The sequence below is a fragment of the Chamaea fasciata genome, unplaced genomic scaffold (genome assembly GCF_029207755.1).
Source record: "Chamaea fasciata isolate MVZ Bird 193981 ecotype frontalis unplaced genomic scaffold, bChaFas1.0.hap1 SCAF_30, whole genome shotgun sequence".
Classification (NCBI taxonomy): domain Eukaryota; kingdom Metazoa; phylum Chordata; class Aves; order Passeriformes; family Sylviidae; genus Chamaea; species Chamaea fasciata.
Genome location: NW_027094115.1, coordinates 4467649 through 4736513, shown reverse-complemented (window position 1 = coordinate 4736513; position 268865 = coordinate 4467649). Strand labels below are relative to the sequence as shown.

Below are 268865 nucleotides of genomic sequence, written 5' to 3'. Positions count from 1 at the left end.
ACGTCTGGAGCGGTTTAGCAACATCACAGGGGTTGTTCTCCCCCCGCCGGGCCCTCGTCCCACCGGAGGGGAGCAGCGGGCAGCTGGTGCCACGCGCCAGGAGAGCCTCATTCCATGAGCAATCCTGGCAGGAATGTCACTTCCCATCCGTCTCCTGACCTCCCTATTCCTGGACAAACATCATTCCCTAAGGCAGGAGGTCGGGAAGCACCTCCAGGTCATCCCCGTGCGTCGGCATCTCCCCGCTCGCTCCTCGTTTTCCGCAGCAAAGAAAAGAAGAAGAAGAAAAAAAATGTTTGAAGCCGCCGCTGATTTTTTTTTTTCCTTCTCCTCCCTTTGATCCCTGTAAACACTATACAGTAATCAAAGTTTAAGCTGCTTTGGGTGAAATAATTGCTTAACAATCATATAAGACAAAGTGATTCAACAAATGACAATTAGGACTTGTGATCTACAGAACAGATGCATTCAGTGTAGCATATTATAATGTGCTAATAGGAGATTGACAGCACAATAATAGGAGAGAACAGCCACTCAGCCTATAATTCCCAACCAAATGTGAGGCTGTCCACAGAGCTCAAATCCGAACAGGCTGTAAAATTAGAGGTAAGAAGGCACAAGTTTCACAAAGACTCATTAGCAGGTTGGCTGTGAATTTCCAAGCAAGGAGGGGAAAAAAAAAAAAAAAAAATTCCTGCTGGAGGATTTACTCGCGAAAAGGAAAAGGGGAGGGCGAAGTTGGGGAGGGGGGAGAACCTCAACCTCCGCACGTCTTTTACGTTGGGAATGAGTAACCTCGATCACACCGGGCTCCAACAGGCTGCGGGAGCCGCCGCCGCGGTGGTTCCCGGATGCCAGCCAGCTTTTTTTGGGGTTTTGGGTTTTTTTTTTGGAGCAAAGAGGGGCGGCTCCCGTTCCCGGATCCCAGGGGGACGGGGAAGCGTCGCTCGGTGTCGCCGTTCGTCGAGCAGACAACGGTGTGAAGGACCAAAGCGAAATTAAGGCTGATATGAGCACGGAGCTCCAGCGGGGGCATTCCCCGACGGGAACTGGGCGCTCGCCAAGCCTTAAATGATACTGATGGGTGACAGGGCCACCCTTTAGCCCTGTCCATGGGAATTAAGGCTCCTGCTCGCTCTTCTCTTTGGGGACATCAAGGCACGGGGACGTGTGCGGGAGCGGAGCTGTCAATCTCCTCAACCCCGGCACGTGCAGTGGCAGGAGCTGGGAATCCATCCCTGAGCCTCTCCACTCCCCGGGACAACGTTCCCTCTCTCCTCTCTCCTCCCCCAGCAGATTTTGGAGGCAGGGAGATCAAAGGGACTTAAAATTCCCAGCTCTTGGTGACAAAAACAGATTTCGGCTCGTCTCTCATCCTCGCCGTGGCCCCGCGCACGTGTTCCACCAGCGTGGAGTTTGGCCGTGTTTTATTATTAAATAAACATGCCAGAAAATGCACTCCTTTTTTTTTTTTTTTTTTCTTTCTTATTTTTTTTTTCTTTTTTTTTTGTGCATGGGGGAGGATGAGAAGGTTTGGTAATTAAAACTTGCATCCATCAACGCTTCGCTCCCGGAGATAATTGTGTGGCTCCCGCAGATGTATGTTTTGTGTGGAATTAACCAGTGGGAATTTTGGGGCTGGTGTGTCTGAGGGCATGGGATGTGCCAGGGGCCGCCCTGGTTTCCACTGGAATATCCTGGGGAAGGTGTGATCCCGCTCTGCTTGGGAATTTCTTGGGAATTTTGCTTTTTTTGCCTCGGTTTGTTGCACGGGCAAGTGCTTTATATCCGCCTTGTTTCCACCTGCCAATCCCAAAGCTGCAGGGATGCACCTGCCAGGTGTGTGCGGCATAAAAAAAAAAAAAAAGACAGATTTTACACTAATTTTATTAATTGCAGAGCCAAACTGAGTTGTAAAAACAGACGAATATGTCGAAAACAACCTGATTTTTTTTTCTCTTTCCCCCCTTGCCCCATCTCCGGATTTTCCCGGCGTGCCACAGACCAGTGTGGGCGTCGGGCACTCGGAATTTCCGAGCTTTTAGCCGAGGTGACACTGGAGGAAAAAAAAAAAAAAAAAAAAAAAAGCTGCAGAGATCCCTCCCCTCATCCCGACCCCACGATTTATTTTTGAGGAGACCCTCGGGCAGCTCTGCCCCCACAGAGCCCGCAGCCAGGGCCCGTCCGGGTTGCGGAGCCTGCGCGGGGTTGATCGATGGCAGATCGATGAGCCCCGAGGGGACCTGTCACACCTCGTGGTGTCTCCTGACATCCCCCGGACCCGCCTGGGCTTTTTCAAAAGGAATTAACGGCGTTCGAGAGGGTTTATAGCAGCGGGCAGGTTCCTCCCGATGCTCCTGGCGCTTGGAAATTCGGTTTGCGGGGTTTGGAATTGTGTTTGATTATGAGGGAGCTGGGCATGGCTCCCCCTCATCTTCCTCATCTTCCTGGAGTCCTCCTCCTCATCATCTCCCCGGCTTCTCCTGACTCCCTGGGGCTTCCCTGCTCCACAGCTCTGGCCTTGGACTTTTTTGGGGGGCTGGAAAAGCTCCAGGAGCTCTGGAATACTGGACTGGGTATGTTGGGGGGGTCTCTGCTCCGTCACTCTCTCTTTTCCATGCTGGTGTCCCTGATTTTCAGGGGGCTCTGGGAGCAGCCAGGCTCTCCTCGGTTTCTCCGGGATGTGACAAAGTTGCTGAAATTATGGATGAAAAATCTGGGAATTGGGCTGGGAAAGGCCCCAGGAGCTCTGGAGTACCCTCTCCGTGCAGGCGTTGCTCTCCCTGATTTTCAGGGGGCTCTGGGAGCAGCCAGGCTCTGCCGGGTTTCTCTGGGATGTGACCAAGTTGCTGGAATACCCGGGTGAAAAATCAGGGAATTGGGAATTGCCAGGTGCTGGGTGGAGGGCAGCGAGGTGTGCGAGAGGCAAACACACCCTGACCCTGCTGCCACCCTCCCCTGGGATTATCCCAGCGTCTCCCAGCCCGGCTCTGGCAGCTGGGATCCCTCCGAACCCGAATTTTGGCAGCCCTTGCCCTTCAGCAGCCTTTGCCAGGTCCCTTTTTCCCTTTTCCTGGCAGGGAATCCTGCTCCGTCCTGCTTTGCCGCTCCAGCTGCACTTCCCAAACATCACCTCCCACTCCAGGGAGCATCCCGGGGAGCTCAGCCTCACCCCTGGGCTCGGAGCATCATTCCCGGGAGCCTTCCCTCCTCCTCCTCCCCTGCAGCATCTTCCCCGGTGCCTCCCCGCCAGCACAGGAGCCTTTTCTTTCTTTTTCTTTTTCTTTTTCTTTTTTTTTTTTTTTTTTTTTTTTTTTCCCCGTGGATGAGTAATTCTTCCCAATTTGGGGGCTCCTTCCTGCGCTGTAACAACCCCGAGCTCTCGCCTGCCTTTTTTTTTTTTTTTTTTCCCCAGCTGCCAATCTCCAGCAGAAATTCCCCCCCTCCTCTTTTTTTTTTCCTTCTATTTTTTTTCCTCCTTTTTTTTTTTTTTTCTCCCCCCCTCGGCGGGAGGGGAGGGGATCTCTGTTATACAATCCGGGGTTGGGGCGACTATTTTGGATCCCTCCTTCCTGCCTCCAAATTGCCAGCTCCGAATGTGACAAGTTACAAAACACTTGAGTCATTTCTCTCTCTCTCTCTCTCTCGCGAGTGCGCTGCCTTTTTCCCCCACAAGGGTTTGGGTTGATTTAAAGGGGAAAAAAAGAAAAAATTTTTAAAAAGCAGGATTGGGGATGAGGATGAGGATGGGGAAAGGGGGGAAAAGGAGGATGCCAGAGTTCCCTGCCAGCCCGGGGGGCTGCGGGCAGCCCCCCACGCAAAGGGGAACTCGCGGGGCTGTTTATGTAAGATGCTCATGTTCTGCTGAGCTGCAGCGAGAGCTGCTGTCGATTCCCAGGAAAACCCACGGCTGCCCACGTAGGATCTCCCGAGCAGGGTTGTGTAACGGGGAGCCCGGGCTGGGGAGGGGGGGGTCCGGAGATCCTGCCTGGGGAGGGGGAAAAGCGGGGATGGATGGATTTAAAGGAGTGGGGAAAGTCCTTGGGGAAAATCCTCGGCTGCTGGGATGTGCTGTGGGTGCCCCTCCGGGAGGTTTTGGGGTGTTCCGGGCTGGTCTGACCTCTCAGCACAGATTTGGAATTAATTGAGTCACTGGGTGACTTCCCAGCATCCCTGTTTGTTTGGATCTTGAGGAGGAGAGGGAATTTTGTGATGAGATTCAGTGTCGGAGCCGAGGGAAGCGTCAGCGGTGGTTTGGTGGAGGAGGTGGCCTGATCCTGAGCGCTCCTGGAGCTCGTGGGATCCTCCCATGGGGAGGTTCAGGTTGGACATCAGCAGGAATTTCCTCATGGAAAGGGGAGGTTTGGAGCTCCCCATCCCTGGAGGTGTCCAGGGAAAAGCTGGATGTGACACTCAGGGCCGGTGACAAAGTGGGGATGGGGCACAGCTTGGACTGGGTGATCCTGGAGCTCCCTTCCAACCTGAATGATCCCGGGATTTGGGGGGAAAATCCCTCGTTTCCCACCGTCCCCTGTGGGTCTGCACCACCAGCCTCGATATCTGAGGGAGGGGCCAAATTCACGGCTCCAAATCAGCTCCGCACCCCCAAAAATCACTATTTCAAAGCTTTTTTCCCCCTAAATCCCCCAAATCCAGGAACTCTGGTGGCTCGCGCTGGGCGAGGAGCCCTCTCGGGGCGCTGGAGTTGTGTGTGCAGCGTTACATTTTTATCCCTATTTATTCATGCAGAACCGAGGCGCGCCCTGCTCGGGAGCGCTGCTCTCCATGAGAACGTTCCTTCATTTACATCCTCCCTCCTTCCCCACAACTGAACTTATCCGGGTTATTTTTATTCCTCATGTGTATTTTTTTTTAATATATATATATATATTTTAAAAAGGTTGGGGGAAGGGGAGAAAAAAAAAACAAACCCCAAACTAAAAACCCAACCATCACCACCCGTCTAAAATTCACCTTATTTTTACTTCTATTAAAATTTCCCTTCTGGAATTTTGATGAGCCGGGGGAAAAAAAATGAGGCACACGAGCGAGCTTCACCCGAGGGGAGAGCCGAGGCCCGGGGATGAGGGGGAGGAATGTGTTTTGGGGCAAAGAGTAAGTTTAGAACTATTTTTCTCTTAACTGGAGCACTTAGCTGCACCGCAAGCCATTCATCTTGTGCTTTAATAACTCATTCTCCCTGCGAGATGGGATATCACGGCCCTGGATATTGCTTTTCTTGGGATCCAGGATCAAAGATGAACCTGCTTCCTCTAATAAAATACGTTTTCATTGGGATTTGAAATAATTTTCTGCACCCTGATTTTCCCCTTTATTTCGGGGCTTGAGCTCTCCTTTGCCCCAAATCCCCCTTGCTGGCCTGGAATTTATTTATTTCCCTTCCCAAAGGATGGAAATACAATTTCTCTCATTTTCCCCCAGCTCCAAGTGCTGCCATTTGCCTCGGGCTGTCTCTAATCGATTGATAAATCAGCTATTTATGATTTATAGAGGATATTTTACATCCTGGGGTCTCCCCTGCCGTGGGAGCTGATGCATTTTGGGGATGCCACGGGGTTTGTGACCATTTTATCCTTTTCCTGCCACTTATTTTTTTTTTTTTAATCAACAATTCATCCCCCCGGGAGCAAAACCTTTCCCTCTGCAGCATCTTGTGTTTTTCCCCTGGGGGCGCGACGAGTTTGCCGGGCCGGGGGAAGGAGGCCGGGAGCTTTTTTGGAAATCCTGGAAGGTTTTTTCTGGGAGCAGAGGGAGCTCTCGGCTCGCGGCTCCGCCGCTTTCCCGGCGCCGCCTCGCCGGGATTAAAATCCTTAAAACAAAACTTCTCCTTTTCATGTTTCCCCCCGCCGGCCCGACCGTCTCTTAACTACGCATTTGATCTCGGCATCTCCTTGAGAAGAAGGTTCGCAGCCTGAGCAGGAATTAATGGGAAGCAGGAATTAAGCAGCGGATCAAAGCGGTGTTTTTGGTGGTTTTTTTTTTTTTGGGAAGGGGGGGAAAACGCGGCGGGGACACGCGGTGGTGGCACCAGGGGACACGGGGGACACCGGGAGGTGACTCTCGGTGCTCTCTCACTCCGGCACAGCGCTGGGTGAAGCCACCCCCTGTGCCCAGGATTGTCACCTCCAGGTCTGGGCTCGGGGGCTCTCTCTCTGTCTCTCCTGAGGTTTGGGGGGTTTTTTTTCCAGGATTTGGGGATGCTGGAGGCAGCCGCGCTTCCCGCAGCGCCGGAGCCCAGGGGCGTGCGGCGGGAATTCCCGCGTTTAAACAAATATTTGGCGAAGGGGGAAAGAGGAGGGGAGGCAACAGCGCTGCTGAGGCCCCCGAAATGCTGAGCCGCACCAAAAGGCTGAGCCCCTCCAAAATGCTGAGCCCCCCAAATGCTGCACTCCCCCCAAAATGCTGAGCCCCCCAAAAGCCGAGTCCCCTGGGCTCCTGAGCTCTCCAAAATGCTGCAGCCCGCCCCCCCAAAAGTCTGCGGTCCCCTAAATGCTGCTGCCCTGCAAAATGCTGCATCCCCCCAAAAATGCTGCAGACCCCCATGATCCTGCAGCCCCCCCCAAGATGCTGAGCCCCCCTGTCCTGCTGAGTCCCCCCCAAAATTTGGCAGACCCCAAAATGCTGCAGCTCCTTGAGATGTCGCAGCCCCCCAGAATTCTGCACCCCCCGAGATGCTGCCCAGCCCCTTCCCCATCTATCACAGCCCAGAGGGAGGAAATGACAGGGCCAGGGTCACGCCGGGGTGGGAGCAGCATCTTGAACCCAGAGGATTTGCAAAGTCCGAGTTTTTTTCTCCACTAAAACTGTTAAAATCCCTCCTGGACCCGGCTGTTTTGGGGGGATAATCCTGGGTGGGAGTCGGGGGGGCACATGCTGGGCCCGGGGGTCGGGATTGAGCTGCTGCTGGAGACTTTGCCCTGCTTGGTCAGGGCCTCGTCCTGTCCTCACTGCTCCCGGGATTTCTCCCTCCTCAGGGAGGGGCAGGTCACACATGAGACATAGATTTGAAAAATCCCAGCCCAGGGATTTGCCAGATTTCTTCCAGCTGGAGTGAAAAGCCTGGGAATTTGGATGGAGAGCTGGGCCGTGGGGGAGATCGGGGCTCCTGGTGATTGGGGACAGTTTGGCTGCCGGGTTGTGGTCAGAATTCGGCCTTTCCCGGGATATCCATGAGATGAGCTGGTCCAGGAGAGGCTGATGGCACAGAGGGGGAGACCTTGGAGCTGCAGTCTGGCGCTTTTTCCATTGGAAAGTGCAGGAATGTTTGGAAAACAGGACTTCTGTTACTCTTTTTTCTCTTGTTGGGATGTCACTGCGGGGACGGAGGGGTGTGCAAAGCCACTCTGGGCCCTGCAGTGACCTCAGCCTCCACACACGTGGTGTTCCCAGCAAAATCCAGAATTTGGGATAGGGATACCTGCAGGTGGATGGGGGGGATCCCTGTGGGGTCCCTCCTGAGCGATGCCGCCCATGTCCCACCCAGACACCCGGAGTTTAAACCCCAACAGACTCATCTTTCCAGGAAAACCCTTTATAAAGGATTTAACCACCTGTATCCAAGGTAGGAATTTCATTCCACGGGCTGCTTTTGCCTTGAGGCCACAAGGCCAAGGAAATTCTCTGCCTCCTCTTTGCACACCTCAACACACACATGAAAAACCTCCTCCACCAGGGCAAGCGCGCAATTAAAACCCCACCACGCTCACACTCAACAAACCCCTGGCAGCCTCCAAAGAGTGAATTAAACGAGGATGAAAGGCAAACGCCAGCTCTGGCTAAACCTTAGGACAGGAGCCATCAGCTCTCGGCGGCGTCCCGGGGATTTTCAAAGCGCGCCAATGGAATTTGGCCGCTCCATTTCATCCTCTGTCAATCAGCGTCGCCGCTCCTGATGCTTCCTCCTCCTCCTCTGAGATCCCCCATTTCTTTTGGCGATGCCCACAGCTCAGTTGTATCCCAGCCAGGCAGCCCTCATCGCCGAGCAATTAAATCAGCGGGAAAAAAAAAAAACCAGGAGAGACGTGTCTCTTCTCAGACATAATAGCAAAAAGGGGGCGGCGGGGATGGGGAGGGGGGCGACGGCTCCGGGTCTATTTCTGCTCTGACGTGTCCTGGCGCTGCCGGAGCCTTTCCCCGGGTGCCGAGCGAGCTGTGCCGGCCCTCACTGCCTGCAGGTGGCAAAGGGGGATGTGCGAGGAAGGTTCCTGCACCCGGCTGGGTTTTCTCAGTGTCCCAAAGTCCATGGTCCCGGGGGTTGGGTCTGTTTTGGGCTCGGGTCCTGCCGCAGCTGTGTCGGGTTCCTGTGGGTGCTGTCGGTGCGTGGAGGGATTGGGGAATGCGGGTGTCACAGCAGGGCCACCCATGGGTGCTGCTCCGTGAACATCCTGATGTCCAAGGGTCCTGATTCCTGAGCACCTTGATCCTTGAGCATCCTGATCCTTGGGCATCCTGATCCTTGAGCACCTTGACCTGTGAGCATCCTGATCCCTGAGCATCCTGATCCCTGAACGTCCTGATCCTTGAGCATCCTGATCCTTGAGCATCCTGATCCCTGAGCATCCTGATCCTTGGGCATCCTGATCCTTGAGCATCCTGATCCTTGGGCATCCTGATCCTTGAGCACCTTGATCCATGAGCATCCTGATCCCCGAACATCCTGATCCTTGAGCATCCTGATCCTTGAGCACCTTGATCCATGAGCATCCTGATCCTTGGACATCCTGATCCTTGGACATCCTGATCCCTGAGCATCCTGATCCTTGAGCATCCTGATCTTTGAGCATCCTGATCCCCGGGCATCCCAGTCCCTGAGCATTTCAACATCCAGGGATCCTGACCTCTGAGCACCCCATCCTTTGGGAATCCTGGTCCCTGAGCATTCTGAGCCTTGGGCATTCTGATCCCTGAGCATCCTGGCCTCCAAGAATCCAATCCTCTGAGCATCCCTCTCTCCAAGAATCCTGACCCCCGATCATCCTGACCCCCAATCATCCCAACCTCTGAGCATCCTGACCTCTGAGCATCCTGACTCCCAAGCATTCCATCCTCCAAGTCCTCCAGCTGTTGAACATCCTGCCCCTCCAGCATCCCTGTCTCCCATGCCTTCCCCAGGGGCAGCTTCCTCCCAGCCTCTCAAATCGAGTGCTTTAATAACGGGCTGCAAAAGGACCGTGGAGAGAGGGGGGGAAATAATTGTGTGATCCCGGGTTATCAGGTCACCGAGTGTTTCCTGCCCTGGACTTGGCCATTCCCAGGATAAAACTGAATGATGAGGGCTGCCTTAATGAGAATTCCTGTCCCTGGGAGACACCAGTGTGACCCTTCCAACTCTGACTGTCCGAGTGTTCCTGAACCCCTTTTTCCTGCAGAGATTTGCGGCAGCAGCAGCGTGACCCTGGCTTTGTGTGTGCCAGTCCCGGGCTGCTGGAAGTTGCTTTTATTTATTTTATGGTTGTTTTTTTGTTTCTTTTTAAGGATTTTTATGTTTAAACGTAAAGATTTAGGAAATCCAGCCCTGCTCATCACGTCCCTGGGGTGGCTCCAGCTGCTGCCACCTCACCTGGCTCTGTCCCCAGTGGCAAAGTTGGGCTCAGATCCTGGGTTTTCCCACACGAAACAAAACCTCTCGGGCTGGGAATCCAAAACTTGCCATCCCAGAGGACCATCCGTGAGTGGCTGCACATCCAGGCTGGGGAGGGACGGCTCTGGGGGGTTGTTTGTTTGGGAAACAGGATCAGAAATAAGCCACGGGGTTGTGGTGTGGCCTCACAGGGTTGGGCCAGCCGCTGCTTTTCCATTCCAGAAATGTCACTGAGTCACGGATGACTCAGAACTATAATGGGAGACATTTCCAACCCCGTGCATGGCTCGGAGACGTCTTCCAGGGATATTAGAGCTGTTTGTGAAGTCCAGGCCTTGCCCTGGCGCTGTCCCTCCCTCCCTGGCTGCTCCGTGTCCCCGCCTTGGCCAAGGTGACAGCCCGGCGTGTGGTGGCAGCCGGGATGCGGCTCCTCCGTGTCCCGCGGGATCGGAGGGACGTTCCGTGGGATCAGGGGGACGCATTAACGCTCCCCATCAGGTGACAGGTGTCTATTAAAGTGACTCCCATCACCGCTGCCCCCGGCCTGCCCTTGACCCGAGGCTGGCCCAGCAGACAGCTCCGTGTCACCTCCCTGGGCGACCTCAGCGCCACGGTGGCCGCGGCTCCCGCGGGATTTTGGCTGCCGGAGAGGGGTGGGATCCGTGTCTGAGCATCATCTGGGGTCACTCTGCCTCCCTTCCCTCCTCTTCCCGCACAGGGAAATTTCCTTCCTGTCCCTGGGTGATGGGAAAGGGACAGGTCTGTGAGGTGTCCCCCTCTCACCCAGGGGCGGCGCTCCCCTCGGAGATCTCTCCGCGCCTCCTCTTCCCACAGCTCGCCTCATCCTGGCCTCCTGAGCCAATTGATTAAAGCAGGATGGGTAGGAATGAAACGAGGGAGGCGTTTGATCCAGTCAGACCAGTTCGGGGCTCCGGGGTGAGCGGTGTGGGTCGGCGCCGGCGCCATTGCCGGCGCGATGCCGCGAGCCGGGCTCGGGGAGACACACTCTTCCCTCCTCGCTGGAAATACTTTCTCACCAAATAGCATTAAATATTCCTGAGCTGTGAACATCTTGGACTGATTTTATTTTCCATAAATAAACTTGTTGGGAGATATTTGGAGATGGGCCTAAGCTGCAGAGCTTGGACCGGCTCCCAAATCTCGCTGCTGTTTGGGCTCGAGGGGTTGGTTCAGGATTGTTTCGAGCTTTATTTCGGTTTCAAAGGGGGTTGGGATTAAAGAGGAGCCCTCAAACAGGACCCTCAGCGCTTTCCTAAAATCCCCGATCCCTTAAAATGCTGATGATGGTGGGAGAGGGGATCACAGGCGTCCCCTCACCTCCAGACGTGGCTATAGGTTCATATCTATAGGGGCTGGGGGTTTTGGAAGTGGCATTTCCAGTGGCATCAGCTGGATTCTTCCAGAGGTGCCAAATCCCAATTTTTTGGATTGGGGCCGTGGATGCTCCATGTATTTTGGCACTGTGGAGGTTTGGGGGCACAAACCTTTCCTCGTCACAGAGACAAGGTGCCCCTTGCCCCGATGGAGATGCCTCCAGCCCATCCCAGCTTCTTGCTGGAAATTTGTTGCTTTCCAGATTGGAATAAGAAAAGCAGAAAATGAGAGATTAAAAAAAAAACCCCAAAAAACAACAAAACAAAAAAAACCCCCCAACAACAAACAATGATGTTTATTTATTTTCCAATGGGGAAATGAAGTGGGAGAGCTGCAAAGGGCGTGTTTGCAAACCTACCCCTGGCACAGCCAGAGGAGGCCGGATCCGGATCCGTGGGGCAGGGAGGTTGAATTCCCGTCCTTTCCCGGCAGGGCCGAGCGTCTCCCTGCGCCTGATGAGCAGTGACAAGGACAGGATTGCTCTTTTGGTGAGCGCACATGCTCCCCAAACCCCTGGCCGTCCCTCGGCCTCGCCTTCCCTTCTTCTCCCTCAATCCCCAGGTTTCTTCCGGGGGAAGAGGAGCCTAATCCGCGCTGTAAACTCTGTCACGTCCTCATTAATTTGGCCATGTCTCCCTCGGTCGCCTTAGGGAAGCATCACATTTTTAACGAGGCTCCGGGGGGGGAGAGGGCTCGGTTTTGACAGCTGAGGTGGGAAAGGTGCAGCGTCAGGGTTTGGCTCCGGGGGCTGCTCCGCACGCCGGGAATTTCAGCCGGGATGAGGCCGCTGCTCCCGCATTTCCTGGGGGTTTGAGGGCACAGACCAAGAGCCCAGGGGTGCTGCTGGGTGTCCACAATTCCGCAGGGTTGGCGCTGCCATCCCAGCGTGAGGCACTTCCAAACCTTCAGGACAACCCCAGGATTTGGCACCACGGCTCAGGACCAGCTGACCTGGCTAATTCTGGCTAATCCTGCTTTTTTTTTCCCACCCCATTATTCCTAAACTCTAACATTTTGTAGTGAAATCTCACGGCGTGGTCTTATTTCCAAAGGACATTGTGAACATGTTCCAAATAATCTTACAGAAATGACATATATTCCCAATTTATTTATATATATATATATGATGCACATTTCCAATATATTATACATATATTATGTATTTTCCCAATGTATGATATGTAATATTTTTATGCGAATTGTATCCTATTTTATATATTATATTATATTATATTATATTATATTATATTATATTATATTATATTATATTATATTATATTGTAATTTATATACAGCTCTCCTATACATTTATTTTATATTCCACATATTTACTGCTGTATCTGGCGCTGCATCCCTGAGCGGTTTTGTGCTCAGGGCAAGGATCCGTGGCTTTTCTGTGTAAGGCCAGCGGCTGATCCGTGGGGATCTTGCTCCATCCTGGGAGCTCTTCTAACCCATTCTAATGCAAATGTGCATTAGCTGATAATCGGAATGTTGAGTGGATTATTTCACCCCCAGACGAGCTGCCGCAAGGCACATTTTAAATTTTTTTTTTTCCCTTTTAATATATTAAACCAAAAGGGAAAAAAAAAAATCCAAACCAAACTGCCCTGCCACAAAGAAACCCACCTTTGGGAGTAGGATTGATCCCCAGGGATCTGGGCAGGAAGCAGGATCTCTCTTTTTCCCTCTCGAGGCCATAAATAAAACGAAGACCCACGACCCGGTGACACCCTCTCGCAGCTTTATGGCGTGTGCACTGTAATTGCATCAGCAAACATTTGTGTTGTAATTAAAGCCAGGAGCCACCAAACCATGAGAAATCAATTAAAAGGAGTCCTGGCTGTGGGAGCAGCATCCCATCCCTCCTCCCTGTCCTGCTAAGATGCTGCTTCATCCTTTCTCTCCCGCCCCCCCAAAAAATCCCACAGAGGGGGTTGATGTCCCTAAATGGGATTTTTTTTTTTTCCTCCCAATCTCCTGGATCCTGGAGCGTCCCTGCCCTGTGGTGCCCCAGCCTCGCTGCTGGTGTTGATTTTGGTGGGTTTTGGGAGTGGCGGGGTTGCCCTGGGTGCATCCCAATGTCCACACGGGATGTGGGAGGTTTTTTTGGGAGCAGCCACAGGTTGGGGGGTTGGTTAATCAGCTCATGCGGGAGCAAATGGAAACCTGCAGGAAATGGGAATCTTATCCAGCAGGGTTTGAATTTTGGGGGATAAACAGGGAAGGGAAATCAGCCCTTAGGGACAGGACCTGGCTGTGAGATCTCATTTTAAAAATGTTTAGGGATAACAGGAGAAATCTACACCCTTCTACCCCCGGGAAGGGCTTTGAGGGTGTTTTGGGGTTTGGGTATAAAAGGGGAAGGGCCATCCCACTGCGGGAATCATGGGATGCTGCTGCTGCTGCCTCTGCTCCAACCCCTCAGCCTCTTCCCCAAACCCCCTCTCACCCCAGGAGCGCCTTTTGGCTCAACCCATCACCCCAAAATACGGGATTTGACTGGAAGCTTCCATCCCCCCCCCCCCCCCCCCAATCCTGCTCCAACCACGGGACGCTTCCCCCACGGAGATTCAATTCCCTCCATGCTCTGGGAGCTTGGAAAAGAAAAAGGATCTGAATCCACCAAAACAAACCCTTTTCCCTGCACGTGCGGCTGCTTCCCCCGGGAGAGGCTGAAAGAGAGACTGAAGCGCATGTGACAGATGTTAATCGCATCATTTAATGCACTCCTGGAAGGCACTTGGATACAGGGATGGGGAGGAAGAGGAAGAATGGGCCATTGTCTCCCGTTTCCGGCGGCGTCCCCGGGGAATGGATCACCCCGGGGCTCACAGCTCACCCGGGGAGTGAGGGAGGTGGGAATGGCAGCGCGGGAATTCGGCAGTTTTCTGGAGCATCCACGGTGGTGAATGCGCCCGTTTGGATACAAAGGAGTGGTGGGGGGAAAAAAAAAAAAAGGCATAAAAATCGGTTTTGTTTCGTTCCCGAAGGGATGTTTTGGGGAGAGGGTGAAAGAGGGATGGTGGGATCGTGTGTGACCCACAGCCTGGACCAAACACGGATTATAGGAGAGGGAAAAATAGGGATGGAGGGATCGTACCTGGCCCACAGCTGAGCATCCCTGGAGGAAACGGGGGATACAGGAGAGGGGAAATAGGGATGGAGGGATCACATCTGATCCACATCTGAGAACCCCTGGAGCAAACAGGGAATACAGGAGAGGAGGGAAGAGGGATGGTGGGATCACTTCTGATCCACACCCTGGACCAAACGTGGATACAGGAGAGGGAAAAATAATGATGGAAGGACCTCTGTTGTCCCACAGCTGAATGTCCCTGGAGTAAACAGGGGATACAGGAGAAGGGAAAACAAGGATCACATCTGATCCACACCTGAGCATCCCTGGAGCAAATAGGGAATACAGGAAAAGGGAAATAGGGATGGTGGGATCATTCCTGATCCACACCTGAACATCCCCGGAGCAAACATGGACACAGGAGAAGGGAAGCAGGGATGGAGGGATCAGATCTGAACATCCCTGTACAGAATGAGGGACACAAGAGGGAAAATTGTCACGGAAGGGTCATTCCTGATCCACACCTGAGAACCCCCGGAGCAAACACCTCCTGCTCGGCCCGGAGAACAGTGAAACCCCATCCAATATCCATCATGGAGAGGGGATATTTGCCAGCAGCAGGGAATCGCATTTCCAAGGCAGGAGCAGCATCCCATGGCCTGCTTCCCTGATTGAATTCCCCCTTGGTGACCCGGGAAGGTAATTGAGGCTCAGGGGAGCCGGGGCAGATCGCACCCCCTGGAAATCAGCCCCTCCAGCCACTCCCCCCCGAGCCGGGCAGCAATTGAGACGAGCTGACTTGAAGGTGCCTAAAAGTAACCAACTTATTGCCTAATAGATTTCTCAGTCATGAATTCCCCGTGCTCCGTATGCCCCCCAATCAGAGCAATTATGGATTTAAATGGAGCCGGAATCCGTGGTGCAGAAAATGCCCGTTTTTAGCGGGAGATTGGCCAGAGGTGAGGGACCTGTAACACCCCTGGTAATGAAAGCTCTTCACAGCTTGCCGTGTTCCACCCGGGAATAATTGCTGCAGCCTGTGATACGGATCCGGCTGCGTTAATGATGCCCCTGTTCCTTTTCACAGGACTCATTTCAGCTTTTTTCCCCCTTCCCTTTATTTTATTTTTTTTTTCCCGGGGATTTCAAAGCGCCGAGGCATCGTGGGAATTAACGCATTAACGCGGCTGTTTGTGGTGCTGGGGGGGGGAGGATTTCCAAACGTTATCCCCGGGATCGATTAACAAAGTGCCGGGGATCGGGAGCCTCGGGAAAAGGTGGCTGGAGGGGACTGGAGTGTGACACGGGTGTCATCCCTCTGTCCATCCCAATCGGAATTTATTCGCCGTGACAGGATGGGTTTATCAGGACAAAACACGCATCAGGAATTTAAAAGCAACAACAACAACAACAACAAAAATTTTTAAAAAAATATTTTGGATTGGAAATAAAACTCCCATTAACTTCCGAATGAAAAACCACATCCAAGGGAGACAGTTGGCTTCTCCTCGGAGTTTATTATTAAATATTTTACCAGGGAGGGAAGTTCTGAGCTGAGCATCTTTTCCCTCCTGTTGCTGGCAAGAGCAGTTTGTGTGGAGGGAGGGTGAGCTCTTGGTTGTTTTCCCGAAGCTCTTTCCGGGGGTAGATGGGTGTAGATTTCTCCCATTATTCCTAGATTGGAGCAGCTTTTTAATGAGATCCCAAGGCGGGGTCCTGTTCCTGAGGAATATTGGGAATATAGCTCTACTTCCAATATATCTCTATCTGTCTGGAATATAGTCTGTATTTCCGTATAGAGCATATATAGAATATGTAAAGAATATATAGAGAATACGGTCTATATTTCCATGTAGAACATATGAAAATAAATCTAGAAATACATATTAAAATATACAAACACATCTATCCTTGATGGAAATATAGAATATATATTATATCCATTCCCAGTATATGATATACATAGTACATGACAGAATGCATATATAATACGATAATATGATGTATTACATATGATATATATTTTATAAGTTATTGTAGTTGGTGCATAGGGGGTGGGAGAAAGGCCCCGTCGGTTCTTTTGGATCCTCACAACTCGGCAGCAGCAAATTCCGAGCGCTGGGAGAGGGTCCAGCGGGTGAATGATGCCGTGGGTGGGTCGGTGCTGCATCCCCAGGGACGGAGCCGCTCCCGCCGCTCCTGAAACGCTTTAATTTCTCCCCAGATAGAACCGAGATGGGTTGTTTTTTTTTTTTTTTTCCCCTCCTTGCCTTTGCCATCGCTCCGGCGGAGGGTCCCGAGGGGCTCCGGGATTAATTTCCCGGGGTGACCCGGGGAGCCGCAGCCGCCTGACCCCGAAGCCGGAGAGGTCGCGGGGTCGCGGCGGGGGAGCAGAGGGGACCCGCGGCCGCTGATAAGGAGCTCGGGGCTCTCGGCGGTTTTGGGCAGCGCGGAAATGGCATTTCCAGTGAACTCAATCCCGCGGCGGGATCGCAGCGCCGAGATTCAATTACCGGCCCCGCCAGCGCCGTCCCTGGGGACTGGAGTGTCACCGTCACCCCCCGCCAGCGCTGCCGCCTCCCCGGGACCCCTCGGTGGCCTCGGGGGCGGCCGAGGGTCCCTGCGGAGGGATCGGGGCCGCCCAGGGGTCGGGGCGTGTTGGGGAATGGTCAATGAGCAGGGGGAGCAGGAGTTGTAGGAGTGGGAATTCATCCCGCTCTTCTCCCCGTGAGGAATCAGGAGGATTTTCTCTCGGAGCAGAGCTGGGGTTTGGTGGCTGTAGTGGGGTGAGGATTGTCCCCTGTCCCCCTCTCCACACAGGGCAGAGCCAGACAGCTCCACAGGGCCCTGTCCAGGTCTGGATGGTTTTAGGGATGATCCCAGTGGAGGAGAGGCTGGGGAGGAGCTGGGGAGGTTCCTCTGAGCCCCGTGTGCTACTGTGGGTCTCCTCACAAAGACCACGGGGACATCTGCTGGGACAGAGGCCACGTTCCTGTCAGGGGGTGTGCTCAGGTGACGCGGATCTCCCACAGCCAGGGTCTCTCCTTGTCCCCAAACCCTCCTCCCTCAGAATCACAGGATGGTGGAGATGGAAAAGGCCTCTGGGATCACTGAGTCCACCCTGTACCCAATCCCCACCTTGTCACTGAGTGTCACCTCCAGGAGTTCCTTGGACACCTCCAGGGATGGGGATCCAAACCTCCCTGGGCAGCTCCAAGGCCTGAGCACCCTTTCCATGGGGAAATTCCTGCTGCTGTCCACCCTGAGCCTCCCCTGGCCCAGCCCGAGGCCGTTCCCTCTCCTCCTGTCCCTGTTCCCTGGGAGAAGATCCCAAATCCCAGCTGCCCCCTCCTGGCAGGGAGTTGTGTAGAGCCACAAGGTCCCCCCTGAGCCTCCTTTTCTCCAGGCTGAGCCCCTTTCCCAGCTCCCTCAGGAATTCTCCAGCCCCTTTCCCAGCTCCCTCAGGAATTCTCCTGCCCCTTTCCCAGCTCCCTCAGCCTCTCCTGGGGTCCAGCCCCTTCCCCAGCTCCGTTTCTCCGTGGCCACTTTGGGCCACATGTGCCAGTTGTTTGGCACCATCCACATCCCCCATCCCAGCGGGAATCCAGGATTGCGGCAGTGGGATAATTCCACTTGTGCCAGAGCCTGTGAAAATGCTCTTTCTTTTCACAGAGCAGAATCTAATCCAGAAAAGAAGAAAACACTCATTATTTCATTTTCCCCAGTATTTTTGTGTGCTCATGGGATTTTAATGGTATTAATTATTATTGAATTTGCTCTTTGGCGATTTGTTTGTGCTGAGCTATTCTGGTGTTGGCGAGCCAGCAATGCTCAATCCTTTTTGCATCTCCATCCGTGCTGCCACCCTCCAGCCCTTCCTCCCAGGCATCCCTGCATTCCCCGTCCCATCCACCTTCCTTCCAGGTACTCATCCTGTCCCGCCCAAAGCATCTCCTCGTTGTCAACCTCCTCTTTTATTTGATGTTCTTTGTAATCTCTGGCTGCCAGACCCCAGCCGGGAAAATCCGGGCAAGGATCATCAGCCTGGAGTCACAACCTGGAGGAGCTGGTGCCTCCTGGGGTTCCTGGTTCTGGGGCATCCCTGTGCCCCATCCCTGGGGCCAGCATCCCTCTGTCTCCATGGAAACATCCCTCTGTTCCCTCTCAAGCATCCCTCCATCCCCATGTGAGGATCCCTAAATCCCCATCCCTTCATCCCTATGTGAGGATCCCTAAATCCCCATTCCTCCGTCTCCACTGAGCATCCTTCCACTCCCATCCCTCCATTCCCATCCCTCCATCTCCACGTGAGCTTCCCTCCATCCCCAATCCCCCCGTTTCTGTGTGAGCATCCTTTGAACCCACACAAAAAACTCCATCCCCATCTCTCCATTTCCATGTGCTCATCCCTGCACCCCATTTCAGCCTCTCTCCATCCCATTCCAGCCCCTCTCCATCCTATTCCAGCCTCTCTCCATCCCATTCCAGCCTCCCTCCATCCCATTCCAGCCCCTCTCCATCCCATTCCAGCCTCCCTCCATCCCATTCCAGCCCCTCTCCATCCTATTCCAGCCTCTCTCCATCCCATTCCACCTTCTCTCCATCCCATTCCAGCCTCTCTCCATCCCATTCCAGCCCCTCTCCATCCTATTCCAGCCTCTCTCCATCCCATTCCACCTTCTCTCCATCCCATTCCAGCCTCTCTCCATCCCATTCCAGCCCCTCTCCATCCTATTACAGCCTCTCTCCACTCCATTCCAGCCCCTCTCCACTCCATTCCTGCCCTTCTCCATCCCATTCCAGCCCCTCTCCATCCCATTCCAGCCTCTCTCCATCCCATTCCACCTTCTCTCCATCCCATTCCAGCCCCTCTCCACTCCATTCCTGCCCTTCTCCATCCCATTCCAGCCCCTCTCCATCCCATTCCAGCCCCTCTCCATCCCCATCCTCACATTTCCACGCCAGCCTCCCTCCATCCCCCTCCATCCCCGCCACTTCCCCAGATAATGAGAGCGAGTTTAAAAAACTTAAAGCCTCTTCGTGCCCGCGGTGAGTGACACAAATGGAGTTCATATTTAATCATCTGTTAACTCGTTGTCTATTATAGCTCTTTAATAGCACCAGAGATATTCTTAATGAAGCATGATTTAAGGTATTTACAGCTCTAGGACCGACAGACATCACTCACAGTGTGCAGGTAATGAGGCGTAAAACAGCTCTGGAAACCGTAAAAATGGGAGAGAGAGAGCGAGGAGGGAGAGAAAGCAGGCGAGGAGTTCGGAGCTGAATTGTTCCAGGGTTTGTTTTAAAATGTTTAGGCATTTAAAGTCATTTCAGCTTCGCCGAGGTGTCTGGTAGCACCGAGTTCAGCAATTCCCAGCGCTGAGAACCCCTGGCTTGCCAGGAGGGGTCTGACCCCCCGGTGCTCCCGAGCTGAGACACCTCAGGAATCACGGCAGGGAGCAGGGAAAAAGCTTTTGAGGGTCCCCAAGGATTTTGTGGGTGCACGGGAGCAAAGCCTGGGATTTCTGGGTGCGTTTTCCCCTTTGTTTTCCCACTTGGTGGCACAGCCACCTTTGCTCTCGGAGGGAACACCCGTGACCCTTCCCTTTGCCCGCCTGCAAATGCCACCCCTGTGCAACTCTTTTTCTTTTATTAATTTTTTTCCCCTCAGAAAAATAAAAAAAAAAAAATAAAAAAAAAAACCCACCAGGACCCAAGCCAAGTTTTGGAAAATAATTTGTGACGGAGGTGCCATTCTGCATCAAAATATTGTGTAGAAAATGTCAAATGTCACCAATCCATGTGTCCCCCCGCGTGACAGTAATTGGGCTGGACGGCTGCGCTCTGCCACCGCGGCCGCTCGCCGCCTCCTCCTCCTCCTCCTCCTCACACTCGGCTCGGGAAATGTGTCGCTTCCCGAGTCCATCCCGGCCGCCCTGCCCGCGGAGCGTGGCCGGCCGCGGTGTCCCCAGCCCGGGGACGCGGCGCTCATTAGGCTCGAGTGGCGATAAACAGCTCCCGGGGAAAAGGGGGGCAGCCGGAGCGGGCGGCTCTCGGCGCCTCCGTTCCCTCCTGCATTTGGGACACGAGGCCCCATTCCCCGTATTTCCCCCTTGAGGATTCAGGTGGAGTGTCCTGGATTTGGGACACGAGGCCCCGTTCCCCGTATTTCCCCCTTGAGGATTCAGGTGGAGGGTCCTGGATTTGGGACACACAGCCCCGTTCCCCGTGTTTCCCCCTTGAGGATTCAGGTGGAGTGTCCTGGATTTGGGACACAAGGCCCCGTTCCCCGTGTTTCCCCCTTGAGGATTCAGGTGGAGTGTCCTGGATTTGGGACACAAGGCCCCGTTCCCCGTGTTTCCCCCTTGAGGATTCAGGTGGAGGGTCCTGGATTTGGGACACACAGCCCTGTTCCCTGTGTTTCCCCCTTGAGGATTCAGGTGAAGTGTCCTGGATTTGGGACACACAGCCCCATTCCCCGTGTTTCCCCCTTGAGGATTCAGGTGGAGTGTCCTGGATTTGGGACACACAGCCCCGTTCCCTGTGTTTCCCCCTTGAGGATTCAGGTGGAGTGTCCTGGATTTGGGACACGAGGCCCCGTTCCCCGTGTTTCCCCCTTGAGGATTCAGGTGGAGTGTCCTGGATTTGGGACACGAGGCCCCGTTCCCCGTGTTTTCCCCTTGAGGATTCAGGTGGAGTGTCCTGGATTTGGGACACGAGGCCCCGTTCCCCGTATTTCCCCCTTGAGGATTTAGATGGAATCCTCTCGATTTGGGGAACCCGGAGCAGAACCACGGTGGGAGGTTTTTGATTGAGGAATCACAGCCTGTTGCTTCCCTCCCTTCCCCAAAGTCACCTGCATTTCCAGCACCGTGGACCCTTTGGAATATTTCTCCCACTTTCTGCCTGGTTGTGTTGGGCATGTAACACCCTCATTGCTGTTTCATTGCTGCTCGAATTCGCTAGGAGGGAAAGCAAAGTGTTCTTCTCGAGCAAACAACCCATTCCTTAAAGCATCCCAAGCCCTTAATCTGCGAACAGACCTTTACACACACCCTCCTTAAACCTTAAACCACCCTGGATGAATCAATCCTCATTAGGACATTAGGCTGCATAAATATTTGGCCGGTGAGGCGAGCCCCGAGGGAGAGCAGAGGGAAGGGGGAAGAGCTGCAGTTGGAAATTCAATGAAGTTCCCTTCGGCAGCGGGAGCCAGGCCTGGGAGAGTCGGGTCAAGCCTTCAGCCGGTGCCACTTGTCCCCTTGGGCAAGTCCTGCGGAGCAGGGTTAATTTTGCTGAGCTATTTTATTTTATTTTTATTTATTTTTTTTTTCCCCGTGGAAGTGACGAGGCGCAGGTGGAAAAGCAGGAGGTGAAAATCCTTCCCCAAGCCACAACACAAAACTCGGTGGCAAACAATTTCTTTGCCGCCGAGGAAGGAGCTGGAATTTCTTCTCTCTGGCGAGGCAGCAGCAGCAGAATTGCGAAGCCGGTGCCTGTTATAGAAACTTTTTAGTACTGGGGACAAGCCAAGAAAAAAGCCCAGATTGATCTCAAATCTCAGCTGGTGCTGGCGGCGCTTCCACCTCCGACTCCTTGCGCTGGTGGGACGCGAGCTGGACCCTCCAAGCATCCCTGAGGAGAGCTGGAATGATGTTTCCCAGCATTCTGGGGACTCTTCCCAACTCCCTGCCCAGCCAGGAGCTCCTGCCCCGCCCTGGAAGGTGGTTTTGGGGTAGATTGAGGTTTTGTGGTTTGTAGTTGAACAAACGCAGCTTTTCCCGGGCTGCATCCCCCGTCCCATCTCCAGTGGGACCAGCCTGGATCATGTCATGCCATGAAAATCCTTCAGAGCAGGATAATGCAGGCTGTGGCAGTGCCAGGCTGCAGCTCCCGGGGAGGTGAAAGGTTTTTTGGCTGAGAAACCGTCGCAGCCTGTCCGTGCCGTGATTTCCTTTGGCACCCGGGGAAATTCCTCAGGAGCTGTCAAGGCTGTGGGTGGCAACGGGGCAACTGGAAATTTCACCTCGTGCCTCGAGTGGAGAGGGGCTGGTGGAACATCCCGTGCTCCAGGTGGGAACGGATGAGGAACAGCTCTGAGGGCATGGGTGAGCAGGGAGGATCCAGATCGGATCCATCCAAACCTGATCATTCCCCGTGTTGGGAAGCAGGCACTGGGCTGGGCCCAGCTGGGGCTGGGCCCATCACCATTCCTTACTTTTGGGATGGAATTCCTACGGCAAAGCCGGGCACCAACCATCCCCCCCTTCACAGAATAAAGCGTGTTTTAATCCATTTTTCCCTCCATGCCCGGGATAAACCGACCTCATCGGGATGGACACACCAACACGGGACACCCCAGGGCTCATCCAGCTCCGTGCCCATTCCCAAACCGGGCACCCCTGGCAGGGCAGAGCTCCGAGGCCGCCCCGGCGCCGCCGAAAACGCCGGAGCGCTGCATGTGTGCCGCTTCCATGTGCGCTGGTTTCCAAGGAAACCGCTCGCTCTACATGTGTGTCGCTTTAACACCCTGTTTGCTTTCATTTGGATAAGTCTTTAATTCCTGTGGCAGCCCCGGCTCGGCGGGATCTGTTGAGCTCCGCGTGTATCCCTCAGCGCAACAAAATCCCCCTCTCTCCTGCCTCTTGGAAAAGTCTGGTGCCTGCTCGGAGCGACTTTCCTCTCTAAACCTGTGCCTAATTGGGGCAGCTAATGTGCTTTCTGCAGGAGTAACTGGATATTTCGCTGCTGCTGCTGCTGCTTCCCCTCTAGAAACAATTAGCAGGGAAAACAGGGAGTGCAGGGCTCTTGTCACCTGCCACCGGCTCTGCTGCTCCGGGTGGAGGAGCAGGGAAAGGACGCCCGTTCCCAGGGATGTGAGGGGCAAAGTCGGGCGGTGCAGGCGTGGATTTGAGTCCTGGGGAAGGCAGCAGCTCCTGTCAGTGGTTAAATGTCGATTTTTAAGTGTCCTGGGGTGAGGAAGCAGGGAAGGGTGGCCATGGAAAGGTGACCCAGTTGGTGTCACACATCAGCCTGGAGAAGGAAAAGGCTCCAGGGAGAGCTCGGAGCATCTTCCAGGGCCTAAAGGGGCTCCAGGAGAGCTGGAGAGGGACCGGGGACAAGGGATGGAGGGACAGGACACAGGGAATGGCTTCCCACTGCCACAGGGCGGGGATGGATGGGATATTGGGAAGGAATTCCTGGCTGGGATGGAATTCCCAGAGGAGCTGTGGCTGCCCCTGGATCCCTGGCAGTGCCCGAGGCCAGGTTGGAGCAGGCTGGGACAGTGGGAGGTGTCCCTGCCCAGGGGATGGAATTGGATGGGATTTAAGGTCTCCTCCCACCCAGCCCATTCCATGACACCGATAGGACACGCTGGGTCCTGTGCTCCAGCAGCTCCTCCGTGGCCTGGGCTGAGCAGGAGCGAGCGACAAAAGCTTTGGGGGTGTTTTTCCCCCCCCGAATCTTCATCCTCAGCAACCCAAAGCGGCTTTTTCTTCCCTCTCCCCCCTTCCTGCCATCCCTTAGCACAGCAAGATGCCGCCTGTTCTCGTGCACCGGCGGAATTTTCTGATCTAAAGCCACTTTCCTCCTCTCCCAAAATCCCTGGGGCTGCTGGTTCACGCTTGTAAAGCTGAGCGGCTCCCGTGTCACTCGGGGCTGGCTCCCGTCTGCAGCCCTGACAGCAGCTAATGCTGTTAGCCTGTGTCGAGGAGGGATTTCAGCATTAAAACCCCCCCAGATCACCACACTGGGGCCGCTCTGCTGCTCGCAAGCAGTTCAAAAACATCTCCTCCATCGTTTGGGGCGCCTGGCGCGGCCCAGGGACGTCGCACGGGGGTTTTTGGAGTGGCTTTGGGGGGCTGCTGCAGCCTGGGGAGCAGCGCAGGACGAGCAGCCGGGATTAACTCGGCTCCGGGAGGGCTTTGCTATCTTTAGGTGGAAGGTGAGGGATTGCGGCTCTTAGGGTGGCCGGCAGGTGAGGAGAGAGAAAAATCCCCCAGCTCAGGGCGCTGACCCCAGCTCCTGTCCCGTCCCCACCGGGGTCTGGCCCCGCCGGCCCCCGGCCGCGTGCGCCGTCACCTTTCTAGGCCACAATCTGTCCCCAATTCCGAGCCTGCTGTTAGCTTCACTTGCACTCTATTCTCGTGTTTGCTGTTATTTTTTAACACTTTTTTTTTTTTTCCTCCCCATTTTTTTTTTCCTTTTTATTTTATTTTTTTTATAATTTTTTTTTTATTTTTTTTTATTTTTTTTTTTTGCATAAAAGCACTATCCTCTCCCCAGAGCCTGCCTGGAGCGAAGGCATGGTCTGTACAACTGCAATTATTTCGAAGAACAGATGGAGTGAGGAGCAGAAAGTCTGTTAATAGTAATAGAAATGCTACATGTTAACCTGGACAGCACACGATGACAGTCCCATGACTACACGTTCTGTTCCCACCAGCTGGGCTCCGAGCGGAGCCGAGAGATTCAGAAACGCCGAGCTCGGCTCCGCACCCTCCCCAAAGTTAGAGCTCAAATTCCTTCACACTTCCAGCGTAGGGTTTTTTGGGTTGTCGGGCTTCTTCTCCCCCTCCCCTCCTCCTCCTCCTCCTCCTCCTTCTCCTCCTCCTCCTCCTCCTCCTTCCTATTAAACACTGATTTCGGCGCTGTTAAGGAATTTTGCTGCTTCTTCCCTCTTTTTTTTTTTTAATTTTTTTTTTTTTCAGCCGGCTGCAGCTGGGAGCGCAGTGGGGAGGAGGGTGGTGGAGGCTCAGCCTCGGGGTCCTGACCTTCAGCCTCACGTGGTGACGCCAGCACGGCCCCTTTCCCACGCTCACATCTGCAGGGGTCGATGTCATAATTCCCCCACCCTGGATGATGCCAGGCCGGGATTTAGGGAGCAGGGCAGCGGGCGCGCTCCCGGGCAGGGCGGTTTGGGATTTTCTCCTCAACTGTTGCAAGCTGTCGGCTTAGAGGGGTTGAAATCCGCGTTTTCTGGTGAAAAATGGTGCTCCCCGTGGAGGTGGGGTCTTCAGGAGGTTTATGAGACGTGTGGGATGCCGAGGGAAAGGGGGCACAGGGGGTTTTTGGCTTATGGCAACACCCCAGGGTGGGTTTTGCCTCTTTACCCCAACCAGAGGTTGGGAAAGGGAGCGAAAATATTGAGTCAGCCCCAAAAAGATTTGCACCTCACTGTGCAAATCCCTGCCCGGTTTCACAAGAGGCCAAGGGACGCAGCCACAGAGCTCCAGCTAATTCCAGTGGGAATTGCAGGGCTTAATTCCAGTTGGGAATTGCAGGGCTGAATCCCAGGGCTGTTTGTGAAAGCCCAGCCCCCGGGGCAGCTGGAGAGGAGTGTGGCACCGCTGGCTGGCGCCCTGACAGACGCACCTGGAGGTTTTATTCGGATATAGATCCCTTAATCCGGGTGCTTGCGGGATAATCCGGTGCCTGAGGTCCTGCCAAATCCCTGGAGATCAGCAGGTTTTCCCTCCACAGCCTCCTCCAGAGGTCACTCCCAACCCAGCTCCATCCCCAGGGGACCAAAATATCCACGTGGGCTCCATGCTGGTGGCACCTTTGGGTGCAGGGCGCCCTCAGTGGGGACCTGGGGTGGGCTGTGAGGGTTTCCTGGGGTTAAACCAGTGTCCTCCATAAATCCCAGCCTCTCTTTGCCCAATCCCATCACCCAGGAGTGATACCTGACCACCGGGTGTTCCTTGTTGCAGCATCTTTTCGTTGTTTTGGGATGTTTGGGGCAGAGTTTGGCTCCTCACAGCCACCCCCAGGGAGGATGGATTCCCCAGCTTGTCCCCAGCCACGCCTGGATCCCAAAAATATGGGAAAAAATCCTGCACCTCGGTGGGACGTGGCAAGAGGACGGCTGGAAGCAGAGGGAATTCTCCTTGGAGAATTTTCTTTGGAGGAGGCAGAACCCACATTTTTCCTCTGGAAAGATCTGGAATTAAACCAAACCAATTGTGGCCTCTCCTGGCTCCCGTTCCTCGCTCATCTCTGGGGTGATACCACCAGAGTGCACGTGCTGGGAAAGAGTGGAAAAATACGGATTTTGGGGGTTCCTGCCGTCACCCCAAACCCACAACATCCCCCCTCTCCTCTCTTTGCAGAACAAGAAATACGTCCTGGTGATGGTGGACCCCGACTCTCCCAACAGATCCAGCCCCAAGCACCGCTTCTGGAGGCACTGGCTGGTCACTGACATCCTGGTGAGTCCGTGGGGGTCATTCCCAAGCATCAGGGGAGGGCTGGAATCCCATGGGATTCAAACTCCTCCTGGTGAAATCCCGGAGGGAGGCCGAGCGTTTGCCAGAGAAATGTAAATGGCGCTGGGCGTGTAGGTAGGGAAGTGCTTCCTCAGGCTATAAAGAGCCAGGCTGGTCCAAAAATATTGCTGCTTGGGTTTTTTGGGTGGTTTTTTTTTTTTTCCCCCTCCTTCTCCTAAGGAAATGCTGGAAGGAAAAAAAAAAACAACCCAAAAAACACTTTGCCAACTCCCCACCACCGGTTTTCTCCGCGGAGACAACGCGTCCTTCCAAACAGCTCCTGCTGCCGGTCGGGTTTTGTGGTTAAAAAAAGTGGGTTTGGTGGAAATCTCAATTCCTTCTCTAGGTTTTGATTTTTTTTTTTTTAAATTAAAAATGGTTTGAGTTCAGTGAGAAAAACAAGGAGGAAAATGAGTTTGGGGTGAATTTTGTGGCGCTCTGTGTCCATGGGATGAGTCCTTCCCCCCGTCCCGGTGTGTCGTGGCTTCGTTCCTAGGAATATTTTGGAAAAGCAGTTTGTTCCCCTCCCGCTTGTTTTTATGTCTTCAAAAAACAACGAGATGTTGCAGCCCTAAATCAATCTAACTGATAATCTGGGTACTAAAGCCTAATTAAGATATCAATTAATTTGCAGCGTGCATTTAACAAGAAATATCGCGTCGTTCTCCTCTATTATTCTCTGAAATTACTGCTGAGGGCTCTTTGTACAGCTACCTTAATTAGACTTTTTATTGTTAATGGGCATATTAAGCAAATTAAAACGGGATATTAATACTTACCATGGATTCCATAATTGGCTGAAAAATAGGAAGCATCGGGAATAATTGCGGGAATTTGTGTACAGGACTTGGGTTGTTTTTTGGTTTTTTTGGTGTTGTTTTTTTTTTTTGCCGTGTTGTTTTGTGTTTTTATCCTTCACAGAAACCCCTTCTGCATTTCTAACAACAGGGTCCTGAAAGTCTCTCATTAATTTTAATATTTACCAAGCGCAAAGGAGCCCAAGCTCCTGTGCTTCCTTCTGTACACAGATCCTTCGGAGCCGTTCCCTCTTGCTAATTATTGTGGGTTTCCCTTTTTTTTTTTTTTTTTTTTTTTGGGAGTATAAAACCCTTTAAGCAAAGAAGGGAAATGTGGGATTCAAACCTCCAGCACGAATGGAAGGTGAGATATTTTTTTCCCCCCCTGGCGTTTGGGTGATGCCGGTTGTGATCTCTAAGGTCAAAAATTCTGTGTGAGGCCATGAAAGAGGGCGGGGGGGAAAAAAGGAGATTTTTGGGAAGGAAGGTAAAGGGTTTTCCCTATCTGCCAGGGATGGGGCTGATCCCAGCCCCAACAATTCCTTAAGCTTTCTTATCACGAGATAAATACATTTATAAATATAAACACACATCTCCGAGCGGGGATTTGGCCTCGATGCTCTTGATGGTCCCTTCCAACGTGAGATATTGCACTGATTCCATGCAATATTCTATATAAAACCTATATATTGATATGATCCCTATAATGATGGGATAAATATATCCCCTCTATCTCCCGTGGGTGTGTGTGTATGTATCTCTCCTCTACACACACAGGGACGCGGATAAACCCCCCCAAATCCCACAATAAACCACCAAAAAAAAAAAAAAATCATCCCCATCCCGCGAGGACACCGGGGCAAAACCACCTCAGCTCCATGCCCGTGGCTGGGGGTGCAGTGGGGGGGTCCTGGCGCGTCCTGCCGGGGCTGCAGGCGGAGTTTTCCCAATCCCCCAGCCCCAAAGCCGAGTGCGGAGCCGGCGGGCTCAGCCACATGGTGTCTCGTTGAGATGCAGATCCCTTTGGGGGGGAAATGGAAGTCTTGGCTCCGAGGAGCTTCAGCTGACAGCCTTATTTGCACACTGGCTCTAAAATAACCGTGTAGGCTTTACATGACACCTTCTGTTGCTTTGGTGCAGAGAGGGGCTTGCAAGTGCCTTTCTCCGGGAGGGACGGGGCGGCCGGTGCCGTGCCGGGGGGCTGCCGGAGCCCCCGCGCCCGCCGGTGCCCTGGTGTCACCCCAGCGTCACCCAGTGTCACCCCAGCACCGAGCCAGTGTCACCCCGGTATTGCCCAGTGTCACCCCAGCGTCACCCAGTGTCACCCCAGTATTGCCCAGTGTCACCCCAGCGTCACCCAGTGTCACCCAAGTATCGCTCAGCGTCACCCCAGTATTGCCCAGTGTCACCCTAGCACTGAGCTGGTGTCACCCCAGTGTCACCCAGTGTCACCCCAGCGTCACCCAGTGTCACCCCAGTGTCACCCCAGCGTCACCCAGTGTCACCCCAGCACCGAGCCAGTGACACCCCAGTATTGCCCAGTGTCACCCTAGCACTGAGCTGGTGTCACCCCAGTGTCACCCAGTGTCACCCCTGTATCACCCAGTGTCACCTCAGTGTCGTCCAGTGTCACCCCAGTATCACCCAGCACCACCTGGGTATTGCGCTGCCTTTGCCCCAGCATCCCCCAGGAATCCCTTGGGTATCCCCCTGGCATCCCCTCATCATCATCATCATCACACGGGTGTCACTCTGGCATCCCCCCAGCATCCTTTGGGTATTGCCATGGCATCCCTGCAGCATCCTCCCAATATCTCTTGGGGTATCACCCCAGCATCCCCTGGGTACCACCCAAGCATCCCTGGGGTATCACCAAGTAATCCCTTGGGGTATCACCCTGGCATCCCTGGGGTATCACTCCGGCATCCCTGGGGTCACCCTGACATCTCTGGGGTACCACCCCAGCATCCCCCCAGCATCACCCAGTGTCCCCTGGGTATCACCCCAGCATCCCTGGGGTATCAGCCCCACATCCCTTGGGGTATCACCCCGTAATCCCTTGGGGTATCACCCCGGCATCCCTGGGGTATCACTCTGGCATTCCCCCAGCTTCCCCCCTGCATCCCCTGGGTACCTACCACCCCAGCATCCCTGGGGTCACCCTGACATCTCTGGGGTACCACCCCAGCATCCCTCCAGCATCACCCAGTATCCCCTGGGTATCACCCCAGCATCCCTGGAGTATCAGCCCCGCATCCCTTGGGGTATCACCCTGGCATCCTTTTGATATCACCCCAGCATCCTCGGGGTCCCCACCCCGGCACCCCCTGGGTACCACCCCGGCTTCCCCCCGGCATCACTTGTATGTCACCCCGGCATCCCTCCGGCATCACCCAGGCTTTTGCCATCCCCCAGTTTGGAGGGAAGCAGCTCCAGCAGCACTAAATGCCACTCCTGGGTGCTGCAGTACTTTGGCACGCCACCAGCTTTGGGGTTTGGCTGGGGATTTGCTCTCCCAGGTGGGTTTTGGGGATGGAACATCCCATCCCCTGGGCGCCGCTCGCCGTTCCTTATCAGCCGCTGCTCCGTCGCCGCTCCGATTGTCAAACACGAGAGATGCTTTCACTCCTGTTCAAAATAATTTAAATAAAAATGTTGCTACAAAGTGGAATAATATCTTTTGATGAATGTTTTTAAAGCCCTTTAGGTTTTCATGGTAATTTGCAGTGTAAAATTATTTAGAGATAAGAGCCAAATTAGCTCTTATAGGCGGAGGTCGATATGTCCCGTTATCCATGGAAGCAGTGTTTAAATATAATCAGCCTTTACTCTAATGCAGCATAATTGTTCATTTGAAATAGCTTTTTTTTTTCCTCCCTTTTTTTTTTTTTTTTTACTCCATTCAATGAGTCATTAAAATATTCAAAGGATAATGCAGTGAATTGGAAATGAATTTATCACATTATCCTGTGCATACTGTAGAGCATCAGGTAACCAGGCAGAGTCGGGACCGGTTTACAGCGAATCCCCGGTAAACACGGTTTTCCATTTTGTATTCAGTGGGGAAAGAAAAAGAAGGGAGAAAATACTGCCCTTCAAATGGAAAGCTTTCCTTCTTTATTCCCCCTCCTCGGGGAGGAGGAAGGGGGAGGGCGAGAGCAGCGAATTTGTACTCCACTAAAGCCTCACCGCTTTAACTTTATTTTTATCAAAATATGTTTGTAACAGAAAAGTCGTTATGGAAACGGGTTTCTGCCAGCCGGGAGAAATCCTGCGCCAGGCTGGAACCGAGCGGGACCCGCCGGGCGCTGCTGGCACCGCCTGGATCAGCCACCAACCCCATCGCAGGGCAGGGAAACTGAGGCACGGAGCTGCCACAGCCGTCCCTGGGGTGGGATATGGGAATTGCATCCAATATTTTTGGAGCAGAGCCATTCCCACCCGTCGCCCAGCCTGGCATTCCCCACGCTGAGGGCGCAGCTCCCGCTGCTCCAACCCCTCCCATGGCTCTGTAGGGCGGAGTGGGGATCCCATAGACGGGGATTGGGGCCTTTGGGTGCCGAGGGACGGTGGCACCGCCGTCCCCAGAGGCGCTGGCAGCACCGCTGGCCGTCCCCGCGGTGACTCGGGGCCGCGTTTGTCACCGCGCGCGGCGTCGCCGCTGATAAACAGGCTCCGGGTTGCAAGTGTCACCATAGAAACAGGTGCTGTCTTAAGCAAACAAGGGCTTTATTAACCTTAAAAATTATGGGGTTTTTGCACGAGGGAAGGATGGAAATGGAGCTGGAGGGCACGGGCTGCTCACCTGTGCCCGTGGCCCTGTCCCCTGGCCCTGTCCCTGTCCCAAAGGGACGTGTGCTCTGCAGGAAACTTTTCCCCTGTAGCACGTGGAACGCGGCTCCAGCTGATCCAGAACGCTTGGATTTATCAGAAATCAGAGAGACCAGCTGTTAATTGCTGGCTGCTGTCGTTCCTGCTCCTCGGCTGCTGGGTGAAGAGTTGTAGGGACACCTTGGGGACACTTTTGCTGAGGATTCGTGATCCAGGTGTGTTCATCATTCCAGCAGGAGAAAAAAGTCAGGGCAAGGAACGATTTTTAATCATTAATTGACGCTAGGGGGGTTAAATATCAGCTTTTGGGTACCCTGCAGACAGTGGGGTTCCGTAATTTGGGAGCCGCCAGAGGTGCTGGGGCAGCTTTCCTTGCCCGTGCCATGCAGCATCCATGATTCCCATGGATCCTGGAATTGTGGGACCGCTGATCCGCGCCTCTCCAGGGGGGAGAAGGGGCAGATGTAGGAGTTGGTGCCCTGCTATTGTTCCTCCTCGCTGGAGCCCTCTCGACTCGGCATTTTGGTGATGAAACCGAGGGTTTGAAAGGGAAAGAACAGAGGGAAATGTTGGTTTAATTGATGACTTGGCTCCTCGGAATACTCAGTTCCCTGGTGTGAGTTTCTGTCGCTGCTCGTTAATGAAGCCTTTATTAATAAAAGAAATTTTAAAAAAAAAAAAAAAGGAAAAAAACTAAAATAAGTAAAGAGGCTGCAGCTCAGGGGGAAGTTTTCTTTGCACTCCGAGCTCCTGTGGAAGGAATTCTTCCCTGTGAAGGTGGTGAGGGCCTGGGATGGATTTCCCAGAGAAGCTGTGGCTGCCCTTGGATCCCTGGAAGTGCCCAAGGCCCAGCTGGACAGGGTTTGGAGTAAACTGGGACAGCGGAAAATGTCCCTGGGTGGAACTGGGTGAGATTTCAGGTCCCTTCCCACCCAAACCACTCTTCATTCCATGAATTTCTCATCCCGACAAAGGTTTGGGATGAGATTCTGTGCCTGGAAGGAGGTTGTGGACTGGTGGGGATCAGTTTCTTCAGGACAGAAGTTGTGCCAGGAGAGGTTTAGGTCAGATATTGGGAAGATTTCTTCCAGCCCGGGGCAGTGCTGGGATCGCTGTCCCAGCAGGGATTACAAAGCCATGTGGATGTGGCACTTGGGGACGTGGTTTGGTGCTGGCCCTGCCAGTGCTGGGGGGCTGGTTGGACTGGACAATCTTAGAGGGTTTTTCCAACCCAAACAATTCCATTATTCCGTGATTCCATCGATCCTGGGGCTCTCTGTCCAGAGGGAAGTTGTGTCCTGAGATGCCGAGGGTTGATCCCACCGCAGCATCCCTGCAAATCCCGGCATTTCCCACCCTGGAGCACTCCCTGCTCGGCTCTGTGCTCACCTGGAGTGTAATTAACGCTCCCAGGTAATTGCATTCCCAAAGCCCCGGGAGAGAGCTGACACTGAGCAATTCCCGCTGGGACAGCAGGAGCTGTAAGCACCCGAAGCTGGAAGCACGAGACCGGTGACGGCTCTGCTGAATTTTGGGAATGGCCATCCCACAGCCGGGATGCAGCAGGGACAGGGAGGATGGAGAGCGTTGCTTGCACCCTTTGGGGAGCAGGAAAAAGGGGGAAAGCATCCCAAAAATCCCCCTTCCTCCTGGCAGGGAGGGCAGGGCTGGCCTGGGACACGCAGCCACGGCTTCACCCCCCCCCGGCTCATCCCTCGGGAATGCTGCTCCCTCCTCCCAGGGGCACCGGGAGCTGCGGGATGCCGGGCTCGGCACAGCGGTGGTTATAGGATTATCATCGTGGATCCGTGATGAACACAGTGGTTGTGAGAGCTCGGAGAAGCTCTCGGGGCTGCTCGGATTTATCCACACCCCAGCCTGGTCCCGTGGCTGATCCCGGCCCTGCCGTTCCCTGGGGATGAATTCAGGGTGAAGCCGCAGCGCTGCAGGGTTCAGCACCCAGAAACCCGCCAGGTTTTGGGGTTGTTTGGGATTTTTTACCACACTGGCCAGAAGTTGCTCTCTCTGCTCCGTGTCCACAGCAAGGATCGTTATCCAGATGGGAATTCAGGGGTTGGTTTTTTTTTTTTCCCCCTCGATGCATCTGTTTCATTTAACATGCAGAGGCTACTAATTTGTCACAATTCAATAAAGCCGAGGTTACAAACACTCTGGCTGCTGTTTATTTAAACGATGGTTTGTTAATTAGCTCCTCTTAACGAGGAGAGAATAAATCAGATAAAACCTACAAAAAAAAAAAAAAAAAAAAAAAAAAAAAAAAAAAAAAAAAGGGTAGGGAGGTATTTCGCAGTTTCGTTTTGTTTTCCAGCTGAGGTATTCCTGGCAGCCAAGATCCCAATTCCATCCCGAGCTGCTTCCCTGTGCGGGTACAAGTGTGTGAGGAGCATCGTGGCCCTGGGATGATGCTCTGCCTCGTGGCATTTCGCTCAACAGGGCTCCAAAAAGAACTTTTCCGGTTCTTTTCTGGCTCTTTTCTGGCTCTTTTCTGGCTTTTTTCCTGCTGTTGGGCTCTGTCCCTCCAGCGTGGTCACGGTGGGAGGTGACCCTCTGGCTTTTCAGTTTAACCTGAGGAAGTTTGGGACGGAAACAGAGATCAGACGCTGAATAAAGTTGTGCTGGTGCAATCGGGAGTTGAGGGAAGGTTTATCCATCATCATCAGCCAGCGCCCGGCTCCGATCCCATCGCTGGCCCCGTGGGGAGCACTCGGCTCCTGTCACCAACCCATCCCGCCACCACGGGACTATTTCACTTACAGCCCATAAAACCTGTCGGCGGATGGGATTTCTCACAAACTCTCCCCTGTGTCCCCTCTCTGGGGACACTCACGGGCATCCAGGGACCTCAGGAGCATCCCGGTGGCCGAAGGAGAGCGCCGGGAGCCGGGCGTACCTTGCGGAAGAGACACCGATCAATGATTAATCGGGCATGTGTGGTTTGTGTGGGAGCGATTTGTGTTGGAGGAGGGAACTCCTACAGCACCCCGGTCATGAATCATTTGAAGAGCAAATTTGTGCAGTTACCAAGGGAACGGAAGAAAGGAAGGGACTTCCCTTTGCCGAAATGACTCGCGCTCTGATGCGGCTGAGAAAATCGCTCCAAAAAAAAAAAAAAAAAAAAAAAAAAAAAAGGGAAAGGGAAAGAAAAAAAAAAAAAAAGAGTCGAAGCTGTGACTAAGCAGCAGAAGTTATGTAAAGTGCTCGCTGGGAAGTGCAGGGGAGGGACAGCACATCCTGCTGCTGCCCACGGCGGTGGCGGGGGGCGGCCGCCGGCCCCCTTCTCGCCTCCCCGGGGAGCGGGGGCGAAGCCGCCGGCTGGGCCGGGCCCGCTCCCGCCTCTTGCCCCGGCTCAGGCAGCCGCTGGCAAAGGTTGGGGAAGAGCCTCGGTGTCCCTGCAGAGCGGGGCGGTGTCACCGCCACGCGTGTGCCACCCCTCGGTGTCACCCCGGGGAGTTGGTGCCGCGGGAGTTGTCCTGCCTCCGGGCAAGGGGAGGCAGTTTTGGGCGTGCTTGGGGTCCCTCATCCCGATGGGTGCGTGGAGCTGGGATTTTCCGCAGGGAACGGGAGGATGTGGGAAATGATGTTCGCCTGGGGCTCATGGTGATGACCTCGCGGTGGCCAAGTTGTCACGTCTCTGTCAGGAGTGGAGCCGTGGCCGAGATCCTCTGCTCCGCTCCCCGGGGCGAGGGCCAGATCCTCATTTTGGGGCTCAGCGTCCAAATTTAATACAGCTCGCCCAAATTTGGGGACGCTCATCCAAAGGGCACCGAAGCACCAACCTCCCCTCCGTGGCAGGGGATGCGCGGGGCAACTGGAAACGCCAGGAATTTGGGTTTCCCTAGGAAAAAAAAAAAAAAAAAAAAAAAGTTCCCCTGGGGCTGTGCAAGGCAGAGCAGCAAAGGCTGCGGCAGCAGCGAGATCCGCAGCAGCAGCGGCGGCATCGCCGGAAAGATGCTTGGGATCTTTCCAACTTCCGCCCGGGAGCCCCCGAGCCCGGCGGGGAGCCGCAATCTCTCCCGAAAAGGGAATGCAGAGGCAGCTGCACGGTGAAGGAAAACCCTCTGCCTGCCCTCCCCTCGGTGCCACAGACACCCGGTGTCTGAGCGATTAGTCACCGCCGAGGCTTCCCTCCTCCACAGCAGAGCCTGTCCCCCCACACAGGGAGCCAGCGGAATGCTTAATTGGAGTTCCTCACACCTACCCGGGGGTAGCCTGAAACGAAGTGACAGCGCCGAGCAAAAGCGCTGGAGTCAGACCCCGGGAGCTGCGGGTTGCTATGGAGTCCCCGGGTTGGGATTTTAGGAGGAAAGGGAAGGGAAGGATGGGTACAGGTGGTGGTGGTCCCGGCGGCTGAGCTGCCCAGGGTGGTCCCCAGTGGGATGGGGGAAGGGGCAGGGTTGGTCCCTGAGGGGTTTCTGCTCCTTGGTGGGATGCTCGGCTCCTAAAAGGTGTTTAGTGCCCCGTAAAACTGTCAGGATTTGGGATGGATGAGAAACTCCATAAGGCTTCTGGATCCTGGGGATGGCAGGGGAAGGGAAGCTCATCCTTGAATCCTGTGTAGGGCAGGGGAAGCTCATCCCTGAATCCTGTGTAGGGCAGGGAAGCTCATCCCTAATCCCATATGTGGGAAGGGGAAAGAAAAACTCACTCCTTCACTCTGCAGTCTGGGAATGGGTTAGGGAAGCTCATGCCTGCATCCCATGAGTGGAGAAGGGTAGGAAAGCTCCTCTCTGCCTTCCCTGCATGAGGAAAAGGATAGGAAAGCTGATCCCTGGTAGGAAAACTCCTTCCTTCACTCTGCAACCTGGGAAGGGGGCAGGGATCCCTGCATCCTGTGGAGGGGAGGAGGTCGTGGAGCTCAGCATAGCTTGGGAGCATCCCAAGGGAGCCAGGCAAGGCTTTTCCTTCCTGGTGAATTTTGGAACTCTCAGATGCATCAGGAAAGTCCCCAGTGACCGTGTCCCAGGGGTGGGATGCCTGTCCCAGGAATGGGATATCCGTCCCAGGGGTGGCAGGACAGTCCCAGGGGTGGCAGGACAGTCCCCACAGCCTGGGTCCGGTGGCAGCAGGGCTGGGGTTGGACCAAAGGATTCATTTTCCTGCCTGAAATTCCCGGAGGGGATTTTAAGCCCTTTAAAAGCAGCTCCTCCTCCCACTGGGGCCAAGCAGCACGGCCTGGTTTGATCATCCTAAATGTCCCTTATCCCCCCTCTCACAGCAGCCCATCACCTTCATCTTCCTCCAAAATATGGTTGGCTTCAACTTCCAGGGCTTTTTTTTATTATTTAAAATTTTATTATTTAAACTGTGGAGAGTGGGGTCCCAGGACCTGAGTCCCCACCAGTGCCCCTCACCTGGGGGAGCCTGGATGTTTGCCTTCCCTCAGGAGAAGGAAATTGCGGCTTCATTCCCGTCAGGAACAACTTCTTTTCCCCAAAACAGAGCAGGAAAACAGGATATCGTTTGTGGTTTCGCGAAAAAGTCATCCTCTTCTTTTTTTTTTTTTTTTTTCTTCTTTTTTTTTTTTTTTTTTTTCTCGTCACTTTAGGTTCTATTTAAAATTTGGGTATTCTGAGATGGAAAGTTATTTCAAAAGGGCAAAAACACGTCAAGCTCCAGAAAATGGTGAAATCAGCTCCATGGTGGCTTTTTTTTTTAATTTTAATTTTTTTTTTTTTTTTTTTTGCAAGCACAGCTCTCCCCCAAACTCCCCCAGTGCAGGATCCTGCTGCATCCTGCCCCGGTGCTGCTCAAGGAGCCTCCTGGTTCTAAAAATGCCGTTTCTCACCCCAATCTCTCCTCCAGATGATGGTCTGGGTGTATTCCCGAGGGACTTTCCACGCTCTGGAGCCTCTCAATCGCCTTGAACCCGACCCCAAACCCGCGGGGGTGGCGAGGGACGATGGTTTGCCGCCCCATCGATCCCGCCCTGCGCTGTCCCGGCTCTAAAGGGCCCCTCATCGATCAGGCATCGACCCTCACGGGGCATCCCCACCTTAAAAAGATCATCTGGAAGCCAGAGCTTTCGCTTCGCAGTGATTAATTAGTGTCTCTTAAACGACTGGGGAAGGAGGTGGCCGGTAAATGCGAGAGCAATTAAATCCGCAGCGCCCGCACGCCTCCGACCCCTCGCCCGACACATCGATCTCCCTCGGCAGCCTCTGGGGTGGGTTGAGCGGGGATCGGATCCCCCCCCCAAGTATCGGAGGAGGGGGAAAAAATGACTTTTTCCCGGGCTGGGAAGTGCTGGTGGCTCTCGGTGCAGGCGCAGCGGCCGGCTGGGCGCGCTGGGTTCATTCCCCGCTGCTCCTGAACGAGAGAGAGGGATGGAAACAAGGTAGGAGAAAGCGAGGGGAAAACCCTCCGCTGGCTTCCCTTGATGAACTGAGCTAATTTCTTCTCTTAATGGTTAGCTCCGGAGCTGAATGTGAGGCTTTCCTCCTGCACAGCAAACCCTCTCCCACACACAGACAAATAGGCTGAATATTTAATTGGAATTCCTCACACCTACAGGGTAAAGCCTTGTCAGTAGAAATAGAGCCCATCGCCAGCTGGCATCCCCGCACGCCACCCACCTTCGGCTCGGAAAAAGAAATCCCTCCCCGTTCTCCACACACCCACGGTGCCCCCTCCCCGTCCCCAGGATCTGCCCCCCCGCGCCCGGGATGCCCTCCCCGGGTTTGGGGATGCTGTGGGAGGGTGCCCGGGCAGCATCCAGCCCGACAGGTTCTCCCAGGAGGAGATTCCAGAGTCCCGTCCCCTGCTCCGGGCGCTGCCCTGGCCCCACAGGAGCCCCCCCCACCCAGGGAAAGTGGGGACCCCAGGGCAGCGCCAGGCTGGTGGCAGGGGACGGGGAGCACCAGAGGGCACTGCCGGGCTGTCCATCCGTGCCATCCCTGCCGCCCCAGAGCGGGCAAAGGCCGGGAGGGGGATATCCCAGCCCTCCGGAGCGTGGCCCGGGATGGTGGCTGGCGGAGGGAGGTGCAGCGGCCCTGTTTGCCAGCCCTGGTGGCAAAGCCACAGATTTCAGTGCCCGGAATGACTTTCTCCCTCCTGTCCCCGCGCTGTCCCGGCCGCTGTGGGATGAGATCCACGTGGGAGCGCTGTGGGAGCTGAAGCTCCTGCCCTCAAGGTGCCCCTTTTGGGGCAGGTTCTGGGGTGTCCCTTGGGGCTGCCGGTGCTGGTAACCCAGCCCAGAGGAATCCCCTAATCCAGATTTTCCAGGGATGGATGAAGTGGGAGGAGGAAGGAGTCACCCCATGTCCCCCACTGCACCACCAGGGTCACCACCAGGTGCCAGGCAAAGCGTGGCACTGTCCCCATGGTGGCATTGTCCCCGTGGTGGCACTGTCCCCGTGGTGGCACTGTCCCCGTGGTGGCACAGCACAGCCAAACCCTCCCCTTATCTCTGGGAAGGTCAGGGATGGGGCTGTGCGTTCCCAGCTGGATGCGCAGCCCAGGTCTACAGGATTTGGGGTGGGATGGATTTGGACAGTGCAGGGAGACGTGTGGAGCTGCTGGGGACAGGGATGCTCCATCCTGATTATCCCTGATCCTTGGGATCACTGGGATGGAGGAGCTGCTGGGGACAGGGATGCTCCATCCTGATTATCCCTGATCCTTGGGATCACTGGGATGGAGGAGCTGCTGGGACAGGGATGCTCCATCCTGATTATCCCTGATCCTTGGGATCACTGGGATGGAGGAGCTGCTGGGACAGGGATGCTCCATCCTGATTATCCCTGATCCTTGGGATCACTGGGATGGAGGAGCTGCTGGGACAGGGATGCTCCATCCTGATTATCCCTGATCCTTGGGATCACTGGGATGGAGGAGCTGCTGGGACAGGGATGCTCCATCCTGATTATCCCCGATCCTTGGGATCACTGGGATGGAGGAGCTGCTGGAATGGTCCTCCCTGTCCCTGCTCCTTCCCACCTTCACCCCGTGGGGCAGTTCTGGCTCCAGAGCATCCCTGGGCAGGGCTTGCTCCTCTTCTGAGGAATGTGGAACTCGGAGGAGGAGGAAGGTGTTGGGCTGTGACCCCTGGGACACTCCAGCACCACACTCCGCATTTTATGCTCTGGACTGGGAGAGCAGCGCTTGTATCCCCCTCATCCCCCCCCAAATTTTCCTTTGCTTTCCCGAAGAATTGCTCTTTTCTCATCCCCCTCTCTTCCTTTTCTGCTCTTCTTCCCTCTCTCCTTCTCGTACCTCTCTCATCCCAGGTTTCAAAGACCCCCTCCCATCCATCCCCTGCAGGGACCTGCCACCATCTGCGGGTTTTTTTTTTTTCTTTTCTCTCTTTTTTTTTCTTCCCCCCTCTTTTCAAAGTTTCCCGTGTCTTTGTCTTAACGAGCCAGGTTAAATATTCTGTAATCAGTGTAATAATACACCTGGACTCGCTCGCGAGATATCTGCCTTTTGTACTGCGACAGGACATTAATAGTAATTATTCTGCTTTGTAATTGGAGCTTTAAATACTAATTCAAACAGCCAGAGGAAAACCAATTAGTGCTAATTTATCTCTATGTGTTTTGGAGAGCCTGTGTCTGTCATACTGTGAAGAAATAGGTTGGTAATTAGTACAGTTGGGTGGTAGATAGAAGTAATTATCAGATTCTTTCATGTTCTTTAAAGGAAGAGGGAAAAAAAAAAACCAAAAAAAACCCAACTCTGAAGGCTGCATGACTCTTCCTTTCCGAGGAAGTTTGCACCTCGAAGGAAGGGCCCAGCCAGCGCCGGCTCCGTGAGACGTTCCCGATGGTCCTGCCCGGATCCGTGGGCACCTGGCGCAGGATGGGATGGGATTGATCCCGGGAATGGGGCTCTGTGGGCATGGGCAGAGCACCCATGGCCTCGTGTGGTGGTTCAGCTGGGGCATGGCGGGGGGGGTGGCCTTGGGGTGACACAGAAGTGACAAAGTGTCGGTGGCAGGAGGAGCTGCACCCTTGAGGGACAGTCCTGGGGCTGCTGTGTCCGGTTCTGAGGGGCTGGAGTGAATCCAGGGAAGGGGCTGGAGCCCCAGGAGAGGCTGAGGGAGCTGGGAAAGGGGCTGGAGAATTCCTGAGGGAGCTGGGAAAGGGGCTCAGCCTGGAGGAAAAGGAGGCTCAGGGGGGCCCTGGTGGCTCTGCACAACTCCCTGCCAGGAGGGGACAGCCGCGGGGGATTTGGGATCTTCTCCCAGGGAACAGGGACAGGAGGAGAGGGAACGGCCTCAGGCTGGGCCAGGGGAGGCTCAGGGTGGACAGCAGCAGGAATTTCTCCATGGAAAGGGTGCTCAGGCCTTGGAGATGCCCAGGGAGGTTTGGATCCCCATCCCTAGAAGTGTCCAAGGAAGGGCTGGATGTGACAGGGCAGGGATCGGGCACAGCTCGGACTCGGTGAGCTTGGAGGGCTTTTCCAAGCTGAACAATTCCGTGATTCCGTGATTCTTTAACCTCTGCTTTTGAGCTGTGACCTCTGCATGTGGATCCAGCTGGATTTATCTGAGCCATAACTCCTGTGGATGAATCCCGTCCCCTGTGCTGTGGGGCCAGGCCCCACATTTGTAGGACCAGCCCCGTGCATTTGCAATCCTTCAGCCCCAGAATGGTTTGGGCTGGAAGGTTCAATCCCATCACATCCCACCCCTGCCATGGGCAGGGACACCTCCCACCATCCCAGGGTGCTCCAACCTGGCCTTGCACAATTCCAGGGATCCAGGGGCAGCCACAGCTCCTCTGGGAATTCCGTCCCCACCCTCACAGGGAAGAATTCCTTCCATATATCTGAGCTAAATTTCCCCTCTTTCAGTTTGAACCCACTGTTCCTTGTGCTGGCACTGAAATTCCTGCTGAAAATTCCCTCTCCCTCTTCCCTGGAGCCCCTTCAGACCCCCTGGAAGGTGCTGGGAGGCAGGGAAGTTGCTATTCGAGGCAGATCCTCCGCGTTTGATCCATCCCTCACAAATTTCGGCCGCACCTTGTGCTTTTGAGCCAGGCCTCGAGCGTTTAGGGGGATATTTATGGTCCGACAGCCCTCGTGCCCCTCATCCCTGTCCCCACCACCTCTTCCCAGCTTTCCCTTCGCTTCCCAGGAGGAAGCAGCGGGTTCCTCGAGGACACCCGGGCCTGTCACACGCTGCTCTTTTATTTTTCCACTCCTTGGATGAGAAAATCGCGAGGTTTTCAGTGCGGGGAGGATTTATTTGTGGTTACTTCAATCTCCCCCCCCCCCCCTTTCTCCGCCCAAGTTGTTGCTATTAAAAAGAATAAATAATTCATGGAGTAGTTGTTCCCCCCATCAGGAATTCTGGCCGAGCCAGACCAGGAGTGCAGCAGGATCTGCAGGAATTCATTAATGGCCCATTCTGTGTTTCCTTTCCCCTTTAAAACCCCAGTGGAGTTACCTTGGTAATAATAAAGTGCACGATTCCAGGAGGGAGGGAACAGGTTCTTATTTGGATTAAACGGATTTCTCCTCCTCCCCTCTTTTTTATTTTTTTTTACCCCTTTTTATTCCTGCCAATTTGAAAAAAAAAAAAATTTGTTTAGGGGGGAAGGAAAAAAAAAATTATAAGCAAATGTTAATGCTGGAAAGGAGAAGAAAAAAAAAAAAAAAGCACATTTTTTTCCAGGGAGGGGAGAAAATGCCTTTGGAAGTGTTCTATGCAAAGAGATGCCGGGGGGCACGATATATCAAAGAAAATATAATACACCCAGGTTAAAACTAATGATTGCCATATAATTAGATGTGAAGCATTGTGCTATAAATGTGTATTCTTCAGCGTGCTGTGATTTTACTGTAAGAGAGAGAGAGAGAGAGAAAGAAAGACAGAAAAACACAGAACCCAGCAACATACTATAAAAAGCACTCTGTTGACTTTTCGGCTGTTTAGTATTCCTTGCCCGTACTCCCCCGGGAGTATGTAATTAGTGCTTTATGAAGAGTGCATTTAAAGCAGTTTAATATTCACCTCATTCAGTCTGAAACAATGTGATCACTGCTTAGACAAATCACTGCTCCTCACTGACATCCTCTGTCAGAACATTACCTCTGAAAAGACCTTTCAAGAGGCTCCCATGTTAATTAGTTGTCTGTCATGGATAAACAGAGCAGTGAGCAGAAGGGCTGCGCCAGGCCACAGACACACAGGGAAATACTGGGAATGCTGTGGGATTTTTTTTTTTCCCCTCCTTTTTCATCCTCTCTCTCTCTCTCTCCTCCTTTTTTTTTTTTTTTTTTTTTTTTTTGTGAAAATTCCTGGCTTTCTCCCCCGGCTTCGTGGAGTTTGGCGTGGCCTGGAGTGGAGCCTGGGTCTTCCCGGGGTTGGGTGGAATCTTTGGGATGCTGAGCCAGGCTGGCAGTGCCACAGAGGTGCTGACAGATCCCAAACGGATCCAGGAGCATCCTCTGCTCTGCTTGGGCACCTGCTGAGCTGCCCTGCTGTGCCACGAAGTGGGAACATCCCAGGCAACATTCCAGTGCCACATCGAGTGCTATATCCCAGTGCCACATCCCAGTGTCCTGGCCCCTCATCCCAGTGCTGAATCCTGGTCCTGCATCCCAATATTGCATCCCAGCCCTGCATCCCAACCCTGGATCCCAATATTGCATCCCGGCCCTGCATCCCAACCCTGCATCCCAACCCTGGATCCCAATATTGCATCCCGGCCCTGCATCCCAACCCTGCATCCCAACCCTGGATCCCAATATTGCATCCCAGCCCCAAATGTGGATCCCAGCCCCACATCCCCTTTGTGCAGCCCGAAGTGGCTCTTTAGCCGTTCCAAGAGACTCTTCCCACTTTCCATCGTGTGTCAAATGTTGGGTGACGGTGGTCGCCTCATCCCGCCTGCTCCTGGTTTTAATTTGTCGGGAAAATCCAGCAGCTTTGGGGCAGTGCTGTGCATTGCTCAGGCCCATCCACGCCCATTCCTGCAGGATGCTCCCTCTGCCACCAGCCCCGGAGCTGGAATTCCTCCTTCCCTGTGAGCATCCCTGAGTCCTTCCCGTATCCCCCTGCGTGTTCCCAGTGTCCCCCGGAGGATCCGAGGTCCCAGGAGCTGCTCCCGGCTCTGCTCGTGGCTCCTCCAGACTCCACAGTGGGGATGGAAGGTTTGGAGCCACAGGAATTCCATCACCAGCCCCCCACCTGGCAGCTCCCAGGTTCTTGGGAGCCAAATCCAGCAATTCCAACCGTTCCGGTGGCCGAGGGAGCCGCGAGCTCCTCGCTGAGGTGTTTAACGGGCAGACAAGACCCAGCACCATCCTCTTTCCCTTTGGGAAGGAGCAGACAGGGAATGCGGCTCCCTCTGCACCTGGGAATGACAGCCAGGGAGTGAAACCTGGGCTGGGTTTGGGTGGGAGCCCCCCACACCCCATGAGGGGCTCCACATCCCATCCCGCAGCGGGAATACACGGAGCATCCCCACGGGACTCCTTCCTGAGCCTTCCCGGCCTCCAAGCACCCTCCAGCTCGGGTTTTTCCCCCCTTTTCCCTCCCTTTTCCAGCAGTTTGTTTCCCTTGCTCTCTTAGTCACGAAGGTGAGGCCCTGACAGAGACACAGACATCAAAAACAAGAGGTGATGAAACGCAGGGAATAATTAAGTTGCACTAAATCACCGGCCCCGGCGGAACGCTGCCAGGGAGCTCGGGAAAACTGGAGCACCACGGAGCCGAGTTGTTATTATTAATAATCACCAGCGCCCTCGTGAACAACAGCCTCTTTTGCACCAATTTTTTTTGGGAAGGGGTTGGAACGGGGAGAGAACCTCCAGCGTCGGAGGGCAGGCAGGAGGGCGAGGTCTGCTTCCCCTGCTGCATATCCCGGGATATTCCAGCCCGGATCCATCCTGGGGCTGCCGGCACGGTCCGGGCTGAGCCCAGAGCAAGTCTGCTCCCGCCACAGATCCTCCACGCAACCCCGGGCCTTACGTAAGGGCAGCTTTATCCTCCTTCCATCGGGGCCAGGCCTGCAGCTCCCGTTCCCAGTGTGTGGGTGAGCCGCTCGCCCCGGGCTGGGAATTGCACAGCTCCTGCACCTCTGCCTCGCTCCACGCATGCAAGCGGCTGCAATTCCCGATGGGCAGGCGATAGCAGGGCCAGGGCTGTCATTTGTAGGATTTTTAGGGTGTTTGGGATGTGTTTCCCTCGCGTCCCGCAGGGATTCGTCCTCGGGAATGCTCGGGAAGGGGTTGGTGGATGTGCAGGATTTGCTGCCTCCGCTGGGGCTCAGTTTGGTCTCGGGATTTTTAAGGTGCAGCCGTCGCTGCTGGAGGTGCTGGTGGAAGGGATGCTCCAACTCCCGAAAATCTGGAATATCACTGAGGTTTTTTTTGAGGAGAGAAAAGAGATTTTCATGCAAAGATTCCTTCTCCAATGAACGCCGAGGCGGTGGCTTTACCTCGTGCGGCTTTAGGGGCTGATCCCACTTGGCTCCATCCCTGCAAGAGCCCGGACAGGTTCAGGGTTTTGGGCAGATTTCGGGTGCCACGTGGCCGTGGGTTTAACCTGAGCCCCAATTCCCACCGCCGTTCCCACCGGGTTTCATCAGGAAAACCATCCAGACCCGGTCAAAATCCTCCCCGGCGGGGTAAACCCGAGGGTGTCGAAATTGGGGAGAGCTGTAAATCTCATGCGTTTGTAAAACCTTTAAGCCTCCGTCTGCAAGGCGCAGGTAAAACCTTTAATTCCCTGACAATGCCGAGCAAACTCCCAGTTAAATCCTCTAATTCCCGTGCACCGTAGCCCTGCGGATTCGCCCGTCTGCAGCCCAGGTCTCGTCTGCAGCGTCCACACTCCTTGAGTGTGGAAAAATCCCCCCAAAAATTGCTGTGCCCCATGTTCTGGTGATGGAATAATCCCCCCAAAATTGCTGTGCCCAAGATTCTGGAAAATTCCCCAAATTTGGTGTGCCCCATGTTCTGGTGCTGGAAAACTCCCCAAAAATTGCTGTGCCCAAAGTTCTGGTGCTGGAAAATTCCCCAAAAATTGCTGTGCCCAAAGTTCTGGTGCTGGAAAATTCCCCAAAAATTGCTGTGCCTAAAGTTATGGTGTTGGAAAATTCCCCAAAATTGCTGTGCCCAAGGTTCTGGTGCTGGAAAATTCCCCAAAAATTGCTGTGCCCAAGGTTCTAGGGTTTTTACTCTGTTGCTCAAAACCTCTGAAATGCTTTTGCAACTCTTAAAATTAGGAATAACGACGGATCCTGCATCCCTGCAGTGGCCGGGGCCTGCCCTGAGATCACGAGATGCAGGAGGATGGGGAAAAGCCGCAAATTTGGGGTTCCAACCCTCCTGAAAGGCACTGGATGTGACACCTGGGAACCATCCCATCGCTGCTCCAGCTGCTGACAGAGTTTCCCTCCCCCAATCCAACCGGATCCGATCCCGGGGCGACAGGGACAGGGCGCAGCTGAGGGGCCCCATCCAGGTGGAGGGGGACGCTGAGGAGCCCGACGGGTTTGGGAGCTCCTGAGCCCCGTGATGACAGCCAGGCTGGGATTGGGATCGCTCCTGCCGCTGGCAGGACGTTTCCCAACCCGGAGGAATCTGTACAAACGACCACCCTTTCTTAGGCAATGTTCCTGACTCAAGATCCCATCCCAAATCAGCGGGAGATGGATCTCTGCTGCCTCTTGCAACACGACTCCATCCGAACTGGTTTTCCCATCAATCCCTCTTCCAGTGATTTTTTTTTCCCCCATTTTTTTTTTTTTTTTAAATTGGGTCTTTTATGACACAGTTCCTGAGGCAGGAGGGAAGGGGATGATTTCTCTTGGAACTGGGCAGGTGACACACAGGGAAGGATTGTCCAGCAGCCTCTTTTTTAATATTAGCGGCCCAAATATCGACCTGGAGCAAACCAGGAGGATGATGCCGTGTCCATCCCCTTGGATTTACAGCTGATTCCTAAAGGGTGAATATTTTTAGAGAGCAGTGAGGAGTTGCTGATTTATTTCAATGCCCAGCAAATTGTAGAATTGTGGAATATCCTGAGCTGGAAGGGACCCCACAAGGATCAGAACGATCCCAGTGGGCTAAAACCTCTTGATTACATATCCCAAACATATATGGAATCATCCGTTGTCATCTCCACCTGGTTCAACCCACTCAACAAATTAATTTTGGGGGTCTTGGGCACAGCCCGCCGCCGCCTCACCTGGGTCCTGCCAGGTCCTGCGCCAGGTCCTGGCAGCTGAAGGGTTACTCAGCCCCATCTGCTCGGCTCCCCATTTCACAAGGGCGGGTTTGGAGTTTTACTACAAGTTTCAGACAATGAAGGTGTGTCTGCGCTCCGAGCCTCGTTTGCCCGTTGTGTAGGCGTCGGGTTCAGCGCCGTCTTGTCAACACTTGAATATGTTGAGCATCACTCACGGGGCATTCTGTAAGAAACCTATTAAGTTAATTACCGAGGCTGTGTGTGTGTGTGTGAGAGAGAGAGAGAGAGAGAGAGAGAGAGAGCGTGTGTGCTGCTCCTGTAAAAAATTTGGCTTTCTTTTCGTTGCAAGACACTTGTGATGCAAGCCCCGGGCTCTCGGTGTGATGACATCTCGTCTGCTGCTGTAACTGAGCCGGGGCTCGGGCGAGCTGCCTGCCAGGGAGGGGGGTGAGGGGGGGTCAAAGGAGGACCCCCCCAACTCGTCCTGCCTTGGGGACACCCACCCCAACACAGGGACCTGCTGCAGTGTCCCCGGGTACAGCCCCGGGGTGGGGGGATTGGGGTGTAAATCCGAAATCTGTGGGGTTTGAGCTGGGAGCAGCGTGGGGGGAGTTGGAGCATCTCGGTGGGGAAGAGCAGCTCCTGTTGACGTTTCTTTTTAAGTTTCTGGGGTTTTTTTTTTTTTACGTTTCTGCTCCATCCAGATTCCTGGGGAAACGCGGGATTGGGTTGGAAGGGGTCTTAAAACTCCTCTCGTTCCATTCCACCAGAGCAGGGTGTTCCAAAGCCCAGCCTGGCCTTGGACACTTCCAAGGATGTGGCAGCCACAGCTCCTCTGGGAGACCCCTTGAAAGGGGGCAGGGAAAAGACCTCTGATCTTTATATTTGCACCACCACCCTCAAGTGCCCCCAAAATAATCAAGGCTGGGGTTGGCAGCTATTTTGGGACTCTGGGAGGTCCAAGCATGGTTTGGGAAGGGGATGGAGCCAGAAAGAGGCTCCATGGTGGGGACATCCCTCGTGTTTCTCCTCTCCCTGCTTCCCACCAGCCTCTCCAGTGCCTTTCCACCCCCGTGGGGAGGGAATTCCGGCCGTCCTGGAGGGGATCAGGGCTGTTGGAGCGATGCTGGAACTCCGTGAGGAGCAGCACGTGCTGCCCCAGCCCCGGCCATCCCTTCCCAGTTTTTTTCCCCACACCCCTTTCCCAGCCCGGCTGGAACGGGGCCACTTCGCCGCCCCCAAAATCTGTTTAAAACAAACGGAGTTTTTCCCTCTCCGGAGCCCGAGCCAGGGCAGGGAGCGGGGCGAGCGCTGCCTCCCGGCTCCCGAGGTGGTGGTTTGTTGGTTTTTTGGGGTGTTTTTTTTTTTGGAGGAGGCATTGCACAAACAGCCCCCGGCGCTTGCACGCGCCCCAGGTAGGGCGGCTCAGCCCCCTCCTTCCAGCATCCCACGGGAGCCTGGATCCGGTGGACTTTTATGGAAGAAAGGGAAGTCCACGGCACCTCCGGAGCGCCTTTTGGCAGGCGAGCAGCAGCAGCAGCAGCAGCAGCGCTGCCGTTAACCCCTCGTCCTCCTCCTGCTCCCGCGGTTTCGTTTTTTCAGGGGGGGGTGGTCAGCGGCTCCTCTGCGGTTCTGCCAAGAACCCAAGGGCCGTGGGATGCTCAGCAGCCAAAAAACCTCCTTTTTAAAAAAAAAAAAAAAAAAAGAAAAAAAAAAAAAAGAAAAAAAGATGCATTTGGCTCCTCTTCATCATCCAAATCGATGCAGCGCGTTCCTGAGCATCCCATCCTCCCCCAGCACCCCCTCCCCGAGCAAAAACCCGCCAGGCAGGAGGGAAAAGCGAGGGGAAAAAAAAAAAAAAACAACTTGTTGCTGCTCCAAAGAGTTTCCGGCTGGGGTTTCTCCCGTCCCAAAGGGCAGCTCTGGACTCTCCCTCCGAGCGCGGCCAATTCCAGCCGTCAGGAAGCGGCCTGGGGGGGGGTTTGGGGGGAGCCGAGCGAGGCCGAGCCCGCGGCCGCCCGGATGCGCTGGCGGCGGCCGGGACAGCGCGGTCCCCTCCCGGCCGGGGCTGTCGTCATCGGGGGCGAAAGGGAGAATTTTTTGGGCCAGCGGAAGGAAGGAAAAAGAAAAAAGAAAAAGAAAAAGAAAAAAAAGTTAAGAAGAAGAAGAAAAAAAACCAAGCCCAGAGGAATAAATGAGCCCCCCAAGCCCGAGCTCCCGCTCCCATCAGATTAGGGAAGCCGAAATAGCCAAGTTGGCCCAGAGCGGGAGCAGGACTGGCACGCGCGGGCTTTGATCCACCCCCGCGCCCGGGAAGGTGCCTGGGACGGGGATCAGACACCCCAGGGAGGAGGAATTTGCAGGGGAGGATTTTTGTGGTGTGTGCGAGCACCCCCCGAGCCCCGGCAGCCCCCGCAGGCCGGCGGTGGGGTGCGGTTTGGTGTCCAGGTGGGGTCTGGGGGAGGGATGGGCTCAGCGTCCCACCCCAAATCCCATCGGGATCTGTCCGTGCTCGTGGTTGGGTGCAACACCCCAAATCACCCCAGCACGGCCAGAAAGCGCAGGGAGGGGATTCTTCCCCCTCTGCCCCACTCTGGGGACACCCCACCTGCAGCTCGGGGTCCCCAAACACCACAAGGACACGGAGCTGCTGGAATGAGCCCAGAGGAGAACACGGAGCTGCTCCCAGGGCTGGAGCCCCTCTGGATTCTGGGAGAGCTGGGAATGTTCCCCTGGAGAAGGGAAAGGCTCCAGGGAGAGCTCAGAGCTCCTTCTAGGCCCTAAAGGGGCTCCAGGAGAGCTGGAGAGGGACTGGGGACAAGGGATGGAGGGACAGGACCCAGGGAATGGCTTCCCACTGCCAGAGGGCAGGGATGGATGGGATATTGAGAAGGAATTCCTGGCTGGGATGGAGTTTCCAGAGGAGCTGTGGCTGCCCCTGGATCCCTGGCAGTGCCGGAGGCCAGGTTGGAGCACCCTGGGACACTAGGAGGTGTCCCTGCCCATGACAGGGGTGGCACTGGGTGGGATTTAAACCCCTTCCCACCCAAACCATTCCATGATTCCAGCCTGGCTGTGCCACGCAGAGGGATGGGTGGGTGGTTCCGAGGTGAGGGCTCGAGGCCCAGGTGGCCCACGGCCGTGGTTATTGCTGGTGACCACAGCCTGGATGGTGGCAGCGCCGGGAAGGTCCCAACCACCAAAGGGAATTGTCCCGGTCCCCAAAGGCCACACAGCAGCGGATCCTCTCCAGGGATGCATCCCAAGGGAAGGTTCCAGTGCAGGCTCCACTCTCATCCGTGCAGAATTCAGGCTACGGGCCTTTAAATGAGTGAATTAGGCAAAATTTGGTGTTTCTCCAAGAATTCTCCGGAAATCTGCTGCTGGAAAAGCAAACTCATCTTAAAGCTACACGCACACGCAGGGCGAGCAAGTTTTCCAGTCCCAGGGATTGGGATGGAAAAGACTTTTCCAGTCCTACTCAGTCCTTGTTTCAGGCTTGTTCCTCCTGCTGGAATCTCAGGGATTCTTTGTGGGAACCTCTTGCAGTTCACCTTTCCTGAGAGCTCTTGTGGAATTTTGGGGATGTCCCATCAGAGCTGGGGGAGCACCGAGGGATCCCAGATCCATGGGAGGGGGGGACGACGGGAGACCCAGGTGGAGCTCCTGGCCAGGTCTGGGCTGGTGACAAAGCCCAGGGCACCAAACACAGGCGTGGTCTGGGAAAAAATGGGTGTCGCAAGCGGCGTTTGAGCGGTGCCACCGTCACAGCGAGGGGCACAAAGCGCCCTTCTCCTCGTGCCTCAGCCATCCTCATCCTCCTGCTCCCCCACGTCCACAACCACTCCCCACCCCAGCAGAGCAGCATCGCACCGAGGAGGCTGAGGATGCTCCAGAGAGTTCCTGGCTGGATCCTGAGCTGGACAAATCCCAGCCCAGCCCTCCCCTGGCCGGGCCAGCCCCGGGCCAGTGGGTCAGGGTGATTCATCCAGCAGCCAGCTCCGCCGGGAGCTCGCCCGGAATTGCGACACCGTGGGGCTGTTAAAGGCAGCCAGAGCCGAGCCCGGCATCCAGGCAGCTTCCTAACACACCCCTGGGGTTGCTATCAACATCCCTGTTGTTCTTAGCAATCGCATCCATCATTTATCATCGCGGCTTTACAGCAGAGGCCCAGGGGCCGCGAGCCGGGGTGTGACGGCGCAGGACGGGATTGCGGCGCTCCCCAAAAGGGGTTTTGGGGTGCAGCCACCCCCCAAATTCACCAGGGTCCAGAGCACGGCAAGCAGGGAGTGCACAGCCCTCTCCACAAGCTGGTGCAACCATCGTTTTATCCAACTGTCATTTCATTCCACCATCATTTGTTCAACCTTCATTGTATCCAACTTTGATTTCATTCCACCGTCGTTTTATTCAGCCGTCGTTTGTTCAACCTTCATTTTATTCGACTTTGATTTTATTCAACTTTGATTTTATTCAACCTCCATCTTTACTCAACTTTCTGGCCTCAACAAACCCCTGGTGCTTCCCCGCCGGGGCTGCAGAGGGAAGGGGTAGCAGGGAAACTCCTCCATGGAGTTTCTTGGCAAAGCCACCGGCCTCGACTCCCAAATCCAGCGCTCCAACCCACGCCAGGAGTGTCCTGGCAAAGCCACATCTCCACTTTTGGGAAGGCAGCCCAGCATCCTGCATCCCATTCCTCCCCCCCTCTCTGCAGCTCCCTCCACAACCCCCACAGGTGTTTAAAAAAAACCCCAACAAAATCCTTTCTCCTTTTTCAACACAAATGTTTTTGTCTGAGGTTTCAAAACCCTCCCGAAGTGTCATCACAAGCCTCCGCCCCGCTGGCTCGGACCCCTCACCTACATCCCGCAGGAAAGGTGCAGATGGGCACAGCAGCCGTGCCAGCAACGCCTAAGCCGGGCTGGGATCCGTCTCTCGCTGGAAATCCACCCAGCAGAGCCTCCCTCTTTGCAAAATCTCTCTTTTTTTTTTTGATATCCTGGTGCTGGGAATGCCATCCTCGAGCTGCCAGGAGCAGGTTTGGGTGATGGAGTGCAGGGTTTTATTTCTAAATTTAAAACGAAACAAAACCAAAAAAAAAAAAAAAAAAAACAAAACAAAACCAAAAACCCAAAAAAACACCCTTGCAAAAAGCCAGGCACGGAGGTGATTTATGTTTATTTTGCTCAGTTAATAACCCGTGGCACGTCCTCCCCTGCGGCGTTAGGGTGGATCAGACAAAGCTGCATTTAAATTACGGCCGTGCCCGATATTTATTTTTTAATATATTTTTATGGTCGCCTTCCCCATTTAACGTGAGCTAGAAAAATGTCCCGGCCGTGCCAAGAGCTGCCTGAGGATCCTAAAGGCTGTAGGGGTAAATCCTTGGAGTTCAGACCCTGGAAAAGTGGGAGAGGCTCTTCAGATCCATGTTGGAGCGGTGACATCCCTGGGCTTGCTCCAACTCCTGCTTGTGGGGGACCCTCAGCAAGTTTTCCCAGGAATTCTGATGAGCCTCGGAGAATTTTTTGCGATGAGGGTGTGCAGTCAGTGCCTGCTGGGATGAGGTGTCCTGGCACGATTTTGGGGTTAAAGTCACCCAGTTTTGGTGCTTGTGGCTGTGTCAGTCCCCAGCCAGACAAATCCATCAGCTGTGAGATCCCAACGCACCCAGGTTTAGCTTTCCTGAGGTTCTGGATCTGCCCTGAAGTTCCCTGTAGAAGGAAAAGTACCTTTTCCACTCTTTTTCTGCCTGGATGTGGCTGAGACCATGGTGGTTTATCAGTTTTTCAGGTGCAGACTGACAGGGGACAAGTCAAATATCACTTGGAACGGTGAAATCCCATGAATATAAGATTTAACAAATTAAAATAACGAGTTCTGGGTAAGGGGGTCAGCAGCTGGAGATTCCATGGATCCCGCCCTCCTTGGGGACCGTGGGGCTGGACATTTCTGGAGCCTGTGAGCGGAGCAGGAAGCTCTGGAGAGAGGATTAACTCTTAACTCCTGCTCTTCACACACACGGGAAACAAAGTGTCTGGGCAGTGAGGATCCGGGTAGGAAGCTTGGAGCAGGGAAATTCTGGGAATCATTCCTGCCTCAGGCCTGGGATGGCCCGGCCACGTCTCCAGCTGTGCCCGGAGAGCGAAACTGGCTCCGAGCACCGAGCGAGGGCCCTGAGTCATCCCAGGATCCAGGAACTGGGGCTGCGGGGAAGCACCAGAGCAGGAGCCTGAGGAGAAGGTCTGGCCTTGGGAGAGCTGGGCTGCTTCCAGCAGGAAGAGGAGGATTCTCCGGATTTGGGGTGTGATGGGATCCAACCTCTGCGGGGTCTTGTCCCTGCGTTAAGTCGTTCCCTGCCCTGGGAATGCTGTCAGGACACTTTGGAGCAATGGAGAAGCCAGGAGAGGCCCTTCCCAAGGATGCCTTTCCCATCCTGGCTGGGGGTGTCTCTCCGCTCCTGCTTCTTCCATGAAAACAATTTCTGTGTTTCTTCTTTTTTTTTCCTCTTTCTCCCAATCTCTTCCCCGACGGAGAGCCCACGACAATCCAGGGCTGGCATAATGGGATGTGACATTTCCCATCACCAAAGGACTGGCAGGGTCGGGGCTGACAGGCTCCTTGGGGCACCAAACCCCGGCGTGACGGTGACAGGAGGAGCAGGGGTGGGCTGGAGCAGCAGCAGCAGCCGGAGGGTCGGGGTGGTGTGGGCGAGCTGGAGCCGTTTGGGAGCATCCCGTGCCCCAAATCCAGCCCCAGGATCCTTCTGGAAGCGAGCTGCTGTGCAAACAGGCGGCTGAGCTGGGAAATGCCAGAGTTTGGGAGTGCTGGGAGCCGGCCGGGCCCTGCCCTGCTCTCTCCTGGCCTCCCTGTGCACGGGGAAAACCAGAGGGAGAGTTTCTCTTGGGTCGGCTCTTTGCTCACATGGTTTTTTTGTTGGAAAGCAAGACGGGCCTGGATGGTTTTGGGAGCTGGGGGAGGAGTGGTCCTCCTCCCCACTGCTGCTGGCTTTGGTGGGGAGGAGGAAACCCCAAAACCTTCACCTGCCTCTGCAAGGACACGGTGGAACAGATCCAGATCCACCTGCAATTAGCATCTCATCCTCTTCTTCCCCGTTCCAGCTTCGTGGGGGGAAGCTGGGTTGCCATCCCAGCGGCTCTGCCCTTCCCGGGGATGCTCCCCTGCGCTGGCTGAGCCAATTCCTCCGTCCTGACCTCATTCCAAAGGTCACAGGAACTGAGGAGAACAAATCTGGGCTCCCGTTGGGCCGCCTTTGAAGCCGCTCGGGCCCCGTCAAACTCGTGCTGGTGAGGAGCAGTGCAGGAGCAGCCCCGGCTGATTGGGATCAGCTTTCCCCTCGGATAATCGTTGGTTAATGCCCATCCCATGGGATGCAGCCCCCGCACGTGGCTGAGCCCCCCCCGGTGTCCCGGGGTCCCCGGGGCCGGGCTGGGACGCACTCCCGGCGAGGCAGGAGCAGCCCAGCCCTGCTCGGCTGCACTTCCCCGGGTCCCATCCGTCATCTGTTTGTCCTGGTGCCCTGCCAGCGATTGTGCCGATTCCCACACCCACTTTCCATAACCCTCCGTCCTCGCCCGGGCGAATCGCTGGCGAGAGCTCGCCACTCATCCCTTTCCCCTCCTCTCCGATGGGATCAGACACGTTCCGGAGATGGAGGGGGGGAAGAAAAGGAAAGGGGGTGAAAAGAAAACAAAAAAAAAGATCAAGAGGAAAACACAAGGTGACTCACTGCCTTTAATTTATTTGTGTTTGTTTATTTATTTCTCCCCCCCACCCTCGGCTGCGACGTGCAGGCAGTGAGATTCCAAGGGAGCCTCGCTCCGTGTCCAGGGCACCAGGAAAAAGAGGGATAAACCCCCCCACTCCTTTGGCCGAGGAAAAGATCGCGGAGAAGGAGCTCCTGGCACTCAAAAATGTGTGGCACAGATTTTAATTTTTTTTTTCCAGGCTGCCCAGATCTCTCCGCACGAGCATCCCGTGCCCCGCCAGCTTCTCGACACCACCCGGCACAGACCGGAGGGTGGGAATATCTAATTCCACCTCCTACACCCGTGTCCTCGGCAGGGGAAAGAGAGAAAGGAGATAAAAGGCTGGGAAGCTCAAATGGTGTCATTAGGAACTATTAATGCTCTCATGAAAGGGCATTAATAAACGCGGCAGCTCATCAGTGTCCATTAGCTCGGCTCGTGGCAGGGATCTTCGGGAGCTGCCGGAGTGTGATGCTCCCCTCGCCCTCACCGGCGTGTCAGCAAAGGGGAAAGGGGCTGCCGGGGGGGGTTGTTCCTCCGACAAACCACGGCCTGAGCGAAAAAAACAAGGAGAAAATGTCACAGGGCGTCACACCCCACCTCTCCAATCCCTCCCGTATCCCGGCAGCCGTGCCCAGAGCTTGCTCCTTGCTCCCAGGATCGCTGTTTACTATTAAAGAAAAAAAAAAAACAAAAAAAAAAACCAAACCAACAACCAGGCAGGGTTTGGAGCGCTCATCCCGACTTTCTCCCTCCCGCCCTCTTCCTGTTCTCGCCTCTTAAAAAGGAGCTTTATCCTTTGACTCTCCCATGCCCGGGGCTAGCGAGGAACCCGCAGCATCTCGGGGCGAGCAAGGCAGCCCACATCAGCGGGCAGGGAAGCAGGGAGGAGGCCCGGCCTGTCCCGATAAGCCCCTGGCAAAGCCAGGAATAGCAGCGCGGTCCCCGCACGGGAGCGTTCCTGCCAGGAGCGCAGAGAAGCCCGCAGTCCCTGCCTTTGAAGAGCCGGGGCTGGCAGGCGGCCCGGGATGAGCTCGGGATGAGCTCGGGATGCGCCAGCAGCTTCCCACCCACCTCCCCAGCCGGGCAGCGGCACATCTGGGGGAGCAGGCACAGCTGGAGGGCTCGGGCACACGTGCACATCTGGGCGGAGGAGGCGCCAGCCCGTGCGGGTGGGCTGGCCGTGCACATCTGGATGGGCGCTGGCGAGCGGGTGTGCGCAGCTGGATGGCGCGGGTGTGCACATCTGGGCAAGGCCACAGCAGCCCCCTGTGTCCCCCGCCCCGGGCGCTTGTCCCCTCACACCCTGCTCTGCTCCTTCCCCTCCCGCCGTGATCCCAGGCACCCAAACCTGCCCAAATCCTCGCTCATCACCTCCCCGTCACCGGGATACCGGCGGCTCCGGCTGCCGAGGTGGCGAGCCAGGCGATAGCCGAGGATCTGAGCGGGCTCTTGGCTCCCTGGTGACCTGTGGCGTGCCAGGGGCGGCTGGCAGGAGGCTGTCACCGGCCGTGACTCAGGTGCAGAGCAGGTTCCCTTGGAGGGAAAGGGAGGTTTTGATCGCGGGGAGCCGAGGCACCGAGCCCCGTTCCCCACGTGCGCTTTTGCTGCGAGTTATCTGAGCCATCTTTTTTTTTTTTTTTTTTTGGGATAATAACTCCCAGGGCAGGTTAGGACGGAGGAGCCCTGGCAGCAGAGCGTGTGTGGGCAGGACTGGAATAACGGGTGCCGTAGGAAAGGATTTACGAGTGCCGGGAGGTTGGGAATGGCCGGGAATAGCACTGCAGGTCAGGGGTGAGGTGGGATGTGTGGGGCCAGGATGTGGATGCGGCTCCTGTTGTTGTCCCTTTGTACATGCACCCAGTCCCCACAGGATGCTCGGTGTCCCAGGAAAGGTTCTTTGCCTCCGGGAAGAATTCCAGGATGGGGATGGGGAGCCAAGCAGGACTCGCTCTGCAAGCAGGAGTTTCTGTTGAGAGCAAAGCCAAAATCATCACAATCCCACCTGGAATGGGCCAGCTCTCCCAAATACCGGTGTGCTGAGAAGCACTGAGGCTTTTAATGGAATTGTTGTGGCTTTCCCCGTGTGCCACAGCCTGGATCCCTGGCCTGGATCTCCAGACCATTCACAGTCTCCCTGTGCAGGTGACAACAGTGTCACCCGTGTGCCAGGGATCGAGCCCCTAAATCCCAAACAGCCAAAATCCCAAAGCAAAACCCCATCATGCTCCTTCCCACCCACCCTGGAGAAAATGATCTTTACAAGGAAAAGATGAGAGAATGATCTTTACAAGGAAAAACACACAAAATGTTGGGAAATGAATCCCCGGGGACAAATGGCACAGCTGGGGGGGGCAGGAAGGGTCCATCCCCCCGAGTGCTCCTCCTGAGGATCCCAGTTTCACCGAACCTCCCTCTTTTTGTCCTTTCAGGGTTCGGATCTGAGGGTTGGGAAGATCAAAGGGAAGGTCCTGACAGGTGAGTGCAGGCCCTGAAGGAGGGGATGGGGGTCTCAGCCAGCTGGGACAAGGGGGTGGCAGTGTGGGCACGCCAGGACACGAGGGAGGGACACAAGGAGGGGACACAAGGAGCTCCCCGGGGCACAGCTGGGCGCTGTCTGAAATAGGAGCCACTTTTTTTCTCTTATTTTTTCTAGAGGCAAAAGTGGTTTAAAGACTCCCCAGCAGTTGGAAAGGCTCCAAGCCAGTGCAAAAAGAGGGGGGATGGATAAAACCCAAAAGGAAAACACAAGATAAAAGCGGGTGAATCCCAACAACTGCTGTGATGTAGCAGGAACAAAGAGTTTCAGTCCAGAACGGGCCAAGATGGGGCTCGAGGAGGCGACACCCCAGGGGAGAGGGGCTGGGGGCTCACCTGGCTGCAGGTGACTGAGTCCTGGAGGAGCTTCAGCCTCTTGTCCCTCGGTGCCACATCCTCCTGTCCCTGCTGGGGTGGCTGTGCTGTGCCGTGCCTCCCATGGATGTCCCTTTCCCTCTCTGTCCTCAGCAGCTGGACATGTCCTGGGCCAGCTGCAGGCCCCACATCTGGGCAGCTGTGCACTGCTCTCTCCCAGCCTGGAGCACCGTGTGGACCCCAGGGCCCCCCCTGGGGCAGCCCAAGGGGTGCTGGCCGTGCCCTGCTGGGGGCTGGGGGTCTCAGGGGGCACATCCCCTGCCCGGGGGAGGCTGCACCCAGCAGGGAGGGTGCAGACGTGGGGAGGGGGATAGAGGGGAGGTCAGGGTGCTCCAGGGTGTGGTGAGGGGCCGTTCTGGTGGCCGCTCTGCCCGTGGAACACCTGAGCTGATGCGTGGTGAGTGCTCACAGTGACCCCGGCCTGGAGGAGGGTGGCGGATAACTGGTTCTGGTGGGAATTTCGGCTCAGGGAGGTGCTCAGCCCTTCTCTTCTGCATCCCAGATTACAGCCAGCCCAAGCCCCCGCGCTACAGCGGCTACCACCGCTACCAGTTCCGCCTGTACCGGCAGCCAGCGCACAAAACCATCGCCCTGAGCCCCGAGGACAAGGAATCTCTGGGTAAGGACCCTGCTGCGCCCTCGATTCCAGCCCCGAGGGGCTTTCCCAGGGCTATGGATAACGCGGCGCGCTCCGGCAGGCTGGGGATGCTCGCTGGGTGCAAAGGGATCCTTCCAGGGGACGTGGGTGAGGTGTTAAATCCTCGCCAGGCAGCCAGAAAACCCTTGGGAAAAGTCTGGTAGCGGCCTGGCTAGCGGGATCGGAAGCAGGGAGAGATGTGGGCTGTGAAACGCGGCCCTTGCTGGCACAAATCCCCCCCCTCCAGCCCGAGCCGCGGGAGTTGCATCACCGGCACCTCGGATAAGGATCAGCCGCGAGGAGAAGGTTTAGCAAGGGATTGCTCAAACCGGGCTGACACAACGCCTGCCAACTCCCAGCTCCTCCCAAAATCTTTCACGGAAGGGATGGAGCAGCCAAGACCCCCGAGATGCCCAGGGGATCGTTCCTGCTGCTCCATCCTGGAGCACGGGGCAGCCTGCGGGACCCCGGGGCGGGCAGGGATCCATCCTGCCCGGGGCCAAGCCGGGGCTCCTCCCTGCCCTGCCTGGAACTCGGGGCTCTGTGCCTCACGCGGCCTCCACAAGGGAAATTTCAAAACTTTCCCAGCTGGGACCACATGAGCAGGGCTCGACGGGCAGGTCAGGTCGGTGCGTCTGGGCTGCTCTGCCTGACTCACCCCGCTCCTGGTAACCCACAGAGCACGGCCCGGGGTGGGGGGCTGGCTCTGGGGGACTCTGGGATAACCCCTGAACCCCCCCCGGCATTGAGCCCTGCTGCTCATCCCACGGCCAGAGCGGGATGCGGCTGCCACGGGTCCCCCTGCAGGTTCTCCCTGCCCTTGGCTTTGTTTTCTGGCTCATTAGCTCCGCTGCTTAATGGCACCGCTGATGTCACCCCCCTGCCAGAGGAGCCGGCTCCTCGTTGCTGCTCGGAGGGCTCCGTGTTGTCCCCACACTCCCACCGCAGCACCCCGGAGCTGGGAGGGGACACAGAGACATCCACCAAGGAGCTTTTTTTCCAGAGAAATCATCTTCTTAGCAGGACATGAGGCTCCAGCCCCCCAAATTTCACCCCCTGGGGAAGGTCCCCAAGGCGTGGGGTGGCGGGGCGTTCCCCAGCTGGCACCGTCCCCGTCCCATCTGTGTTTCCCAGCCCATCCCGGGAAAGACCCAGCGGATATTTTGGATGTTTTTCCGCAACATCCAAAGCCTGAGCGTGGTTTATCAGGCAGCTGCGGGGCTCTGGCTCGTGTTTAAGGAACTGGTCGAAGGTTATTTTTAACCATTTCCCTGCTGCATCACAATCCTCGGCCTGGCCGGGGGATGCTGCTGGGCTGAGACACCGACAGCCCATCATCTTTATTCCCAGGGAATGAACCCAAAAAGCAGCCAAAGGATGAGATTTCGATGTCTCAAGGGTTTTAAATAAATCCATCCCCAAGGCAGTGGGATGAGCACTGATGGATCTGCTGCTGCATCCAGCAAAGGCAGCACACGGGGGAGAGGAGCAGACACCTTTGGCAGAAGGTGGGAACGAGGAGGGGGTGACCCCAATCCCAAAGGATCACGGATGAGAACCCAGCCCGGGCTCTGCCTTGCTCCTCTCCTGCACAAGAAGCGATGCAGGTTCTCCCGGCGATGCCAGAGGCACAGTTCACATCCTTGCTCGGAATTTCCCATCTCACTTGGCCTGAAATGAACCCCTTCTCGCTGTTTTTACTCTGTCCTACATCTGGTGACAGCGACATCTCTGTCTCACCGAGGATGGGGACACCCATCATCACCAACCCTGGGCAGGGACATGTCCTGAGTGCTGCAGGCCCATCCCAGCCTCGGGATGTGTCCAGCCTCCAGTGCTGCATCCCTGTGCCAGGCATCCCTCCCTCTGGCACCAGAGCGTTTCTGCTCAGCTCCCAGAAAATTCCCCTCCTGGCACGGGATGTGCTTTGGAGGCCAGGCCGAGCCAAGTCCCGGACCAAGCGTGGCCGGGCCGGGAGAAGGTGACAGTGACACTGCCAGGCGGGATGGCAGGAGCTCGGCCGGAGCCTCCAGAAGAGGGCACTAAACCAGGACCTGCCCGCGTCGCCTGTCCCTGCTCCTGGAAAAGATCCCTGGGAATTCAAAACGCGAGGGGCAACGGCGAGCGTGGAGAACAAATCCCTGTTTCTTCTCCCTCCTCGCCTGGCTGTGCAGCGCCAGCGGCTCGGAGGGGAGCGGGGACATTTCCAGGGTGGCCCCAGTGCCCACCCTGCCGTGGGGATGTCCCCGTTGGGATGGCGCTGACGGGCACAGCTGGAAGGGCTGCAGGACCCGGACACGTCCCCCTGTCACTCGTGGCAATGTGGAAATCAGATGTTTCTCCAGGGCGGCTCTTGAGCAAAAATCTTATTTCATCAAGAAAAAAACCACCCACCCTGATCCTTCCCCGTGAGTGTTTCTGATCAATCCCGGCACCAGCCGGCTCCGTGTGACCTCGGGCAAATAATTCAGAGCCTCGGTTTCTCCTCTGGAGTCTGATTCACTTCAGTTTTTGGCCGTGCCACTAAATTGTCACCGAGCACCAGCTCCGTCCCTGCTCAGGACCGAAGGTGGGGACATTTGGGGTGTCCCCACGGCTCTTCCTGCCACTCGCCCCACTTCCCTCGCAGCCAGGAGCGTTAGAAGCAGTGGTTGTGTTTTGGGGAGATGCAAGATAATGATTTGTGGTGTGTGAAATGTCACAGCCGCTGTCGCATCCCGAGGTGGCAGCGCCCGCCGCAGGCTCTCGATCCACGGGAAATCCCTCAGCCGGGGGAATTCAGGCCCCCACCAGACCCCGGCTGTGGTGCTGGGGAATTAAAGTTCCACCCCCCCCGCCCCCGCCACAGCTTTCATCGAGGGGGATCTTTAATCAGCACAAAATCTTGAGGTTTAGTCACACCTGAGTTCATCCCTCTGCTTCCACCTTTCCCCATCAGCTCCGGCATTCCCAAAGCCTCTCCTGCCCTGGGAAGGTGTTTTACAACCGGGAATGGAATTTATTTTTTTTTTCTTCCTCCCAGAAATTTTGCCTCCGGGGTGCAACAAATCCTTTTGGGGGAGCAGGGAGAGGGATGAGCCCGTGCTTCCATCCCTCTCCAGCTCCAGCTCCGGATCGCGGCCGCGGCATTGACTCGGGAGCCGACCTTGTGCGCCTCCAATCCGATCCACCCAGCTGGAAAATCGGGTTGGACTGGGCCCCGGCGGGGAGGGAAAGGCTGCGGCTGGGACGGGAGGCGGCCGAGGGCTGCGGGGAGAACACGGTTGCCGGCCCAAGTCCCCGGGTGTCACTTAATGGTGACCAAAGCAGCTGCCGGCCTCCCGCCCACCTCCGCTGGGACATCATTAATCTTGGCAGAGAAGCATCAGGGCTCCCATCACGAGAACATTCCCGCTGACGAGGCTGATAAATTACAGCCGGGGGGCCGGGGGAGGAGGGGGCCGGCGTTTTGGAGGGGGGGGGGGGTGGGCAGGAGACAAGGGCAGCGCTGGGAAAGCTGTGGGATCAGAGGGATGCCGAGCTCTCCCCGAGCCCCGTGCCTCAGTTTCCCCATCGGGCGCTCCGGGCTCAGGCGGCCGCGCACGTGTGGGTGTCAGCGGGCACTCCTCTTCCTCCGGCGGGTGCGCTGATAAGGGCCGAGTGGGATGATTTAATCCTTTGGGAAATGAGTTTGAAAACGGACCAAGCCACGGATGAAACGCCGTATTGTTGTGGCGAGGGAGAGGGGACAGTGACGCCGCGACCTCGGCTCCCCGGCTGGTCCCCTGCTCCTTTCCCGGCTCCCAGTGACTCACAGTCCCCAGCCCTGGGTGCCAGCTGGGGTGATTTGGGATGGTTTGGCACAGGGATGTCACCCTGGGCCGGGAATTCATCACGCCGGGATGGGGCGCCCGCTTTGGGGTTGGATTTGCTGTCGGGGGACCCAAGTCTGGCACTCCCCGGGTGAATCCCCCCCCTTTGCCACACCCGCGGCTGCCCCGGGGCTTTCCCTACCCCGACGGGCCGGGCACAAGCGGTGCCAGGGCAGGTAGGAAAGTAGGTCAGGAAAAACCGCGGCCCCACAGTCGGGGCTCGGGCCGGCGCCTGCAGCCCCGCAGAGGCTCTGCCTCCCCCGGCTCCTTTCATCCGCGCCTCTCCGGAGGCTCCGCGAGCATCAGTGACAGCTCCGGCACCCCCGGGAGTCGGGGGGTGCCGCGTCTCGCTCTCGCCCCTGTCCCGAATGGCACCGGCTGCTCTCCCGCGGGGTTTTCCCGGCGCTTTCAAAGCCTCCGGATGAAAGGCACCCGGCGAGGGCTGCAGGCGCAGCGGGAGCCGCCCCCCCGGGGCTCCTTCCCCTGGCGCCGCCTTCAGCGGGACCCCCAGCGCTGAGGGGGCTGGGCTGAGACCCCCAAGTGAGGAGCTGCCCTTGCTGCCGAGCCGAGGTGGAATTTGGGGATGGAGGGAGGCGCTCGTGGCTCTGTGTCCCGGCTGGCGGTGTCCCCCAGTGCCGGACATCGGGGCTCTCCTCGCTCTCGGCTTGGTTTGGGTCCTCGGAGGGTGGGCAGGGGACACCTGGGACCCTCCAGCAGCAGCCCGGTGCATTCCAGCATCTCATCCCAGCTGGAATGTGGGATGCAAGCTCCTTCCTGAGCATCCTGTGAACTCCTTCCCGGGCCCTGGAGCATCCCGGCCGCCGCCTCTCGCAGCTCCGGGAGGTCACAGGGCGGCGGTGCCGTCACCACGAGAATCTCCAGAGCTGTTTTTGGAGCTCAGAGCCCGAGGTGGGGAGCAGGTGGGAGCTCCAGAAGCTCCCCGAGCCATCACCACCCCACGCAGGTGATGCAGCAGCTCAGCTTTTGCTCAGCACTTTTTGCAAGAGCAAAGGGGACGCTGGCGCTCGGGTCGGGGCTGAGATGTGAGAGCAGATAAAGGCTGCCAGGCTGCCTCGTGACATTAAAGAGCAGCCAGGAAGAGGAGAGGACAGGTTTCAGATAAACAACGGGCCCCTTTTCCCCGTGAGCTGTTTGGGTGCCAGGGAAAGCCCCTCTGCTCCGAGCAGGATGCTCCGGCAGCCACCAGCCAGACCCAGGCTCGGTGCCTGACTCTGGCAGGGCACAGGGGGATTTCTGCCCCCACAAGGGCCGGCTGTGAGGGAATCCCTCCTGCCCTTGGCCCTGGAGAGGGTTTCCCTGCTGCCTACATGGGGGAAACCACAGCTGGATCCAGCACAAGCTGCCCCCAGACCTGCGGGATCCTGGGGTCAGGGCGGGCAGCAGGGGACAAGGGTCAGGAATGGGGAACCCCCTGGGCTCCATATAGTCTGTGAACGGCAGTGAGGGGGACGGGGACTCTCCTGTGACACCCCCAGGGGGATTCCCAGCCAGGTCACCCCCGGGGTGGGCTCGTAGGAAGGTTTGCTCTAAAGGTCGGGGATGGGAGAGGAGCCAACCCCTCGTACCCCGGGACGCTCAGAGCTGGGGTCCCCGTGACTCCCCGCTGTCCCCGGGGCCTCCTGGGGTGTGCAGGATGTGGTTTGGGGCAGAGCAGCAGCTGCGCTGGGCTGCTCCCCTCTCCAGCCCTCCTGCAGCCCTGCTCACCCCCTTTTCCTCTCTCCCCAGGTGCCTGGAACTTGAAGGACTTCGTGGATGATTTTGATCTGGGCCAACCTGTGGCCTCAACCCAGTTCCTCACCAAGAACTACAAGGATTAATTAACTCCGGCCATCCCTTCCTTGCCCTGCACATCCCTGACACCACGGACCTGCCTCTGCCTGGAGCAGAGGGGGGACCCCAGGACCCAGCGAGGATGAACCCACCCTGCTCCCATCCCAGAGCCACAGCACCAACCCCTCCCCTCCCTGAGCCAAGTTGTCTTTCCCTCTGGAGAACATGCCAAGGGCCGTCCCAGCCCGCCTGGGTATCCCAGGACTTCTGGCATCACCCCTTCTCCTCCCTTCACCCCGTTTCTGACTCGACCCCCCCTGCATGTCCCCCTGGCACTTTGGGGACTTTGACGCCTGCAGCTTCCCGAATAAAATTTGGATGGAGCACACGGGGCTCCGTGGTGGCAGCGAGCGCGGGGCAGCGGCAGCGCCAGGTGAATCCGGTGTTTTGGGATCTGCATGGGGTGAGCAGAACCCTGTGGGTGGTGGGAGCAGGGGGTGGCCAGCCAGACCCTCGTTTGGGTGACCCCAGGGTCACCCAGGAGGGGACAGGGACAGTGATTCCTGTCCAGGGGTCCCTTGGGGGCACCGTATGGGAACCGGGCACTGCCCTGCCTTTGCCCTCAGCCCGTTCCTCTTGGAAAGCAAAACCAAAATCAAAGGTGTAAATCAGCAGAGCTCTGCCTACTGGCCACTTAGCCAGACCTCCCCTTTAATTAGCTCCTTAATTAGGCTTTCATCTAAGACTCAGTTTTCTCCGAGGCTCAGATTCACCCGCCTCGGGTCCTCCCTAAAGCACATCCCGGTGTCTGCGCTGTGACAAAGCCTCCTCTGTCCCGCCCATGGCCAGGAATAACATTCCCCTCGGAACAAACCACAGGGAACAGGAGCCCAGGACATTTTGCAGGCAGGGGAAACTGAGGCACGAGGGAATGACTCGCTCAGGGCCGTGCAGGGAGGCCCGGGATCCTTCAGAGGGGTGGGGATGCTCTGGTTTGCTGCATCTCAGCTCTGCATCATCAGCGTCTGGGTCTGGAACAGAGCAACCTGGCCCCCAAAAAATCATCTCTGTGCCGTCCTGCTGGTCACCTTCCCTGGGTCCCTGGCAGTGAGAGCAGATTTCAGTCCTGCATTGGGGTGTTAAATGGGGATTTCAGTCCTGCATTGGGGTGTTACACATGGATTTCAGTTCCTGGGGTGTTAAATGTGGGTTTCAGTCCTGCACTGAGGGGTTAAACCTGGGTTTCAGTCCTGCACTGGCGGGCTAAACGTGGATTTTTAGTCCTTGGGGGTTAAATGTGGATTTCAGTCCTGCACTGAGGGTTAAATGTAGATTTCAGTCCTTGGGGGTTAAATGTGGGTTTCAGTCCTGCCTGGGGGGTTAAATTTGTCCGGGACTTTCCCTTCAGGAAGTGGCTCTTTGCCTTGGAGGGGCTGAATCACACCAGGGTCCTGCAGAGCTCGTGTCCCCTCCAGGAAGGATCGGGGTATCCAAGGGGGATGCAGGAGCAGGATCCAGGCTTGCCCTGGGCACACAACTCTGGGTGAAGCTGCAGGAGCTGGCGGAAAGGAAAGCAACAAAAAAAGGAAGCTGGGTAACACCACAACCCAGGGAAAAAAAAAAAAAAACATGAACCCCGCTGCCACTGGGGCTAAGATTAGCAGCGGAGGAAATGACACTGTGAGATGTCATGGAAGTCTGCTAAAGTTGGATTTCTCCTTCTCTTTTTCTATCCCTGCCCTCGGAGCGGGGTGTAATTGGCCCGGCAGGTCGGAGCAAGGCTCTGGTGTAAATGAGAGGTCACGGCTCTGCTGACATCCTGCAGCCAAACTCCATCATCCTTCCCTCCCTGCCCTCAGCTCCTTGCGGCTGGGGTGGTTATTTTTGGTGGAGAAAAGGCAATCGGATGTTTATCCTTCTAGGAAATTATCACCGTCGTTCCTGGGTTTAGCTGGGGGTGAGAGGAGTCAGGCTGAGCTGGGATCGCTGGGAGCCAGAGCCCAGAGTGATCCACTGCCCTGTGTGACACTGGTGGGGTGGGAATGGAAAATGGGAATGGGGATGGGATGGAGAATGGGAATGGGAATGGGAATGGGGATGGGAATGGAAATGGGAATGGGGACAGAGATGGAGAATGGGCTTGAGGAGACAGATGGGGATGTGGATGGCACAGGTGGGAAATGGGATAGAGAACAAGGATGGGAGTGAGGATGAAGGTGGAGAAGGAGAGGGGAGTGGAGATGAGAATGGGGATGAGATGAAGATGGGGATGGGGTTGGAGGAACATGAATGGAGATGAGGATGGGGATAGGATGGGGATGGGATGGAAATGGAGATAAAATGGGATGGGGACAGAGAATGGGGATTGAGAGTAGGAACAGGGATGAGGACAGGGATGGAGAATGGAATTGGGGATGAGATGGAGAATGAGAATGGGGATGAGGATGAAGGTGGGGATGGAGATGGGGACAGGGATGACCTGGATCAGGAATCTGCCCAGCTGGCTGCGATATCCCTGTGGTGGGATGATCCCTGCCAGCACACAGCACCAGGCACCCGTGGTCCTGTTTGGGCACTTGGGCCCGCTCAGGGCTGCAAAGGCAGCAGCCCCCGGCCAGCCCTGCGCCACAAACTCTCACTGGGATGCACACAAGCCCTCCACGGAGTGGAAAATATTAATTGTAGCTTTCTGGTTCACTTGTTGATTATTTAGAAAGAGCAAAGGAAAAAACTCACAAGGAGGAAGCCACGTACGGCCACGTCACGCTGGTCCCACCCCCCTTTATCTCTCCTTCCATTCGCTCACCGTCGGGCGCGAGGGAGAAAGGAGAAGCTGAGCCTCTCGGCTGCCTAAATGCAGAAAGTTTTGCTTCTAAATCAGTTTGATAGAAAGGAAACACGTCACATCCCTTGGGAAGTGGCTTTTGAGCAGCCGCAACCCCAGCGCTGCAATGGAACAGCCCGACACTGAAATAGCTCCACACTCTGTTATTGTCACCCAGAGTTTTTTTTTCGCTGTCTACGGGTGTCATTTTTAGCCCTCAGAGGAAGTTTTATTTGTATTTGTTACATCGACTTTCCACTGTCGTGGCTTCATGACTTTTTCGGTGCGAAGAGCTGGGAGAAAACAGAGCGGGGTGAGCTCAGGTGTGGGGCCGGCGGGGTCTAAGGTGGGACATACAGCACCAATGGCACATCCCAGGAATTCCAGCATGGATTCACCGGCCCTGCAGAGCCCAGCTCCATTCCAAGGCCACAAACACATGGAAACACAGAATCCCAGGGATTTTGGGGGGGGCTGTGAGCTAAGCCGAGCCCAGGCACGGCTGTGGGATAGACACAGCTCCCCTTTGCACTCCCAGGACGGGGCTCTGAGCTGGGTTTGGGCAATTCCAGCCCCTTCCCAAAGCAAACCCACCCACTCCATGGGATGACTGAGGGAGAGGAGGACTCGGAGATTCAAAATTAACAATGAACTCGTGAAAATTGAGTGCGCCGGGTGAGCAACAGCAGCACCCAGCAGCACACGGGGGATGTTCCTTCCCAAAACTGGGCTGGAGGCCAGGAGAAGCTCATGCTAAACACGAGCCCTAAGCCAACAGGAGAACAATTACCTGCTTTTAATAATCACTGAAATAATTAATGGGGGAAAGCCTCAGCCCCTGGCTCAAGGGGGAGCAGCCCTGGGTCTGATACAGAGGGCTCACCCCAGGAAAACGCAGATTTAAGGCCGGGGGTATTAAGGAGCAGGTACTGGGGGACACCCCTGGCACCCCCAAAGCCTGGGTGGCACCTGGGGATGCCACAGGGACAACCCAGCTGCCAGGAGCTCGGCTGTGCCAGGCGGCAGCTCCGCCTCAGCTGGAGCCTTGCTCAAGAAGGGATTAGCAGGATCAGCTGATGATGATCTCAGCGCATAACTATATCAACCTGCGAATTAATTACTGATATCTCGCACCTCGGAGCTCCTCTATCTGCAGATCTCTGCACTCCCCAAGCGTTCCCTGAGCTCAGCCTGGCTGCAACCCCCACCCCCCCACCCCCCCGGGAAATAGGTCAGGAGGGATAATCCCCAAAATCCCCACGTGCTGTGCCGGGGACGAACGAGCGCTGCCCGTTTTGGGAGCCGACGTGGGAGAATCCCCCGGCCAGCTGAGCATCAGCAGCCCCACGGGATGCTGAGGCACCGGGCTCTCCACGTCAGCCGCGGGGTGGGCGAGGCTGGGATGATCCAGTGAGGAGCTCCCAGCCCTCATCCCTCGTGCTGGGGACCGCACTGAGCCCCCGGGCCGGGGGGTCCCCTCGTGCCGCGGGGATGGGGACGGGGGTGGGAGCTGCGCTGCTCGGCTTCGCTGCTCCAGGAGCCGGGCGGGCCCTGGGAGAGGCGGCTGGGCCATGGCAGGAATTTAGGGCTCCTGAAGTAATAGGGAAGGCAGGCAAGGCGAGGACAGGGATGTGTCCCCACCTCTGTGGCCGTGCCAGCACTCAGAGGGGACCGGCGGGGAGCAAAGGGCGTGCAGGGTGGTCCTGCAGTGATGGTTTCATTAATTAGCAATAATGAATTATTATTGGGCCTCCACAGTGCTGTATAACATCAGAGGAGCTTTGTGGGGCTGTCTGGGGGGCCGGGGCCCTGCTAGAGCTGCTTTGGTTTTGGGGTTCTGGTCCCCCATCCTGCTCACTGGGGCTGGACCATCCAGCCAGGCTCTGGCAGCATCCTGGGATGTAAATTCCAGCAGTTCCTGAGGGAAAGCAGCAGCTCAGCTGTGCCCAGAGACGCTGCCAGGCATCCCGGGATGAGCATCCGAGGGATGCTCAGCAGGGAGAAACTCAACCCAGGTTTTGCTTCCTCTTTCACCTGCTCCCCGAGTCGGTCTGAGCCGGGTTTGTCCGCAGCTGTGGGAAGCTCCCAGCCTCTCCCACTCCTCCGGGAACCACGAGCACCTTCAGATGTGGTTTGCCCCAAAACGCTCCTCGGCAGAACAAAAAAAAAAATAAAACCCGAAGAGTTTTTGATAGGGTGGTCCCAGCCCAGCAGCTTCTCTCCTGCCCAGGAGCTGCCGAGGCTGGCACTGCCCTGTTTATCCCAGTTGGCTGCGGGATGAGGCAGATGCCTGCCGGGCTTTTTGCATCCCGAGGTGTGGTGGAAAGAGCTGGATGGCTCCGCCAGCCGCCCCTGCTGCTCCCCGGCCAGCACGGACGGACTCGCCCCGCGGCCCCGGCCCGGCCCGGCCTGTCCTCACTTGTCGGCAGCTCTCGCTTCCCATTCCCTGCCCGCAGCCCCGCGGGTCCTCAGCCAGCCTCACATTTCCTCATTGCTAGGAAATGGCGAATTCCCCCCCGGGCTGGTTTCAATGGCCCACGGATCCCTCGCCTTTGGCCTCTCCCCAGTTTCTCCTGCGCTGCTCGTAGCTCAGCCCTGGGGAGCAGCGCTTTTTCCCAGGCACCCCCAGCCTTTGGAATTCTCTGTCTGGGAGGATATCCCACCCCTCACACCGTGCTGGGTTCACCCCTCGGTGCTGACACAACACCGAGCCCTTTTTCCGTTGGATGTGGCGTGTTTGGGGGGGTTCTGATGTACTCTGCTCCTCTCCGTCAGGGAATCAATCACTCACATCTCCAGAGTGTTGTGTCACGGAGCAGCTCTGGGAGCTGCAATTCCAGCCCCCAGTTCCTCTTCTGTTTCTTGGTTTCACGTTAAGAAACGCCTTTGTGGTCCCTCCCTGCAAACCCCTCGTGGGGTCACTCCAGGGCTCCTGCCTGGGGCCGCCACGCCGAGGTCGCTGTTGGTCCCATAAAATCATCTTTGGGTTTGCAGCTCACTCCGTGTCTGATCCCTGGCTGGAATCCCATCCTTCCCACCGTTGCTGCTCCCTCGGGACCACTTTCACTCTGGGCCTACCCTGCCGTTTCCCTGCTAATCAGCTGTCTCCTTATCTCCAGGTCACACCGCGCCAGCTGCCGCTGCTATTGTTCCCCAGCTGGATAATAACAGGAAAGGCTTGGAAAACCAGGCCTGCGTGGGTCTGAGCTGATCCTGAGGCTCCCAGCTCCCCCAGAGCACACAGCAGCCCCTCGCTGGTGCTGCCTGGAGTCCCCCACCAACCCCTGGGAACAGCGGGAGTGGTGGGACTGGGGTCACCCACCCCTGGGAGCAGTGGGAATTTGTGGGATTGGGATCACTCACCCCTGGGAGCAGTGGGAATTTGTGGGGTTGGGGTCACTCACCCCTGGGAGCAGTGGGAATTTGTGGGATTGGGGTCACCAACCCCTGGGAGCAGTGGGAATTGTGGGGTTGGGATCACCCCCCCCGGGAGCAGTGGGAATTTGTGGGGTTGGGGTCACACACCCCAAGGAGCAGAGGGAGTTGTGGGGTTGGAGTCACCCACCAACCCCTGGGAGCAGCAGGAGTTGTGGGATTGGGGTCACCCACCCCTGGGAGCAGTGGGAAGTTGTAGGATGCTCTTTGGGGACAGTCTCCCCCCACAGCACCCCGAACTCTCCTGCAGGTGCATCCCTGGCCTCCAGCCATCTCCCAGGGCTGTTCCCTTCAGGAGCCAAGCCCGGCCACCCAGAACCCATTTCCCAGGATCAGCAAGATGTTTGGGCTCCAAAGGGCTCCTTCCTCCCCATCCCAAGCTTTTCATCCTGCCAGGGTGAGGCAGGGCTGATCCCTGCCTCGCCACGGGGGAAACTGAGGCAGGAAAAGGCTTCCCACAGCCACCCACAACGCTCCCATGGTTCCCCCCAGCAGCCACCCTGGGGTTTGGCTTATGGGGATCCGTTCTTTGGGATTTACCCAGGGCTGCAAGTTCTGCCTGTGGATCCCTTTCTACCCCTGCAGGAGTCTCCTTTTCCGAGAGGGGTCTGCCCAATCTCCTTTTCCATGAGGGAGATACCAGTCTCCTTTTCCATGAGGGAAATGCCCAATCTCCTTTTCCATGAGGGAGATGCCAATCTCCTTTCCCATGAGGGAAATGCCCATCTCCTTTTCCATGCATATTTCGGTGCGAGTGTTTCCAAATATTTCCGGAGGAGGAGGGTGTGGACTTTTCACAGGCAAATCAGGGAAACCAAGGTGAGGCGGGAGACGGCGTTTGGGAAGGACACAGGCCGGGAGGGTGTTGGTTCAGGAGCAGGGAGGCTGCCCAGCAGTTTCTCCCGGCTGGAGTTCCCTCAGTCAAAGTTTGGCCTGAAACGAGGTTTTCCCCACGCCCGACAGCAACAAAGAAAGTCTCTCCTCCCCCAGAAATTACGGATTACCCTGAATCCCATCCCAGCCAGCGCTGGGCATCTTTCATGGGATGCTCAGAGAATCAACTGCTGCTGGTCCAGCCACATCTGGGCAGCTGTTGTTTGCCGCAGGGATCCGACACCCCCTGAAGTGCCACATCGGCGCAGCACTTGCAAACAAAACAAAACTCACAGCCCTGAGTAACCGCTGAGGTTTGATCAGATACCCCCGCGACGCCCACCCCGTGGTTTCGGTGGCTCGGGGTGTATTTTTTTCCCTCGCCAAGCTGCTCGAGAAAAGTTTGTGCTGTCGACCATCCAGACGGCCGCCTACACACACGGCCCTGGCACAGTTGTCCCCCGGGGGTAGGAGGCCGGTGACCTTTCAGGTCCCCACCAGCCACACTCTGTTTACGACTCCGTGACCTTACCAGCCCCAGATCTGCATCTGCAGCGAATCCAAAGGGCTGCGGAGGGAAGGCTCCGCGCTCTGCTCTGCGCCTCGGGCTCCGCGCCCGAGCATCCTTTGTAATCCGGGATGAGGTGACAATGATGGTGATCATCGCCATCATTACAGACGATCCCTCTCTCTCTCTCTCTCTCTCTCTCTCCCTCCGTGGAGTGAAAAGCCTGGAATGCGGAGCCGCGCACCTCGTGGAGCTTTCCAGAGCTCCCGAGAGGCTGAACAGGGCGGTGATGAGCAGCTGGTGATGTCCCCCAGCCTTCCAGGCTCAGCTCAGCCCGAGTGAATTTTGGGGAACGAGCAGCCCCATCAGCCTCGCCACAAGGCACGGGAACTGGGCTCGTGCTCCCCTCCCTGTAAGTACAATTAAGCCGTGGTTAATTAGGTGAAAAAAACCCTGACGAGTTCCCCTTTTTCGAAGCCCGGGGGTCCCCCGAGGATGTGCAGCGCAGCCCGGAGCACCTGCAGAGTTCCCGGCAGATGAATCAGGCCCCGGTCGGTCACAAGACCGAGAGGAGCGGGGAGATGTCACCTGTCAGGTGACAGCACCCAGGGGGACACGGGCCCGGCCCCACGGGGGCCAGCGGGGTTTTGGGGACGGGGTGTGGCTGCTCTCAGCATCGCTCAGCCCCCGAGGGAGGGTCGGGGTGGGGGCACTGGGGGCTCTCGGTTCAATGCCGAGGGGACGCTGCCAGCACTTGGGTGGGTGTCACAGGGGTTGGCCAGGGTGGGATATGGTTGGTTGAATAATGTCACTGTTTGTCACAACCCCTGCACAGGCCACAGGGGGGTGGGGCAATGCTGGTGTGGGACACTTGGGATTGAGGAGGGATGGCAGCATTTCATGGAATTCTGGAGTGGTTTGGGTGGGGAGGGACCTTAAAGCTCACCCAGTGCCACCCCCTGCCATGGGCTGGGGCACCTCCCACTGCCCCAGGGTGTCCCAAGCCCCATCCAGCCTGGACTTGGGCACTTCCAGAGATCCAGGGGCAGCCACAGCTCCTCTGGGAATTCCATCCCAGCCGCTCCCAGTCAAGAATTCCTTCCCAATATCCCATCCATCCCTGCCCTCTGGCAGTGGGACGCCATTCCCTGGGTCCTGTCCCTTCATCCCTTGTCCCCAGTCCCTCTCCAGCACTCCTGGAGCCCCTTTAGGCCATGGAAAGAGCTCTGAGCTCTCCCTGGAGCCTTTCCCTTCTCCATTCCCAGCTCTCCCAGCCTGGCTCCAGCCCTGGAGCAGCCCCATGACCTCCTCTGCAGCTGTTCCAGCAGCTCCACGTCCCTCCTGTGCTTCCCAGGCCTGGACCCAGCGCTGCAGGTGAGGTCTCACCTGAGCGGGGCAGGGGGGCAGATCCATGTGCATGGAACACCGATGATCCAGGTCACTGAGACACCCTGGATCCTGCATCAGGACGGGGTTCACACGAGGCAGGTGTGTGGGATGAGGGGGAAAAAAAAAAAAAAAAGTGAAACCTCTCAGCTGCAGACTCCATCCAGCCTGGGCTATGATTTAAAACCATCCAGAGCCATCCCTGGTGAGATTCTCTCTATTTTTGCCCCCCTCCCGTTGGGTAAAGCTCGGGATGCTCCGACCCATTAAGTCGAGCTGTAACTAAGCCAGTCCAACCCCCGTGAGGCCGTTTCCGTGCCAGTCTAAGTCTGCCTCGGTTTATTTTGGCTTCAGGCCGTTCCCAATCAAACCGCTGTCAGTGCCTGAGCTGTCCCGCTCTCACCCAGCCGGGTTTAGCGGCAGGTCCTCATGACTCAGGAGCTTTAAACCCAGCCTAAAACCCTCCACGAGGGTTTGGGGTGCACCCACAGCCCCAACCGCCCCGATCGGGCACGGAACAGCTGCATTCCCAGTGGGAAGCAGGTGCCACTCGTGTCGGGGGAGGTGGCAGATGAGCCCGTGTCACTGTCACTCTCGGGGGGCAGACGCCCACCCAGGTCGGTGTGAGCCGAGCGTGGCGCTGGCACGCGTGGAGTTCTCCAGTTTTCCTCCGGAGCAGGAATTCCCCACGGGACCCTAGCCCATGGGTGCCGACAGGGCTGAGCAAACCCCTCGGCTAGAAATCGGGAGGAACCGGCTGGTATTTTTGTTACCGGACACAATTCAGGGTTGGGGAGGGGCGGTTTAATTTTGGGGCGGGGGGGTCCCAGCTCTGCCCCGCGGGGCCGTGGGAGCCGCACACGCAGCGGGGGCCCCGCAGCATCCCCGGCGCTGCGGCTGCGGGCGCACTCCCACCGTGGGAATGCGGCGACGGGGAAGGACGGGGGGCACGCCTGGGGGCACGGGGGGTGGGGGGGTGTCATCGGGACCCCCTCCTCACCCCCGCGGGTGGCGGCGGTGTTACCCGCGGGGGGGGAGCGCGGGCTGTGGATCCCCCCCTCCGCGCCCCGCGCCCGCCCCGCACCTCGGCAGCGCCGGGGGCGCCGGAACCGGCGGCCAAAGAAGGGAGCGGAGGCGGGGCCGGATCCAGGCCTTGTATGGCGCTTCCCCTCGGCCGCCCGCCCGCCGCCGCCCCGCTCTCTGCCCCCCCCTCCCCGTTCCCCCGCCGCCGCCGCCGCCGCCGCCGCCGCGCTCCCCCCGGGCCGCGCCGGGCCACGGGCGGGGCGGGCGGGGGATGCGCTGGAGAAAGGGGGGGGGGGGGCTGCGGCTTTGGGGGGCGGCGGGAGGGGGGCAAGGTGGGGTGAGAGACGGAGAGAGGGGGTGCGAAACAAGGAGAGTGCCCTGCGAAGGATGGGGGTGATGAGGGGGCAAGGGAGAGGGGAGGTCTGTGCCAGGATGGGGGGATCTAAGAAAGGCGGGGGGTTCTGCACGGGTCGGGGGGTTCTGCACAGGTTGAGGGGTCCTGTGCAAGGTGTGGGGGGTCTACAAAGGGTGGGGGGCTCTGCACAGGGTAGGGGGGGGGTCTTCTCATGAAAAAGGGGTCCGTCGATGGAGGGGCACCACTGCAGTGTTTGGGGTTGCAGTGCCTGGGGGGCTGCAGTGAATGAGCGGCCCTGGAGTGCACGGGTGGGCCCTGAAGTGAACGTGGGGGGCCCTGAAGTGAACGGTGACCCTGAAGTTGTCGGAACGCACTGGCTCCTCCTTCCCCCCCGGTCACAAACAGCCCAAATCGGGGCTCTCTGCCCCCCACCCCCGGGAAGGCTCCCCCCGCCCTGCGCACCGCAGCACCCCCCGCCCACCCCGCCCCCCGCCCCGAGCGGCTCCCGGCACCGCGCAGCGACGGTGCCCGGGCCTCGCTGCGCCTCCAGAGCCCCCGGTGTGTCCGTGCCCCCCGTGCCCGGTCCCCTCCCGCCGCAGCCCTCCCGTAGCCCGGATTTCACTCCCATGGCAAAGCCGGCCCTGCAGGAATTGGGTAAGTGGAGCTATTGCAACACAGCATTTTTCCATACATTTGCTATATAACTCGGAGGGTTTTAAAGATAGCATCAGTTGGCACACTTAGCACGAAACCACCTAATTACTGACGCCTTGGAAGTGCCAAACTTTTAAAGGGGGGAGGTGAGGTTAAAATCACAGGCGACCAACAAGTGTTACCTGTTTTTAAAGTATTCCAAGCGCTGTTCGCTCCACGGGAGTCGGGACATGGGGAGGGGGCGGCTCGGGGCAGAGCCTCTGTCACCACTGCCACCACACCGAGGGGCTGGAGGCTTCTGCAGCCCCTCCACTCTGACCCTCTCCTTCCCACCAAACTCCACTGCCTGGCGCTGTGGCTTTCCCAGCACGGCTCCCATCCCGTTCCTGTTGCCAGCTCGGGCTGCGGGATGGGCTTTGTGGCCGCTCCTGGTCTCCGCTGGAGGAAAAAAAAAAATCCTCCCGGTAAGAACCTGGCTCTGAGCAGCCCCGGGGGCGGCCGCAGGGTCAGGCACGGCGGGGGCGGACTGTCCCCGCGCCCCCGCTGCTTCCCGGGGGGAACGATCCGGGCTGGAAGGGCTGGAGCCGCCGCCGCCTGCCCTCCGCAGGGGCACGGCACCGCTCGGCGCGGGGGATGCAGCGCAGACGGGGAGACCCCCGGTCCGGTGCACTGTGCCCGGTGTCCGGCGCCTTGTGCCCAATGCCCGGTGCAGAATGCCTGATGCGTGCCCGGTACCCTGTACTCGGTGACAACCGCAGGATGCCCGGTGCCCTGTGCCCTGTGCCCTGCGCAGGGTTCCTGGTGCCCACTGCCCCGTGCAGGGTGCCCAGTGCTCGGGGAAGGATGCCCGGTACCCCTTTTCCGGTGCAGAGTGCCCGGTACCCGGTGCTTGGTGCAGGAAGCCCGGTACCCCTTATCCGGTGCGGGATGTCCAGTCCCGGTCCCCACTGCCCGGTGCAGGACGCCCGGTACTGGCTACCCCTTCCCCGGTGCAGCATGCCCGGTCACCGGTCTCCTTTGCCCGGCGTCCTGTGCCCTGTCCCCTTTGCCCGAAGCAGGATGCCCCGTTCCCGGTCCCCCTAGGCCGGTATCCGGTGCCCGGTCCCCCTTGCCCGGTACAGGGTCCCCGGTCCCCCTCTCCCGGCCGCCTGTCCCCCGTCCCCGCGCTCGCCGGCCCCGCTTCCTGCTCTCTCCAACGTTCCATTGTGCGGAGCTTCCATTGTGACGTCTCGGCCTCGGCTCTGCTTTGTCTGTCCATATATGGGCAGCTACGTCACGGAGCGCTCCCGCATAAAGGCCCCGCGGAGTCCCCGGCGGAGCAGTCGGGCGGCAGCGAAGGAACCGGCGAGCGGAGCGGGGCCGAGCGCGGGGGGAGCGGGGCCGGGGCCGGGAGCCGGCGAGAGAGACAGAGACAGAGAGAGAGAGAGAGGAGGGGTTAAATCCTCCCCCCCCACCACCCCCCCCCCAGCTTCTACAACCACATCTGCCAGCCAGATCGCCCCCTCCCCCTCGAGGAAACACCACCAAGGGACCCACGGAGGACCGCGCCCCCCCCGCGCCCCCTCCTCCGCGGCCACCCCCAGCCCCCCCCCCCCCCACCGCCTCCTCCTCCTCCTCCCCCCCGCCGCCCCCGCCCCAACTTTTCTTCTTGCATGATTTCCCTCGCACGGATTTGCCACTCGGATGTTGTTTCCTCGGGAGCTGAGCTCGGAGCCACGTTGAACCAGCCTTTTCCTCCAGTGCTATGACAGGCAAACTACTGGAGAAGCTGCCGGGGACCATGAACACTTTGATGAACCAATTGCCTGACAATCTGTACCCAGAGGAGATCCCCAACTCTTTGAATATCTTCTCCAGCACCAGCGACTCGGTGGCTCACTACAACCAGATGGCTGCAGGTAAAGGCGGCGGGGGGGGGGGGGGGGGGAAGGAAAATGGGGAAAAGGCAGGAGCGAGGAGGGGGGGGGAGCCGGTGGGGCGAGGAGGAGGATGCTGTGGGTAGAGTGTCATGGAGCCTCGGAGGGAAGGGAAGAGCTGGGGCTGGGGAGCGTCCCCCCCCCGCACCCACCCACCCCTTTCCTCGCCGTGTCTCCGCGCGATCGCTGCAGGGCTCCGCCGAGCGCTGCCGCCGCCGAGCCGCCGCCGCAGGTACGGGGACGGCGGCCGGGGCTCCGTGTGGGGAGGAGAACCCCCGGGTGGAAAAGCCGGAGGGCCGAGAGGCCGACGGGGAAGGCCGGGCACCCCCGTGTCGCGCAGGGGCCGCCCGCCCGCGCCGGGATCCGCGCGGGTGCGGAGGCGCCGCGGACGCGCGTGGCCGTGGCAGCCGCCCCCCCCCCCCCCCCAACACCCCGCAGCAGCGGCGGCGGCGGCAGCGTGGGCTCCCCGGGACGCGGCGCCGACTTTCCCGGAGCGCGGGGTTGGGGGAAAACGGGGTGGGGGGACAGGAGAGAGGGAGGATCTGGGGGGGCACAGGTGAGCGCCGAGGGCGGCGGGGGCGGGTGCTCCCCGCGTGTTCCCGCTCCCACGCGGAGCCCCGCCAGGCTAAACCGCCCCCCCCCCCCCATCCCCATCCCCGTGTTTCTCCTCGCCGGGGCTCGGCGCAGGGAAGGCGGCGAGTTGGTAACGGCGTCGGCGGCCGCAGCCCCGGCTCCGCGGAGTGCCCAGCGCTGCCGGGGCTGGACGGGGAGGAAGCCTACCTGTAGCCGCAGGTACCTCCTACCCCCGGCGGCGCGGCGGTGGGGTGTCTCCCCCACCCACCCATCCACCCACCCCGGGCAGCTCCTCGCGGGGGCGGCGCGGGCGGCCCCGCATCGTCGGGACCCCCGGCAGGCAGCGCCGCATACGCGGGGTGGAAGCAGCGAGGGGAAGGGGGGGGAGCGGGAGCGAGGGGGAACCGGTGCATCCCCGCTCCCCGGAGCATCCCCCGGTGCATCCCCGGTGCTCCCCCCCGGGCCCTCCCGGCTCACCCTGCCCCGCTTCTCTCGCACTTTGCAGATAATGTTATGGACATTGGCTTAGCGAACGAAAAGGCCGGTCAGGAATTGTCCTCCTACTCGGGCACTTTTCAACCCGCCCCGGGCAACAAGACTGTCACCTACCTGGGGAAATTCGCTTTCGACTCGCCCTCCAACTGGTGCCAGGACAACATCATCAGCCTGATGAGCGCCGGCATCCTGGGGGTGCCGCCGTCCTCGGGCGCGCTCACCAGCACGCAGAGCTCGGCGGGCAGCATGGGGCCGCCGCAGGGCGAGGTGGACCAGATGTACCCCGCGCTGCCGCCCTACTCCTCCTGCAGTGACCTCTACCCAGAGCCCGTCTCCTTCCACGACCCCCAGAGCAACCCTGGCCTCACCTACTCCCCCCAGGATTACCAGGCGGCCAAGCCCGCCTTGGACAGCAACCTCTTCCCCATGATCCCAGACTATAACCTCTACCACCACCCCAACGACATGGGCACCATCACGGAGCACAAACCCTTCCAGAGCTTGGACCCCATCCGCGTCAACCCGCCCCCCATAACCCCGCTGGAGACCATCAAGGCCTTCAAGGACAAGCAGATCCACCCGGGTTTCGGGGGGCTGCCGCAGCCACCCCTCACCCTCAAGCCCATCCGACCCCGCAAGTATCCCAACCGGCCCAGCAAGACGCCGCTCCACGAGCGGCCCCACGCCTGCCCGGCCGAGGGCTGCGACCGTCGCTTCTCCCGCTCCGACGAGCTCACCCGCCACCTCCGCATCCACACGGGCCACAAGCCCTTCCAGTGCCGCATCTGCATGCGGAGCTTCAGCCGCAGCGACCACCTCACCACCCACATCCGCACCCACACCGGCGAGAAGCCCTTCGCCTGCGAGTTCTGCGGCCGCAAGTTCGCCCGCTCCGACGAGCGCAAGCGGCACGCCAAGATCCACCTCAAGCAGAAGGAGAAGAAGGCCGAGAAGGGCTCGGGCGGGCAGCCCCCCGCCGCGCCCCCCGCCGCCACCGCCACCACCTCGCCCCCCGTGGCCCTCGCCCCCGCCGTCACCACGTGCGCTTGAGGGATTGTGGGGGGCGGCGCGGTGTCACCCCTTCTCCTCCCCTTGGCCTCGGCACCGCTCCGGGGGGAACCCCACGGTGTTCAGGATACCGGGGTTGTGCTGCCACGGGTCCGCTCTGCCCGCACCCGGATTGACCGGGTCCAGGCTGCCCGCACCTGGATCCTGCCTGCACTTGGATCGACGGGACCCGCACTGCCCCGCACCCGGATTTGCCCGGACTCGCGCTGCCCGCGCTGGGATTGCCCGCACCACCTGGATCCCGGCTGCCTGCTCCCGCACCTTTCACATCCCGGCTGCTTCCACCTGCACTGCCCGGGGCCGGGCCGCCCGCACTGCCTGGATCCCGGCTGCCTGCTCCTGCAACCCGCGGATCCCGGCTGCCCACACCCGCACCGCCCGGGGCCGGGCTGTCCGCACCCTCCTTGCCCGGCTCTCCGGGATCCCTGCTGCCCGCACCCTGTTCCCGGATCCCTGCTGCCGCGCCTGGATTACTCGCACCGCCCGGATCCCCGGCTGGATTGCCCCATCCCGGCTCTCCCGGCTCCGACTCTCCCGCACCCCACGGCCCTCACGCGGCACCTCCCGGCTCCATCCCGCTCACCTCCGGGCTGCCCGGGCGGCGGATCCCGGGAATAATCCCGGCTGACCCGGATCCCAGGGCTCGGTCCGACCCGCCCGCCTTGCCGGGGCTGGGTGCTCCAGGATCGGGTCCCCCCACGCCCGGTCCCGTCCTGCCCGGTCTCCCGGGGCTGGGCGCTCCAGGATCCGTGAGGGGATGGATGGATGGACGGACGGACGGATGGATGGATGGATGGATGGACGGATGGATGGACGGATGGATGGATGGATGAATGGAAGGAGCTGATCTGGCTCCTCTCCTCGCAGGGCCTGGAGCCCCCGCTGCCCCCCACCCCCGGCCCCGTGTCCCCCCCGTGTCCCCAAGCACCGGCTCCCCGTGTTGGAGGTAAGAGGGCTCAGCCCCCCAAGCCGGGCTGGTGGGGCGGGGGGCGGCTCTGCGGGTCTCCCCAACTCCGGGGGGCGGCGGGGAGCGATGTCCCGGCAGCAGCTTTTGGGTTTGTTTCCTTTTTTTGTTTGTTTGTTTTCTTTTCCTTTTTATTTTTTTTTTGTTTGTTTGTTTTCAGCAGAAGGGAAATTCTTTACAGAAATACAGGGAAAAAAAAAAAAGCACCCCAGTATTTTGCTGAATACTTTTTATAATGTGAGATATTTTTATTTTATTTTATTTGGTCACTTTAAAACAACCACCCAACTATGGAGGAGAAAAATCAATTAGTCCTCTATTTTATTATTTTATTATTTTTTTTTCTTTCTCCTTCTGGTATGTGCATGTCATTGCATGACTGCTCTGATTTTTTTCTTCTTTTGTTTTAATAAAACTGTGCTCAGACATTTAAGCTAAACTAAGCAAAAATAATAATGAGTTAAAAAGAAAAAAAAATCTTTGTTGCCAAAAGGTCGTGCTATCCAGGTTTGATGTCTGCATGTGAAAAAAAAAAACCACAAAAAACACATTAAAAACATACAAAAAATAAAGAGAAGAGGAAGAATGCAGTCTAATTTATGTGAACTGAAAGGAAAAAAAAAAAAACCAACAAAAAAAACAAACCACAATCAGGTTTAACCACACAAACCTAAGGGAATGATATTTTTTGAAAGACTTTTGTATAAAGTTGAGTACTTAGAGAAAAAAAAATCATACCAGATGTAATATATTTTGTGGATGTTTTTATTTCTTGGATTTATAGTACCTTATACTAAGGTTAAAAAAAATTATGCTTGATATTGTGAAAAGGTGATAATTTTCACACACATTTCATTTGCTCATTTGTCATGTTGTAATGCAAATATGATAGTTAATGCATACAGCATTTTTAAGGGAAAAAATCAGAAATATTGAACTGATGTATTGTTGTACCATTTGCACTGTGAGCAAATGCTAATGCAGTAAATATATTGTGTTTGCTGACAATCAAAATCTGTAGTAAATATCTTTATTTGCTTAAAAATGATCTATATTGGTCTGGAAAGTAAAAACAAAAATGGTTTTAATGTGTAAGGGGAGTGTAAAAAGGGTTGAACTGTGCAGGGAAGCGGGTGCTGTGTCTCTTTATGGGCGACTTTGAAAACCTGTCTGTACAGAATTTTTTTTTTTCCTAAGTGCTGTATTTCCTTAAATATTATTTTTTCATACGATTTCTTTTTTTTTTTTTTTTTTAAATAACCCACTTTTTTTTTCCTCAGTCCCCCCTCCCTCTCCCCTCAGTTCTATCCACAGGGACGGCACGGCAAGACCCAGCGGGGTGACCCCGAAGGCGACCGGCTCCGTCCTCGCGTCCCTTCTTCCCCAGGATAGGGGGGAACCCAACCAGGAATGGGGGGCACCCAACTGGGATGAGGGGCACCCAACTGGGACGGGGGCCACCCACCCTCTCCCCAAAAAATCCGCCACGTCCTTGCCTTGCCCTTGACCTCCCATCCCGTTTTTTCCCCCGCTCGTGCCGCCGCCTTGACCCCGTCACCATTTTGCCACGGCGGCTTCCGCGGCCGCTGGGATAACTTTGGGCCACCAAAGAGGATCGTGTCGCTTCAGCCGGTAATGCCCCCGCGCCCTTCGCCCGCCAAATCGCCCCGGGGGCAGCGCCTGAAGGGGATTTGATCTTATTTTTTTTTTTTTTCCCAAGCCTGGATCGCTCGGGATAAAAATAACCCGCCGGGTTTGAGTGCTGGCGCTGGCACGGGCACGAGGAACGAGTGGGAAGAAGGAGTTTTTTGGAGGCGCTTTGGATGTTTGGAGCGGTGGCGTGTGGTGGTTGGATGCTTCCCCAGGGATGGGGATATGGAGGCCTGAGGTTCCCGGAGCTGGGGTTGTGCTGGAGGATCCCAGACCACGGGTCTGGGGGTCCCTTGGTGCGTGCAGGGGTGACTGGTTGAGTATCCCACAAGTGTCCTCTTTCTTTCCCAAGGCCTTGCCGGCAGTGCTGGTGGCTGGCGTTGGCACCGTGGTCTTTCCTGGTGTTCCCAGGGTTGGAATTTGTTGGCAGCGTTGGCAGATTTCCTGCTTTGTGATTCGAATCTGCAGCCGGGCCTGGAGAAGCTGCTGCTCCGGCCATTCCAGGGCAGATCTGCCCATTCCAGGGGGGTTTGTTGAGCTTCCTTGCTTGGAAAGGTTTGGATTTAAGGCAAATCAGGGGCTGATGGTGACTCGGGGCACAGCTGGCCCAGCCAGGGACGGCACCTCGTGGTGTTGAGCAGTTGGATTTGGAGCCCACGGGCACTGAGCCGGGTGGGCCCCGGTGTCTCAAGGTGGTTGTGTGTTTGGTGGCCGCGCCAGGCTGGATTGGGAAGAGCTAGGATTGTCCTTCCCTGTGTGCTCTGGAGGTCCTGCAGCCACCAGGGGCTGCGGGATGGTTTGGGAGCCATCGGTGTCCCCATGTGTGGCTCAGGTGGGCAGAAACTGGAGCTGCCACACACGGGGAGAGTCAGCACGACCCCCAGCATCACCTGAGGGTGCTGTGGTGGTGCTGGAGGTGCCCGTCTCCACTGGTGGCTCGTACTGGAAAACACTGGAGATCCTGGGAATGGTCACAGCAGAGGAGCTGCCCCAGCGAGGAGATACCCAAGGTTGCACCAACGTTTTGGGCTCCTTCTGTGGGTGAGGAGGAGGAGGAGGGAAGGAGCCCACCAGGCCCTGGGGGCCTGCTCTGCCAGCCAGGCCCGAGCATCCCGCTGGGCAGGACCTCCCTGGCTTGGAGCAGGAAGGTGAGGAGCACCCTTGGGTGGCAGAGCGCGGGGAGTGCGTGCAGCACCTTGCACGAAAAATGTTGGTTGCTACGGAAACACGGCACTTTCCATGCCCGTTCTGGGCTATCTGTGTTCTGGGGAGGAGGGAAGGGCTTCCAGTCACGTACCAGCTCCACGGAACTTGCTGCCTTTCCCTCCTCGACGGGAGCGCCGGGGTCCTGAGGAGGCACCAACGCCTCGCTCCTCCCCGCTGAGGGTCTCCGGGGCTTTGCAGGATGTGGTTGGATCCAAGAGCTCTCCACGGCATGGGATTTGCTGCTCAGGAGGAGCACCAAGAGCGGAGACCCCGTCCCTGGGGTCGGGAGCGACGAGGACCCACGGGCAGAAGTTTGCAGCTGGAATACAGATGTTGGCGGGATCCTTCTCACCTCCGGCTCAGCTTCTGCTCTTCTGATCATCCACAGAAGGCCTGGATGGTTGTGGATCGCCTGACCCTCATCTCCCAGCCCGCGTGGATCCATCCCCATCCCTGGATGGGTGCTCTGGAGGAAGGAGCCAGACTCCAGCCCGGGGCAGGGGGACAAACAGCAGAGCCTCCGTGGAAGATGCCCCCTGAGTCCTGTGGCCACCAGGATGACAGATCCAGGCTCATCCCAGCTCTTGTCCCATCCCCTGCGCCGCGAGGTGACAGTGAGGGGCATCACAGCGGGGACAGGGCCAGGAGCAGCAGCCTGGCCCAGCTGGCAGCGGGAACCACCAGCAAAACCTTCCTGGTCTCCGCCTTCCTCTTCCTCCTCGCCCTGCTCACCCCTGGCCGGGGATGTGGGGGACCCTCCTGGCTGCCTCCCCTCGGGGGTTTGCTCTGACACCCACCGGCACCCCAAAATCCATCCCTTTCCCTCGCAACCTCCCCTCTTCCCCCATCCTGGCTCCTCCTCGCCATCCCCGGCACAAAATGGGACAACTGGTGGGGGTGACCACCCTGTCTGCCCCCCCAAGATCTGCCCCCCCCCCCCCCGGCTCCTTTTGGGCTAATCCCTGTCCTCAGCGGTGTCGGTAACACCTTCCCAGTTTAGCATCATCCTCCCTGGCTGTAATTACCGCGCTGTTTACCTCCACCTGTTAATTGATAAAGCCACCCCTGGCGCCCGGCCCAGGCCTCCGCCCCGTGCGCTGGCATGTGGCCGGTGTCACCAGCCCGGTGGCACCAAACCCGTTCCCACCCCCAGGATGTCACCCTGGGCTGATAATAAGGGGTCCAAGGGCACCCCCAAATCTCGGGGGGGCTCAGCTGCATCCCGGGGTCACGGAGGGGTCAGTGTTTGAGGACACACTGAGTGGGTTTTTTTCGTCGCCAAAACGACTTTGCTGCCCCTCCCAGCCCTGTCCAGCCCCCTCAAGGTGGCTTTGGGGGGTTTCTCCCCAAAATTGGGTGTTCCTGCTCTTCCAAAGGTGAGGCACATCCCTTGGATTTCCTCGACTGGGGCAGTCCTGCTCCTCCCGCTGCTCTCGCCCACCCCAGGGTGTCCCTGGGCACCCCCTGCCCACGCCCATCCCAATCCCTTCCCTGGGCCCTTGCCCACTCCAGGGAATAACCCTGGGCATCCCCTGTCCGTGCCCTCATCCAGCTCAGGATGCTCCAAGGCAATTCCTCCCCCTCTCCCACCACAGGGATGCTCCCGGGCAACCCCTCCGCTGCATCCTCGCCCACCCCAGGGATGACCCCAGGCAATTCCTTCCCCTTGCCCATCCCAGGGATGCTCCTGAGCATCCCCTCCCTGTGCCACTGCCCACTCCGGGGTGTTCCTGAGTACTCCAGGCCCTCATCCACTTTTGGGATGTTCCTGGGCATTCCCTCCCTGTGCCCTCGCCCACACCAGGAGTGACCCAGGCAATTCCTCCTCCTCGCCCACCCCGGGGATGACCCAGGCAATTCCTCCTCCTCGCCCACCCCAGGGATGACCCAGGCAATTCCTCCTCCTCGCCCACCCCGGGGATGACCCAGGCAATTCCTCCTCCTCGCCCACCCCGGGCATGACCCAGGCAATTCCTTCTCCTCGCCCACCCCGGGGATGACCCAGGCAATTCCTCCTCCTTGCCCACACCGGGGATGACCCAGGCAATTCCTCCTCCTCGCCCACCCCAGGGATGACCCAGGCAATTCCTCCTCCTCGCCCAGCCCGGGCATGACCCAGGCAATTCCTCCTCCTCGCCCAGCCCGGGGATGACCCAGGCAATTCCTCCTCCTCGCCTACCCCAGGGATGACCCAGGCAATTCCTCCTCCTCGCCCACCCCGGGGATGACCCAGGCAATTCCTCCTCCTCGCCCACCCCGGGCATGACCCAGGCAATTCCTCCTCCTCGCCCACCCCGGGGATGACCCAGGCAATTCCTCCTCCTCGCCCACCCCGGGCATGACCCAGGCAATTCCTCCTCCTCGCCCACCCCGGGGATGACCCAGGCAATTCCTCCTCCTCGCCCACCCCGGGGATGACCCAGGCAATTCCTCCTCCTCGCCCACCCCGGGCATGACCCAGGCAATTCCTCCTCCTCGCCCACCCCGGGCATGACCCAGGCAATTCCTCCTCCTCGCCCACCCCGGGGATGACCCAGGCAATTCCTCCTCCTCGCCCAGCCCAGGGATGACCCAGGCAATTCCTCCTCCTCGCCCACCCCAGGGATGTCCCAGGCAATTCCTCCTCCTCGCCCTGCCCCGGGACGCTCCACAGCTCCCCGCGGTTTAACTCCACCCCTTCCCGCCCCATTTCCAGCCTTTGCACTCAAATCAGGCGAATTTCAGGGTCTTCCCCCCGCCCGCCTTGCCCGTGACGTCACGCTCCCCGACCGTGTGACGTCACGCCCGCCCCTCGTGTGGCGTCACGGCGGCGCGCGGCCCCGGGAGGGGCGGGGGGAGCGCTCCCGGAAGAGGCGGGGCCAAACGCGGCGGCACTTCCGGGAGCGGCGCGGGGCGGAGGGGGAACATGAGCTGGTGAGTGCGGGGGGACACCGGGACGGGAACGGGAGAACGGGCCCCGGGAATGGGGCAGGCCGGGGAACACCGGGAACGGGAATGGGGCAGGCCGCGGGAAACACCGGCACCGGGGCAGGCCGCGGGGAACGGAAGCACCAGCAGCGGGTCAGGGTGGAGAAACCGGTTCCAGCGGCCCCGGAGGGCGGAGGAACGGGCCCCGCTGGCCCTGGCCCGCCCGGTCCCGGCTGCTCAGCCCGGGCGCTGCGCTCGGCGAGGGGCCGGGGACGGGCCCGGAGCGGCCCCGGTGCTGGGCGGCCTCGGCCCGGCGGGAGCCGCCGTGCAGGCCCTGGAGCGGGGCCGGTGCTGCCGGGGCTTGTGCCGGAGTGGGCCCCGGTGCTGGCCCCGGTGCTGGCCCCGGGGGGTCCCAGTGCTGCCCAGGGGTGGCCCCGGGGCCGGGTCTGCAGCTGGCCTGGAGCGACCCCGGTGCTGGCCGGGCTTGTCCTGCTGGAGACCCTGGAGCTGGTCCTGGTGGGGTCCCCGGTGCTGTCCCCGTCCTGGCCGGGCTTGTCCCGGTCCTGGCCAGGCTTGTCCCAGTCCTGGTCAGGCTTGTCCCGGTCCTGGCCGGGCTTGTTCCGGTCCTGGCCGGGCTTTTCCCGGTCCTGGCTAGGCTTGTCCCAGTCCTGGCCAGGCTTGTCCCAGTCCTGGTCAGGCTTGTCCCAGTCCTGGTCAGGCTTGTCCCGGTCCTGGCCGGGTTTGTCCCGGTCCTGGTCAGGCTTGTCCCGGTCCTGGCCGGGTTTGTCCTGGTCCTGGTCAGGCTTGTCCCAGTCCTGGTCAGGCTTGTCCCAGTCCTGGCCGAGTTTGTCCCAGTCCTGGCCGGGCTTGTCCCCGTCCTGGCCAGGCTTGTCCCAGTCCTGGCCGGGCTTGTCCCAGTCTACAGTCCATTAAAAAAGAGGAAAGAAGAATTCTCGTGTGTTTGAATCGACCTGATGAAATCTCACTTTGGACACACTCATTCCTTCGGTGCTTATTGAATTGTGTTAGAAATTAATAATATTAGAAATCAGTCTGGGCTGATGTGTGTCATTTCTCCTCCTGGGGAGTCCTGGAGATCCAGGGCTGTTGTGGGAGCCAAAGGATGGGATGGACCAAGGGCTCGAAGGGTTTTTCCTGGCCTGGGAGGTTGAGTTCCGTGGTGACAATGGAAAGTTTTTGGGGCTGGGAGCTGTGGAAGTTGTGGTTTGGAAACGAACTGCAAGGACATGACGAGGCACACACAGGTGCCGGTTAAAATGGGGCTTTGGGGCTAAAAATACGCTTTTGTCCACTGGCATCGCTTGGGTTTTGCTTTGCTCATCTCCGAACAGCAACAGTTATGGGCGGCGTTGGCTCACGAGGACTTGGAGCCAACTTTTCCCAGGGAGTCTGAGGGAATGGGCTCTGGAAGGGAGGAGTCCAGCAGGAGCTGGATGTGAGGAGTAAATAATCCCTTCCTCTGTTGGGTGCAGAATAATTCGGCTGCAGGGTGTCCACACTTCCACTTGCAGTGTCCATCCAGCCCTGGGGACTGTCACTTGTCACCACAACACGCGTGGCTTTCTCTGGGAGCCCTTTTCCTGGGAGAGATTTCTCTGGGAGACGTTTCTCTGGGAGAGATTTTTCTCGGAGACCTTTTTCTGGGAGCCCTTTCTCTGGGAGCTGGGGTGTTTTCTCCTTTTTCTCCTGAGGAATCCGACCTTGTTTCCCGGCGAGCGGGGAGAACCGGGGACTCCGGGGAATTCTGAGTCTCCTCTCTCTCTCCTCCGGCCACGTCACCCTGCTGACGCCCGCAGGGCTCCAGCGCCCTGGCAGCCACACAATCCCCCTCAGTGCTGCCCTGGGCCGTCCGTGCTGCTCCTTCCCGGGGCTGCCCACCCGGGATGAATCGGGGCCATTCACGGGCGCCGGGGGGTCAGGGCCCGGCGTGACGTCCGTGGCCGCGCTGACACACGGCGGGGTCGTGCCCCGCTGCTGAAATGTCACAGCCCGGCACGTCCTGCCCCGCTGCTGCTGCTGCTGCTGTGACATCTCTGTGGGGCAGGGGAGCTTTGTGCCAGCCCTGGCTCCTTTGGGAAGTTGTGACATCACTCTGGAGCAGGAGAGCTTTGTCCCAGCCCTGCCTGCCTTGGGGAGCTGGGACATCATTCTGGAGCAGAACTTTGTCCCAGCCCTGCCTGCCTTGGGGAGCTGGGACATCGTTCTGGAGCAGGAGAACTTTGTCCCAGTCCTGCCTGCTTTGGGAAGTTGTGACATCACTCTGGAGCAGGAGAACTTTGTCCCAGCCCTGCCGGCTTTGGGGAGCTGGGACATGGCTGTGGAGCTTTGTCCCAGCCCTGCCTGCTTTGGGGAGCTGGGACATTGCTCTGGAGCAGGATTGTCCCAGCCCTGCCAGCTTTGGGGAGCTGGGACATCATTGTGGAGCTTTGTCCCTTTGGCTCCTTTGGGAAGCAAGGGCTTTTTTCAGCTCCCATGTGTGTCTTTCTGGCGTTGGGCACTGTTTAGTCTTGGGTTGATCCCTCTTTTTCGAGGCCTTGAACACACTGGTTCCTTTGGTGTGAGGAAGAGGATGGAGCTTCGTCCTCAATTTTGTCTTGCAGAGCTGGGAAGTGGCACAAACTGCCGCCGTTTGGGCTCCTGGGCACTCAAATCCTTAATTTTTTTAAGTTAAGGGAAATCCCTGGAGATTTAAGGGCTGTTGGCAGGTTTGATGCTTTGTTCAGTTGTGTGGGGTCAATCCTGGGACATCCCTCGCTCCTTGTGAGCTCCCTGGGCTGCATGAGGGCTGGGAATGGCCCCAGAAGGGCAGGGAATGGCCCCAGGGAATGGTCCCAGGAGGGCAGGGAATGGTCCTGGGAGGGCAGGGAATGGCCTCAGGAGCACAGGGAGTTCTCCCAGGAATAGAGGGAATGCCCCCAGGAGCACAGGGAATGGTCCCAAGAATAGAGGGAATGGCCCCAGGAGCACAGGGAATGGCCCCAGGAGCGCAGGGAATGGCCCCAGGAGCGCAGGGAATGCCCCCAGGAGGGCAGGGAATGCTCCCAGGAGCACAGGGAATGGCCCCAGGAGCACAGGGAATGCTCCCAGGAGCACAGGGAATGCCCCCAGGAGGGCAGGGAATGCTCCCAGGAACAGAGATCCCTCCCAGAGCACAGGCACACAGGAAAACTGTTCCAGAGGGCTCCTGAACCCCCACATTCCCGGTTCCTGCAGCCAGGCAGTGAGGCAGCTCTGCCTTTCCAGACTGGGCTTTGTTTAGAGCAGGACTAGGCTCGTTTTGGGACACAGCCTTGCATGGATAGCTGAGGTGTTTTCGGAATCCCAGCCGAGCTCTGGTTTCCTTTAGACCTTGGATTGGGAGTCTTGGAGCATCCTCATCCTCCTCTTCCTCACCCAGTGATTCCCTTGGCCATCCCTTCTTCCAAAGATGAAAGGAGTGGAGTGCTGGATTTTGCTATCACCCCCTTTTGACTCCATAAAGTGATTTTTAAGGTTCCCGGAACCGCATCAAACCAAACCTGATCACCAGGCTCCCAAACATCCCCCGCTTCTGTTTCCCCACTCCCCCCTCCCAGGTGAATTCCCGCAGGATAAAGGGGATTTTCAGCAGCCTGCCAGCTCCATGTCCGAGTGCTGCCTCAGCTGCAACAGCTGCTGTTTGCTGGGAGGAGAAAATACGGGAAGCAAACGTTGGTGGGGAGTGTGAAGCACGTGCGTCGTGCTCGGGACAGGGCTGGGGGACGTGTTCAGGGAGCTCTGAGTGGACTCCAGGGCCGGCGTCCGCGGGAAGGCAGAGTGGGAACGGGTGGGAACTCGGTGTTTAACCCTGACAGAGTGGCCGGGAGTGATTCCTGGGATGTTGAAAGATGGAGGTGAGGAGGAGCCGCCTGTCTCTCCCAGAGGAGGGGAGGCTGCATGGGTTTGCACGGCCTCAGAGTGGGGTTGTTGGTTATTCCCGGTGTTTCCCATGTGATGGATTTGCAGAGGTTGTTGGTTATTCCCAGTGTTTTCCATACTATGGATTTGCACAGCCTCAGAGTGGGGGTTTTGGTTATTCCCAGTGTTTTCTGTGTCATGGATTCACAGGGGTTGTTGGTTATTCCCGGTGTTTTCCATGTGATGGATTTGCACAGCCTCAAAGTGGGGTTGTTGGTTATTCCTGGTGTTTTCTGTTTTAAGGATTTGCACAGGCTCAGAGCGTGGCTGTTGGTTATTCCCAGTGTTTTCCATGTGATGGATTTGCACAGGCTCAGAGCGTGGCTGTTGGTTATTCCCGGTGTTTTCCATGTGGTGGATTTGCACAGGCTCAGAGCGTGGCTGTTGGTTATTCCCAGTGTTTTCCATGTGATGGATTTGCACAGGCTCAGAGCGTGGCTGTTGGTTATTCCCAGTGTTTTCCATGTGGTGGATTTGCACAGGCTCAGAGCGTGGCTGTTGATTATTCCCAGTGTTTTCCATGTGATGGATTTGCACAGGCTCAGAGCGTGGCTGTTGGTTATTCCCAGTGTTTTCCATGTGATGGATTTGCACAGGCTCAGAGCGTGGCTGTTGGTTATTCCCAGTGTTTTCCATGTGATGGATTTGCACAGGCTCAGAGCGTGGCTGTTGGTTATTCCCGGTGTTTTCCACGTTTTGGAGCCACGACCACGTCGGCAGGTGCGACACAAACACATCCCCGGGCTCTGTTTTCCTCCCTCTGAACCAACGCTGATGTTTCTCGGAGCCCGACGTGCCCAGTGACAGCTCTCCCCCTTCCCTGCGGGTTTCAGTGATACTGGGACAGGGACATAAATTACCTGGGATAAAATTACCTGGGATGAAGCCAGCGGATACCAGAGCGGTGAGCGAGGCTCCCAGACACCTCCCTGTCACCTGGAGCACCCGTGCAAAGGCGCTTTGCACACCCCAAAGTTTTTTATCGTGGTGAAACCGGAGTGCCGGCCAGGCATCTCCCAGGGGTGGAGCAGCTGGGAAGAGCCACCTGCCACCTCCCCTTCCACCATCACAAGCCTTGGAGTGGTTTTTCCTTAATTTTTCCACCTGTTTTGTCCAGGTAGCTCCAACCCAGCGCTCTGGTTGAGCCACACAGCCGTGTGTTTCACAACCGTGCTTAAAGTGGATATTTTTGTAGCATAGTCAGGGCCTAAAACAGCCCTGCAAAATTCTGCTCGCCCACGCGCCTGGCGTGAGTAATTTTCTTTTGATGGGTGAGTAAAATATCATTTTATTTTTTTTTTAATTTTTTTTTTCCTTCATGCTCCTCTTGGAATGGGTGGGAGAGAGGATTCTGACATTATTTTTTGATTTTGCTCAACGCCGACACCGCGCCTGGCTCCGCGCGGGATGCGGAGGGACCCGCTCCCAGCAGCTCATCCCTCCGCTGCCAAACTTCGGGAAGGTGCCTTGTTTTCCCTGGCCTGACCTAAAATCCAGAAAATCGATGTTTACACCTCTTTTTTTTTTTTTTTTCTTTCCTCTTTTTTAACACCTCTCTCTTTCCCTTCTCCCCCCGCCGCAGCAGCTCGCCCTGACACCCCTGCGTGGCTTTAAAGCCTCCAAGTCTCCAGGGATGGGGTTGGAATCCAGGTGGGAGCGCTCACCTGCGGCACGGGCACGTTCATTCCCGAGGAATCCCATCCCTGCATCCCTCCCATCCCCACCCCGTGACCTCCCCTCTCCTCTCCACGAGGAGAGCACCCGAACGGGGATTTGGCGCAGAGTCTCCCTCGACAGAAGCTGTTTGTCATCCGTTGGAATAAATTTTTTTTTTTTTTTGCCTTCTTTTTAATTTTTTTTTTTTTTTTTTTTTTTTGCCTCGGCGCCGTGTTTGGAGCGGTTGCCATGAGTTCCTGGGAGGGGGGGAAGAGGGGTGGGACGGTGCCTGCGGTTTCCATGGACACGCCGGGAGCACGGCGAGGAGAAATCCGGGAGATTCGTGCCTAACCTGAGCCTGCCCTCCTGCCTGCCTCACCTGGGCACGGCTGGGATCCCCCTCCCAGCCACGGATTTTGCACTTTTTTGGGGGTTTTTTTTTAGGGATGTCCAGGTTTCCAAGGTTTTGGTGTGCAGGCTGGGATGAGGCTCGGGAATGCTGCTCAGCCAAGGCCTCTCAGCTTGCTTTGAACTTCCTGGTTTTCCTCTCTCCTGGAAAAGTCCTTCCCTGACACCTCCATCCCACAGGGAAGCTTTACCCCGGAGGAGAGGGAGGAGAAGCTCAACCGAGTTCACCGAGTGGGAAAGTGAAGCTTCACATCCTTCCTCGAGTGCTCCCAACCTTCCTGTTGGGGTTTGCACTTCGATCCCTCTGGGATAGCAGCTGATCCCATGACCAGGCAGCTTCTCTGGATGCAGCCACACCTTGAGCTGAATCCATTCCCAGCCCGGGAGCTTCCAGAGGGAAAAGCTCAGGGAAGGACCCGGTTCCTGCGAGAACTTCGGGATGATTTTTGTCATCCAGGTGTGAAGGGATGGGTTTGTAGACTCCTTCGTCATCCCACATGCCAAAATCCTGGGGGAAAACCAGGCTCGGAGGGTCGGGGTCACCCTGGCAGCGCGGGAGGCTGGGTGTCATCCTGCCTGCAGGCACAGAGAGGTTCCTTTCCGGTGAAGGAATTGAGATTTTTGGTGGAAATTCAAAGAGTGAGAAGCTCTGGCGGGGATCCAGGCTATGCTGGCGCTTGGGGTTTCGATGAGAGAGAGAGAGGAAGGGGGAAAAAAAAAAAAAAAAAAAAGCAAACCCTGAAACTTTCCACGGGAAGCGGGCGCTTCCCACAAAACATGGATTTAGTCGGCGGTCTGGCAGCGGTGCCAGTAAAAACCAGTTTTGGCCACCAGTTCGTACCAAAGTGGGACCCTGCAACTGCCACTCGTGCCCACCTGGGGCAGGCATATTGAATTCAGAGGCTCGGGGTCACTTTTGCCAAAATAATTAACAATCCAAACTGCCCCAGCCTCTGCTGTCCCTGCGTGTCCAGCTGTCTGTCCGTCCTTCTTCCCTTCCTCCCCAATCCCTGCCTGGCAGCTCAGCATCCCCAGGGGCAGCATTTTATCAGCTGTGGGTGAAAATATTCGGTGTTTATCCCTTGCTTCTCCGCCGAGGGTCTTCTGGGGCCTGATTAGGGGCGGCAAAGCCACGTTCAGCTGGAACGAGCTGGGAAATAGGATCACATCCCACAGGGAATTTATCCCCTGAGCCCCGCTCTGAGCTCCCCAAGGCCGGGGAGGTGATGCCGAGGTTTGATGTCCGCGCTGGGAAAGGACCATTCCTCCCCTAATTTAGCGAGGATTGAGTGATTCCTGCTGGAATTCAACTCCCCGCAGACCTCATGGAGCTGTCTCCGTTTGTTTCCAACTCTCCCGTGCATCCAGAGGAGAATTCACCGCTTTGGTGTGTGTGTGTGTGTGTGGCCCCGCGTTTGCACATGGAAAAGCCAAGTAAATAGACGGGCTTGCTGGGGGAAACTTCAGAGAGAAATCAGCCACAGCTTCTCCCACCTTCCCCTCCCTGGGGTTCCTGAGCATCCCCGAGTAGAGCTCGCAGGATTCTCTCCACCCACACTTTTTTTTTTTTCCCCTTCTTTTTTTTTTTTTTTTTTTTTCCTTTTTACTTTAAGCTCTTCCCACCCTCTCCCTGCAGTGTTTCACCCTCCTCCCCTCCCTTCTGAACCTTTCCCAAACTCCGGGTGCCCTGGGAAGGGAAGGGGGCTGAGAGGGGCCGGGCTGTTCCCCCTCTCCCCAAAAAAAACCCCCGCGGGGTGGGAACGCTCCGGCTGTGACTCAGCTCGAGCTCCTCGGCTCTTCAGGAAAACGGGATTTCAAGGGATTTCACACCCCAAACACAACCCCGGCTTTCTCTCGCTCAGCAGAATCGAGACATCAGGAAAAAAAAATAAAATAAATTAAAAAAAAAAAAGCCAAACCCACCGATTCTGTTTGGTTTTTGTTTTGTTTTTTTTTTCTTTGGTGTTTATAGATCGCGGATTTGGGAGATCCGTGCCACGCTGGGGATTCGTGGCAGTGATGGATCCACCTCCCCCCTTGGTTTATTTGTGTTGTCCCCCATAGTGCGTTTTCTAACCACAAAAAAAACCCCTAAAAAACCTCTTAATTTTGAAGCAAATGGTTGTGATGTTGCTGTGGCAGCTTCACTTTGTCCCCCCCACAATTTTGCAGGCTGGGGCACAAACTCCCAAAGGGATGAAAATTCGGTGCCGGCAGCGGTTTTGAGGCGTTGGGGTGAATCGATTTGGTTTAAAAGCTCCAATAAAATCCATACCTTTCATTTTTTTTTTTTTTTTCTTCTTTCTTTCCTGCTCATCCATCTTTCTCCCCCCCTCCCCAACCCTCCCAGAGAATCATATTCAAAGGCTGTGATTTCGAAACCCGGAAAATTATGTAAAATTGTAAAATAGAACAAAAAAAAAAAAAAAAAAAAAGCCCAATAATTGAGGAACAGACCTGACTTGCACAGGGTTATTTTTTAGAGGTTTTACTGAGACAGACATAATTACCAAGTGGCATCATGATGCTGATAGAGATATTTACTGCTGCGCGGGGGATTTGCAGCGCTCCGCTGACTTCCCTTTGTTTCTGGGAGGGAACAAAAAAAGGGGATTTTGGGGGTTCCTCGCCCTCTGTGGTGGGGTGAGGATGGGGAATGGGGACCCCCTGTGCTCCCTCTGCCTTCCCTTCCCAGCTCTGGTACCCAACCAGTGCTGATCCATGGCTTTTCCTGCCCCACATCCCTCTTGTCACCACGACTCCCTGGATTTAATTGAGAAATTAATTGAGATTTAATTGAGAAAAATTTCCGTTTTTCCAGTGGACAGCACCGCTTTGGGGTGTTCTCTGTACCCCCCAGAGGGGCAGGTTGTGCACAGGTAATACTTTAATCACCTTTTTAATTGTTCTTTCCCACTAAAAACCAGCCTGGCTCCAGCTCCCTGCTCCAGCAGAGAGTCCCAAACTGGTTTTAACTGGGATAACATTCCCCTGAGTAAAATCCTCATTTTTTTCTTATCCTCACACCACCAAGTCGATGCCATCACTTCCAAAAACATCAAGTGACAGCACCTGGCTGCGGATGGTGCCTCATTTTGGTTTATATTTGTCCCACAAAAAAAAAACCCCACTAAAACAAAAAGGAAAAAAAAAATCCATATATTTTTGTTTTCTTCCTGTAAGGCACCACACCCCCCAGTTATTGACAGGAAAATTATACAGCAGAGTGGTGTTTGTTTGGAAAAGAAGGGTGATTCATGCCGCCACAGGAGCTGGAAAGGGTTAAACCCAAAATTACACCCGAGAACCATAAACAGGAAGTTCTCCCGAAAAAAAAAAAAAAAAAATTAAATTTAAACCTGGTTTTAACTCAGGTTGGCTCCAGAGCTGCTCAGGGGAAGGTCACAGGGGCTGCAGCCCTGGATTATTCCCGGTGGGTAATTACAGCCTTGGTTTGAAAACGACGGGAAAAGTGGGAAGAGCAAGGTTTGGAGTTTGGATAATCTGGGGGGTTTTTTTGCTTCATCCCGCCCGTTCTTCCAGGGCAAACTCATTCTCCTGTTGCACACAGTTGGGTTTTACAGCGGGTTACGCTGAGAAAAACTGATAAAAAATTATTTCCTGGGGGTCCAGCTGTTGGATGGGGCAATGCTGGGGGCTTGGGAGTGGAGCTGGTGGGAAAAGCAAAGGGAAAAGCAGCAGTGGGAAAAGCCAAACTGGGAGGCAGCATCCAACACAGTCCCCAAAATCCGTGTTTTTATCTCAAGTTTCGTGTAGCAGCAGGAGGATTTGGATTTGCTCCTCCAAATTCTCAGGAGGGGACTCAGACTCTTTCCCAGGAGCTCCTGGAGCAGATTCAGGATGGGAATGAAGCTGAGCTGTAGGTGAAACATCTCTGGCAAAAAAAACCCAAAAAAAAAAAACCCCCAAAACACTTTAATGTCATTATGACCTCAATTTTTCCCATTTATTTAAAGCATCACAACCCAGAAAACACCGGGAGAGATTTTGGCTGAGATGCTCTAACCAAGCAGCACCTCTTTAACTTAATTAAATCCATTGACAGCAGCAGTTGAATTCCTGGGTTTTCATTATACGGATAGGTGAAAGAAATCCAATTATTTTTAGGCCGCCTGCGTGGCTGCTCCCAGCTGACCCAGCCACCCTTACATATGTTGTGTAATTTATTTAGAGTACTCTTCACATTCAGGTAACCCAGATTTTCCTGGGAATTAGGGATTTTAAGAATGAAGGCTGTGCTGGCAGGTGAGCCTCTCCTCCAGCTGTTGGAGCAGAGGAATCCTTTGAAGCAGCTCGCAGCTCCAGACACCAGGTTGTTACTTTTTTTTTTTTTTTTTAATATCCTCTTTCTAAATATTTACAGGCTTTGTTTGGGTTTATTTTATTTATTTATTTTTTTTTTAGTATCATTTTATCCTCCCCGGCAGATTTGGTTTTAAACAGAGCGGGTTCTTCAGCTGCTTGTGGAGCATCCTTGCCTTGACTTGGGGTGGAAGGAGAACGTGTGGGAATGAAGGAAGGAATGGCTCGGGAAAATCAAAAGGGACCCACCAGGACCATCCAGTCCAGCTCCTGGCCCTGCACAGGCACCCCAAAATCCCATCCCTGGCAGTGTTGTCCAAACCCTCCTGGAGCTCTGGCAGCCTCGGGGCTGTGCCCATTCCCTGGAGAGCTGTCCCAGTGTTTATTCCAGCCTTTTGGGGAAGAATCTTTCCCTAAAATCCAACCTGACCCTCCCTTGGTGCAGCTCCAGGCGTTCCTGGGTCTGTCACAGAGCAGAGATGGGAGCTGCCCCTCGGGAGGAATGCTGAGAAGTCTCCCCACAGCCTCTCCCACCCTCTGTGGGGTGCACAGTGCCTGGAATGAGGAGCTGCCACCCCGGGACAACCCCCTGCTACCCCCCAAAACCCACCCCCAGCATCATCGCCGCTCACACGTTCCCTCCTCATTCCCTTCTCTCTCCTCTCTCTCTTTTCCAGGATCCCGTTCAAGATCGGGCAGCCCAAGAAACAGATTGTACCCAAGACAGTGAGTAAACCAGTTCCCCCTTTTTAGCTCCAGCCTCGGATCATGTGGCTGATGAGTCAAGGCGGCACTTTGACTCGTCCCATTTTGCAGCGTGTGGGAGGGAGCTGGAGCAGCAGAACCTGTTGCCGCGTGTGACCAGCGCTCGGCTCCTCGTGCGAGGAGCGAGGGGGAGCCCCAGCCAGGGAGAATATTTTGGTTTTGGGGATCTGTTGAAATTATAATTTCTTTTAATTTTTTTTTTTTTTTTTAAATTCGGGAGGGGTGTATGTGTGTGTGTGTGTGTGTGTGTGGGGTAAGGGAAAAGAGCTCTCTTGGTCTGGCACAGTTTTCCTCGGAGATGGCTGAACGGGTTTGCTTCCTTCCTTCCTTCCTTCCTTCTTTCAGCAATGGCTTGTTTGTTCATCCTTTCGGAGCAGATGGAGGAGGAGGAGTGGTTCAGATCGCTGAATATAACTGTTTCCAAAGAAAGGCTTATAAGCTGAGATGCTTAGTGCTCGGGCGTGAATTAATTTGTGCTGCACAGCATTTGCTTTAAAAGCAAATTAAAAAAGCATTTTGTATTCCCGTGGATTTGAGGCTCCTACCCCAAGTGCTGCTGCTTGCAGCTGGCTGTGGTATTTTCCCTTCTTAAGCAGCTTGGCTTTGCATTTGTCCCGTGCCAAAACCCCCCCCCAAAAAAAACTGTGGAACCTCCAAGGAGCCGGCCCTGAAAACTCACCTGGACACCTGCTCTAAAAAAGGGAGCCCTGAGAGGCAGAGTGGGGCAGAGCTTGTCCCTCTGACAGTGTTGGTGACCTAATCCCTTGCACAGACTGACATCCCTGATCCTTCCTCTCCGGGACACTCGGCTAATTCCGCAGGATGCGTGGGCACCCGCGTTTGTGGGGCAGTTTCTCCTTGGGACATGACATTTTCCCTGGAGGCAGAGGGCTAATCCCACCACTCCCTTCAAGGCTTGATTGTCATGTTTTATTTTAAAGGATTTTGGTGGTTGTCTGCTGCCGTGGAGCAGCAATTTTCTGTAACGGCTCCAAACTGTCAGAACAGAATTTCAGCCAGGCAAGCGGCGAAGGCGAGGACTGGTAAAAATTCCTCCGCGGTTTTTCCGTGTTTTCGGCTGCCTTTTTCCAGGGGCTGGCCATCCACCAGCGAGGTGCTGCTGCCTGTGATCCCTCAGGTGAGGCAGCCCAGCCTCAGCTCTTCACACGTCTCCCAGCTCGTGTCAGGAGCCTCCACATTCCTTGCTCCACCGCATTTTGCCTTTCCCAGTGCTCCCAACGCCGATGTCCTTCCAGGCTGGGGCAAGGACCAGCTGCTCTGCAGCTCTGGGTGTCTTGGTCAGCTCTGCTGGGCGTCTCCAGCCCACCCATTCTCACATCCCAGGTGAATATATTCGATTTCCTTGCTGGTTTTCCTCCCCTCCTGCTGCTTTTGCTGTTGGGGGAGGTTTTTCTCCCCTAAAATCAGCCGTCCCTGAGCTCAGGCTCCCTGCAGATGAGCGGCGGCACCTTTGAGATCTTCCCTTCCCCGGAGCTGCTGGAATGTGCTGTTCTGAAGCAGTTGGCAGCCTTTGCTTATATATACATGTGTGTGTATTAAATAGAACAGCTCAGAATATCCGGCAGGCAGAGGTTCATTCAGCACCCAGAGCCTTTCCAGCCCTTTTCCTTTTCCTTCCTTCCTTCCTCGGCTCCGCAGGAACAAGATTTTGTGTCAACAAAGCTGGAAGCTGATTTCTGAAAGGCTTCCACTTGCCCTGGGATGATGATCATGATAATGATGATGATGATGGTGGTGGTGGTGTTGCTCTCCAGGCACCAGATACAGGGGAAGCAGAAAACAGGAAGCCCAAAACCTTTGGAACTTTGAAGAGCGCAGCTCATCAAAGCACAACAAACGGCAGGAAACCACGGATATCCCCCGGGATCAGGCATTCCATGCCGTGGTGTGGAAGGGATGGGGTTGCTTTGAGCTGCAGGCCCCCAAATTTACCTCCCAGTTGCAGGCTGAGACGCTCCATCTGTGCAGGAACAGCAGCAGCAGCAGCCAAGGGCTGGGATATTCCAGATGTTGGGCTCCAGAGCCCGCTGCAGGAAGTGGGAAGGTGTGGCATCTCCAGGGCTGCATCCCAAGCCCATCGGAAGGGAAGTGGTTGTGGGTAGGGGATCTCCCACTCACAGAGACCGGACCACAAAAGAGGATGGTGAAGGGGAAGGATTAAAAAAAAAAACAACAAAAAAAACCCCCCAGCATTTGTTAGGATGTAACTTTGGCTCTCAGTGAGGCCTGGGACTGGAGTTGAGAGAGGGGTGGCTTTGCTGAGAGGCTCAGCGAGCCAGAGCGGCTTTTTTGTTGTCTCCATGCTGGGGCTGGTGTCAGATCTAGGCCAGGAGTAAGTCCTGAAAAGCAATTTGCCTGGGCTGCCGAGGAATTAGTCATGACTCCCCGTGCCCACTCGCTTGTGATCCTTTGGAGAAGGGCACGGTGTCAGCCACAGTTTAGCTCTTGAGGGAGAAGGAAACCCCGGTAGAAAATATCAGCTGGTGAACTGAGGTGATCTCCCCCTCCCCAGACGTGGCTGTGCTTTGTTTCCACCTTAACCTGGGCAAATCCAATTCCAGACAGCATAATCTCTCCCCTCCTCTTGCCTGAAAAGAGCAGCTGTCACCGGGCTCCGGGAGCCGGCTGGGAGGATCTAATGCTCAGAGAAGGGACCTGCTGTCAGCAGGGCCACGGGCCCACGGCCCAATTAAACTAATGCCCAGTGATAGGAGTTAAACCTGTTAGAATTATATCTCTCCATGTTTATTGCTCGGCCACGAAGCCTCTTACGGCAGGGACGTTCTCCCCTCCCTCGGGACAGCTCGGCTCCCAGCAGAGGCTGCGCTGCCATCGGAGCTGTCTCGTCTCCCCGGCTCTCCTGCAGCTGCAGCTGAAGTTCACCTGTGTCCCCCCGAGGTTGTTCCCTGCCCTTCACCGGGATTGGGATGATCCAAGCAGGCAGGGAGCCAGGGAGCAGAGCCAGCCCTGCATGGCCGCGGGCCGCTCGGGATGGGGCCGGCGAGGTTTTATCCCGTCTCTCCCTCCCTGCTTCCCTCCTTCTCTGCTTCCCCTGGCCTGGGCTGACTCAGACCACTCGCCCTCCTCCTCCTCCTCGCTGGCCTGAGTCAGCTTGGCAGGGAGGGGAGACCTGAGCTGCCAAACCTCCTTTCCTTGACTCATCCCAGCAGCTCTGCCTTCCCCAGGGATGTCGGCCGGAGGAGCTCCGTGAGCAGCAGGATTCCAGTGCAGCTGTGGCCCTCAGCACCTTTCCACTGGGCTCCACCAGCGAGCTGGAATTCCCAAAACAATGGAGGAAATGTCGTGGGGATGGTGGGGCGGATTCAAGTGATGGCAGTTAAAGCATTGTGCTCGTTTTCACTCTCTTCCTTCAGTCTTTTCTGGCCAAACTGGTCTCTGCTTTTTCCCTTTGCCACTTTTCTGGGAGGCTTTCTCGCAGGATGGGGATGTGGAGGTCTTGCTGGGTGGAGACTGTGACATCCCAGATCCACCTGCACGCTGCAGCTCTGCCTCAGAATATTCACTCATAGGACTTACCTTGAAATTCTTGATGGGGTGGCAAAAGCTCCGCAGAAATTCCATCTCAGAACAGAATTCACGGCCTAATTCTATGGGTGCCTTTTAATTTAATTTTTTTTTTTTTGGAGAAGAGGGAGAAGGAAACACACACTTCCCTCTTTTCCCCAAGATCCACAAAGAGGCTGAGACCACTGGAAGATGCAGAAATCAGCTCATCTTCCTCCTCCAGGAAAAAACATGAGCCCCAGGGGGATAAGAAGGCTCCTGACAGTCCCTTATTTCCATCTCTTTGTAGTGTTGCCTTCAATCTTGCTCCATTGCCTCATCACCACGCTGGTGGTGGTGATGATGATCCTGCCCTTCAAGCAGGAGGGATCTGATCACAGGTGGGAGGCCCAGTGTTTGCAAACAAAAAATAAAGAACGGGGTGAAGGAGAGAACGTTGTTTCATTTCAAAGCTTTCCAGAGCTCGTCGCTCGTGATGTAGATTTAAATAAAAACCCCGAGACGAGCGATTTTTGCATTACCCAGCCCCTGTGCCTGGGAGAAAGAAAAAAAAAAAAAAGGTTCAATGCAGAGAGCACGGTTTGATTTGGAGTTTTCAGAAAGAGGCTGCGGAGCAGCGGGATTATTTTAATAATACGGAAACTTCCCTTCAGGATATTGTAATTTTCTTGCCTGTACTTCTTGTTCTCGTTACTCTTAACGTGATAATCCTCTCCTCTGTCGGCTGCATGTGACCACGGATAGCTACTGGGAGTGGGAATTACTGTGTGCTCTGCAAAACGTTCCCAGCTTGTCCTCCTTGCAGGGCTCTGCCTGTGACTCTGCTGGGTGGGAGCACGTGAGAGCAGCGTTTTCCCTCTCCAGAGCTCCTGGGAGCTGTTTTGTGCGGGATATCCGGGCTCCAGCCGTGGCTGGGAGGCTCCGTGAGCTCGCAGACTGTGGGGACTGGGAGCCAGTTGCTGCCTGTGGGCGTGAAAAATAAGAGCAATCCATGGGCAGCTGTCTCTGAGATGGGGCTGGGGATGTGAGTCAGGCTGGGCAGCTGAAGTGTCTCTGCGTGGAGTCACCTCGATCCCGTGTGGATCCTGCTCCGGCACTGGGATGGGGGTTTTGGGGGAGCTCACGAGGTTTTGGGGGTTCCACAGCACCCAGAGGGTCTCACAGGGTAGGGAGGATTTGCCTTTATGGAATGAATCCTGAAATCCCACAGTGGTTTGGGTGGGAAGGGAGCTTTAAATTCATCTTGCTCCACCCCCTGCCGTGGAGGAAAGGAGCGCCTTTCACTATCCCAGGGTGCTCCAACCTGGCCTTGGGCACGTCCAGGGATCCAGGGACAGCCACAGCTTCCCTGGGAATTCCATCCCAGCCCCTCAGCACCCTCACAGGGAGGAAATCCTTCTCAAAAAAATCCCCTCTGGCAGTGGGGAGCCATTCCCTGGGTCCTGTCCCTCCATCCCTTGTCCCCAGTCCCTCTCCAGCTCTCCTGGAGCCCCTTTAGGCCCTGGGAGCTGCTCCGTACCCGTTTAGCAACGATGCCTTTTGCCTATTGCACAGAAACGGGTGAATCTGACGGCAAAAAAAAAAAAAAAGGCTCAGAAACCCTGAATGTTTGCAGGTATTGCACAGCCAAACCCTCCAGCTTTTGGAGGAATCGGTTGCTGAGCAGATCCTCCTAAACACGGAGAGGGAACGCTAAGGGAATGACACCCCCAGCCTTTCAAAGCAGAGGAGGGGGGGAACATTTTTTTTTGAGTCGTGCCCGACCCTGTGCGGTTTGCAACCAAAACAATTCACACCTAAGGCCTATAAATAGAGTGCAATACTCTCCCTGGATATTTTAGCAGCCGGAACAGGCACGGGGATGGAGGGTGAGTTTTTTACTATGTGCTGGTTACCTGACCTGCGGGGCGCCAGCTGCCGCGGATTTCTGCGGCTCCCCGAACGCCAGGCACAAGTCGTGTGAGCTGCCCCCACACTGCTCCGTGTCTGTTCTCTCCAGAGCCCAATTTTAGCAGCACGAAAAGGGAGCTGGAGCTCCGGGGAGGGGTTTTTTGAAGCCCGTGGTGGGGGGAGAGAGAGCCCAGCTCGCGTCCCCCGGATGGTGGGAGCGGATGGTGCGGACAGCTGGGCGCTGGGATGGGGCTGGAATGTGGCTGGTCCCAGCCTGAGCTGGGATCAGGCTGCTGGAGTTCAAGTGCAGCCCAAAAAGATGTTGAAAAAAAGGAGATTTTTAAGAAAAACGAGCTCCATCTTTAAACCCACCCTCCCCCCCAGCCAAGCTTTTAACGGCGATCCTGCTTGAAAAGCAAAACGTCCCCATTAAACGTTGTGGTGCCGCATCAAGCCTGGGATTGAAATCCCGGGGCCAGCAGGAGGAATTGGAGCGAACCCTTTGGATCCTTCTAGTCCTGGCTGCTCCCAGCACTCCGCATTTCCTTAATAGCACAGGAGCTTGACAACACAACTGAACCCAGCGCTGATCCCATGACAACAAACGCGCCCGGATTTACTCTTGGCTGGTCAATTGAAATCCATTTGCTTCTCTGGTTGACGAGGTGTGGAATGAATGTTTTAAGTGTGTTAAAACAGTCAGCATGGAAAGAAAGTTCCTTAAAATATCTCCTATCACTGGAGGTTTGCTGCCAGCTAGCAAGTAGGAGGGAGCAGGCACTGAGGTAGCATCGGGAGAAGGCTGGGCTGGAGCTCTGAGCTCGGAGCTCAGGGTTCCCCTCCCTTTTTGGAGGTGTCACAGTTCACTGGGGTTGTGCTCCAGCCCAAGAGTTTCATGGGAAGGAACTGTTGTGGGGGTAAGGAGTGTATGGAGGGGGTGAATAATGCAGAGGTGGCAGGGCTCACTGGTGGTTTGGGGGGGAATTTCACCATCCTGTTGAGGAGGAGGAAGGAGGAAACAGCCAGACCCACCTCGGGGTCCTTAACGGGGCTGGAGGAGAAGCAGCTCCCCTCAGTTTTGGGGAGAGAACACTAGCTCGTCCCCCAGCACTGAGCCATGCTAGGATGCGACCTCCCTGCTTTTACAGCATTCCCATTTATCCCATCAGCTCCCAGTCCATATCCTGGAGCACATCCTTGGCTCAAGCTGAACGTGTTTGGTGCCAGCTCCAAGAGAGTCTGGGGCTCAAAACCCCCGAGACTTCCTTCACTTTTGAGGTGTAACTCCCATTGAAGCTGCAGCTTGTGCTGGGCTCAGCTTGGCATTTCCCAGGGGCAACTTTCCCTGCACTCTCCAGGCTGCCCTGCAGTGCCCTGAAGCTGATTTCCATCTCTTCTTTCCACAGGTGGAGAGAGACTTTGAAAGGGAATATGGGAAGCTGCAGCAGTGAGTATCAACCACACTGGTCGGACAGGACCGGCCGCGTGCTTCCCTCCTCTCATTGCATCTTCCCAGGGAATTTTTAGCCAGGGATGCTCTTCCCAGTGAGCAAATCCCTCTCTGCCCTGTAATTTCCAATTCTTCAGGGTTTCTCTGAGTGTTCAAAGGTGTCCCTCAGAAGTATTTGCAGTGGGGTTGCAGATCCTGGCAGCTTTTGAAAAGAAAAATGCGTAAAATTGCCAGGAAAAACTGCGGGGTCCCCGAAGAGCCCAGCACCTCGGAGGACCAGGAGTGGCTTTGCCATCCTGCCTCGTGTCACAGGAGCTCACAGGGATCATCTGGAAGCATTTGGCTTTACCATTTGTGCTAAGTGTGAGAACTTTCAGGAAATATGCGAACTATGAATAAGAGATCACCAACTTGAAAAGGTTAAAAACCATCTGAAAACAACCCGAAAGGGTTGAGCTGCACTGAACTTCATCGAGCCTTGCCTGGATATTTTTAACTCCCACCAGAAGCCAGCATATTCAGCCCGTAAATGATTTGTTGCACGTATGATACACTCGGGTTCCTTTCTTTCCAAGATTCCGACTTTGCCTTCTTTCTCCCCATCTTTCAGATTGGAAGATCAGACCAAAAAACTTCAGAAGGATATGAAGAAAAGCACAGATGCAGATTTGGGTAAGTGACTGGAGGATACATAGACTGTGAACTTGGCCACAGAGAGATGAAGTGACTTTTCTCGAGATCACATGAGTAATGTGTGACAAGTCTGGAAAACAAATCCAGAGCTCAGTCCCACTCAGTTTGCTTAGTTACAAGGCCATCTGCGAGAGGGCTGCGAGCAGCAGCTCAGCCCAGGGAACACAGGGAGTGCTGCGGGCTCAGTCCCTGTCTCCTCAGCTCTGTGGCCTTGGACAAGTCCCTTTCTCTGCCTCAATTCCTGCCACTGAAAAAAATCCAGGAGTCGTTATTCCAGGTTTCAGATTGTCCAGCAGGAGCAGCTCCAGCTGAGCCTTCAGTCCTCCTTTCACCTCCCTCTCTGGAGCCCCAGGAAGGTGGGATGGGTCTGGGGGGGTCTGCAGGGCACAGCTGGACACAGCTGGCCGTGTTTCCCGTGGGAAATGCTGACCTGGCAGCTCTCCTTCAGGAATAACCCAACTCATTCCCTCGGTGTCTGCTCGTTTTGGCTTCCCCTGGTGGCAGTGGGCGATGGAGGAAGCAATAAAGGGCTCTGCCTGCGCGTTTGGGGTGACTGACATCTGCCCTCGCAGGTGTCCTGTCCCATGTCCCAGCTCCCTTCGCATCCCTCTGGTTGGAATCTGCTGTGCCCACAGAGGGATCCAGTGGAGGGGGACTGGGAGCCGTGTTTGTTGGATCCTGAGCAGAGCAAGGAACCTGCAGCAAAGAGCTGTTCCAAACCCAGATGGTTTTTCCCGGCGTGTGGTTTGGAGCAGTCCCTGCTTGGCCCCCACAGCTCCGCAGCCAAGGCAGAGGCACCAGCACAAACAGGTGTGGGCTGCCCTGGGCCAGCTCTCATCCCCTGGGATCGGGGTCACAGCGGGGCAGGGCAGTGGGGAGGAGGCAGATTTGGGGCTTTCCATCATCCAGCCTCTCACCTGTGTGTGTGTGTGTGGATAGTGCCTGACACAAACACAGATCCCGGCTCTTGCCGTCCTCTCCCACCCTTCCCAGCTTAGGGAGAAGGGTGGGAAAAGCATCAGACACCCAGGACACTTTTCCAGGGTGAAAACTGCCCTTTCCAAGGACTCTGGGATCCTTGGTAAGTTTTTCCCTGTTAAGGATTCCCCTCCCCTCCCTTGCAGTGGGCGTTGTTTATATGGAGCATTTCAAGTCCCAGAGGAGCTGTGGGAGGACTTTCTTTTTCCGTTCTGTTACATGGCAGAGTCACAAATGAGCCTTGGCCAGAGCCAGGAAGATCTGATTTCTCATTTAAAGGCTTGAGATGATGAGTGGAGGGAGAGGGACTGCACACAGCCTGCTGAGGGAGGGCTGAAGGAAAAGGAGGTGGATCTGATCAATCCTTGAGGATGGCTCTCCTCACCTGGCAGTGCCCATTCCCAACATCCAGCCCCCAAATCTGGTGAGGCTGGCAGCGTTTTGTCCTCCTGCATCATTCCTCCAGGCTCAGGGGGTTGGTTCTTCCCTGCCTGCAAACACTCCCTGGCCAAGTGGGACTGGTGGCTCAAGTCTCCACCTTCTTCCCAAAAAGCTCAGCTCAGGAGGAGAGCAATTCCTGTGCACGGAAATATCCCAGCGAGGCTCTTCCCCTGCCCTGCCAGCAAACAGGGAATGGGGTGTTAGCAGCACGCCCTGTCCCGTGGCTGGAGGTCACTCACCCCCTTCCCCACCCTCTTTCCAAACAGAATAGCATCTTCAGGAGCAGGAGGATGTTGTTTAACTGGAGGTAAAAGCTCTCCTTTGGAATGAGGTGCAGGTAACTCACGGGGTTCCCATGGCTCTGGTTTGCTCTCTGGCTGTTCCTGGACTCTAAAATCTGAAATTCCTTTAATTGGAGCTACGTCTCACATGTTTAATGAGCAAAAGAGCAGTGCAGACCCTCCTGAAGGCCACCCTGAGAGACAGGCAGTCCTTTCTCCTCCTTCTTCCCCTTCTCTCTCCTCTCCTCCCTGCCCCAGGACTCTCAGACCCCACTTTTTCAGCTCTCTGTAGGTGATGTCAGTGATGCAGAGGAAATTCCTGACCCAAATTCCCCCTGGACATGCCCAACCCCCCCCCCCCCCCAGTTCCCAACCTCCCAACCTGACCCTGCCACTCCCTCCCTCCAGTTCCCTTCCAATCCTTTCCTGTGAAGGAAGAACTTCATTTTCCCTTCCAGCCGAAGGAGTTCTGCCATTCTTAACTCTCGTCCCGTTCTGGCACAAATCCCTCCTCAGATGTGGTCACACATATGGATTATATCCCATCTGTTTAAAGGTTTAAATGCCTAAAGCCTTAATGTTTGGATAATAGATGGATACGGTAGCTTTGTTATTCCGGAGTGAGAGGCTCGTTCTGCATTGAGCTCCCCGGCTCTGCAGCTTCTGAGCTCTCTCCGTTATAATTGTGTGTAACCTTTTAAAACAGAATGGTTAACCCCTTGATTTATGATCTTAAGCCCCATTATTCGGATGATTTTTAACTTTTAATATCTAAAGGGAGGCTTTTTCCAAAGCTCCTCCATAGCACGGCTCAAGCATCTGGCTTTGTGATCTCTGACTGGAATAACTTCCAGCACTGAGGAAAAAGAACATTTTTTTTTTTTTAGTACCTCTGGCTTTTTTTTTTTTTTTGGTCTATTTTATCCCTGTTTGTATTTATGCTTTCCTTTTTATTAGTCTTTTTTTCCATTCTGTACCTTCCCTGATTTCTCACTCATTTGTGCAGCCGTTCTGTCATTACATTTTCCCTTTGCAGACCAAGTGTTTGGATAAAGAGGGACGTGCCTGATGGAAAACAAACGGAATGCTCAGTCACAGCATGACCTGGTGCTTCTGGATTTCTTGGTGGCACTCCCAGGGCCTGTAGGGACTTCATATCCCCCCATGGCTTGTTCTCTACAGGCACAAAATTCACACTTATTGAGGGGAAAATGCTTAACTTGTGTCCCTGCTCTTTGTGTTTGGAGAGGGAAAGAGAAACCTCGTCTCCCAGCCCTGTCAGTCTGGTCCTTTCCCACTAAATCCACTTCAAATACTTGGGTTTTTTTTTTCATAAAGCCATTTGAAAGACTTAATGGACTGTGATTTTTTCTCGTCGTGGAAGAGCTATAGTGAGGCTGAGAGTGACACTTAATAGTCTGTCGAGAGAAGATGTACAAAAACCCCCATCTCTGTTTTTTTTTTGTTTTTTTTTTTTTAAGAGAACAGTGCTTTTGTTAGTCTGGGATTATTTCTGGCAGCATCACAAGCCTCACACTGGAGTGGTTCAGATTAACTTATATAAAAACACTTCTCTGGGTGTTTACATGAATGAATTGGTGCCTTTTCCTTGCTTTTCTCTCAGCCACCTGCGAGCATCTCCCTGGAAGGTTGTGCTGAGCCCCTCCTGGCTGGCTCATCTCCCTGATTTTTATGGGGTTTTTTTTGCCCCTGTGGAGATGCCTGGCAGTGGGAAATGTGACCCTCTCTGGTTTCTTTTCCCTCAGCCATGTCCAAGTCTGCTGTGAAGATCTCCTCGGACCTGCTGGCCAACCCCCTGTGTGAGCAGGAGCCCTCGTTCCTCGAGATGGTCACGGCCTTCGACACGGCCATGAAGAGGATGGACTCCTTCAACCAGGAGAAGGTGGAATGGCTTTGGCTGGAAAATGGGACTGCTGGGGGGGTCGTGGAATCGTGGAATGGTTGGGGTTGGGAGGGATTTGAACCCATCCCATTCCACCCCCTGCCACGAGCAGGGGACACCTCCCACTGTTCCAGGGTGCTCCAGCCTGGCCTTGGACACTTCCAGGGATCCAGGGGCAGCCGCAGCTCCTCTGGGAATTCCATCCCAGCCTCTCCTCACCCTCCCAGCCAGGAATTCCTTCCCAAAATCCCATCTATCCCTGTACTCTGGCAGTGGGAAGCCATTCCCTGTGTGCTGTCCCTCCATCCCTTGTCCAGAATCCTCGTGTCTCCCCTCTTTCCCTTTTTGTCATCACCCTGAGACTTTTCCCACAAGAGTTTCTCGAATCTCAGTCTTCTGGCTGGGATTTCAGCTCCCATGGGGGAAATTCCCTCTCTTTTGGTTGAAGGCCATCGTGGCTGTGCTCAGGATCCCTCCCCATCCCGTGGTGGGCTCCGTTCAAACCCGTCCTTGTGCAGATGGGATTTTCCAACAATCCTGACGTGCAGTCCTCCCTTTTTTTGCTTTCCACAGGTGAATCAGATCCAAAAGACGGTCATAGAGCCTTTGAAAAAGTGAGTACCAACCATCATCTCGTGGGGTTTGTCCTCATCCTGAGCTTTAGGGGTGTGGATCCTGGAGAGAGGCTGGAAATCAGCTACTGCACAGAGGGACAATCCTGCCCTGGTCCTGCTGGCCACACTGGCTTTGGTACCTTAATTCATCATAATTTTAACCTTTTTGGCCACCTGTAGCATAAAGAACTCTTGAGATATAAAATCATGGAGCATCCTGGGCTGGGAGGGACCCCTAAAAGATGAATAACTCAACTTTCTCTCTGTTTATGTGTTGGTTTTTACCAACTCTTCGCTCCAGCGAAGGCACAAAACCAGCTGGAGATCATCCAGAAGGGGTCAGAAATTGGCTGGTTGAGCAAAAGTTTCTTTCATTTGGAAATTTTCCTAAGTAAAAAAAGGAGAAAGTGAAAGTTCCTGCATGTTTATAAATAATATTTCCATGCAAAGGAGGAGAGATTGCAGAGCCTTTGTAGCCAGCGAGGTTGGAAATGAGTAAACACCCAAATCTCACAGTTTTGTCACATCTGGCCTGTGAAATTTCCACCTTTTCCAGGGTCACAGGCTGTACCCCCCAAACCTTTCAGGATAACTTCAATTCTCCCCCAAATATCCCCTTAAATCCCGAGATTTGCTGTTTTGTTACAGGAGCAGAGCCAGCGAGCAAAAAATAAAATGAAATTACTTTAATATGACAGTAAGTGTTGCAAATTGCTGAATAACAATTTCAGTTTAGGTTTGACACACAGAGGGGTTGTCGTGGTTTAGGTTTTTGTGGGGTTTTTTGCCTTTTTTTTTTTTTTTTTTCCCCCTGAAGTTGTTGTTTCTGCCCAAATCTGAAAGTAAAATCTCATGGATCACTTAACACCTGAGGTTACAGCATGTTCCTGTCTGGGGGACGTTTGGTGACTCAAGTTTTACCTTGGTCCTCTATCCACCACCAGAAATTCCTGCTTATTTCAGGGAGAAAAAAAAATAAGAAGAAAGAAAAAAAAAAAGGGAAAAAAAAATCTCAGCCTTTTGCTGTGGAATTGTGTTGCTTATTATCTAGATTGTCCTCATGAAAGATACATTAACTTTTTCTTCCAGCATTCTGTTAAAATTGGAAGAACTTGTGTTTCTGAGATATTCTGGGTGGGTTTTTTTTTCTTTTTTTCTTCCACTCAGCTTGTGTTAGTTGGTGAAATGAAAGACAATCCCTTCCCCTGCAAACCTGCCTTGGGTTTGAAACCCCGGGGTGGTGAATTCAGGACAAGAAAACCATTTCCATTTGCTCGTGGGAGGTGCTCCGAGGGCTGTTCTCCAATTTTGGGAACAGGAGCCTGCTCCAAGTCAAGGGATGGTGCCAGGCCAGGGTGACCAGGACATTCCCATGGCCAAACCTCTCCAATTTTAGGGAATGCAGGGCGTGAGAGAGGAAAAGGCTCCAGGGAGACCTCAGAGTACTAAAGGGGCTCCAGGAGAGGTGAAGAGGGACTGGGGACAAGGGCTGGAGGGACAGGACACAGGGAATGGCTTCAAACTGAAAAAGGGGAGATTTGGGTGGGACATTGGGAAGGAATTCCTGCCTGTGAGGGTGAGGAGAGGCTGGGATGGAATTCCCTGAGGATTCCCCATTTCTGGAAGCGTCCAAGGCGAGTTTAGAGCAACATGGGGCAGTGGAAGGTGTGGAAGGGGATGGATCTGGATGATCCTTCGGGTCCCACCCAGCCCATTCCACGTTTCCCTGACTGGGGACACTCGGTTATCTGCCCAGTCCTCAGTCCAATGCCAGGGTGTTTACTCTGACCTCCTGGCTGCTTTCCAACCTCAGCAATTCTCTCCAACTTCCTGAATTTCCATTGGCCTAGCAGATGAGAGGGTTTGGTTTTTTTTTTCCCTTTTCCTGCCCTTTGGCACCTGCAAAGCTTCACCCTGCGTGCCTTTAACCAGCTTACCTTCCGTGCTGGGGAAGCTTCATCCCCACTCCGAGAACAAAAATGCTTCTTCCCTTCCCTCCTTCTTCCCTTTGTAGGTGCATCCCTGGCCAGGAACATTTCTGAGAAGCCCAAGGGTCCATTTTGAGGCTAATGAGATGCAGGAGAGAAATGCAGAGCTTGCACCTCCCTCCCCTTGTCCTGCTGGCAGATAAACCCCAGTGCCGGTTCTGGCAGAAAAGTTCCAGATTAATGAAAGCTGCCTTGAGGAGCCCTTCTTATTTCCAGTTAGGTTTTCCAGCTCTCCCAAAGCCTCTCCCAACTTTGCTCTGACCTAGAAAAAAAAAAAAAAAAAAGAGGCTTTTTAATTTATTTTTTTTCTCCAACAGCTGCACTGTATTACATCTTCACTGGTGGTCTTTTATAGTTTGTTAGCCAAAGAAACAGATAAGTATAACCCAGACAATTATCATTAGTGGTAATATATTGTAATCAGAGGCACATGGGCAGTAAAATCTCCATTCAGTTGTCCAGGGGTTGGAGTTTCCGGGCAAATATTGGGGAATTTGTTAAACCATGTTGAAAAAAAGCAGTAGTAGATTTAGTGAGGGGGCGGGGTGGAGGCTTGTATTGTTTCAGTCCTTCTGCTTCTGGGCTCGTAGGGTTATTCACAATTTGGCTTTTTGAGCCCCAAAGAGCCCTTTGGCTGGGAATGACTCATTTATTTTCAGGGAAAGAGCAAAGCTCCAGTGAGAATATTGCATTTTTCAGGGGATGGGTTGGGCGAGGAGCTGGGCAGGAGGGATGGGCTCCTCTTTGGGAGCTGCCTGTGGAATCTCACAGCAGAGCAGCGGATCTGGGGCAAAAGGGAACAAAAGCTGGTCTGGACTTTGCTCTCCCAGTTCTTCCCAGTGAAGGCAGGGTCAGGGATTGGGGATGGAGTCTTAATGTTCCATATTGTGTGTCCGTATTTAAGGAAGGAAGCGGCTTACACGAGCCAGGTGGTTTGGAAATCCACGGGATTTAGGGCCTTTCACGTTGGGAGCCGATTTCCAGGGCCACAGGTCTCAATTTAACTGGCTCTGTCTGACCCTCTCAGAGCAAGGGGGTGGCCTGGTCACCTTGGCTTGGTGCCCTTCCCTTGGAGCATTGTCCTGCTCACAAATCCAGAGAGGTTTTGGCCATGGGGACATCATGGTCACCTTGAATTGGTGCCAATCCTTTAGAGCACGTTCCTGTTCCCAAAATTGGAGAGGTTTTGGCCATGGGGATGTCCTGGTCACACTGGCACAGGATCACCCCACTGGAGCATTGTCCTTGTCCCAGAACTGGAGAGGTTTTGGCATTGGGAATGTCATGGTCACCCTGGCATAGTACAACCCCTTTGATCTGGGGCGTTGTCCTGCTCCCAAAATTGGAAAATTGGCCACGGGGATGTCCTGGTCACCCTGGCTTTGGCAGGGGGGACACAGACGGTGCTGCCACCGAGGTGCCACCACCCAGGGGCAGGTGTCAGACCTGTGGGACATCCCAGAGGTGCAGTCCAGGAGCAGTGAGGGATAAATTCCATCAGAGCCGCGTGTCACCAACATCCGCCGGCGACACAAGCGGGAGGGAGATCCCTCATTCCACCTCCCTCCCACCACCCCACCATTCCCAGGGTCCCTCCAGCTGCCAGGAAAAGGCAGCCAGAGCTGGCCAGGAGCAGCTCCAGGGGTGCAGGACCGGAAGCAGGAAAAGCAGCTTTCATGTCCTTAACGAGCCCCTAATGAGGATTTGGAGCAGCCACATGGCCGCCTAATCCTCCAGCACGCCGCTTCCTCGTCCTGGCCTCTCCATTCCTGCACCTTTTCCCTCCAGGAGGAAGGGTTGGGTTTAATTTCCCCCTTCCTGGTGGGTGGATGGGCCCCCACGGATGTGTGGGCACGAGCTGAGGAATGGCAGGAATCACTCTCCATGCTCCAGCCTCTCCTGAGCCATCCTGGTGCCTCTCCAAACTTGCCCCCACCTCATCCACCGTCGCTTGCTTTGGCATCTGATGCTTCCCAGCTCTGTTGTTCCTTTTTCTTTACCTGTCCATCACCAGCTGTAGATCTTGTCCGCTTCCTTTTGGTTTCTTATCCAAGATCTCATCCCAAAAATAATGCCCTGGGGAAGAGCCACAGGTCCAGCTCGCAGGCTGCCAGTGAGGGCCTTTGAGGTGCTTGAAAACAAGGAGAATTGAAGGTTTTACCATTATTTTTCCCTGTGCCAAAGCTCCAGCACCCCTTTTCCCACTAAAAATGGGTCCTGGAGGAAGCAGTGGGATGAGGATTTGGGATGGAGAGGGTGAGAAGACAGAGAGGTGACAGAATGTTCCCACTCCTCGAGCCATCCCCACCATCCCCAGGACTTCTCCCCAGCAGAGACATGGGAAGGAATTTCCAATTTCCCAGCCCCAGATTTGTCAGCTGGGCTGAGTAACAAACTGATCTGGCAGCACTGGGAATCCTGGGGCACTTTTATCTCCCGTGGCAGCGTCTGTCCAACCCCGTCCTTTAATTACGGGGAGCTGAAGGGAGGCTGGCGTGGAGACGAGGTGGGAACACGATTTCGAATGCAGGGAACGGGCTGATTTAGATGTTTTTCCAAGGATAACCTGTCATCCTGTGAGGAGTTCACCGACAGGTTCCCCCTCTCACCCCCCCACAGCCACGGGCATAGTAATTTGTATTTTCTTTTCGTTATCCCTGCGTATCTTCCCCTCACCTGCTCCTCTTAAGCCGCCTGGGCTGTAATCCCCTCTCAGCAGCCTTCCCTAAAAAGTGACAGGGAACAACAGCAGCTTATTCCTCAAGCTGCTTTCATGGCAGGGGCTCTAATACCCCGTGTGCTGTTTTACCTTCACTTTGCCACCGTTCCCACCAAATTTGCTTTCGAGTCGGCTTTGATTTTCTTGAGTTTGAATTAAGAGAAGGAAGTCTTGGGTTACAGAGGGTTGGTGGGGGGATTTGGGAGTGGGTCGTGGCTGTCAGACCCCCTCATTCCCTATGGAGGAAGATGGGTTATTGACAATATTGGGTTTTAGGAACATAATTTTCAGGGTAAGAGTTGTCAAACCCTGGCGCAGTCTGCCCAGGAGTCACCATCCCTGGAAGTGCTCAAAAAATGTATGGATGTGGCATTTTGTGGCTTAGTGGTTAGACTCGGTTTTAGGGCTCTTTTCCAACCTTGCTGATTCCATGATTTGTTATAAACACCCACATCTGCTCCGGGGTTTTCCTCTGTGCATCTCACGGGGACAGGAATTGTGGATGAGTGGAATGGATGAGTGAAACACCCGGGATTTGCTTGTGAGCCTTCCCTGCTCTTTCCCCATGCCCCTGCTCCCCTGAAATTCTCCGTGGAGCTGTTCAGACTCCATTTCCAAAGGGCTCCTTGGCTGCTGCTCCCCTCCCAGTCGATCCCAGTCCCTCTCCTGCCGGGTGGGGCTGGTGGTGCTTCTCCAAAGGCTTTGGAAAACTCTTCTGATCCCTGCGGGGCTGTTGTTGGAGGGCGTGGCAGTGGCTGTGGATGGCAGAGGCTCTGCGCAGCCTTTGTGCCAGGCTCTGCACCGGGGGCATTTGTCAATAACGTGCATGGGATGGTTGTGGAGACACTGGGGCCACGTGTGGAGTCAGGAATTCCTCGGAATAACTTGGCGCCGGCGGGAGCTCGGCTCTGCCTCTCCCCCTGTACGGGTGTTTGGCACCCCGGGCACCCGCCTTGGGATCGTCTTTCTGTCCACACAGGGAGAAAAACCCGAGCAGGGCTTGGAACCCCTTCTCCGTGAACCCCAGGGGAATTCAGAGCCGCTGGGCTCACGGGGAATTCAGCATTCCTTCAGCAGCCAGAGGCGGCTCTGCCTCACTCCGGAGCAGTCCAAGGAAGGTCCTTCCCCGCTTGAGCTGAGCTGATCCTGCGTGGAAATTAAACCAGGGAGAGTGGGGCTGGCGTGGGAAGAGTTCGGTGGGCACAGGGAGAGCTCGGTGGGCACAGGGAGAGTTCAGTGGGCACAGGGAGAGCTTGGTGGGCACAGGGAGAGTTCAGTGGGCACAGGGAGAGCTCGGTGGGCACAGGGAGAGCTCAGTGGGCACAGGGAGAGCTTGGTGGGCACAGGGAGAGTTCAGTGGGCACAGGGAGAGCTCAATGGGCACAGGGAGAGCTTGGTGGGCACAGGGAGAGCTCAATGGGCACAGGGAGAGCTCGGTGGGCGCAGGGAGAGCTCAGTGGGCGCAGGGAGAGCTCGGTGGGCACAGGGAGAGCTCAGTGGGCACACGGAGAGCTCGGTGGGCACAGGGAGAGCTCCTTGGGGCATTGGTGGTATCCAGAAAAGCCACAAGCGACCCAGCTCTCCGCTGGTGGAGGACAACCACACTGAGGGAACCTCCAACAGTGATGGGGTTGGTTTTGAACTAAAAAAGAGGAGATTTAAGCAAGATATTGGGAAGGGATTTTTTTTCCCTGTGAGGATGGGGATGGCGCAGGTTGCCCAGAGAAGCTGGAAAACACTTCCACACCCCTGGAAGTGCCCAAGGCCAGCTCGGATGGGGCTTGGAACACTCTGGGACAGTGGAAGGTGTCCCTGCCCATGGCTGGGGGGTGGAACGAGGTGATTTAAGGTCCCTTCCCGCCCGAGCCAGTGTGGGATTCCACGATTCCCAGCGCCCAGGCTGGAACTCAGGACACTCGGAGCCAGGCACGGCTGCGGCTCCGGGGAGCTGGGCCCCCCCTGCTCTCGGAAATGCAGCGTATAATCTATGCATTAAAAGTCCTTGTGAGACAGGAGCTGCTGTGCCTACACAGTTCCAGCCTCTTCAGATCCAGCCCTGTAGATATTTTTTTTAAAGCTCTGCCGGAGCACAGTGTCCTTCCATTACTGGGCTGCGAAATTGCACCGAGTCCATACCGGGAATAAAAAAGGGGGGAAAAAAAAATAAAAATCAAAATCGAGCCTTTTTTTTTTTTTTTTTCCTCCCTTTTTTAAAACCCAGATTTAACTTCAAAGTAAATGGAAACTGCGTCGCTGCTCGTCTTGGGCGTCCTCCCTCGCTGCTTTCTCCCAGGGAAAGGGTTGGCTCTTCCCTGCGGAGCGGGATTGGGGGTGGAAGGGGCTGCGTGTGACTTTGCTGGAGTCTCGTGGCTCTCTTCAGGCAGGAGCACTGGGGAGTGCCAGGAAAAGGCCAGGAAAACGCCGCTAACAGCTGGGTTTGGCCGCCAGCACGAGGCTCGGTGGTTTGGGGACGTCTCAGGAATGGCTTTTCCGAGATTTGCTGGATGTGGTGGCCGTGCTGAGGGCTTGGTGCACAGCAGGGAAGGGAGGATTTCCCAGCCTCCAGCCTGGATTCTCCTCTGACATTCCCATGCCTGGATTCCCACTGTGGAGGAGCAGCCCAGCTCATCCCCGTGGTCTTTATTCTCTGCTTTAGGTGCGAGGTTTTGTGTCCTTCCCAAACTTCCCCCGTGAGGGACAGAACATGAAATAAACCAGGAAAGGTTCTGGACTGATGGGGTCCTCCTTCCCATCATTAATAACCGGGAGAAATTCCTACAGGAGCTGCCACCTGGAGCTGCTGGCGAGGTGTGTGTACCACGCTGGGAAAGAGCATCCCATAGTGAGGAGACCTGGCATAAAAACATCCCTGGAAATGCTCCAGGCCAGGCTGGAGTGGGCTTGGAGCCTCCTGGGCCAGTGGAAGATGTCCCTGCCCCAAACTGGAGACTCCTGAAGGTCTTTTCCAACCCAAACCATTCCCTGCTTCCGTGAACCCAAACCATTATCCCACGAGACCTCTCAACCCGGCCACCCCTTCCCACCCCTGCCCTCCATCCCTGTTTCCCTAACCCCTCTCCCGGCAGATTTTTGGATTTTACAAAGAGGTAGGAGAGATTTTAGCAGGCCAGGAGCTGGCGAGGCCATGCCCGGAGCCTGCTGCATCCAGGACACGGCTCCCATTTAAATATAATGGGATGGTGTGGGACGGTGGCCATAAAAAGCAATGTCAGGGCAGAGCATCTGATCCGCTGCGGGCAGCTGGAGCGGCTCCCTGATGACTTTCCCAGGTTGTTCCCTCATCCCCAATCTGTTGCAACAGAGGGAAAATATCATGGGGATATATATTTATATTTAAATGGATTTGTTCTGTGCCAGCCTCGGGGGATGTGTAGGACCGGGCAGGATTGAAGGATCACATCCCCGGATCAGCCTCTCTCGCCCAGGGATGCTCCACACAAAAACATGGATACAAAATATTCCCACTTCTCCCTGGCTCCTGGCGTTTGCCCTTTTGCAAACTGAGGCTCGGGGATGGAAGTTTTCCCTCAGCACCCACCGGTCCAGCCCATCAGCACCCTCTGGAGCGAGCGGAAAATGGGATTTTAATAGGGCTGGAGTGGCTGGGAACACCCGTGGTTCCGCCTGAACCGTGGATTTAGGTCACATCCAGAGCAAATGACACTCCTCAAGTGACATTTGTGTCTTTTCTTCTTGCTAATGGCCCCCCTAGTTGGATTTCTATTTCTATTTTTTTTTTTTTTTTGGTCCATTTTAAGAAGTGGGAAAGCTGTTTGTTCCCTCGTGGAAATAAAATCCAGCGCCAGGGTGCTCAGAGAAATTTTTCACCATCAATTCCTGGTCTGAACCCCCCAAAATCACCCTGGAATTTATGAATATTAAATGATTATCTGCAGAGGGAGCATCACCTATTTGATTTCAACCCACAGCCCTGGCGTCCCCTGGGATAATTCGATTTTATGGAATTAAGAGACAGGAGCAACGTTCCGGTTCCTGCGTTTCCCTTTTCTGTCACATTCAAAAATATTCCCCATCAGATGTTCATGTTTCCTCAATTTGTAACACGTTTTAATAATAGGAATCTTTCCCATCGCCCGGATAAATTGTTCGCTGCTGTGAATCCTTCTGGGGAGGGCTCAGGGCTCCTCTTCAGCTGGGTTTGCCACCCAAAAAGAGCAAAAATTCGCTGAAAAAAAAGAAAAAATTAACTTAAAAAAAAAAAAAAACGCAAAAAAATTAACAAAAAAAAGAGCGCAAAAAATTAACCAAAAAGAGCAAAAAAAGTTTACCAAAAAAAAAAAAAAAAGCAGAAAATTAATGGAAAAAGACCAAAAAATAATACCCAAAAAGGAAAAAACAATTGTGCAAAAAAAATAATGCTGCAGCTAGTATTTATTTTGCACTCATTATTTATTTTTCCTGGACTTTTATTTCAAATTATCTACCTCTTCTTTCCCTTTCCAACCAGGAACTGGGGGAAACACCACCTTAATTAAGAATATTCAGAATTCTGGCACGGTTTGGCTTGGAAAAATCTCCTCGAGTGTCACAGCAAAGAACTTTCTGCTGGACCAGGGTGCTCCACGATTGCCTTGGATGCTTCATCCACCCAAAATATCCCATCCCAAGCCTTTCCCATCTTTTTTTTTTTTTTTTTTTCCAGATTCAGCAGCGTTTTCCCAAGCCTGAACATGGCCGTGAAGCGCCGGGAGCAAACGCTCCAGGACTACAAACGCCTTCAATCCAAGGTGGAAAAATACGAGGAAAAGGAGAGAACTGGCCCCGTCCTGGCCAAGCTGCACCAGGTATTGAGTTGTCCCCAGAGGCACAATCCCGGCAGCATTCCTGGGAAAACTCAGGAAAAGCTTTTCCCCTCCTTCTCTGGCATCCGTGCCACGGGTAGAACATTTTGGGAGGTTGTTTTTTATCCGTGTAAAAAAAAAAAAAAAATCACATTTTTTGACAGCACAACGCTGGTTTCGAGCGCTCGGTGAAGGGAGGGAGCCTCTTTTCCAAGAGAAAATGGAAGGTTTTCCAAGGGAAAAACGGGATCAGAGCCTCGGGAGCTCTGGGGGAGCTCGGAGCCAGCGCTGAGGTCGTGGCACAGGGGGGTTCCCCCCGACCTCGGCGTCTGAGCGAGCAGCTGGATGGGGAAGGGAACAGATCAGAGCGTTTCCCAGCTTCGTGTTTGCCACCTGTTCCCAAAAAAAATTCGCCTTGGAAAATTGCAGTAATTGGTTAACAGGAAGTTTTGCCAGGTTCTTTTTTGCTCTCTCCGGAATTTTAGCGAAATCGTGATGAGTTCGTTGGGTTTGGGTGGGGTTTTTTTGGTTGTTTTTTTTTTTATAATCAAATCTTCCCCGGCGTTTTTCCCCAAAAATCTGTCGCTCCAGCAGCACGTGGCTTGATCCTCCCAGGAACAATTGATTCTCAGAGTCAAAGAAAATGTGTTTTTCTGATGAATTTCCCCCCCCTCCCAAAAAAAAATGAAGTTTTGTGTTAAAGAACAGCCTGAACAAAAGACACCTCTGGTTTAACAGTAAGCAGCTTATTTTGCTCAGCCTCAGCAACTAAAGCTGGGGCTAGAAAAATGAGAATTCTTTTGTCCTGGTGATTAGGCAGGGTTTAGTTATTTCATTTATTTTTTCCCCTTAATGAACTTTTGATCTAATTCCCCCCCAAAAAACCCCAAAAATCTTAACCAAACACTGAGTTTAAACACCTGTGGGAGGGAGCCTTGAGCAATCCTGAACCTGGGGTATGCAGAGGGTCTGGAATTGATGGGAAAGGGCCCCATCTCATCCATTTTTAATTCTCGAGCTGCAAATTTACATCTGTTGTTTGCTTCAGGTTTTGTGCTCTTCTGCCCCCTGTGAACTCCATCCCAGGATTTTCCCCATGAACTCCATCCCAAGAGTTTCTGCATGAACTCCATCCCAAGATTTTCCCCATGAACTCCATCCCAAGAGTTTCCGCATGAACTCCATCCCAAGATTTTCCCCATGAACTCCATCCCAGGAGTTTCCCACCATGAACTCCATCCCGGGAGTTTCAACGCTCCCGATTTCCTGGCAAATGTTGAATTTGCTCCTTTGCTGGGATGATTCCAGGCTTTTCCAGCCTGGAGCCCAGTCCATGCCGTGCCCCTGGCACGCTGTCCCTGTCCCCAGGGCCGGGCTCCCCCTCCCGTCGGAATGGCACCGGGATTAAGTGGCAGACTTGAACCGGTCTAGTATTTCACAGCCCACCCCCTCCTGCCCTTTTCCACACCATCCCAGAGACATTTCCCGTTCTCCCCACGCTCTGTTTAAAGGAGCCAGTTGGATGCACTGAGCTGAAGGTCATGGTGATGGGTGGGGGCAGGATCCTGGAGCGACGCTCCTGGGAATCGCAGGGTGAGGGGACGTGGATGTGGCCAGGGACATTCCCCAGCCTGACTGAGCTCTGGGCCTGGGTTTTGTCCGTGTTTTTCTGAAGGAGAGAAGACACAACCTCTCTGGGTGTCCTGTGGCTTTTCCAGGGTCACAGCATGGGTCCCACCAGGGTCCATTGAATTGTCACTTAGATCCCACCAGATTCCACTGGATGGTCACTTGAGTCCCACCAGGTCCCACTGAATAGTCACTTGGGTCCCACCAGGTTTCATTGGATGGTCACTTGAGTCCCACCAGGTTCTATTAACTGGTTGCTTGGATCCCACCAGGTTCCACTGAGAGGTCACTTGGATTCCACCAGGATCCATTGGATGGCCCCATCATGATCCACTAACTGGTCACTTGGGTCCCACCAGGTCCCATTGGATGGTCACTTGAGTTCCACCAGGTCCATTGAAGGGTCACAGGGATTCCACCAGATTCCATTAGATGGTCACTCAAGTCCCATCAGATTCCACTGGATGGTCACTTGGATCCCACCAGGTTCCATTGGATGATCCCATGGGTCCCACCAAGTTCCATTGCATAGTTGCATGGGTCCCACCAGGTTCCATTGGATGGTCCCATGGATCCCATCAGGTCCCATTGGATGGTCCCATGGGTCCCACCAAGTTCCGTTGGATAGTTGCATGGGTCCCACCAGGTCCCATTGAATGATCTCATGAGTCCCACCAGGTTCCTTTGGATGGTCACTTGGATCCCACCAGGTTCCACTGGATGGTCCCATGAGTCCCACCAGGCTGTGGCCACTGCTTGTCCCCACAACCAAGCAAAGCGCCCCATTGTCCTGGGGTGGCCTCTACGCCAGGAGGATCCTTGTCCCCGGGGTCTGACCCCACCTGTGTCCCCCGCAGGCCCGGGAGGAGCTGCGCCCGGTGAAGGAGGACTTTGAGGCCAAGAACAAGCAGCTCCTGGAGGAGATGCCCAAATTCTACAGCAGCCGCATCGACTACTTCAAACCCAGCTTCGAGTCGCTGGTCCGGGCGCAGGTGAGAGACGTTGTCCCTTCCTGATTACCTGTGTTGTGTCCCAGCCCTGCCTGTGCTTTATCCACTGGAATTCCATGGCTGTATCCACCTGGGAATGCCATCTCCTTGAGTTTGGAGTCCTGAGCTCAGGGCTTGACTAGGTATGAGGTGTTTGGGCTCATCTGAAGGGTCTCCTGTGGTTCCTGGGACATCTCCACACTAAAGATTTGCAGGAAGAGGTGCCCTGAATAACCCAACAGCTTCCATTTCCATCCTCCAGCTTCCTTCAGGAACGTGCTGCCGCTCCTCCTCCTCCTCCTCCTCCCTGTGCCCTTTCCCTTAGGCTGCAGAGGGGCAGGGTCGGGATCTCACCAAGCTTTGAGAAGCTCTGGCACCCCACACCGGGGGGGCTCCCGGGGCGATCCAGCGGCGGCAGGAGGGCGGAACAGGGCGGTGCCCGCTCCGTGGGCGTTTCCCTGCGGCATTTTGGGGCCGGGAGGCGCCGCAGGGCCCCAGGTGCGCTGCGGGGGGAGCTGCCGGGAGGTGCCGGGAGCACGTGTTCCATCTCACCTCCGACTCGGGGTGGGGGGGGCCCTCTCTGCGGAGCTGCCAGCGAGTTGTCTGCAGGCTGATTCACCTACCAGATGGTGCCGATGCTCCCTGCGCCGCAGGGTGGGTGCTGGGGATGCTGTTCCTGCTGTTCCCTTAGCAATCGGGCGCGGGGCTCCCTGTTCCCAGCCCGGAATAACCAGAATTCCCGGAGCCACCGCGGAGTCTCGCTGGCCCTTTGACCCTCTCCAACGGGTGAGACCTTGAAACCTGAATGTTCTCTGCCCTCTCCGGGGGGTTTGTGATCCGTGGGGTTTCCTCAGAGAGCAGCTTTGCCCCTCTGGCTTCTCCTGGCTCCGTTTGTGTCCTGATTCCCCGGGAATCTGGGGCGAGGAGGACGTTGGGATAGGTGTGCTCGGAGCGCCCGGAGCAGCAGGGTGTCACTGCTGGGGCTCTTTGTGACACTCTCCATCCATATCCCTCTTCTTCCTTGGGAATCCTCTGGCTTTTCTTTCCCGTCTTATCTGCCCTGCCTCTCTTCAGGTGAGGAATTTGTTGGGAAAACCGAGTGAAATCCCGTTTTTTAACACCCAAAAAGGCAGCGTCACAACAAAAGCTGATGCATCTCCCGTAGGCTGGACTAAAGCTGGTCCCAGATGGATGCAGCTCCTCGCATCCCTCCCTCCCCGCCAGCCTCCATGGGAGCCGCATCCCTCTTCTTTCCCGGCACTGGCTGCATCCTTCCACCCCCGGGAAGGGATGCTGGGAGGAGAGCCTGGAATGTTTGTGCCGAGGCATGAGCTCGGGCTGTGTGTGCCCCCCTGGCTCGGGAGCTCTGAGGAGCGTTTTCCCACCGAAGTGGCTGAAATGAAATGGAAAAGGGATGCGATTTGCCCAAGGTAATGAGTCAGTGACGAGCCAGGAATAGCAGCCCGAGCCCTGAGTCAGCTCAGCAGCTGCTCACCTGCAGGCACCTGGCTGGGAAGGGCAGGCGGGAGCATCCCCATCCCAGGTGAGAGCTGGCGTGGGAATACCGCCCAGCTTTCCCTCCCTCTGGGCCTCCCTGGGGTGACTGAGCAGCTGCGGGGGGTCGTGTTCCTGAATGGAATTTCTGTTTTCAGCCTTTTCTGCAGGTACCTCTTTACTGGAGTGGGATGAGGCTGCAGGTGCATCCCACAAGGAAAGGGCTGGACGGGGTGGAACTGGCAGGGTGGGTGCCGTGACTTTGGGGTTGTTTCTCCCTGGGTCAAACCCACCATCCAAAGGCAAAACCACGTAATCTCCCTTATTTTTTGGCCTTGGAGGAAGCCGGGAGTTAAAGCGAGACAAACTGTGTGACAGTGACAGCGTCCAGCACCACGACAAGCTGGGAAGGGATCAGCTGCCTCTCGGGGAAGGAAGAAGGACCCTGCTCCCAAGCACCTCCATGGCTCTGACCCAAGGAGACCCTCCCAAACCCTCCTCCCCGGGCGGGCGAGTTCCCATGGCACAGCCTGGCTGTGCTCCCGAGGCCGGGTGTCTCCTGACGCCGGGACATGTCCTGAGCTCGCAGGGCTGTAACATTCAACACCGAATTCTTCTCTCCACCCACGGGCCAGGGCCAAGCCAAGGGAGGCAAATGTTTCCCTGGCTGGGGGCTTTGAAGTGGCCACACGGAGATGAAAGGGGGGGAGATTTTGGAGCTGTGGCTGGTGTGAGGCGTGAACAGCACTTCCTTCCCGCTTTGTGCTTTTGTTCTCCAACCAGAAAATGCGAGATTCCTTTGGATTTTAACGGAATGGGGGGGGAAAGATGGGGCTGGCAGGCAGGGATGTGGTGCAGTGGGTTGGGGGAGCCCAGCCCTGGGTTTGTTTTGGGTAGGGCTGCCCCAAACAAGCGGGCGCTGCCCGGCTGGGCCATTGTGGCCGGGATCTATAGAAAATCCACGGAACACGGCGTCCCCAAACAGAATTAGTTCAAGACAGGTGGACTCGGGGCCGTTGGCTCAGGCTCAAAGGCGACTTGGAGCTGGGATTTGATGGGATGGGGACGGAGCATATGGTATCCATAGCTGGAAAAGTACTGGGCTGGCGGGAGCAGGTAGGGCAGGGCGAGCTGGCCGGCCCCGCTGTCACTGTCACCAGTTTGGGGTGCATCCCCTCCCTGGGAGGGTTTTCACTCCTGTTTCAACAGGAGAAATCACGGGGGGATCCATGCCAGTGGGGTTTCTTTGATGGAGCTCGGGAGACTCGGCTGGTGAGGCGCAGCAGTGCCTGGATGGTGCCAGCTGGTTCTGCACTGGGGCCTGCTGAGGGGCAGGAGCATCCCCAGGGACACCCACCGGGCCCTGGGGACACGAGGTGTCCCTTGGGAAGGGATTGGTGGCTGCAGGATGTGGGTGGAGGGGGAGCAGCACCGAGGAGTTCGCTCCAGCGTGGATGCTGGGGGACAATCTTGTGGGGACAATCCTGGGGGACAATCCTGAGGAAAATCCTAGGGTGCAATCCTGGTCATGGAGGAATCCTCAGGGATTTCTGGATCCTGGTGGGAGGGCAGTTCCAGAGCCAATCCTGAGGGGCAAATGTCCTCAAATCCTGGGGAACAATCCTGAGAGCAGACCTGGAGGGACAATCCTGGGGCCAAATGTCCCCAAATCTTGTGGGACAACCCTGGGGGGAGCAGCATCTGCCTCCAGCCCTTCCACCCTGACAAGATTCATTTCAAGGCCCGGGTGCTTTTTCTGTGCTGGAATTGGCAGTGCCACCTGGCCGTATGTGACTGAACAGTGCCCAGCTGACTCCAGCCTGGGGACAAGGGACATGGGGGGCAGCTCCAGGGCTCTGGCACCCCACTTGTCATCCCTGCCCCCCGGATCCCTGCTCACCCGTGGCATTGCCGAGGGATTTCGGGTGGGGTTTTTTTTGCCACCTCTTGCTTGCAGGGGGATTCAGAGGCCGTTCAGGGTGACCCAGCAGTGGGGTGTGATTTGGGGGGGCGTGCAGGGATTTTTGGGGGGCCCTGCCAGCTCAGCCCCGTGCGGGGTTCGTTAGTCACTGTGTAAATGAGCACTGCCGTGACTCAGCCAGCGCCGCTGCGTGGGGAGCCCCGGCCACGGAGCAGCCCCCAAAGCCCCGGGCTGGACGGGCCTGGGGAGGGGGCTTCAGGCAGCCAGAGCTGGAGTGTGGGGCCTCACAGTGCCCCCTCGGGCCTGCCCAAAATCGGCGTGGTTTTGAGCAGGATTAGGGGAGCTGGTCTCCATGGAGACCGTGTCTGTCTCCGCACCGGTGCTGCTGGAGCTGCTGGGGCCCCTCTGGGAAATGGGGACAAGGCTGGCATTGCCCCCCCCCGGGGGGCAGCGCTCCCCAATCCCTCCCTGAGGGACGTGGGGGCACGTCCAGGGCAGGATCCCACACCTGGCACAGCTCCGAGGGGTCCTGCAGTGCCAGGGGTCCCACAGGCAGGTCTGGGGGTCCGGTGGCTCCTGGGGGGTCTACAGTGCAAGGGGTTCTGAGCTAGCCAGAGGTTCTGCAGTTCCGGGGGTCTCACAGGCAGCACTGGGGGGTCCCACAAGCACCAGGAGCACCCCGGGCAGGGCTGGGGGTCCCACGGAGCCAGGGGTCCCACAGGCAGCACCACAGGGCTCAAAGCCCTGCAGCACCCGGGGGTCCCAGGGCACCAGGGATGCCCCAGGCAGGGCTGGGGGTCCCGCGACACCAGGACGGGGGGGTCCCACAGCCCCGAGGGTGTCCCAGGCAGGGCTGGGAGCCCCCCTCTCCCCGCTGGAGCCCGCGCCCGAGCAGCCACCCCGCTGCCATCTGCCTGCGCTGACCCACGGGCTCCCGCGCCGGCAAGCGCTGCTCGCTGCCGGAGATAATTGGCGGTGCTAATTAGCACGTTATTAACACACCCCTCCCTCCTCCTCCTCCTCCTCCTCCTCGCCCGTGCTTCTCACGGGGGGCGCGGCGCTGCCGGGCGTGCCCCCTTCGCTGGGAGCCCAGCGAGCCCTGCCCGGCGAGCGGCGGGCGGGGCGCGGCCGGTGCCGGTGGCGCCGGTGACAATCCAGGGGACAAGGCGGCCGCGGGAGGGTGGCGGCTGTGCCGGTGGCAGCCCCGCACGCGCGGCTCCCCAGATGGGAAGCGAGCGGAGAAGGGCAGCGTGTTATTAAAACGTGTTGAGTTGTAATAATCCAAAGGGGGTGGCATCGCCACGTGGGAGGGAGCTATTTTAGACACCAACGCTGCGGGCGAGGGGCTGCCGAGGGCAGCCGCGGGGAGGGGGTGGGATGGGGAGGAGACCTCTCCCTCCCCAATCCCCCCTTGCTTATCCAACAGGTTGTTTACTACACGGAGATGCACAAGATTTTTGGGGACCTGACGGCGCAGATCGACCGGCCCGGGCTGAGCGACGAGCAGCGGGAGCGGGAGAACGACGCCAAGCTCAGCGAGCTGCGCGCCCTCTCCATCGTGGCCGACGACTGAGGCCGGGATGGGCATGGGGAGGGGATGGGGATGCCGCCCCTTCACCCGAGTTCTCAACCCGGGGATGGATTTGTGGAGCTGGAGCTGTTCCCATCACCCCAAGGCTCTGCGCTCCTGCCGGGCTCGGGATGGTCTTTGTCGCTCCACCGATGAGTTTTGCCTTAAATTTTGGGGTGCGGAGGAGCAGGAAAGGGAGATGGGGAGTGGGATGTGGGGTGCTGGATTTTCTCAGGTTCCAGCCTGCCTTGGCACCCCCTGAGCCCAGAGGGTGAGACCCCCACTCTTCCCTGTCGCTTTGTGCCTTGGGAGCCCCGTGGCCCCCTCAGGGGAGGGTAAAAATCACTCCAATCCCATTTTCTGAGGCACGGGGAGAAGGGTGATGCTTCCCGTGGCGAGCATCCATCCCTCTTGTCCCAAAGAGCCGGTGCCCCAGAGCTGGGGGGTGCCCAGAGTGGGGACAGGTGGGGACATTCCTAAGTGAGACAACCCAACCAGGAGCAAACCTATGGAAAACTGGATGAGGGGCGGGCTGGAGCCCCTCGGTGTTCAGGGAAGGGCCCCAGGGACTCGGTCTCTTGTCCCCAATAAAGTTTTTGGCAGCGCGGCGCGGCCGGGGCCGTGTCGGTGCCACCGGCGGGGCCGTGTCGCTGTCGCTGTCACCGCCGGGCCGCTGTCGCCCTCTGCCGCCGCCCGGCCGCCACTGCAGGGGGGACACGGCTGGGGGGGCTCGGGGTGTCACCTGGAAGGGAAAAACCGGGATTGAACATCCCCCCGTGGAGGCGCGGGAAGGAAACGGCGTCAGAGCACGAGGAGTAGAGTTCTCCAGTGAAATGTCGGCAATTCAGGCCTGAGCTGGCGACTTTAAGGGTAAGGAGAGGCTGTGTCCTGGGATGAGCAGGTGCTGGGTGGGAGAAGAGGCTGGAAGGCCACCCTGGTGGGGTTCTGGTGGAGCTGATGAAGGTCACTTCTCTGCCTTGAGGCTCCTGCTGCTCCGGACATCAGGGAAGCGATCACCACCTCTTCCCACCTGGACCTGGGATTTGGCAAACCTGCACAAGACAGGGAACGGCGGTCAGGGGTGTCCTGGGGAACCCAGCAGAAAATGGGGATGGAACTCCCTAAACCCAAACCTTCCCTTCCCAGCTGGAGCAAAGGGAATGGAACAGAGCCCTAGGAATGCTGGTGGCTGTCCCCAGAGCAGGGACACAGCGAGGTCCCCCCGAGAGCATCCCGTGCCAAGGCTCCTCCCCGGCTCCCAGCATGCAGAACTTCATCCCTCCCTCTCCCCTTGGCTGTTCCTTCCCAACCACATCACATGCCGGGCCAGGTTTAAGCAAAATAAACCCAGTTGCCACGGTTACCCAGAGCAGGGATGCTAAATATACAGAATACAGATATTTATATATATATATTTAACTGCCACGCACAGAGCCCGTGAGCACGAGCAAGGGAGATGCTCCCTCACGGGATCTGAGCCCTGCAGACCTCAGGGTGGCTCCCAGATCCCTGGCAGCTCCTCCATGGCCTGGAAGTGTTGATTCCTGGCCGGATTCAACCCCACCTGGGCTCACCTGAACCCACCTGGTGGCTTTGTCTGCATCACTGTCACCCTGTGTGGCACAGCCAGACCTCCCTGGCCACCTCACCCCCAGCATCCCACCTCTCCTGCGCCCTGAGTATCCGCACATCCCAGCTCCTGCTCCGTGCCATCAGCTCCTCCTGCCCTGCCAGCGCTCAGGAGAGGGATTTCACCCACGGAAACTTAACCCAGGCGTTCCCAGGGATTCACTCTGCGTACTCTCCGCAGTGGCTGGGGAGGAGAATTCCATCTTTCGTAGTAAAAAGTGGATAATTACCGGGTTTTGCACCACCCACCAGATCCCAGCGTTAATAGGGAGAGCTGGCAGGAAGGGAAAATTAACTCTACACTGTGGAACGTGCTCAGCCTGGGTGCCTGAGGCACCCCTGGGTGCCGTTCCTCAGCACTCAGACCTCCAGGAGCAGAGGGAAGGGAAGCACCGCTCCAAGAGGACCCACGTGAGTGGCAGTGGGGCCGTCCCAGGATGGGGAGCATCCCCTGCCAATGAGGAAATCTTCCTCCTTTCTCCTCCCCGTGGGGAATTCCGGCTTGGCCCGGTGGTGTTGCAGCAATCCCGACTGTCCCACTTCCTCCCTGAAACCCTTGACCCCCCTCGGGACAGGTTTAGCAGATGCCAGCCCATCACCAATCCCGAAGATTTTCCTCACAAATGGGATGAATTAACCCTCTCCAACACCAGCACACATCTGGATCCACACCTGGAGTTTTTCCTTGTCAGATGCTCGGGAGCTTCCCCTTGCTCCAGGTGATCCAGGGCTGCTGGGGTGGGAAAAGCGAGGCTCAGACCTCCCTCCTCCTCCTCCTCACCTGGGCCCTGGAAGGAGAATCAGCATCCCCTGGATCAGCCTCAGCATCTTCCTTGGGATCAAACACTGGGGTTCAGCCGGGGCGCCCCGGGTGAGGGGGTGCCCAGACTCCCACCCCACACTGGGACCACCCACCCGTGTCCCTTCCCCACCTCCCCGAGTCCCTCCCCATTGCTCCTCACCCCGGGGGGGCTCAGGAGAGCAGAGGGGGGGGGCGATGGGAAGAGGTTTGATGCTGGAAAGGGGGGTTAAGACAAAGATAAGACACCTTCCCTCCACCAAAAACCCTTCAGCACCCCCGATCAGGCTGTGACCCAGCCGGGGGGCGCTGCCGGGGACCCCCTGTCCCCTTCTGCCGTGAGGATGGGCACGGCGGGGATGAGCACTCACGTTTCCAGGGAAGGAGCGGTGGGATGCAGGACGCTGCGGCTCCGAGGATGCCCCCGGCGCGTCCGGGTGGGCTCGGGAGGATCGCGGGATTCACCGCTGGGAAGGAAAAAAAAAAACAAACCCAAGTGACGGTAGGAAATGAGCAGGAAACGGGGGAAAGGGAGGATAAGGGGATACCTGATGGGAGAGCGCCCGGCCGGGGCTCGGCGCAGCGTCTTCCTCACCGGCGGCACCGGCCCGTCCCGCGCAGAGCTGGCGACACCGCGAGGGGCTCCAGCAGCGCCGAAACAGCATCGAGCCCCTCCTCACCCTCCTCCTCTACCCCCAAACTGGGGAGCCCCCCTGGAGAAAGCCGCCATGGTCCCGGGAGCATCATCCCCGTCCTGGCGGGGACCCCCCGGCGCCCCCTCCCCACCAACCCCCCCGCGGAGCAGCTTGAGGGGCCCGGGGGCGGTTTTGGGGGGAGGACAAGCTTTACCCCCACCCCGAGCCAGCGGAACCCCTCCGGAGCCTGCCCGGGAAGGGGGCTCCGGGGAGACGCAGGGGAGGGGGCTCAGGAGCGGCGGCAGCCGCTTGAACCGTCCGTGGGACAGGGCCCGCTCGGACAAAAGGGGCGGAAAAGCCGTCGGAAGTGATGCGGCAGTGACGTGTCCTCGCGTGACGTCACGCCGGGACGAGGAGTGTGACGTCACGGCGCGACAGCAAAGCACCGCGCCAAGAGCCACCTCTTTATCGCTGAAATGACTTTATTGGGGGAAAGGAATAAAAGGTGAAGGGGGTGCGCCGGACCGGGGGCCGGCCCCGGGCGGGCGTGACGTCATAGGGTGAGGTGGGTGACGCAGTTCCTCCATCCAGGTGTGGCGGTGGGAGCGGGACCCACCCCCCGTCCTACCTGCACCGGCCGCCCCGCAGCGACCGGCGGGTCAGGCGGGTGAGCAGCTCCTTCACTCGGCCCCAGTGCGAGCGCCCGTCCTGCCGGGAGAGCTGGGGTCAGCGGGGGGGACCCGCGGGACCCCTCCCCGCCACAGCCCGACACCCCTCGGCCGTACCTTGTCCGGCGCCGGGACCCCCGCCCCGCCCTCGGAGGGGTCCAGCAGGCTGGGGGAGCTGACCGAGTGTCCCCACATCCTCCGGCACGGCCCGGGCTCAGCTGCGGCGTGGCGGAACAAAGCTGGTGAAGCTTTGGGGGGCATCGTGCTGCCCCCCTCACCGGGTCCCGCCATCCCACCCCACTCACCTGGCAGCGGTGCTGCCATTCCCCCAGTGCTCACCTGGCCGCAGGTGAGCATTCCCGAGCCCCGCCCCGCTCACCTGGTGCCTGGCTGTCCGAGCAGGAGCGCGGCCGGAACCCCTCACTCCTCCGCGTGCCCAAATCCTGCCTCGGAGACTGCCGGGTGGGCTGCAGAGCACAGGCAGGGGGGTCAGCTGAGCCCCCCGCACCCCCAGCCCGCGCACCCCCCTCCTGCTGCCGGCCCTCACCAGGGTGGCCGGGCGGGCGCCCCGGGCTCCGGCCGCCCGCTGCCGGAGGGCTCGGTTGTCCTGCTGCAGCCTCGCCAGGCGCTCCAGCATCTGGCACACGTGCTCCAGGTAGCGCAGCCCCTGCCCCGACACCGCGGCCTCGGGCTCAGCCCGGGGGTCCCCAGGGCTGCCTGGCGGCCGAGCCCCCCCAGCCGCAGCCCCCTCGGGCTCCTCGGGGTGCCGCGGGGGCTCTGCCAGGTCGGCGGCGCTGGCGCTGCGCCGGCTGAGCTGTCGCGGGCAGCGCTGCCTCCTGCTCCTCTGAGCCGCCTGCAGCAGCCTCCGGCTGGCCGAGCGGCTCCGGGGGGGCTCCTCTCCGGGGGGCTTCTCCGCCGGGAAACCGTCCAGGGAGAAGCTGCTCTCGGAGCCCAGCGGGGTGGAGGGCGAGTGCTCGTTGCTGGCCGTCTCCACGCCGGAATCCTCCGACTCGAACTTGAGGAACCTCCCGCCGGCCGGGGGGCTGCTGGGGGGCTGCGGTGGTGGTGGTGGTGGTGGCGGGGGGGGTCCCCGGGTGCTCATGCCCCGCGGGGGCTGCCGCGGGCTCTCCTGCAGCCGGCGGTAGACGCTGGCGGAGGTGCGCACGATGCAGCTCTCGGCCGAATCCCAGGGACCATCTGCGAGGGGAGGGAGGACGGGGGGGGGGGGCTCATCTGGGGGGTCCTTGGGCAGGAAATCGGGTGCCCACCACCCCTCCGAGCCCCCCACAGCGGCTCCAACCGTGCCCAAGGACCCCACACCAGAGGGTCCCTCCAGCCGGGAATGTGCTCCTACAACCCCAGAGTGTAGTCGCTGCTCCCCAAAACCACGGCCCCGGCCTGCCCCATCCTCCTCCTCCTCCCCCAAAGCCGTGCTGCTGAGCTGCTGGGGGGCACCCACGGCCCCCACCCTGACCTGGGCAGGGGTTTTGAGCCGGGATTTTCCTGTATCCCACCGGCAACCCAGGACACAGCACGGCCGTGGGATCCCGGGTCTGGGATGGCTCCAGGGACCACCAGCACCTCGCACTCGTCCCCACAGGATGGGGGGCATCGGCAGCCGGGATGTGCCCCCGACCGCCCCGCAGCTCCGGGTGGGATTGTGGCGCATCCACGGGAAGGTCTCGGCATTCCTTGCCCTGCAGTCGCTCCCTTCCCAGCCAGGCCTCGGTGAAAGGCTCAGGGAGGTGGGAGCGGAGCTTCCCGCGGGCTGCCCACCCCCCAAAATCCCCGCTCGGGGGCTGACATCCCCCCTCTAACGCACTCACAGCAGCTGAACCTCCTCTTCCAGACGGCGCGGGAGCCACCCCACATCGCCGGGAGCCGCAGCCGAGTGCCGGGCGCGCGTCCCGGCGCTCCCTTTTAAAGCCACCCCAGCCGGCGACGGGCCCTGCATCCAGAGGCGCCTCATTACAGGACCGGTTCCCAACTGGTTCCTCGCGGGGTTTGGGATCGGCGATACTGGCTGGGCCAGTGGTTAAGGATCCCTTCCCACCCCGGCCGGGAAGGCGAGAGGGTTGTTTGGGTGCCAGCAGGCAGCCAGGTGCCGGCTGCATCCCACCGAATTCCAGAGAACTCACTCAGCACTCCAGCGTGGGCTGAATTCGCCGGTCGGGGGTCCCCAGCGCTCCCAAATTCCTGCAGCCCCTCCACTCACCGTGCATCCCTCGGGGGCTGGAGGGGCCGAGGGGAGCCGGGGAGCGGCGGCCAGCCCCGGGACAATCCGGCCGTTCAGTGGGATTGAATCCCAGCCATGCCGGGCAGCAGCCGGGCCGCCCCAGCAGGATTGAATCCCAGGAATTCCGGGGGGCAGCCCCCTCCAGCGCAGCTCCGCGGCCGCTGCCGGCTCCCGGTTCCCACACGCCGCAATTCCACAGGACCCCGCGTGCCAAGGGGCCGCTTGCTCCGCCACCACGGGGGTGTCACCGGAGCCCCACGGGCGTGGGGGACACAGGCAGGGCGGGAAGGGGCGCGGGGGGTCCCCATCTGCTCCTCCTGGGGGTCCCCCGCGCGTTGGCAGCTCCAGCTCAGCCCCCAGATATTGCTGCTGAACAGGACCCTCTTCAGCTCAAACTGGGGGTTCCAGGGAACCCCTCAGGTTCCTTCCCAAACACAAACACAAATTGGGGTTCTGAGGGCCCCAGTTCCCTCTCCAGCACAGACACCTCAAAACAGAGATCCCTGAGGATCCCCTCCGGCATGATCCTGGCGGGTTGGAGACCCCGAGGGAACCCCCAATCCAGGCCAGGCGCGGGGGGTCCCCCACAGCCCCGGGGGCCCCCGACTCACCGAGGTCACCACGGAGCGGCTGCGGCGTGAAGGCTCCGCGGCGTCGCAGCATCCTCGGGGTGTTCCGGGGGTAAAACCGGGCACAGGGGAGCCGGGAACCGGGCAGGGAGCACCGGGAGCCGGGCAGGGAACAGAGGGGCTGCCCCTCCGCTGCTTTATGGGGCAGGGCTGGGGGGCGGCACAGCCCCGGGGCGGGGCGGGGGTGGGGGGGCCGCCCCCTGCCCGGGCAGCCGCTTTGCCCCCAGCCCCAGCTGTGTTATCCCAGGAGGGCTCAAAGCGTTTGTGCCTCTTTTTCCCGTGTGGAGAGGGCGGGGACCATCATCATCATCATCCTCCTTCCTCCCTGGGTGCCATAGGGCCGTGGAATGTTTGGGGTGGGAAGGGACCTTAAAGCCCATCCAGGGCCACCCCTGCCATGGGCAGGGACGCCTTCCCCTGTCCCAGGTTGCTCCCAGCCCCGTCCAGCCTGGCCTTGGACGCCTCCAGGGATCCAGGGGCAGCCCCAGCTGCTCTGGGATGGTTAACTGGGAATTGGATGGTGAGAGCTCCATGACCGAGCCCGGGGCGCCCCCAGACAGACCCCAGTGAGACCCCAGGCAGGAGGGGAGGGAGGGTCCTGGCTGTCCCTGCTGCACAGGGACACGGGAAGGGACAGGTCCCTCCCAGGCCGCTGATAACAGCAGATCTCAGATAACAGGCGATCTCAGATGACAGCGAAGCCCTGATAACAGCAAAGCCACCTCCGTGCACGCGGGCACGGAGGGCGATAAGAGCACCTGGAGCAGGACAAAGGCCTCGGCCAACAGCCCCCAATAAACGCGGACACCTCCCAGGGACGCCGGGAGCAGGGAGGGGCCGTCCAGCCCTGCGGGCAGCCCTGACCTTCCGGGGTGCAGGACAAGGACCTGCCAAGCCCTGGACCCCCAGCCCGGGTGCCGGCAGGCAGGCTGAGGGGTCTGGGGGGTCCCTGTCTGCACCCTGGGTTTGGGGTGAAACCCCCCTTGCCCCTGCCCTGGGGTCCCGGCACGGAGCAGACACGGCAGTGGAGCAAATATAAATTATATTTATAGAGAATCTGGTTTAATTCCTCAGAGAATCCCTTTGCAGTCAGTGCACAAGCGGTGCCAGGCCCCTCTCCGGTACCCAAGTGTTCAAGTGACCCCCCCCCAGTGTCCCCTCGGTGTCCCCCAGGCTGAGAACTCACCCTGCTCATCACACCCACCCACAGAGGGCTGAAGATGGGCATCTCATCCCCCCCAAATCCATCCCGACCCTGGCAGTGCCCTCAGCCCCCCTCCCCAGCCCTACCGCAGGGGGGTGGGACAGCCCTGGGGACACGGGGGACGCTGGCGGTGTCACGGTGCCGCTGGCCGGGGCTCAGGAGCGGGGGGACACCGGGCGGGGCACGGGGCCCGCCGGGGGTCCCTGGTAGCGCAGGCGGGCGTGTTTCTCGCAGAACAGCTCGTCCCCCACCCAGAAGTGGCCGCGCATCTTGAGGCTGAGGCCGCAGTCGGCGCAGGTGTAGCAGGACGGGTGGCGGTATCGGCCCTCCTGGATCCGCACCGCCTGCGTCCTGCGGGTGCGGGGACAGCGGCTCAACCCAGGGTGTCCCCAGGGTCCCCTCCCAGCCAGGGTCAGCCCCATCCTGGCTGGATCCTGCCCTGGGACCCCACCCACGCCCCAGGACCACCCCTGAGGGAGCAATGGCAAGGAGACATCCCGCCCTGGGACCCCCGCGCCCCCAGCCCCACTCCCACCCCACGATCAGCCCCATTTTAACCCCGCAGGGATCGATCCTGCCCCGGGACGTGCCCCACCCACGCCCAGGATCATTTTATCCCTGCCCGGAGCAACGTCAGCGACCGATCCCTCCCCGGGACACCCCACCCCTGAGAGCAGCGGCGCCTTTTTGGGCTTTGCCAGGAGGGATGGCGGGGATGGACCCAGCCCCGGGACCCCCTCCCCGAGCCCCCAGCCCCGGGATCCTCCCCGCCCCCGGGCCCCCAGCCCCACTCACGCGATGCTGCTCCCGCACTTCTCACAGACGTGCAGCTTCTGCACCCCGGCCACGGGTTTGCGGGCCCCGGCCGAGAGCCGGCTGGGGAAGGGGGCTGCGGGACCTCCTGTGGGGGGGACACCAGGCCATCAGGGTCCTGCCACCCCCGTGCCAGACCTCCCACCTGCCCCCGTGCCCCACGGCCTCACCTCCTTCCTCATCCTCCAGAGCCTCCTGGAGCAGGCGGAAGGTGCTGGATTGCCGCGGGGCCGCCCGCAGCTCCCGGCGCTCCTGCAGCATCTTGTAGACCTCCGAGTCCTCCTCCAAGCGCCTCATGGCCGGCTCCGAGCCCTGGCTGTGGGGGGCAGCCCGAGGGGAGATTTGGGGGGGGGTTCCCAGCACCCGGATTCCAGGATCCACCCGGCTGCACCCCACAACCCGCCCGCCACCTGCTCCCTCCACCCCGGGAGCTGCCCCGGCCTGCCCGGCCCTCCCACGGCCCCACCTGCCTGCAGGTGAGTTAACCCTTTCCACGGGCTCCCTCGGCACCCACGGGTGACAAACCCGAGTGGGGACACGGGGCTGGGGGGGCTTCCCTGTCCCCCCCACCCACAGAGCCCCCAGGGTGCTCCGTACCTGTGGCAGGAGCTGGGAGAGGGGGAGGAGAGGCGCCTCTCCCTGAGGGTTTCCCGGGGGTTTGGGGGGGCTCCGAGCTCCGGGGAGGGTGGGCAGGGGGGTGGAGGCAGGGGGGGTCCCTGGGAGCTGTTCTGGCGGCTCAGGCGTCCTCGCTCCTGGCGGGGGGAGAAGTGATGGATGTCCTGGGGTTGGGGGCCTCCAAAACGGCCTGAGGGTACCCACAGACCCTCCCTCTACCCCCAGGCACCCCAAGGACACCCAGACCAGGCCCAGGAGTATTCCCCAAGCCCAGGTCTCCAGAGATGCTCCATGGGGCAGCTGCTTCTCCCTCCCACCCAGGCTGGGGTCAGTGGGACCCCCCGGGAGGGGCCAGGGCAGCCCCCCCACCCCAAACCCCGGTGCCTGAGCCCGTCCCCTCCCCTCCATCTGCTCCTGCTTAGCGAGGCCGGGGAGCGGAACCCGGGATAAGTGGAATCTGATGTTGCCGGGAGCAGCTGCCACGCAGATGAGGATGAATCCCGGCGGGACCCCGGGATGGGTACAGGGACCCCCTCCCTGGACCCACGGAGAGGGAGAGGGGCAGCGCCGAGGCTCTGCGGGGTCATGAGGGATGAGCTAAAATTAAACACGGGAGGAGCCGGGCCTTGGCCTCATCCCTGCCGGCGTCCAGCCCGGCCTGGGGTGTGAGGAAGAGCGGGATGGATCCAAGGGCAGCCACCCCCTCACCACCCCCTTGAGCACGGGAATTTGAGTGGGGGGCTTCGGGCGCGGCATCCTCATGTCCCCAACCCTGTGGCGGGGGGTGTCCGAGCTGAGGGGGACCCCCCGGGGCAGGGATGGACCCTGTGGGGCAGGGAGCGACCCTCCGGAGCCGGCACCGAAGCAAACAAGGAGCTGGGGAGGAAGGAGGGAGCGGGCGGCCGGAGGAGCCAAGGGGCGGCCGGGGCCGCGGCCAAAGGCAGCCGGGAAGGGCCGCGCTCGGGGCCGCGGCGCTTCCCAATTTGGGCTTGAAAAACAAGAAAAAGAGAAAGCAAGGGAGGGAGGAACGGAGGGCGACGCCAAGCCCGGAGCCAGCGGCTGCCCGCAGGGAGGGATGGGGCGGCCGCGGGTATCCTGGGACTCGGCTCGGGGGTGGAGGAGGCATCCGGCCCCTCCCGGACATCCCCATCCCGCTGCCGGGGTATCCCACCGCGGGCAGTGCCGGGGCTGCGCCGGGCCGTGGGGCCCTGCCCGGCCCACGCCCCGGTGCTCCGGGCCGGCGGGAGCGGGGCTGCGCCTTCCCAAACTGGTTTGGCCTCCCCAGGCTGGCGCCGCTGCCAAGGAGGAGCAAAACATCCCCGGGCAGGTGCGGCGGTGCCCGCGGGGCCGGGGAGGGGACACCCCGCCAGGGGACACCCCGCGAGGGGACACCCGCAGACGGGGACCCTGAGGGACAGCAGGGCTGGGCAGTGACGCGGCCGCGGGGCTGCACAGGGAGGGGTTTGGGGGCTCCGAGTGGGGCAGTTTTGGGGCTCGAAGGAGGGCGGGTCGGGGATTTAAAATGAGGTGGTTGGGGGGGGCTCAAGGGGGGAAGGTTTGGCCTTGCAAAGGGAGATGGTTCGGTGGTTTGGGGTTTAAAATGGGGATGGTTTGGGGGCTCTGGTTTGTGGTTTCAAAAGGTTTTGGTGCACAGATTGCCCTCGCCCAGCTCCCTGCTCACCTGGCGGAGGCCGGGACAGGTGAACTCCTGCTCCACGGGTTGTGAGCTGGGGCAGAGAACAGAGACATCAGGGGGGTCCCTGGCCCTCCCCAGCCCCCTCCCCACCCCTCAGCCCCACACATAGCCTGGTTCAGCCTTACCTGGCACTGCCAGGTGGGTGGGTGAGGAATGCCAGGCTGGGGTCGAGCGTTCTCAGGGCCCCTTGGCTCTCACTCTGTGTCCACAGCGTGTCCTGGGGAGGGGACAGTGACACCAGCAGCTGCCACCAGCCCTGGGTGGGGGCCAGGGTGTGCAGGGGCTGCCCAGGGCTCACCTGGAAGCGCGTGGCCAACCTCTCCGGCGAGGTGTCCCCGTTGGTGTGGCTGGGAGGTGGCACCGGTGACCTGGGGGCCAAGGGAGGGCAGCGGGGTTTGGGATCTGCCCCAGGAGCACCAAACCCCCGTGCAGGGCACGGTGTGACCCCAGCAGCCTCAGAGAGGCACCAGCTGTGTCCCCAAACTGGGACCAGTTGGCCAGGTAACGGCTGCCAGCGCTGCCTGGCTTCATTAGCACCCGATTCCTTAATTAGAGAGCCGGGACAAGCTCCCGCGGGGATGTCACCGCCCCAAGAGCCACCGGGGGGGGGGAACAAGTGACACACACGTGGCTGGGGACCCCAGCCCGCATGGCCAGGTGTCCGGGCTGTCCCCAGCACCCACCTGTCCACCTCCAGCCGCAGCTGCCCGGGGCTCTGCTTGATCTTGTTCTGCGCCTCCACGTGGAGCATCTCGGCCGCGCTCTCGCCATTGATGGTGACAATGACATCCCCCGGCCGGAGGTCACCCGCGGCCGCCTTCCCGTGCTCCGTCACCTCCACGGAGAAGGGGACATGGGATAATCCCGGTGAGCCCACCCCGTGCAGTGCAGCATCCCCCGGGCAGCCCCAAGCCCGAAGCCCACCCTGCTGGGATGCTCCCACCAACAGGGCCCTGACAGAACAGTCCCAAACCCTCTGCCACGAGGGGACCGCGGCTTCGGGAACAACACCCTGAAATTTGGCACAGCCCGGGGGCCGCAGGAGCCCCCCCCAGCCGCCGTGTCCCGCCGTGGGCCGTTCCCACGGAGCAGGATCCCTCAAGGAGAGCAAACAGGATCCTCTCCCCGGAGCAGCCCGGCCTGCCCGGCGCCCCGGCGGCTCCTCCGGCCCGGGGGACACGTGGGGGGCTCCTACCTTGGAGACGGTGATGGGCTTGCCGAAATCTCTTCCCCCGGAGATGCGGAAGCCCCACGGGGCCGGGCCGGGCAGTGTCACTGTCACCGGCATGGCAGCGGTGGCTCTGGGCGGGCAGGAGCGAGGTGTCAGCGATCCCGGGAGCTGAGGGGACCAGGCAGAGGGGATCCCCCGCCCCCCCTCCTTCTACCCACAGACCACACAACGAGGGCCTCCCTGTCGCCGCTGCACCCTGAGGGTCCCCAGCGTCGGCAGCGCTTTCCTTCCGGGGAGGGGACCCAGGTCCTTGCAGGGTGTCACCAGCCACCGCCGCTTCCTCTTGTCCCCCAAGGCTGGCAGCTTCCTCCCCCGGGCCCAGGGGGACCCAGGCACTCGGCGGCGCAGCTGAGACAGCCAAGGTCGTTCCCAGGAGCTGGAGCAAGGCAGGAAATCGGTGACGCCTTGGCAGCAAGGCCAGCGCTGTGGCCTGGCAGAGCCCAGCCTGTGGCGTTTGGAGGGGAGGATGTGGCAGCCAGGGACGGGTCCTGCTGCTCAGCACAGCGGGGTCCGACACCCGGCAAGGACCAGCGGCCCCAGTCCTTCCTCCCACAGCAAATCCACACCGGTAGAGGACGCTGAGGATCCCCCAGGGGTGGCACAGGGTCCCCGTGGCACCCCAGTGAGTGCCACAGCCTTGGCTCCGATGGGATGGTTGGGAACGGGCAGCCACATCCCCTAAATCCACACCAGATCCCATCCCAGCACAGCCTGGGGGAGCTGGGCAGCCCATCTGGAACCGGGCACCCCATCCGGCACCGGGCACCCCGTCCGCAGCCGCCGGGAATGTTAAAAATCCCAAGAGCACAAAGAGGGGCTTGAGAGGCTGCCCGGAAGAATTTCCTGGGCTGGGCTTCCAGCGCCGGGAGGAAACCCCAAACCCCCTCCCCATGCCCAGCCCTGCTCAGCATCCCTGGGCAGCCCGGGGACCCCCACAGCCAGCTGGGCACCAAACCCTGACCCCCCAACAGAGGCTGGGCCTCTTCTCCAGACCCTGTACCCCTTCACTGGACACTGCACCCCACCTCTCTCTCATGCTCCCCTTCTCCATCCCTGTCCCCCTCCTCCACCCCTGTGCCTCCCCTCCGTGTCCTGCACCCCTTCTCCATCCCTGTCCTCAGCTCTGTCCGTGCTCCCCTTCTCCATGCCCTGCTCCCCTCCTCGGCCCGCCACACCCCACCTGTGTCCCCGCTCCCTCCCGGCTCCGTCCCCGCCGCACAGCGACGTCTTTGTGCCCGCGGCGACTGGCGCTGCCGCCTGGCACCCGCGGGGCGAGCGGCGGCGACGGGCGATGCCAGGAGGAGCGGGGACGTGGGGACACGGGGACTTGGCACTCGCGGGGACTTGGGGACACAGGGGCGGGACCTGCCCGCACATCCCTCTCCACCCTCGGGCACCGGGACCCCCGACGGACGGACACCCCCTCCCCAACCGCAGCCGGCGCCCCCCGCGCCCCCCGCGCACTCACCGGGGCGGCCGAGCCGGGCGGCCCCGCGGGGCTGCGGAGCCGAGCGCGGCCCCGGGACGGCACCGCCTCCTCGGGAGGAGCCGGGCCGGGCCGGGCCGGGCTGCGGACTGCTCCCCCCGCCCTCGACGGGGCGCACGGCCACGGCTGGACCCGCCCCGGGACCGCCCGTGGGCGTGGGGGGATCCCCGCGGCCCCACGCAGCGTCCTCCCCCCGCCCCACGGCTCCCGGTGGGACGTGTCCCGGGACCGGCTCCTCCCCAATCCCGGCACGCTCGGAGTCGGGCTGAGCTGAGCTTTAATGATGGAAAAAAGCGAAGGCGACTCCCGGACACGGACCCGCACCCCGGGTCGCGGCCGTCACGGTCAGGCCCGGCACCGGCCAGACCCCCGGGGTGACCCCCGGGGGTGGCACCGGGCAGCGGTGAGGAGGGGGCGGGTTAAGGCACTGGGCTGGCGGAGACACCCCGCGCTGGGGGGATTTGTCCCTGTTAGAGGCAGCCCCATAGGGGCGGGAGGGAGCTGGAGGCACTTCACCCCCGTGGGGGGACACGGCGGGGACACAGCGTGGCCGAGGGGGGACAGGGAGAAGCCCCCCAGCCCCACTCCTCCCCTCGGGGTCCCCGCGGCCGCGGGTCACACCGGCGCCACGTAATTCCCGGGGAAAGTGCCGAATTTCTGCGTCCTCCTGGACACTCCTGCGGGGATAAAGACGCGGAGAGGCGGTGAGGGGGTGAGGGTGGCACCTTGTCCTCATGCCTGTCCCCAAGCCGGCGGCCACGCACCCACGAACCAGCCGTCGTCGCACTGCTGCATGACATCCACCCGGTCCCCTTCCCGCAGCTCCAGCTCGTCGGCGTTTTGGGGCCGGTACTGGTAGAGCGCCCGGTACCTGCGAGACAAAACACGGGCAGATCCCACCCCTCCCACGGGTCCCTCGTGGGGACACCGCGCCCTGGGGACACTCCCGGCCCTGCTTACGGAGTCCACCGGATTTCGGAGCCGTTGTAGGACGGGGCGGGCTCGGGGCGGGCGCTGGTTTGTGGCCCCGGGGTCGGGCGCTGTGGGGGGACAGGGTGGGATCAGGGCAGCCCCCACAGCCCCGGGGCACCGTGCCGGGGCGGGGGGCACCGTGCCGGGGCCGGGGGCACTCACCTGCTCGGGGGTCCAGGCGGGACGCCGGGGCTCCTGGGGGTGGGCGGCCGCAGGGTGTGGGGGGCTGGCAGAGGCCACCAAGGGGCTGGGGGTGCCGGCGTGGGGCAGCTTTGGGGACGTGGCACCGAGGTGGCGCGGAGAGGACGGACGCCCGCCCGCCACCCCGGGACCCCGCCTGGCTTCCCGGGGGGAGCCGGGGCGAGCTTGGGGGATCCCGGGCGAGCGCTGCAGGGACGGCGATCCGGCCGCGGGCCGGGGGCTGGCGGGGCCGGGAGAGGAGGGGATGTCCTCGGCCGTGGTTTTGACCCGCGGCTCTTTCAGCACCTGGACGTAGGTGGCGGGGAAGATGCCCTGGCGGCCGGTGCCCGAGATCCGCCCCTCGTACCAGTTCTCGTTCACCCGCCGCACCAGGCAGATCCGCTCGCCCTGCCGGGGGAGCAGAGGGGGCTGGTCGGCACGGATAGGCCCGGAACGGCCGGGACTGGCAGGAACGGCCCAGGATGGCACAGCCCGGAACGGCCGGGACTGGCAGGAACGGCCCGGGAATGGCAGGAACGGCCCGGGACGGCACAGCCCGAGCGGCGGTACCTTGCGAAAGGAGAGCTCCACGTGCAGATCCCCTCGGAAGTTGTAGAGCGCCAGCGCCTCGCCGTATTCCAGCACCTGGAGCGTGGGAGCCTTGATGGGCTTGGGCACCTCCGTGGGGGGCAGGATCTGCGTGGGACACGCGGGTCAGGGGCAGCGCCGGGACCCCCCGGGCCCGCTGTCCCCTCGTGGCCCGGGCTCACCTCCACGTAGTTGGAGGGGAAGATGCCCACGCGGCCGTGGTGCTCCCCCTCCAGCCAGTTCCTGTCCACTTCCTTATGGATGTAGACGATGTCCCCCTTCTGCAGCGTCAGCTCCCTGCAAGGGACACTGTCACAGTCGCCCCCAGCCCTGCTGGCAGGGCCACCCCACGTGCTGGGGCTCCCCGCGTCCCCATCCATCACCCGAGGGACCCCAGGAGTGACCCCAGGAGTGACCCCAGGAGTGACCCCGGTGCTCACTTGGGAGACTCAGCTTGGAAGTTGAACTTGAGGCGAGCAGCTTTCATCTGGGGAGGGAGAGGAAGGGTTACAGGGAGACACCCCCAGTCCCAGCCATCCCAAATCCCACTTGGGATGGGATGGGACCGTCCCAGCCTCACCTTCTTCTCCTCCCTCTTGACGGCCTCCACGGGGTCCCCCAGGTCTGACAAGCTGGGGAGGGTTCCTGGCCTGAGGGTGTCTGTGAAGAGCGGGGTGTCACCAGCTTGGGGTGCCCCATGGCAGGTTTGGGGGGCTCAGGGGGGCTAAAGGGGGGCTCACCTCTGCCGGGGGCTGCATGGCTCCGGTCACTGGCCAGCCCCAGCCCACCCCGCTCCATGCTGGGGGTGACAGGGGGGCTCCACAGCCGGGGGGGTGACAGGGGGCTCCTGTGGGGTGACAGTGGCTCAGGGCAGGGCTGAGCCTCGTGTCCAGCCCGGCTGCCATGAACCCTCTGACCCTGCTGCCCTCCGAGGGGGGCAGGACCCCCAGGATATCGGGGTCCCGTGAACTGCATGGACCAGGACCCCCGGGTCTCATGGACCAGGACACCAGGGACCCTCAGGAATCCTGTATCCCACGGAGCAACCCCCGGGTTCCACAGACCAGAAATTCAGGGTCCTCCAGGACCAGGATCCCTGAATTCCATGGACCAGGATATGGGGGTGCCCCAGAACCGGGACCGCCGGGTCTGCTCTCTTCACCCCTCCAGGGTCTCATCCCCGAGGCAGCCAAGCGGGGCAGGTCCAAAGTTTTCCGGCAGCGCGGCCCCGCTGCCGCCGAGCAGGAAACACGGAGGAGGCAAGCGTCGGGGAGGGCGGCTGGCTAATGAACAACCCGCTTCGGGGGGCGCTTAAAGAGCCCAAATGCGGCCCCCAAGCCGGAGGAGGGGCTGGGGAGGGGGGGAGCCGCCCCCCCGTGCGCCCCTGGGGGTTACGGTAGGTCCTACAAGAGGAGGCGCTTGTTTGTTTGTTTTCCTCCCGCTGCCCGGGGCACGGAGGGGTCTGTGGGCACAGCCCGGGTTGCCCACCCCATCCCGGGGTGCCCATCCCATCCTGGGGTGCTCCGGCACCCTCTGGCACAGCTGTCCCCTCCCTGTGCCCGCGGGTACGTGGGGACACAGCGGTGGGAATCCGAGCGCCGTCACCTCCCCTGGGACGGAGCCAAACCCAGGGACACGGCGTCCCTGCTCCAGGGACGGGGGAAAGGGTCAGCCCCGCTCCGGCCCCGTCCCACCCAGCGGGCAGCCCGCCCGGCGCCGGCTCCCACCCGTGCCGGGGTGTGGGGGGCACCAGGGGGCCAGCGCTGCCACCGGGGGGATCCCGCGGGGGATGCCTGGGGACCCCCACCCCGCGGGACAACCCTGCGGCCACCCCCCGAGCGGGGTCCTGTCCCTCGCCTCCAGTGGGGTCCGGGCAGGGGGATTTGGGGGTGCGGGCGGCGGGAGCAGCCGCTGAACTCACCGAGCAGCCGGGGAGGCCGGAGCAGGGGAGCGAGCGGTGGGAGCAGCCGCCGGGCTCTGCCGGGAGGAGCGGGAGGGGGTGGGAGAGAAAAATTAATCATCCAGGAGGCCGAGTCTCGGCGGGAAGCGAAGGAGTCCAGCTCGGCTGCGCCAATAAACCGCCGGACGGACGGACGGACGGACGGGCTGGGTCCTAGAGCCCCACGGCCACGGCTCCAGGCCGCTGAGCCGCCGCGCGTGGGGCCAGATGTGCGCGGACCCAGACAGGCAGGCACCGAGCTGTGCGGGCATCCAGATGTGCACGCCGCGAGCTGTGCATTCACCCAGCCGTGCAGGCATCCAGATGTGCAGGGATCCAGACACACACACACATCCAGCCGTGCAACACATCCAGCTGTGCAGGCATCCAGTTGTGCACACATCCCACCACGCGTGCACCCAGGTGTGCATGCGCCCATCCAAGCGTTAATCCAGATGTGCACGCATCCGGCCATGCCTGCATCCAGCTGTGCACCCCACCATGTGCATGTCCACGCCTTGCACAGAGGCTGTGCCCACAGCTGGGTGTGCCCACAGCTGGGTGTGCCCACAGCTGGGTGTGCTCACAGCTGGGTGTGCTCACAGCTGGGTGTGCTCACAACTGGATGTGCCCACAGCTGGATGCCCTGCAGGGACCAAGGGGCAGCAGGAGGGGCCGGGGGTACCTGGCGGGGGGTCCGGAGCATCTCCATGTCCCTCATGTCCTTGTCCAGCTCCTCGCTGAGCTGCTCCAGCTCCTGCTCCAGCAGCACCTGCACGGGCAGGATGTGGTTCTGGCGGGCCAGGCTGGCACTGCCCACGGGCACCAGGACCCCGTCGTCACCCCCTGTCCCCCCCCGGGCCACCACCACCACCTCACCTCGATGGACTGAGCCCGCTTTGGCCGTGCTGCCGCCGGGGTCTGGGGAGGGCAAGGGGCCGGTCAGGTGTGTGCCCACCGCGGTGCCCACCGCCCTCCCCGTGCGCCAGGACCCGCCTACCTGCTCCCGAGGGGAGAACTTCCCTGGTTCGTAGTCAAAAATGCTGCCAGGCTCGGCGGTGGCACCAGTGGCACCCCAGCGGGTCCTGTGGAGGGTGGGAGGGGTTCAGCCACCGCGGCCCCCACGCCGCGGGCACCCCCGGCCCCGTGCCAGGCTCACCAGTCCATCCCGTTGGGCATCCCTGGGGGCTCGGCCGGGGCTGACCCCCTTCTCCGCGGTTTGGGGGGCGACGGAGGCGCCGTGGTGGGGCAGGAATGGGTGTCCCAGTCGGGCTCTGAGGATGGAGGAGGTGTGTGGGTGCGGCACAGGGTGGGCACAGCTGGCCTGGCACGCATCCAGATGTGCACGCGTCCATCCAGCTGTGCAGGGCTCACCTGGCAGCTTGCGGTGGATCTGCCGGAACATGCTGCGGTACCAGTCCCGGGGGCTGTCCACGCTCTGTGGGGGCACATTAGGGGTGGTGAGGGGGTGACAGCGGGGTGACATCCCCGCCCTGCGCCCCCACTCACCGAGCGTGAGGCGAGGGGCATCCCCGTCTCGTCCACGGGCCCGATGCCGTCGTACTTCACCCAGCGCCTCTCCCGCCGCTTGCTGTCCTTGGTCCAGGTCGCCGACCAGCCCGGCGGCCGTGGGCAGGCGGGGACAGCCCTGGGGCTGGGTGTGGGGTGGACGGGCACCGGCGTGCTGGGGGCTTTCCCCTCCTTGGCCGGCCAGGTCTGGTACCAATCATTCACTGGAGACAAGGTGAGCACGACTCAGGTGAGCACGGCTCAGGTGAGCATCGCTCGGGGGAGCCCCCCAGGGGTGTCCCCAGGGCTGTACCTGAGCTCTTGGGAGCTCCCTGGCTGTTCCCGGCCGGGCCGCGGCTCTCCGGGTCATGGAAGTGGAAGTTGAGGGTGTTGGAGCCGCGGTGGCGGATGACGGGCACCTGGGGCACAGGGAGGGGCTGGCACGGGGGCAGCGCAGCCCCCCCCCGAATCCCCCAGCGTGTGACAGCCGCACTCACCCGTGTCACCGTGTGCTGCGGGGACACCTGCAGGGGCGGCTGGAGGCGGGGAACGTCCTGCACGCCCGGAGCCGGGCTGGTGTCGGGGGGCAGGAGCCGGCCCGCCATGGCCGGGGGGGCCGGGGTGGTGCCCCGGAGCTGTCCCTGCCCTGTGGGAAGAGCAGCTGTGCTCACGGAGCGTCCCGTGTCCCTGTTTTCCGGGCATTCCCAGGCTTTGCCAGAGCGATGGGGGCTCGGAGCACCCCCAGCCCCACCCCTGGGAGCATCCCCTGTTATCCAGAGGCGCAGGGGACACCAAGCGTGGGGTGACAACCATCGCGGCGGGGCGGCAACCACGGTGGCAGCGTCCTCCCTGCTCAGGGAGCCTCGCGGTGGCAGGGAAAGCGGCTGTTCCTGCTCAGAGCCAGCCCTGGCTCGGGTCCCCACCGCCTTCTCCGTGCGGCTCCAGACCACCCGGCCCTCTCCCTGCCCTGGCTCGGCACGGACGGATCCAGCCCGCCGGGCTCTCCGGGAAGAGCACGCCCGGAGCGGGTCGGGGCGATGGCCGCGCCGCCTTCCCGGCGGCCCGGCGCGGTGCCCTCCCGCCCGGGCACGTGGCGGCAGCAGCGCCGCCCGCCCGGGAGCGCTGCCAGTGCCGGGAACACGACAGGGCAGAAATATTTCCCCGCCCTGCAGCGCAAACACGGAGGGAGAGGGGACGGAGGGACCGGGGAGCCGGGAACGCGCGGCCGAGCCCGGCACCGCCCGCCGGGAGGGCGATGCTCTGACTCACCGCGGAGCGGCCGGGGGGCAGCTGGGGGGGGACGGGACCCCCCGCTCCGGAGGCGAGCGCAGCACCGGGGCCTTTGGGGACACCTGTGCCCTGGCTCGTCCCTCGCCTCTCCGTCCCCACCGGCGCTCGCAGGTGCCCACCAGGGCCAGACCCCGCCCCAAACGGGGCATTCTGGGGGGCTGCCGGGGGGTGCCAGCCCGGCACGGTGCCCTCTGTGTGTGTGGGACCCCCAAATCGGGCCGGCCACCCCTCGGCTCCCTGTTCCCCACACCGCTGGAGGCTCCGCGGCCCCAAGGCTGTAATTAATGCTAATTAACCCCGTGGGGAAACTGAGGACCAAGGAAGGATGTGCCCCGGGGCACAGAGAGTGGGGTGCAGGCTCCCACCCCCCAGGGCACCCCAAAAACCTCCTCGCCATTCCCAGCCCAGCGATCACACGGGACTCGGCCTCATCTTCCTCCTCCTTTGGAGTATCCCCCAAAACCTGTCCCCGGGGGTCCCCTCGGGGCCCCCCCAGCCAGCTCTTACCTCCTGGGCGGTGCCAACGGGGACCCCCGGGAAGCACCGGGGTTTTGGGGAGCCCCGAGGCGAGCGGGACGGAGCTGCGAGCGGCGGGGAAGAAAAATCCACGGCACGAACTTTGCCGGGAGAAGGAGCGGGAGGGGCCCTCAGCCCATCGTGTGGGGGGGCCGGCGGGGAGAGACCCCCCAAGAGCATCCCCCGGGAGCCGCCGTCCTCCCCGGCGTTGGGTCCCCGTGTGGCCCGGCCCCCCCCACCCCGGGGTGCGCTGCCCCCCCAGCGCTCGCCGCTCTGGAGCGGGGCCGGCCCATTCAGAGTTTCCAGTGACATTTCCAGGGATGGGATCCAGGGAAGGGAGCCAAGAGGCTGAACTCATCCCACGCCCCGCGCACGCGTTCCCGCTCACCCGGCCCCCGCTTACGAAACGGGGCGAGCCCGGCGTCGCCGGCCCCCCGGCGCGATGGAGACGGGGACTCGGGGGGGATTTTCGGGAAAGGACGGGGAGGGAAGGGCCGGGTGGAGGTCGGGACTGAGGCGCGGAGTGGGGTCTGTGCTCCTGTGGATCTCTGAGCTCCGGGATGGGGGCGCGGGGAGAGCAGAGCCCCCACTGCTGCCCACCTTCCCAAGGGTGATCCTCCATCCCCTCCATCCTTCCATCCCCTCCATCCCTTCAATCTCTTCATCCCCCAGGGATACGGGCACCGGGGACCCCCATGTAAGCCCCCCCGTACCCTGCCTGTGTCCCACCTCACCCCCTCCAGCGTCACCGGTTCCCATCCGATGGAGAAACGGTTTGGGGGGGGGGGGGGGGGTTAGAAGAGGATGAGGAGGGAAATGCTGAGAGGCGAGGACCGAAGTGGGGTCTGGGGTCCTCTGCCCCGCCAAGTTCTGGTGTGGGGGCACAGTCAGAGCAGAGCCCCCATCCCACTGCACCCCTCCATCCCCTCCATCCGCCCATCCCTAAGGAATCCGGCCATGGGTCCCCCATGGAACACCCCCGTGCCCTGCTCTGGGGGTGCCCCGTGTCCCCCCTCGCCCCCTCGGGCAGCGCCCGCACCCACCACTCACCCGCCGGCCGCTTCCTGCTCCCCGAAACTGCTGACACCCCCAAAACAGGGCTGCCCCAGCCCTTCCTCATCCCGTGAGCTCCCACGTGAGCTCCCCGGGGAGATGGATGGTGGCTTCGCTGCCACCCCTCGGTCCCCTCCAAGCCACCGCCCCCTGTTGCTGGGGACCAGGGGGACGATGGCAGGAGCCCTGTCCGGCTGCGATGCTGCTCCCGGGGGACACCGGGGACACAGGGTCGGGTGTCCTCCCCCCTGCCACGGCGCTGGGGGCCGCAGCTCCCACCCCAATGCCGTGGGAATGAGGCAGCTCCTGGCTGCCAGCTGGGGACACCGCGGCGAGGACACAGGGGCTGATGGTGCTGAAAAATCCCGGGGTGACAAGGGCAGGGATGGCAGCAGGGTCGGGGAGGGTTAAACCCAGCGAGGGGACCCCCGACTCCATCCCTGCTGCCAAGGGGTGACCATCCCTTCGTCCCCTCCAGGTCCCCTCCAGCCCACCAAGTGCCACCTCGCGAGGTCGCAGCGCCCGCTGGCGATGCGAGGAGCAGCCCCCTTCATCAGAGCCCCCCTCGGGGTGCCGCCACCCCCTGCCCCAAGCCCCTCTCTCACCTCCTGGTCCCCACGCACCGTCCCCGTGCCCGGCGAGGAGCCTCCAGCGCCGGCCCAGCCTCGGTCCCTCCCTCCCCGCGGCTCCCAGCACCAGCCTCCGCTCACAGATAAATATTTAACGCGCAGCCCGGGCCGGGATTAACAAAGGGCGAGTGTTTCCTGTTTGCTCAGCGCGGCGATGCCAGCCGGGAATTCGCGGCCGGCTCCAGGGATGCTCCCAGGGATGCTCCCATGGCCCGGGATGTGCCGGGACCTCCCCCCGGTGCCGAGCGCGGGGTCTGGGAGCGCTGCTGGGGGTCGGGGGCTCCCCAGTTTTGGTGGGAACACCCAGGAAAAGGGTGGGAGAGCCGGAGCATCCTGCTCCGGGCGTGCCCTGGATGCATCCGGCGGCTGGGAGCGGGAATGCTGCCGGGAGGAGCAGGTGGGAAACAGGGAGCACGCGGTGAGCCGAGCTCGAGGCGGGACGCTGAATTCCCAAAGGAAATGCTGCTGTGACGGGGATAACGCCCTGGAGTCCTCATCCTGAATATTCGGCTGCCACTTGGGAACGAGGGGATGGACCCCAGGTGTGGAAGTCACAGGAATGGAGGGATCCCCGGGCAGGATCGAGCCTGTGACCATCTGGATCCACGCAGACGGATCCCGACCCCAGGGCTGCTCCCTGAATTCTCCCCCTCTGTGGAGGGAACAACCCCCAAAGTGACAAGGAAGGAGCCGGGGTGGAACAAGAGCTGGCACATCCCGTCCTGTCCCTGCTGGCACTGCGTTATTTACCCAGGGAAGGACGAGGAGCAGGAGCTGAGAGCTCTCCAAATCCAACCAGGAGACGCCGCTCCGCGTGTGCCGACGTGCCGGGGGCTGGAGACGCCGTCTGGGTGCTGCCCCAGCCCTGGAGAGGCTCTAACCCCCCCAAAATCCTCCTTCTGGCATCACAGAACTCCCTTCACCCCCCAAAAAAACCAAAGTGGAGCCCAGTGACTGTGTCAATTTTTAACTTTTTTTTTCTTTTTTTTTTCCTCCTTAAAGATGACTCCGATTTACATCGAGACAGTTCTAACAAATTCATTCCTTGTTTCACAAAAAAAAAAAAAATAAACAAAAAAGAGAAGAAATTATATTAAATAATTTCTGCCAATAAATAACATTTTCACCATTTTTTTTCTCCTTTCAACAGAACTAAAAAAAAAAAAAAAGCAAGAAATAAAAATAAAAATTAAAAAAGGAGGCAGTCTCCAGGCAACGGGCGTATGATCCTTCAGCATCGAGAACCCTAAAATCACCATCACTGCACCCCTGGAGGGCTTCAGGTCCTCCCTGGCCGAGGTTTGGTGGGATCTGCATCCCTGCCAGCTCCCCTGGCCAGGTGGGATCTGTGCCAGAGGCAGCCAGAGGGGTTCTCCCAAGCCCAAAAAGAAAATTTAAGCTTAAACTCAACCCACCACCCGCCCCATTGCCGACTCCCCTCCTTGGACATGCACCTTGCTAGAACATGCAAAAAAACCCAGGCTGCGGGGAGGTGGGGGCTTTCCCTGGATTTGGGGGGCTCCCTGGGGCCGGGGGGGCTCCCCCGGGGCCCCTGGGCTCCCCACAATCCCGGGTGTCCAAGCTCCAGGTGGCAGCCGGGGAGGGGAAGGGATGGGCGGGAGCTCGGAGATGAGGGGTCAGAGACAAGCCCAGCTCCGAGGCGCTGGATTTGTGGGGCGGGGGGGGGGGGGGGGGGAAAGGAGGAAAAAGGGGGAATTCGGGGGGCGTTTCTGGATTGTTGTTTTTGGTTTGTTGTGGTGGGGATCGGGGCAGGGAATTCTGCTCCGAGGTTGTCCCCAAAAGAGGGGAGGGGGGAATCTCAGCTCGGGGCCGTGGCAGGGGAAGCCCAGCACGGAGAGGGGGCGTTAATTGAGGGGGTAATTAGCACCCAGAGCTCCATCGCTGCTCCTCACCCCCTCGGGAACTGCTTTAAAGGGAAGAGGGGACCTGGCACTGTGACATCCACGTGTGCCAGTGTCACATGGACACGGGGGCAACTTCCAGCCCCTGGCCACCTTCTCCAGAGCCAGGACAACCAACATCCAGCCCCTGGCCACCATCTCCACAACCAATATCAAGCCCTTGGCCACCTTCTCCAGGGCTGGGACACCAGGAAGGTGCAGCTCCAGCAGCCCCAGAGATAAGGGGGGACAAAAACCCCACCCTTGGCCACCTTCTCCAGGGTCAGGACAACTAACATCCAGCCCTTTTCCAGGGCTGGGACACTGGGAAGCTGCAGCTCCAGCAGCCTCAAGGATTAGGAGGTTGGATCTGAGCCCCCAAACCCACGAAACACAAGGTCCAAAAGGATTTTGGGGGAGGAGGAACTGGTGATGCCAGAGCAGGAGAAGAGGATGGGGAGGGGAACAAACTGCCAGCAAAGCAAATCCCCCTCCGCGATGGGCCGGGCCCTGCTGACCCCCCCACGCTGGGAACAACGGGGTGCAGGGGAATACCAGGCTCGGGGTCCCGCAATTCCCATCCCAAATATCCCGACTAAAACCTGGCTGCTTGGGTGTGATCCCAGCCTGGGTCAGCACAACATGCCCGAACATGCACGGGCAGCCCCGGGCACGGTCTGTGCGCCCGGGTACCACACACGGGAGGCCCTGAAAGGACAAAGAAATACTCACAGACAAAAAGGCAATTTGGCCCCACTCCTCGGACTGGGGGGAAGAGAAGCTCGCTCCAAACATCTCGCACTTTTTTTTCGCGAAGCGGTGGGCGTGTAAAAAAAAAAAGGGGGATCAAAGGAGGGGGGGAAACACCAAGAAAAGAAAAAAAAAAAAAGAAGAAAATAAAGAAAAGGGGAAAGTGGAGGCATGTGACTGAAAAGTGTGGAAACCCAGCGGTCTGCTCACAGAATCCTAAACAGCCCCGTGGGATTAGGTGACGTGTGATCCTAAGACAATTTGAAAGCTTCCTGGGAAGTTGCTGTTTCCCTCCGGCGCTGGAAAGGCCGAGGGAAGAGAGCAAAGATCCAGGGAAAGCCTTGGCAAAGATCCCCTGGGAGAGGCTCAGCCCTGCCTGCGGAGAGCACGGGAGAAAAGGGGGAAAAGGGAAAGCTGGAGGTGGGGGTGCTCCAGGAGCTGCTGCCTCGGCTCCAGGCAATGGACACGGCTCACACGGGAAGCGACCAACGGGGATCTCACAAATCCCTTCCCCAGCATTCCCAGCTATAAGTGAAAGAACGCTCAGAGGCACAGAACGCTCGGCTCCCACTCCAAAATGCCTGACAACACCCAGGGGGTGTCCCCTGGGAACCCCCAGGATCCCTGCCCTGAACACCCTGCCAAAATCCCTGCCAGATCCACTCGGTTCTGCCTTCCAACCCCTCCCTGTTTCCCAATCCGTGGGGCTGCCCCATCACCAGCACCGAGCCACATCTCCCAAAACCAGCAGTGCCCCACTCATCCCAAACTTTTATCAGCAACCCCCTGCTCCAGCTGCTGGGAAAAAGGCTGCCCGTGGCTCCTCCGGAATAGCCAAGGGTGGGTGATGCCCAAAGTCACACACAGTGAGTGGAGGACCCCGCTGGGGGACAGGGAAGTGACACTGGGGGGGACCACCCTGTCCCCCACACCCCGAACTGCTCAGCAAGGGCTGACTGCAGAGCTGGGAACAGGGAATGTGCCGTGGGCTGGGTGGCCTGTGCTGGTGGGAGCTGCAGCCTCCAGGGTGTAAATCACCCCCTTTTCCTTTAAAATTCAGGCGCTGCAGCTTTCCCAAGGATCATCAGACAGCAGAGATAATTCCTCTGCTCTGAATCAGAGGGATTCCCAAGGGAATTCTGCTGCACAAACTGGCTGCTCCAAGAGGAAGAGCCACAACAAGGGGCAGCACTTCCCCCACCTTCTCCCTGTTTTCCTTTGGGACTCCCCTGGGATAAAGCTGAATTCCTGAAGGAAAAGGTGCTGTGATTTGTGTTACCAAGCCTGGAGTCCTTCGGAGCTACCCCTGGCTGTCACCCTGGAAAAGAGGGATGGATCCCAACAATCTGCCTTCCAGGGAATTGGTTGCTAAAGCAGCAGCTGCAGGTAGGCAAGAGGTGGAAGAAAACAACAGGGAAAAATCTGGGAAGAAAACAGGTGTGAAAAGGAAAACCAACCCAACCGTATCCTGAAGGGAAGGACCTGCTTTGGAAAGCTCAGGCTGATTTCAAATTTTGCCAAAGCCAACGACCCAAGTTGCCTGGTTTGACTGATTTTTGTGTTTTTTTTTTTTTTTTAATCCAACCCCCCCCAGCAGAGGTTTGGCCTCTCAGGAAGGGCAGCTGGACAGCACACAACATTCCCGGGATGCACTAACAGTTGGATTGGTTTCTAAATTAAAAAAAAAAAAAAAAAAAAAGGACATTTTTTATATATATCGAACATAAATTAAAAAAAAACAACAAACCCCAACAAATTACAAAATGGTCGCTTTCTCACAGAACAGGATGCGGACTGGGATTTATGGACGTTGCCTCCAGGTGAAGTCGGTTTCTCCCCCCGTTCCCCCACCCCCACCCCCGATAATAATAATAATAATAATAACAATAATAATAATAATAATAATAAATAAATAAAATCCATTAAGTTTTGGATCCTCTGGGGCGCTGGGGGCGTTACTGGGATTTCTTGCCCGTGGCGGTGCCGTTCTTGTCGGCCGAGTTGGAGGTGACCAGGTTGACGGGGCCGTCCGAGTGCAGCGAATCCTTGCGCGGGGGCATGCGCTCGTTGATGCGGTCCAGCCCCCGCGCCTCCTCGAAGCTGCGGATCTTGTGCTGCGGGGAGAAGCCTCGGATGGCTGCGGAAAAGGGAAGGGAGCACAGGGAGGGATGGTCAGGGAGGAGCTCCCCCCCCGGGGTGGATTTGTTTTCCCCCCCGGAGGAGCCCTCCAGCACACGGCAGACACCAACGGGGACGAGTGGCGGGGACGGGAAGCGCCTTGTCTGGATTAGGGAATTCTTTGGTGTTTGGCAAAGGTTTTTTAGGACTTGTTTTGCTCCCTGAGAGGAGGATTAGGAGGTATTTTGTTCTTTTCGTTTTGTTTTGTTTTTTTAGAGAGGTTTAGGATTCGCTCTGCTCCCTAAGAGCTTTTCACGGAACCATGGAATGGTTTGGGTTGGGAGATTAAAATCATCCAGTTTCACCCCCCTGCCATGGGCAGGGCTCCACCATCCCAAGTTCAACTCCCCCCCAACCTTGGACACTTCCAACTTCCCCCATCCAGGGATGGGGCAGCCACAGCTTTTCTGGGAATTCCATCCCACCATCCTCACAGGGAAGAATTTCCTCCCAATATCCCAAACCTCTCTTAAACCTCTTTTTATCCTCCTCTTTTAATAGAACAGGAGGAACTTAATAAACCAGACAAGTGCTTGCTGTCCCCAGAGAGTGAAATCTCAGGAAAATTTCAAAGCTGAAAAAACACGACACTAAAAAATAACAATTAAAAAGAAATTAAAACAAAACAAAAAAAAAAAGGCAAAACCCAGAACGACAGAACAAAGACACCAGCACAAGGCTCTGAACTCTGACACAAACCACACACTGCAACACCAGGAGAGGGAACAGCTAGTCCTTGGATCACAAAGGCAAAATTCTTGCATGACCAGGAGACACACGGGCAGATTTGGGAGGGATGAATCCCACTGAGGAATTTCAAGTCCCTGTTCCATCACTGCGGGGACGAGCACGTCACCCTCGCCCTGATGACACGGACCAAATGTGAAACTCCTTTGTGCTACGGAGAATTTAAGGAAAAGGAGGCTGTGCCAGATCTTTTACAAGGACTTGGCTGGCTTACAAACAACTTCCTTTGGTAAGCAAAGCCTCTGTAGAGCTGCGTGGCCCCGCTCGGTATTGAGGAAAAATCCTCATGGATCTGTCATTCCTACACTCCACAGGCAGAGAATTGCCTCTCCACCTTGGCCTACCTGTGGGGAAGGCAGGGATTACAGCAGCACCACAAAATCCTGTTTTCTAAGGGTTTCTGATGGTGCTGGCAGATTGCAGGACCTCGACCTCAAGGTCTTGAGCCAGCGGAGCAGGAACCGCTCCGGCAACTCCAAATAAACGTGTTCCACGAAGGAATAAACTGTTCAAGCTGCAACAGCCTTGAACCAAACCCCTGGGTATTTTTTTTTGTTTTTTTCCCTTCCCAGCAGGGCCTCGTCCTCCCCCACTTCTGGTGATGCAAGAGTAAAAAGCTTCCGTTAAGGGCTGGTAAAGCTCTTTAAAATGAGCGCACGCACACACGGAGATGATTTGAGTCTCTCGCCGGGTTCTAGCCATACCTTCCCGTGCCTCTACCGCTTCTACTGTGGCTGCAATACAGAAGAACAGTGGCATGCAAAAATGAAGACAGGGAAAAAAAAACAAAAACAAAAAAAAAAACAGAAAAAAAAAAAAAAGAAAAAAACAAAAACAGAGTGACAGTGAGTGATTCCGACATCATGGCTGCGACGCAGAGCCCGCGGCCCCCCAGCCCCGGTGGTGCCAAACCAGTGGCGAGAGGGGAGAAAGAGGTGACAGGAGGTGGAGAGGAAGGGGGGAAGGGGACTCCTGAGGGCTCAGGGGGAGTCTCCTTTCCTCTGGATTGATCTGATGGAAGAGCAGAGGAGCAGAGAGTGAGGGCTCCCTGCTGCTGCGTGCACTGGACAGGGACAGCCTCGGACTAAGCCGTGGATCTGCTCCCAGCTGGGTGGCTCCAGGCCACCTTCAGATGGTCAGATATGTGGAATTCACCCTCCACCACCACAGCTGCGTGAGGGAAGGGGTCCCAGGGGATGTCCTGGAGCAGTGGGAAGGAGAGGGGCAGCCTGTTTTCCAGGGAAGGACAAGCAGCAGGTACTGGGCTGCTCGGCTCCTGGTGCCTTGAGTTGTAACAGAAAATCAGCCTCCAAATCCACTTTGGCTCCAGCTCCACCTCCTGAAAGTGTTACCAAGCAACAAGGCACCACAGAGCTGAGCAATGTCCCCCTTCCTAAATCTGCTGCAGAAAGGTCCAAGGTTTGGTAGGCCCTGCCTCAACATCTGGGAGGAGGGCCCTTCCCTTGAGCAGATTCCCTGGATTTTAGCCTCAAATCAGCAGTTTTTTTGCTTTGGACACAATGCAGAGGCCACGTGGTCCTCGGGAGGCCACGGAGCAAGGATGGAGCTGTGGCTGCACAGTTCTGCCCCAGATTCCGTGACTTTATTCAGCTGATTTTGCCAAGCCCTGCTGTGAAAGGCTGGGGAGAGGCTCAGGAGGGCAGGGCCCCCCTTACTGCAGCCCTGCTTCCCTTTTTTGGGGGTGCACAGGCACCCCAAAAGGGGGGCAGCCCCCTCTCCTCCTCACCCAGCAGATGGGGCTCCCAGAAATTCACCGGGAGCGTGAAGGGACATCTGAAACGGGAAAGGGTGGGAGGACGGGGAAAAGGGGGCGGGAGAAGGGGTCAGGATGGGGGAAAAGGGGATGGGAGAAGGGGTCAGGATGGGGAAGGGAGGGTGGGAGAAGGGGCAAGGACAAGGAAAGGGGGGTGAGGAGAAGCCGGGAGGCGCCGAGGGGAGCGGGGGGAGCCTGCAGGCAGTGGGCAGGGTGGGTAAGGCAGCAGCAAAGGCCCAGCTTGTTTGTTCTGTCCTGGGGAGAAGCTGATTTTGGGGGTGGGGAGATCCCTGGTACCCCTCAGAGAACCCCCCCGAGAGGGGAAGGTGCTGGAGAACGTCACAGCATGACCCTGCGCTGTCGGGATACAGGGACAGAGCTGCTGCAACAGCCACCTTCCCACTCAGGCTCTGTTCCCAGAACTGGGGCGACGGGGCTGTGACGGTTTCTATAAAAAAAAGGGGAAAAATATCCATCCTCCTCTGTGGGCAGAGAAATCCATGATCTTGGGAGTGATGCTGCATCCTCCCCGGGAGCAGGCAGAGATATTTCCACGTTCCTGACTCGTGAACTATTTAATCCAGGCAAACCCCAGCCCCAGCCCGGGGAGGGCTGCAGGAAATCCCCAGTGCCCATGGGAAGGGGGAAGCTGGGGAGGTGCCAGCCTTCAAAGGCTGATGGCAGGGGAGGATTAAAAACACTGGATTACAGGATTCCCTCTGGGATAGCTCATTCCCTGAGCACCAGCCAACCTCCCCACCCTGTGAGCGGGAAGGGTCAGATCCTTCCCTGCTCCCAGAGCTGCTGAGGGAGGCAGCAAATCTGGGAAGAAACCTCCCCAACTACCTCAAAACCTGAGAGAAGACCTTTTTCTGAACCATCCAGCCCTGGAGGAAACCTCGTTCCTTTGGCTGAACCTTCCTCCTGTTTGGGATTCGTGACTCGACAGGGGGCCAGAGTCAGAGGGGTTTGGTAGAACGAAGAACAAACAAGCAGCTGTGTCACTGTCACATTCACACAGAGGCCGTGTCACTGTCACATTCACACAGAGGCTGTCACACAGCAGCAGCACAGCGAGGTGAGGCAGAGGATGCGCACCATGCAGCGTTAGAAGGGAAATAAAGGATAAAAAAACTCGTTGCAGAAACAAACAGTTAAGCACTAAACATGCTTTAGGCAAAGGGTGCTGTGGGTTTTCTTCCTCGAGGGTACACGGGGACATCTCTGGCATCTCTCCACATCCCCACCTACACCTCTGCTTCCTCCTGCTTGGGAATCCTTCCTCCCCACGGGCCTGAAGCCTGGCTGGGGTCCCCTGGCACCCTCCAGGCTGCCCGTGGGAGCTGCTCCAGGGGGTTTGGGGCAGGGGGGGTGCAGGGGCTCAGGGATACTCACCGGTCTGCAGGGTCTGCCTCCCCCCTGAGAGCACTCCCAGGGGCAGGGTACCTGTGGGGGTCAGGCCTTTGAGGGTCAGCACGCTCTCGCTCTCCTCCCTGCAGGGAACAGCAGCACCAGTCACACACACTGAGCACTGCAGTGCTTGGACTGGTCCAGGCAAGGCTGGTGGATGGTGTGGGAGTCATGGATCATGGGAATCATGGAGCCAGGGGATTATTAAAGCTAGGAAAGACTTCTAAGGTCACCAAGTCCAACCATCAACCCAGCAGCACCACCCTGTTCACCACTGCCCGTGTCCCCAAGTGCCACCCCGCACATCTGCTAAACCCCTCAGGGATGGGGACTCCACCACAGCCCTGGGCAGCCCATTCCAATACTTGGCAACCCTTTCCATGCAGAAATTTTCCATAATATCCAACCTGAACCTCCCCTGGTGCAGCTTGAGGCCGTTTCCTCCCATCCGTCACTTGTTATTTGGGAGAAAAGACCAAAACCCTACCTGGCTACAACTTTCTTTCAGGACCTGTCTTATGAAGTTTCTCCCTTCTCTTTTTCCTAAACTTCTTTTTTTTTCCTAACCTAAAACTTCCTAACCTAATTTTTCTCCTAAAAAATCCTGGGTGATTTTTTCCCCCCATCACCCAGCCCCAAATCAAGCCCAGTCCCCAAATTACACCCAGTCCCCAAATTAAGCCCAGTCCCCAGCCCATCCTCACCGAAGAACCGAGAAGACCCGTGCCATCTTCCCAATGGCTCTGATCTTATTCCTGATGATCTCCTTCCGCACCGTTGTCCCACCTTAGGGAGAGAAAAGAGCAAACAGCAGCACGTTGGAGGTTTCCTGCTCTCCAGGGAAACGTCAGCATGAAGCACCTGCCTGACTCCAGGAAAAGAAAATCATGGTTTTTTGTTTTTGTTTTTTTTTTACAGATTCACAGTAAGAGAGAACGGTGCTGGAAGGATGGCATCAGGATGGCATCAAGGATGGCACCAGGATGGCGGTGAGGAGGGCAACACCAACGAGATGGCACACGGAACTCGAGAGGGCTAAAGAGAGTAGAACCACCACAGGACACGGATTTGGGGAGGTCTGGCTGGCAGCTCGCCAGGGGTGGGCTCACACTGCACGGGATGTGACACAAATGACTCAGCCATGAGGACACGGTTTGCAAGGCAGAGCACGGAGGGGGCTGACGGCTGATGGGCGCCGCTGCGCTCGCAAGCATCAGCTTTGGCATCCAAGGAGCACAGGGAAGGGCTGGCCCGAGCCTGGCAGCTCTGCTCTGACCCCACACGGACACAAGGGGACAGGGGGGGAACACCCCTTCCGCTCTACTGACCCGACAGGGAGAGAGAAACAAACAAACAAACGAACAACAAAAAAAAAAAGCACGGAGGGAGCTGAAACCAAACGGAAAAATTCAGGTCAAAAGAGGGAACAAATCCATCTCCTCTCAGCTGAGATTCCTCACATGGCCCAGTACACATCAGGACAGGGAAGCCAAACCCAGGGCTAACATGCACCATGGCTCAGCCATGCACTACGTGGCTGCATTCAGAATCGGGTAGAAACGTGACCCCCGTTTCTCAGAGTTCCTGGAGGAACGCAGAAGGGTTAAAAAACACATGGAGCTTATGTTAAAACTGAAAGGGGATGAAGAGACTGCCCCACTAGTCAGCTCTGGAAATCCACTTCAAGGATCTGGTGGCACAGGCAGTGATAATTAAGCTCGTAGCAAATTCTAGCTGGGTACCTTTCGGATAGCTTGAAATGTAGTGATCTTCAGGGAGAGGAGACACCAAGAAACAAGTAGATGAAGACAGAGATAGAAGAAACAAATTTAATTTTCATGGGAGGGAGGAAAGAAAAAAAAAAAACAAACCAAAAAAAACACCAAAAAACAAAACGGAAATGCAATGGGAGAAGCGGGTTAGAGTCTCCACCTGGGGCAGAAGCAGCTCAGGCCCCACTTCTCGCTGCCCCCCTCAGCTTGCTCAGGTCACCACCTCGCTCCTGAGTCCCCCAAAAATCCAACCTGCTCATCAGCTCAGCCACTGATTTGTCCCCTTCATGCACGGCTTAAAACCAGGGCCAAACCCAGCGCTTTTGGGGAGGGGGTTGACATGAGAAACCACTTTACAGAGGAGTTCACTGCAACAGATGAGAAGATTGGGTGGATATTTTGGTGCAGAAATTTTTGAATTGGGGGAAAAAAATAACCAGCAGCCTGTGTAAGGAGCAGAAAACCATTCCCAGAGTAGCTGGCAAGAAGTGTCTGTCGCAGTGAATGTCATTTAATTTCTCTGTGACTGAACAGTAAAGGAGGCAAAAAAAAATAACACTCCCTACCCAAAACTGCAAAGGTCGGGCAAAAAGGAACTGGAGACCCTGGCTGGGCATCCAGCTATAAATCATGTGCTGCTCAGGCATCAAAGCCCTTCCCCAGCCTTTCCCCCCGCTGCTCTCGGGTGCCAGCAGGGATATTTTACCTTCCAACGTCTCGTCGCCATCCGAGATCAGCTCGTCGTCGGAGCAGATGTTGAGGATGTTCACGAGCATCTCGGTGACTGCAAGAGGCACAGACAGCGAGGTCAGAGAGGCACGCAGAGGGGTTTTGGAGGACGAGGGAAGGATTTCAAGGTTGTCTGTCCCCTGCAAGTGGGAGCCTAAAGACACTTTTAGGCGCAAGCTGCCGGTACCCGCAGCGGCGCCGGAGCAGACGACACACGTTGCATCTTCTGCCAAGGAGGTGGATGCAGGCCAAGCACATCACAGAGGAACCAGACGTGGGGAAGGAGGTGCCAACATTCCTGCAGAACAGCCTGAGCTCCCTCAAGGTCCCCCCCCGTCCCCATCCTCGCCCACGCCACAGCCACCTGGCTCCGAGAAGGGCCAAATTTGGGGGGGGTGGGGGGGTTTCGACCTTTGGTGCCTCAAAGTCAAAAAAAAAAAACCCCTTTGGGAGTTGTGAAGGTGAAGCTGCACTCTGAACATACAAGACTGGGGTGGAATTGAAGCTCGTCAGGAGAGGTAAAAATCCTTTCGGTGAAAAGCTGAGGCAAAGTCCTGGTCATATTTTTAAGCTGCCTCGCCTTCTTCAGAACAAAATAAGCCTTGGATTGAAGTGAATGCTTCCTCTTTGGTGGGCCAGGAGCCAACAGGAATTTAAAATTCCTCTGCTGCAAATCAAGAGAAATGTCTCCAAATTCTAAGGTGGGGCTACAGCACCCAAGATCAGCTCCACCAGCAATGCAGAAAGAGCAAGAGGGTTTTAGAGGCAAAAGCTTTTTCAAACAGGTACCAACAGCCGTTTTTTCAAGAATTTAACACCCAGTAATGCAGATCTCCTTGAGCCTGAACTGCTCTCCTGTGCCACCTGCAGCTGCAACACTCTCCCAGCACTGTGGGACAGGTTTGTGACACGCAGGATGTGAGCAGCAGCCGCTGGGAATTCGGAACAGAACCCCAAATGACTCTTACCCTTTTCCCCTACGAAAGGCAAAGACCATGTGAAGACATCCATGAAGTTTGGAAGCCAGTAGGGGTGAGGGGAACAGTTGAACTGCCTGATGTTCATGACGTTGTTTTCGTATTTCAGTACAGCAGCTGGGGGAGAAAAGGGAAAGAGAATAAATGTCCATGGGCACTTTCCACTTAAAGAATCCTGGGATGAGCTGGATCTGAAGGGATCTTAAGGATCAGCCACCCCTGCCATGAGCAGGGATACCTCCCACTGCCCCAGGTTGCTCCAAGCCCTGTCCAACCTGGCCTTGGGCACTTCCAGGGATGCAGGGGCAGCCACAGCTCCTCTGGGAATTCCCAGCCCCTCCTCACCCTCCCAGCCAGGAATTCCTTCCCAATATCCCACCCAGCCCTGCCCTCTGGCAGTGGGAAGCCATTCCCTGTGTCCTGTCCTTCCACCCCTTGTCCCAGGTTCCTCTCCAGCTCTCCTGGAGTCCCTCTAGACTCTGGCAGGGACTTTTAAAGTCTCCCTGGAGCCTTTTCCTCTTTCATCCCCAGCTCTCCCAGCCTGGCTCCCTCTGGAAGTTTTACCAGTGTTAAAAACCTTCATTATCAAAATCCATTTACACTCATACAGAACTAAGCTACCAACTCTCCAACACGAGAAGGTTTAAGCCACAGTTTTTTGGTTTACTCAGGCTGGTTCTCAGCTTAGAACAGTGAAGCTCAAGCAGAGCCAAGATCCAAAGTGAGGGGTGGAAAACCCCACAGCTGGAGAAAATTCCACCACGGTCCCCATGGTTTAGGGGGCAGAGGGAAGTGGAAAGCTTTCCTACACTATCAGCTTCTGTGGGATGGCAGCATCCCTCAAAAGGGCTCTGTTGTCCTGTGGCTGGGAATGAAAGCTTTATCCCAGGCCTTATGACTCCACAGTTAATTGCCACAGTAACACATTAAGTCAACCACTTCAGCTCAGCACACAAAGCTCTCTTTCATTCCAGGCACAAGAATGCGACTGGAGGAGAGGGTTTTGTATCAAAAATAGTGTATTTTCTGTATCAAAACCAGCGTGGTGGCAGCTGGAGCAGGGCAGGGATTGTCCCTCTGGGCTGGGCACTGGGGCTGTGTCCTGTTCTGGTCCTCTCACTGAGATATGGAGGGGCTGGAGGGAATCCAGGGAAGGGAACAGAGCTGGGGAAAGGGCTAGAGCCTCAGGAGAGGCTGAGGGAGCTGGGAAAGGGGCTGAGCCTGGAGAAAAGGAGGCTCAGGGGGGATCTTGTGGCTCTGCACATCTCCCTGACAGCAGGAGACAGCCGGGGGGGATTTGGGATCTTATCCCAGGGAACAGGGACAGGGGGAGAGGGAACGGTCCCAGGGAGGCTCAGGGTGGACAGCAGCAGGAATTTCTCCATGGAAAGGGTGCTCAGGCCTTGCAACTGTCCCTGGAGGTGTCCAAGGAGGACCTGGACGTGGCACTCAGTGACAAGGTGGGGATCAGGCACAGGTTGGACTCAACGGCCTTAGAGTTCTTTTCCAACTTAAATTATCCTGTGATTTGGGGAGGGCAGAGTGGCAGAGGGATTTCCTGACCCCTCCCCAAAGAGCAGCAGAGCCCTAGCCTTACCCTTGTTATTATAGACATCTAAGTAATTTGGTGCAGAGAAGATTGTGATTAACGAGGGAAAGCCCGTGGTCTGGCTCTTCCTGTACATTCGGTACCTGCAAAACAGGGCACGAGTTAAACCTGGCCCAGGCCAGCCCAAACCCTGCCCAGCCCCTGGGCTGCAGCACTTACCCAGCATCCTGGGCTTCGTGAGCTCGGATTACGGATAACAAACTATTGTTCTGCAAAAATTCACACACTGCAGGATAACTGGAAGACAAAAAGGGAGGAGAACTCAGCAGGGAGCAAAGGAGAGCACAGAGCTCAGGCTGGTCTTGGTTTCAGGAAACAGCCACTCGTGGGAAACATCCAGTTTCTGTCCAGCACCCCAAAATGGTTTTTCATTCAAAAATTAATTGCAAAGGGTTCTGTTAAACCCTCCCTATAAGTGGACTGTCAGCACAAATCCTTCTTTTTTAGGAAGGAAAGATTATTTCCTAGAGATCCAGGTGCTGAAAACCACTCACAGGGCCAGTCCAAAGAAGCATCTCTGCTGTTTGAGACCCCAGTTCTGCAAAGTAACTCCTCCAAAGACAGCTCAGTATTACAGAAGAAAAAAAAACCCAAGAATTTGTGCACTAGAGCCGAGTGAGGAGAATGTCAGCTACACTGCAAAGCCCCACAGAGTGGCCTGAGCAGCGATTTTAGTGTGAGGGGAGAGGAATGGCCCCTAAAACACCCCTCACCTGTAGAAATAGGAGCAGCCTCGGACAGTGTTGTGGGCAAAATGCTCCAGGGTTTTCTCGTTGCCGTAATCCTCCGAGGGATCCGACCACAGCAGGTCACACATCGGACCAAAGGCTGGAGGCTCCTTAAACCTGTCTAACTGGAGAGGGGGACACAACATCAGGAGGAGCCGTGGCAGGATCCCCACCCTTCCAGCCCCAAATCCACCCGGGAGTGAACCCCACAGGGAAGTGGGAGAGAAGGGAGAAGCCCCTGGAGCTGACTTACTTTCCTAATGTCATCTAGACACGTGATTTCTGGCGACAGGCCCCCGTGGACACACAGGAATTGCTGGTTGAGGAGGGCAGCGAGAGGAAGACAGTCGAAGGTGTCCATGCACGCGTCGTACACTCGCTCCGAGTACTTGATTCGACCTGGGGAGGAGGAATCATCAGTCAGGCTCTGATCGGCTAAAGTGCTGATCAATAAATTCAAGGAACCCAGCTCCTGAAGGAGATATGGGAGCTCAAAATGAAAACGGCCCCCAAATCAAACTCTGCACCTGTGTGTTCATGAAAATACTGATCTAGAATCAAACTCTGCACCTGTGTATTTGTGAAAATACTGATTTAGAATCAGCTCTGCACCTGTGTATTTGTGAAAATACTGACTTGGAATCAAACTTCACACCTGTGTATTTGTGAAAATTCTGATTTAGAATCAAACTGCACGTGTGTATTTGTGAAAATACTGACTTGGAATCAAACTTCGCACCTGTGTATTTGTGAAAATACTGATTTAGAATCAAACTTCACACCCGTCTATTCGTGAAAATACTGACTTGGAACCAAACTTTGCACTTGTGTATTGGTGAAAATTCTGATTTAGAATCAACCCATCATTCCCTGACCTTTCCTCATCGCTGCTTTAAAAATATTCAAATGCTGTGCACAAACCCATCTTTTAAGTGAAAAAACGATCTGAGAGGTAAATGATCCTCCCCAGTGCAAACAGGGAGGAGCAAATCCATCCCCAGTTCCCAACTGCAATCACTGATCCCAGCTGCACAATCTGGAAGTCTTTTGGCACTGATTACACGTTGCTGGGCCTGGAAGTCAGGGAGGGGAGGATGTGTGTGCCTGGCTCATCAGAGGAGAAGTGTTCCCATTTCTTCCCATCCACGCTCTGCCTTTGAAACCAAAAGGCCACAGTTGGTGCTTAGCAGAACATAAAAAGATTTGAGTTTTGGGGTATTTTTTATAGCAGGGGTGGAAGCAGAAGAGCAGGAAAACAAGACAACAGGTTTTTACAGCTCTGATGCCACTCAGAGGCACAAAAATTGAAGCCCACGCCTTCTCACAACACCTTTTTTTTTTTTTTTAAATACATTTTAAAATGTATTATTTAAATGGATTCAAATCCTTCTCCCACTGCTGATACTTACATTCCTGCTTGAAGGTGAAGTACTCTGTGAGGTGCCTGCACTCGTGGTTCCCTCGAAGGAGGAACAACGTTTTGGGATGATTTATCTTTAAACTCCATAAATACAGCACGCACTGCAAGAGAGGCAAGCAGGGGATGTCATAAAATCCTTTCCCAGGGCACTCATCAGCCTGAGACTGCACTAAGAGGTTCTGGGAAGACACCCAAAGTGGAACCCAGCTCCATAATGGGCAGCGGATCTTCTCCTGGCCAAGTGGGGAAAAGCCACGGGGATTTCTCTATATTAGGGCTGACTTGGAGAAGTGACAAATGAGGTCGTAGCCAACTGAAAGCAGCTCGGGGCTGGGTGGGGGCAGTTTTGCTTCTAGCACAAACCAAAGGGAAAAAAAAACCCAACCCTTTTGCACAGCAGCAAAGCAGAACCAGCTGTTTGCTCCAGATGTTCCACTGGGACGGAGACCAGCGAGAGGAGCAGGCGGACAATTTGTCCACGAAACACGCGGAAAATTCAACTTCACCTTCCCCACTGATTTCCCCCCCTCCCCGGTTTTTCTGCTTACGCTACAGTCATGTGAAGTTCAAGCTCAAAACAGGAAAAGCTGAGCCCAAAAAAACAAGCTTAGCTTAGCAAAGCTCTCTGGCTAGCAGCACCTGCAAAGCCGGCGCCTTTGATGAGGCACAGACCAAAGCCAGGCTGAAACAGGGGGTTTTAGCAGAAATATTTCATGCTGGCTTCCCAAAAAAAAGCCTGAGGGAAGGGCTGGGAGGCAGGGAGGGCTCACTCAGCCCGGTGTGCTCGGGCTGACAGCGGCAGAGCCGTTATCTCGCACAGGAAATGTTATCACATTTCCCTCCTTGCTGTGGAGTGCTGGAAGGACAATCCATAACGACAGCAAGCTCCAGGATCTGGATTAAAGTCACTAATAGGAGCTTACCCCGGAGGCTGACAGGCTGCAGGACACGCCTGGGGAACGGGGAGCACCACCAAGTCTGTTCTACACCCTCCAACATTCCCAATCCGGGGCACAGATCCCCGGGAACCAGCTGGAAACAACCTCCAGAACCCAAACGAACCAGTTCCCAGTTGGTTCCCAGCACAGGCAGCTCAGATCTGGTGGTGTTTAAGCACTGAACCTGCAAGGTAAGCTCTGCATGAATCATCCCAGCTGATCCCCAAAACCCTGAGGAGCTGCAAAGCACAGCCTGTGTCTCACTTGGAATTCAACCCCACATTAACAACTTGATTAATTGGGAATTCCAAAAGAGAACGGGGCCAAGGCCAGTAGCAGAAACATGTTTTATTGCATCTGTTACCAGGAGGAATGCTCCCAACAAACCCATTTATAATTATTTTGGGATTTAAAGCTTTAACCTCCCTCTGTTTGCAAGCGAAATGTCACTTTTTTCTGGGCTGGCAGGAGAACTTGGAAGTTGCTATAAATGAACCAAATGACTTGGAGAAAGAACCAGCCCTGGCATCAAAGCAAGGCAGAGATACAGCATCAGTAGGGGAGGGTTTGGGAGGTTGGCAGCTTGCAGAAGAGAGATTTTTAAAACACATTTGAAGGGGTTTAAAGCGAAATGGGGTTGGAATTTGGCACCGCAATTCTTCCTGGACATGCCAGGGACGTGGAGAGCGACCATTCCCTGTGGCTGGAGGCACATCCCAAGGATGTGGGGACTGCCAGGTACCAGGAGGACACGGAGTAAAGGACGTTGAAGAGCCCTCGAGGGCTCCAGAGGGGCTGGAATGAGGAATGAGGGAATTTCTACCCTCGCATGCCTCGGATGCTTCCTGGTGTTTTGCACAGATCCTTTTCCTGGTGTTGTGCCCAGGAATTGATTACTGCCTGTTTGCAATAGCCAAGGAGCAAATCCAGGCAGTCACGGCTCTTTGGGTTTAAATAATTTTAAATAATCTCCTTCTCTCCTTATTCTGCCTCTTTGGGGTGAAGCCTGAAGCCGAGGGTTTGATCCACTTGGAAAGGGAAAGCTCAGCAGGACACAGGGAAAGGATTTCCAAGAGGAATTGGGACTTGCAAGCCCAAAAATGCAAGAGGGGCTGGTGCCAAACCTGCCCCCACCACGACCTCCCTCACCATTGCCAAAACCTGGCATTTGTAAGAAGTTTTACACACAGAGCCTGCCAGAGTGGGACCAGAGGCAAAACTCCCAAATCCAGCTCACAAATCCACCTTCACTCCCACTTTACAGGGCTGACTGACTCTCTTTGATATTACTCAGGATCTCTTTAATATTATTCTGGATAAAAAGTGCATTAAACCAAGATTAACATATAATTCCATAATTAGACAGCAATCACGTGTCCTGTCATAATTGGATTGGAAGAACTGGCCTGGGAAAGGTGCATGCCATGAGCACACCACTTTTCCTGATAAATTTCCTCTTTCCATGGATTCTGCTCCTGGTCATAACAATTGCTTTACTTTCTAATTTAACAAAATCGTTCTATTCATTGTATTGCAGCTTCATGGGCGGGGATGGTCCTTCCCTGCCACGAGCACAGACCTCTCTTGTGCCGTTCTGGGATTTGGGACTAAAAGCTTAATGAAAGGAGCGTTTTTCCCACTGGGAATCCTTCAGCAGGGCCCTGCCTCATCAGCATCTCCCAACAGAGGAATTCATCCCGATTTCCGTGCTGCCTGTCAGCCCCGCAGCCTGGAGCTGGGAGCTGTGACCCGTCAGTCTCGCTGTCACAGCGGGTTTGGGACAGCAAACCCTTCCCCAAGTCCCCTTCCAGCAGCATTCCAGCTTTCACACGTTTCTTCCCCTCTCCCCTCACAATTCTTTACTTTAAAAAAAACCAAACCAAAACCATCAACCAATCCACTCTCCGTGGCCTCATTATACTGGGAATTCATGTTTTTAAATGCGAATTTCCCTAAGCCAGAGGGCCCAGCAAGAATCTGTTGAATGATTTGTTGCCGACATCCAGCTGAGCTGATGAACTGAGAGGCTTCAGGGGGGAATGGGGGCGTTTTTGAAAGGTTTTGTCTGAGCCACAAATTCCTCCTTTTATCTGGACAAGCAAGGGGAACACCTGGAAGGGATATTTGGCCCTTACACCTCCTTGGCCCCCCGCTCTGGCATCGTTTCCTGCCTGCCTGCAGCAGGATGCAATTAAACCATCCCCTCCTATTTCATCCCGTTAAAAGGTCACGGTTATGGAATCGTGGAATATCCTGAAGCTGGGAGGAATCCACAGGGATTCCAACGCCTGGCTCTGCTCAGGGCACCCCCAGCTGCTTGGGGCAGGCACTGGATCATCTCCCCACAGATGCCAAATTTCGTGTGCTGACTCACGAGGCTGCTGCTGCTGCACCTCACCTTCCCAGCAGTGACATCGCAGGGAAAACCTGGATGTTTTTCCATCTGGGATAGTCCAAACATGCTGTTGTTTTACCACAGAAAGCAGATTTCGCACAGCCAGGTGGGAATCTCTTGCAGCACAGTGCAGTAGGTGGAAGGGAGAGGCACGTGGGAATGAAATTCTGCCTTATCCTGATGTTTGGAGCAGCCCCTGCCTGTGCCCATCAAAGCCCACCCTGAGCTCTGGGATCAGAGGATTCTCCAGGGGGAATCTGTGGCATTTCCGCTGCAACATGGGGAGAAAGGGAAGGAGGAGAGGAAAAAGCAGCAGGAAACAAAAGATAAAACATCTTTTTTGCCCCACTACCTCAGTTCTCCAAGGCCATACATCGTCTTGGAATTCCTCCACGTTATCACAGGCAGAGAGGACAAAGGGGAATGGATTTGAACTAAAAGGGGATTTAGACGGGATATTGGGAAGAATTTCTTCCCTGGGAAGGTGGGGAGGCCTTGGCATAAGTTGCCCAGAGAAGCTGGGAAAGACTTCCTCATCCCTGGAAGTGTCAAAGATTGGATGGGGCTTGGAGCAACCTGGGATACTGGAAGGTGTCCCTGCCCAGGGCAGGGCGTGGAACTGGATGGGATTTAAGGTTCTTTCCAAGCCAAACCATTCCATGATTCTGTGATGATCCCAGCATGGAGAGACCAGCACTCCTGGAGATCTGTGAGTAAAATCTCCGTGTCAGCTCAATCCTGGGCTAAGAGCAGAGAGTGGGAGCAGCACTTTTCCACCCAGGATCTACACAATCCATACTCAACACCTCTCATTTGAAGATTCTTGGGTTAACACCAAAAAAAATCCACCTTTTCTCTCAGAAGCAGCTGCTGTTCTGGAATATAATCCCTTTTCCAGGTGAACACATTCCCACTGCAAACCCAGCCAAGCAACCCAGAGGAGCAGTGGGATGTGTCCTTCCCCTTCCTCCCTGGGGGGCTCCTCCTGCCAGCAGCACCCCAAACCCCAGCAGACCCAGCCCCACCTCGGCTGCATCCGTCCCAGCTCCCCTGGAAGCTGCTCCTCGTCACACCTTGGCTCCCTGTCAGGATTCCAGGCCTGGAACAGAGCCAGGGGCTGCTGGAGCTCAAGCTGTCAGCCCTGCTCTCCCTAAATCCTCTGCAGAATCCTTCAAAGAACCCCTTGCACTCATCCCTAACAGTTCCTCCCCAAAAAATTTTCGCTGGGGAAGATTCCTCTGCAGAGCCAGCGGCTCAGCTGCTCCTGCAGCCTCTTTTTTTTTTTTTTTTTTTTTTTTCTCCCCAAGAGAAATCATTCCCTCTGTTATTCCAGCTGATCTCAGCCACATTTCAGGCCCCTGCTCGCCCAAAAAGCCCTTCCTTACGTTGCTTCCAACTGGGATAAGCGCTCCACTTCCCCTCCGCCCTGCCTCTGTGAACCCAGATGGCTGCAACCCCTCGGGATTTGTGGCATTTGTCCCTTCCTGTCCCATCCCAGGTCTCCACTGAGCCAGCAGCAGCCACGGGGACCCACTGAATCCTTCATCCTCCCGACCAACAACTCCCAATTTCTTGCTCACGAAATCCCAGGGAGCTGCCAAGCCCTGTCACAGCCCAGGTGACTCCAGCTCCTCTCTCCTGACCCCATTCCAGGGTTTTCAGAGGGAAGCAGTGACTCAGGCACGTGGCCCTTTCTCTCCCTGCTCGCTCCTGAATCCTGCAGCTTTTTTCAGCGTTTGCTTCCCACTGCCTGGTGGGATCCTGTTGCCTGCAAGGCACCACGGACTGTCCCTCTCCTGCCCCTGAGTGACAGCTCCAAGTGACATTAGAGCCACTCCAGAAGGCAGAGGTCGGGCATTAACCCCATCGCTGCCACTCCACTGAGCCAAAGACTGGGACATCATTTTCCTGACCAAAATCACACTCTGAGTTTATCAGCATTGCTTTCATTTCAGCATGCAGAACTCCATTGTAGGGTAAAACCCAGCATGAGAGAGCTGGGTTTGGCGTTTGGACTGATTCTGAGCTGGTTTTGAACTCATTCTGAACTACATTTTACTGATTTTGAGCTTTATTTAATTGATTATGAACTGTACTTTATTGTGCTGCATTTGAACTGATTCTGAGCTTTGTTTTACTGACTTTGAGCTGTTATTTTTACTGATTCTGAGCTGCATTTAATTGATTCTGAGCTGCATCTAATTGATTTTGAGTCACATTTTAACTATTCTGAGAGGTATTAAACTGATTTGGGGCTGTATTTAACGGATTCTGAGCTGGATTGTATTGATTCTGAGCTGAATTTGAACTGATTTTGAGCTGGTTTTAACTGATTCTGAGCTGGATTTTACCGACCTGCATTTGAACTGATTCTGAGTTGAATTTTACTGATTCTGAGCTGAGTTTGAACTGATTCTGAGCTGAGTTTGAACTGATTCTGAGTTGTATTTAACTGATTCTGAGCTGAATTTGACATGAGGTTCAACACTTTGGGTTCCTTTAGCCCCAGCACCCCCAAACTCCTCGGTCACCTCTATACTGAAGTAGCCTCTGTCCACGTAGTCCCCCAGGAAGAGGTAGCGGGTGTTATTGGGTGATCCTCCCACTTCAAACAGCTTCATCAGGTCAAAGAACTGCCCGTGGATGTCACCACACACTGGGGGAGGAAGAACAGCACAAAAGAGGGACAGAATTACCACGCTAAGAAAAGCAAGGTCACGACAGCGGCGAGGAGCAGAGCGAGCACCGGCAAAATCCACTCTTCTGAGAGCTCAGGAGAGTTAAAAAAACCTTGTGAGTGGAAGAAACAGGGGGAAAAAAAAAAAAACCAACCCAAAAAACCAAACCAAAGCCTGCTGGGGTTCTCCTGGCTGTTACTCAGGATTCCAGCCCCTGAGCTCTGACCTGTGATTGGAGCCTCCACTTCGATCATGGTCTTCTCGTGCCTCAGGATGGCGGCGCCGTCGTTGATGATTTTCAGCGCCGCGTCCTCCTCCAGCCGCCCTTCCTTCACCAAGTGGCTCTTGAGGACATCGAGCCTCGGCTTCCCATCCTCAAACACCTCCTTCAGAGTGAGCCGCTGCGTGGGAGGGAATGGGACAGCTGGAAAGGCAAGGGAAAGGGAAGGAGTCAGCAACACGGCGCGTTTTCGGGGAGAGGGAACGACGGGCTTTGCTTCCCAGCCTCGAGCTGACACCCAGAAACGGAATTTCCACTGAAACGATGCTCTCGAATACTGAGAAGAGAGCTGAGCTGCTGGAGCCACCTCTCAGCTTGGTTCAAACCCCGCTTGGTGCAGCCTAAACGCCCATCCCAGAGCTGCCTCCCAATCCCAAGGGGACGGCCGGCATTGGAACCTACAGCAGATTCCATGGAAATATCAGCAAAACCAGGAAAAGCAGGAACCAGAGAGCCAGGTAGGAGGACCAACATGTAAAATTCTTCCTTATCAGGAAACCACACATCCCCCAAAAAGAAGAATTTGCTCCTCTTTACCCCAATACATCAAAAAGCTTTACCCCCAAAAAGCAGAATTTGCCCTTCTCTGCCCCAATACCTTGAAAAACTTCACCCCAAGCTTAGAAACTGGCAAATCTTGACGGATTCCAATATTTAAGGTAAGTTAAGGCCTCAGCTATTTGCAGCATGTTCCTTAGTTTTTAACTCTGGATAGAAAAATGCCCCATCAAAAACTGCTACTATTACTATTATTACTATTATTATTATTATTATTGTCATAATCATAATTATTTCATAGTATGGAATAGGATGGTGTGGGAGAAGGTGACCTCTAGCAGAAATTAAGTAAAAAAAAACCAAAAACACAAACAAAAAAAAAACAGAACAAAAATCAGAGTTTTCAGTAAAAATCTGAATTCCTCATCTCCCTTCTCCCAGGCCCGGCTAATTAAAAAAAGATGGGAGCACACATGATCCTGGTGTAATATTTAAAAGGCTGTACAGTGTCTTGAATTAAAATGAATTCCAGGAAGGAGGCCTGGATGTTTGGGAAGAACTGGGAATAAAACCCTGTGCAACAGACCCGAGTGCGTGGCCTGGCTGCCAGCAGCTCCTGCAATCCACGGAGTGATGGGAATCTTATCCCAGGGATCCTCTCAGATCCCCCATTTCCTCCCCAAATCAGTAAAAGCAGGATTTCCTCACCCTCTGGGGTCAGCATCCCCCGGCTGTGGCAGGACCAGAACGACCCCAGCCAAGCAATGGGATGAGGAGGAGAGGCTGGGATGGGGTTTGCTTTGGCGTGATCCACACAGAGCTCCAAGAAAAGCCTCTTATCCCAGTGCAGATCCCACAGGGAGCAGGAATCGCCCTCCCAGCCTCGGGGATAAGGCACAAACCTCCCCCAAAAACGTGCTGGAAGCTCTGCTGTCCGTAGGGATGCGGGCAGCTGGACACACCACCTCACCCTTGCCAGGCAGCCCCCAAAATATCCCAAAATCTGGAATGCAGCGGGTTTTTTCACGGGGATTTTAATGGTGGTGGTGCCAGCCTGTGTCTGAGTAAGCACCTCCAGCAGCCTCTGTGAGCAAGGAACCCACCCACTGGATAATGAACCATCTCTCCATCATTCCCCTTCTCCCAGGAGCGTGCCGTGCTGGAAGGCAGATTTACACCGAGCTGGAATCCAGCTCCGATGGAAAATACCTGGGATGTAAATCATCAAATCCCTGCCCTCATCCATCACCCAGCAAAGACCACACCTGGAGGGCTGTGCCCAGTCCTGGGAGCCTCACTGAGGGGCTGGGGTGAATCCAGGGAAGGGAACGGAGCTGGGAAAGGGGCTGGAGAATTCCTGAGGGAGCTGGGAAAGGGGCTCAGCCTGGAGGAAAAGGAGGCTCAGGGGGGACCTTGTGGCTCTGCACAACTCCTTGCCAGGAGGGGACAGCTGGGGGGGATTTGGGATCTTCTCCCAGGGAACAGGGACAGGAGGAGAGGGAACGGCCTCAGGCTGGGCCAGGGGAGGTCAGGTTGGACAGCAGCAGAAATTTCTTCCTGGAAAGGGCTGCTAAATATAGGAAGGGATTGCCCAGGGAGGTTTGGAGTCCCCATCCCTGGAGGTGTCCAGGGAACACCTGGATGTGACACTCAGCTCTGGGCTGGTGACAAGGTGGGGATCGGCCACAGCTTGGACCTGGTGACCCTGGAGCTCCCCTCCAACCCGAACCATCCCATGACACGCTAAAATACGTTCAATTTCCCAGGATAGAGCTGGCCAAATAACACAGTGAGAACAGCGGTGCCACGGCTCCCTTTTTAAATGCAAATCCAGCAGCAATTTACCCTGAAAACCCCAAGAGGAAACGCAGAGAGGCGGCACAAGAGATTCTTTACAGCTGAACATCAATTTTCAAATCACAGGAACCGCAGGAGTGGCTCTAATGAAAGGGGAGCTGGTGCCTGCAAGGAGGTGGCCCCGCTTTCATCGACCCCTTTGGAAGTTGTGCTCTGGTGTCCCACATGCCTGGAACGCTCCAGAGCCTTCCCCACCAAGCTGCCAATTAAAGAGGGTTAAACCAGACCTGCTTAAACCAACACGGGCTGCAGCAGGGCTTGTACTGCAGCCACAGCTCAGCTCTGCTCCAAAAAAGACCCCTCTGGAGAGGCATAAAAAAAATCATTTTGCAGGGTTTTTCCCCTCTGGGTCACTGTGAGGTCGGCAGTGCTGCGGGAGGAAAGGAGGGAAGATGTGGGGCTGACACCAACGGGATCGGTTGGGATGAGGGAGGGCCAAAGGAGTTGGGTGGAAATGCAGGTCCAGGATTTGGAACGAGGGATTTGTTGGGCCACTGTGAGGCTGGAAAACGATTTGTAAGTACTACAAACCCTGTGGTTGTCCTGGCATCTGCCATCGGACTCCAAAGGGAGCCAGGGAGCACTTGGGAGGGCAAATGCTTCACGAGGAAGAGAACAGAGGAACAGAAACCATCCATCTCCATATTCCCCATCACTGCAGGCCCTCGAGCACGGCCCCAAGGAAGTGACAAGGCCCAGAAGTCAGGGTGGAGAGCTGAGCAAAGACGGGATGTGACCCCAGGACAGCAGAGCCCAATCCAGAGATCCACAGAAAGCTCCTGGCTTTTGCCTTTTCCTCGTAGCCCCAGCGAGCAAAGTTATGCAAGATCAAATCTGAGGCTTCAGCCAAGAACTTTTATGTAAGTTCCCTCCTTGGCTTTGCACAGCTCCACTCCCACAGGGAGCTGGGCACGACCAGGAACCGGCTCCTCCTCGGCTCTGCCAGGCTTCAGTCACCCCACCTCAGTTAAAGATCTCGGTTTTATCCTTATCCACGCTCCATTCTCTTGGACAGGGGGAAGAGGATGCTCCTGCAGCCAAGGCTAGGCTCTCCAACAGCAGGAACAGCCCTTAGAGCAAACTGACCTGGGATTTTGTACCTCCAGGGCATGGAGAGACTCACCCAGTTCCTGCTCCTGTCTGAATAATGAGATAACTCCTTATCTCACAAAAAATATCAGAGTCCTGGAATGGCCTGGGATGGAAGGACCTTCCACTGTCCCAGGTTGCTCCAAGCCCTGCCCAGCCCTCCAGGGACACTGCCAGGGATCCAGGGGCAGCCACAGCTTCTCTGGGAATTCCATCCCAGCTCCTCCCCACCCTCACAGGGAAGAATTCCTTCTGTTTATCCACCCTAAATTTCCCCTCTTTCAGCTCAAACCCACTGCTCCGGTCACTGAAACTCCATGGTTGGTTCTGGAATGCCCAGGCAGTGCAGACACAGAGGGTGAAGCTCATCCTCAGAGCCAGCTCCCAAATAATTCATGAAAATGATGGATAAAATACTCACAACGCTCCCAAGAATTAAACCCTGTGACCTCTGTGCCACCTTCCCTCGGCACACAAACCCGAGTGCTGCACCCAGCCTTGTTTGAACAGTGAAATCTGCAAGTCTGGGGTTTGTAATTCCACCAAGGGCATCCAAAGCCATTCCCAGGAAAAGGCAATTCCTGCTCCACCAACAGGACACGCGCTGAGGGAAAACCCACAAACAAAAGGACACAAGGGAAGTTTTTAGGGTGTGAAACGGTGTAAAGGGTCAGGTGTGTCCCAAGGGAAAATGAAAAGGAAATTGAAAGGAAAATCAAAGGGATCTGGACTCCAGATTCCATTTCCCACCAAATTAGCACGGATTTTACTTGCCAGGCCACAGGCAAGGGGGCATTTGCAACGCTCTGAAAGTGCATGGACAGTTAAGGATGGGAGAATTTGGGAAAAAGCTGTTTTCCCACCACCAGCATCGCTCATCTCTCAGTGCCAGTTGAAAATCCTGCAGGAAAAAAAAAAAAAATCCCATTCCTCCCTAAGCCTGTCCTTAAAACGCATTTAAAATTCAGCTTCACCAGGGCTCCCCATCCCCACCTCCAGGCAGGGAAAACAAAGTGATCCACAAATGATTGTTTATACATCCCGGAGTCCCTTGGATGGCTGGAGGGAGCAGCTGAGTCGGATTCATTACTGAAAAAGGAGCAGGAGCTCCGTGCCCGGAGTGGCAGCGCTGGCCAAACGCTGCTCCCAGGGTCTGCAGGGACAAGGAGTCCCCTCAATCCCCCCAGAAAAATCCCACAGGATTCAGAATTCTCAAAAACAAACTGCAGAGAGGTTTCCCTGGAGCTCCTGCTGCACATCTGGGAGCGAACCCAAAGCAAAGCCCCTTCCCTGCTTGCTCCTCGTCGTGGGGCAGATGGTGAGAGATGCACTTTGGGGAAAAACAAAAGCGCATTTTGGGGCAAAAGCGAGGGTTTGGACAGTGAGGATGCAGGATGGGCTGTCAGAGGTAGAAAATTCCCATGAAAACTCCACCAGGAGCCATCCAAACCCCCTGTGAAAGGGAAAACCAGCTGCCTCCAGGGCTGAGCTGGGCACAGCACGAGCAGCAGGGTGAGGTTTTTCTCCTTTCCCTCTTTCCCAATTTCCAAACAGCCCAACGTTATTTTTATCCGATATTTTATTCCCATTCACACCTAACCTACATTCATCCATTCAAAGCTGAGTCCAGGGCTCACATGGAGCCGCCTCAGAGGGAATAATGTGGAGAAATCCAGCACAGAAAGGCCAAGGAAATGGCTTTTTTTTTTTTTTTTCTGGGAAAAAAGTGGATTTTCAGCTTTCAGAGTCATTAACAGGAAATAAACCCCTGGAGGCAGGGGATGGATGTCACTGTCACTCCAGCAGCGCTCCTGCCACCCTGCTTTTCCTGCTGCTCCATCCCAGATCCAGGCCAAAAGCAAGGACAGGGTGGATCTCAGCAGCTGGGTGATGTTGGAATTCCAGAATCCCAGAATTATCCAGCTTGGAGAAGCCCTCCAAGGTCATCAATTCCAACCCCCACTTTGTCCCCAGTTCAGAGCGCTCACTGCCACATCCAGGCATTCCCTGGAAACCTCCAGGGATGGGAATTCCACCCCCTCCCAACGCCTGACCACCCTATTTATCAGCACCCACTCCATTTTCCACGGAATAATCGCTGCTCTTCCCAAAAATTTTTAAACCACACGAATTTCTGGTCATTAAACACAAAATATCTTCGCTTTAAGAATCGCCACCCTGATTTCTGGGAGGTTTTTTTCTCCCCTGAAGTGCCCTGATGCGAGAACCTGCAAAACCAGGTGTGTGTGTGTGTGTGTGTGTGTGCGTTTGATATCCTGATTTTTCCTTGGATCAAGCCCTGACAAATCATCTGTGCCATTTTTCAGGGCTGGCACGGGCAGCCTGACCCTGCCATGGCACAGAACTTCTTGTTCCAGCTGCAGGAATTCTGTGGGGAAAAAAAAAAAAAAAAAAAAAAAAAAAAAAAAGGGGGAAAAAAAAAAGTGGAGCTTGATCACCTCCCACCTGAGGAAACAAGTAACTTTTCTCCCTTATTAAAATAAACATTAATATCCAAGAAAAATCACCAAATAGTGATGTGCCAGCCAATTATTAAAGCCAGCAATTATTATTATTATTATTATTATTATTGCTATTTCCATCTGTTTTCCCCCAAATTTTTGCATGTTCCAATCCTCCTTTTTTTTTTTTGCTCCGGGTAAAGAACCTCCAGATTTCAGAAGTTCCGGAGAACTCACTAATAGAGGGGGAAATAAAAAATTGCAGAGTTCTGCCTCTCAGCCCTGGCAGTGCTGCAGGAAGCCCACGAGATTTGGGGTTATCTGAATTCCTCTGGAACAGGAGATCCTTTGAAGGGACGGAGTTTTATAACGTCCCAGTTTTATCCAGAACTCCTCGGAGCTGTGCCCGACCTCCCAGAGCTGCTTCTGATCCTCACCTGGAGCCACGGATTCCTTTTTGTAGGACAACCAGAATTATCTCCTCACAATAACCCTAAAAATATCTGCATTGTACGAGCCCGAATGAATGATTTCTTCGAAGGGGACAGTCACAGTTCAGCCCAAAACAGAGGTGGGATGAACCGGGGGAGCGGCAAATCTGTCCCTGCCTCATCAGCTCCCTCCCAGGAGTAACACCCAAAATTTGAGGCCACGTTGGGAGAAGCTGGCAGGCCTCTGCAGGGGCTGAGCAGGAGCCAGGTGCATTTAAGGCTAAAAAAAGCAGGTGACAGCTCCGAGTATGGAAATGCAAACACAAACAGAGCACAGCCCCGGCCGCGCTCGCGGCTCCCACGGAAACACGGCGTGTGGAGCCAGGAGGATAAAAAACCACACAGACCCAAGCCCAGCCATGAATTCCCAAGGAAATAGCACAGAATTCCAGAATGGTTTGGGTGGGAAGGGACCTTCAGGATGATCTCATTCCACTACACCTTCCCCTAGGTCAGGTTGCTCCAACCTGGACTTGGCCACTTCCAGGGATGGGGCGGGCACAGATTTTCTGGGAAAACCATTCCAGTGCCTCAGCACCCTCACAGGGAAGAAACAAATACTGAAACCTCACAGCTCCCTGAACTGTGCTCATGGCTCCCTAAAATCCTTGGGATAGCAGGTGATTGTCCGGATCATTCCAGAGGTGGCAGTGACGGTCCCACGAGGTGGAGCTGGAACTCTGCTCCCGGTGGAGCCAGGCAGGATTAAACCCGGGAGTATTTAATTAGAACAGAGGCGACTTAAGCCACACCAGGCAGCAGCAGAGCTGCTCCCAAAGCCTTCCTGGCATGGCAGCCAGGGCTCTTCACACCCCACATCCTGCCCTGACTCTGGAATGAAGCTCAACCCACATCTGCATCCGTGCTGTTGGGTCTTGCTCCTGCTCCTGCCAAAGCTCCCCGTGGATCAGAGACCTCAAAACTGTTCTCAGTGGGCACTGAGCCTCCCTCAGCCTCCCTGAAGTGATAAAATCCACGTTTGCTTGCAAGGTCCATCAAGTTTCCAGCTCAGATTTGGCTCCTAATGACCGGCACTGATGCGGATTTTCCTGGGATTGTCATTGAGCCAATCAGCCCAGAGCCGAGTCCTCTGCCAGGGATGTGTGCTCTGGACATCACCGAGTGCCAGCTCACCAAGGAGAGCCCAAAACCCTGCCATTCCAGCCTGGAAAACCTCTCTCTTTGAGACCCTCCAGCTCTCCAAACCTTCCAGAGGTTAAAAATCAACGTATTCCCAGAAAATCATCACTCAACAACCCCGGTATCTCCCTCTCATCGGTGGGAATCCAGGGAGTCGCTGCAAAGTCTGAGGAAAAAAAGGAAAAGGGGGAGGAAAAGGGGGAGGAAAAGGGGGAGGAAAAAGAGGAGGAAAAGGAGGAGGAAAAGGAGGAGGAAAAGGAGGAGGAAAAGGAGGAGGAAAAGGAGGAGGAAAAGGAGGAGGAAAAGGAGGAGGAAAAGGAGGAGGAAAAGGAGGAGGAAAAGGAGGAGGAAAAGGAGGAGGAAAAGGAGGAGGAAAAGGAGGAAGTTTAGAGCAAACAGCTGCAGCTACTTTTAAAAAAAGTGCGCTCCCAAAGGAGCAGGGAGGGGATTCCTAGATGTCAGCAGGCAGGGGAAATTCACCACCTGTTTCCCGAGGTTCCAGCACGGCCACTAATAGATCATTAATGGAGGCACAGCGGGGGCTCTGTGGAAAAGGCAAATCCCGGGAATGTGAACCCCCAGGGGCTTCTGGATCCCATTTCAGACCGGCCCAAAGCAAACACAACTTTGAGTCCTTCCAAGATCCTGCTCTGGGGAATGGGCTGATCCACGTGGGAATCCTGGACAAAACAGCCAGTGTTGGGATGCATCCAGCAAAAGGTGGTCACGGCGTGGATAAACAGGGAACGTGAGCACAAAATGATGGATTTTGACACAATCAGAGCTTTAAATTCTCTTTTCTTCCCATCTCAGGCCTCAAAACTCTCACCCTGAGTGGGATCCTCACTGGATCCAACTGCTCTGGATAAAACATTCCTTGCAAGGCGCCTATTCCCAGGTTTGGGAATCACCTCAGACCACACCAAGGTGCTGATGGCCAAAAGGCAGCTGCAAAGGAATTCAAACCTTCCCTGGACATCAGCCAGAACAGTTCCCTTGCAAACCAAAAAGCAGCCCCACAAAAAAAACTGGGATAAATCCATCCCAGAGCAGCTTCCCAGACGTGCACGTGTCAGGGATGCAGCAGGATGAGAGGAGCCTCCAGCTGCTGCTGAAGCAGCAATTCCAGCCTCTGTGCCCTGGTCACTCTTCCTGCGGGAAACCCTCGTGGTATTTTTCCAAGACATCACCTTTGGGATAATCTTCTGTTTGAGAAGCCATTTCACCACGTCTTGCTGTGTTCAGCAGCCGATAAAAGGGAATATTTTCTGGAGCAATCTAGGTTGACATCACTTGTTCCTGTTCCGAAATTCACCCTGAACCACGTGGGAAATTTATCCTGGGAAATTCTCCTCGGATCCGCCTCGGAGCAGGGAAAGTGCTTTAAACTCTTATTTTACAGGCCCACCATGGCGAAAGGAACTCCCAGATGGAAGACTGGTGGAGAATTTTCTCCTCCTCTCAGGGAGGAGATCCCACTGCTCCACACGCTCACACCCAGCTCTGCTCCTCAGTGCAAACAGGGAGATCCCAGAATCCCAGAATGGTTTTGGGTTGGAAGGGACCTTAGGGATCACCTCGTTCCATCCCTGCCCTGATGCTCTCACCAGGCAGCAGCGAGGTTTTCTTTCAGGGGCTGGAAAATCAGGAGAACAGCCTGGACAGCCCAACATTCCTCCTCCTGCCAGGAAAATCCTTGAAATCTGTGTTGAGATTCCCTTTTCTTTAAAGCACCCACCCTCCATCCTCATCTCACCTCTGCCCCAACCCATCGCTCCCTCTGCCCCACGCTTGCTGTCCTGAGGACTTTTCCCAGGATATTTGCAGATTCCCCATCCCTGGAAGTATCCAAAGCCAGGCTGGATGGGGTTTAGAGCACAGTGGAACGAGATGAGCTTTAAGACCCTTTTCCAAACTATTCCAGGATTCCACAGCTGACCCGGATCTCCAGGATCACTCGGACCTCGGGCGATCCCGCCCTCCAGGAGCCCAGTCCTGCATTATGGGATAACGCTGATGCCTTCACGTAGCCCGGTTCCCTCACTCCTGCTGCTTAATGATGTCTTAATGATTCCACCAGGATCCCGTCCCGTAAACACGCCCGCCGGCCCAGCGCCCGCCCCGGCGGGATCGGGCAGGGAATACCTGGAAAACCGGCCAAGCTGGGAAGGATCCCGGACAAATATAGATCTCCAAGGAGTATCTTTAGATTAGCAGGCGGCTCTGCCCCCACTGAGACCCCAGGATTTACCTAAATAGCTCCTTCAGCACAGCCCAGCGCTCGGAGCTATTTTAAGCCAGCACCCTGCCCTACTTCCTAAGGAACAGCCTTGCCTTCTCTCCTGCCTGTGCAGCCAGAGCAGCCCCAAACCCGCTCCTCTCTCCACCTCTGACACCTTTCATTAAATAAAAAAAAAACAACAAACAGCCTTTCGGCACGGTATCCAATTAATCCGGGCTCATTTATTGCCACAAGGCCCTTCACGGCCTCGAGCGGGGAAAATGGGATTAACCTTTCCCAGCCTGACGGGCAGAAAAATAACATGGAACACTGGGATCCTGAGGAACGCGACCTTCCCTCCTGCCCTGCCCACCTCCAGCAGCCACCTGAAGCAGCTGCTGTTATTCCCAGAGGGAAAGGATAAATCCCAGCCCAAGCCACGTGCCTTGATGCTTTATCACCGTTCCCTCAACAGTGTTTTGTGCCCGAGGCTGGGTTTGGGGTTTGCCACCAGCATTTTCTGTTAATTAGCACGTTCAGCAGCATGTTTATTAGCCAGCAGAGCATGCCTGTGTTCCAGGATCCAGAGATCTGGCAGTTTGAGCCCAAAACGAGGCACCTCTGGCTCTGTTTGGGGCATCCCAGGAACACTCTGGAGAGGAACAGCTTGTGTTCTCCAAGGTATTTGCCTTTGGATTCGTTTTTGGGATGAAATGCCACAAAATCCAGCAAAATCAGTGCCCCAAGCTTGGCACAGCCACAAACCAACCCCTTTCCCCAGCACATCCCATTTATGGATAACAAAGCATCTTTCCTGTTTATATAGAACAATCATAAGAACAAGGGAATTACTAGGGCAAGTTTTGGGGTTTTTTCCTGGAAACCCCCCCCCAAAAAAACGCCACGTTCCCAAGTATCTCCATGGGATCCCATGGGGTTCCTGCTTTAAGGACTGCCTCACCCCACACCTCCTTGAGCTCTGTCCAGCCAAGTTGCTGTATTATGACACAACTTGCTTTTTAGGGATCCCCCTCCACGTCTTGACCCTGGTGGCATTCGCACTTTTCCCCTGGCATCCCAAGGTCCCAGCGCATGGACCTCGGCCTTTATTCCATTTTTAGCCATTTTCAGAGCTCCTTTTCCCACCTCGGTATCCCTTAATTCCTGAAAAACACCAACACTGAACAAGCCAAACCAACCAGTGGCTCTAAACCCCCACAAGCTCCTTTCCATTTAAGATTTCCCTCATTTAAAAAGCCACTTTGACTTTGGCGCGTGCTACGTGATGAAAATTCCCAACCTGGAGAAAATCCAACGCCCCGACTCCCGGAGTTGTAGCTGAATATGAAAAAAATCAAGGTAGGAAGAAAGCTGCACGCATCTTTTCATCCCCCAAAAAGCATCTCGAGGCAGCGAGATGAACTGGAACAGCCTCTGAACTCTCTGAGGAGGCAGAGATTGATCTGAGGCCGGGCTTGGGCTCCCCAGAGGCTGCGGAGCAAATCCCGTGGGATTGCTCTGGAACAAATCCCGTGGGATTGTTCTCCGTGCCTCCAGCAGCTCCGGAGGCACACGGGGAGAGAGGAGGGAGAGGCTCCTCGGGTGTGATTCCACCCGGGATGAGGGAGCAGCTGCTGGAGGTGTCACTGAGGCTACGGGAGCTCCTGGTTGTCCCAGTGTTCCCAAAAAACCTTGGCTGGGGGTGAAGCAGGTCAGTGACAGCATGGAATTGCGGATTATGGGATGGGTTGGGGGATGAGGGGCCTTGAAGTCACCTCATTCCACCCCCTGCCATGGGCAGGGATGCTTTCCACTATCCCAGGTTATCCCAATCTGGCCTTGGGCACTTCTAGGGATTAAGGGGCAGCCACAGCTCCTCTGGGAATTCCAGCCCGGCCCTCCCAGGCAGGAATTCCTTCCCATTATCCCACCTCCCCCTGCCACCTTGGCAGTGGGAACCCGTTCTCCCTCATCCTGGCACTGCATTCCTTGTCCCAAGCCCCTCTCCCTGCTGAAACACATCCACACAAAGCAGACACCGAAATTTCAAGAAGCGTCACCTCAGGGGTTTTAAAATCTCCACAGACAATTCAAATGTCTTCCATTTGGGAAAAAAAAAAAAAAAACAAACAAAACAGACTGGACATGGAGAAAGGTGCCTGAAAGTTCTTAAGAAAGGAGAGCAAAGCACAAATTGGGAAAACTCAGGTGTCTCCAGGACACCTTCGGCTGCAGCCCCAGCTTGACACCACAGCTCCTGGGATTCACCCCTCCTCAGAAAAGCAGGAATCACAGCAGAGCACTCTGGATCAGGGTGGGAATTAGGGATGTCTCTGACTTCCAACATCAGCAGCCAAAAAGAGGGCACTGCATCCCGGCTCAGCAGCTTCCCAACGTTTTGCCCACGATAAACAAAACAGTAACACACGGATAGAGAAAACTTCCAGTGGGCTATTTGCTCTGGTGTCTAAATACCAATATCTCGGGGTTTTTAAAGGATTTGTTAGGGATGGAACTGGACGCAGCTCTGCTTCCCAGAGGATTTTACACCTTCCAGCGGGAAGGATGGAGCAGGGGCACAAAATCCAAGCAAAAAATGACCACAAAATTCAACCAAAAGTGACCAAAAATGCTCTGCGCGTTTGTTTTAAAACACCCTGAGCTCCAGGATGCATCCACTGCAGCAGCCCAAAGCACCATTCCCACCTGCCTGGATAATGTGGATTTTCCAGGATGTGGCTCCATCAGTCAATCCCATGGATTCACCAGGTAATTCAAGCTTCATTTTGGGCTAATGCACACAACCAGACTCTCTAATCCCTCGGATTTCCAGCAGAACCTTCCCAAGTGCTCTCTGGAGACCAAAATTTGGACATCAATGGTCTCCATCACCATCAACCATCAGATTCCTGCTAAAACTGGGCTATGAAGAGCAATTCTTGCCTCAAAATTCAACATTTTAATAAAAAGAAACACCCGGCAAATCTCAAAATACGAGATTTTTTTTAAAAAAGCAATTCCTGACCTACCCCAAAAGCCAAGATTTTAATAAAAGTAATTCCCTGAAGCACCCAAAAATTGGATTTTAAAAAAAGCAATCCGTGGCCTGGCTCAAAATTCAAGATTTTGATAAAAATCAATTCCTGACACGCCCCAAAATTCGCGATTTTAACAACGAAACTCCCCCAGTACAAGTTTTAACCTAAAACTGCGTTTCCTCTGACTAAACGTAATTACAGTTAAGGCCTTCTGCAGGGCCCTGGAGATGGAAATATATAGGTTAAACATAGTTAAAATTCCACATCCTACTTAATTGCAGGCATTTTTCCACGGAACAGAACGAGCTTTTAATTATTAATAACCACCAACAATGTCACCACCTTTAAACAATAACCCCCGGCCTGAGGAGGAGAGATTTCTCCCCAAATTTCCACAGGCGCTCCAGGAAGAATGGGAGAATAAGAAGCGATCTTTGGGGAAGATTTTGGGGTGATTTTGGAGCTAGCAGCCCCTGAGCCTTCCACTCCACCTGGATAGGGATTAATGACCGCAATTAGCAGGATTTTTTTGTGGGGTTGCCACAGCGCTGAGAGGGACCCAGCAGGATCCCTGACAGGGATTCCCAGGATCTGGAAGCTCCAGGAACAGGGAGAGCGTGCCTGGATCCGGCCGACTCAGCTGAATCATAATGGCTGCATTTGACATTACCTTTCCCCAACAAGGCCAACCTAAACACAGGCAGCTGCCTGGGATTTAGCAGGAGATTTACAGACAGCACCAGCCTCTCGGGCTGCCCGGAGACCTACAAATCACCCACGGGCCCGGGAACACCCCTGGATCCCCCCCAAAAAAATCCCTGAGTGCTTTTGGGATTATTCCCCACGAAAAAAAAAATAAAATATAAACCCTCCCAACCGTGGAGCTTCCCCCGAGCCCGAGGGGCCTCCACGCTCCGGCTGCCACCCGGATCCCCTTTCCCTGGGTTTGAGGTTATTAACATCAAACATGTGATCGGCCACATGACAGGCTAAAGGCTAAAAAGGAAAAAAAAAAAAAAAGAAAAAAAAAAAACCCGACCAAAAAAATAAATAAATTTTAAAAAAAATCGCTCGGACACATCCAGAGGGGATGAGGGAGAGAGATGGCAGCGTGGTGGGTACACCTCCATGTCCGTGGATTCCAACCATATTCCTGGGAAATCGCCGCTTTCCAGCGGCCCGGAATGATGGGAAGCCATGGCGGGAGGAGGTTTAATAACGGGGTGATTGTGTAACTTGGAGCCTCCCGGCCAAAGTTGAGGCACCCGCTGGATGTTCCCGGTGCGTGGGGACGAGGATGGCACCGGATCAATTAGGGCAGCGAAATGTGCATCCCCCCCGCCCCCCCCAAGCCTCCTCCTCCTCCTCCTCCTCCCGATCCAGGAGTTTCTCCGCTAACGTATTTCTCTCCTCATTAACCGCTTCGGTGTCTTCTGCTCTTTCCAAAATAGTACCTACTATAACGGGGCCGCGGAGGGGGCCAGCTGGCACCGGCCGCGGGGCATCCGGACACGGAGCGGGGACTCGGGGCAGGAAAGACACGGGGGGCTGTGTCCCTGCGGGATGAGGGCAGGGAGGGCTCTCATCCCCCCCCCCGTTACCCCAAAATCCTCATGGGAACCCCAGTTCTACCCAAAGCAGGGGGCTCAGCACCTCCAGTCTGGGGGAGAGGATCTTGGGGGTGGGCAGGATGGGGATTCCCCCCTTTTCCTCCCAACAGGGATGTCCCCTGTTGTCACCCCCGGCCAGGCAGCACCGCTCACACAGAATGGAGGGAGGGGGCTGCATCCTCTTGGACCAGGGGGCCTAAAAATGCCCCCCCTCCTCACTCCTCAGCACAGGTGTCCCCGTCCCCCCCCCACCAAACAGAGATGGCTCCCCAAAACCCCTCGGCTCCTCTGCAGAGGTTTCTGATGGAACAGGGGGTGTCCCCCCAGCCTGACACCCCGACTCAGGGCTCTCCCTTAAGGGGGGTGTCCCACTGGACCCCCCTCCAGCTGCTCCAGGCCTCCCCCTCCCCTCTCTCCTGGGGATGACCCCCCGAAACCACGCTTTCCCCGATTTGGGGGTGCCCCCCCAATCTCCCCCCACTCAGGGGATGATCTCCCCCCCAAACCAGAGTCCTCCTTGAAGGAGGGTCACCCCCAGAACACCCCCTCCTCACCCCTCCAGGCATCCCTGCCCCCTCAGCCCCCAGGGCCCTCCTTGAACGGGGGTGCCCCGCCAGAACAAACCCACCCCCAAAACAAATCACGCTGCCCCCGGCGTTTCTCGGGGCTCCCCCAACCTGGAGACCCCCCCTCAAACCAGCCTCTCCCTCCAGAACAGGTACCCCCCATCCAAACCAGGCATCCCACTCCCTTTCTCCGGGTTTCCCCAGCCGGGGGGGGTTCGCTAACCTGGGGACCCCCCTCCCAAACCGGGCATACCCCCATATTTCTGGGAATATCCCCCTAAAGCAGGCTCCCCCTCCTGCCATATCACGCTCCCCCCCTCTCCTTTCTCCGTGCCCTCCCCCCCAAAATGAGCCCCCTTTTCCTCGGGCTCCCCCAGTTTGGAGACGCCCCCCGCCCCCCTCCTTTCTCGGGGCTCCCCCAGCCTGGAATCCCCCCGGCTAAAATCACGCTTCCTCCCCCCTCCCTCCTTTTCTCCGGCCTCCCCCAAACCAGGTGCCCCCCCACAAACCAGGCATATTCCCCTCCCCTTTCTGGGGGCTCCCCCAGCTTGGGGGTCCCCCCCAAATCCCTCTCGCCCCCCATTTCTCCGGCCCCCCTCAGCCGAACCCGCCCCCCCGCGCCCCCCGCGCAGGCAGGGGGCGCCCTCGCCGCCCCCTCACCCTTGACGATGCGCTCGGTGGTCGGCAGCTTGTTGTGGCCGCGCCCGGACATGGTGGCGGCGGCGGCGGCGGCACCGGCACCGCTCCCCCCCCGCTCCGGCGCCGTGCCCCGCTCCGCTCCCCCTCACCCGGAGCGGGGGCCGCGCGGGTGCTCCCGGCGGACCCGCTGGGCTGCCCCGGCGGCGGCTCCGCGGCGCTGCGCTCCCCCCGTCCCGCCCCCGCCGCCGCCGCCACACCGCCCTCCGCCCTCTGCCCCCCCCCGCCCCGCCCCGCCCGCGCCTGCGCCACGCCCGCCCCGCCCCGCCCGCCATCTTGGAGGGGAAGGGGGCGTTGCTAAGCAACGGGGGGGCAACATGGCGGCGGTGCTGAGGGGGGAGCGCGGGGATGGCGCCCGGGGTGTTAGGGCGGCCCTCGGGCACAGCGTGGCTGGTGCGGGAGGAGGGCGGTGGGAGCCCACACTGCCTCGGGAGGGGCTGTAAGGATCGCCCAGTGCCACCCCTGCCGTGGGCAGGGACACCTCCCACTACTCCCGGTTGCTCCAACCTGGCCTTGGGCACTGCCAGTCACAGCTTCTTTGGGAATTCCTTCCCAATATCCCATCCATCCCTGCCCTCTGGCAGTGGGGAGCCACTCCCTGTATCCTGTCCCTCCAGCCCCAGTTCCTTTCCAGCTCTCCTGGAGCCCCTTTAGGCCCTGGAAGATGCTCCGAGCTCTCCCTGGAGCCTTTTCCTTCTCCAGGTGAGCACTCCCTGGCTCCAGAGCTGATATTCCTCAGACAGAAAATCTTTTGAGGGAAAGGAAAACCAGACGGTGGTCTGTTCCCGCAGACCCTCCCTTGAAGACGAAGGAGGACAGGTTTAGATGGGATATTGGGAAGGAATTCCTGGCTGGGAGGGCGGTGAGGGGCTGGGATGGAATTCCCAGAGAAGCTGTGGCTGCCCCTGGATCCCTGGGAGTGCCCAAGGCCAGCTGGGGATAACCTGGGACGGTGGCAAGTGTCCCTGCCCATGGCACTGGATGGGCTTTAACCAACCCAAACCATTCCAGGAGTTCCATGACCCCGTCCAGAAAAGTTTGCCGAGGTAACTCTGGTTTCAGGCGTTCAGCAACACACGAAGATTTTACAGCAGAAAAGAGCCCACCCAAAGCCCCCCTGGAAGGGCTGCTGAGCAGGAGCGTGTCCGATGCTCACCGTGACCTTCCTTGCTTAATAAAACATTTTTTTTTTTAAATAAAACACCTCAGAATGTCAAGATTTGGTTTCTTTAGCTGCAACAGGGTTTCTAAAAATTGTGTTTGCCGCTCAGAGCTGGCAGATGAAGAGGGGGGCATGGTGTAGAAAAAAGCAAAAAAGGTGAAGTAGAAAAAAGCAAAAGGGGTGAAGTAGAAAAGTTTGCTTTTTTTTTTTTTCCCCCCTAACGGAGGGTAGGAAAACAAGGACACAAAACACTGCCAGAGAGGAATGTGAGCCGGGGTGGAATCCAGCATCCCACACCTCCCAGCTAAACCAGGGCTGGGCAATATATTTCAGATAAATTAAAATAATAATAATAATAATAATAATAATAATAATAATAATAATAATAAATTAAGGAAGGGTTTTAGTAGCCGCAAAGGCCGTGCCATGCGGGCAGGCTGGGGGTTCTCAGTGCCACCTTCCGTCAGCCGCGCCGCACTGCACAGCCACAGAAATCCAGCTGGAAAACCGGGATTGCATCACCCAGCCCCGGCTCCGATCCTTCCCCTCGGAAAAATTCCTGAGCCAGCAGCGCTCCCACCCCCTCCATCCCCCACCGGCAGGGAGGGTTTCACTGCCCGGAGCGCCCTCCCCATCATTCATTACAGAATATATTTTATTTATGGAATTTTACAAATATTCTGTTACAGTTCACGTGACATTTTAAGTTAACGCTCTTTGTTCCGGCGCGTTCTCTCCTACCGACACCTGAGTTATAATTGAAATACTGAGATGGAACTCGAGCTTCCGACAGGATGAGGGGAAGGAGACACGGATGGAAATCCACGAGGAGCTGGATTTTGGGTGGGTTCCCATCCCTTTCCCACTGGCAGGTGCCAGCCTGCCCAGCCGGGAACAGCAGCTCTCCTCGGTGCCAGGGCAGCCTCGTTCCTCACCCCCACCACATCCCAAATCTCTGGGTTGTAGATTTCTCAGGAAACAGGGATAACGAGAAGACATCAGACTGGTGATTCCCACAGCGAATCCTGCCCAAGCCCTGCTCTCTGCCACTTCCCAGGCACAGTCCAGAGGGTACAAACCCCCTGATTCCCCCCCCGTAGGCTTTTCCAGCCTGGATGCAGCTCCAGTGCCCCGTGCCCTGCCAGCCACATGGTGTTTTCCAAGTGCTTCCTTGGGAGAGAGAGAGAGGAGAGGGCACCTGTGCCAGTGAAAGGGCTCAGATTTTCCACATCGAGTCAGTCAGCCGGGGCTGCGGCTCTCTCAAGCAAGGAAAAAAGTCTTTCCAATGCCGCTTTCGTCCTGGAATCAGCAGCACAGGGAATGCCTGCGAGGTGCTGAAGGATCGCCCGAGCCAGCACAGGCCACACTGCTCTGTCCCAGAGGGAAAAGTGACTCAATGGTGACAATCCACAAGAGACAGCACACGGGACAAAGCGGAGCCTGTTTCTCCTTGAGGGGATCACCCGAGGACCGTGGGGCACCTTTGGGTGAAGGGTGATCCCAAAAAGGCTCCCTGCTCCTCCAGAAGTTGACATTTAGGTTTTGGGGAGCAGGACAAAGCCAAGAGCTGGGGGGTGCTGAGAGGAAAAATGCCCAGAGCTGAAAAGCCACCGAGAATGCAGGTGATGATCCATGAGGATCCTGGCAGTGGCAGAGGCCACGGGCTCGGTGACAGCCGTTGGGAGCTTAGGAAGAACATCACCCAGCTGGGAACTACGGGAATTCAGGGATTACAGCGATCCAGCCAGGGTATAACACTGCCGGGGGTGCTGAGCCTGTGCCAGGGGCTGAAGTCCCTCTGATGGGCACGAATGAGACCTGGCACAGCCTCAGGTTTGCTTTCCTCAGGGAGGGGAGGGAAGGTGTGGGAGCCACCACAGGCCACCACCCTGTCACACTCCACACACCTGCACACAGGTGAGGGCTGAAGGAAGACACTTCACAAACACTTCTGAAACACCTGCACATCTCCTCTGTCCCAATCCAGCGCCAAACCAGGAGGGATTCCCCTGAATCCACACGGCCACAAGCTCACACCAGGTACAGGACGAGGGGTCTGGAGGCAAAAGGGGTGCGAGGGAACCTCAAGGTGGGCAACCTTATCAATATGATAATAAGTAATTCACCTAGTGAATCTGGGGAACGCCAGCCCGGAGGCAGAGCTGGGAAGTGCCTGGAACACCCTTCTCTGGCTACTCCCTAAGGCTGGGAACACGCAGCCTCAAGAGGTTCACAGTCTGAGTTTTGCATTTAAGAACAGCCCCCCCACACCCCACCGTGAACCTCAGCACTGTTTAAAAACTGGTGGATGTTCCCAGGTGTCCCTGTGAGCCTGGACACAGCCTGAGGAAAGATCCCTGGGCTGGAGCCTGCGGCCAGGCAGGGCTCTGCTCTCATCCCCTTCTCACCAGCCCTCACGGAGGAGGAGTTGGGATTTGCCCCCAGTTCCAGCAGCATGGACTGAAGGGGGGTCAGGGCACCCTGGCAGGCTTCTCCCAGCAGCCCAAGTGTCACTCCAACCCAGTTTGGTGTCCTCTGCTCTGAGCACTGACACCCAAAATGTGCTTTAAAACCCCTGCCCTCTTCACCCCGCTCCTGCCAGGGCAGCGTCGGGGCTGAAATGAAGCAAAAGCAGTCGGAGATGATGGTGACATTGTGAACCTCCTCATCCTTGGACAGCACAGCTCTGAGGGCTGGCTGCTGGGGAACACTCTGAGAAGGGTCTGTCCCCATCACACGCCCCCAGAGGGGTCAGGACAGCGTCACGTCCCACGGGAACGCTCTGAACACAATGAGAGGAGCAGCATGGCTGGAGCAGCTCCTGTCTCCCCATTCCATCCTTCCTGGGAGAGGCGAGGAGAGGAGGGATATGACACTGGAAAAAAGTCAGGTCAGTCCTATGGGAAGGGGAATTCCACTCCCCTCAGCCTTAAACCAGGAAAAAAAAATTAAAAATCCATGGAATAGCTTTCAAAGCAATGTCTCTCCTGTAGTGTGACGTCAGTGCCCGCACAGGTACCGTCGTATGTTTGCAGCAGGAAAAGGAAAGAAAAAAAAAGAAAAAAAAAACCCTTTCCCCCCCCCAAAAAAAAAAACCAAAACATGGAAAAACTGGATCAGGGCTGCAGCTGAGGCTGGTCCTACCCTATCTGGATCTGCCCCGAGTACATGGTGAGCAGCACCATGATGGTGAAGCCCGTGAGCAGCCCCGCGTTCTGGATGGCGAAGGTGATCAGGGCGCTGCCGTTCTGCTCGTCCTCCCGGCTCACCTCGTTCATCTCGGGGAACTGCGGGGGGGAAAAGTTGGGATGGCAGGGCTCAGTGACAGCTCCCTCCTTCCTCACCAAACCTCCAGCACCCTCCCATCCCGGGGATTTCAGCCAGGCAAAGCAAAGCAGAGATATCTGCGCGTGCCAAGGGGGCAGAGCAAACCCCACCGGGCCTGCAGGCTGAGGGCAAGCAGAGCTTTTCCAAGGAAAAACTCCTGGGGGCTCAGGATTCGGGGCTCAGGATTTACCATGTCAGCCAGTGCTATGTACAGGAACATCCCTCCAGCCAGAGCGAAGATCCAGTTGGCAGAGAAGTGGCTGCCAGCCACGATGCCGAAGGCCAGGCCCACGTAGCAGCAGCAGGCGGAGATGAAGTTGAAGAAGAGCGCCTGGCGAATGGTCATGCCAGCGTTCAGCAGGATCACAAAGTCCCCTGGGGGAGAAGAAGATGGGAGGATGAGGAGGGAAGGGTTGTCAGCAGCATCGGGACAGCAATGGCTTGAATTCATAAAATCCCGGAATATCCTGAGTTGGAAGGGACGCACAAGGATCAGAGTCCAACCCCTGGACACTCCAAAAATCACAGCACGTGCCAGCTCAAGTGTGGGCTCCCTGTGGCTGCTGGCACTGACCATCACACTGCCCCTAAATGAGGACATTCACACCCAAATTGGCCTCTCCTTCACTGACCATTCCACTGTTCCTAAATTCAGACATTCACACCCAAACCCGCCTGCCCCCTGCACTGCCCCTAAATTAGACATTCACACCCAAACCTGCCTCTCCTTCACTGACCATTCCACTACTCCTAAATCCAGACATTCATACCCAGACTCCTCCCTCAACTGCCCCTAAATTTGGACATTCACACCCAAACTTGCCTCCCACTCACTGACCACAGCTCTGTCCCTAAAACCACACATTCCCACCCAAACCCACCTCCCTTCCACTGACCACTCCACTGCCCCCAAATTCAGACATTCCCACCCAAACCCACCTTCCCCCCTCCCAAACCAACGAGGTATCGAGGGTTTTGGGTTTTTTTTTTTTGTCTTCAGATGCCTCCATCTAAATTTAAATCTCAGACATCATATTACCTCGTTATTTTTAGAGCAGCGATTACTCAGAGCAATTTACAGCCCTCCCTTCCCCCCCCACCCCACACCACTCCCAGCATCATCACTGTTTATTCCACCCCAAAATCCGCCGTTCTGGATGGAAAAAGGAGGGACTCCAGAGCCAGCAGCACCAGGGGCAGGTGCAAGGAGTGACATACCCAGCTCGTGTGGGAACTCCTCGCAGAGGATGGCCACGGAGGTGCTGATGCCCTGGAAGACGGAGACGGTGAAGGAAGCGCCGATGGCCAGGCCGTCGATGAAGTTGTGGAGGCCGTCGCTGAGGGTGATCATCCAGGCCAGCGTCCCGATGTCCGAGTACCTCACCTCCTTCAGCCAGTAGCACGCGCTCTGGGAGGCCTGCAGGTCCTGCCACGGCACCCCGAGACGGGGCTCAGCACCCAGGTGGGGATCACTGATCCCTCCTCCAGATGGGAAAACCACCCCGCCCCCCCCGCGTTCGTTAAATCCACAGTTTACAGTTTTGTTCCCACCGCACGCAGAGAATTCGGGCTGCGGAGTTGCTTTTAACTGACAGGTGGGATTTTGCCACAGTCCCACGGGATGAGGCGCTCACCTGGACAGAGAGGGAGCCCACCACAGCCTTCTCATCCCCGGAGGGGGGCTTGCACTCCAGGTCGTTGGTGATGTGTGGGATCATGTGGTCCAGGTCCCCGTTCTGCAGTTTCTCCGTGACCCCCTCCTCCCGGTCCTTCTTGGAGGGCAGAGCCTCGGGGCCGTAGTGGCTGTGCCCGTGGTGGTGCTGCAGGATCAGAGGATTCAGGGCTGTCGGTCATCCTGAAATTCCTCCTCTTTCCCACCCTGCCATCCCGATATTCCTGCTCTTTTCCACCCCACCACCCCGAAATACCTGCTCTTTCCTACCCCACCATCCCAAAACTCCTGCTGGTTCCCATCCCTCCACCCCGATATCCCTCCCGTCCCTCCATCCTGAAATTCCTGCTCTTTCCCACCCCACCATCCCCTGCTCTGCCTCACCTGGTCCTTCTGCTTCAGGAGCATCTTCAGGATCTTCTCCGTGAAGAAGAAGAGGTAGAAGCCCCCGAACACCACAGCGGATTTGGAAACGTAATAATCCTCCTGAGGGTTGAATCCAAACGCCTGCAGGCAGGAGGGGACAGGGGAGAGGATGAGGAGCAGGCCCTGGCAGTGTCCTTCATCTGCCTTTGCCCCTGGGGGTGACACTGGAGGGGTGACACAGCTCTGAGCTCTCTCTGAAGAGCAGCTGCTTTGGGGACAAGCTCAGGAAACACCTTTGTGCACCTTTAATCCCCCTCATTCCCTCATCCAAGCCGGCTGTGCCCCAAGGCGTTGGATCCAGCACCTGCACTGGGGCAGGGATGCCAAAACCAGGCTCCGCTCTGCACGGGGCACCTGCCTCCAGGGCTAGAAAAAGCCAGAAAAGGCAATAAAACAACGATTCTCTGCTTGAAGCAGACCAGGGATCTCCCTGGGGCAATTCCCTTCCAAACTCCAGCTCCGAGGGGCTTCCAGCCCTCCATACCTCACTCTGGGCTCCCCTCCGATGCTGCCTTCCCCTTCTGCAGCCAGCGAGCACCCAGAGAAACAGCCCCAGAGAGAGAGAGAGAGAGAAAAGCCCAGCCAGACCCACCAGTCCTCTCCCTACCTCGGGAATGAGCTGGAAGAGGGCGTTGGAGTAGAGAGTTCCAATCGCCAGAGCTATGAAGTAGAGGAGCAGCCGCTTGTAAAAGGTCTTCTTCATGAAGGGCACCACGCTGGCTCCCACCAGCGAGCACAGGGAGATGACGGAGACGCAGAGGAAACCGTAACCCCAGACTGGCAGAGCCAAACCCACCCCGGGAGACAGGAAGGGACGAGATCAACGTGGGGACGGGCAGGGAAGGAATCCACACCGACAGGGCAGAGAGAGGAGGGAGGGAGGGAGAGAAGAGGGACATTCATTAGTGATTGCTGTTCATCTGGCGCCACCTCCCAAAGGGTGAACCCGGCGCTGAGCGGCTTTGGGAAAAGTTTGGGAATCTCAGTTGAGTTTGGGCAGCCAGGCTGCGTGTCCCAGCCAGCCCCTGGCTCTGCTCCGTGGGTCATTCCCAAGCCACAGAGCGCCCGGGTCCCCCGAGCAACCTCGTACGCTCCATCCCTGCCCTGCAGCCGGTCCCTGCTGGGATGTTCCAGGTGCCAGCAGGGCTGGAGCGTAACTCCGGCATTTCAATTCCCGGCAGATCAGGAATTAGAGGCACTCAGTTTCAAATAAAAGTTGCAGTTCTGGAGCTGAAAAGGAACCTCGGAAAAACATCCCACCGCCAGCACGGATGAGGCGTTCGCTGCCTGGCAGCAAAACAGGCAACGCCAGGGTTTGGAAAAAAAAACCCGCTGGAATTTTAAGGCTGGACTGTGCCAAATCTGGCTCATCCTCTGAGGATGCACCTGGAGCACGTTCCAAAGGTTTCCAATCCAGGTGGATTTATTCAGCTCCAGAACGGCGCAATTACAACACAATTAATGTGCGACATTTCTGTCGGTCCCGTCGGAGCACCAGGAAACCTCGTGGAAGCCAGAACCCTTGTGGGAACATCGGGCTGGGAAACCAGGTAGGGGGGGAAAAAAAAAAAGGCAACAAAAGGATTTGTAAAAGTTGGCTGACTCCAGAGGAAGCCAGTGCTTCTCCGGGCTGTTCTCCATGCTTTTCTATGGATATTTGATAATATTTTCATGGATATTTCACATTCTTTTCCCTCCGGATCATGCCAGTAGCGCTGCCACAAGCGTGGCTGAGCCCATCCCTCCAAGGGATAAACTCCTGGATGCACAGAGCAGGAGCAAACGCATTCTGGCACACATTCACATGCGTTCTCCCAGCACATTCCCACTCCTCAGACATGGCGGGGACAGAGGACACTGAGGGTTTCCTGGTGCTCAGAGAGGTCAGAAAAGCCCTGCGGAGCCCCTTGAGCCAAGCCCTGAGCCTCGGGTGACGAGGGGTCGGATCGATTCGGCGGGGTGGAGGCAGAGAGGGCGCCCAGGGGAGCTGCCCCTGGAGACGGGAGGAGAGGCAGGGACGTTCTACCGCACCTCTGGGATGAGCTGGAAGAGCGCGTTAGAGAGCAGCGTGCCGATGGAGAGCGCGATGAAAAACAGGAGCACCCGGCTGAAAAAGGCCTTCTGGGAGCACGGAACGATGAGGATCCCGAGCAGGGAGGCCACGTTAATCATGGACACACTGAGAAAACCAAAGCCCCACACTGCGGAACGAGAAGAAACGAGGGCCAGACATTACCGAGGCTCTCGGAGAGCCCGGCCTCGGGCAGGTGGGGAAGGCTGGCTCCAGGGCTGCTCCCCGCGCTCCGGATGCTCCAGCTGTGACAAAACCGTCGTGTTTGCTGCAGGGAAGGTGGGAATGGAGCCACCAGGTTCCTTGGAAAAGGTTTTCCCGAGCTGGCCCCAGCGTGGGAGAAACCAAGCTGTGCTCAGGGCAGCTGATCCATGACCTTGGGAATCGCTGGGACCGGGATAGGCGGGAGCTGGGTGAGCATCTGCCGGCGGCTGGAGGCCAGCGGGTCCCTCCAGGGGCCAGGTCACCCCCTCCCACCCACAGGAACTCCCAGCAGAGTCCCCTCCTCATCCAGCCATCCCGGAGGCACAGAGCTTATCCTGGCAAAACCACACCACGGCACGATCCACGGCGAGGAATACTCGGTCAGGATTCCCAGGGAATTCCCAGGAGTGGGAACTGGCTGTTCCTCATGTCCCCAGGCTCCGTGCCCGGGCCCAGGCAGTGCCCGTGGGCCCCCCCCAGCACCCCAATTACCTTCAGCTGAGCTGGGCCTGCTCTCCTCTGTCTGCTCGTTCTCCTCATTTTCCAGGTTCTCGGAGGCGCACGCCCCCGACTCCAGCTGCTGCAGGATGGTGGGGCAGAACTCCTTGAACTCGCTGTGCCCCACAGGGGAGCCCTCGCTCAGGTTGTGGATGGCAAAAAGCTCCACGGAGCTGAAGCACTGTGGGGGGAGGGAAGGGACAGAAAGGTGCCTTGAGATTCCCACAGCTCCGCAGGGAGATTTTGGGGATCCACAGGGAGGTTTTGGGGGGTCCCCTCCTTACCCGGGAGAGGTTCAGGCGCTGCTGAGGTGTTTGGGAGATGTTGGCGTGCCCCACTCCCACATCCAGGCGGTTCAGCAGGGCTTTGAGCTGCTTCAGGCTCAAGGTCTGGCTCTCCCCGTAGCGCTGCAGCAGATCCTGCAGGAAGGAGGCTGCAGACACGCCGGTGCTGTCCCTGCCCGCCCGGACCCGCGGGCAGGGGAGGAGGCAGAGCAGCAGGAGCAGGCAGCAGCTCCGGGGGCCCGCGCTGGGGATCATGGTGCCTCTGGGATGCTGGGAGAGAAACCATGCTGCCGTTGGGTTTGGCATTCCCAGCGCTCCAACTGCGGCTCCTCCACCCCGCCGATGGATTTATCCGCAGGGAAACGGGGGAACAGCGCTGGGAGCACCCAGATCCTGAGGAGGACTCAGTATTTTTCCACAATCTTTCCATGCAAGACCACCCCCTCCTCCTCCTCCTCATTGTCCACCCTCACTCACCGTGGGGGGCTGCCAGGACACGGCTCCCGGGGGCTCTCCAGCTCCGCAGCACCTCGGGGACCCTGGGAAGAGCAGGATGGTCGGGAAGCAGGCAGGGCTGCACCGAAATCCAGCTGTGCCAGCCCCAAATCCAGCTCTCCGGGGGGGTGAGGAGTCACGTTCCGGCCCTCGGCCACGCGTGGGTCCCCTCGGTGACACAAACACCTCCAGGACTTCAATGCCAGCGCTCGGAGGAACACGGGAGCCCCGGGGACAGAGGTGGCCTGTTCCTGAGGTTATAATTTAACCAGGATGATTACCATGAACCGAGTGCTTCCCTGCTCTAACTGGAGGTGCCTTTATAGTGTTTGCCCAGAATCAATCCTTGCCCTCTCTGCCCCTTTCATGTGTGCCGGGAATTGATAAAAGAGGGGTGGCAGAGCCCCGGGGTGCAAAGGAAGGGGCTCAGGGAGAAGGGGGGGAACGCCAGGCACGACCTGCACGTCCACCCTGGGAGCTCCCCCAAGAGCCTGGAGCTCCGGCCACCTCCCTGGAAAAGCTTCCCTCAAAGGTGGATGGCAAATCTGGGATGTGCTAGGAGAGAAATAAAAGTCTGCTGCCTCCGTCAGTGCAGCAGCCATCCCGATCCCAGTGTGGGGCTCCAGGTGCACCTCCTGATCCCCCTGGCTCCCCTTCCCAGGGGCTCCTGGTGCTCCTGACCCAGCCCTGGATATCCCGCAGTGCCTGGCCTGTGCTGACGGCTCACAGGCTACAGTCTCTTCCAAAAACCAGGACGTTTTTGAAGCCTGGCCAAGCAATTGTTCCAAAAATAACCTGGGGCCAGGATTTCCATGCCAAGGGGCTGCCGGGGAACCCGCAGGACCCCGCTCCCCATCCGGGACCCCGCTCCCCCTGAAGGCTCCCACGTTCCCACAGGTTTTACCAGCTTACCACCACTTTGTGAGCTTTGTTCTCCGGGAGGTTTTAGCCTCCTCCTGCCAGGGCTTAGCTCGGATGCTTTGACTTAACCCCTCTCCTCCCAAAACAAGGGAAGGAGCCCATCCAGAGCGGTGCTGGTGCTGGGAACACCCTGCTGGGTGGGGGGACCCGAGGGAGCTCTGCCTCTTCAGCATCCCCCAGCGAGCCCAGACCCTTCCTCCGCCTCCCTATCCCAAATCCACCTTTCCAGGTGGCTCCTCCTGGGCTGCACGGGACATCCAGGCTGCTCCCTATCCCAAATCCACCTTTCCAGGTGGCTCCTCCTGGGCTGCACGGGACATCCAGACTCCCACAGGTGCTGGCACAGAGCCCACCGTGCCAAAGGTTTGTCCCGGCTGGCCGCACGTCTCTTTGGCTGCCCTTCCCAGCCCAGTGCTCCCCGTGTCCCCGACCCCGCCGGGAGCCCGTCCTGCCCCCTGCACACCGATGTCCCGGGCCCTTGCCAAGGCACGCAGCTCTCTCCGCTGCCAAAATCCCTGCCGGGGGTTTCTCCCAAAGCCGGGCTGAGCCGGATACGCCCAGGGTGGAAAACCGGACCTCAACTCTCGCCCAGCTGCCAAAGGAAAGCGCTGAGCGGGCAGAGCCGGGCAGCGGCCGGAGCTGCACGGGCTCGCTCCGTTTTAGGGCAAAACGAGGTTGGAGGAGCCGCCCCTGGGGAAGAGAAGGGCCCAAAGAGGGACAATCCCGAGGGGCTCCGACCTGCTGGAATCCCAGGGCAAGGCAGGAGGGTGCCGAGCACACCCAGCCCAGCGTCCCGGGACAAACGGGATGCGGCAAACACCAAAAAAAAACCGCCGACCCTCGCCATCCCCAGCGCCAGCTGCGGTACCCCCGGAGCCCCCCGGCCTCCTGCTCGCTACCTTCAAGGGCGTCCTTCCACCGGGATGCGCTCCCGGAGCCCGGAGCCAGCGCCTGACCTACTTTATCGCTCCTCGGGATGGGGCACGGGGACAAACCGCTGCCACGGGAAGGGACCGATGCCCGGGGAGGGATGTGGCCGGGAGCGATGCCACGACAGCACCGGGCAGCTCCCAAGGCCGGGCAAACCCTTTCCCAAACTCCCCGGGCTTCACTTCCCGGAGATCCTCGATCCCGGCCGCTATCCCCACGCGGATCCCTCCCCCCGTTCCGAGCGGGAAGGTGACGCCGGGAATAAGAACCGCTGGCACGGCCGAGCATGACCCCGGCGACGTCAGCCCCGCGCCAGCCGCTCCGCGAAATCCCGCGCGGGGACGGCGACAGCGGGCTGCCGCAAACCTGGACGGGAGGGAGGGAGGGAGGGAGGGAGGGGGACAGCGGGGACCCCCCCATTCCATCCCCCCCCGGACCCGTCCTGCTCCTGCCCGGGCGGTCAGAGCCAGCGGCCGCCGAGCTCCTTCCGGAGCAAACGCCGCTCCACGTGTCCTGCGGCAAGGAGCGTTTCCAGGAGGAGCAGGGAAGGTTTTCCATGACCTGCGGCTCGTCCCGGGGCCGGCAGCGGGCACGTTCCTGGGTCAGGGACACCCCTGGAGCCTCCGGACGGTTCTGTCCGCTCCTTTCCCGTGGCCCCAGCCCGCAGGCCCGGGGGCGGGCAGATGGGCAGCGAAAGCCGGAGATACCCCAGAGATACCCCGGGCATCGCACCCCACACGGACCCCAAAGTCCTGCCCCGTGCCCCCTGCACCGGAGCTGCTGCTGCCCCCCAGGCCCTGCCCAATCCCACCGCCGCTGCCTGGTCCCAGAGCTTCCACTGGTGGTGTCAGGCCCCATAACTGGGCCCGGCATCCCAAAACTGAGTCCTGCACCCCATAACGGGGTGCTCCACCTCAGACCCCACCTCTACCTGCACCCTCACCCGCCGCAGACCCCACGGGCTGTCCCAAAACGAGCCCCCATGGCTGTCCCCAGGCCTTAGGACCGGTCCCAAACCCTAAACAGCCGCTCTCTGCATCCTCGCCTGCATCCTGCATCCTCGCCTGCATCCTGCATCCTCCCCTGCATCCCCCATCCCCATCCGGGGCTCGGGGCCGGCCCCAGCCCGCTCCCCCCGGCCCGCTGCCTCCCTCCCCTGGGCGGCCCGTCCCCGCAGCCTGTTCCCTGTGGCATGGCAGGGCTGCCGTGCCCATCCCGGCCCGTCCCGGCCCGTCCCGGTCCATCCCGGTCCTACCTCAGCTCCGCTCCCGCCGCCGCTGCTCGGGGCCGTGCAGGGCGCACGCGCGGCCGCCGGGACGGAGAGCGCTCCTATTGGCTGAGACCGCCTCAGGCCACGCCCCCTCAGTCTCAGGCCACGCCTCCTCCGCGGCGCAGCGCCGGGACCCCCGAAAATGCCGCCCGGGATCCCCCAAAAATCCCACCCGGGACCCCTCAAAAATCCCACCCGGGATCCCCCAAAAATGCCGCCCGGGACCCCCCAAAAATCCCACCCGGGACCCCTCAAAAATCCCAACGGGGACCCCTAAAAATCCCACCCGGTACCCCTCAAAAATCCCACCCTGGACCCCCAAACATGCCACCTGGGACCCCCCAAACTGCCCCAAAACATGCCCTGGGATCACCCCAAAACACCCCTCCCAGGGCACCGGGACTCCCAAACACCCCGGGAGCACCGGGATCCCCCAAAAACCCACCCAGGGGTTATTGGGATCCCATGGAAGCCACTGAACACCCACCCTTGAGGGCACCAAGACCCCGAGAACCCCTCCAAGGGACCCCCCAGAGCCACAGGGACCCCACAGAACCCCCAGCACCCCCATGGGGGCACCACACGGACCTCCCCAAACACCTTTTAGGGGCACAAGGCACCCCAAGGACCCTCCAAACAGCCCCTGGGAGCACTGACTGCCCCTCAACCCCTTCCCAAGGGGACACAGCACCCCAAACATCCCTTCAGGTGGGGCTGGGGGACCCCAAGGACCCCCTGGAAAAGCCTGAGGGGGTTCGGGGGGGACAAATCCTGGTAGCCAGACCCATCCTGGCTCCTCTCCCGGTGCCAAGGAACTGTCAAGGACAAGGAGAAGGCAGAGCTGGGATGGAAAAAGCTGCTGGAAGGAGTCAGGCAGAGCTAGGGGACCCCCAAAACCCCCAACCCAGCACCCCCAGGGCCGAGATCTGCTCCGAAATCCCATCCCAGGCTGGGCCACGGCTGCCAAAGTCCGCCGGCATTGGCAAATAAACGGGGATAAATGATTAACCCAGGGCACAAGGTGACAGCTGTGGTGGCACCACTGCTGTGACCCCCCCTCAGTGTCCCCCTGCTCCATCCCGGGGTCCCCCTGGGAATGAGGGGCAGCCCAGCATCCCCCCAAATCCACGAGGGAGCAGCTGTCAGCAATGACTTTATTCGAGCGAACCACAAAACTGGTTACAGCGAAGAGAAAAATCAGAGAATTCCAACTTCTCTTCGACTGAAGGCAAAAAAAAAAAAAAAAGCACCTAAAATAGGTGAAAACTCAAAACCTTTCCCTGGGGTAACGACCTGAATCCACAAAGAATTCTCCTTGGAAAACCAGTGACTCCTCAAGGACGGGAGAACCGGCCAGACTGGAGCTGGTTTGTTCAACAGCAGCTTGAAAAAGCCCAGGAAAACAACTTTAAACCTACATGGAAATGCAAGAAACTGGGGGGGAAAAAAAACCCACCCCAAAATCCTTGGGATTTACATCCAGCACCTGCACGGGGATGAGCTGTGGGAGCAGCAGCACTTTTGGGGCTCATTAACTCAACTCCCCTTCACTGGGAGGGCTGGAGGCCAGCGGGATATTTATTCCTTTGGGTTCATCCCCACATGGAGAGAATTCCCAAAAACCCACAGCCCTGGGATGCGGCTGCAATCCCCAGCACCCTCTAAACCAACAAACAACGAATAAATTAACACCAAAACAGGGAATTGGGGGGGGGGGGGGCAAACAGCAGCAGAATTCCGGGCGCAATCCCGGTTTTCCGGGTGCAATCCCGGTTTTCCCGGCCCTGGCAGGTTAAAGGAAGAAGAGCTGCTCGCTGAGGCGGGCGCTGGGCTCGTGGTGCAGGATCTGTCCCACCAGGAACGCCAACTTGTGGGCGTATTTGCAGGGGGCAGGGACACGGACGGTGCCCGGCCAGTTCCAGTACAGGTGACACAGCTTGAAGGTCAGCCTGGGGACAGGGAGAAATGGGATTTGGGATTCCAGGGAATGGATCCAGGTTCAGATCCCTCCCAGAAACTGCTCCCAGGTGTCTCTCTCTTTGGGACAGGGAGAAATGGGATTTGGGATTCCAGGGAATGGATCCAGGTTCAGATCCCTCCCAGAAACTGCTCCCAGGTGTCCCTCTCTTTGGGACAGGGAGAAATGGGATTTGGGATTCCAGGGAATGGATCCAGGTTCAGATCCCTCCCAGAACCTGCTCCCAGGTGTCTCCTGTCCTTGGGACAGGGAGGGAATTGGGATTTGGCATTGCAGGGAGTGGGGACAGATCCCGGAACCCGCCTCCAGGTGCGTTTACCCAAAGGCTGGGAATGGGGTGACCCAGGTGCGGGATCCGCCTCATCCACGTCCTCCCAGTTCACCCAGTACGAGCAGCAGGCTCAGCCCAGTGCCTGCACAGGGACCCGGCCCCCCTCAAAACTGCTCCAGGGGGTTGATTTACCCAAAAACCCCAAATCTGGGGGGTTTTCCACAGAAGGAAGGTTGCTCTTTCTTCTGTGGGATATTGGAGGGGGGGGCTCTGGGATTCCTGCTCTTGTCTCTGGAATATTTTGGGGGCCCTGCAGGATCTCAGGAACTCTGGGATCCCTGCACTTTTCCCTGGATGATTCTGAGGGTCTCTGCCCCCCTCCAGGGCGGATTTTGGGGGGCTCAGGACCCCCCTTACCTCTGGAGGTGCTCGGAGCTGAGGTTGGCCGTGTTCCACATGCAGATGTAGTGCGTGGGGACGCTGCAGCCCTGCCGGGAGTGATGGGCCAGCAGGAAGAAATCCTGCCTGGAAAGGCAAAACAAACCCCAATTTTATTCTTTTTCCACCCCAAAATGAGCATTTTTGCACCTCAGGGAGCTCTGAACTCCAGCCTGGGCTTTTATTTTTGACACCCCAGAACTGTGGGTTTGAGCCCCAAGGGTTTTTGCACTCCACGGGGATTCTTTTGCACCCTGGGATGCTTTTACCACCATCTTTCTTTCACTCTGGGCTCTTTTTTTTTTTTTGCACCCTGGGGTGGTTTTATAACCATTTTTTTTTTTTTGCACTCAAGGTGTGTGCACCCCAGAGCATCTTATTTTATAAAAACAACAAATTATAATACACCTTATGGTATTTTCACAGCTTTTTTTTTTTTTTTTCTTTTTTGCACCTTGGAGGGCATTTACACATTTTTTTTTACACCTTGGGGTGGGTTTTTTCCAACACCCCGGGTTCTATTTCAAACAATTTCCTTGGCACCCTGCGAGGTTTTTCTGCACCCTGAGGAAGTTCTTTATGCACCCTGGGCTATTTTTACAACCCTTTTTATTTTGCACCCTGGGGTGGTTTTACAACCATTTTTTTTTTGCACCGAGGGTGGATTTCTTTTTCCACCCTGGGGCATTTTCCCCTCCATTTTTTTTTTACACCCAGGTTATTTTTTTTCCCCCTCTGGGAGTGTTTTTTCTCCCTTCCCAGGGTGTTTTTTACCCCATCCCAGCTCTCCCAGCCTCTCACCGTCCCAAGCTGGTGACGCTGTGGTCGATGACGGTGCCCAGGGGAGGGGACACCAACTCCTCTCCTGTCAGGCAGTAGAAGTTGGTGCTCAGCTGCTTCTGCACCACCACCACCACCAGGCTGGGCTGGTAATTTTGGAAGGTTTGGAAGCTCTTCTGGAGCTGGGGCACCTCGTACTTGAGCACGATGTCCAGCTGGGCGTCGGACACCCCGTCTCGGTACACCACGATCTTCATGGGCAGGGAGTGGTTCAGCTGGGGGGGAAATGGGGAAAATCAGCTCGTTTTTACCTCCCTGCCATGCACAGGATTGGCTGAGGGAGGTGGGAAAATGTTCCCTGCTCAGGAGGAGTTTGGGTGTCCAGGGATGGAGCTGGGAATTGGACCCAAAAGTGCAGCTCAGGGTGGGTTTGGGGAGGGCTGTGTTTGTACTAATCACAGAATTCCAGACTCATTTGGGTTGGAAGGAGCTTTAAAATCATCTCATTCCAGCCCCTGCCATGGGCAGGGACACCTCCCATTATCCCAGGGTGCTCCAAGCTGGCTTTGGACTCTTCCAGGGATTGAAGCAGCCACAGCTTCTCTGGGAACATCCCACGAGCTGGGATTTTTTCCTGGCCCTTGCCCTGTCACAGGCTGCTTTTCTCACGCTGGGGACAAGGGACAGGCCTTTGGGAGCTGTAACGTGGCACTTCCCTCGGAGCAAACTGATCCCCGAGATAAGGATGAGCTGTGCCGGCTCCACATCCAGTCCAAAGGCTGCCTGGGAGGTTTGCTTCCCTGCACGTACCCAGGCTGGAAGTTTGGGAGCTTTTCCCTTTTGTTTTGAGGGGACGTGGAACCACAGGAGGGTGTTTCTGGTGGGCCTCACCTCGTAGAAACGCTTGAGGGCCTGGGAGAGGCAGAGCCGGAGGCTGTCGGCAATTTCCTGGTGGGGCATCTGGAAAACCGCCCTGGAGTACCACTTGGTGAGGATGCTGGGGATGGGATCAGAGGATGGGAATGAGCAGCAGGAAACCCCCCCAGCACCAGGCAAAGTCCACCCAGGCCTTGTGCAACCGCAAACCGGCCCCTTGGCTCAGCATTCCCAGCCCTTTCCCCAGAGATTCCCGACACAAACACCTCGCCGAGCGCAGCAGCTCAGGGACAGCAGCACCCTCACCCCCTTCCCGGCCAGGGAAGGGGATTTTGGGAGGGGATATCCTGCAAATTCCCGGGGCAGAGCAGGAAAACACCTTCCCCTCCCTCGCGCAGGAAGGCACGTACTGGTTCATGCTGGCCACGAAGCCGATGACAGAGCGCATCCCTGGGCTCCTGCTGTGGTGGATGTCCATGCCCACAACCATCAGATGCTTCTGGAGGGGGAAAAAGAGCTGGGATTTAGGGATAATGTCCATGCCCACAACCATCAGATGCTTCTGGAGGGGGGAAAAGAGCTGGGATTTAGGGATAATGTCCATGCCCACAACCATCAGATGCTTCTGGAGGGGGGAAAAGAGCTGGGATTTAGGGATAATGTCCATGCCCACAACCCTCAGCTGCTTCTGGAAGAGGGAAGAACAGCCAGGTGGGATTTAGAGATAAGACAGACACCCCCAGGCTCGGATCCCGCCAGCCCCAAGGGACTCACACGGACCCAAGAGAAGCCAACCCTGATTCTCCAGACGGTTCATCCAGCCCGTGCCCACAATAATTCACCCTCTCCAGAGCTTCCAGGCTCATCCCAAGCCTCTTCCCAGGGTTTTCCTGCCTTACCAGTGGGATATCAACCCCCCAGAGCTGCCCGCCCAGCTTGCAGTTGATCTGCAGCAGAACTTTCTGCACCACGCTCCTGATCTTGCCAGGATGGCCCGTGAGGGACTGGGCGTTGATGACCTATGGAGAGGCAAAAAACAGGGAAAAGTGAGGCTGGAGACAGCCATGGATTCCCAGGAATGGAGGTGCCAACCCACCTGGGAGGGCACCGGGGTCTGCACACAGCAAAGCTTCTTGATGGCCCCGTAGATGTCGTCGCGGCCGCTGGGGATGATGCACAGGAGCATCTGCACCTTGTCCTGAGGGGAATCGTGGAATTGTTCAGGTCGGAAAAGCCCTCCTGGATCACTGAGTCAAACCTGAGGTCACCAATAACCCACGTCCCCAAGTGTCACATCCACATGGAGTCCGTGCCAGGGGACTCCACCCCCTCCCTGGGCAGCCCCTTCCTGTGTCTAACAACCCTTTCCATGAAAAAATTCCTCCTGGTGTCCAACCTGAGCCTTCCCTGGCACAGCTCGAGGCCGTTCCCTCTCGTCCTGTGCTTTGTTCCCAACTCCCACCTGACTTCACCCTCTTGTCATGGATTTTTAGGGAAAAATAAGATCCCCCCTGAGCCTCCTCTTCTCCAGGTGCTCCCATCTCACCTTCCCAGTGATCCCCCCATGGATGTCCCCACTCCTCACCTGGCTTCCCAAAGAACTCTGGATGCTCCTGACGTAGGACTCGATCCGGTCATCATGCAGCTCCTGCACCATGGGCTGTCCCACCTGTATTCCCATGGCTCCAGAGCTGCTCCTCATGGTCCCCAGCAGGTCCCTGGCCAGCTGCTGCAGCCGCTTGGGATAAACCAGGAGCCAGGAATCGAAGGAGACCTGGGAGAGAAGCCAGGACAGGCCGTGGTTTGGGGAGTGTCCCTGCGGCTCCCAACGCACGCAGCGCGTTCCCGTTTGGGAGGGGAGAAACCTACGGAGCACAGGGGGAAATCTGGGAGAGGACAAGTGGGCCTAGAGGAACCTGGAGCACAGCAGGGAGTTTGGGAGAGGGAAATATGGGAGAGGGAAATCGGGCCAAGAGGAACCTACAGCACAGAGGGGAATCTGGGGGAGGGAAACGTGGCCCAAGAGAAATCTGGAGCACAGAGGGGAATCTTGGAAAGGAGAGAATTTTGGACAGAATTCCATCCAATTCCTGCATGTGAAAGGCTCCCTCCACCCTGGGACGAGGTGGGGAAAGCAGACACCACAGCCACATGCCTCCAGCTCCTTCGGAAAAAAACGCGCCGGAGCGCAAATCCAACACAAACAAGGGGAAGGGTTTGTGCCGTGGAAGCGGCCCAGGAAAACCCATCCCAAAGCTTCCCAAACCAGGGGTGAGGGGTGGGAGAGACGGCTGCTGCTGCTCACTGCGACGATGGGCGCTTCCCTTGCCACCTCCCGGTGCCAGCCCACGTCCTCGGCGGGAAGGAAGGAGCGGTGCCGGAGGTTGATGCGCTCCACGGGCAGGATGTGACCCTGGGTCTGGGCAGAGCAGGAATCTCCGGAGCTGCCCCCGCTGCCCCAGGGGGGAAGGCTGGGAGGCCTGCAGCCCTTACCCTGTAGATATCCGTGTCCAGGCGCAGCCCCCAGCGGCCCAGCTCCCGGGAAGCCTCCGGGGTGTCGCGGATGCGGCGCAGGAGGCTGGTGAGGCGCTTGTAGTGCTGCTGGGGGCTCTGGATCATCTCCCACATCACGTCCTGCATTGGAACACCCAGCGGTGAAGGAGGGCTTGGGGTTCCTTCCAAACCCTTGGGGAAGATGGGGATGAGGCAGGCTCTGACCTTCAGAATCCGACGGTTCTTCCGGAGGTCGGAGAGCCCGGTGAGGAAGGTGAGCTCTGGCACGAGCAGCACCAAGTCCAGCTGGCGCTGCAGGGAGGGACAGGCACCGACGGTCAGCATTCCAGGGTCTGGGAATGCCTGCTCTCCCCAGGGGCTGGAGGAGCCCAGAGCAGCCCGTGGATCTCCGTGCCCGGCTCACCTTCCCCTGCGGCATCAGCTTCTCCTTGGGCTTGTGGACGAGCAGCGGCTGGTCCAGTTCCCTGATGGTGATCCCGTGGGTCTTGCTGGAAAAACAGCATCATCACACAACCCTGGAATTTCAGTTTGGAACAGAACTTGCAGAACGCCCAGTCCCAAACCCCTGCCGTGGGCAGCAAAACCTCCCTGCTCCTGCTCCCTCACCTTGGATTAGTGCCGAGCACGGAGCCCTTCCCATTCCCAGGGGATGATCCAGCAGCTCCCGCTCACCTGTAGTACTCCAGGAAGGTGATCTCCTGGCCGCTGGCCAGGGTGAAAGTGTCCTTGGGGGTCTTGTCCCAGTCGATGTCGTCCACGCGATAGGTGCGGTTGTTGTAGCGCGTCATCACCACGCTGCCCACCAGCTGCTTGGTGCACTCGTCCTGGAACGTCCTCTGGCCCTGGGCATGGATGGTTTGCCTGGGAAAAGAGGAGAGGCACGGAACGCTCCCTTCCTGTGCCATCCCAAGAGTGAAGCACCTCTTGCAGCACTTTTGTCCCCAAAATTTTGGGGGTTTTTTGCCGCTTCTCTCACATCACACTCAGGATGGACTCGCTGCGGACGATCTTGTGGATGGCGTCCACCATGAGGAAGAGCCCTCCGTCCTTCCTCCTGATGCTGACGGCGTATCCCGGCCAGATGTGGAGGCTGCACCCAGGGGGAAAGAGGCCCGGGTTAACCAAGGAACACCCAAAACTCAGGGATTCGTTTCCCAGCTCCCAACTTCTCAAAACAGCCGCTACAAAGTCAGGCTGACCTGGGAAAACTTCCCATCTTCCAGGTTGCCAGGGAAACAGGGATGATCCTGTGGGAAGGAAGGTGCCAGCACCCACCTGTATTTCTGTAGAGTGGTGGCCTGGGCAGGCTCAAAGAAATGTCTCCCAACCAGGCTCATGTTTAAGATTTTCATCACCCTGAGGATGGAAAGGCAGAGGAAGTAGGAGTGGATGAGGATTGGGAGGAAGAAGGAGGAAAGGGATCTCCTCCCTGGAGCTCAGGGAAGGTCTCTTTGGCCTCTCACCTGCGGAAGACCACGTTGTAAAAGGGGATGCAGAGATCCGAGCTGGGCTCCAGGACTTTGGTCATCTGGATGCTGATGGAAATCTCCTCCCCGTCGCCCTTCCTCCGAGCCTTCAGGCTGACCTTTGGCAGGGCCAGAGGGGGTTCTCCCACCCAAAACAGGGGCTCCCCTGTTCCCCCAAACCGGGTGAGAGCCCCCCACCCCTTACCTTGGGGATCTGGATGGGCAGGAAGAGGATGGAGCCGTCAAAGGCCATCACGTCCCCGGTCACGGCGTGCTGCTCCTTCAGCATGGCAAGGCGGGCACCCCTGCACTCCACCTCGGGGCTGGGGGCACACAGGGGCTTTTCTCCCTCCTCTGCCCCCCCCCCCGACCTCGCTCAGCCCCCCAAAAATCCCCCCTGAAGGTGAAAACCCAGAGCTCTTCGTTGTGCTGGGGGCCACCACAACGTTGCTCCACCTCACGGCAGCCTGGACAGCAAGAGGGACACAGAGGGGACACCTGGGGACACCTCACCCTCGAGGAGCTGTGGGGGACCCTCGAGGGGATGTGGGGGACCCCGGCCCCCATTATCACCTGAAGGACACGTGGTACTGGTAGACGGCTTCGTTCTGGCAGTGGATCTTTACAAAGTTCAGCCCCACGGGGACGGTGGCTCCCTTTCCCACCGGCTTCGTCCCCTGCGTCCTGCGAGGGACAGGGGGTCAGCAGCGACCCAGCAGCACCTGGACCCCAAAAGGTGGGGCTGGGGGGCATCACTTACGGCCTGGCAGCAGCCGAGGGGGTCTCTGGGGTGGGCACGGGCGTCGGGCAGGGCTGGGGGCTGGGTGGGCACGGGGTGGGAGCAGCAGCAGCTCTTCCAGGCTGGGTGGGCAGCGCGTCCCCTCTGCCTTTCCACAGGATCCTGCGTCCCCACAGAGGGCTGGGGTGAGCCCCGGGACACGCTGGGGACACACCGGGGGTGTGCAAACCCCCAGCGCTGACCCCGAGCCCCTGAAATCCCCCTCCTCCTGCCCCACAGCAGCCTGGGGGGCTCAAAACACCCAGTATTTGGGATGAAGGGATAGGAGGCACAGAGGAGATGGGGAAGACAGAGGGAATAAGGTCGATATATGGGGCAGGGGGAGACAGAGGGGATGGAAGGGGAGAAGGAATGAGGACAGAACACAGAAGGGGGCAGGAGGGACACGGAAGATGAAGGAGGACCCAGAGGAGGGTGGGCACTGAGGGTTCGGGGTGTGGGGGACTCACTGCCCACGCGTGGGGAGCGCCGCCAGCGCTGCCCCCTTGTCCTCCTCCTTCTGCTGCACCGGCCCGGGCGGAGCCGGAGCCTTCCCATCGTCAGCACCGCCCCGACCTGCGGGAGCAGGGGCACCGTGAGCCGGGCAAAGGGGCTCGGCTGGCCCCCTCCGCCCCGGCACCTACCCAGGGGCCTCTCCAGAGGCCGCTCATCCAGGCCCAGCCGGCGGAACAGCGCGGGAAACGGCGACGACGGCAGTCGGGGCTGGCCGGGACCGGGAGAAGGCAGACGAGGGGAGGAGGCGGCGAGCCCGCGGAGCCCGCGAAGCCCGCGGAGCCCCCGCGCCACAGGGACGGCGGAGCCGGGCCCGGGCCCGGGCCGGGGCGGGCAGAAGGGCCGCGGCGGGTCCATGGCCGCCCCGTCGAGGCGCGTCCGGAGCCGCGAACACGCCGCCGCCGCCGCCCCGAGCGCACGCGCGGCCCCGCCCAGGCGCGGACGCGGCGCTGATTGGACGGCCCCCCTGAGGACACGCCCATACCGCGGCGCCTCCTGGCGGAGAGGGCGCGGGGCGCTGAGGGCAGCGCGGGAAAGGGGAGAGGGGGCGTGGTCACGCGGGGAGGGGGCGGGCTTATGCAAAAGAGTGGGTGGGCATGACGGGAGGAAAGGATGCGACGACGGGGCGAGAAGGGGTGGGGTGGTAATATGGGATTGGGGGGTAAAATGGGACGGGCACGGGAGGGTTAAAATGGAGTTCGGGGGGTAAAATGGGATGGGGCGGGAACGGGGGTATTGTGGGATGGGCAGGAGAAGGTTAGGATGGAATTCAGGGCATGGGATGGGGCAGGAGGGGGGGTGAGAAGGAACTGGAGGGGTAAAATGGGACAGGTAGGTGGGGGTAGGATGGGATGGGAAGGATGGGGTGTGATGGGGCAGGAGTGGGGGATAATATGGAATTGGGAGGGTAAGGCCAGATGTTGTGGGGTTTAATGATGGGATGGGGTGGGAGATCAACGTGAGCAGGGACCCCAATGCCTCACAGGGCTCAGCAGACGTGACAGACCAAGACTGAGCAGCCCCACACAGGGGGAAAAGAGGTTTTATTCCAGGTTTTTCCCTCAGGACCTGTGTCCTGCTCCCAGCAGCATGTCCACAGAGCTGGGGGACACACCACGGTCCCACACATCCCGAGATCCCCGTTTGGCACTGGGGGGAAGCCGCCGGTTTGGGGGACACAGCCGGACACCCTGCGGGGCTGGGAGGAGGTGGGAGCTGGCTCTGCACCCACACCTGCATGAGCCCCCTCCCCACGTCCCAAAGGCACATCTGGAGGGGCTGAGGGTCCATCCCTGGGCGTTGGGGGGCCGGGACCCCCTGGGCTACCGGTGCCGGTGCTCCAGGAGAGCCTCGAAATCCGGGGAACAGACCAGCTTGTGCCGCACATGGCCCAGCACAATCATCTCCCCTGTCCGGTTGTCCCCGATGCCAACAGACACCAGCTCCTGTTCCATGGGGGAGAAACACCCTGAGCAGCCCAGTGCCACAGGAATCCCTGGGAGATTCCAATGCTGAGCCCGGAGATGTCCCCAGAGGGGATCAGCAGGACCCTTCCCCACCATTACCACAGGGAAGGGATGCCCAAGAGGAGCACGACCCCCTTGGGGGGTTATTGGGGTGAAACCCCCCCAAATCGGGGCCCAGTGTCCCTTCTTTACCTGTAGGAAGGAGCAGGGGGTGCCCATGGTCACATCCAGGGTCACCTTGCCCAGCACCAGCTGCACTTTTCCCGACTTTCGGATGAGCAGTTTCCCCACCTGCCCCTCGGGGAGGTCAGCCAGGGTGCAGGTGTTCTCTGCCTGCTTTGCCTCCTGCCATGGCACAGAGGGACTGGGATCACCCCACGGGACTGGGATCACACTGCAGGATTGGGATCACCCCACGGGACTGGGATCACCCCACGGGATTGAGGGGACAGCACTATGGGATGAGGGGACAGCACAGGATTGGAGGGGAAAGGACACTACAGGATAGTAGGATGACGCCATGGGATAAGGGGGACATCACGGGATAGCAGGGAAGTCACCACGGGACTGGGAGAAGACAACACCATGGGATGAGGGGGAGACATCACGGGATGTGGGAGAAAGGACACCACGGGATGGAGGGACACCACAGGACAGGGTGGAAAGGACATCACGGGATGGAGGGACATCCTCATGGGCTTGGGGGAGACAACACCACAGCAGGGGAAAGATCCCACCCTGGGATGAGGGGACGCCCCCACAGCGCCCCTACCTGGCTCTTCTCCTGCTTCACCACCAGCACCTGCCCGTCCTCGTTGTGCAGCTCGGATTTGATGGGTTTGGAGTCATGGGTGGGGGGCTGCCCGGGCAGGGTGTCGGGGAGCTGCAGGAACACCAGCTCCTCCTCGGCCCCCAGGCTCAGCCTCTGCAGCAGCTCAGCCGCCGACACATCCCGCGGGAATCCGGGGGGGCCCTTGGGCTGTGCCGGCTTGGGATCCTCCTCACACGGCTCTTCCTTCACTGCAGAGGTGGTGCGTGGGCATGAGGAAAAGAGGGACACCCCCAGCTCGTCCCCGCTGCGTCCCCACCCCGTCCCAGCCCACCTTTCACCGCTGGTGGGTCCAGCTCCATCTTCTCCTCCTTGGATCCAGGCAGCCATGGCTGGGTGTCCTCCTGCTCTGCCACCTCGTCCTTGAAGAGCCACCCCGAGTGGGCCAGGGGCAGCTGCACCGGCTTGTTCCGGATGTCGTTCTTCAGCCCCGGGTCATCCAGGAACTGTGAGGACAGGCAGGGGACACTCAGCACCGCCCCAGTGGCACAGGGGACACTCAGCCCCATCTCAGTGGCACAGGGGACCCTCGGTGGCACAGGAGACACTCAGCACCACTCTGGTGACACAGGGGACCCTCAGCACCACCCTGGTGGCACAGGGGACACTCAGCACCACCTCGGTGGCACAGGGGACCCCTGGTGGCACAGGGGACACTCAGCATCGCCCCGGTGGCACAGGGGACACTCAGCACCGCCCCAGTGGCACAGGGGACACTCAGCACCGCCCCAGTGGCACAGGGGACCCCTGGTGGCACAGAGGACACTCAGCACCGCCCCAGTGGCACCAAAGTCACCCCCCTTCCATGCCCACTGACATCATCCTTCTGCAGCATCCGCAGGATCTGCTTCGTCTCCTCGTCCGTCTCCCTCTTCTCCTTCTTGATGTTGATGATGTGGGAAGGGCCGAAGTCGGACATGTCCACGGTCTTGTCCCAGGAGCCTGCTGGGGGACAGAGGAGCAGCCCAGGGTCACCCCAAGAGGGATCTTCCCCCCAAAACCCAGAGGGAAGCTCCCCTTACCTTTCTTCTTCATCATTTCAGCAGGGCCCTGCTCGAAGATGGAGTGGGACTGGATGACCTCGGGCCGGCCCCGGCCCCGGCCGTGCCCATCCCGCTGCCGCTCCCGCTCCTTCTTCTCCTTCTTGACTGTCACATCCTCCCGGGGCCTGCGGGGCGAGGAGGTGCCACATCACCCCCAGCCCTGCCCCAAGCCCCTCCCAGCACACGGAGTTTTTTGGAAGGAACCTCTGGACATCACCCTGAGATATTTACGTGGATGTTCGGGATGTTTGTATGGGTATCTGAGACATTTCCATGGACATTTGGGGTATTTATATGGATCAATGGGATTCCCCGCTCACTCCTCCCTTCTCCAGACCAACCAGGCCCAATTCTCGCAGTCTCTCCTCCTTAGAGAGATGCTCCAGGCCCCAAATCATCCCTGTACCCCCCTTTTTACCCCCCCACTGCTGGCAAATCCGCCCCTGCCCCTTCTGGAAACAATCCCAAGGCCACTCACTCCTCCTTGATCTTCCTGCTGATGATGTTGGGGGTGAAGGTTTTCTGTGAGCAACAACAGAGAGAGAAAAAAAAATCACTCCCAAAACCCCCCTCCAGGGTCTCTCAACAGACACCCCCAAATCCTTGCCGGGGCAGGACACTGGGTGACCCCAATTTGGGGATTGAGGGGGGTGGGACTCACCTTCTTGACGCCCCCCAGGGTGAGGTCCCGGGAGCGGATGGAGGGCAGGCGGCCCGGGCTGAGGGGGGGGGCCGCGGGGCGTCTGCCCAGCACCCCCCGAGCCCCCGGGAGCCCCGGCCGGAGGCTGCCCGGGGAGCCGGAGCTGCCAGAGCCCCCCTCGGCCATCCTGCGGGGAGGGGACATGCTCAGGGACACCCGGGGGACTCCTGTGTCCCCAAACTGGGCTCAGTCATATAACGAACCCCCTGTGCCCCCAAACAGGGCTCAGTCATACACACACCCCAATATCCAACCCCCTGCGCCCCCAAACAGGGCACACACCCCAATAACCAACCCCCTGCGCCACCAAACAGGGCTCAGTCATAAAACGAACCCCCTGTGCTCCCAAACAGGGCTCAGTCATACACACACCCCAATAATGAACCCCCTGCACCCCCAAAGAGGGTCCACGTGTAGCCCCCTCCCCTGAGGGTTCGTGTGCCCGCTGCACCTCCCAGGACCCACTTGTGCCCCCCCTTCCCAGCTTTCTCAGCCCCCTAATACACCCCCAAACACTCGTCCCCCCTCCCAAAGGGTCGCAGTCCCCCCCGTTCCCCTCAGGACCCCCTTGCCCCCACTCCTCAGGGGTTCAGACCCCCATTACCCACTCACACCCCACAGAACCCGCTCGCAGCCCCCTCCTCAGGGGTCTCAGACTCCCAGGCCCCCCCTGCGCCCCCTCCCCAGGGGTCTCAGCCCCCTCCTTGTCCCCTTTTACCCACTCTCCCCCCTCTCCCCGGCATTCTCACCCTTCCATACGCCCCCAACCAGGACCCACTCTCCCTCCGCTCCCCAGGGGTCTCACCCCTCTCCTCGCACCCCTCAGGACCCCCTGGACCCCCCAAAACTCCTCCCGCCTCCCCCGCCACGCCGCCCCTTACCCTGCCCGGGCAGCCACGGGCTCGCCGCCCCCACTGCGCATGCGTCACGCACGACGCGCCCTCCCTGAGGCGACGCTGCTGCGGCCATCTTTGCTGAGGGCACGGCGGGCTTGGCAAGGAGCCGCCATCTTTGTGGTTGGCATTGGCCAGCACTGTTTGAAGGCGGCGGTGCCATCTTTGTGACGGGCAGTGCCCTGTTCTCCGGACTGGGCACAGGGGGGCAGCGCTGGGGGGACATTTTTGGGGGGTCACTCAGCCCTTGATTTAACACTCTCACGGCGTTCCTGCAGTGCAATCACTCCCTCGAGGTCCTCTGCAGCCTCACAAGCAGGCGGCACCTCCACAGAGGGGGTTCATGCGTGTGCACCCCCTCGCAGAAATTTTGGGGAGCAACGATATTTTTGGGGTGCTCTCCCACCCGCCCACCCGAAAAAAAGCTTTGTCCCTCAAGAAGGGTGTTCACTACGTGCAAAACAAAAAGTCCGTCCGTTCTCCTCCCTCGGGCTCTGCACCCCCATTCCCGCAGGGGTCCTGTGTGGGTACCAGCATTCCCACGCACCTCATCCATCCCAATTTTGGGGCCCGGAGGGGGTGTTCCCATTGTCCCGCAAGCGGCACAACCGGGACACCCTCCCCTCCCCGGCCCCAAAAATGGGGGGAACAGGCAGAACATGCCCACCACCCACCCCCAATCTGCACCCACATCCCACTCTGCCTCCATCACCTGACGCCGCACGCATCCCTCCATCCCATTGGCAGAACCGGGAGGTTTTTCCTTCCTCCCCCCTTCTCTCCCAGCTCCTTGGATATCTATTTTTCCCCCTTTTTTTTTTTTTTTTTTTTTTTTTCTTCTCTCCCTCCTCTGGAGGGTGTTTGCTATTTCCGAGCTGGCTGGGAGGATCCCAGTCGCATCAGCCGCAGGCAGCGACGCGGCATCGCCGGGTACCACCGCGATCCCTCCGGCATCCTCCGTCCTTCCGGCTCGGATCAGCCCCGCCGGGGCTTTCTGTCCTGCCCTCCCTTCCCTTCTCCTGCCCTGCCGCTCCACCGGCACCCCCGCGCCTCCCGGCAGCCCCCCGGCACGGCCAGGTAAGGGCCTCACCGGCACCGTGACACCGGAGCAGCCACCAAATCCCGGTGGCATTGAGGCGACATCCCCGTGGCATCGCTGAGGGATGCTCGAGGGGCCGGGGGACACGGCGGGGTCGCGGAGTCGCTGAGGGCTCTTAGGGGACACGAGGTGTTGGGGACACGGGGACGCGGTGACACGATCCAGCTGGCACAATCCCGGTGCAGAATTCCTGCGCCACCGCCGGGCACGGGAATGGGGCAGCGAGGTGGCACCTTGTCCCCAGCGCGGTGACCTTCTGCCGTGCCCGAGGGCTTTGACGGGGGGGGACGCGCGGGGTGACAGCGGCTTGGGGGTGCAGAGGAGGGGGCTGGGGGTCTGCGCAGATGGGGGGGGGACACGTGTGGCCGTGGGTGGCCGTGGGTGCCGAGTGACAGGGGCACACACGGCTGAGCCCGGCGTGGGTGGCCGTGGGCACACGGAGGGGGCGGTGGCACGTTGGCGTCCGCGGCTGCCCCCGCACAAACCTGGAGTGAAGGGTGGGGGGCACCCCTCTCCTCCAGCCCCCCTCGGAGCAGCCCCCCGTTCCCGTGCCGTGGATGTGACTCCGTGTCCCCCCTCCGCCGGCATCGCCCGCCTCCAGAGCGCCTTCCTGGAGCGCAGGGAAACTGAGGCACGGGGCCGGGGCAAAGGCGGATCCAGCTTTTCCAGTGCCTGCGTCCAACCCTCCCCTCTCTCAGCAACTCCCTCGACTCTCCCCTTGTTTTTCTTTCCCCACCCGGTGTTGAGCAAACCCCGAAACGCCCGCTGGCGTCGCGCCGGGGCCCCGCGGCACCCGGGGGAGCGGCCGGGGCCCCCGCACCCGACCGGGCTTGTTCCCGGCGTCCCGCTGCCTGCTCCTGCCTGCGCTGCCTATTCCTGGCTCCCGGCCGCTTTTCCACCCCGGTGCCATCTGCTCCGCCGCGGGCGGCCTTGGCAGCTGCCGACGTGGGCAGCGAGAAGGGGGTTCGGCGCCCCCCAAAACCCCGCGCTGTGCCTCGCAGGAGCTCAGCCCCTCCGGCCATGGAGCTGCTCTCCACCCCCAAAAACATCGAGATCAACAACATCACCTGCGATTCCTTCCGCATCTCCTGGGCCATGGAGAAGGGGGACCTGGAGAGGGTCACCCACTACTTCATCGACCTCAACAAGAAGGAGAACAAGAATTCCAACAAGTTCAAGCACCGGGTGAGCTGGGGGAGGACGCGGGACCCCCAGTCCGGGGAGAGGAGACGGGCTTGGGAGGGAGGAACTGGCTTTTAGCCCTCTCTAGTGCTGAATTTGGGTCATTCCCCTCACGGGACACGCTGGCGGAGTGGACTGGGATGGGGATCGGAGGGTGACGGACCCCGCTGAGCCCCCGCGGGGGAGCTGAGCTGCTCCTGCTCCCCCTCCCCGCGCTGCGAGTCACTAATTCGGGCCGTTTTTAGCAGCGCCGTTGCCACGGTGATGCTATTTAATGTTTAACATTATTTTTTTTTCTCTCCTCCCCAATAATAAGGGGTGGGGGGGTGGGGGGTGGGATATTTTTTTCCCCTCTATCTCCCGACTTCAGCATCCGCCGTTGCCACAGAAACGGCTCTGCACTGCGGAGCTGCTCCGTGGCCTATTGACACCGCGAGATGCCACCGGGAGCGCGGGGTCCTCGAGACCACCCCCACCTTGGGGACCCTGTGTCCCCACCGCAGCCGGGACGTGTTCGGGGACACGGACGGGGGAGCACTGTGGGGACAGAGCAGGGGGTGCAGCCCGAGACGCGTCACCACGGTGTTTGGGGGGGTGTCGGTGGATATTTTGGGGTGCGTGGTACCCGTCAGCATCCCCGCGGTGCGGGGCAGGGATGCAGGGCGCGGGTGCGGGGGGGGGGGGGGGGTGTGAGATGCTGTCCCCCCTGACCCTCACCGCTCGGCACAGGATGTCCCCACCAAGCTGGTGGCCAAGGCGGTGCCGCTGCCCATGACGGTGCGGGGCCACTGGTTCCTGAGCCCCCGCACCGAGTACAGCGTGGCCGTGCAGACGGCGGTCAAACAGAGCGACGGCGAGTACCTGGTGTCCGGCTGGAGCGAGACCGTGGAGTTCTGCACCGGGGGTGAGCGGGACCCGCGCGGCCCGGAGCCGGGAGGGACGATGGGGGCGTTCCCGGGGGCCCGAAGGGAGGATGGGGGCGAACCCAGGAGCCGAGAGCTCAGAGAAGGACGGGGGCGATGCTGGGAGCCAGGAGGGAGGACGCGATTTGATGCCTGGAGTCAGGAGCTGGGACGGGGGATGGGGACGATCCCGGGAGATGGGAGGAGGATGGAGGCAATGCAGGGAGCCGGGAGCATGAGGAGGACAGGGGCAATGCCCGGAGCTGGGAGCCAGGAGGGAGGATGGGGCTGATGCCTGGAGCTGGGAGATGGAAGGGGGAAGAGGGAGCTCAGAGGGAGGACGAGGATGATGCCTGGAGTGTTGGGAGCAGGGAGGGAGAACAGGGACGACCCCAGGAGCTGGGAGCAAAATGGGGTCAGTGCTGGGAGCACGAGGGAGATCGGGGGTGATGCCGGGAGCCACGAGCACGGAGAGAGGACGGGGCCAGTTCCGGGAAGATGGGGGAAACGCTGGGAGCTGGGAGCCCGGAGGAGGACGGGGGCGATGCCGGGAGCTGGCACAAGCCGGGCCGGTTGGAGCGGCAGCTGATGAGTGGGAGGCAGGAGGTGCGGGGAGCTGCGGGCAGGGATGGGCTGCTGCAGGGGGATGGAGACGCCCTGATGTCCCCGTGCCTGTCCCCAGACTACGCCAAGGAGCACCTGGCCCAGCTGCAGGAGAAAGCGGAGCTGATCGCCGGCCGCATGCTGCGCTTCTCCGTCTTCTACCGCAACCAGCACAAGGAGTATTTCCAGCACGTCAGGTACCCCCAGCCCCATTCCCCACGCTCCCCACCCCCAGAACGCATTCCCTGACCCTGCCTGTGCCTGTCTTTGTGTCCCTCCTCCTCCTCCTCCTCGTGGCAGGATGCACTGCGGGAACGTGATGAAGCCGTCGCTGAAGGACAACAGCGGGAGCCACGGCTCGCCCACCAGCGGGATGCTGCACGGCATCTTCTTCAGCTGCAACACCGAGTTCAACACCGGGCAGCCCCCCCAGGACTCGCCCTACGGCCGGTACCGCTTCCAAATCCCGGCCCAGCGCCTCTTCAACCCCAACACCAACCTCTACTTCGCGGACTTCTACTGCATGTACACCGCCTACCACTACGTCGTGCTGGTCCTGGCGCCCAAGGGCTCCTCGGGGGATCTCTTCTGCCGGGAGCGCCTTCCCCAGCTGGACATTTCCTCCAACAAGTTCCTGACGTGCTGCGTGGAGGAGGGCGAGCTGGTGTACCGCCACGCCCAGGACAGCATCCTGGAGGTCATTTACACGGAGCCGGTGGACCTGAGCCTCGGCGTGCTGGGGGAGATCAGCGGCCACCAGCTCATGAGCCTCTCCACCGCCAACGCCAAAAAGGACCCCAGCTGCAAGACGTGCAACATCAGTGTGGGGCGTTAAGGGGCGAAGGCGGGCAGGGCCGGGCAGGGGGACGGGCGCTTGCCGCGGGAGCTTCTCCTACGGACGCTGGTGGGTGGAGGACACGGGTGGACTCAGGGGATGCGGGTGGCGCCCCGAGCAAGGAGCCGATGGGACGCTGGCCCAGCAAGGAGGCAGAGCCCGAGCCGCTGTGCGCCCCGAGGGAGGAAGCCTTCATCTTCTGGGCTGGCCGACCAGCAGCATCCTCGCTGGCGTGAGCCCCGTGCTCTGCCCTGCTCCGCGCAGCCACTGCGGGACCCCCCACCTCCCCTTCCCCTCCGGTGTCCCCCGCATCCCCCCGCCACAGGTTCGCACAGCTCCCAGGGAGCCCCGGCCCTGCCAGCCGGGACTGGGGCTCCCCGGCCACTCCAGGGGGTTCAGGGACATGTTGGAAGCACCCCCCCCGGTTTTGAACTGCTCCCGGGGACGGCGGGTGCTCAGACAGGGACCCCCGCTCCTGCCGGCGCGGGGCTGCAATGGTGCGGGGACCCTGGGCGTGCCCCCGTGTCCTGTCCCACCCTGCTCGGCCATCCTGCACCGCCCGAATCCGCGGCCCCGGAGGCAGCCGGAGGAGCCGGGAAAGGGGAGAACGGAACTGAACCCCCCTCTCCCTGTGCTCCCCAACCCGCCGCCCCCCGCATGAGCCGTCGGCAGCATGGCGCTTGCGTGCGGCCCCCCCGGGGTGCCCGCCCCCTGCCCCCCGTCTCTGTGTCCCCCCTGCACGCTGTACAACAACCGGCTCCCCGTCCCCGAGCATCCCTGTGCTGTGCTGGAGGTGTTTCAATAAACTCTGTGCGGTCGCCACCGGCCGTGTCACGCGCCTCTGTCCCCCACGGGACCCCAAAAAATGGCTCTGACCCCACCCCCACACCGGTCCAGCTCAGGGGAAGTGGGGATAGGATTGGGAGGGGGCAAGGTGGCCCTCGCCAGCTCTCAGAAAATTTCGGGTTGGAAGGGCCTTCCTGGAGATCACCGGCTCCATCCCACCTGCCCGGGCAGGGTCACCTGGAGCAGGTGACATAGGAACACATCCAAGTGGGTTTGGAATGTCGCCAGAGAAGGGAGGCTCCACCCTTCCCTGGGGCTGTCCCAGTGCTCTGCCACCCTTCATGGAAAGAAGTTCCTCCTCGTGTTGAGGTGCAACTTATGTCTTTGTTTATGGCCATCGCTCCTCGTCCTGTCACTGAAAAGTTCCCCAAACTCCTCATCCCCTTTTCACCATGGAGACTGAAAATGAAAACTTTCCCAAACTCCTCACCCCCTTTTCACCATGGAGACTGAAAATGAAAACTTTCCCAAACTCCTCACCCCCTTTTCACCATGGAGACTGAAAATGAAAACTTTCCCAAACTCCTCACCCCCTTTTCACCATGGAGACCGAAAACCCCTCCGGATGAAACACCAGTGCCCATCCCGGTTCTGTCTGGGCACAGCCCTGGCACAAACAGGGAAGAGGAGCCCCCTCCCCGTTGCACCAGCAGCGAGCACGGGATGCAGGAGGGGTCGAGGCACGCGGGAGCACGCGGTGGGCACGGGGGCCGTGTCACAGCCCACCCGCCATCTGCCACCGCCGCCGCGGGGACGCGCTGGAGCACGCGGTGGGTGTGGCACGTGGCACCCACCCACCCCACAGCGGGTGCTCTTTTCTGGCTCAGAGACACTCCGAAATAAAGGTGTGGGGAGAGAACCCACCTGCAGAGTCCTGGGAGGCAGAGGGCTCCGAGCCCGCCGCCCATCACTGTCACCAGGAGATGGTCTGGCTACTCCTTTGTCGGGATTCCTGGCTCTGCTCCATCAGAACCCCAAGGATGGGGGTTCTCCCTTAGGATTGGGGTCCATGCAGGGTCCTGGGTGCTTTCCCACCCAGTCCAGCCCTATTTTGGATGCTGTTTTGCTGGGCTGGAAGCAAAGAGGCCGGGGCTGCCCCCGCTCCAAGTACAAGGGTATTTATTTCATGGGTACAAGAGAGAGACAGCACCTTGTGTGTGTTGGGCTCTTCCTGGTTACTGGTTTGTACATTCAGAGCTTTGGCCGGGGCAGGGGAGGGCAGCGGGTCCTGCTCGGCCCCCCCAGCACCGGGGTGGGTGGCTGCCAGCGGGGACCCCCCCTCCGTGCCCCTGTGCCGTGGGCGCCCAAGCCCCGGGGCCCCGTGCGAGCGTGTCTTGAGTGCTGAGGTTGGCTGTGTGCTCCTCCTCCGTGCAGTCTGTGCGGGGCAGCGCTCCCCGCCGTCCTCCCTGCCCTCCTCCTCCTCCTCTTTCTCCTCCTCTTTCTCCTCCTCCTCCTCCTCCTCCCCTGCCCGCGGCGGGGCCGGGACCCCCGGCCCTCATTTCCTCGTGTGCAGCGTGTCCTGGAACTTGGTGCTGGTGTAGCGAAGGTGGAAACCCTTCTTGTTGATGGTGTCGTCCGAGTGGAAGCGGATCATCACCGAGTCTCCGGCCGAGTAGACCTCCTCGGGGGGCTGTGGGGGCGAGGCGGGGGCTGCTCAGACCCACGAGCGTCCCGGGGGTGAGCACACATTGCAGGCAGGAACGTTTGCAGTGTGGAGGGTGGGGACCATCACGCCAGACAGAATTCCCATGGGGATTTCTCCACGCTGGCTCGGCCTCATCCATCACCCTGCACTCCCCTCACCCACTACCCCACCCCATGTCCCCCTCCGCCCCAAGCTCACCCCGGAGCCGCAGAAGCGGCCGAGGCGTGGGGCCGTCCCGTCGTAGCCGTCGAAGAGCTCCATGTAGTCGTATCCGCAGTCGGCCTCCTCCTCGATCTCAAAGGTCTGGAAGATGAGCTCCACGCCGAAGCCCTCCTCGGCCATGATCACCCACTCGCAGTCCGAGCCCCCCGGGTAGTTGTTGTCCCCAAATTGTGCGTGGGAATACAAGTCCTTGGTCTTCACCTCGGCACGCACCTGGCCGCCGCACACTGCGGGAGGAGCCAGGGTTTAGGGGCACCCACGCTGTGCCCCCACCCCATAACCCCATTTCCCAGCCCCACGGGGGTACCTGTGGTGTGGGTAGCCTCGAATCCCTTCTTCTGGATGGAGTTATCGGACACAAACTTGAGGAACATCTTGTTGCCCGAGGAGACGATGGGCTCGGGCTCCTTGGCCCCGCAGAAGCGCCCGAGCGCCGGGGCCTTGGCGTCCTTCCCGTCGAAGATCTCCAGGTGGTCGTAGGTACATTCCTGCTGCGCCTCCACGTCCAGCTCCGAGAAGGTCTGTGGAGGTTCTGGGTGAGGTCGAGGCTTGGCAGAGGTGACCCCAGTGCCACCCACCCCCCTCCAACCCCTACCAGCTTGATGCGGTGCCCCGGCGTGGTGCTGATGGCCCAGGTGCACTCCTTCTTACTGGGGTATTTGTCGGGCCAGTTGGGGCTGGTGATGGTCCCCGAGACAGATGTCACCTTGTGGTCACAGCCAGCTGCCGGGACAGCGAGGAGGGTCAAGGATGCATGGATGAGGGATTCCCATGGGAATGGGGGACAGGAGGGACCCACCTTCCTTGCAGTCGTGCTTGTTGTCATGCAGCACAAAGCCGCTGCGGCACTGGCACTCGTAGCTGCCGAAGGAGTTGAGGCACTCGTGCTGGCAGCCCCCGTTGTTCTTGGAGCACTCATCCTTGTCTGGGAGAGAGCAGAAGGATCGCTGAGAGGGCTGGGAAAGGCTGGAATGGCGCATTTCCATCCCAACAGGGCCCCTCCAGCCCCCAGCCCAGCACCGCTGCCCTCCAGCCAAGCAAGCGCCCCCGGCCAGCAGCAAGCAGCTCCAGCATCCCCAGCCCCCGGGGGGGAAAGGGACGGCTCCTCCTCTCCCGCAGGCTCACCCATGGGTGCCACCATTACCTGCTGCCAGGATGGACGGGGGGAGGCAGAAAAACACACAGTGACAACCAAAGATGCACAAGAAAGACCAGGACGCGGGAGTCCCTCTTTACTCATCGATAGGAAATGTCACAGACACGGTAAAAAATTGGAGGGGACGGGGGAGGAAAAAAAAAAAAAAACAAAACAACAAACCACCAAGGTCAGCTGGTCAATGACAAAACCAAGGGGTTGGGGTGCTCAGAACCACAAAAAAAAAAAAAAAAAAAGTTAAAAAAAAAAAAATAAGGTCAACAACCAGTTCTGTCAAGCAAAAGGCTGCCAGGGCCGGCAGCACGGCTCGGCTCGGTCCCACCGTGCTCCCGCACGGCTCCGGGGCCGCGGCGTTCCTGAGAAAGACGGAGAGGATGGAGAGGCTCAGGAGGGGCCCCGCGGCCGCTTCTGCAGGCGGGACTTCAGGCCGGGCAGGCGAGATTTCGGGGGCTGCAGCTGCTGCTTCTTCTCTGCAAAGAGAGAGGGAGAGAAGGGGGGGAGCGATGGGGGGCGGGGGGCGGCGGGGGGCGGCGGGGGCATGCGGAGCGGCAGCCGGGGAAGCAGCAGCGAGGGGACCCCCGGGAGCCCCTCTGCGGCCGGGGCCAGCGGCTCCGCGGGGAGGAGGAGGAGGAGGAGGAGGAGGAGGAGGAGGAGGAGGAGGAAGGGGCACGAGGCTGGCTTCGGGAGGATGAGGATGGGCTTTGGGTGGGTTACTTGAGGATGTCCAGTCTAGGAATGGAAGGATTTGGGATCATCCCGAGCTGGTCGGACTTGTCCCCCACCGCCAGTCCCTCCCCGAGCCCCCCAAAGACCCCTCCACGTCCCCTCGCTCCCCCTGCCCACAGGGCGGTGTTTTTTGGGGGGGGGAGTGGGCGGCGGCGGGGGGAAGCCAGCAACAAGCGGGCACCAGCCCCCCTCAGCGTCCCGCTCCGAGCTCACAGCGATGCCGGAGAGGAGCCGGGATCCCTCCTGGAGCCAGCGGCGAGGGGGGCGTCCTGCCCCGGCCCCCCCCCGGCCCCGCGGCCGCCTCTCAAGCGGAGGCTGTAACCTGACGTCTCCTCGGGTCTGAGGGAGGAGGAAGCGAGGCGGAAAGGCCCGTTTGGGAATGGGAAGGGGCTCCTGGGCTCAGAGCAGCTCCAGCACCGCGGGGGGAGCTGGCGGGACGGAGGGAGCCTGGGCGGGCGAGACAAGAGCAGGAAGAGAGTTGGCAGCGGAAAGAAGCCCACCGGGGTCGGTGTCTTTTAGCAATCCTTTATTCCAACCAGCTTGCTCGCCCGCCACCCGGCATCGCCGTGCGCTCACCGTTCTCCCCCGCGGGCATCCGACGGCTCCAGGCTGCTCACCGCCCCGCAGCCCCCGGCAGCGCCTCTCCCCCCGCTGCGGACCCCCCAGCGCCGGGCGGGGCTCGGCGGAGAGCCGGGGGCACCTACCTGGATGCCGACAGCGTGGCGGATTCCCGGGCGGAATGCGCATCCTTACGAGCCCCGGCCCGCCAGGAGGAGGAGGAGGAGGAGGTGAAGGAGAAGGAGGACAGGAGGAGGATGTGGAGGATGGGGTCACGTCTTCACCGGGGAAAAACGGGCGCCCAGACGGCCAGGCTGCCCGCGGCACCGAGGGACGGGGCTCGTCCGGAGCACGGGGGACCCTCCGCGGCTAAAAAGGGGCCGCACGGGAGAGGCTTTGCCCCGGGGAGCAACCCCGGGGGGACCAGAGGAGGGAGCCCGCTGTGGCCGAGTCCTCCAGGGTGGTCCTGCTGCCGGGAAAGCCCGAGACCTGAGCAGGGAAAGGTGGAGGAGAGGCTTTGGTGGCCTATTGTCACCGCACATCCCGGTGGGATGAGGAAAAAGAGGGAAAAGGGGAGAGGGAAGGAGCCCGAAGTGCTCCGGGGGGAGACTCACCTGGCTGCCCCGTGGTCCCGCTCGGCCGCCGGGCTTCCCCGAGGAAATCACTTTGTGGAGGGTGCCGGCTCCCGACGGCTGGGCCCCCTGGGCCGCCCTACTCGCCTTGGTTTTAATTAAACAGATAAAGCAAAGACACTCGAGCCCCCGGCCCGCGGGGCGCTGCCGCTCCGGGAAATCCCTGGGCGCTCTGGGGGATGCCGGTCCCGCTGCTCCCGCGGCCAAACTGCCCCTCAAAAACGGCCTCAACGGAGCCAAAACGCAGCAGGAGGCTCATGGTGAGGTCTCTCACAGCCGGGATGGTGTCCAGGGCACTGTGCCACACCGAGGGTCCCGTGGCAGGCCCCAGCCCAGGGTCCAGTCCCGGCTGCATCCAGCATTTCGCTCCGTGTCCCCCTCCCTGCCCACAGGACCCATCCGAAGGTGACACCGTGTCCTGGCGGAGTGGCCCGGGAGAGGTGAGCGGGCCGTGGGGCGGACAGGGAGAGGCAGGCGATGGATTTTGGGAGGAGGGGTCGCTCCGGGGAGCTCAGACGTGGCCGGATGCTGACGCTGGGATGAGGAGGGAGCCGGTGCCGTGCAGCAGAGCGGGGAGCAGCAGCAGCAGAGCGGGGTGTCCCCCCACCCTGGTAACGCCACCCGAGGGGTGCAGCACCCAGGGCTGAGCACTTCCCTGTCCCCAGCTGAACCCCAGCATCCCGTGGTCATTTGGGGACCCCCACCTCTGAAGTAGGAGCCAATTGTCCCCCAAAAGAGGAGAAAACCTTCCAAAAATGTGCTGCCAGCCAGGCTGCCTGTGGCTGGAGGGCTTTGGGACCGGGGCTGCACCCCCGGCGTGGGCGAGGGGAGAGTTAGCGGCAGTTTGGGGGGCGCGGGAGAGGCTGGCTGGGGTGAGGGAGGGCAGGGGACGCCCGTGCTGGGGCCGGGCAGCTCTACCTGAGAAGAAATGGGCTTTGAAGCCCTTCTTGGAGACGGTGTTGTCGGACTTGAACTCGATCCGCATGTTGTTATACTGGGAGGTGATGACCTCGGGCTTCTCGGCGCCGCAGAACTTCCCGTGCAGCTTGGAGTCGGCCGTGAGCCCGCTGCGCACCTCCACGAAGTCGTATTTGCACACCTGGGGGGGGTGACACGGCGCTGGGGACACGGCAGTGCCACCCCGGGGGCCACCAGCAGCACTGGGGGTGGCACTCGGCACAGAGAGGGGCCGCTCCCCCCGGCTCACGTCGTTGCCCTCGGTCTCGAAGAAGTCAAACTGGAGGGAGATGCGGTACTGGGTGGGCGCCACCAGCTGCCAGATGCAGTTCTTGTTGGGGGGATACTCCTTGGGCCACCCCGGGCTGGTGATGGAGCCGTTGAGCTTGGTGAGGAACCCTCCACAGGCGGCTGCAGGGCGGGACCACCCAGCGCCCGTCACCTCCACGGGGCTGGGGATGCCACGAGGGGCGCAGGGTGGGGGGTTTGGGGGGGACACTCACCCTCGCAGCGGCGCTTGTCGGATGCCAGCTCGTAGCCAGGGTCACAGGCGCACTTGTAGCTGCCCAGGGTGTTGACACAGCGCTGCTCGCAGCCGCCGTTGTTGGGGCGGGAGCACTCGTCCATCTCTGGGCAGGGCAGGGACGGGCAGGGGGGTGAGCGGCCAGGGGGGCCACAAGCACCCCCAGCACCCCCGCCCGGAGCAGCCCCCTGAACCTTTGAAGAAGTTGACGGCGAAGCCGGCCTTGTTGATGGAGCCGTCGGATACGAATTTCATCCAGAGTTTGTTGGAGGTGCTCTTGATGTCGTCGGGTTTGTCGTAGCCGCAGTAGCGGCCGATGAGGCTGCTCGAGTCGCTGCTCCCGTCGCGGATCTCCAGGTAGTCGTAGGCGCAGCTGTCGTGACGCTCGATCTGGGAAGGGGGTGGTAAAACCAGGTTGTTTTTTTGTCCAGAACCCTTCCTAAACCCAACAGTTTTCCCTGTTGTGTGGGGAAACTGAGGGGGGAAATGGTGCCTTGAGTTTGAGCTTTCTTGTTTTTCAGATTCCGTGCTGCCTGCGGGTGCAGTTTGGAGCCTCACATTAACTGCTCTTAAGTTCCCTTCGCAGAGCAGGGACACAAAACAAATCCTTTTCCTGCTGCACACCAAGGACAACTCTCAGGCCCAAAAGCACAAACAAGGGAGGGACAAGAAGGATGGCACCTCACAGCCTGGAGCTGTAACTGGACAATTAAACCCCACGATGCAAACGGACCAAAACTTATAAAAGCGTGAGATCTCATGACCGTTTGTCCATTTTGTGACCATTCTTAGCCCACCTTGGGTGTAGCCCTGGCCAGGCTCTTGTCCCACCCAAGGTGGATCCTGGAGGCCTTTCAGTAAATCTCTACTTTATTCTCCAGATCTGTCCCGTCTCTGTTCCAGCTCAGCCTTCCCAAGGCAGTACTGAGGGATGCAGCAGCCCCCAGCCCATCCTGAGGGACCCCTGGGATGAGGAGGTGACCCCTCCCCACCCTCGTGGGGACGCTGACCCACCTCGAAGGACTGGAAGGTCAATCCCACGTGGTAGCCCTCGGACACGGTGATTTTCCAGACGCACACCTTGCTGGGCCGGTAGTCATCGGGGTAGTTGGGGGACTGGATGTGGCCGTTGTCCTTCTTCACGTCCCCCCCGCAGATGGCTGGAAGGGAGGAGCAGCAGCCTGAGCCCCCCCAGGCCCCACGCCGCCCCCCGGGCCCCACTGCTCCCCCCTACCTTCGTAGACGGCGAAGAAACCTTTGCCCACCCAGTTGCTGCTGCTCCGAAATTCCACCCAGAGGCGGCTGTCGGTGGAGATGATGGGCTCTGGCAGCTTGTTCCCGCAGAACCTGCCTGGGGAGGAAGGCGTGCTGGGCTGCCGTGCTGGAGCCCTCCTCTTCCTCGCAGCCACCTCCTCTTCCTCACTGCCACCTCCTCTTCCTCACCTCCACTTCCTTCTCCTCACCCCACCTCCTCCTCACCACTTCCTCTTCATCCTCACCACCTCCTCTTCCTCACTGTGACCTCCTCCTCCTCCTCCTCACCACCTCCTCCTCCTTGCCCTCTCTTTTTTCTCATCACCACCTCTTCTTCCTCTCTGCCACCTTGTCTACCTTACCATGACCTCCTCTTCCTCACTGCCTCCTCCTCTTCCTCCTCACCACCTCCTTTTCCTCACTGCCACCTCCTCTTCCTCCTCACCACCTCCTTTTCCTCACTGTTACCTCCTCTTCCTCACCACCACCTCCTCTTCCTCACCACCTCTTCCTCCTGGTCCCTCTGATGCCCCTTTCCAGCCTAAAGCCAAAAGCTGTTTCTCCCTCCACCTCTCCCCCCACCCCCTCTCCGGCTTTTCTGGCTCTTTCACTTAAACTGGTGATTCCAGCTGGGATTTGGGGAACATCCAGTCCATGGGGGATGGGACTGGGATCCTGGAATCACCCTGGGGAACATCCAGCTCCTCGGGGTGGGGACCGGGACACTGGCATCTCTTGGGGAACATCACAGGGATGGGACGAGGACGCTGGAATCTCCCTGGGGAACATCCAGCTCCTCGGGGTGGGACCGGGACACTGGCACTCCCTGGGGAAGAGACGTGCCAGCCAGCTGGATCATCCAGACTGGTCTCACTGGTGTGGGCTAAACTGGGAGCTCCATTCACCCCAAGAACCCCCTCTGGGGGGGTGTTTCCCCCCTCCCCAGGACTGTGAGGTATCAGGCAGGCAGGGAGAGAGGCAGAGGGAATCCCCCGGCCCCGCTGCCGGCCCCGGCGGGCAGGAGGAGCGGGCAGGAGGCCCCGGGTTGTTACCTCGCAGCGTGGCCTTTCTCCAGAACCCGTCTCTCACCTCCACGTAGTCGTACCAGCACAGCCGGCTTCGGTACAGGTCCAGGGTGGTGAAATTCAGGATGATCTAAGGTTGGGGAAGGAGCAGGAAGAGCGTGGGGTGAGCTCCCCCCACACCCCACCTGCCGGAAGCCGGGGGGAACCTGGTGGCACCCAGCCCTGCTCTGCCCAGAGCATCCCACCCCACAAAGGGGTGCTGGGGTTCGCAACACCCCAAAACCAGGCCGGGAAGAGGGAGAGGAGGGCTGGGAGAGGGTGGGAGCCTTCACCCCAGCACTCAGTACCTTCTCTCCGGGGGTGACGGAGATCCTCCAGACGCAGTGCATGTGGGCAGAGTATCCATTGGGGAATTCCGGGGAGGAGAAGTTGCCCTGGCTGTCCTGAAGCGTCTCCCCACAGGCTGTGAAGGGACAGAAACAGCGCTCAGACCCCTCAGGTGAAACCCCCAGCAGCAGGAAGAGCATCACTGAATTCACCTCTAACCCCAACGCCCTTTTCCCACCCAAACGAAAGAAAAAAAAAGAAAAAAAATATATAACCGCATCACCGCCATCCCCAACCCTCCCTGGAGCTGCTCCCGGCTCCGTGGCACCCCTCCAGCGGCCCTGCCGGGGGGCAGGAGCGCTGCGGGCCCCCCCGTGCCGTGCCACGCCGCGGGGCCCGGCTCTCCGCCCGCCGCTCCGGGCAGGTTTCGGCGGCGGCGGCCGCTCCTGGAGCCGGCCCAGCGCTGCCATCTGCGAGCCACATGACGGCGGCACACGGAGCCCCGTGCCTGTCGGGGGGCCAAGGAGGCCGCCCCCCTCCCCACCCCGCCGCTCCGAGCGAAGGGGACACCAGATGAAAGAGGCAAAACTGAAAAAAAAAAAAAAAAAGGGCCGTTTGCAACCCGGGCTCGCTGCCTTTTTTCCCCTCCTCGCTTTACAGTGGAAACAAAAGAAAAGTTGTGATCCAGAGAGGCTTTTCATGGGGGGGGGGGGGGGGGGGGCTTCTTCTTTTTCTTTGCTTTTCCTTGCTCCAAGCTAATCACTTTTCCTGCTCCCCCGAAGGCGGCACGGCCGTGGGGCCCCTCACAAAGGCGTCCCTCTTCCAGGCTGCTAATTAGCTGCTGGAATTAAAGCGGGAGCGTGCGGGAGCCAAACTCCTTGCAGATGTTGCCAGCACAGCCCCGGAGCACGTGCCTGCTGTCGGGGGACTCGTGCCAGCCGCCCCCTCACCCTGCCTGGGACAATGCCACCCCTCCTGGTCACAGTCCCAGAGCCCTTCAGGGTGACAACAGCGAGCCTGGGACAATGCCACCCCTCCTGGTCACACTCCCGGAGCCCTTCAGGGTGACAACAGCGAGCTGGTCACGATCTGCTTCACCCCCAGGGGGGTCTGTGGGCTCTGATGGGATCAGGATGTCCTGTTCTCACCTCATCCAAACCCTTCTGGGTGCAGGGGTCGGGATGGAGGAGGCTCTCGGAGGGTGCTCCGGGGAGGTTTCACTCTCCAGGGGTGCTTGTGGGGTCAGGGGATGCTCTCAGGGGATGCTCTGCTCTCAGAGGATGCTCCTGGGGGAATGGTCTTTGGAGGAGTTTTTCAGGGGGGTGCACTTTGGGGGATGATCTTGGAAGATCCTCTGGAGGGTTGCTCTTCTCTTGAAGGATTCTTTTGTGGGAATCCTCTGGGGTGATGCTCTTGGTGGGATTTTTTGGGGGTTGCTCATGCAGGAGGCTCCGGGGGGAGACGCTCTTTGAAGGATTTTTTTTGGTGAGATGCTCTTGGAGGATTTTTTATGGGGGAATCCTCCTGGGGCATGTTCTTGCATGATGCTCTTTGGGGGATGTGTTTTGGGGATGCTTTTGGATGATGCTCTTCGGGGGATTACTTTGGGGGATGTTTTTGGAGGATGCCCTTTTGAGGGCTGCTCCTAGAAGACGCTCTGGAGAGGATTTTTTTGGGGGCAGCACTCTGGGGGGATGCTCTTTTCTCAGAAGACTGGGAAGAGAGGGCAGCCAAGGACACCCTCACACAGGCAGATTGTCACAGCTCCCCAAAGGGTGAAGGGAGGCCCCTCGAGTTCTCTTTAGCACCCCGAAACCACTGGAAACAGCGAATCCACTCAGGATGATGCCACTTTTGCCATGATTTGGGATGAAACCGAATGTTTCCCAGGAAATCCAACCCCGGGGGTGTCCCCTCGGGGCGGTGACACTGACCTGGGCAGCGGTAGAGCTTGCGGGCCTGGGCGATGTCCCCTTTGCTGAGCCGTGTCCTCTGGCCGATGGCGGGACGGACGCCGTTCACGTCGTACTTGGGCAGGATGGTGTCCAGGAAGATGCCCCTGGGGCAGGAAAGGGATGAGCAGGGTGGGAATCACCGGCACTGCAGCCTCTCCCCGCCTCCGGCTGCAGCCACCGGGAGGAAGGATGCTAAAAACAGCCTGGCTAATTAAAAGCAGCCCAGCTAATTAAAGCCGGCGGGCCAGTGAGTCAGCGGGGATGTGTCCCCAGTGGACGTGACCATGGGGACAGCAATTCCCTGCTCTGGGAAGGGACGCTGAGGGGTTTCATCCTGCCCGGAGTGCCAGTCTTTGAGGGAATTAACCCTGTCCACAGCTGTAACCATCCTCGGGAGTTGGGGACACCGTGCCATTGTCCCCAGGAGGTGAGGGGACGCAAGGGGACACCCCAGGCCGTACCTGGAGAAGGTGTTCCTGGCGTAGTGCATGATGCTGTCGAAGTCGTAGGTCTCCCCCAGAGACTCCACCTCCTCTGGCTCCATCTTCAGGAAGTTGTATTCCTGCCCTGTGGGGGACAGGGTGGGGACACTGTCAGGGGGACCCCGACTTCGGCAGCACCCCACTGCAGGGACGAAGAGCAGGAGGAAGAGGAGGAAGAAGGAAGCTCAGCCCCACCTGGCTGGATGTTCTCCCGGATGATGGAGACGTGGTCATCCCTGTCGGGACGCGTGTGCTCATGCCAGAAGCCGATGACGTGGCCCAGCTCGTGCACCACAATGCCAAATTTGTCGCAGTTTTTGCCGATGGAGATGGCCTGGGGTCCCCCTCCTCGGCGGCCCACGTAGGAACAGCACCTGCAGGGGAGGAACCAGGTGACTCCCGGCTCTCTGGGGGGTGCTGTGGATACCCTGATGTTCCCCAGCCGGGAGGATCAGGGTGAGGGTCCCACAAAACGTTGGGCGTGTGGGGACCACCCCTGATACAGGGACTCCAGGCATCCTGCCCAGGTGAGGAACTTGAGCCTCAGCTCTGCCTGGAAACTCGGAGAGCTCAGCTGCTGGCATGGGGTGGCTCAGCACGGCCTGGCACGGCTGCACCAGCCCCAAATCCTGCTCCCAGGGGTGCCCACCCAGCTCCCTGCACCCCTGCCCTGCAGCTGAGCTGCTCCAGCCCCGCGCTCGGGACCCGGGCTCAGGGTTTGCGCCCACGCAGGGGCTCCCATTCCAGGGGAAATCCTTCTCCTAACCACCATCTGCTTGGCCAGGGCCGTGCCCTGACGCGTGAAGATGCTGAGCTCGTCCAAACCCCTGTTTCCTTTGGCATCAGCCCCGCTGCAAGCCCGGGCTGGTGCCGTGCCACCGACCTCAGCCCCCGGCGGCAAACTGGACCCCAAACAGAAAAAAACCAACCAAAAAAAAGCCACCCCAACCCCCCCCCCCCCACAAAAACCCAACCCCAACCCCCGGGGCAGGCCCTCGGACGTACCCACAGGGGCGGTAGGTGAACACGATGTAGCTGTCCTCGTCGTTGCGCTCCAGGAAGGTGACACAGGTGTGCTTCTCCCAGTGCCGCATGGCCTGCCGGAAGATGGCTCGCTGGCTGCCTGTGGGAGAGGGCGGCGGTGGGGTCAGCCCGGCGGGGAAACTGAGGCACGGCGCGGGGCAGGACACCCCCGGGCTGGCCGTCACTCACCGCTGAAGTTGCCGCTGATGACATAAGGGATGACGCCGTCCGGCCACACTCGCTCGGGCCGCGATGTGGCGGCGCGGCGGCTCCGCGCCCGCTGCCGGCCCCGGTTCCGCCGAGGGTGGCCCGGCCGGGGGCTGGTGGCGTTGCTGCCTGTGGGGAAGGGAGGAGTCAGCATCCCCCGGGGGATGGGGCAGGCAGCGGGGCGCGGCGGGCACGGCGGTACCTGAGGAGTTGGAGGGCAGGCGGGTGATGGTGTGGCGGGCCAGGTCCACCACGCGGTCCACCTGGAAGAGCTGCAGGTCCTCCTGGTCCAGGGCGATGTCACCCAGGAAGGCGGCTGGGAGGGGAAGAGGAGGGGTTAGCCGTCCTTGGTGCGTCGCAAATGCCACCGGGTGCCTCTCCTCAGCCCCTCCACACCTGGCAAGCCCCGAAGATGAAGGCAAACCCTTCCTCCCCCTCCTCCTCCTCCTCTCTCTCCTTTAACTGAGCGTGGTGCTGGCCGGGCTCCCCCCACTCCCCAGCAGCTGGAGCCAGCCCTGCTCTCACTCACATCTGGATCGCATAAAGCCCATCCATCACTTTTTTAGGGTTTCTATCATTACTTGTGTTGCAAAACTGCCTTTTTATTCCCCACCACCACCACTTTTGCCGGCTTTAGCACCCCCTTCCTGCCCGGCTCCTGCCCCCCCAGCCCGGTGCGAGCTCGGGCAGCCCCAGGATGCTCCAGCCAGCGACCTCTGAGTCATCTGCCAGCGCCGAGCGGGGCCATATGGGCCGGGAAGCTCCCGCTGCGCCCAGCGCCCGCAGGAACGGAGCCGGCCGTCTGCTGGGGCCGGGACCCTCCCTCCAGCACCGGGGGGAGGCAGAGATGCTGCAGCATCGCGGGGCTGGAGGACATAACCCGGCACATAACCCTTCCTCTCCCTCCCTGTCCTCCGTTCCACGGGCCCTCCGTGACTCGGGGCCGCGGGACACGCGCGGCGCTTGGCCGGCCCTGAGCCCCGGGGACACGGCTGCTCCTGCGGAAACGCCGGGGCTGGCTGAGGTCAGGCCGCAGTGGGGGGCATGGATGAGGGGTTTCTCACCGGTTTTAGGGGTACCTGGGGAGAGCAGAGGGTGCCTGGGACCCCCCTGGCCTCGGCATCCCTTGGGAAGGGCAGTGGCGGGGAATGGGGTGGCCGGAGCAGCTCGGGGGATGAGAGCGAGCGGAGCCAAGGTCGCGCTCCAAGCACTTGGCAAATGGATCCCAAAAGAGCCACTAATTATGAAGGCGAGGCGGGACAATTAGGAAAACCCTGAGAGGTCCAGAGAGCCGGCACGGGGTGAGAGGAGCAGCCATGGGATCAGAGGAGCAGACTGGATCCCATCCCTTCCCACAGCACCGAGCTCAAACCTCACCCCAGCGGCGGTGTGGAGCACTTTGGGGTGAAAGAGCCACGTTTTGGGGCTGTCCCCAGCACTGACCGCCGGATGAATCCCACCGGGGGAAGCTCCGGGGTGGAGAGCAGACCTGTGGCAGCGCCGAGTGAAGAGCAAAACAAGCCGGGGCCAGCACCTCCCCTGGCAGCGACCTGCGGCTGGCAGGGCCAGGCTGCAATTTGAGGGCAGAGCAGAGGCAGCAGCAGCCGGCCCCGGCCTCCCCACACCCTCCCCGGGGCTGGGAGAGACGTGTCCGAACGGGCAGCGCGGGGGAGGACCAGGGCCGGGGAGAAGGACGAGCATCCCGTGCCAAGAGCCGCATGGAAAGACAAGGGAAAGTAAGCTCGCTTACAGCCCAGCAAGCGCCGGCGGAGCCAAGTGATATAGAAACCATATGTGAGGGATTTGGGAGACATGAGAGAGCCGGGCAGGCCAGCCCTGGGATGGGGGGCTGCTTCTCCTGGAGGTTTGAGGCAGCTGGGCTCCCCCAGAACCCCCCCCCAGCCCACGGGGGATGGTGGCTGGTGGCTCCCAGAGGGGCAAACGGGGCCACAGGGGTGCCCCAGCAGCGATCCCTGCACGGACACGTCGGGGCCAAGCCCAGAGTGTCGGATTGAGAAACTTCCAGGCTGATTTGGGCTCCGGTCACGTCCTCCTCCCACTCGCTCCCTGTGCACCCGTGGCATGAGGTGACACGTGGGGTAGTTTGGGGCGGGGGAGGGAGGGGGGTCTCTGCTCACCAAAAAAACCCAGATGGTGTTAAACTCCCTGGGGGACTTCACTTGGGGACACTGCCACGCTGCTGCCACTTGTCCCTCCCCTGTTCATGTGAGAGTCCCTGCAAGCAAAGGGGACCCCCTGAAAGTGAGGGGGACCCTCTGCAAACTGAGAGGGGTCTCCTGGCAGGAGAGGTGCCAGCCCTGTCCTGGGCACAGCACAGGTTGGAACAGGGGGAAACAACCCCCCAGCACCCACTCCCTGCAGCACATCCCCTCACCCCGCCAGGGCACAGTGCCCAAGAGACCCCAAACCAGGGGACACAAGTCCCCAGCCACCCCTGGAGGTGTCCTGGTGTCCCTGAGCTGTTCCCAGCCCATGGGCTGTGCCACAGGGGCTGCTCTCTGCTCAGTCACAGAGGTCCTGGGGGCAAGGTCCGAGCTGTGGTGGTGCCAGCGGGGAGGATGAGATGCCAGCAGGACGCCAGCTCCAAGGCCAGGCGTGGGACACGGAGCAGTCAGGAGAGCGGGATCATCCCAGCTCCATCCCTGCACATCCCTCCCACCCCCCCAGAACACAACCAGCCCTTCGGGAGCTGCTCCCAGGGAGCTCTTCCCCCTCCGCAGCCGGGAGATAGCTCAGCCCTCCTCTGTTGTTTGATTTTTTTGTGCCGTGTTTTCTTTCGGGTTCTCGGAACGGTGACGTAACGCCGGGGCCGAAGCTTTAGACAAACAAGGTTTTTCGCTCGGACTCGAGCCAAACCCCTCAGCACCCCATCCCGATCCTACAGGCCCCTCCTGCCCACTCACAGCTCCAGGGATCCCCCTGTAGAGTCCCTCTCCTCCCTGCTGGGATGCAGGAGCTCAGCATCCCTCCCTCCCTGGGCGAGGTGAGCAGTGCAGGGGGAACCCACAGGCCTGACCTCTCCAGCATCGCTGGGAGTTTGGGAAGAGCCTGAGCTTGAGCCCCACCAAGGTTGGGAACTGCTCTGCAGGAAAAATCCGATCAAACAAGCGCTGGGAAAAGGCCGGGGCGTGAACGCGATGTTCTGGTGAGCCGGGAAAAGCAAACAGAGCCGGGGGGAAGCCTTGGCAGGGCGGGCGGGCAGATAAACAGGACGGGATCAGATTCCAGGTCAGTCTGGGGCAGAGCAGGCTCCGTGCGTGGGGCAGGGCAGGGGGGACCCTCCTCCCTGTGGAGATCGCACCAAAGATTGGGAAAGATCCTCGTGTGGGTCTCACCATTCCTTGAAGGACTCTGGACAGGGGGAATTCTCATCCTTGCAAAGAGCCCACCAAAGAGCACCAGGTGGGAAAGACCCTTGCCCTTGTGCAGGTCCCACAGGTGCTTGAAGGGCCTGGAGCAGGAGGGATTTTCACCCCTCTGTGGGTCCCAGGAGCCCTCAAAGGGCACAGCACAGGATGGGAAGCACCCGCCCCAGCCCAGCATTCCCTCACTGATTCAACAGCCCCATCCCAGTCATTCCAAGTCCTCGCGGGAATCCTGAGCATCCCTCCCGCTGCAGGCAGCATTTGGGATGCGGAAGGAAGCAGGGCTTGAACTGCTCTGCCCCAGCCGGCAACGGGATGGAAGCGAGACCCGAAATAGGTGTACCCCGGCCTCAGCCGAGCCGCCGGGCTGTAAAAGCCACGGAGCCACCGGAGCAGCGTCCCACTGGCTCTCAGAGCCCTTAAATATGTGAGGAATGCTCGGCGCACCGCCCCTCGCCCCCGCACGCCGGCCCAGCTGCGCGGCAAAACACGCCGGGGCCGCGGCCCGGAGAGAGGGGACCCCTCTGCACCGGGGGGTCCCCCCCTGGCCCCGGGGGTCTGGCCTGCCCGCAGAGCTCGGGGCGGGGTGTGGAAGGATGGTGAGCACCCCGGGGTCCCCACAGCGGCTCGGGGAGACCCCCGGGACAGCGAGGACAAGAGGGAGGGGAAGCAGCCCCTCTCTTGTCCCCCGGCACCGGCGCAGCCCCTCTCCCGGTGCCCCTCGCCGGCGGCGGGGGAGAGGGAGCAGCCAGCCTGTAAACGCCGGGGAGAGGAATATTTGCTTTCCCAGAGCACCTTCCGAGCAGCGCAGCAGGCACAAAGCAGGAATTCAAGCCTCGGAGGCCAGGCTGGGAGCCAGGCCAGATCATGGCCTCCGTGCCTGGCTAGTGGGGAAACTGAGGCACGGGGGGATAGAGGGAGACAGGCACCCCCCAAGAGCCAGCCCTGCGCTCAGATATCGGCCACTGCCATCGCCCACCTCCTGCCTGGAGCATCCTTATCCCTGCTGGTGTTTTTGGGAGGCCCAGGGCTGTGCATGCCCAGGCCCTGGGCATCCAGCATCCGGCAGCTGGGGAAGGCAGAGAGGCTCAAACACAACCTCCGAGGTGGAGGGATGAGCCCTGTCCTGAATTCCCTGTGGTGCAAGGCACATCCTCACCCCGCCAACGCATCCCTGAGCACCCACAGCCAAATTCCCTCCCCAGCCCTGGGCACCGGCATTCAGGCTCCAAAGCCCTTTGCCCGCTCCAGGTGATGAAATAAACACCGCGGAGCCTCCAATAAACATCCCGGGCAGCAAACCGAATTCCAGGGGCAGGAAATGTCCATCCGGGGGCAGGCTGGGAGTGGGAGGGATCGGTTGGATCACTCCAGGGGAGCTTTTTCCTTCTGCTCCTCTTCCGTGACAGCAAAGGGAGGAAGGAGCCTCCTCCAGGGCTCGGCGTGGAGGATGCCAAACCTGGCCCCGGGATGGAAGGAGCCGCGTGCGGGGAGCGAGGTCTCCCCACATCCCCTTCTCCAAGGCCAGGTCACCGAGGAAAACACATCCCGGGCCAACAGCACCGGCCCCTGTGAAAAGGAGAGCTGCTGGAAAGGAAAATATTTGGGAATTGCTCTGCCAAGGGGATGGGGGGGGGGGGGGGGGGATTGTTGTCACTTTGGAGAGGAGCCTGGTGACAGCGGGAACAGGGAATGGAGACGGGGACGCGGCCTGACACCCAACTCCACACCCGTGGGGCATCCCGGGCTGGGCTCTGCCAAAGGACAGCGGCTCCCCAGGGCTCCCAGACCTCCGGGCATCCTCCCCAGCAGCAAAACAAACAAACAAACAAACAAACATCCCCCTGTTGTGCTTCCAGTCCTCCCAGCACACCTTTACCCCTTCCCGAGGCTGCTGCCGGCTCCCTGACAAACCCTCCTGCCCTCGGGATGTTCCCACCGCCTTCTCCACGCGAATGGAGCACAATTTTCCACCCAAAGCCTGCCAGCAGTGACCTCCCGCACCCTTTGGCCAGGTGAAAAGTGGGATCTCCGCTTCCCACGGCTGGGCGGGGATGCAGCAGGAAGATTTTTTTTCTCTCCAGAGACCTCCAAAAATCCCCAGCAAAACCACAGGCAACCAGGAGGACACGTTGTAGTTGCCCGGAAAACACCCTTCCCCGGGGGGAAAAAAAAAAAAAAAAAAAAAAAAGTTATATTTGGGGAAACCCCAGGGCGAGCCATTCTCCCTCCACTCCCCGCATCCCCTCCCGGCTGCTTTGTTCTCCCCGGGTCTCCCCGGGGCCGCCCCGTCCCTCCCGGCCATGTGTTTCCCAGCCCGGATAAAGCCTCAGGAAGCGCCGTTCTCCCCCCCTGGGCACGACCCGCCGGCGTGAATCAGCGGCCGAGGCGTTTCCCAGGAGCCGGGGAAAGGGAGGGCAGCGAGGAGCGAACCCCCCCGGCCCCGCCGGGGCACCCCGGGCCCCCGCCGGAGGATGCCGCCGCGCCGAACGGGTGATTACACAAAGATAAAAGCGGATCCCGGGATCGGCCTGAGATTTCCAAGGTTTGCCGAGCCCTGAACCGCAGGCCTCCCGCCGGCCCCGGCTCCGCGGGTGGATTTTTTTTTTTTTTTACCCGGCATGAATAAGTGACATATAACGGCTGGAAAATATTTTTGGGCAGCTTGACAAGTGTGACTGCAACCAGTAGCCCGGGCTGGCTACGCCTGGAAAGTGTAATCTAGGTGAAATCCTGGTGGCTGGAGGACTCCAGGCATGCCTGGGAAGCTCCTGCACCCGGGAAAGGCGGCTTGGACCCCCGAGCCCATCCGTGTGTCCCGTGGTTCTGCCATGCAGGTGATGCTGAGCTCCCCGTGGGAGTTTGGGAGAGGAGATCCCCCAAATATCCACTTAGGGGGGCTGTGTGAGCCCCCAGAGGCTCTGCATCCCCATGGACCGGAGTGACGGAATGCCGGGCAGGGGGGGTTTCAGCCCGAGCACCCCGAAATGTGGATGCGGAGCTGACCCAGGGTCTCCATCCCACCCCTCCAGGTGCTGGGGGCACCCAGGGGGTCCCGGCTCCCGTCACCAAAGTGCCCAGCAACCCCCGGCTGAGCCGGGATGAGCCAGAGCGAGCCCTGGGGCCGCTCTCCCGGCACAGCTGGGGGTGCTGGGAGCGATTCCAGCCGCCTTTCCCAACCGGAGATCCGACCCGGATCTGACCCGCCGGCCGCTCCCGGGCACCGAGACCTGCCTGTGCTGACCGGGTGAAGGGAAACCGGGGCCACGGCCGATTCCTCCCTCCCTCCCTGCCCGCCTGCCTGCCTGCCCCGGGGGGCTGCTCCCAGGGCTGCATCTCCCAGCTGGTTTCCCGTTTTGGCATCCTTGGAAGCGACGCGGCGGCACGGGAGGCTCTTCCCCTTCCGCTGGCAGCGGTGCAGACGGGTGGCATCACCCGGGGTGGCCGGCGAGCCGCGGGCAGCCGGTGGCCTCAGGATACCCCTGGCATGAGGAGCGCAAATCCCTCCGCCCGTGCTTTCCCTCCCCAGAGCCAAAATTTCGGTACTTGGCTGTTTGTGGCACTGCCCGGAGCTTGAAGTCGGGGGGTCTTAACACTCCAAAACTGAACTGTGGGATGCCGGGGAGGGGGTTCAGGGGGAAGCCATGGAGGGGTCAGGAGGATGCCAGGGGGTTCAGGCTCTCCGGAAAACTGGATTTCATCACCTTGGTCGTGCGGAGCCGAACCAGGGTGAGTCCCCGGCTCGCTCGATGCGTGGCAGGGCCTGATCCCCCCACCCCCTCCCACCCCCACCCCCGGCTCCCGAGGAAGAGCTCCCGTAATTCAATTAAATCCCATCAGGATCTCATAAAAAGGCAGGCCGGGGATGGGAAGGGGGACAACAGGCGGTGAGGGGCGGGGGGAGATCTGGAGGTGCACAGGAGCGGGGCGAGGAGGGGACAGCGCTCATTAACCCCCGGGTGAAGCCTCTTGTCTGCCGCTCAGCTGGAGGAAGCGGGAGAGGAGGGAAGGCTCCAGCCGGCTTTGCCCGGACGGTTTTGCAAGCCTTGCTGTTTCAGCCCGGGAGGGCAGGAAGGGAAGGATTTTTGGCCAGAAAAAAGCCCTCGTGTAGACAGAGTTATATCAACAGCCGCCTCGCAGCGCAGACAATGCCAGTACAGAGAAACGTGATCCCCCGCCAGACCCCGGCCCTCGCTCGGGGCTCAGAGCCCCGCACGGCCCTCCCGTGCCTCAGTTTCCCCCCCTCCCCAAATCCTTCCGTCCGCTTTAGCACGCACTGGGAGACGGGGATTCGCCCCCCGCAGCACCCAGGGTGTTCCCAGCCCTTCCCAAACTTGGGGAGCAGCTCCGAACCCCGTCTCGGCACAGAGGGACCCCGGCCGGCGGTAGCACCTCCCGGGTGTCCCGGCGGGGGGGACGAGCTTTGCCTCCGGGCTGGGGGAGACGGAGAGAGCCAAGGGTGGGTGCAGAGTATGGGTTCAGGGATTGGGGGTGCAGGATGGGTCCGGCTCTGCGCTGGGCTGGGATGGAGAGGGGGGCTGGCATGGGGGGGCTGGGGGCTCCCCGCCGCCTTTGACAGCTGCCAGTGCAGCCAAGAGCGGGGAGAGAAAGCGGGGTGCCGGGCCGGCCCCCCCCTGCTTCTCACCCTAAGTACAACCAGATGCATCCCGGAGCGGGACCGGCCGCTGCTGCTCCGGTCCCCCCAAGTCCCGGGCAGCCGGGACTGCCCGGGCCCGGGGCGGCGGGGCCAAGTTCCGCCGTGCAGAGGCGCGGAGCGTGTTCGGGGCACACTCGCGCTCACCCCGGGCTCGTTCCCGCACTCGCGGTCCCGCGGCCCCCCCCCGCGCTCCCCTTTGTCCGCCCCCCGCCGCGCATCCCCCCGCTCCTACCGGCTTTGCAGGGGTCCTTGTAGTCCAGGGGCTCCTCGTCCTCCTCCTCTTCCTCCAGCACGTAGGAATAGTCCGGGAAGCGCAGGGCCCGGGCCAGGAGCAGGCAGAGGAGCAGCCCGCAGCTCCGCAGCCCGGCCATGGCTTCGGCCGGAGGTTTTTTTTTCCTTTCCTCTCTTCCCTCTTTCCTTCCCTTCTTCGCCTTTTTTTTTTTCCCTCGCTCTCTCTCTCCCTCTTTTTTTTTTTTTTTTCTTTCTCTCTCTCTCTTTTTTTTTTTTTTTTTTTTTTTTTTTTTTTTTAGGGAAATGAGATCTGGCGGGGGCGGGTTCAAGCGCGGAGCTCGGCCCCTGCAGCCCCGGGCGCAGGGCTGGGAGCGGGGCCAGCGCCGGGGGGGGGGGCGGCGGGGACGGGCTGTTGCGGGGACCTGGCCCGCAGCCCCCGCTCCTGCCCCTCCGCAGCCCCCGGGCCCGCTCCTGCCCTCCCCGGGCCGGGGCTGTCCCGTCCCGTCCTGTCCTGAAACCCCCGGGTCCCGTCTCGTATCTCCCGGTACCGATCGTGCCCTCTCCGGTCCCGTCCCATAACCGCCGGTACCGATCCTGGTCTCTCCGGTACCATCCCATATCCCCCGGTACTGATCCTGGTCTCCCCCGGTCCTTTTCCGTTTTCCCCGGTCCCAATCCCACCCCTCGTCCCCCCCTCCAGAACCGATCCCTCACCCGCCGCGTCCCCCGATAATTCTCCTGCCCCCACTCCGGTCCCGGCCGGTGTTCCCAGTCCGGTCCTCGTTCCTCCCCCGCTCCCATCCGGTGACTCCCGGCCCCGTTCGTGCCACCCCTCGGTCCCGTCTCGTATTCCCTGGTACGGATCCAGCCCCCCCCGCATTCCCTGGATCGATCCTGGCCCCCCGATATTCCCAGGACACAAAATCTGTCCCCTTCTGTGCCATCCCGTGTCCCCCAGCACCAATCCCGCACCCCATGTCCTGATCTGACAACCCAAATTTCCCACCCTGCATTCCCCCACGTTTTCCAGCCCCACATCTCCTGGTCCTGGATTCCCAATCCTACATCCCTGGTCCTTTGCCCCTTATCCTGCACCACACATCCTGGCCAGCCCCCCAAGGGCTGAACGAGCACCCCAGGAACTGGGAAAGCAGCCTGGGAATGGTGGGCGAGGAGCCCAGGAGCAGGATGAGCACCCCAAAAGCTGGATGAGCACCCCAGGAAGGGTGGCCAAGCACCCCAAAAGTGGGATGAGCACTTCAGAGATCAGGATGAGCACCCCAGGAGCTGGGTCAGCCCCCCCCAGGGAGCACTTGGGGAGCAGGGTGAGACTCCCAGGGCGATCTGAGGGTGTCTGGATGCCAAGACATGGAGACATAACCCTGTCCCCTTGCCTGGGGACATTCCCCAGTGTCCCAGAGTGTCCCTTCCTGGGACATTCCAGCCTGGGAATGCTGCAGTAGGAATGAGGGCTGAGAGGATCCGGCTCATTCCATACAAACCCATCCCTATCCTCTCACAGCACTCCCAGAACTTGCATTAACGTCATTTTTAAAGATTTTAAGTGTTCCTTGTGTCCAATGACCTCCACGGGGACACACTGGGTGACACTGGCATCCAGGCTCTGCTCTGTTCCCACCAAGCCCCCAAATCCTCTTTGCCTTCATTTTAGGGAACCCCTGCACCCAGGGCCTGGCTCTGGATAATTCCCACCAGGAATGGCAGAGCCTCCTTCACCCCTTATCTCTGCCGCGGTTTTCCTCCCCCATCAGAACCATCCCAGGATGTTTTCCTCGTTCTCCCTTATTGCAAAACCCACATCCAGCAAAACTTCCCTCCTCAAAGCAGATAAATAAACCCCAGAAAACCGGGCTGGCTGTGTGTCCCCGCTCTGGCCCCAGCCCTCACGTCACACAGCACATCCCAGGGATGGGAATTTTGGGGAGCAACTGCCTGATCCAACCCCAACCTCGGGAGCCGGTCTCCCAGGAAAACAAACAAGCCAGGCTTTGGAATACTTTTTGTTTTCATCCCGTGCTCGGGCTGGGGAGGATGTTTGCGGGCCGAGTCCCTGGATGATGTAAATCCATGATGTCAGGATCCAGCCGTTGGTTTCCACCCTGAGATCGCCCCTTTCTCACGGAGCGCTCCGGGGAGCCCAGGCTCTCCGAGGAGGCTTTTCCCAGCCCGCCTTTCCCACGCCGAGCTCGGCTCCTGGGACCCACCCGGCTCCCTCACAGCCGTGCTGGTGGCCCTGGAGGTCACCGGCCACCAGTGCTCCAACCTGGACCCTCCACCTGGAAGAGGAGCTGAGCATCCGGATGGGGATTGCTCATCCCAGGAGCCCCGGGTGGATGTCACCTGGCACGGGCACACGGATTCCAGCGCTCCTACCTCAGCCTGCCCACCCTGCAGGGCTTCCTTGGCGCCCTAGAATGGCAGGTGGGCGATGCCAAGGCCTGGCACCGGCGCAGCCCTGAGGGTGGGGGACACAGGGAGCGGCCAGGAGCATTCCTGGGTCCCATCCTCAGCTCTCCGTGGCTTCCATCCCCAAAATCCCCACAGCAAAGAGCAGCCCGGGGTGTTCCCATGGTTTATCCCCATGGAACCAGGAGCAGGGACCCCCTCGGGGACGCCTGTGCAGTGAGTGACTGGCACTGGATTGTCCCCTGTGGCCACAGTGACACAACCCAGGGGGGCTGGAGGGTGGCACCTCCTCTTCCCAGGGGTGGGATCCCCCACTCCCAGCACCTACTGGGGGGATTTCCCCTGCCAGGACCCCCCGAGGTCCCCGCTGTGCCGCAAACCTCCGGAAATCAGGATAATCTGGAATTATTGCACAAGGGTCTGGGGGTCCTGCCAACTTTCTGTCATCTCCTCCATCTGCTCCAGCCTTGGGGGGGAGGCTGAGGGGGTCTGGGGGTCAGGGAGGGTTTGGGAGTGGACACCCCGGAGCTGCAGGAGGTCCTGGATGGATGCCCCACATCCCGGCCAGCTGCAGCTGTGCTTTCCCGGCAGGAGCAGCTTCCCTGGCGCCAGGAGTGGGAACGGGGCCGGATCCAGGTGTGGGGGCAGTGGGGGGCTGGTGGGCTCCCCTTCCCAGGAGGATTGGGTGGGCTGCTCCTTCTTCCTCCTCTCAGCCCCAGGGCAATGTCCTGGTCTCAAAAACTCCTGCCAGAATCCCACCCACATAAAGCCTGATCCTAATGAAATCCTGGTCCTTATGTTACCAGCATCTCAGCCCTAATAATGACTGATCCCAATAGCACCTGCTCCCAATAACACCGATATCCCAGTCCTAACAACACCTGATCCTAATAACATCAACATCCAGATCCTAATAATTCCTGATCTTAGGAGTACCAGCATTCTGGTCCTAACAACACCTGAGCTTAATAATGCCTGATCTCAACACCAGCTCCTTCATCCCAAAAATCTTAATAATTCCCGATTCTTTTAATGCCTGATCCTGATAACTCCTGATCCCAACAGCCCCAGCATCCCTGTCCTAAATCATCCCAGCTCTAATGATCCCTGTCCTCGGGCAGCGTCTGGTGGCCGTGGCTGCTTTCGGCACAGGCTGTCTCCAGGAATAGCTCCCAGACCTGATTCCTGCCCTTCTCCTTTATTCTGGCCTGGCAGAGGACAGACCCATTTTTCAGGCCAGCCTGGCTCTGGCAGCAGGACGGGGCAGCTCAGGTCAGGCAGCCAGGCTCAGGAGGGGGGCCCGTCCCGTGAGCCCCCAGGCTGTGCCTGAGGCAGAAATTCCCCCAAAATTCGAGCTTGGAGCCCCTCGAGGCATTTTTGAAGGTGGGGGGGAAGGCGGGAGCTGGCGGGAGCCGGGAGCGAAGAACTGGAACGGGGAATTGTGTTTTCTTTTAAATGTCATGTTTTTTTAAGCTCATTTTTGCACTTGGGTTTGGCGAAGCTGAGAAGACTCTAAGTGACAAACCAGCTGTCCCCCCGGCGCAGCGCAGACACCCCTCACCCCACCCCCGGCCCCACGCCTGCAGCCCCCCCCAAGCCCCTCCAGCGCCGACCCCTTGACCCCTCCTCACCCCCCTGCACCCCAAAATTTGAGTGCGTGGGGCAGGGGCGGCCACGGAGGAGCCCCCGATGCTCCCGGCGGGGTTCTGTCTGTCGGGGACGCTGCAAGGCAAAGCTGGCGCTGTCAGGGTGCCAGAGGGAGGGCGGGGGTCCCGCAGCCCCCCCGCCCACCCCGCGAGCTCTAAGCCCAGTAAACCGGGAGGAGGCTGCAGAGGATGCTCGCCGTGGTGCCCAGCAGGGAGCGGTCAGCCAGGGGCACGGAGATCTTGTCCTCAGCCTGGACAGAGGGGGACAAGGGACGTTCTTCAGCATCATCTTCATCATTCCTCATGGCGGGGGGCTGCACTGAGCTCCCCCAGCCCACCCTGGCCCAGTCAGGTCCTCACCTGCCGGTGGTGGAAGGTCTCCACCACGGTGTCCAGCCCCGGGATGTTGTCCTTGTCCACGCGAGTCACGTAGCAGGCGCGCTGCAGTTGGGGTCTGTAGCTCACCAGCAGCTGTTGGAAGCCAAACCCGGCTCAGCTCCATCCCATCTCCCCCTCCCCGTGCCCCACAAAGCCCCCCACTCACATTCTTGTAGTCATAGATGACGGTGGCCGCGTTTCCGTCCCCAGTGTCCAGGTAGAAAGTGGCTGCGTCCTCTTCCCAGGCCGCTCCAGCCCACAAACCGCTCCGCAGGACCTGGAGGGGGGCGAGGGGGGGGTCTCAGGGGCTGCAAAACCCCTTCCCCTGGGCATCGGGGGGTCCCCACTGATGGTACTGGGGGTGTCCCCACTGGTGGCCCTGGGAATGGTCCCCACTGATGGCACCGGGGGCGGTCCCCACTCACGGTGTCGGCGCGGCTCCGCTCGATGCTCAGCCGCATCAGCAGGGCGGCGGCGATGAGGAGCACCAGCAGCACCACCACGACCACCACGATGAGCAGGCAGCGGAGGCGGCCGCAGCTCAGGAGCTTGCGGGGCAGGTAGCAGAGCAGCCGAGGGAGGCAGCACAGGGACTTCTTGAGGCAGCCGGAGCAGCCGGCGCAGCCGGGGCACTTGGGGCACTTAGGGCACTTGGGACACTTGGGACACCTGCAGCACTTGGGCAGGCAGCAGCATTTGGCGCAGCACCAGCCGCATTTGGTGCAGCACTTGGCGCAGCACATGCTGCATCTGGCGCAGCATTTGACGCAGGGCACGCAGCAGCCTGGGCAGCAGCAGCCGTTCCCCGAGTCCTGGGGGTGAGGGAAAGTGGGGGGAGATGAGATCAGGGGGGTGGAGGTGGGAGCTGCAGGAGGTTGGGGGGGGGGGCTGAGGGCTCATCCTGCTGCCCCCCAGCATCCCGCTGCCCCCTGGGCACTGGGAATGCAGCACCCCATGGTCCAAACCCCCATCCTGGGCACTGGTGCCTGGCTGGGATAAACTGGGCAAAGCCCCGAGCCGAGCTGGCTGCAGGGACACCCTGGTGTGGCAGTGCCACCCTGCAGGGACTCACCTCCTCTTCAAGCACCACCTGCTTCATGCTGCTGTCCATGGCTGCTGCCACCTCTTCCTCCTCTTCCTCCCATTCCCGGCCCAGCCTGGCCACCGGGACTGGGAGCTTTATACTGGGGCGCTGGGGTGGGGACTGGAGTGGCCCCTCTGAAGGGTTTGGTGGCTCCGGGGCACAGCCAGGCCCTGGCATGTGACCCCCTCCTCTGGTGTTTGCTGAGTGCCCACTCCCAGCTGGATCCCCCTGGGAACCTGCTGCTCGAGAGGCTCCGGGGGCACTGGGTCAAGGACTCTTGTCCCCAGGCACGGGGACTTCTCTGCTGCCCAGGAGCAAGGTGGCTGGGCCAAAGCAAACCCTCCAGGGTGGAGCATCCGGCCGTGGCCGCAGCCCAGGCGAGAGCTGGCTGGTGTCCCTTCGCCAGCTCGGGCACCTGGAGCTGCTCGATGTGGCAAGGAACAAACAGGACATTGAAAATTTCCTGTAATCCGCAGGGATGGGGTGGGAATGGGGTCACCGTGGCCTGGGCAAGTGTCAGAGACACTCATTCTTGGTCCCGAGGCTTTTGGGGCTGGCAGAGGTGCCCGCAGCGTGGATTTTTTTGGGGTGAAAGCATCCCAGCTCTGGCTTGCCCCCCTCAGGTGGCATGGGGACACTGCTGGGCCTTGGTTTTGCCTATCCACGAGCCCCTCCTGCAACTGGGACCCCTCCAGCCACCCCTGGGACCCCCAGCACCCACAGCCAGGCACTGGGGGGTGAACGCTGCCTCTTTTCCCAGGGTGTCAAGGGCCACAAGAGTCCCTTGAGGGTCTCCTGGCTGTTTGTTCTCAGTCACCGTGGGAGTCCTTATCACCCGTCCTGGCCCTTGGCACCCTCTTGACCCAGCTCCTTATCGCAGTCAGGGTTTTTGGGAAGCAGCTCTGAGTCAGCTCACGGAAATGTGGAATGTCCCTCCAGCTCCCAGCAAAGTGTCACCCCCTGGAGCTGTGACAGCCCCCTCTATGCCCATGGTAGTGATTTTTGGGGACAACGCTGAGTCTGCAGCTCTGGAAAGATCAAACCAACTTCCAGGGTTCTCTTTTTCCCCTCCCGGCCACGCTGCTTCCCTGCTTTTCAGTGCAGCACTTGGAAGGTTGCTCCCAGCTCTTGTGGGGCAAGAGGGGCTGGAATGGATGGGAAAAGGGAGAGGATGGGATGGGGGGGAGCTGGAGGAAGTGGATCGTGGTGTCTGTGAGCTTGGTTCCCACTGGGGACGTGGCACAGTCCCTCTGTCCCAGCTGCACGAGGAGGGGACGGGGTTGGGAGTGTTATCTGAGGGTCTGGAAGGGCAGAGGCTGCTCCTTCCACCTCACCCTGCATCCTCCAAACTGGGAGGGGCACAGACGGGGACAGTGGGGGGACACGGGTGGGGACACTGGGAGGGCACCGATGGGGACACTGGGAGGGCACTGATGGGGACAATGGGAGCATCGTGTGCAGTTGTGCTGCTGCCCCCCGTGTTTGATCCCCCCCGAGTTCCTCTCACCCCAACATGAGGGATTCCCCTCCCCTCCCTGAACCCCACCAGGACACACTGCTGGGACACTGTGTCCCTGTCCCTGGCACCCAGGAAGGGCAAGAGCAGCACTTGGAGGCGGGGGCACAGGCTTTACTTTGTAGACAGAAGCAAATCCCAAAGAAAATCCCGCTTTTTTTTCTTTTCTTTTTTTTTTTTTTTTTTCACGGCGAGAGCAGTGCATGGGAAAGCCGCGGTGCCAAGCGACAGAGGATGGAGCACCCCCGTGGCGGGGTGGCTGCCCCCGGGATGGGGACGGGGAGGAGGAGGAGAGATTCCCGGTTATCCCGCCTGGCAGGCAGCGTGTGGCGACAGTGACATCCCCGTCTCGCTGTCCCGTCCCTCTGGGCGCTGCTCCTACGCCCAGAACACGGGGACGGCGCTGCAGAGGATGTTGATGGTGGTGCCCAGCACGGAGCGGTCAGCCAGGGGCACGGCCTTGTCTCCAACGTCCTCATCCTGCAGGACAGAGAGCGGGGTAGCGGCTGCCACCCTCGGCAGTGTCCCCTCCAGAGGGGACAAACCCCCAGCCCCACATTTCCCGGGACTCAGGGCTCGGGCTGCGCCGAGCCCAGCGCGGCTCCACCGCCATCCCCGCGGGGTGGTCCCCGCTCACCTGCCGGCGCTGGAAGGTCTCGGTGACAGCGTCCAGCCCCGGGAAGTTGTCCTTGTCCACTCGGGTGATGTAGCAGGCGCGCTGACGCCAGGACCTGTAGCCGACCAGCAGCTGTTTGCAGACAGAGCCGGCTCAGCTCAGCGCCCTCCTGTCCCTGTCGCGCCCGTCCCCGGGTCCCCACGCACCTCGCTGTAGTCGTACACCACCGTGGCCGAGGCGTTGAGCCCATCCCGCACCGCGAACGTCCCGGTCCTTTCCTTCTTGCTCATGGCGAGCTGCTGGGGCGTCCCCTGGCCGTCCAGCCCGTGGATGGTCATCCTCAACACCTGCCGGGGGCAGAGAGGGGTCAGGGAGCTCTGCGGGGGCTGAGCTCCGCGCCCACAAAGCTGCGGTGCCACCCCGAGCCCCCTCCCGGAGCCGGTGGCACCGCGGCGCTGGTCCTGCCCTCACCGTCTCGGCGTGGGACTCGCTGAGGTGCAGCCCCAGCAGGAGGAAGGTGACGTTGACCACCACGAGGGCCACCACCACCAGCGCCACCAGCAGCAGGAGGCCCTTGAGCTCGTGGGGGACGCAGGGCAGGCGCGGCGGGGACTCCGTGTACCTCTGTTGGGGACACGGGGGGACACCCGGCTGAGCCGCCAGCGCCGGCGGGTGGCAGCGGGGGCTCAGCCCCACGCCCAGGGCGGGCGGCGGGCGCTCCTTACCGGAGGTGCCTCCTCCATCAGCGCCTCTTTGGAGCTGTCGTCCATCTCTCCGTGCGCTCCTGTCCCTTTGCCAGCCCCGTCCCGGGGGGATTTATAAGATCCGGGGAAGGCTGGGGCCACTCCAGCTGCCGAGGTGCCGCTTGTGCTGTTTGCTGAGTGCAGAGAAGAGCCAGGGAGGGGACAAAAAACCTCCGAGGGCCCTTCGCTGGCATTTCCCTGCCAAGGCAAACAGCGGGCAGTGCCCACCCTCCACACCCAGCCGGGGCTGTGGCAGGAGGGGCCCCAGCACGTCCCCGGGAGTTGGGGGGGGCTGCACCCCTGCTTCTGCACGGGCAGCTGTGTGTGCCCCCCCCGGGGCGGGGAAGGAGCTGGCTGGACTCATTGTTCCCGCGGGCCCCGTGCCAGGGACGGCGCAGATGGACGCCTGGCATGGGAGATTTGGGTGCCTGGGACGGACGGGTGGCCGGGCTGGCGCGGGTGGGTGGCCGGGCTGGCGCGGGTGGGTGGCCGGGCTGGCGCGGGTGGGTGCCCGGGGGGCTGCGCGGGCAGGGAGCCGGCGGGGGCAGCGCTGCAGCGAGGCGGGGGAGTCACTGCGGGGGGGGGGGGGGTGGTCGCCCCCGTGTCCTGTCCCCCAGTTCTGAGCGCCCCAAAAGCACCGGGGTGGCCGCCAGCCCGGCGTGCAGCCCCGGGTTTGCTGGCTGCCGGGGACACGCGCGCACGGACACGCGTGCACCGCGATGCTGGCGCTGTCACTCAGCCGCATCCCTCCCTCCCTCCCTCCCTCCTTCCTTCCCTCCTTCCATCCCTCCCTCCCGCAGCGCCGGGCATGGTGTGCTGCAGAGCCGCGGGTCAGGCGCCCGCAGCCTCCGCCGCTTCTCCTTCACACTGAGATCCCCGGGGAAACAAAAAAAAATAAAAGAAAAAGAGAGGGGGAAAAAAAAAAAAAAGGCTTTTCCGCAGCTCCCGGGCACAGCGGCGTTGGGAGCAGCTGCCGGGATCGAACAGGGATAAGGCCAGGGCGTGATGGAGCTGCGGCGAGGGAGGAGGATGCTGAGGGACCAGCTCCCCGCTCGCCTCCTCCTCCTCCTCCTCCTCGCCGTGGCCTGGCTCTGGCCGCCGGCGGAGGGGCGGCGGCCCCCCCGGCCTCCCCCTTGCCCCCCGACCTGCTCCTGCACCCGGGACACGGCTTTTTGCGTCGACTCCAAGGCCGTGCCCAAGAACCTGCCCCCCGAGGTCATCTCGCTGTGAGTAGCCGGGGAGGGGACAGGGATGGAGACAGCGTCACAGCCCAGGAGCGCAGGGCTGGCAGAGGGGCAGGGGCACCCCTGCTGTGCTGCATCGGGGGGCAAACGCGGGGTACGGTCACTGTGGGGGGCTCTGGGGGAAGGAGGAGGCTGGGGACAGCCGGGGACCTGTCCCTGTGTCCTGCGGTGCTGGCACACGCAGCCATCCATCAGTGCCAGGCAGAGCAGCGCTGCCGCCTGTCCCCGCCGCGACCTTGGCGACCAGAACCCCCAGGAGACATGGCTGTGACCTTGGGGACCGTAACCCCAAGGTGGGGGGCACGACTCGAGGGGGGATCCTGATGGAGGGTCCCCGGGGACACGGCTGTCCCCCGGAGCCTGGCACGGGGCTGTGTGGCAGATGCGGGTGTTTACACCTGTGTGCGTGTGCTTACACACCCGTCCGCGCGTGTTTACACACGTGTGTGTGCACATGGCCCCGGGCCAGGAGCTGCCGCAGGGCGTGGGCAGCCCGGGGTGGCTGCCAACCCCCTGCACCTCGTGTCCCCTCCGTGTCCCCACTCCGGGCAGGGTGGCTGCTGGGGCCCCTGTGCCACATCCCAGCGCCTCTCGTGGGCTGCACGGGCAGGCAGCAGGTGACACAGAGCCGCTGCTGGGCCCTCGGCTGAAGCTCCGTCTCTCCCGCAGGACCATGGTGAATGCAGCCTTCACGGAGATCCGGGAGGCGGCTTTCGCCCACATCCCCTCCCTGCAGTTCCTGTAGGTGTCCCGTGCGCCCGGCCGGAGCTCCCCTCGGTGCCCACCCTGCCCGGCCCGGCGCTGACGCCTCTCCGCCTCTCTCTTCGCAGACTCCTCAACTCCAACAAGTTCACGCTGATCGGGGACAACGCCTTTGCCGGGCTCTCGCACCTGCAATACCTGTGTGTGACACGGGGACACAGGCACAGGGAGGGCACAGGGGGGATCCTCGGGATGGCCCCGTCACTGTCTGCTCCCATTCCAGGTTCATTGAGAACAACGACATCCAGGCACTTTCCAAGGGCACTTTCCGCGGGCTCAAGTCCCTGACACACCTGTGAGCACCTGGGGGACACTGCGGGGGTGGCCCTGTCCCTTCATCGCTGTTGGGGACATGTCACTTCCACAACCCTTCTTGTCCCCCAGGTCCTTGGCCAACAACAACCTGCAGACGCTGCCACGGGACCTCTTCAAACCGCTGGACATCCTGAGTGACCTGTGAGGCTGCCACAGCACCGGGGACACCGGGGACACCGGGGACACCGGGCTGGGGAGAGGGTGACATCCTGGGGGTGGGGACTTGGGCAGGGTGCTGTGTGCTGGGAGTGACCTGGTGCCATCCCTGGCAGGGACCCCCAGGACACTGAGATGGGGAGGGGGTGACATCCAGGTGGGTGCTGGGGGTGACCCGGTGCCACCCCTGTCAGGGACCTCCGTGGCAACACGCTGGCCTGTGACTGCAAGATCAAGTGGCTGGTGGAGTGGCTGGAGAACACCAACACCACGGTCCCCGCCGTCTTCTGCAGCAGCCCCGGGCAGTTCGAGGGACAGCGGATCCGGGACCTGGCGCTCGGTGACTTCCAGTGCATCACCACAGGTGAGGCACCACCACCACCTGTCCCACGTCCCCTCACTTTGGGTGTTCAGACCCTCACTGCCCCCTCTCCCTGCTCCAGATTTCGTCATGCACCAGGTCCTGCCCTTCCAGGCGGTATCGGCCGAGCCCTTTACCTACGCCAGTGACCTGTACGTGGCCCTGGCGCAGCCGAGCGCCAGCAGCTGCTCCATCCTCAAGTGGGACTACGTGGAGCGCAAACTCCGCGACTTCGACCGCATCCCCGGTGAGGAATAGGGCTGGGAGTCCCCTCCTGGGCTGGGGCCCTATTTGGGGTGACCTAGGATGGGCACAGCCCTGGTGTGACCTTGGCGTCATGCTCTCAGCTCACTCGGCGGTGCACTGCAAGCCCATCGTGGCTCAGGACCAGCTCTACGTGGTGGTGGCTCAGCTCTTTGGCGGCTCCTACATCTACCGCTGGGACACGGCTGTGGACAAATTCATCAAGATCCAGGACATCGACAGCCAGAAGATCCGCAAGCCCAACGACATCGAGGCCTTCCAGATCGAGGGCGACTGGTACTTCGTCATCGCCGACAGCTCCAAGGCGGGCTCCACCAGCCTCTACCGCCTCAACCAGAACGGGTTTTACTCCCACCAAGCCCTCCACGCCTGGCACCGCGACACCGACGTGGAGTACGTGGAGAACGATGGCAAACCCCGGCTGATCATCTCCAGCAGCTCGCAGGCCCCCGTCATCTACCAGTGGAGCCGGGCGCAGAAGCAGTTCGTGCCGCAGGGCGAGGTGGGCGGGATGCTGGACGTGCAGATGGTCAAACACTTCAGGGCCAAGCGGGACCAGTTCCTGTGCCTGAGCCGCTACATCGGCGACTCCAAGGTGGTGCGGTGGGAAGGGCAGCAGCGCTTCGTGGAGGTGCAGACGCTGCCCTCGCGGGGCTCCATGGTGATGCAGCCCTTCGCCGTGGGGCAGCGGCAGTACCTGGCGCTAGGCAGCGACTTCTCCTTCACCCACGTCTACCTGTGGGAAGAGGAGAAGCAGAAGTTCGCCAAGTTCCAGGAGCTGTCGGTGCAGGCGCCGCGGGCTTTCCGGGCCGTGCCGGCGGCCGACGTGCAGCTGCTGCTGGCGCCCAGCTTCAAGGCCAACACGCAGGTGTACCGGCACGTGGTGGTGGACCTCAGCCTGTAGCCTGCACCCCGGACGCCCACCGGACATGCATGTGCCCACCACCCCTTGATCTCACCCCGGGCACCGCCCCCTGTCCCAGCCCTCCACCGTCACTCAGCCTCACGGTGCCTCAGTTTCCCCGCGGTGCTGCCGGTTTCACCCTGTGGGATGCAGGGAGGGAGGAGGGGACACCTCTTGCCCTGCGGAGCTGCACCCCTGGGGGGGTGGAGAGGGTTTGGGGGGTCTTTGTCTCAGCTTGGGCCGTGGGCTGGGAGCTGGTGGCAGGAAAGGAGGGGGGACAGGGATGTGGCAGGAGGGGTGGTGGCATTCCCAGGACGCTGAGGGACTTTGGGATGCTCCAAAAATGGATGGGGTGACCAAAGTGGGTGGGGTGGGATGGCCCGAGGAGGGCGGGATGCTCAAAAATAGGATGCTGAGGATGATGATGGGATGCTGAGGATGATGATGGGATGCTCCAAGGCCGGTAGGATGCTCCGAGGTGGAGGCAGATGGGATGCTGAGGATGATGATGATGGGATGCTCCAGGATGCCCCAAGGTGGATGCAGATTCGACACCCTGAGGATGATGGGATGCTCTGAGGTGGATGCAGATGGGATGCTGAGGATGATGATGGGATGCTCCAGGACGCTCCGAGGTGGATGCAGATCCCTGAGGACAGAGGAATTCTCGAGGCCAGCAGCTCCTGCCCCTCTCTGTGCACGTCCAGCAGCTCCCCGTGCCCATGGCCACCCTGGCAGCCAGGACCCAGCGGGGTGCCGTGCCCACCAAACCCCCCCAATAAACACACTGTGACCCCCAGCCCTGCCCGTGTGTCCTTCCAGCCACGGGGTGCCCGCTCTGTCCCACATTCCACCAGGGAGCGGAAAATCCTCATTTTCGGGCCCTCCAGGCCCCGCACGTGGTGGTTTTTTCCAGCAGAAACCTTGGCCCACGCGGTGAGGGTGGGAAGCAGGAGGTGTTTCCCCAGGGAGAGGAGTCCCCCGCTGGACTGGTTTTCCAGGGGAGCGTTTCCCTGGCTCCCGGGTGTATAAATATGCATGTGAAAACCCGCCAATTAAGCGCACAAATAAAGGTCCTCTCGTAACAGGCAGCCCCGGGGCACGGATGGGTTTGGGGAGCAGGATGACTTCTCCCAGGGCATTGCCACGTCTCCCTGCCTCAGTTTCCCTGACTGGAAAAAGCAGATTTGACAGCACGGGGAGAACTGCAGGAGGGTTCTGGCACTTCCACGGTGGCCGTGAATGGGATGGGGAATTTGGGAAACCCTGGATCAGTCCTGGGGCTGCAGGGCCAAGGGGGAGGTGCCCCAAAGAAGCGATTCAAACAGCTTCTGTTTTCTCGGGAGCATCTTTCAGGGCTCCACTCTTGCAGGGGAGTGCTCTGCATCGTCCATCAGAGCACCAAAAAAGCATCACATCCTCTCCAGATCCAAAAATAATCCTTTAACATCAATCAGTGCAGCTCTCCACTCCCTTCCCTACCAGTTTATTGCTTTTAAAATTGTATGCTTTAAGATATAATAATATAGATCTACTAGGAAATTAATTTTTATGTATTAAGGAGCATTTAATATGTTTTATATATTAATATATAGCGTAATAATATAGTAATATTCGATGTATGCGGGGAATTTTAACCACGACACTTTTGTGCACGTTTAGTATATTCTGTGTTGATATTTAACACGTTTAGGGGGTTTATAAAACGTTTTTATTTTATAAAGCTGGGACTCACGGCTCCACATGTGGGTCACACTAACAGGGGGGCGCCGTTGCCCTTTTAAGGGCATTGCCCCTTTTAAGAGCCGCCGTTGCCCTTTTAAGGGCATTGCCCTTTTAAGAGCGGCCTGTGGGGCCTGCACCGCGCCTGCGCCGCTCCGCTGCTGCAACTTTCAAGTTTTTGGATTCGCTCCCTCGGGGTTCGGGGGAAATTTGGGGGGATTTGGGAGCTCCAGGGGCGGGGGGGGGGGGAGGGGCACAGGCGGGGCCGCATCATGGTGTCGTGGATCCTCTGCCGGGTGACTGAGTGAGTGGGGTAACGGGGGTGTAACGGAGGAGGAGCGGCTGCAGGGCGGGGGTGCCCCCGGGGGGGGGGTCACAGCCATCCCCGACCCCCTGTCCCCCCTCCGGGTATTCCGTTAATGGGGGGCCCCCTGTTGGGCCCGCAGCGGGGACTCCTCGGAGAGACCCCAGGCGGGGTTTGGGGGGAGGCGACCCCAAATTTCTGGTATGGGGGTAACCAGTACCGTGCCCCCCCAAAAACGTGCTACTCCCCAAAAATGGGTCCCCCCTGGTCCTCGCTGCCCGTCCTGGGGAGGGTGAGCACGGCCAGGGGTCCCCTGCATCACCCATGGGTGGGGGGGGGTCCCCTGTATTGCCCTGCACCACCCGAGGGCGGTCTCTGCTCAGAGGGTCCCCACGTTTCCTGGCGGGGTCCCCGCTCAGGGAAAGTCGCCGGGACACCCCGAGGTGGGTGCTCGGGGGTGGTGACACCTCACCGGCTGCCCCGGCGCGGAGCTTGGCACCGGCACCGCTGCGCCGGGGACCGAGCCCGTGCCCCGCCACCTCCCCCTGCCCCGCCCCGACAGGTCTGGCCGGTCCCGTGGACGTGGGAGTGACCCCGTGCTCATGGCTGAACCTCCGCGGAGCCTTCCGGAGCCTTTTGCCGGCCTCCCCGGGCTCGGCATGGTGCTGGAGGGGGTCAAGGGCAGGCTCCGGCGCTGGGGCCGGCAGCTGTGTTGGTCGCTGTTCCTGCTGCTCTACGCGGGGTGGCCGCGCTGCCTCACCCCCCCTCTGCGTTACAGGCTGCTTTTCGGGATGCTCTACCCGGCCTACGCCTCCTACAAGGCTGTGAAGACGAAAAACATCCGGGAATACGTGAGTCAAGTGCCGGGGGAGCCCTTTCCAGGTTCCAGACTCCCCTTTCCAGGCTCTAGTTCCCTTTTCTGGGTTTCAGCCACTCTTTTCCCGGGCTCCAGTTCCCCCTTTTCCCGGGCTCCAGTCCTCCCTTTCCTGGGGTTCCAGCCCCTCCTTTTCCCGGGGCTCCAGTCCCTCTTTCTGGGGTTCAGCCACCCTTTTTCCAGGCTCCACTTCCCCCTTTTCCCGGGGCTCCAGTCCCCCCTTTCTGGGCTCTAATCCCCTCCTTTCCCAGGCTCCAGTGCCCCTCCCCAGGCTCCAATGCCCATTTGGGGGTTCAGCCCCCCTCTTTCCAGTCTCCAGCCCCTTCTGAAGGCCTCCCCATGGCTCCCCCAGGTCCGCTGGATGATGTACTGGATCGTCTTCGCTCTCTTCATGGCCACAGAGACCTTCACCGACCTCCTCGTCTCCTGGTGAGCCTGGGGAGGGACTCTGGCTGTCCCCCATGTCCCCAGAGCCGATGTGGGGGGGGGAACAGGAGGTGCCACTGGAGCCCCCCGCCATCTCCTGCCCCCTCCTCGCCCAGGTTCCCCTTCTACTACGAGGTGAAGATGGCCTTTGTCATCTGGCTGCTGTCGCCGTACACGCGGGGGGCCAGCCTGCTCTACCGCCGCTTCGTGCACCCCACGCTGGCCCGCAGGGAGAAGGTACAAATTCCCCAAGTCCCCGGGATTTTGGGGGTCCTCCCTGCCCAGCCTGGGGGGGTTCAGCCCCCTGAGTCGGGTTGGTGATGGCCCGGGGTGTGGCAATGCCCCAGGGACATGGCATTGCTCCCTGGGAGGTGACAATGGGACACGTGATGCATTGGGAGGTGACAATGGTCAGGGAATGCCCCAGGACATGGCATTACCCTGGGAGGTGACAATGCCCCAAAATGTGACAATGCTCAGGAACATGGCATTGCCCTGTAAGGTGACAATGCCCAGGGAATGCCCCAGGACATGGCATTGCTCTGGGAGGTGACAATGCTCAGGGACGTGACAATGCCCTGGGACATGGTGATGCACTAGGAGGTGACAATACTCAGGGACATTTCGATGTCCCAGGATGGTGATGATGCCCAGGGTTGTGATTTCCCTGGGAGGTGACAATGCCCAGGGACATGGCCGTGCCCTGGGAGGTGACAATGCCCCAGGCCACCATCCTGCCCTCCCAGCACCACTGCACCCCTCCTGTCTCTCAGGACATCGACGCGTTCCTGGTCCAGGCCCGCCAGCAAAGCTACCAGACCATGCTGCGCTTCGGCAAGAGGGGCCTCAACCTGGCGGCCACCGCCGCCGTCCACGCGGCCACCAAGGTACCCAGGGAGGAAATCCCACCCCAGCAGGGTGACAGCAGAGGGTGCCGACCCCCGGCTGGGGCTCTGACCGTGCTCTGTGTCCCCCGATGCAGAGCCAGGGCGCGCTGGCCGGGCGGCTCCGCAGCTTCAGCATGCAGGACCTGCGCTCCCTGCGCGAGCAGGACCCCGTGCACTTCCAGGACCCGCTGTACCTGGAGGGGCAGGAGAGCCTCCAGCAGCCCCTGGGTGAGGAGCTGGGGTGGGGGGTCTCAGTGCCTCCAGCAAAGCCCTTGGTGGCCGTGCTGGGAGCTGGCATGTCCCCTCTGTCCCCAGGCTATGGCGCCGGCCGTCGGTACGACAGCGAGACGGACGACGAGGAGCTGTGGTCGGACTCGCAGGTGTCCCCCCAGCCGTCCCCACGCCGGGATCCCAAAGCCCTGTCCCGCAGCCAGAGCCTGCGGTGCCTGAGGAAGAACCCAGGAAAAGAGGTGCCGTGGGAGGGGGACACGCGGGGGTCTGGGGGGTGTGGGGCTGTGTGAGGGTGTCCTGACCCGTCCCTGTCCCTGCCCAGGGCTCTTCCTGGTCCCTGCGCAGCCGGAGCAGGAGGAAAGCGGCTCTGTCAGAGCAGGACAGCTAAAAATCCCGGGAAACCTCTGCCAGGAGGCTGGAGAGGAGTTTGCTGCTGCGGCGTCAGGAGGGAGCTGTGGCTCTTGTGTCCCTGGGGTGGCTCCTGCACCCCTGGGGATCCTCACACTGTAATTCCCTTCCGTGACCTCTGTGGTGCCTCGAGGAGGGGGGAGCAGCTCATTCCCCCCCATCCCAGACCCCCCAACTCAGCGCCGGCGCCTCTGGTGCGGGGTCTGCCCCCTCCTTTTCCCCCACCCCATGAACACTACACGCTCCCCTCCTCTCCTGCTGCCTTATTCCCAACATTCCTGTTCCCCTGGGAGCCAGGAGTGGACGTGCCTTGTCCCTCTGAAGCCAAAGCCATGGCCCCTGCCCGGGGGGCCCCCCCAGACACAGACTGACACCCCCATACTTGAACCCGGAGCACCGGGCAGCACACGGCTTTTAACATTCCCCTCTCCCAAAAAGAGGGTTTTGTACATGGAAAAATAAACGTTGTTTCAGACTTTGGGAAGCAGGAGTTGTCCCCCGGGCCATCCCCTTCCACAGGAGACTTCCTGGGATTGTTTTTTTCTCTTGGAGGAAGCTCTGGAATCCAGCTGAGACTCCTCCAGGGCCTCTCCCATGTTCCAGGACCCCAGGTAGCAGCCCCAGACTCCTCCAGGAAAGCTTCCTGAGATTTTTTTCCTATGGAGGAAGCTGTACCCTCAGGGATCCATCAATCCAAGACTCCCTCCAGGCATCTCCAAAAGGCTTTTCCCCATATTTCAGCTTCCATATTCCCGGATAACGCCTCTAGACTCCTCCAGGGAAGCTTCCCGGGACGATTTGGAAGGAGCTCCATCTTTGGGAATCCACCCCGTGCTCCTCACGGGCGTCTCCCAGGGTCTTTTGCCACTCACTTTTTGTCCCCGAGGCCACCATTCCCAAACTCCCCTGGCTCCCTGCAGTAGCCGCGTCCCCCACGGCGTGGCAGCAGCAGCAGCAGCCGGGACACCCGGGATGCAGCCGGACATCCCCGGACCGTCCCCTCTCCCTGCCCACCCCGGGCTTATCCCGACTCCTTCCCGGGGGGAATCGTCACCCACCAAACTGGGTGGGTGACACTCGGGGTGGCACAAGGCGGCTCTGCCGCTTGCCCCCGGCTGCCCGCCTGTCCCGCGGTGCCCCTGCTCCCTGGCATCAATCCCCTCGCTCCCAATCCTCCCTGCCCTCGCCCCTGGGGCCAGCGGTATTTTTAGCCCTCGGCTGCCGCCCGCTCTCGGGGGTCTTCCCAGGGCAGCGGGAGCGTCGGGGCCCGGGCCGGGCCGGGCTCTGCGGGGCGGCCCGGGGCAGGCAGGGGTGTTGGAGCAGATTAGGTGGAGGTGGCTGGATTAGCCCCGTAAAACTGCCTGGGAGACGATTACTTAAAGCAGCGGAGAAGGAAGGCTGGGTGGGGACAGCGAGGGCCAGGGGGCTGCCTGTAATCCCCCTAAAGCCGCTTAGGGAGCGCGGTTCCTCCAAGGATACGGCCCCGGGGGAGGCTGCCGGAGTGACCCGGGGGTCAAAGAGGGGGTCCTTCCGTGTTGGGGTACGCCCAGGTGTGCTAAGAGAGGGGGGCAGCGGCGTTGGAGCCTCAGTGTCGCATCCCCAGGGTGCGGGGTCGGGGATTCCCGGCTTGGGGAAACTGAGGCACGACAGCAGCGCCTTCCATGGAGCGGGGGGAAATGCGGGGTCCTGGGAAGGAACAAGGAGTTTTGGTGTCCTGCTTCAGTCAATCCGCGTGTCCCCCAGGGGCTGGAACCCAAGGAGGGGGCAGGAGGCGGGTGGGGTGGCACAGGCCGTCCCCCCGGGGCTGAGGCAGCTCCGGCGGTGCCAGCGCTGATCCCAGCTGTGTCAGCGCACGGGCCAGTGCCAGGCTGCATCAGCAAAGCCCTAATCCCCCCCGGCTCGCCTGGCACCGCCCCAGCACGTCAGTTTAAGCGCCTGACCTGAGCTCGCCCGCTGCCATGGTCCCCTCCGGGGAGGGGCTGCCAGGCTGAGCCCCGGCTGGCACCGCTCTGGGGACCCCCGGGGGTCACTGGGCTGGGGGGACAGTGGAGCTGGGGGGTGATATCACCGAGGGGGCTCAGGAGCTGCGGGTTCAGGGAGGGGATTCAGGGAGCAGAGCCCCCTCTGCTCCACTCAGGTGAGACCCCAGCTCGGGGGTTCCCAATATCAGAGGGACGTGGAGCCGCTGGGGAAAGTCCAGAGGAGGCCATGGAGATGCTCCATACCTGGAGCCAGGTTAGGAGAGCTGGGGACGCTCACCTGGAGAAGGGAAAGCCCCATGGAGAGCTCAGAGCCCCTTCCAGAGCCTAAAGGGGCTCCGGGAGAGCTGCAGAGGGCCCTGGGGGACAAGGGATGGAGGGACAGGACACAGGGGATGGCTCCCTGCCTGCCACCCTCGGGAGCTGGCAGGGCCCGGGTGACGCAGGGCTGCTCCCTCTCTCAGCTGACAGGGACACGGCTGATGCTGCGATGCCAACCCCGGCCCGTGGTGTCCCCGGGCCAGGCACTGCCTGTCCCTGGTGCCCGGGAATGCCGTGGCCGGGCACCGCGGGGGTGTCACCCACCGCTGTCCCCTCCCCGGGCAGTGCAGGGTCAGGGAAATTTGGGGTTACTCCTGAAGGGGATTTTACCTCCCCGATGATGATTCTATCTCATCCTCCTCTCTCCCCGCAGCCCCCCGAGCTGCTGTCGGGGCCGGCAGCAGACCGACCCCCCTCAAACCCACCCTGGTGACACCGAGTGACATCCAGGCTCCTGCACCCCCCCTCCTCCTTCTTCCCCGCCCCATCCCCAGCTCGTTTCACCCCACTGCACCGACCCGCTGCCTTTGCGGTGGGATGCTCTTGCTGGGCTCCCCTCAAACCGGCTTTTTGGGGGCTCCCGGTGAGGGTGTGACCCCCCCCGGTCCCCCCATGGCTGTCCCTTGCCGGTGGCCGCCGCCTGAGTCAGCTGTTCGGGGCGGGAGCCATGTGAGGCCGCGCACACATGGCTCCCCGCGCGGCACCGCGCAGTATTTTTAGCAGACGGTATCAAAAGCATAATTATGTCTGTTGTTTAAACGCAGCCTCTTTTCTGGCAGCCCCGGGAGCTCTCAGCTGCCTCCCGCCGCAGAGGGCAGGGAGGGCGGGGTGAGGGGGGATGAGACCCCCCCCGCGCTCCCTCCCCGGTGCTGCCGTGCAGGTGAGACCCCCCTCCTCCTTCTGGGGGGGCCCCCGCTGCGCCCTCATACTGTCCTCAAGTGCGCACATGCCCCCCCCCCCCCGCCCCAGGCTGCCGGTGAGCCGCTGGTGAGGATGAGGAGGAGGAGGAGGAGGATGGCGAGGAAGAGGATGACGGGTGGGAAGCGTGGCGGTGGCGGGAGGGGTCGGGAGAAGGGCGTTCGAGGTGACGGGAGTGTGGGAGGACACAGCTGAAGGAACGCTGCTGCATCTCCCCCCTCCTCCCCGCAGCCGCCTGTCCCCCCGGGGACCCGTCTGTCCCCAGCCAGCCCGCGCTGGCACCGAGGAAGGCTCCGGCTGCGTGTCCCTGCCCTGACACCACGGGCGTTGGGGCTGAGGATTTTGGGGGGACCACACTCCCCCCCACGAGGCTGGCGGGGAGCTCCGGCCACCGGGGGAAACTGAGGCACGACATCTCCAGCCGCCAAAGGGAAACCGAGGCAGCGAGCAGCGGGGCTGCCCGTCGCTCCTGTCCCGTGTCGCCGCGTCACCTGCCTGTCACCGCGGCACCCCGGGAGCGCGGGGGGGACACCGGAGAGGCCCGGGCTGAGGGCAGGAGCCCCCGGCCGCTGCCAGGTAGGTGCTGCCAGAAGCGCGGGCAGCTGCCAGCCCTGCCTGTGCCACATGCAGGTGGCAGCGGGCTGCCCGTGTCCCTGGCTGCCATCCTAAGCCCTTGGCCCCGGGGTGAGCTTTTAATTACATCAAGGTATTTGAAGCCGGTTCCTGGCGCTGGGTAAACAGGAGTCCCGGGCACGTGGAGGGGGGGGGGGGACAGGGGGTGGCACAGGACGGGCACCGTGCCCCCGCACCGGGGCTGGCCGGGACGGCTCGTCCTCCCCCCCCGGGGCGGGAAGGAGGGATGCGGGGACGGCGGCAGCATCCGGCAGCCTCCATCACCTCCGGGTCCCCCCCCCCGGCATCCCCCGGCGGCGCGCGGGGCTGGCACAGCGACATGGGGGACAAAGGTGGGTCGGCTGCGACATCCCGCGGTGCGCTGTGACGGGGACGAGCCGCCGCTTCTTCTCGCTCCGTGCGCGCCGAGCTTCACCTTGAGGGCGTGCGGCGCCCGGGGAAGGGGCGAGCCGGGCCGGGCAGGGCGAGTCGGGGGTGTCGGGGAGCAGCCCCAGCCCGGGGGGAGCGGGGGGCGGCTCGTCCGTGCCCGGCGGCGAAGCGAGCGGGATTAGCGATGCTTACTCACCTCCCCGGGGAAAAGCGGGAGATTAGGGCCGGGAGAAGTGTCCGACCCTGCGGCGGCGGCGGGGCCGGGGAGGCTGTCCGGGATCGGGACCGGCAGCCGGGGAAGTTGCCCAGGCCCCGCCGTACCGGCAGCCGGGGCTGGAGGGGAGCGCAGGCTGCCAGAGCAGTTGGGCTGTGGCCCTAATTCCCAGAAAGCTGCTCGTGTGGGAGTGAGTGTCCTCCCGTGCCCTCCGCTCCGCCGCAGCCTCCAGACTCCTGAAGGTTTGACGTGGGGTGTTTTTTTACTTTTTTTTTTTCTTTTTCTTTTTTTTTTTTTTTTTTTTTTTTTTTTTTTTTTTTAAATTTAAGCGCCGGGTGCAGATTAACAAAAGCTCTCGCGGCCATCGCGCCCGGTGCTGGGCACGGGGGAGGGAACGGCACTGCTTCCTCTGCCTGCGCCCTCAGCTTCCTCACCTGCGCCGCGGTGGAGGCAGGTAGGTGCGTGCCGGGCTCTGTGCCGGGGCTGGGAGGAGGAAGAAGGAGGAGGAGGAAGAGGAAGGGCTGAGGTTCTGTGTATGCACAGTGGACTCCGGGCAAGCCGGAGCGGGGATCCATTTTGCATGAGGAAAAAACTGGATTTTGGGTTCTTCCCCAGGTGGTTTGTGGGTCTGGGGGTGCGGAGCCCGATCCTGGCGGGGCTGGAGGTGCCCCGGTCCAGGGAGGTGCTGTGGGCACCGGGAGAGGGCTGGCAGGATCCTGGGCTGCTGGGACATCAGCAGAGAGGTTTTGGGATGCCAGGACCCTCATCCATCCCCTCCCTCAGTGCTGGATCGTTCTGGGAATTCCCTGTCCCGAAGCATCTCAGAGGACATCGAGGGGACAGTGTACCTGTCCCCACAGGGTCCCCCCAGTGCTGTGGGGTGGGGTTGCCAAAGTTCCCAATTCGGATGTTTCCAGCCTCCCGTGGCCGGTGCTTGGCTCCTGGGTGTTGGCGTCCTCTAATTTGGGGGAAAAACGAGGATTTTGGAGCTCTGTGCCAAGCCCCCAAGGCAGAACCCCCCTCGGGGGTTATCCCCCCGAGCTGGCGGAACTTCAAACCCAGCCTGGGACCCCCCGGTTCACCCTGGGGACCCTCTGTGGGTCGTGCTGGGACAGGCAGGGAGTGGAGGCCAGAGGCTGGGGCTGTGGGGACAGGCAGGGATCTGATCCTGGGATGAGGGGACAGCGGCTGAGCCCCAGCAGAGCGTCCCACAGCGTGGCCACCCCGTGGGGACAGTGCTGGCCCTGGGGAGGCTCCAGCAGGGCCTCAGGCTCCCCGGCACTCGGAGGGCAGCGTGGCGTGGGGAGGGGACAGTGCCCAGGGATGTTGCCCCGGTGCATGGTGGGAAATTCCCCGTTGTCCCTCCATCATCCCCCCGCTCCTTGCCCCAGCAATGGCTGCCACGGACCCTCCCCGGGGTTTTCGGCCATGGTGCGTCCGTCTCTCCCTGCCCACCGCTCCGTCCCCTCCCTCACGACATTCCTGAACCCCCCGGGCACCCCCCAGACCCACCCGGCCACGCCAGGACGCTGCTGACCCTTCCCTGGGGGTCCCCCCCCGCCCGCCAGCCCCGTCCCAGCCCTTCCGGATCCCTCATTCCTGAGGCACGGAGGGAGGGAACGGGAAGAGTTCATCTTTCAGCACCTTCTCATCGCAGGCAGGCGCGGGCTCTCCCTCGCCCCGAGCCCTGTCTGGGTCCCCTCCCTGTTCCCTGGCACCCACTGGGTGCAGCGAGCAGCGCCCGGGCGCCGCGGCCCCCCAAACCCCCCCCTCCTGGGCCAGCAGGGCTCGGCGGGGAGCGGTTCCACGCTGCCTTGCCCCACTTTGGCCGCGGGACGTGCCCACCTGGCACGGCCGAGCGAACCCCGGCGCCCCTCCGAGCCGTGCCCGGCAAGGGTTAAGCCGCGCTGCCGGCTCCCGGCGGGACCAGACCGCAAGGAAGCCGCTGAGCCGGAGGCAGCCCGTGCTCGGCTCTTCGCGGCGTTGCTGGACTCCCGAGGGCCCTGGCCTGCCCTCACCCCTTGTCCCGTGCCCCCAGCCCTCCCGCCGAGCCGTGCCGAGCCGTGCCGGGACAGCCGTGCCCAGGGACGCGGTTTATGTAAGGCGGGCACGTCCCGGGGACACACGCGGGTTACATAAAGCCACACGGCGCTGCCGGCATCAGCTCCACCTCCCCAGCAGGCCGGGAGCGGGGGGCTTCATCTGGGAGACCCCCCTGGGGTGCTCCTGACTCTCCAGGGCTTGTGGGTTTAGGGTTGGGGTGTGCTGGTGCTGGGGGTCCTGGGGTTTGGGGACAGTGTGGGGGGAGCCCACAAGGTCCTGGCTTTGCCTGGTGGGCTGTAGAGCATGGCTGGGATTCCTGTGACCCTGGTGGGCACAGCTGGGATCTATGTGACCCTGGTGGGCACAGGTGGCACAGGTGTGATCCTGGTGGGCTGCAGGGCACAGCTGTGTGACTCTGTGATCTGTGTGACTCTGGTGAGCACATCTGGCACAGGTGTGATCCTGGTGGGCACATCTGGCACGGGTGTGATCCCGGTGGGCTGCAGGGCAGGGACATGTGGCCCCAGGCACTCCCTCCTCACCCCTGGCCAGGCTGGCACCATCAGGATGCTGCCACAGCATCCCCGTGCTCCACAAGGCCTCTCTGCAGCCCTTGGAGCACACCCTGCTCTTCCCCCTGCCTGCTGCGGGGCCTGCAGTGAGGCAGAGGAGCTCTGCCTTCCTCCCAGGCAGCAGGAGGAGGGATGGACACAGCTCTGGACCATGACTTGATGCCAGATCTGTAACCTTTGGCCAAAGCTGAAGGGGTTTGGGGTCCTAGGGACTCACACCCCGTAGGATGGCCACACGCTCCACGCTGGGACATGCCCCCAGCAGCTCCCCCAGCACTGGGACAGGGACTTTTGGCCCATCCCCGTGTTTCTCCCATTCCAGTTTGGCCCGGAGCAGGCGGCTGCAGCCTTTCATTGGTGACGGGGCGGCCTTGGCGAACAAAAGGCGCTTTCTTCACCCGCACGGGGCAGAGCACACCTGCCCGCCTTGGCACCGCCGCCGGTGCCCCCGGGGCTGGGCGGCACCGCCGGCACCGCGCCGATTCCCGGTTCCCGGGCGTCAGCAGCCCCAGCATCGCTCCCCGCCCGCCCCAGTCGCTGCCGGAGCCGGCGGAGGCTGCACGCTCGCCGGGAGCAGAGCCGCCGCCACCGCCTTGTCCCGCCGTCAGCGCCCCACGATGCTCAAGGCTGCCTAGAAGCCGGGGGAAAGGTCCCGCTGGTGCTGCCGCTGCTCCCTGGGCACCCCCGTCCCCGAATCCCAGTCCGCCGGGACCCCCAGCTCGTAGGACAATAGGCAGGAGGAGCACGGAGCCTCCCAAGCCAATGGATCAAAAACTGCAACTCCAGCACGAGGAGAAGAACATCCCCAGGGCCGCCCGGGCGGCTTTCTGCCTCCTCCAGATCCCGGAGCCGGACCCCTTCAGCCTGTGGGTTTAGGTGGTCCCCCCGCCCGGCTCCGCCTCTCCGGGACCGCCGGTGTCACCGGCGGAGACCCCCGCTCGTCTTTGGCACTGGGGTCCCTGATGGACCCTCCAGGTAGCTGTGGGGGCAGTGGGGATGCTGGCCGAGCAGCGGGACCAGCCCCGTGTGCTCCGGGTGGGGTGAAGGGCGGGGGACAATGTCACCCTGGGGCAGCTGGGGGGACCGCGGGAACGGCAGGTGATGGGCTGGCTCGGGGGCACTGGGGGGCTGTGCTGGAGAACTCCCTGAAATGGGGCTGGATTGGAGACCCCGGCTGGGTCCTGAGCCCTGGAGGGATGGGCTGGATGTCCCCAGGGTGTCCCCAGGGTGTCCCTGTGCCCCAGGGTGCCCCGGGATGCTTCCCGAGCACCGTGGGAATGAGGACTTTGCCCTCTCTGGGAAAAGGATGTGACAGGAACCGGCGGCTCTGGGGACACCCTGCTCCTGTCCCCGTCCCGGCCCTCGGGGCCGCTCGGTCCCACCCCGCAGCAGCGCCGGGAGCTCGGTGACCTCGGCTCTGTCCCCCTCGGCCGCTCCAGCTCCCGGCCAGGGCGGGCTGGGGGGGTGGACACGGGGAAGTGACGCGACCTCCGGCGCTGCCAGGTCTGGCTCCGCACCCCGCGTCTGCGTGTGGCCCGGGTCCCCGGAGGAGGGTTAATCCTACAAATCCCCCCGAGGCATTTCTCCCAGGAGGGGCCCCTGCGAGCGGGGAGCTCCCCCCTCGCTGGAAGCCCTCCTGGGAAGCGCAGCCCAGCCCTGGCCGGAGGCAAATACCTGCGCGGGGCACGGCCTCCCCACGCTGGGTGCCAGCGGCCGGGCGCGGGGCCAGGCTGGGTGCGGAGGAACCGGTGGTGGGCGCGAGGTGCGTCCCGGCCGCCAGCCCCGTCGGGATGGGCGCAGGAGGGATGGGATGGCACCGGGGACACACGCCCCACACACGTGTCCGCCCGGATCGTGTGTCCCGATGCGCGCCGCGGGGCACGGCAGCCGGGGATCCCCCCTGGCCATGCCGGGGAGCCCCCCAGCAAACACGGCAGGACGGAGCTGGGGGGTTGAAGTCAGCAACACCCTCGAGCATCCCCGTGCCTCAGTTTCCCCGCAGCGCTGCCCTGGCAGGGGCAGCTGTTTCCCCACTGTTTCCCTGGGTGCTGTTTCCCCACTGATGTCCCCTCTCCCTGCCCGCAGGATCCGGCCTGCCCGGGGCGGCGCTGAGCACCACATGAGTGTGGGAGCAGCATGGCCAGCGACGCGAGGATGGGCGAGACGCCGGCGCGGTGGAGAAGAGCCGCGGAGGCAGCGCAGGACTCCCGGGGCATGGAGAGCAGCGGGATGGTTTTATCCCGAAGCGCCGCTGCCGAGCTGGGACTCCCGGCTTACCCCGAGCCCGGCAAGCTGAGCTACGGCATGGAGAAAGGATGTCCCTGGAGGGGCTCCGAGGGATGTTTGGGACCCGTCCGGGAGGTGGCCGGTGGCCGCCTGGGCTGTCCCTACCCACCGGCCCCGCCGTGCCTGCGGGATGCCCTGTGCCGCCCCAAGGACGGAGCCGAGGTCCCCCCGCTGCTGCCCCCCCGCAACGGGCAGCCCAAGGCGGGCTGGGGAGAGCCCTGCAAGGAGCGCCCGGGGCCGCGCTGGGCCGAGGCCGTGCTGGCCCCTCTGGCCCTTTACAGCCACGCGTACCACCGCCACCCGCTGCCCGTGCCGGGGCTGGACACGCCGCGCCCCGGCACCGCCAGCAAAGCCCGCAGCGCGGCGGGGGACGCGGCCGGAGAGCCCCCGGCTTTCCGCCACTGCCCCTTCCTCGTGGAGGCCAAGCACAGCCCCTTCCTGCTGTCCTCGCTGCTGCCCGCCGGGCCCCCGGCCGAGCCCCCGTTCGGCGGCGCGGGGCCGGAGGGGCCGGGGCCGGTGGGTGACGGGCGGTTCCCCGGCGTGGACTGGCGGCTGGGCTCCTACGCGCCCCCCTGGGCACAGCCCCTCTACCTGGGGGTCCCGCCGAGGTGCAAGGCGGCCCTGACCCCCTTCGACGACTGCCCCAGCTCAGGGAACAAGGTAGGACGTCTCGGAGAGGCTCCGGGGAAGATGCTCGGGGGTCCCGGAGGTGACAGCGGCTCCTCCCTCACCTGAACGCGGCGGGTTGAGAAAGGCGATGGTGGCACCGGCCTGGCAGCGCCCCGGAGGGGGCACAGCTCCCCCCTACAGCCCCGCACGGGGGTCCCAGCCCACCCGAGCGCTGATGACAGCGAGCCGCCGGGGTGACGCCGCGCTCCAGCGGTGTCCCTGCGGGTGATGCCACCACCCCCGGGCTGAGTCACGGCGGCGGGAGCCGCGGCACGGGGGCGGCGGGAGGCAGCGTTGCCAGCCCTGGGCGCGCCCGTCGCACCCCGCGCCGCTGCGGCTCCCCATTCCTTTCCCACGCTGGCAGCGGGGGGACACGGGCACCCCAGAACCCGGCACCGGGCACTGGGTGGCACCGGGCGGCTGTCCAGCCTGGCAGCGGGGTGGGGAAACTGAGGCAGGAGAACGGAATGCTCCCCGTCGCCCCCTCGCAGGGATGTGGGCGACAGGAGCGGGGCGGGCGGGTGACACCCGGGGTGACACCGGCCCCTCTGCCCCCTTCCAGGAGTTTTACGCCAAGAAAGAAGCCGCGTTCCACCCCTCGAGCAAGAACCACGCGGCGTCGCAGCTGCTGGGCAAGAGCCAAGCGGGGCAGGACAGAGACGGGGAGGGGGAGCCGGCGGTGCCGGAGCTGCCGGGAGCCCCGTGGAGGCACGGCCGGGCGGGGGGCAGCTCGGCGGTGCCCGCTCCCCAACCCCGCACGCCTCCCTCCAGCGCCAGCCACCCTCTCTTCCTCCTGCAGCCCGGCTCGGGGGGCTGCGGTGGGCCCTGGGTGGGCTCACAGCCCCACGGCGCCGAGTTTTGCGTGGACACGGGGCCCGGCCGGCCCTCGGAGCCCAAAGATGAGCGCCTGGGCTACCAAAGCGCCCAGCCCGCCTCGCCCCCCGACCCCAATCCCTCGCCTCTGCTGGCGGACGGGCACTACCCCGCGGCTCTCGCCAAGCCGGAGCCCCCTCCGGCCTGTCTGTGCCCCACCCCGGGCTGCGATGGGTGCCCGGGGGTGGCCTGCGGGGCGCCCAACCCCTTCGAGCCCACCCTGGGCATGGCCGGGGGCCGTTTCCCGTGCCCCCCCAGCAACCACACCAAGCTGAAGAAGACGTGGCTGACGCGGCACTCGGAGCAGTCGCTGCCTCGCTCCAAAGTTTCCCGGCGGGATGGGGGTCCCGAGCCCCCCGGGGAGGGAAAGCGCTCGGCCAAACGCCCCCACGGCACCGCCGAGGGTCCCCGAGCTGCCGCCGAGGGCGCCGGGGCGGCCAAGAGGGGCAGCAAGGCCACGGCGTGCCCGGGGGACGGCGCGGAGAGCGCGGGGGACGCCGAGGAGAGGAGGATGGAGCTGGGAGACGGAGGTGAGGATGCTCAGGATGCGCAGCGGGGCCGGGGGAGAGGGCGGGGGCAGCGCCTGATCCCGAGGGAATTTTGCATCCCGGTTGCCGGCGCCCACGGCACGAGCTGGGAACACGTGTGGGCAGCGGAACCTGCTGCGCTGGGGTTTTCCCGGCGTGACCACGCCTGGCACGGATCGAAATGTCCCTTTGGGGACAGCGCGGCACCCTGGGGTGGGACTGCCGGGGGTTGGAAGTGCGGTGGCCGGGTCGGTGACTCCCCGGGGCGGTGTTGGCATCCCGGCCGTGACCTGTGCGGAGCTCTAGCCCTACTTTCCAGCCCTACTTTCTGGCCCAGTTTCCAGCCCCCGCCACAGCGTGCCAGTCACAGGATCCCACAATCCCGGGATGGTTCGGGTTGGAAGGGACAAGAAAACCCATCAGTGCCAACCCCGTGCCATGGGCAGGGACACCTGCCGCCATCCCGGGTTGCTCCAACCTGGCCTTGGGCACTTCCAGTCCCTCCCAGCTGCTGTGGCTGGGGCTCTGCAGTGTCCCCAAGCAGTGCCCGTGTCCCCAGAGCCGCCGAGGCGTGCGGGGGAGCCGTGGTGCCTGCAGAGCCTGCCCTGCACGGCGCTGCCCCCCAGCATCCCCCGCTGCCATGCCTGCGCCCCCCGCGCCGGGGGTGACCCCGGGGGAGAGGAGGATGAGGAGGAGCCCCCCGAGAGCAC

The 268865-nt window shown here is 59.1% G+C and overlaps 17 protein-coding genes and 3 long non-coding RNA genes across 42 annotated transcripts in view; 8 read left to right on the top strand and 12 right to left on the bottom strand.

The window, feature by feature from the left end:
- The window catches only part of LOC136302807 (phosphatidylethanolamine-binding protein 4-like), a 75683-nt gene extending 12198 nt beyond the window's left edge, over nucleotides 1–63485 (top strand). For all 4 annotated transcript variants that reach the window (XM_066206368.1, XM_066206370.1, XM_066206367.1 and 1 more), the window contains 4 exons: nucleotides 26192–26290; nucleotides 56340–56385; nucleotides 57323–57439; nucleotides 63055–63485. In XM_066206368.1, coding sequence (XP_066062465.1) covers nucleotides 26192–26290; nucleotides 56340–56385; nucleotides 57323–57439; nucleotides 63055–63146 — 354 coding nt within the window. In that variant the 3' untranslated portion in view covers nucleotides 63147–63485. The remainder of the gene's footprint in view (nucleotides 1–26191; nucleotides 26291–56339; nucleotides 56386–57322; nucleotides 57440–63054) is intronic.
- A 10588-nt stretch (nucleotides 63486–74073) lies between these two features.
- LOC136302785 (early growth response protein 3) lies at nucleotides 74074–80405 on the top strand. Of its 2 annotated transcripts, XM_066206326.1 has the most exons (3): nucleotides 74074–74157; nucleotides 75898–76055; nucleotides 77152–80405. In XM_066206326.1, exons 2-3 carry the CDS (start codon nucleotides 75902–75904, stop codon nucleotides 78189–78191), a joined length of 1194 nt encoding a protein of 397 aa, XP_066062423.1. In that variant the 5' UTR covers nucleotides 74074–74157; nucleotides 75898–75901; the 3' UTR covers nucleotides 78192–80405. The 2 variants fall into 2 exon arrangements, with proteins under 2 accessions (XP_066062423.1, XP_066062424.1); XM_066206327.1 differs by lacking the exons at nucleotides 74074–74157; nucleotides 75898–76055 and adding an exon at nucleotides 76734–76865.
- A 4481-nt stretch (nucleotides 80406–84886) lies between these two features.
- LOC136302688 (bridging integrator 3) lies at nucleotides 84887–126420 on the top strand. The gene is made up of 10 exons (XM_066206180.1): nucleotides 84887–84942; nucleotides 95958–96006; nucleotides 102888–102928; nucleotides 103542–103603; nucleotides 107091–107227; nucleotides 107801–107841; nucleotides 117233–117374; nucleotides 119858–119992; nucleotides 124831–125844; nucleotides 125957–126420. Exons 1-9 carry the CDS (start codon nucleotides 84935–84937, stop codon nucleotides 124975–124977), a joined length of 762 nt encoding a protein of 253 aa, XP_066062277.1. The 5' UTR covers nucleotides 84887–84934; the 3' UTR covers nucleotides 124978–125844; nucleotides 125957–126420.
- Nucleotides 125791–127921, bottom strand: LOC136302689 (uncharacterized). The gene is made up of 3 exons (XR_010724113.1): nucleotides 127774–127921; nucleotides 127276–127391; nucleotides 125791–126026 (listed from the first exon to the last, which is right to left on the bottom strand). It is a non-coding gene; the product is annotated as an uncharacterized lncRNA (long non-coding RNA).
- A 530-nt stretch (nucleotides 127922–128451) lies between these two features.
- Nucleotides 128452–131690, bottom strand: LOC136302687 (uncharacterized protein C8orf58-like). Of its 3 annotated transcripts, XM_066206177.1 has the most exons (6): nucleotides 130844–130974; nucleotides 130532–130653; nucleotides 129253–129902; nucleotides 129085–129172; nucleotides 128823–128923; nucleotides 128452–128745 (listed from the first exon to the last, which is right to left on the bottom strand). In XM_066206177.1, exons 2-6 carry the CDS (start codon nucleotides 130575–130577, stop codon nucleotides 128662–128664), a joined length of 969 nt encoding a protein of 322 aa, XP_066062274.1. In that variant the 5' UTR covers nucleotides 130578–130653; nucleotides 130844–130974; the 3' UTR covers nucleotides 128452–128661. The 3 variants fall into 3 exon arrangements, with proteins under 3 accessions (XP_066062274.1, XP_066062275.1, XP_066062276.1); XM_066206178.1 differs by lacking the exon at nucleotides 130844–130974 and having other exon boundaries at nucleotides 130532–130789; XM_066206179.1 differs by lacking the exons at nucleotides 130532–130653; nucleotides 130844–130974 and adding an exon at nucleotides 131553–131690 and having other exon boundaries at nucleotides 128454–128745.
- A 920-nt stretch (nucleotides 131691–132610) lies between these two features.
- Nucleotides 132611–138668, bottom strand: LOC136302685 (PDZ and LIM domain protein 2-like). 4 transcript variants are annotated; one of them, XM_066206176.1, is made up of 11 exons: nucleotides 138598–138668; nucleotides 137288–137505; nucleotides 137094–137199; nucleotides 136582–136733; nucleotides 136197–136266; nucleotides 136024–136115; nucleotides 135884–135929; nucleotides 134185–134339; nucleotides 133758–133903; nucleotides 133570–133675; nucleotides 132611–133125 (listed from the first exon to the last, which is right to left on the bottom strand). In XM_066206176.1, the coding sequence occupies exons 3-11, from the start codon at nucleotides 137184–137186 to the stop codon at nucleotides 132930–132932; spliced, it is 1056 nt and encodes a 351-aa protein (XP_066062273.1). In that variant the 5' UTR covers nucleotides 137187–137199; nucleotides 137288–137505; nucleotides 138598–138668; the 3' UTR covers nucleotides 132611–132929. The 4 variants fall into 4 exon arrangements, with proteins under 4 accessions (XP_066062273.1, XP_066062272.1, XP_066062270.1 ...); XM_066206175.1 differs by lacking the exon at nucleotides 138598–138668 and adding an exon at nucleotides 138310–138551; XM_066206173.1 differs by lacking the exon at nucleotides 138598–138668 and having other exon boundaries at nucleotides 137288–138228.
- Nucleotides 138669–138874: 206 nt separating this feature from the next.
- Nucleotides 138875–147641, bottom strand: LOC136302744 (vinexin-like). 3 transcript variants are annotated; one of them, XM_066206264.1, is made up of 19 exons: nucleotides 147268–147641; nucleotides 144301–144449; nucleotides 144117–144222; nucleotides 143804–144027; nucleotides 143669–143732; nucleotides 143454–143568; nucleotides 143295–143379; nucleotides 143174–143215; nucleotides 142980–143066; nucleotides 142277–142332; nucleotides 141096–141202; nucleotides 140936–141015; nucleotides 140796–140842; nucleotides 140538–140652; nucleotides 140338–140463; nucleotides 139750–140175; nucleotides 139576–139655; nucleotides 139380–139486; nucleotides 138875–139292 (listed from the first exon to the last, which is right to left on the bottom strand). In XM_066206264.1, the coding sequence occupies exons 2-19, from the start codon at nucleotides 144406–144408 to the stop codon at nucleotides 139231–139233; spliced, it is 2037 nt and encodes a 678-aa protein (XP_066062361.1). In that variant the 5' UTR covers nucleotides 144409–144449; nucleotides 147268–147641; the 3' UTR covers nucleotides 138875–139230. The 3 variants fall into 3 exon arrangements, with proteins under 3 accessions (XP_066062361.1, XP_066062360.1, XP_066062359.1); XM_066206263.1 differs by lacking the exon at nucleotides 147268–147641 and adding an exon at nucleotides 146660–146760; XM_066206262.1 differs by lacking the exon at nucleotides 147268–147641 and adding an exon at nucleotides 145601–145841.
- Nucleotides 147642–148242: 601 nt separating this feature from the next.
- Nucleotides 148243–185410, bottom strand: LOC136302746 (serine/threonine-protein phosphatase 2B catalytic subunit gamma isoform). Of its 4 annotated transcripts, none has more exons than XM_066206266.1 (14): nucleotides 185210–185410; nucleotides 169524–169721; nucleotides 169151–169275; nucleotides 163276–163387; nucleotides 162120–162265; nucleotides 161852–161991; nucleotides 161298–161375; nucleotides 161127–161221; nucleotides 159521–159646; nucleotides 158530–158607; nucleotides 156756–156837; nucleotides 156037–156134; nucleotides 153530–153601; nucleotides 148243–152079 (listed from the first exon to the last, which is right to left on the bottom strand). In XM_066206266.1, exons 1-14 carry the CDS (start codon nucleotides 185259–185261, stop codon nucleotides 151898–151900), a joined length of 1584 nt encoding a protein of 527 aa, XP_066062363.1. In that variant the 5' UTR covers nucleotides 185262–185410; the 3' UTR covers nucleotides 148243–151897. The 4 variants fall into 4 exon arrangements, with proteins under 4 accessions (XP_066062363.1, XP_066062364.1, XP_066062365.1 ...); XM_066206267.1 differs by having other exon boundaries at nucleotides 153572–153601; XM_066206268.1 differs by lacking the exon at nucleotides 153530–153601.
- On the top strand, nucleotides 169696–175197 carry LOC136302747 (uncharacterized). Of its 2 annotated transcripts, none has more exons than XR_010724129.1 (3): nucleotides 169696–170035; nucleotides 172594–172792; nucleotides 172948–175197. It is a non-coding gene; the product is annotated as an uncharacterized lncRNA (long non-coding RNA). The 2 variants fall into 2 exon arrangements; XR_010724130.1 differs by having other exon boundaries at nucleotides 169705–170035; nucleotides 171223–172792.
- Nucleotides 185411–187044: 1634 nt separating the features above from the next.
- Nucleotides 187045–196815, bottom strand: LOC136302844 (metal cation symporter ZIP14-like). 2 transcript variants are annotated; one of them, XM_066206433.1, is made up of 10 exons: nucleotides 196769–196815; nucleotides 195367–195635; nucleotides 194890–195159; nucleotides 194600–194786; nucleotides 192440–192609; nucleotides 191791–191913; nucleotides 191369–191554; nucleotides 190953–191160; nucleotides 189925–190109; nucleotides 187045–189694 (listed from the first exon to the last, which is right to left on the bottom strand). In XM_066206433.1, exons 3-10 carry the CDS (start codon nucleotides 195142–195144, stop codon nucleotides 189548–189550), a joined length of 1461 nt encoding a protein of 486 aa, XP_066062530.1. In that variant the 5' UTR covers nucleotides 195145–195159; nucleotides 195367–195635; nucleotides 196769–196815; the 3' UTR covers nucleotides 187045–189547. The 2 variants fall into 2 exon arrangements, with proteins under 2 accessions (XP_066062530.1, XP_066062529.1); XM_066206432.1 differs by lacking the exons at nucleotides 192440–192609; nucleotides 196769–196815 and adding an exon at nucleotides 193864–194033 and having other exon boundaries at nucleotides 195367–195449.
- A 3395-nt stretch (nucleotides 196816–200210) lies between these two features.
- LOC136302694 (piwi-like protein 2) lies at nucleotides 200211–208164 on the bottom strand. Its single transcript, XM_066206184.1, has 20 exons — nucleotides 208077–208164; nucleotides 207589–207769; nucleotides 207402–207512; nucleotides 207034–207151; nucleotides 206826–206947; nucleotides 206638–206718; nucleotides 206339–206452; nucleotides 206035–206223; nucleotides 205766–205850; nucleotides 205567–205653; nucleotides 205342–205482; nucleotides 205154–205267; nucleotides 204434–204622; nucleotides 203945–204046; nucleotides 203748–203867; nucleotides 203259–203347; nucleotides 202864–202969; nucleotides 201994–202247; nucleotides 201172–201279; nucleotides 200211–200454 (listed from the first exon to the last, which is right to left on the bottom strand). The coding sequence occupies exons 1-20, from the start codon at nucleotides 208162–208164 to the stop codon at nucleotides 200298–200300; spliced, it is 2556 nt and encodes an 851-aa protein (XP_066062281.1). The 3' UTR covers nucleotides 200211–200297.
- Nucleotides 208165–209342: 1178 nt separating this feature from the next.
- Nucleotides 209343–213117, bottom strand: LOC136302798 (DNA-directed RNA polymerase III subunit RPC4-like). Of its 4 annotated transcripts, none has more exons than XM_066206345.1 (9): nucleotides 213039–213117; nucleotides 212119–212284; nucleotides 211936–211979; nucleotides 211437–211582; nucleotides 211232–211359; nucleotides 210689–210860; nucleotides 210358–210605; nucleotides 209778–209930; nucleotides 209343–209564 (listed from the first exon to the last, which is right to left on the bottom strand). In XM_066206345.1, exons 1-9 carry the CDS (start codon nucleotides 213077–213079, stop codon nucleotides 209442–209444), a joined length of 1221 nt encoding a protein of 406 aa, XP_066062442.1. In that variant the 5' UTR covers nucleotides 213080–213117; the 3' UTR covers nucleotides 209343–209441. The 4 variants fall into 4 exon arrangements, with proteins under 4 accessions (XP_066062442.1, XP_066062443.1, XP_066062445.1 ...); XM_066206346.1 differs by having other exon boundaries at nucleotides 211232–211356; XM_066206348.1 differs by lacking the exon at nucleotides 213039–213117 and adding an exon at nucleotides 212963–212998.
- Nucleotides 213118–213906: 789 nt separating this feature from the next.
- LOC136302845 (phytanoyl-CoA hydroxylase-interacting protein) lies at nucleotides 213907–218493 on the top strand. Its single transcript, XM_066206434.1, has 5 exons — nucleotides 213907–214127; nucleotides 215151–215334; nucleotides 216061–216235; nucleotides 216916–217033; nucleotides 217137–218493. Exons 2-5 carry the CDS (start codon nucleotides 215170–215172, stop codon nucleotides 217669–217671), a joined length of 993 nt encoding a protein of 330 aa, XP_066062531.1. The 5' UTR covers nucleotides 213907–214127; nucleotides 215151–215169; the 3' UTR covers nucleotides 217672–218493.
- A 1126-nt stretch (nucleotides 218494–219619) lies between these two features.
- Nucleotides 219620–239730, bottom strand: LOC136302842 (bone morphogenetic protein 1-like). 2 transcript variants are annotated; one of them, XM_066206430.1, is made up of 20 exons: nucleotides 239485–239730; nucleotides 231412–231525; nucleotides 231192–231338; nucleotides 230985–231102; nucleotides 230175–230353; nucleotides 229959–230064; nucleotides 229477–229601; nucleotides 227563–227678; nucleotides 227243–227345; nucleotides 226171–226287; nucleotides 225951–226096; nucleotides 225131–225326; nucleotides 224917–225042; nucleotides 224664–224824; nucleotides 224375–224555; nucleotides 221184–221309; nucleotides 220980–221107; nucleotides 220692–220905; nucleotides 220361–220611; nucleotides 219620–220147 (listed from the first exon to the last, which is right to left on the bottom strand). In XM_066206430.1, the coding sequence occupies exons 1-20, from the start codon at nucleotides 239621–239623 to the stop codon at nucleotides 220013–220015; spliced, it is 2928 nt and encodes a 975-aa protein (XP_066062527.1). In that variant the 5' UTR covers nucleotides 239624–239730; the 3' UTR covers nucleotides 219620–220012. The 2 variants fall into 2 exon arrangements, with proteins under 2 accessions (XP_066062527.1, XP_066062528.1); XM_066206431.1 differs by lacking the exons at nucleotides 219620–220147; nucleotides 220361–220611; nucleotides 220692–220905; nucleotides 220980–221107; nucleotides 221184–221309 and adding an exon at nucleotides 221583–222010.
- Nucleotides 222528–224111, bottom strand: LOC136302847 (uncharacterized). The gene is made up of 3 exons (XR_010724146.1): nucleotides 223439–224111; nucleotides 222971–223313; nucleotides 222528–222713 (listed from the first exon to the last, which is right to left on the bottom strand). It is a non-coding gene; the product is annotated as an uncharacterized lncRNA (long non-coding RNA).
- A 3785-nt stretch (nucleotides 239731–243515) lies between the features above and the next one.
- On the bottom strand, nucleotides 243516–245106 carry LOC136302634 (surfactant protein C-like). The gene is made up of 5 exons (XM_066206096.1): nucleotides 245007–245106; nucleotides 244360–244746; nucleotides 244101–244211; nucleotides 243917–244027; nucleotides 243516–243807 (listed from the first exon to the last, which is right to left on the bottom strand). Exons 1-5 carry the CDS (start codon nucleotides 245043–245045, stop codon nucleotides 243712–243714), a joined length of 744 nt encoding a protein of 247 aa, XP_066062193.1. The 5' UTR covers nucleotides 245046–245106; the 3' UTR covers nucleotides 243516–243711.
- Nucleotides 245107–246636: 1530 nt separating this feature from the next.
- On the bottom strand, nucleotides 246637–248132 carry LOC136302635 (surfactant protein C-like). Its single transcript, XM_066206097.1, has 5 exons — nucleotides 247876–248132; nucleotides 247622–247774; nucleotides 247357–247497; nucleotides 247172–247282; nucleotides 246637–247014 (listed from the first exon to the last, which is right to left on the bottom strand). Exons 1-5 carry the CDS (start codon nucleotides 247918–247920, stop codon nucleotides 246913–246915), a joined length of 552 nt encoding a protein of 183 aa, XP_066062194.1. The 5' UTR covers nucleotides 247921–248132; the 3' UTR covers nucleotides 246637–246912.
- A 365-nt stretch (nucleotides 248133–248497) lies between these two features.
- LOC136302632 (leucine-rich repeat LGI family member 3-like) lies at nucleotides 248498–251986 on the top strand. The gene is made up of 8 exons (XM_066206092.1): nucleotides 248498–249119; nucleotides 249807–249878; nucleotides 249968–250039; nucleotides 250123–250194; nucleotides 250284–250355; nucleotides 250565–250734; nucleotides 250814–250978; nucleotides 251079–251986. The coding sequence occupies exons 1-8, from the start codon at nucleotides 248899–248901 to the stop codon at nucleotides 251897–251899; spliced, it is 1665 nt and encodes a 554-aa protein (XP_066062189.1). The 5' UTR covers nucleotides 248498–248898; the 3' UTR covers nucleotides 251900–251986.
- Nucleotides 251987–253763: 1777 nt separating this feature from the next.
- Nucleotides 253764–257807, top strand: LOC136302633 (receptor expression-enhancing protein 4-like). Of its 3 annotated transcripts, none has more exons than XM_066206095.1 (8): nucleotides 253764–253818; nucleotides 254704–254776; nucleotides 255152–255228; nucleotides 255342–255462; nucleotides 255999–256112; nucleotides 256208–256340; nucleotides 256428–256582; nucleotides 256666–257806. In XM_066206095.1, the coding sequence occupies exons 2-8, from the start codon at nucleotides 254717–254719 to the stop codon at nucleotides 256729–256731; spliced, it is 726 nt and encodes a 241-aa protein (XP_066062192.1). In that variant the 5' UTR covers nucleotides 253764–253818; nucleotides 254704–254716; the 3' UTR covers nucleotides 256732–257806. The 3 variants fall into 3 exon arrangements, with proteins under 3 accessions (XP_066062192.1, XP_066062191.1, XP_066062190.1); XM_066206094.1 differs by lacking the exon at nucleotides 253764–253818 and adding an exon at nucleotides 253851–253925 and having other exon boundaries at nucleotides 256666–257805; XM_066206093.1 differs by lacking the exon at nucleotides 253764–253818 and having other exon boundaries at nucleotides 253932–254776; nucleotides 256666–257807.
- Nucleotides 257808–260513: 2706 nt separating this feature from the next.
- Nucleotides 260514–268865, top strand: part of LOC136302631 (lysine-specific demethylase hairless-like) — a 12418-nt gene continuing 4066 nt past the window's right edge. The window contains exons 1-4 of the mRNA XM_066206091.1: nucleotides 260514–260545; nucleotides 265886–266746; nucleotides 267318–268158; nucleotides 268715–268865. The exon at nucleotides 268715–268865 is cut by the window's right edge and continues 24 nt beyond it. Coding sequence (XP_066062188.1) covers nucleotides 265937–266746; nucleotides 267318–268158; nucleotides 268715–268865 — 1802 coding nt within the window. The 5' untranslated portion in view covers nucleotides 260514–260545; nucleotides 265886–265936. The remainder of the gene's footprint in view (nucleotides 260546–265885; nucleotides 266747–267317; nucleotides 268159–268714) is intronic.

Bases quoted from the DNA above. Each gene is read 5' to 3' on its own strand.
- LOC136302785 (XM_066206326.1), top strand. From the start codon at position 75,902: ATGACAGGCAAACTACTGGAGAAGCTGCCGGGGACCATGAACACTTTG. The intron at 76,056-77,151 runs GTAAAGGCGGCG...CGCACTTTGCAG, and splicing joins CTACAACCAGATGGCTGCAG to ATAATGTTATGGACATTGGC.
- LOC136302688 (XM_066206180.1), top strand. The intron at 107,228-107,800 runs GTGGAATGGCTT...TGCTTTCCACAG, and splicing joins ACTCCTTCAACCAGGAGAAG to GTGAATCAGATCCAAAAGAC. The intron at 107,842-117,232 runs GTGAGTACCAAC...TTTTTTTTCCAG, and splicing joins GTCATAGAGCCTTTGAAAAA to ATTCAGCAGCGTTTTCCCAA.
- LOC136302687 (XM_066206179.1), bottom strand. From the start codon at position 131,604: ATGCTGCGACGCCGCGGAGCCTTCACGCCGCAGCCGCTCCGTGGTGAC. The intron at 129,173-129,252 runs GTGAGGGCCGGC...TGTGCTCTGCAG, and splicing joins GCGCCCGCCCGGCCACCCTG to CCCACCCGGCAGTCTCCGAG. The intron at 128,746-128,822 runs GTACGGCCGAGG...CTCTCCCGGCAG, and splicing joins GGGTCCCGGCGCCGGACAAG to GACGGGCGCTCGCACTGGGG.
- LOC136302685 (XM_066206173.1), bottom strand. From the start codon at position 138,021: ATGGGGAGGGGGTTTGGGGTTTCCTCCCGGCGCTGGAAGCCCAGCCCA. The intron at 136,734-137,093 runs GTAGGAGCCCCC...TTCTCCGTGGAG, and splicing joins AGCCCATCACCGTCTCCAAG to GTGACGGAGCACGGGAAGGC. The intron at 133,904-134,184 runs GTACGGAGCACC...TGCCCCCCACAG, and splicing joins TCTCCCAGCTCCTGCCACAG to CCAGGGCTCGGAGCCGGCCA.
- LOC136302744 (XM_066206263.1), bottom strand. From the start codon at position 146,729: ATGAGGAAGGGCTGGGGCAGCCCTGTTTTGGGGGTGTCAGCAGTTTCG. The intron at 143,380-143,453 runs GTGAGCCTGGCA...CACCCTCCACAG, and splicing joins ATGCCCAACGGGATGGACTG to GACCCGCTGGGGTGCCACTG. The intron at 140,176-140,337 runs GTACCGCCGCTC...CTCCCCCGGCAG, and splicing joins TGGAGCTCTCCTTTCGCAAG to GGCGAGCGGATCTGCCTGGT.
- LOC136302746 (XM_066206265.1), bottom strand. From the start codon at position 185,261: ATGTCCGGGCGCGGCCACAACAAGCTGCCGACCACCGAGCGCATCGTC. The intron at 159,647-161,126 runs GTAAGGCTAGGG...TTTCTCCCCCAG, and splicing joins AGATGTCTATAATAACAAGG to CTGCTGTACTGAAATACGAA. The intron at 156,135-156,755 runs GTGAGGATGGGC...TGTTCCCTGCAG, and splicing joins CGGGTCTTCTCGGTTCTTCG to GGAGGAGAGCGAGAGCGTGC.
- LOC136302844 (XM_066206433.1), bottom strand. From the start codon at position 195,144: ATGATCCCCAGCGCGGGCCCCCGGAGCTGCTGCCTGCTCCTGCTGCTC. The intron at 194,787-194,889 runs GTAAGGAGGGGA...CTCCCCCCACAG, and splicing joins AGCGCCTGAACCTCTCCCGG to TGCTTCAGCTCCGTGGAGCT. The intron at 190,110-190,952 runs GTATGTCACTCC...CTTCTCCCCCAG, and splicing joins GGAGTTCCCACACGAGCTGG to GGGACTTTGTGATCCTGCTG.
- LOC136302694 (XM_066206184.1), bottom strand. From the start codon at position 208,164: ATGGGAAGGCTCCGGCTCCGCCCGGGCCGGTGCAGCAGAAGGAGGAGG. The intron at 206,719-206,825 runs GTGAGAGGCCAA...TTCCATCCTCAG, and splicing joins TACAACGTGGTCTTCCGCAG to GGTGATGAAAATCTTAAACA. The intron at 206,453-206,637 runs GTGGGTGCTGGC...CCCTGGGTGCAG, and splicing joins ACCACTCTACAGAAATACAG to CCTCCACATCTGGCCGGGAT.
- LOC136302798 (XM_066206345.1), bottom strand. From the start codon at position 213,079: ATGCGCAGTGGGGGCGGCGAGCCCGTGGCTGCCCGGGCAGG. The intron at 212,285-213,038 runs GTAAGGGGCGGC...CCCTCCCCGCAG, and splicing joins CCCGTGGCTGCCCGGGCAGG to GATGGCCGAGGGGGGCTCTG. The intron at 209,931-210,357 runs GTAGGGGCGCTG...GTGCCATGGCAG, and splicing joins TGAAGCAGGAGAAGAGCCAG to GAGGCAAAGCAGGCAGAGAA.
- LOC136302845 (XM_066206434.1), top strand. From the start codon at position 215,170: ATGGAGCTGCTCTCCACCCCCAAAAACATCGAGATCAACAACATCACC. The intron at 216,236-216,915 runs GTGAGCGGGACC...GCCTGTCCCCAG, and splicing joins CGTGGAGTTCTGCACCGGGG to ACTACGCCAAGGAGCACCTG. The intron at 217,034-217,136 runs GTACCCCCAGCC...TCCTCGTGGCAG, and splicing joins GAGTATTTCCAGCACGTCAG to GATGCACTGCGGGAACGTGA.
- LOC136302842 (XM_066206430.1), bottom strand. From the start codon at position 239,623: ATGGCCGGGCTGCGGAGCTGCGGGCTGCTCCTCTGCCTGCTCCTGGCC. The intron at 230,354-230,984 runs GTACGTCCGAGG...CCTCCCCTGCAG, and splicing joins TTCACCTACCGCCCCTGTGG to GTGCTGTTCCTACGTGGGCC. The intron at 220,148-220,360 runs GTGAGCTTGGGG...TCGCCCCCACAG, and splicing joins GCCGCTTCTGCGGCTCCGGG to CCCCCCGAGGAGGTCTACTC.
- LOC136302634 (XM_066206096.1), bottom strand. From the start codon at position 245,045: ATGGACAGCAGCATGAAGCAGGTGGTGCTTGAAGAGGAG. The intron at 244,028-244,100 runs GTGAGTGGGGGG...GGCTTCCAACAG, and splicing joins TCATCTATGACTACAAGAAT to CTGCTGGTGAGCTACAGACC. The intron at 243,808-243,916 runs GTGAGGACCTGA...CCCTCTGTCCAG, and splicing joins AGACCTTCCACCACCGGCAG to GCTGAGGACAAGATCTCCGT.
- LOC136302635 (XM_066206097.1), bottom strand. From the start codon at position 247,920: ATGGACGACAGCTCCAAAGAGGCGCTGATGGAGGAGGCACCTCCG. The intron at 247,283-247,356 runs GTGCGTGGGGAC...GTCTGCAAACAG, and splicing joins TGGTGTACGACTACAGCGAG to CTGCTGGTCGGCTACAGGTC. The intron at 247,015-247,171 runs GTGAGCGGGGAC...TCTGTCCTGCAG, and splicing joins AGACCTTCCAGCGCCGGCAG to GATGAGGACGTTGGAGACAA.
- LOC136302632 (XM_066206092.1), top strand. From the start codon at position 248,899: ATGGAGCTGCGGCGAGGGAGGAGGATGCTGAGGGACCAGCTCCCCGCT. The intron at 249,879-249,967 runs GTAGGTGTCCCG...CTCTCTTCGCAG, and splicing joins ATCCCCTCCCTGCAGTTCCT to ACTCCTCAACTCCAACAAGT. The intron at 250,979-251,078 runs GTGAGGAATAGG...TCATGCTCTCAG, and splicing joins CGACTTCGACCGCATCCCCG to CTCACTCGGCGGTGCACTGC.
- LOC136302633 (XM_066206093.1), top strand. From the start codon at position 254,528: ATGGCTGAACCTCCGCGGAGCCTTCCGGAGCCTTTTGCCGGCCTCCCC. The intron at 255,229-255,341 runs GTGAGCCTGGGG...CTCCTCGCCCAG, and splicing joins ACCGACCTCCTCGTCTCCTG to GTTCCCCTTCTACTACGAGG. The intron at 256,113-256,207 runs GTACCCAGGGAG...CCCCCGATGCAG, and splicing joins CCGTCCACGCGGCCACCAAG to AGCCAGGGCGCGCTGGCCGG.